This window comes from Takifugu rubripes, chromosome 13, assembly GCF_901000725.2.
Source record: "Takifugu rubripes chromosome 13, fTakRub1.2, whole genome shotgun sequence".
Classification (NCBI taxonomy): domain Eukaryota; kingdom Metazoa; phylum Chordata; class Actinopteri; order Tetraodontiformes; family Tetraodontidae; genus Takifugu; species Takifugu rubripes.
The window spans coordinates 18,859,444-19,101,943 of NC_042297.1; the positions used below are offsets into that span (position 1 = coordinate 18,859,444).

General features: G+C 44.9%; 16 protein-coding genes and 2 non-coding genes across 47 annotated transcripts in view; 10 read left to right on the forward strand and 8 right to left on the reverse strand.

The window, feature by feature from the left end:
• Positions 1-26,610, reverse strand: part of galnt18b (UDP-N-acetyl-alpha-D-galactosamine:polypeptide N-acetylgalactosaminyltransferase 18b) — a 45,212-nt gene extending 18,602 nt beyond the window's left edge. The window contains exons 1-3 of the mRNA XM_003970013.3: positions 25,449-26,610; positions 6,081-6,276; positions 4,272-4,438 (exon numbers count right to left, since the gene is read on the reverse strand). Of these exons, the coding sequence (XP_003970062.1) occupies positions 4,272-4,438; positions 6,081-6,276; positions 25,449-25,686 (601 nt within the window). The 5' untranslated portion in view covers positions 25,687-26,610. The remainder of the gene's footprint in view (positions 1-4,271; positions 4,439-6,080; positions 6,277-25,448) is intronic.
• A 34,699-nt stretch (positions 26,611-61,309) lies between these two features.
• On the forward strand, positions 61,310-65,946 carry btbd10b (BTB (POZ) domain containing 10b). Of its 4 annotated transcripts, none has more exons than XM_011610248.2 (9): positions 61,310-61,466; positions 61,834-61,981; positions 62,796-62,992; positions 63,128-63,443; positions 63,535-63,637; positions 63,792-63,912; positions 64,017-64,214; positions 64,297-64,407; positions 64,955-65,946. In XM_011610248.2, the coding sequence occupies exons 2-9, from the start codon at positions 61,881-61,883 to the stop codon at positions 65,284-65,286; spliced, it is 1,479 nt and encodes a 492-aa protein (XP_011608550.1). In that variant the 5' UTR covers positions 61,310-61,466; positions 61,834-61,880; the 3' UTR covers positions 65,287-65,946. The 4 variants fall into 4 exon arrangements, with proteins under 4 accessions (XP_011608550.1, XP_003970016.1, XP_011608551.1 ...); XM_003969967.3 differs by having other exon boundaries at positions 62,799-62,992; XM_011610249.2 differs by lacking the exon at positions 61,310-61,466 and adding an exon at positions 62,188-62,228 and having other exon boundaries at positions 61,839-61,981.
• A 5,418-nt stretch (positions 65,947-71,364) lies between these two features.
• On the reverse strand, positions 71,365-73,018 carry rassf10b (Ras association domain family member 10b). Its single transcript, XM_003970014.3, has one exon. It carries the CDS (start codon positions 72,834-72,836, stop codon positions 71,481-71,483), a length of 1,356 nt encoding a protein of 451 aa, XP_003970063.3. The 5' UTR covers positions 72,837-73,018; the 3' UTR covers positions 71,365-71,480.
• Positions 73,019-74,784: 1,766 nt separating this feature from the next.
• tead1b (TEA domain family member 1b) lies at positions 74,785-103,824 on the reverse strand. The gene is given in 15 exon segments (XM_029845982.1): positions 74,785-77,634; positions 77,947-78,099; positions 78,189-78,329; positions 79,921-80,094; positions 80,340-80,464; positions 80,864-80,925; positions 81,006-81,052; positions 81,228-81,359; positions 82,051-82,062; positions 83,546-83,608; positions 83,699-83,761; positions 85,144-85,208; positions 94,798-94,897; positions 94,899-95,051; positions 102,942-103,824. Coding segments are annotated over 14 exon segments (1,308 nt in total). The 5' UTR covers positions 94,956-95,051; positions 102,942-103,824; the 3' UTR covers positions 74,785-77,520.
• Positions 103,825-112,281: 8,457 nt separating this feature from the next.
• On the reverse strand, positions 112,282-135,468 carry mical2a (microtubule associated monooxygenase, calponin and LIM domain containing 2a). Of its 8 annotated transcripts, XM_029845698.1 has the most exons (24): positions 135,075-135,467; positions 128,382-128,738; positions 125,710-125,917; positions 125,459-125,575; positions 124,494-124,595; positions 123,673-123,828; positions 123,376-123,476; positions 123,034-123,291; positions 122,614-122,729; positions 122,339-122,465; positions 122,163-122,253; positions 121,288-121,435; positions 120,052-120,251; positions 119,756-119,859; positions 119,607-119,672; positions 119,388-119,513; positions 119,122-119,280; positions 118,245-118,505; positions 117,542-117,649; positions 115,995-116,175; positions 115,843-115,919; positions 115,672-115,768; positions 114,134-114,194; positions 112,282-112,884 (listed from the first exon to the last, which is right to left on the reverse strand). In XM_029845698.1, the coding sequence occupies exons 2-23, from the start codon at positions 128,640-128,642 to the stop codon at positions 114,136-114,138; spliced, it is 3,123 nt and encodes a 1,040-aa protein (XP_029701558.1). In that variant the 5' UTR covers positions 128,643-128,738; positions 135,075-135,467; the 3' UTR covers positions 112,282-112,884; positions 114,134-114,135. The 8 variants fall into 8 exon arrangements, 7 of the variants coding, with proteins under 7 accessions (XP_029701558.1, XP_029701555.1, XP_029701553.1 ...); XM_029845695.1 differs by lacking the exons at positions 112,282-112,884; positions 114,134-114,194 and having other exon boundaries at positions 114,238-115,768; positions 119,756-119,856; XM_029845693.1 differs by lacking the exons at positions 112,282-112,884; positions 114,134-114,194 and having other exon boundaries at positions 114,238-115,768.
• On the forward strand, positions 132,123-138,163 carry dkk3a (dickkopf WNT signaling pathway inhibitor 3a). 3 transcript variants are annotated; one of them, XM_029845700.1, is made up of 9 exons: positions 132,123-132,362; positions 132,445-132,520; positions 136,041-136,366; positions 136,565-136,636; positions 136,760-136,819; positions 136,887-136,979; positions 137,176-137,320; positions 137,405-137,561; positions 137,632-138,163. In XM_029845700.1, the coding sequence occupies exons 1-9, from the start codon at positions 132,144-132,146 to the stop codon at positions 137,717-137,719; spliced, it is 1,236 nt and encodes a 411-aa protein (XP_029701560.1). In that variant the 5' UTR covers positions 132,123-132,143; the 3' UTR covers positions 137,720-138,163. The 3 variants fall into 3 exon arrangements, with proteins under 3 accessions (XP_029701560.1, XP_003970066.3, XP_029701562.1); XM_003970017.3 differs by lacking the exon at positions 132,445-132,520 and having other exon boundaries at positions 132,244-132,362; XM_029845702.1 differs by lacking the exons at positions 132,123-132,362; positions 132,445-132,520 and adding an exon at positions 132,640-132,784.
• A 389-nt stretch (positions 138,164-138,552) lies between these two features.
• Positions 138,553-150,843, reverse strand: usp47 (ubiquitin specific peptidase 47). Of its 7 annotated transcripts, none has more exons than XM_029845691.1 (29): positions 148,425-150,116; positions 147,704-147,898; positions 146,823-146,939; positions 146,595-146,748; positions 146,424-146,520; positions 146,194-146,339; positions 146,032-146,111; positions 145,231-145,380; positions 144,986-145,081; positions 144,731-144,883; positions 144,345-144,503; positions 143,965-144,096; positions 143,772-143,848; positions 143,399-143,454; positions 143,150-143,262; positions 142,960-143,061; positions 142,591-142,798; positions 142,291-142,406; positions 142,084-142,203; positions 141,827-141,985; positions 141,172-141,718; positions 140,877-141,052; positions 140,716-140,796; positions 140,541-140,656; positions 140,327-140,445; positions 139,999-140,129; positions 139,868-139,915; positions 139,660-139,790; positions 138,553-139,538 (listed from the first exon to the last, which is right to left on the reverse strand). In XM_029845691.1, exons 1-29 carry the CDS (start codon positions 148,476-148,478, stop codon positions 139,364-139,366), a joined length of 4,008 nt encoding a protein of 1,335 aa, XP_029701551.1. In that variant the 5' UTR covers positions 148,479-150,116; the 3' UTR covers positions 138,553-139,363. The 7 variants fall into 7 exon arrangements, with proteins under 7 accessions (XP_029701551.1, XP_029701550.1, XP_029701552.1 ...); XM_029845690.1 differs by having other exon boundaries at positions 141,172-141,721; XM_029845692.1 differs by having other exon boundaries at positions 141,172-141,985; positions 148,425-148,481; positions 149,703-149,899.
• A 322-nt stretch (positions 150,844-151,165) lies between these two features.
• On the reverse strand, positions 151,166-152,440 carry clec3a (C-type lectin domain family 3, member A). The gene is made up of 3 exons (XM_003969968.3): positions 152,008-152,440; positions 151,811-151,891; positions 151,166-151,619 (listed from the first exon to the last, which is right to left on the reverse strand). Exons 1-3 carry the CDS (start codon positions 152,219-152,221, stop codon positions 151,222-151,224), a joined length of 693 nt encoding a protein of 230 aa, XP_003970017.2. The 5' UTR covers positions 152,222-152,440; the 3' UTR covers positions 151,166-151,221.
• A 586-nt stretch (positions 152,441-153,026) lies between these two features.
• Positions 153,027-159,380, reverse strand: vat1l (vesicle amine transport 1-like). The gene is made up of 9 exons (XM_003970019.3): positions 158,957-159,380; positions 158,374-158,503; positions 158,080-158,295; positions 157,768-157,910; positions 156,629-156,732; positions 156,231-156,286; positions 155,919-156,113; positions 154,215-154,298; positions 153,027-154,051 (listed from the first exon to the last, which is right to left on the reverse strand). Exons 1-9 carry the CDS (start codon positions 159,169-159,171, stop codon positions 153,953-153,955), a joined length of 1,242 nt encoding a protein of 413 aa, XP_003970068.1. The 5' UTR covers positions 159,172-159,380; the 3' UTR covers positions 153,027-153,952.
• Positions 159,381-159,719: 339 nt separating this feature from the next.
• bola3 (bolA family member 3) lies at positions 159,720-161,101 on the reverse strand. Its single transcript, XM_003969969.3, has 4 exons — positions 160,919-161,101; positions 160,704-160,827; positions 160,399-160,487; positions 159,720-160,236 (listed from the first exon to the last, which is right to left on the reverse strand). The coding sequence occupies exons 1-4, from the start codon at positions 161,024-161,026 to the stop codon at positions 160,171-160,173; spliced, it is 387 nt and encodes a 128-aa protein (XP_003970018.2). The 5' UTR covers positions 161,027-161,101; the 3' UTR covers positions 159,720-160,170.
• A 269-nt stretch (positions 161,102-161,370) lies between these two features.
• On the forward strand, positions 161,371-175,812 carry LOC101068621 (polycystic kidney disease protein 1-like 2). The gene is made up of 41 exons (XM_029846806.1): positions 161,371-162,107; positions 162,519-162,677; positions 162,754-162,942; positions 163,162-163,272; positions 163,462-163,609; positions 163,701-163,930; positions 164,022-164,432; positions 164,876-165,006; positions 165,092-165,230; positions 165,341-165,539; positions 165,610-165,715; positions 165,791-165,932; positions 166,037-166,249; positions 166,553-166,695; positions 166,776-166,949; positions 167,024-167,161; positions 167,574-167,714; positions 167,791-167,915; positions 167,997-168,117; positions 168,284-168,412; positions 168,490-168,715; positions 168,831-169,021; positions 169,107-169,337; positions 169,673-169,774; positions 169,874-170,052; positions 170,127-170,273; positions 170,474-170,673; positions 170,898-171,121; positions 171,198-171,414; positions 171,577-172,043; positions 172,567-172,663; positions 172,738-172,875; positions 172,957-173,142; positions 173,282-173,612; positions 174,007-174,140; positions 174,216-174,343; positions 174,419-174,579; positions 174,834-175,044; positions 175,137-175,238; positions 175,326-175,457; positions 175,542-175,812. Exons 1-41 carry the CDS (start codon positions 161,783-161,785, stop codon positions 175,701-175,703), a joined length of 7,440 nt encoding a protein of 2,479 aa, XP_029702666.1. The 5' UTR covers positions 161,371-161,782; the 3' UTR covers positions 175,704-175,812.
• Positions 175,813-176,039: 227 nt separating this feature from the next.
• On the forward strand, positions 176,040-199,363 carry nfat5b (nuclear factor of activated T cells 5b). Of its 6 annotated transcripts, none has more exons than XM_029846811.1 (13): positions 176,040-176,511; positions 186,551-186,676; positions 188,162-188,762; positions 189,317-189,503; positions 189,637-189,827; positions 189,915-190,087; positions 191,527-191,661; positions 191,739-191,791; positions 192,999-193,131; positions 193,403-193,507; positions 193,657-193,757; positions 194,124-195,979; positions 196,067-196,177. In XM_029846811.1, exons 1-12 carry the CDS (start codon positions 176,439-176,441, stop codon positions 195,975-195,977), a joined length of 3,732 nt encoding a protein of 1,243 aa, XP_029702671.1. In that variant the 5' UTR covers positions 176,040-176,438; the 3' UTR covers positions 195,978-195,979; positions 196,067-196,177. The 6 variants fall into 6 exon arrangements, with proteins under 6 accessions (XP_029702671.1, XP_011608564.2, XP_029702668.1 ...); XM_011610262.2 differs by having other exon boundaries at positions 176,041-176,511; positions 194,124-195,945; positions 196,067-199,363; XM_029846808.1 differs by having other exon boundaries at positions 176,042-176,511; positions 194,127-195,945; positions 196,067-199,363.
• A 160-nt stretch (positions 199,364-199,523) lies between these two features.
• On the forward strand, positions 199,524-205,706 carry kars1 (lysyl-tRNA synthetase 1). Of its 2 annotated transcripts, XM_011610263.2 has the most exons (15): positions 199,542-199,648; positions 200,151-200,308; positions 200,556-200,667; positions 200,895-201,057; positions 201,146-201,239; positions 202,096-202,282; positions 202,635-202,760; positions 202,842-202,961; positions 203,074-203,236; positions 203,437-203,610; positions 203,688-203,773; positions 203,862-203,947; positions 204,021-204,147; positions 204,228-204,371; positions 205,201-205,706. In XM_011610263.2, the coding sequence occupies exons 2-15, from the start codon at positions 200,178-200,180 to the stop codon at positions 205,273-205,275; spliced, it is 1,788 nt and encodes a 595-aa protein (XP_011608565.1). In that variant the 5' UTR covers positions 199,542-199,648; positions 200,151-200,177; the 3' UTR covers positions 205,276-205,706. The 2 variants fall into 2 exon arrangements, with proteins under 2 accessions (XP_003970019.1, XP_011608565.1); XM_003969970.3 differs by lacking the exon at positions 200,151-200,308 and having other exon boundaries at positions 199,524-199,648.
• Positions 205,707-206,620: 914 nt separating this feature from the next.
• Positions 206,621-209,006, forward strand: gcshb (glycine cleavage system protein H (aminomethyl carrier), b). Its single transcript, XM_003969971.3, has 5 exons — positions 206,621-206,813; positions 207,762-207,841; positions 208,245-208,308; positions 208,395-208,526; positions 208,652-209,006. Exons 1-5 carry the CDS (start codon positions 206,630-206,632, stop codon positions 208,747-208,749), a joined length of 558 nt encoding a protein of 185 aa, XP_003970020.3. The 5' UTR covers positions 206,621-206,629; the 3' UTR covers positions 208,750-209,006.
• Positions 209,007-210,472: 1,466 nt separating this feature from the next.
• On the forward strand, positions 210,473-213,821 carry rpl13 (ribosomal protein L13). Of its 3 annotated transcripts, none has more exons than XM_003969972.3 (6): positions 210,473-210,575; positions 211,018-211,135; positions 211,323-211,464; positions 212,810-212,983; positions 213,298-213,354; positions 213,616-213,821. In XM_003969972.3, the coding sequence occupies exons 2-6, from the start codon at positions 211,032-211,034 to the stop codon at positions 213,772-213,774; spliced, it is 636 nt and encodes a 211-aa protein (XP_003970021.2). In that variant the 5' UTR covers positions 210,473-210,575; positions 211,018-211,031; the 3' UTR covers positions 213,775-213,821. The 3 variants fall into 3 exon arrangements, with proteins under 3 accessions (XP_003970021.2, XP_011608568.2, XP_011608569.2); XM_011610266.2 differs by having other exon boundaries at positions 210,502-210,571; XM_011610267.2 differs by lacking the exon at positions 210,473-210,575 and adding an exon at positions 210,591-210,695.
• On the forward strand, positions 212,652-212,737 carry LOC115252265 (small nucleolar RNA MBII-202). The gene has a single exon (XR_003890684.1). It is a non-coding gene; the product is annotated as a small nucleolar RNA MBII-202 (small nucleolar RNA).
• Positions 213,458-213,544, forward strand: LOC115252266 (small nucleolar RNA MBII-202). Its single transcript, XR_003890685.1, has one exon. It is a non-coding gene; the product is annotated as a small nucleolar RNA MBII-202 (small nucleolar RNA).
• Positions 213,822-217,053: 3,232 nt separating the features above from the next.
• On the forward strand, positions 217,054-235,258 carry cpne7 (copine VII). 4 transcript variants are annotated; one of them, XM_029846599.1, is made up of 17 exons: positions 217,054-217,284; positions 218,044-218,120; positions 218,235-218,525; positions 222,371-222,553; positions 222,753-222,827; positions 224,248-224,322; positions 226,157-226,240; positions 226,335-226,424; positions 226,578-226,676; positions 226,774-226,860; positions 227,059-227,118; positions 227,817-227,950; positions 231,321-231,375; positions 231,827-231,878; positions 232,009-232,142; positions 232,267-232,503; positions 234,416-235,258. In XM_029846599.1, the coding sequence occupies exons 3-17, from the start codon at positions 218,352-218,354 to the stop codon at positions 234,566-234,568; spliced, it is 1,692 nt and encodes a 563-aa protein (XP_029702459.1). In that variant the 5' UTR covers positions 217,054-217,284; positions 218,044-218,120; positions 218,235-218,351; the 3' UTR covers positions 234,569-235,258. The 4 variants fall into 4 exon arrangements, with proteins under 4 accessions (XP_029702459.1, XP_029702460.1, XP_003970072.1 ...); XM_029846600.1 differs by having other exon boundaries at positions 218,063-218,120; XM_029846601.1 differs by lacking the exon at positions 217,054-217,284 and adding an exon at positions 217,288-217,347 and having other exon boundaries at positions 218,063-218,120.
• Positions 235,259-242,500: the final 7,242 nt, after the last annotated feature.

The window sequence follows — 242,500 nt, forward strand, 5'->3', positions numbered from 1 at the left end:
TATTAAAACACTGAAACTAAAAAAAAGGCTGTGTTACATAAACCTAAATCTTAAACATAAATCATCATCCTAAACCGTTCTATTAGGACAAAAAAAAAGAACTTCAATTTTATATATTACACCAGGATAAAGTGATTTGAGAGCAGTTAAAAGAGGAATAAAGTTTATGAAGCCGTTAGCTGTTAGGGCTGCAGCGACAGTCTGGGAAACAACCGTCATGTAAGTTTGTTTTTGCTTAAAATGTCTCTGCTTAACAAGACACATCACTAATTAATGCGCTTATCGGGCTGCCAGTGAAATGACGAATGAGCCTGATGTTAGAGGGCTGCTAACTGAAGGTGTCTGCTGAAGTACATAATGGGAAAGTAACACAAGTGACTAATCCTAATTATTACCACACAGTCAATAAAGCTAATAAAAGCACATGCAGCATACAAAGATGCAGAGATAATTAGTGTTATGGATTCACTCTCTGCTGCTGCTGCTGTTTCCCATTAAAGACTCGTTCCATAACCTATAGCAATATCATGTTTAAAGAGTTCACCAGCATCCTTTCTGTCATTTCCAGACGTCTTATGTGTGAATCAGCTCTGGATCGGGAAAACTTCCTCTGCTCATCAGACCTGATCACATGTAGCACTAGTTGGTGTGAGCAGCTGAGACGTCTGTATCTGTAATCATTTCTGATCCAGCTCTGCATCCAGGGGGGAGGCGAGAGGACGGAGGCTGCAGACCAGATTCTGACAGCACCGAGCAGGCAATCAGTAGATCAGTAGACATTCATAATGCAACACATGCAAATGCTGAGCTGAAAATGGAGAATTTGCCATTTAGCTCTCCTCACTCTGTCCTCGGGCCGAGATAACACAAACCCACTGACTGGAAATCCTCAACCCAGAAAAACACCGTAAGTGAGCTCTTCAAAGAAATCAATGCACTTCCCCTCTCAGAAACATCCCTACGTGCCCGAGCAGAGTCGTTGATTCATGGAGGTGAGTGGAGTGAGTGATTCCTGAACTTAACGCCATCTATTACACAGGAATTAAGACTGGCGCAGCAGATGGCTGATCGGCATGGTTACGGGTCTCGCCGTTGCTATGTGGTTCGCGTCACCAGGCTTGGCAATTTTTCTTCGCCGCGCAGTTCTCCAGGTGTCAAAACCCGCTCGGAGTATTCGACAATATTCGTTAGTCTCCGCATTTGCACCAGTCATGTGGCTAAATCCTGGAGCCGAGGTTTGTCTGGGGGACTGGCGTGGCTCAAGTTGCCGCGCTGCTTGTTTTTCTTACAGCTGGCACTTTATCCTGTAAACTCAGCTTTGTTGGTTGATTCTGCTCACCCCAGCTTTTGTGTACCCTCCAGCTTTCATTGGCTGGATCTTCAGCGACTGTTTGCTGGATATCCAAATGGTTTCAGACAGCTGCTGGAACTTGTCTGGACACCTGAGGCATTGACTAAATCCACATTATACCCGGCGCTCGCGGGAATGGGAAGCAGTATAATAAGCCAAGGAGCAGATCTAGAGGTTTTCCGGGGCAAAAGAAAGCACAAGTTAGATGCCCGTCAAAAAATGGAAATAAAAAAGTGAATAAAATGACTAAAAAAAAAATCTTTAAATTAAGGAATCACGATGGCTCCCAGAAAAAGCCTGCTCTTTCTCAGGACACAACTTGGGACACCAACCAATTAAGGAGGAATCACGTAGGTCAATTTGTCCTTCCCTCCCTTGATAGCTACACATCCTCCTGCATGCTAATACGTCCGAGGGGTGAGGAGCACGGCTGACGTGGTCGACGAGCAGGTTAGACACGTGCAACGACCCCGTCCGGCAATCGCGCCAGCGTCACGGGTCAGCGGGCTAATGACATTTAGCACCGCGGAGATTCACAGTCGTGCAGATAATGATAAGACCGGGCCCCAATCAGACACGGTGCAACAGAACGTGCTGTCAAACAAGGAGAAATGCCATCGGGGAAATGTCAGCGCGTGACACCGGAGGTGCCAAACAAGGCTGCTCCCTCATTCTCCATTATGAGATGAAGTGTGTGGGGGGGGAAACACTACGATCTGATGTGATAATCAGGAGAATAAAGGATTTGGGATATTTAGTTCTTTTTTTTTTTACTACTGGAACGTGGTCAGCACTGGCCAGCTGGGAAAATGATCATTCATTACACGTGAATTAGCGCGACACAGTCGACAGCGAGATTCTGTTAGCGCCGGCAACAGATCACATTACCTGTTTTGCATTATTGAATCAGGTAGCCATATTCTTCCCAGCACATTCCCCAGGTTTATTGCCTACAATGGCTGTCCCTGTCCTTGTTATAAACGACGTAACCCATTTAAAGAGGGATCGGCTATAAATGACCTTGGCGTGCTATCGTTACCTTTTTATGGCAGACTTTCTGCCTTTGTAATAGAGTTTAAGTGTTGTGTAAATTATAGATCTGCTTTCATCGGGGACTACAGGCCCGTCTCAACAGTTAGGCAACGTCCAGCGCATACAGATCCAGGAATTAAATGTGCACACGCAAACGAGCTCGCCTCGGGGCACGTTTCCTAGTTTTGCGGCTCATTAGCGTTGATCATCTATCTGTAGGCTGTTAGGGGCCGTCGTAAATATGCCGCTGCACATGAAAAAGGGCAGCTCCGGCTCTTTGATTGGCTGGCAAACTTTTAAGTGCAGCTGATGGATGAGCAGGTGAGCAGGAACTAAGAGCCCGACAGGAAGATAATACATCACAGGGAGGGGATGTGGCTGACCTCCAGAACACGCACGGGTGCCTGGAAACGGCTGGATTAAAGACAAAACGCCGGTGCTAATCGTGGCCGCGCAGCCCGACAGCTGGGCGGTCTGAAGAAGACACCTCTTCGTCACGTGACTGATGCAGCAGAGGAATCGCATCCATTTTGAAGGGATTTTATTGTTTTACGAAAAGAAAAGGATGTGATCGTTAATTGACGACTGGAGCTGAACAATGCCCTTTGGTTTACTGTGAAACAAATGAAGCAGACCTCATTTTCATTATAGGGTGCGTAAACAATCCGAGGAGTTAGCGTTGGTGTTTCTCCTTTAAACATGAATCTCCCGTCAAAGCAGGAGCAGGTTTACTGTTGGATAATAAAAATAAGTCGCTGAGCAGAGTTTATTAGTCTGGAGCTGCGTCTCAGAGATGGAGCTTCAGAGGTTTACGCTTCAGAAGGTCAGTGGTTCAATCCCTGTCTGCAGCTGCCGATCGAAGCGTCCCTCAACTTGGCACCGACACACAAATTAATCCCTGTAGTCACCATGAATTAATGCAAATACCAGCGCATTTTACTCGAACATAATGATGAATTTTTAAAATATAATCTAGAAACAGGAAAGAGTTCACCTCCAACGATTGGAAAGGCATAGAAAATCTTGCTTCGTTGGGCCACACAGTTGTCAGTTTGCCACTGCTGCATCACGTTTGTTGTCTTTTGTCTTTGGGAAATCTAGAAGATTTCCCTTCACCGGATACAGTATATCAGATCTTGCTGTTTAAAGGATCGCCTGAATGTGTGATTTTAACTCCAAAAATCACACAACGGTCACATTTTTAAGATCATGTAAGCAGGCCCAGTGGCCGGTTGGCTGAAATGATGCTAATGCTAGCATACGCTAGCAACCAGGACCGTCTCCTGCATATGGTAAAAAGATCAGATGTCCTAAAACACCAAAACTGAGTGACTGGCCTTCCTAATGGCGGCTGCTAATTCCAGAGAAATTAGCCAATGCATGATAAACGTCATTGTTGCCAGAAAGAGGGATCGACTGGAGGGATGAATATAGCAGGAGATGGCGATACACGGTTTTTATGGTTTGGAAGGAAGTCATCTTTGGAGAAATACAGCAAAATCTGATCAAAGCAGCGTGCCTGCTCGTAGTTCAACATTGCTTTGCACTAACGCTTGGACTGTCAAACGGAGCTCCAGAGAAGCAGTTTGCCTAAGCGGCTGAACCTTCTGCAGGGGCCCTCTCCATTTTGGTGTTTACTTATATGTGTCGCTGTTACAGCCCGAGCGTCTTGCTCGTGCCGCCGGTGTGGATTACACCGAGCTCCGTGATTCCCAACCATGTCAGATGGTTGATAATGGAGCTGGGCCGCCTCCTGCATAAACTCCACGGAGGATTTTTGTACACACGTCCGCGGGAGATCGTGGCCATTTTAATAAATCTGAAGACTGCTGGGGGCTGCCATGGCTGTTTACATTCAGAAAGCCATAATTGAAGGTCTGTTCCTTACTGTTGCTGCTGTTGTCGTCCACCAGGATTATCTCTTTGAGGAGGTGGGACGGCGTCCTGTTGATGGCGGAGCGAATGGACCGCAGGATCACAGACAGGGCTTCATTCACAAAAATGAACACAATGCTCACTTGAGGGAGGTTTAAAGGATAAGTGATGTTTCGGCACCTGCGAGGGAGACAAGAAGTGTTCGCAGGTCAGCGCTTAAATCAATGTTTACTCCTGGATTTATCTGAGGGATTAACAGATACATCAGACATTGATTTCGTGCAAAATGGGGTGTAGAACTCCAGGACTGGAAAAACGCTGTCGCTGCACTGCAGTCATGAAAAGGTTTGCATTCTAAAAGGTCAAGTCGCTCTGCTCTTTAAGTAAATGTTTTGCCACTGCGTGCAGACGCCGTGAAGAAGCCCGAAGAGGAAAGTAGTGCCGGGCATATAAAGCTTCAGCTGCCCTTTTGGGTTCCACTTCCAAACCTGACTACAACATTTAGTTTAATCTGTTAAAAACAGGCATGATGCTCTTCTTCGCACTTACATTAAGCGGTGCAGGTTAAACTGCTGGGAAACTGGTCAGTGTCCTGCTGTTACCATCTCATGCTGTTAATTATAGCTACCCCTCCCCCCCCCCCCCCACCCCCCAAGGATGAACGCACAGACCCAGTTTAGTGAGACTGAGGGATCCAAAGAGACCTTGGCGGCAGATAAGCCGTGAAGAACTGTTCATTTTCACTCCATAGTGGACATTATCACGCCACGTTGTTGTCTTCGGTAACCTTGACAACGAGCAATGCAGCGGCGCCGAGTCAGAGGCAGCAGTTATTACTCGTGCTATTACTCATGTTGGTGCATTTGCACAATTACTCTTCTTAATTTACTACTATTGATAATGTACTGAGGCGAAACTGCATTACATCCAGGTTATATTTATGATCATTATCCATCCGCAAGTAATTTATCTCTATATTTAGGTGAAAATATGCACTGGTTCCCCAAACTATAAAAGATTGTGCCATTAATTGTCTGCTTTACTGTTAGCTGTTAAATGAGCTTTTTCCCTCTCACAAGGTGATGTGATCACCTGGCAGCCGACAATTGTGTTCAGATGAACTCTTCATTGGTTTTCAAGCGGAGACGCTCGAAGGGTGAAAGGAAAGAACGTTTGTGCGGGTGAATTGATTCAATCCTGCTTTTGTTAATTATGGAAAGGCTCTTTACAGCTCAGCAAAATAAGCACTCACAATGCAGAGGAAAAGGCAAGTATTTCAAGGTATATGACGATGGTATAGAGGGATTAGAGATGGCATTATCTTTTGCTTTTGTATGGTTGTTATTATCTATATTAAATCATCGTGCTTGGAGATACGTGTGTGTTTATCAGGCTCCGTCCTTGATAAATCGAGGGAAAAAAGAGCTCGATGGGCACGCAGCATTCCAAATAGGTGCTCTAAACTTGAAAATATTGTAGTGCAGTCGCCAAATTTAGGTCATGGGCTTAGCTTAGCCTTTTGCTTGCTCCAGGAATATTCATTTAAATTTAATAGAGAACATTCAAGTGGAGCATGCTTTCAACATTTCTTTTCAAATCATTGGCTGCTATTAAACTAGTCCAACTCTATTAATTCATCATCTAACAGCAATTTCATACTTTACGCTGAGCTGCATGAACATCTGAGTTGTTGAGTGCCAACAACGTTTGAATACTGGAGAGGAACACTCCACCTGTACTCCATTAAATTGTGACCTGGAAGAAATGAATAAGTCTTGATGAACATGATAATTAGCTTTTGGTGTGACAGGTACAGTCTTACCCATCAGGCCTCAGGTCCGGCATCGGTCTGTCCAGGGGGAGGCGATCACTGAGGTAGCCGTTATATCCGTAGTACTGGAACATCTTCAGCGCAACCCGCCGGTTGTCGGGGCTGAGGTCCTGACCCCAGTGAGCAAACAGCGATGAGTCAGAGAATGAGGTGTCCGCCTGACCTTCGTCTCCCCTCCCTGGAGTCTCTGGCGGGCGCAGGAAGACAAATAGCATGAATATACGTCTCACCGTAGCGGCGAGGGGGCACATCGGGTCACATTCAGGGAACGTTGGAAAACGATGAGCCGGACATGAGGCTGTGATGAATGCCCCTTTCCTTGTGCAGTAATGGACTGAGCTGTATGTCTGCAATGTACATGAACATGAGATTTAATCCCTATCAGAGGGAGGCAGATTAGCTTTGCGCTACATTATTCTTCCAGGTATAAAGGCAGAGGTATCGCTAAAACAATACACAAAGCACAGTATCTACCTCATGTCATGGGGAAATTGTTTATTATAAAATCTTAGAGGGCAGCTCAGGCAGCTGAGGTCTTAATAAGTGCAGTCACAACTAATTTCACACTGTAGCCGCTGAAAACAGAGCTGAACAAACACACACTCAGCACACCAAACACCAACGTATGCAAAGACTCAATCCACGTCAGGGCTCCATAAATCACTAGTTTTGTCTACTGGAAGGATGCTTTAAAAGCACTTCAGAGGCCAACCTAAGTGTGCCTAACATGCCCACACAGAACTGCTGGAGATTCTGAAAATAGTACAAAAGTGAGGTATGAAAAATGCAGCGGTCTCGTAAAAGTTTGCTGTTGTACGATCACAGGTTGCAAAAGCGTCTGTGGCTGGTGTGTTTGGCAGGTTAAATGCATCTAAAAATGAAGAAGGCTGTTTGATAACTTATGGTTCCTTGTTATAAAACATGTCCTACAAAAAAAATCGACCATATAAGCCAAAACGATATTATATGACAATAGCTTTTTGAGGGTTTTTTTTGTCTTCTATGGCCCAGAGGAATAGATCTGATAACATGCATTTAGATGGATTTTGCAGTTTTTGGTGTTAGTGAAGAGTTCTGTTGTAAAATGTGGGATTGGTGCATTGGCTTTTGTCAAAAGACTGAATTGTTAATGAAGGTAAAAGGTTTTGTGTGTGTGTGTGTGTGTGTGTGTGTGTTTTGAAGAGATTGGTAAAGGTTAATATTCATGAGCTGACTATTTCACCAACCCATTGACAGTCAGCTCTGAAGTAAGACAACATGAAGAACAACAAGAATGAATGGGATGTCATGAAGTGAAACAAAAAGACCAGCTTCTGTAAAAGGCTACAATAAGCACTCAGCACTCAGTCTGTGTGTGTGTGTGTGTGTGCGCGCGTGTGTGCGTTGCATAAACCTGCAGAAGAGACCTCTGAAAGGTTTAAACCTGCAGCATCGACTGTTAACTGTGAATGGATGAATTTTTAAAAAAAAACTCACACACAACATTTTTGCACAGATTCCTGCTTTAATTATTTATATGTTCATAAAGCCAGCCGGCATCCAGGTGAGGAGAATGATGCATCATGAATGACACAAGCCTGGGGGAGCCAAACCTCAGCTTCTCCTACTCCACGCGTCACTCTTTTATTTTTACTGGCAGTTTTCTCAGCTGTTGGCTGAAGAGCATGTGGGAAGCATCAACTTCTGCCTCTCAGTGTTACTCATCAGACTATTTTCCAGCTTATTAATTGGCCAAAGGTTCTTCCACTGGCATCCCAATGAAACAGCCATTATGACAGGTTGGGGTTTTGTCACACAGAACCTTTTTCTGCCAAAATGTCCCGTGTTTTTCCTCTCCTCTTCCTGTTTAGTTCCAAAGAATTGCTCTGAATTTTAGTTCAAATCCAGGCTGTGAAGCTGTAGCATGTAGCCTAGCAGCCTCCGCGGACTAGCAGCTGATGTGCTTCCCATGTCCTCGCTGTTTGAGGGCTGGTTTCCGCCCACCTACATAGTCAGTCAGTGAAACTAAAATCCTCAGGCAAAAAGGAGTATGTGCGCGCGTGTGAGTGTGTAGACAGGTGAACAGGAACCCTCACGGCACATTCATCACAGCACACAGTCATTAACGCGGAAAAGAAAATGTAAAACTAGGGAACAAACTGAGCAGGGAAGAACTACCCAGGGTCTCCATGCTTCCTCCACAGAGCGGCAGATGTTAAATTCCTATATTTCTCCTCATCAGAGACGGTTCCCAGCAATGGAACTGTTCTAAGATGGTATCAAATCTTATTTACTCGCCCCGGCGCTGTACGCAGAGAGGAAAACACTTTCCATTTTCAACTCTGAATCGTGGAGATAACGCGCCTCCGCTCACAATGACGGAGATGTAAACTTGCGATAAAAAAAGGCTGTGGGTCAGAATTTTTCTCTCTTTTTCTCTGCGGCACCCCCGGGGTCAGGAGAGGGCAGGAGCCCCCCCATTACCATATTCTAATGAAAATCAATAAAGCAAGCTGTGCACTTTTATGCACTCCAAGCTTTTTTTTTATACTAAATAATTCTAAATATGAAGTACCTTCTTCATCAGTGATGCTCTGAGCACCGGGGTCGAAAGTACATAGAGTAATATCATGATTTAGCACAAATATTTGCAGCGTAAGTATTAAAGGAAATGTTGAATTCTAATATTTGCTACACACACACTGCAGAAAGATCTTTTTATAGTGGGTTTTTTTTTTCCTGGCAAATTAGGCATTTTCATTTTTCTCTATTCAATATTCATCTCACTGCCAAAAAAAGTTACAGTTTCTTTGGCAACAAGTTTCTTTTAAAAGTTAATAAAGTGAAGCGGTTCCATCAGTTGAGACGTTTAAATGAAGACGTAGCTATAGATAGTTGTAATATGACTTTAATGCACCACAGAGAATTACAACAAACGTCCCGATATTGGATTAAAAAAAGGTTTTCAACTGACTATTATAGGTAATTAAAATTTTTATTAAATCTGAGTTCAATCTTGAGCACTCAGAAGTACACGTGCTTGTACATCCTTGTATCTTTGTGAGGACATTCATGACTTATTGCATTACCCAGCCCCTAACCCTAACATCCCACTTAACCCCCAACCCTCACCTGAAGCCGATCATAACCGCAGCCTTAAAACGAGGCGTTAACCCTTAATCAGCCCTTTGATCCTGCGAGGACCAAATAAAATGGTATGTCCCCACTTTGCTAGTAGAACGAGTATTTTAGTACCAATATAAGAACACACAAACATACTTTGAACAACAGTAAACTGCTTAAAAACTCAAAATTAACACATTGGACAAAAGCATGCAGCTATAAATAACTTCAGTCAGATACCAACACTAGATGATGATATAAGCAGTGACCAGTGTTTCCATCATTAAACTGCTGCACTTCTGTGGTTCTGTGGTTTGGTCCTGGCCTCCATTTACAGCCCGGTTCAGATTATTCCTGAGTCACACTGCAAACTAATGAGAGTGGCGCCCAGAGCCAACTTCAAACGCCACGCTGCAGTCAAAATATTCTTTGTGAATTCATTCTCATCGCACCCAAAGGTGAGGAAACAGCTTCACAGCGACTTGTTGTTTTAACTGTCGCCTTCCTTTCTCTATTAATGTCAATGGAAAAAGTGAATTATTTATATCTATGTGCACATCAGTATAGAGTGGAAACTGTAAAAGACGACAAGTTTGGACATTTCTCTGTCCTCGCCATGGCACACGGCTGCCGCTCCTGTTTCTGCCTCCGCTCTGTAAAACAATCAATTATTTAATCGCGCTTTAACTGTGGCTGAACTCTTTGTTGCTGGTGCCGTGTTAAAAACTGCAGCAGAAAGCAACCGACGCCTCTGCTGTTTTATCACCTCTGCACAGGCGCGTCTGAGGTTCAGAGTCAATTTATAGATATAAGTTTACCCCCCCCCCCCTAACAGATCAGGACAGAAAGCTCTGACAACATCAGCTCAACATCTGTACAGCTGATTGGAGCATCTGTTGCTCAGGACAACTGCTGCTGCTGAGAGGACCGTCCTGGATGTGACATAATTCCGTCAGTCTTCATCACAGCAGCTCTGCAAAGATAGACTTTATTAAGATTCATATCTAAATCTGACCAACAAAAGGCTCTCGGATAAAGGCCATGAAGCCGATGCTCACTTTGATCTGAGCAATGTTTGGTCGCCAGGGTAACCAGGGTTCTCTGAAGGCTCTGGTTTCTTATTTGTGATCTCTCCCCTTAAGACCAATCATGGGAGCTCCAGAGACACTGTGAGCTTTATCATCCCTCCAGGATACACCTGAAAGAAAAGATTCACCTCAGATGAAATCTGTATTAAGCCGTTAGCGTGTTTCTTTTGCACTACCCAGAATAACATCCCCTTCATCACCAGGGCCTGGAAATTGTGGGAAAATGTGAAAATGTGTGTTATAGCACCATTATAAAAGCAGTATTGGGCTTTAGTAGTTTCTTGTGTAACACCTTAGCTTCCACACACTGGCTTCTACGGCACAGGTGGATTCTTCTCTCAGCCTAAATGAGCCATTAGAGCCTTACAGAACAAGATAAACATTCATCCATGTCGAGAAGCAGCCCGGACATTAACACTCCTAAAACAGTGTCCAAAAACCCACCAAAGGTCATGGAGGTTGTTACAGCGCCAGTCCTGGTGAACAGGTGCATCACCAGTGGCTGTAGAGTCCCAGGAAAATGAATAAGAACCTCTTTAGCTTTACGCAAGGTCTCAATCACTCCATCTCCCTTCAGGCATAGCGGCCATAGCCGATTAGCAATGGGCTCCAGAGTTAAAAACACAGTGTTGGTACAGACAATCAGACTGAAGGAGATACGAGCTTCCACGTGTGCTCCCATCCAACCTGCGACAGATCAGATCCCATCCAACCGCTGCTCGCTCCACGCAGTGGTGTTAAATGTGTTAGGCAGATGGTAATTGTGTTTCAAAGCGCAGCACCTCTCTGTGATCATCCATGTACACTCAGACAACCCTGTTTTACTGTCACCCTTTGCTGTCGGTACAGCAAATACAGCTAATAACCAGTCAGTTTAGCTCCGTCGAGGAGCCCCAGCAAGTGTCTTTGGAGGAGGGTGGAAATTCTCTCATTAGGAGACATCAGCAGCTGGCACATCACTCTGACATTTCCTTTTGAAAGTTGAGAAGGGTGATCAGCTTTTCACCCCACAACCCAGGGCTATTGTATATAGGCTCAGGATCCAGGAGGAAGGCTGTGTTTACTCACCATCTCTTTTGTTCACTTCCCCTCATTAGAGCGCCCAAGTAACCCGTGACATTGATAGGGAAAAGGACCTTGTAGGAGCCTTTTCATCCTTTTTCAGCAGTTTATGTCTGCCCTTATAAGTTTGCTGTTGTCTGCAATGAACCCTCATGTAGTGCATTGGCTTTTTTTTTGAAGCCTTGAACTTCTTTTCTCACTTCTCTGACCCACCCAGGAGAGGTAATAAAGGTAAAGAGACGTATACAATTGGCAGATACTACCGATGCCATGAATAAATACATTAATTAAAAGGGAACAGATGAATTCACCTTCTTTAATGCAGACATGTAGAATGTTATGTGAATCATGTTCCTGTCAAACAGAAAATGCCTTCCACCCCAAACAATACATGCAATGATGACAATTATCATGTTGAACAATATAAATGAACTGCTAATAGCCTGAGTTCTGAAGGAAAAGTAGTCAAATTATCCTTAGAGGTTATTATAGGGTCCTGAGCGGCGTTCTGAATAAGCAATTATAGCACCTCCAGTAACAAGCTAACAAGCAACACCAACAGCTGCAGAGCTGTGATCCACAGAGGTGGCAGAACACACTTTTCCAGCATCCAAAGCAGATGAATGTACCCATTTATACACACAAATTTCAGTCATATTTGGGTTGTTAAATGCAGCTTTGAGATAAGAAATCAAGACTGAAATCATGGTTGCTCCAATATTAATAATAAAATTAATATTCTGTGAGAGGAAAGTGGGAGACAAATGTCTTGACTGGGTCGTAAATGATGTGCCAACGGACTCGGCACACTCGATCACCCACTCCAGCGATCCTGTTATCTGTCCTGGCAAAGCTCACCTCTTTACAACCAAGGTGCACGTTGTACCTGACAACAACTCGACTGGTAGTTCATTATTTCCCAGACACACTGATGTTAACAAGCTAAACACTTGTGAAAGATGTTCTTTTTCACACCTGCAGACATGTCAAAGTTGCTTTTGTCATATAACCCAGAATCCAGACCACATAGATTATACAATAAATATTATATCACATAAATATCGGGACACAAACACAAAAAAGTAGAAAAATCTGGGAAAATAAGTTGACTTGAACCACCAAATCTTGTGCATTACATCCGTCTCACCGGATCCAATTCAATTAACTGAATATGCAACTGCAAATAATAAGTCATTGCCTGCCAGTGATGTTGTGACATTTCCATATGTTGTTTTAACATCCCGAATGCAGAACGACTACATGCATAAATAAGCGGACCAGTCGAGCTCTTCAGGCATTTCTTTTCTTCAATATTTTATCGGCTGTCTTTCTAGCAACATGAAAACACGAAGACGGTTACCTACCGTGACACCCAGACATGACAAAAAAAGCTTTTTTTAATGAATAGAAAAAGATCTCAGGATGAGTGAAAGCTTCTGACATGCACTCTTTAATATTTCACTGGCAACTAGTAAGAGAACTGAGATTGTCTTGTCTTGCCGCCCTCATGGAGGGAAAGCTCTGTTTCATATTAATGAAGTCTGTGCAGATCTGGAAGGCAGACAGAGATCAAGTATTTTATCTTATTTTATGTTTTGTTTTGATCACGGCCTCTCTGTGGCTGGTACGGGCCACCTATCAAATATTCATGCAGCGAGCGCCTTGATTTGATTTGATTCATGGAGTTAAAGAAGGCACAGGTCACTTATCAGTGTGAGAAGCAATAAAAAAATGACTTTATAATAGAGGATGTGACTTTGACCTGACTGAGGAGCTGTCAGCTTGTACCAAAATGTAGCATACACACTCACAAACCTGTTCTCAATAGCAGCATTTTATCCTCAATCCATCTTTCAGTGTCAGAGGTTAAAAGAAGCAGAGCAAAGGGTGACAGTGGGGCTATTGTGGTTGGAAATGAGTATGGGGGAAAGAATGAGACAAGTGGCAGAGTAGAGAGATGAGCTTTTGTGGTAATGGTCTCAGACAACTAATGACCGAACTCTTTCCTCAACATCTGCAACAGAGTGGAAGGCTCGGAGAGCAGTATCCATCAAGATTCCTCCATTTTTTTCCCCTCTTCTTTGAAGGATGACAAATTACCTGCAGGTCAAACGACAGAAGAAAACCTGCTTCGAATGTGATTAAGTTGCCGCTAATTCAAGAGAGTCTGACGAAATGTAAAGGCAAGCCATTTCCCAGAGGATCACCGTATCCATCCAATTAATTAACTGTTACATTTTGTTAAAATCACCCTAATGCTAATGTAATCTGATGTTTGCTCTAGCCAGACACGCAGAGAGTATTTAGATCCCTCTTGTTTTCCTCTCCCCACCCCTCAGTTTTTTTTCCTCTCAGCGACATCGGCAGCCCTGATTGGTCTCTAAGGTTGGCCAACCAAGAGCTCCCTGGCTGACTTGTCTTCCACCATTTATTCCTCGTCGCCTGCCTGTTTCCGTGTGGTGCAGGACAAAGTTTGATCAATTAAATTATATTAAATTGGATTTTTTTTTTTAACAGGAGTTTGTGCAGTAACATAATACCAGCAGGCGTAAGAGGGTGTAATGTGCCACATCTAAGCCGAGGTGCTTATGAGGTCTCAAGAGATCACCTCCAAGGTGACAGACACCTCCAAATGTGAAAAGCTCCCGAGTCGCCATCACTTTCACAAACGCAAAAAGCCTTTTGAATGAGAGGTTAAAGATCTTGCAAGAGCCTGAAAGTCATCGCGGCTTCGATTTAAGCACTTATAAATATCCAGACCTGATTGACCGAGGACTTACGGACATGCAGAGATCGATGTTTGCAATTACACGGAGATGGAATGTCACCAGAGCTCTGCTACACCGGTGTCGGGTTAATACCGCTGCATACGTTACGTCCACACTTTTACTTTAAAACCTACACAGACCAAACGCCAACATGTCTGCTTGTTTTTTCAGTCCCGTCAGTATCATTATTTGACTTTCCTTTTAATGAGGAGGGTTTTAATGAGCCCTATGAGGTTTGTTTTGGCTCCTCTATTTATACTCCAGGTAGAAGCTCCAGCTACATCTGCTGTACAGAGGAGTACACATCCAGTACACAGCACTGATTCAATGCAGCACTGACAGTGGGGTTGTATTACAAGTGTATATTCAGCCATGGACATAAAATATGTGAACGTGCATACAGGAAGAAAATCAGGGCGTAACTATCCGGCCAAATGAGTCTCAGCACCCCAATAAAAAGTTCCACAGATGTTATTTCTTCCACACATGATTTAACAGGCTTAAAAATTTAAGAATCAAAGTCATTACACAAAAAAAGCAGAAATGTAAGTGCAAATGATTCAATTAATTTGATTCCCAACCCCTCCCTCCCACTAGCGCTCCTGTCACTCATGGGCTAGCGGCAGCAAGCGGCGTGCACATGATAGTGCCTACTCAGCATGCTTGGGTCTGGTACCGCTGGTTGAAAAGCCTCAAAGCCGGACCGTGTAGAGTTGCGCTGAGTAGTGGAAAAGCAGCTCATTTCAGCTGTACTGAATGGAATGGAACAGATTATTGTCTGTTAGCCTATCTTAACTAGTGTGTGTGTGTGTGTGTGTGTGTGTGAGAAAGAGAGAGAGGAACTGTAACTAAATTACTTCATACAGTAGTTTCCTGGAGGAAGTTTAGTTTTCCATGTTTTTTTTGCTTAATTCCAATCCAAACCTATTTTGTTTTATGATCCAGGATTTACAAAGCTTAACGTTCTCAGCTGTGTTGGCCTACTCACGGAGTTTCTGCTCACCCCAAGGTGAAATCACGAATGTGGAAGCGAAAAAAGATACATTTCTTGAATAATCATAAATTGCATTAAGTGGAATGAGGAGAAAATGAGAACTCTTGACCCAGCCAGGGTTCTCAGCATGTTCAAAGCTCTGAAGCTAGAATTGCCCCCGTGTTTATTGCAATAGCATAAACTGACTGAAGTAATCCTATTTGGCCTCAGTGGCCTCGACAATCACCGATGCAAAAATACATATAAAAAGGCAACGCTAAAAGCGAAACATTTAAGTGTGATAAACCTTCCCTACTTCAACCCTAAAGCAGGTTAAACTGGTGAGCTCAGTCGTGAGGAAAGGGAGGAAAAACACAGCCTGTGGCTGTCTGCTTCAGCACGACCAGCCGGCCGAACCTGACAAACCTTCACATCAGCAACACAGGTGAAAGAAGCAAGCTGGAGGTCAGCAGACGCTCCGTCTCACTCACAAATGACGCAAAGTGAGACAAACAAACCAGTGGGTGTTTGTGGGTCTGTTACAAAACAGGTGATCTGATTTGGGTTGGAACGAACTCGCTGTGTTGATGTGAAACAACTTGTGGATATAGAGGCGGCAGCTTCAAAGGACACGTTTCGTAGTTTGGTGCCGACATTTTGGGGGAGAAGTGTTGCTATTTTAAGCATATTGTGGTCAGAAGCAGCCTATTTTTCTATTTCAACAAGCCAAAATAGAAGACAATAATATGCGATGATGGTGGTATCGAATTTGTCCTGGGTCTTATAAAAGTTCTTTAATTAAAAACATTTGCAGCAACACACACACACATGCACACACACACCATTTAGAGTCTTGAGTCAAGTTGATATTTACACTGTGGGAGGAAACTAAAGTAACTAGACCCCCCCCCCCCCCCCCCCCCCCCACGCAGAGGCAGGAAATCAAGCTCGCAACTTTTATGTTAATTACTGCACTACTGTCCCGCCCACCCCCACAATTCCTTCACAATTAACCCCGGCGAGGAGTGGGCGCTCGGATTAAAAGAGGAGCTCTGCGTCCTTTGCAGCTGTGCTCGCTTCCCTTTCTTACCTGATGCCAGCAGATGATAAAATGCACAAAACCTCCTGCTTTAAAGTATTGGCTTTTCCAAAATACAGGTCACTCGGGGATTCATATCAGGATGCAGAGCAGCGTCCTGAATACGGATCAGTCGACTCACAGAGGGGAACGAAACAGCAAACAATGTCACAGCCCAGCTGCTTAATTTACATCCACCTCTACTTTAAGACACCAAAGGGGGAACGACACCTCTGTTGTCTTCACAGCAAAAAAAAATAAAATTGATGTGTCGGCCATGTGCATCTCCAGGCAAGGTACATCTGTTCCATCGTGCCGCCCAAAATAAACACTCTAAACAAAAGTAAATGTTTCAGCCCGAAGAGCCACAAGAGCCTGAGCATATTCAGATTACCACGCTTCAACCTGAGGCTGCTGATTCAGAGGCGCTGAAGTACGGAGGGTCGGTGCTGTAATCAGAGCGTAGCAGGTGCATTCTGTCATTTGGCTCATCGGCTTTTTATTTTTTGATTTTGTTCCCCACTTTACAGGCATATTATGAGACTGAGCAAAGAAAAGAACCGCCTGCGTCAGATTGTCTTGTATTAATTTGTATGAGCACAAAATAGGATATATGCAGGAAGTAAGAACATGGGACTGCTTTGCAAGGGGGAAAAAAGGTGAAGCTGTCGAATCGACGCACAGATGCCCCATAAAAGCACAAGACGGGAGAGTTTTTGCTCCTCGGGCCACGAGAGCTGAGCGGCTGCTGACAGATGCTGTAGCAGACTGACAAAGCGCTGCCTGATGGCTATGTTCTGTCTTTCCCAAATCCAACACCTGCCAAAAACTTTTCAATATTATCTTTTAAAACTGCTTATTAAGTAACTGTGTTAAGATTACAGCAGAAGTTAAAGGGCAACCGAAACTTTCCCTGAGAACTTCATTCTACCTTCCTAGATGGCAAAAGCAACACAGACGCAACACTGAGTTTACACAATGAGACACATCATTAAATTGAGTTTTTGATTTTTAAATGTTTTACAACATCCACGACCATATTTATGTTAGCATGTGTTTGTCCTCAGCAAGAACTCCCCCCCAAAAAAATTGTTGCCAAATTAATGAAGAAATGCAAATTAACCGATGACCTCACACACATTCTCTCATTACTAATGCACATCTTATAAACATCAACAATCACTAATGTATGTTTATGGCCATGTTTTATCTCTCAAACCACCCTTTGAGATGCCCAGACAAAATGTCCTCACTTTGCAGACGTGTCCTCGCCTTGCTAGAGAAGTGTATAATCTGGTCCTCACTGTGTAACAAATATAAGAACATACACACACACACACATGCCTGGCAATATCAACAAAGGCACCACATGGCTTGAAAACCATTTAAATAAACCTGTAAAACAGACCATTCTGGGGCTGTCAGGCACCATTTGTTGTTCTTAACATATAATTCAGTGGAGACATCCACATGCAAATACAAACCAAGCTCCCTAAAATGAACTGGAGCTACTTTTATTTCTAAGCTGTGAGGCATTTGTGAATTTTTAATGGGCCGCATTTTCAGCAGGAAGCAACACAGACAGCACCAAAGAACTTCAGGCATCAGCCGCTCCCAAACAAGACTGCACAGTTTCCTCCACTTTAAAGCAAACGGGCGCTTCAGAAACGATTTCACTTAGAGTACTTCAAATAGCTTGTTTGTAGATTTTGTCTGGTTTGTAGTAAAATTTCAAGTCATCCATTTCATTTTCGCAGCAGTGTGAAATTGATTTGCAGGGGGAGACAGTCTTCGGGGTGCGTTCCCTAATTTGCTGCTTTTGTTAGGCAGATTTAAATTAAATGGCATTTTGACATTTTCCTACACTGAACGAGTCACATTTTCCCTCGGCGGAAAGGTCCGTTCCAGTGAGAAATGCTGCAGCTTGTAAGGCCTTGCTGAAGGCGTGCGGGTCGGATGGCTGCGTCAGGGCGGAGAGATCTGGTGCGAAAGAAGATCCCCAGCACGACGGTGGGTTTTATCCCCACTTGGACGTTTCTGTGAAGAGCTGCAGACAGAACGGTGCTTCACCGGTACCACACTGTCAGGCTGCTTTCCCTGGGTTTGTCAGTGGAAACGCTGAAAAAGAAGAATGCGCTGAATTCTATCCGTGATATTGCAGAATTCAATTTAAGGTTTTTATAGTCAGATTAATTGTCCGACATTGATTGGGTCCTGTCCGTTCTGAATAAAGCACAGACGCTCCACACCATAGCGGTTCTTTCATACGGGCGGATGCGCACGCTTGCCAGAATGTTGAGACATGTGATACTTGCTTGTATCAGCAGCAGATGACAGCTGAACCTGTGAAAAAATCGGCCCTTGCTCTCAGCAGCTTCTGAAAAGCTGCTCGATAGTAAATTTACAGATTCTGAATCAAGTACTGAAAAGCTTTTCGGAGCACAACTCCCATTCTTTTCATTGTGCGCCGCTGAATGTGAATGTATTTCTCAGAGATGTAAAAGCCATTAAAAAAAGTCCCAAGGCTCAGCTCCAGGAGGTAGGTTGGATCTTTTGGGGGAGAAAAAAGTCATTTTCTATACCGCAAAAACTTTTTAGGCCAAAACAACAGATGTCCATTGTTAAATTTACTGTTGGCATCTTGTCTATTAGGATCAAATGAACCTGCTCCTTGCAGAGCACTCATTGGCTAATGCAGTAATCCTTTTAATTAATGGAATCTTGACTGCCTTTGCTGTCTGACAGCGGTTCGATTCTTCTGTCAAATGGCTTTGGAATGTGCATTTTAAAAAAAAACGTTCTACTAATGTGGAGTAACAAGTCGCGCAGCTAATTACTTACTTAAATTAAACAAAGCAATTGCACTCGACAGCGTTTTAAAGGGCTCCTTCCTTAGTTAAGATTTAAATTAAGACCCCGGCACAGTTAGCACAGCTGTCTCTTAGCAGGAAGGTTCTGGGTTCGATGGGTCTAAGTGGAGGTGTGGTGTTTCCAGGGGCCCCCTGGGTCTGTGAAAAGGTGTCAACGTTTAATCTAGAAATACTCAAAACCAACCAACGATGATCCTGGAGCTGCTAATATTAGCTACAACATTAAATCTTACGATAAATAAGACAAATGAAGCATTTTTCCCACGTTCCTTGAGAAATTTTAAGCAGCACTGATGTCGTAATACAATAAAGGTTAACTGCTTTTGTCCACTAACCAAACTTCCCCAGAACTCCCTGCTGTCGCTCACAGCTCGGCAAACATAGAAAACCAAAAGCTTTGAAAATTAGTAGACACCAGCAACAGTCCTGGAACGCTGCAAACTGGTTTGGTCCACCACAAAGACCAGACGGCCCGTCGGTAGGCTGGCGCCAAACTGCCTTTTCATTTAATGCAATTTAATGTTTGTCACTAAAGCTAGAGGCTTCATTTCGTGTTGAGCTTAAATCCTCACAAATTGCGGCACAGATAGAGCTTTTGCATAGCGAAATATTTGATGATCAGAAGAGTTAATGTCGGTTCAAAAGTTTAAAAATGCAAACGGTATTATTTATAGAGCCACAAACCGCTCCATTACTCTGTGAAGGTGTAATGCGACTGACTTCCCTTAAACGACGTTTCCGTACGCCTTTGACAGCTCGTCCGTGCTGCAGTTTTCCTGTGATCTGAAACGCCCCCCCCACCACCCCCCACCCCGCAGCACCTCCAGCTTCATTTCATAATTCATTTTGGAAGCTTGTACAAATAATGGCAGAGGAGATAAGTGTAACTGGATGTCCCGAGTAATCTGCCAGACAAATTTGCACGGAATACATCTCGCGTTAGGAGAGCGAGCTCGCAATGTTCAGGCGTAATAAAGGGACGCCGTAGAGAGAGACTCTCTGTCCCCTCATTTTTTTTTGGCATTTTTTATACACTACAGCAAATGAAATGTCCAAGATGGTGCTGTAATCATCATATCAAGGTTCTGGGTTCGATTCCAGTGAGGTAAATGCTAGTGTGCACAGATGTTGACTAAAAGTCCCCCTCCCCAAATCACGACATCCATAAAAAGAGTCCCGTCATCACTGTGGAGTCATGAGTGAAGGCAGGAAATATATATTCTGTTCCCAAATTGCTGTTAGCTTTGATGAATCTTGTTTTGAAGGCACGGTAATTTTCTTCTGTCTCATCGATTCTGCCCCTGTGATCCATCTCCACCCTCCCCCATCATCATGCGCTCATGGCTGATTCAATAAAGATGAATGGAACGCTGACAGCAGAAGTTTGCCGTCTCCTGGAAGCAAAGATGCGCTTGGAGGAGAATGCGCCTCAAAGTGATGCATGAAAAACGACTTTCTCCTCTGCCAAAGTCCTGCAGTCCAACAGAATTCTCCTTTTACTTGTGAACTCATTGAGGTTTTTTCGGGGTGTGAACAGATTGACATTACATAGAGGCTGCTCAACTTGCATATTACAACTCGTGCATGCAGCACAGCCGTCTGCATTGTTCATGCTGAACGAGCACAACCAGCCAGACATGAAGCGAATTCAGCAGCAGTGGAGGCAGCACTTACCAGGACAGCAAAAAAGCTCATTTTATTGTGTTCCAAAAGATTTAAAACGGCTGTTGTAACATTTTAACTGCAGCAGCATCTACGATTTAATTTTAGTAGCGGTATTTTTGCCTTTACTTAGAAGATCCCTGCTCTCGTTATAAAATAGTTGATATCAGGTCCTTACAACCTTTGCCAAACGAGCTCATAACTCAGATTTGGCTTCAGCTTTTAAATCCTCGTGGGTTCGTTTTTTACATGTTCTGCATCAAAACCAGGAGCCGTCTGAGTGATGGAGCAGGCTGGGTTACATGAAAAAGGCGAGACATAAGTTTTGAACTGCATCTGAGGTGCATTTCCTACAGTTTATGAAGGTCTATATGGCTGAATTTCAGTAACAGAGGTTTTTTCCATGTTTGCTGCTGCCAGAGAGAGAACGTGAACTCATCATTAAAAGTCATCAGAGGACGGCCTTTGAATCAGAACCTCGTGTCTTTCTAATTTATTCTCTTCAGGGGTTTTTTGTCTTCTGGTCTCAGAATAATTAATTGTTTTCATTATGAAATATTCCCCAGCGCAGCAGCGTTCCTGCTATTTTCGAAAAATGCCACTCAAAACCCCAGCAGTTTTTTCAGAGCATCTCCTCTCACGACAGATGAATCTCGTCTCAGCTGTGTTTGGCAACGCTTTACTTTTTATTACACGTATTTATGCATCATGAAGAAAAGTCAATCTTCTTCAGACTGACTTCCTTTCAATGCTGTGAATCCACTGCCATGAATTCAAGTCATCTAAACAGGTCAGTTATTAAAAGTGTGCAGCTTTCTGCCTCTAAACGTGTCCTGTGTCCTGCAGGGAAGCCAACTGAACAATCAACAACCTGCCAAACTAGCAGCACTAAAATATCCTCTCACCAAGTATTATCCAACATTAACAAAACTTCTCACAGACGGAGGATCCATATATAAGTTTGTGGCTACGAAACATCAATATTCTGTCCAGCGATGCTCCGAAGGTACAAATTAAAAACATGGAAGCGTGCCTCTTTTAACAGATGGGAGCATTTAGCCACAAACACAATTAATTATCGGGTGTCAGGAAAGAGTTTGTACATGACACCAAGCATTCAGAGTTAAAAATTTATAATCCATTACCTCAAATTTTTTACCTCACCTCACATCTGCTTATAAGCAAGATGTGGCTAAAGTGACAAGGACCCACAGAGGAGGTAACTGTTGCAGGTTAGAGACCAGCAGCAGGTCCTGACTGTTCTAATGACTGAAGCACTCCGTAATAGATGAAGCAGTAAATACAACGGAGACGGCGACCATGCTCGCCCTCAGGGACAGCATATCTATCCATGTATCGTGTTGTCTGAAAATTAACATCGTATTTCATTTAAAACGAGCTGCTGTAGGTGCATTTGTGTATCTGATAGAGTCGTTTAACAAAGTGGGAACAGGGCTCGGAGGCACAGCATCTCTTTAGCAGGATTTAGAATATCTAACATACACAAACCCTTGTTCCAGAGCATCTTTCCTCCATTTGGATCCCTCCTAAAAAAAACTTTTCTCACAGGTTTATCCGCGTTGTGATCAATCCTCTAATCATCACCTGCTATGTCTCTAAATAAGATGTGTTTCATTAACATAGGAGGTGGGGAAGGTCTAATTTGATCTTTAATGGGTAGATATTGCTTTCCAGCAGCACATTGGAACCCACCTACTTTAAACGTATTCATTTCAAATATAAGCCATAATGCCGCATCTGTCAAACCGTTAAAAAAGAGAGAAAAATGAGGTCTTCAATTTCCAAGAGACAATTTCTTCCAGAGCAAGTGACAGACTTGCATCACACTAAAAGCCAATTCTGTACTTCAATAAAAAAAAAAAGCTTATTATCTCATAAAATACCAGGCTGACATTGCATCTACCAGCCATTCAGAGTCTTTTAACGCCCCTTTTCACTGCATGACTGAGCACCTTAAAGCCACCCGCATTCTCTACAACTTCAAAACTGGTGCGTGCATGCAAATGCGCGTGTAAGCACCTGCAGACATCGGATGCATATTGGCTGAAATATCCTACCCCTGCTCTTGGTGGGCGCTCCAGAAAATCAAATCAGAAAACTGTTCAGACACGACTGTCCTCTGAGCATCGGTGGAAGCTCTGACTTGCAGTCTTGGGCGATTTTTGACGGGCAGATTTACTTGATGCTATCTCGAGAGCCGTCACTGTCATTTGCAGCTAAAGGCTGACAGTGTTGGTGCTGGCTTGCTGCGGCATTGTGGCCACTGAGTCACCAAACGCCCCTGGAAGCAAAGAGAAGTCAAAGGCAGCCGGAAAAACCAGCTCCCATCTCATTAATAATGCACTACTAAAACTAGTCACCCGTAGGAAAACAGTCATGAGTAATCTGTCATTTAATACGTGTTGTTATTTTAAATAATGCATATTTTTGGGGGAGCTCAGTCAGTAGGGGGCTGGGCTGAGAAGCTGTTCTCAGTTCAAGTCACGGTTGCGGAAAAAAGTTGGAAGGTGTGCTGGTAGCAGGGGGAAGGTGCCAGGACACCTTCGGAGCAGTGACAAGGTACCTTTGAGCAAGGTGATAAATGCTCAGATTGGGGCCTGTGAGGAACAGGCTCGCCCAGGGTCGTACCCTGCTCTCACCTGTGGGCAGCTTGGAACGGCTCCAGCACCCTTCCCCTGACCCCGCAAGAGACTTAGGGGGTTTAAAATAAATTCTGTCCATTGTGAGACGTTTCCCAGCCACTGTGTGTGCTAGTGTTGCAGCCTGCAAAATTCCCACATTGGGCGTGTGTGAACGTGTCCAGCTTGACGAGGAGCTCATTGGGTTTTCTGTGTGTTGTGCAACAGATCTTTTATCCTGGTAACGGTCCACTTTACGACATTATAGTGCTGTGGAATATTACCGCCTTCTCCCACGAGTCCGAGCCAGAGACATGTCCTCTGGCGGTCTGCAGACAGCCGGCGTCAGTAAATGTTCCACTCTCACGTGTACTAATGTGTTCCAGTTCATACTGGTCCCACAGTGCTCCAACACTGAGTGCATGAGGCTGGCTGTGGCGTCCGCCAGGACCCTGTGAGTGTGCAGCCGGATTAAAAAATGCAGGAGCCAGTTTCTGCTCTCGTCAACCAGCATGATATCGGACGAAAATGTATTTTTAGAGATGTCAGAAGTGCAGAAATGACTCTCTGGCTTTGCCTGAAGCTCATTGACTCCATGTTGATGCCTTTGGCGACTTACAGGCTCAAGCTGCAGGTCTACGGTCATAGCAGATGCATTTAGAGCAATTATCTGAAAAAGCCAGACAATGTGGCTTGCACTTAAATTGAGAGCTTCGTTTTATTTACAGTTTTTTCCCCCTCTTCCGCTCTTGCTGCAAAATGTATGACAATAACGGCATTAGGAGAACTTGCTGTGGATTATTCTGTGACGTGGGCCTGCAGTTTACATCAGGGGCTCTAAGAATCAGGTCCACAAACTGAAAAGAGGACAAAAAGATAAAGCACCCAATCATAGGGCTCGCTGAGTCATGAGAGAATGGAGTGATTAAAAAAATATGGAAATGTCCTAGTTAAGGAGAGAATATACAAAAGAATTCTTGGCTTGATTGAGAGGATGCGATAGATGTTTTACTGCTTATATCACTGTTGTGGGGGGGAAAAAGATTCGGTTGCAATCGTGTTTATTTAAGTGTGTGTTACAATCCAAAACGGCGCAGATGTGCAAAGCTAAGTTGGAAGGCTTAGTTAAAAAGATTGGAAAACTAATACATTTTCCTGAAAACCACATGCCTCTATCCCTGAAGAGAGATGAACAAATTAAGTCTGCACACATTTACCTCCAAGAAGTGTTAATTAGTGCTTTCACACAAGGTCAGAGTTTCAACAAACCCCCCCTCAAAAAATAATAATTCTGCATGTATGCTAGAAAATTGATTTGCCTGAATCAACAGATATATCTCACTTTCTTGACATGCAGACAATCCTGTATTCTTAACTTTTATGGCCAAATAACTAAGAGCTGTAACATGAGTTACTGAGGTCACCTGAGCAAAAGCCCCGCCCCCTCAGACTCATACAACCGTGCTGAAATGGATACCTGCTGCCAGGTGGAATGTTTACCCGAGCTTGGCAAAAAGCATTTGCAACAGATTTGATCCTCTGTCCTTCTGCAGCTCTAATGCTCGTTCATATCTGCCCAAATGTGTTCTCCCTGCATGTGGTGACAAGAAGTGTCTCTAAAGGCGCTGATTGGAGAAAAATTGAAGAGTGCGTGTTTAAACGTAAAGGCACCGTACGGAAGGAGAGGAGGGGCGACTTGGAGGGATTTGGGAAAACTAGATTCCAGGCATTCCTCGCAGTAAAGGACAAGTTTGAGGTTTATCGTTGGAAAAGCAGAAAGATATATTTTAGGAGATTCATAATTCTGAGGTGCATAAATGGAGGGAAGATGACATGTGAGGTGCTTTACATCCCTGGTAACACACAAGGCTACAACGCAGGAATGATTTTTTAATTGTGGATGTCTGCACTTCCAGCACAAAACGCGCAATTCCACATCTCCAGGGAAGACCCGTCGCTTCCCCTTTCAGCTTTGCATTCATTTCGAGTGAAAGGCGAGATTCCCGTGCTGTATATTTCAAATACTAGTCCAAGTCTTTGTTTCATTTTTATCTTCCGACGGTATGAATGGAGGACGGGTATTAAAAGTTTCGAGGGTCGGTGGAAGGAAGCTTTACCTTGTATGTGCTGGTTGACCACATTCTCCAGCCGATCCAGCCTCTCCATGATCCGGACAGTGTCCCCTCTTTTGTCGCCTTCCAACTTTCTCTCCGCTACGGGCATGGGCACTTTGATGTAGATGTTGGCGATGTAATTAGTGACCCATCCGACATAGAGCAGGCAGACGATGTTGGTCATGCCGCTCAGGATCACGCATGTTGACACCAAAGTTTTGGTTTTCCTGGTGCAAGCCATGCCGACATCCCTCCATGCAGCCCGCACTATCCCGCTGAACCGGAGGACAGAGCGGCAGTCGCCCGCAAAAGCAGCCCGGAGTGTTGAAGTTAAGGACCCCGCTTCGATGCGAGATCCAGAAGCGTAAAAAGCGTCACTTGGAACGTGCCGCGCGTTTGTTTCGTGGTCAGACTGATATAACTACACATGCATGGCTGCTGTCAAATGCCTCCAAGTGAAGGTTCCCTCTCTCCCTCCATGGCAAACCTCCGTCGGCTCCGGTTGCATCTGAGGACTGTGATCAGGAGACGCGCGGAGCATCCTGCTGCAGCCAATGGGAAGGATGGAGAGGACTGACAGGCGTCCTCGCAACGCACTGATTCACCGTGAAAGCGGATCTCCCCCGGACTATATCCGCACACCGGGATCGAGTTTCAGAGTCAGAGCGCACGTTTCCGTCCAAACACCGTCACCTTTGCGCCACGGCGACCCCGCGCTCCGTGCGCGCCTCCTTTACGGAAGCGAGGGTGCGAATCTCCGCTCATTCGCACGCGAGTTGAAACAGTTTTGGAGTTAATGGAGAGAACGGGTCTACGAGCAGAAACAGAGTGTACGGGAGACAATCAAGGTGTGGTGGGGGTCAGGGCACGAGTCTGGCTCCCGTCCAGCTCGGTGTGAGACACAGGCTGCATCATCTGGTGAAGTAGCGGGAATCAGAGCCGTGCAGGACCAAGACAGGAAGTACTCTGCAGGCAGAATGCTGTCTTTTCATTTAAGTGCCCTAACCCCATCTTTAATATTTAATCTCTGTGCCACACGTAGAATGTGCAGTGATTGTTTCAAACTTAACTTTTGGCGCCATCCTGCAGATGTTCTGTCCAACTGTGAAGACTTAAGGGCGTCAGGTCTGTAACCAAAGGTCCTCAGATGGAAAGTCTTCTGTCCTTGCTGTCATTCTTTTCTGTGGAGTGAGTGTATTAAACGTGACAAATGAAAGTATACGTTGGACAAATCGAATGAAGCCTGTTATTGTTGGTTTCCACCATATTTCTCTCAGATAATTACAGCATGTTTGCGAAATAGCTGCGACTCTGACAAACTCCTTTGTTCGCAGTAAACACTCTCAATTCAGAGCAAATATCGACCAAGTTGTCACTTTTCCTCTATTTTTGTGGTGAACTCTTTATCGCAGCGTTTCACCGGAGACAAATAAGCTATGTAAATTGTGTTGACAGCTTTGGAATAGACTTCCATGTGAGAGAAATACCATTTCAGCTCCATTTCAGACTTGACTTCTGGTGCTTCTCATTTTCTTCAATGTAATTTGTCAGTCAGTGTCACAGAGTCCTCTGTCCCACACAAATCCACATCTTTGTCCTGCCTGTGAGATTATCAACACGCCATTCATCGTCTGGAAGACGGTGTTTTGGGTTCCTAAACAGGAGGATTAGGTCATCATGGTCCCATTGAGCTTTATTGTTTAACGAATTAGGAGTGAGAACTGGCTCGTAGGGACATTAAAAGGGAATATTTTACATATTTACTGGGGGAATCTTTTGGGCGGTGGAGACGATGTTGTTTTGTCTACACCCTTCTTATTGTCCACAGTGGAAACAGTAATTGGTTGTGAACTTTTGCCTCGATTATAATCAGGATTAGAGTTTTCATCAGTGTTTTGGGGTATCTTGCTAAAATATTGATAAAAAAAAACTCTTTCCAGTCAAAGTGTCCGCAGTATTACTCGCAAGTGATGAAATCAAATTAGCACGTTTGGACATTATCATGCAATCTGTGGGGTTGCCGTGGTAACGGCAGCAGTGTGCCCAGGTATGTGCTGAAGTAGAGATGGACAAAATAGGTGCATCGTCTCTGTCTCTAAAGGAAAGGAAAGGAAAGGAAAGGAAAGGAAAGGAAAGGAAAGGAAAGGAAAGGAAAGGAAAGGAAAGGAAAGGAAAGGAAAGGAAAGGAAAGGAAAGGAAACACATGCACATGTTCTAGGGCTTCTGGAGTTTCTGCTTCTCAGTAAATCCCAAAACCCTCACATTGTTGACCTTTAAATTCCAAATGTTAGCTCAAGGAGCATTTGCGTGATTTAAAATTTGTAACTTTTTTCTGTTCTAAATGTTTGAAGCGAGTATGCCTCAAACTGAGACATCTGAGAACCTCCACGGACTGAAAGAAAGGAACACAGTTAAAGTGGACTGAAATAATGATGAGACAATGATACGCCGGGTCTCTGCAGGCAGTCACAGTACTGAAGGATGAGCCTGCTCTCTGACTGATGATGATGATGACGAGAGTCACCGGCGGGCCGTTCTCAGCTCCGCCTCGCTCTGGCGGTGGCCCTCCTACGTGTTCCGAGGACGCCCCTGAAGCTCGTCCTTGTCAGAACAATCACCGGACGTCACTGTAAAGAGTCTGGCCGAGGCGACATCCTCAAAGCCGTGTGGGCATTTACTTGACGGGCCGTAAACACCCACGTTAGCTCTTACATCTGTAGTGCTTTAAAACCGGATCCTGAGCCTCGCAGGCACTTTGAGGTTGGTGCGAGGGGTCCCCTCGTCCTCCTGAATGATCCCTGCAGGCGAGCAGCTGTCACATTTCCTCTGAATGAGCTGCCTTCATGTGGGCTGATTAATTAGAGTGCGCGAGGGGTGATTCCATCATCAGTGCGAGGGCGCAGAGACAAAGACACCTCGACTGTAATCTGCTCACACGTGAAGACGGGGGCCGTTAATCAACAACCCACACATGTGATGTGGGAGCGTTGGGCTCTGACAACACAGCAGGTGAGTAAATAACTGTGATAACCTTTATCAAAACCTTTCAATTAGCATTTATAAATCACAGAGAGCATTATTTTACTATAAACCCTCTGTCCTCTATTTTACCCCTCCAACCACCACCACTCCTGTTAAGTAGAAGAAACGGGTGCACTAATCCCTCGGTCATTAGGTGAAGAGGTCTGACCCTTAGTTTGTCCTCTGGCGGTGGAAAAAAATAGTTCCCCCCCAGAAGAAGACGTGCATTCACTTTACAGGAAACAACTCAGAGTTGAGAAAAAATAAGTGCAGGAAGTGCATTCCCAGGAAGTTCCGATATGCCCCTCCCACCAGAGCAACCTCCTGCTATCCTCTGTGCACAACCTTCGACTGCCTGTTTCCATGAATTGTTATCCATTTGCGTGTCCTAGAATTACACAATTTTTTGGAATTCCCTCCCCGCCTCGGCCAGCCGTGCCTCAACACCGTCCATCGCTGTTCACTCTTCGTGCCAGAAATGTTGTCATCCTTACTCGATTCCAAATTTCTGACCAATCAAACACACGTTCTCAGATCCAAAGAGGTTGTAGCCGAATGTTGATGATGACAAGCCCCAAGAACTCCCAAACCTGGGCCGAGGGGAGACAGAAAAAATACCACGTCATGCTTTTCTTATACTATATTTATACTGTGAACAAAGTTGAAACAAAATAATAATCGTAAGAGGCAGGGGTATTTATTTATGGGTGTTCTCCGCAGGGTACCGTGGTATCTAAAATAGAAGAGACTGAATTTGTCCTGCATCCTTGTTGAGTTCCACGTGTGTTAGAGGGCGTATTTAATTGATTGGTTTTAATTTTTGCTCAGGCAGTTCTGAATTAGATTAGAAGAACTCATTAACTATCTGGGGATTTGTAATTACTGTTGTGATTGCACATTCAGTGAGGACCACATTTGTCTGTGGAGAGGCAGAATGGCGTTTTCCCTTCAACTGTTTTCAATCATTTTTCCGTAGACGGCTTTTGTTTGCATCTGTAACAATATCTGCCAATTTTACTTCATAAAATACGTTTCTTTTGTTTTCCCTTCACGCATCAGGTCATCAAAATCCCCAGGGGGGGGGTCTGGTGACAGCAGAATGTCGTCCTCACTCTTGATTTGAGCTGACTTGACTTTTGGTCACATGTTCACTGCAGAAAACGTACAGCGGTACCAAGATGATGAGTTGTGTCCTTTTTATTGTCCTCCACAGCTTCCACTCTTGTCTTTGAGGCCTGCAGCAGACTGCAGGAACGACAGCGAGAAAGGGTCTGCAGCCTTAGGCTGCATGACAGAATACGAGCGCCTGCACCGCCGTGTCTCTTGTATTTTAATTAGACGCACCATCTACAGGTACGCCCAGCCTTGCGCGCTGGGTTTCATTATTTCTGCCGTGCTTCTCTCTCTTATGTGAGTGTGATGGCAGAGATCTGGATGGGCTGATGTTTTCTCTGCGCGAGTGATGTCAAGCCTCTATAAATAAGCTCTCACAGTCTCACATCAGGACGTCGCACTTGACGTGACAGGCGGGTTTTGAAGACAATTGTTGAGAGCATACACAGGAAACAGGCTGCGAGAACTGACGCCTGCGTTCAGAGGTCTCTTCTTAAGAGAGAACCTTCTGCTTCCAGGGACCAACCTGAGTTCATCCAGTGCAGGATTCTTATTCATTAGTTTAAAATGTAGCATTTACATGCTAAAGAACTGAGTTGCAGCTAATACTTCTTGTCCATTCGACACCCTGTTGCCACTTTTTTATGCCACAGCTATTTGAAAGCACTCTGTTAGGTGTTGGCAAGGTTGAACCAAAGAATAGAAATGATAATTATAACGTTCCAACGAGGACCTGTTGAGTTTTGGGTTATTTTGGAATGATTAGAATCATGTTTAGTGCCTCTACACTCGCTCTTCTGTAGAACTTAGTGATGCATCAGCACAAATGCTGGACTCGTCCCAAACTTGGAATCTGCAGACAGGAGCGCGTTCTCAATTAGCACTGCTTCATATTAAAATTAAGGGCTTTCATTCACAATCTGAATGAACAAAAAAAGGGGATGGGGGGGGGGGGGGCATATACCACTCTGCTGAACTGGCAAGAAATTATAGAACAAATGAGTGAAGGGAAGGATTAAATGGAACAAACAGAAGCGGGAGCATTATTAACTGGGTGATCTGAAAGATAGAAGGTACTTGGGTTTATTAATCAGGCGATGGCAAGAGGGCAGAAGAGAAGGAGCCAAGTTTGTCAGAATATTAAAGCAGAAATCCCCTCTAGGAGAATCCACCTGGGCTTCCAGAGGAAATGATGTTTGCACACTCAGGTTGGTGCCATAATAATGGAAGTGAAGGGTGAGAGTGGGGTAAAAGGTGGACTCATCAACACCTGTGCCATATTCCCGAGATATTAGTTAGTCGAGCAACTGATGTCTTTTTTTATTTGCTGGGCTGGAACTGAATGAATGTGAAAATGAAGAACAGCCAATTTTAAAAGTCAGCCTCTGAACAGGCTGCAGATCCAAGTGAAAGCCCCCTAAATATCCTGCAGCCTCGGGAAGACTTAGAAAAGTAAAAAGACTTTAACTCAACAACACTCTTGAGTATTTCTGCATCTGCTTTATCTCATTTATATGAAATCCACATAATATTGCTCCAAGACATTCGTCTTTTAACTTTTGACACACTGACAAGAACGAGAACTGGGCGAGATATGAGAATCCTTTGCATCTAACTCACTCCATAAATTAATTCCCAATGTCTTTTAGTCTAACATAAATGATGATAAGAGGTCAACAAACTTAGGAAAACATTGGAAACCACAAAACTCTTGGTAACATGTGTCACTTCTTTAGTTTCTTTTATCTTGAACACATCAAATATTATATACATTATATACATGATATTGGTATTAATAACCCTGAAGGAATGTTAGCATTATTCCTAGTAAATGGGGTCTCTTGCAAAAAACTAATCTTTTGAAGCCCTTTGTTTCTAAATCCTTTAAGCTACAGTAAAATAGTGTGAAGAAAATCTAATATATGCAGCTTAACAAGCAGAAAATCATCCTGCGAATCCACTTATATTGGAGTGATATCAAGTGTGATGTGCATTTGCTGTGGGTGAGTGACATTGTGTTGAGTTCAACAGTGTCAGGAAAACCATCTGTGTGAGTGTGTGTGTGTGTGTGTGTGTGTGTGTGTGTGTGTGTGTGTGTGTGTGTGGGTGTGTGTGTGTGTGTGGGGAAGGTGACAGAGAGAGATATGCAAAATTAATGAGAAAGACATTTGGTCTAAAATGACTCAATAAAATAGTTTGGAGAAAAACATTTTTTAATTCTCTGAACAAATTACATCATGAATAAGGGTTTCCAACGACAGGCCCAATAACAACGTTTCCTACATTTATACTGCAGGCAAGTTATAAAATACTCAAATCAATGCTAAAAGCAGCCGTGGAAACAGTCACACTGTTGACTGTACGTGTTTCAAAAAGGAGTAAATCAGTGTCGCGATAAAAGATTGGCTCAATAAACTCATATTTAAATGTTGCCGTTGATGCTGCACAGACCAAATACCACGGTAGAAGATAACGGTATAAATGTCAGTGATGAGAAAGCAGCGGGACGCGCTTTCACAATCTGCTGAGCAAATGTCCAGGTTCCGATAAAGCGTCAACATCCGAATGTGTGGTCGCTTTGCAGATGAACCTCTAGGAACAACTTTGTGCTCAACAAGTTGTCACCTGGGCGCAAACGACCTGTAAACCTAGATCCCACATTTGATTCCTGATGTTGGTGTTGTGATAAAAGCATTGTTTTTACACCATAGTCACCCAGACTATAGAACCATGGTAACCACCTTCATGATGACACCGTTAACACTTGCTAAAAACCTGGAGGCTCTGGTGGGAAAGACTGGCTAATTAGCTTTCATGCGCCACATTGCCCTGGGTAAAATTTACATTTTGTGACTTCAAAATAAAACGTATATTTCTATATTTTGAAATATATCATATTTTACCCACACTATTGTCAACCCACAAAGTTTTCTTTTTATTCTGACAGATTATATTAAGTCCAATGTTTAAGAAGTGTGTGTTAAAATAAAGAGCTTTTTAGGGATTAACGGCAGCCTAAACTGCGGGTGACTCTGACTTCAAGTATCTAAGTTAATGGGCTTTAACCCTGTACTGAGACCCACGTATGTCCAAGCTCCGTATGCGTGCACGCGCGCGGCTGCATCGAGACTTATAGATTTGTTGGAAAAGACGCATTTAGATGTGGCTGCACCCTGCATGCCCTGGCGCTGCAAAGTGGTCTCCGATGTACAGTCGGCACTTCACTTTCATACATCACTAGAATCTGATTAACACTTCAAAGGCAAGCAGCAAGGGAGAAGGAGAAGAAAAGATGCTGGGAGAAGGAAGGAAGAAGGAAAGTGAAACAGAACCAGGGGCCCCCTGGCTTAGTTTTGATTTGATTTTCATTACACAAGAGGACATAAAAGTGAAATAAATTATAATGTGAATCTTTGTTCCCTGGGGTCGCAGCAGGTTAGTGTGCCGCCCGTCGCCGGGATGAGCCGGGAGAGAGCTCACCGTGCTCGGCTGGTGAGACTTACAGCTTTGATTAGAGACCAGACCCCCTGCTTCCCATCACACCACTCTCTCTGTCTCCATCCCGCCTGTCCTGCAGGAGGGATGGGGGGGAGCCGCTCACCTTTGCCTCTGCGGGATCTGTAACCTGAGATCTCGCTGGCTCCTGTTATTAGGCTTCACTGTAAAGCGCCACCTTTGTTGATGGAAAACACCCCCCCAGACTGAGCTCAGACATGATGAAGTGCTGCCTGGTAACATTTAAAACAGGGCTGAGTTCACCCTGTGCGCTGAAAATAGCAGGAATAATTTAATTTGAATTAAACTGCATCCGCTCACACGCACTCACTCACCACGCGCCGCCATCTCTGGAGGTACTGATGCTGCGCACTGCGGGGTAATATCAACATGAATAATTTAATTAGGCATTGTTTATTGTGCTTTTTTAACTATTCCCCGATGATCACACTGATGAAAATCATTTCTCATTACAATATAAGGCATCCAGACTGGGTTTCGGTATTTTGTAGGTTGTTGACCTGAACATTTTCTAAACATTGGAGGCTACAGAAAGTGGTGCTACACCATAAATCACAGACCCTTCGAAATTCAGAAAAAAGGAGCGCTGTAGTCAGCCGTTAATTCACAAAGGTGGCCTGTGATGTACGGTCAACCGTTCATCCAGAGAGGAACAATATGGAGCCACCAAGCTGGATGACTGGTTTTCTGTCAGCCAGGCTCAAAAGCTTCTTCTATAGAAACACAATGGATCATAAAAGGTGAGCGTTTATAGAAAAACTTAATTGATTAAAGCTCGGTGGATGACAGGAAACGGGGCAGCAAACCATTTATAGCTGCAGTGTTTATGGGGGAAGAAATGGGTTATCTCCATTCATCACAATTACTGTTCCCTTTTGAATTTATGATTACCAAGGTTGGAACACAAAGTCAACAGCAGCTTTTAATAACAAGCCCTGCTCTTCATTTGTCTCAATTAACAGATTTAATAAGAGAGAGAAAAAAAATCTTAAAGTCTTGCTGTCTGTGCATGCATTAGTTTGATTCATAGGGTTATACTCTCATGTCCTATTTCATATGCACACAAGTTCGCCGTTTTACTGAAAACACTATAATTCAGTCATCTAAATGAGCTGTTAGAGCTTAAATGTAACATTAAAATGTTTGATGGTGCTGTAGCTGAACTGCTGGCTACCCCACTTACCAGCTACTAAAAGCAGCAGCATTTTTTCTTGCTATTAATAATGTCATCTGCGGTGCATAATGGTCTTTTTCTTGCCATCGTTGGGTTAGAGGCAGGAAGTCACACTGGCCAGGACACACACACACACACACACACACCACCACCATAGAATAATGCATTCCCCAGCTCCCCTTAGAATCCCAGCCCTAACCCTAACGCTTACCCAACGTAAACCCAAATCTAAACTCAACCTTAAAACCACACCTTAACCTTCAAACAGTCCTTTGAAGTGGTGGGGACGAGTCACATGGTCCCACTTTATAATTCTGTCCGCATTCTGCTTGTAAAATGAGTATTTTAGTACTCCATAAATACACGAACACACACACACTTAAGTGGAATTTGGAGTCTCCAATTAACCTGCAGTGGGAGGTAGCAGAAGCACATACAAACAGTGAGACGCTACCGCTTTAACCATGAAATCTGTTGTCAGTGAAACCTTTGAAAGGTTCAGAAAGGAGATGCTGCAACTGTGATGAGATGCTCATTAAAATCTCTCCTCAGAATTCTTGAGGTCCATAAATGGAACAGTGTCACTGGAGCTGTTTTAAATAGGCCATCAGATAAAAATGACAGAAAAAGCAGCGTCTCCAAAGCCTCTGTTATGACGTCATGCTCAGCTATTTTCCAAAATTTTGAACTCTTGCAATCCGACGTAAACCTGACTGCTGCCTGAGTGTCTCATTAGTCGTGATGTAAAAGTTTTAAAACACTTAAAACGCCGTAATCACTCCCTCCTGTTTGAACTGCAAGCAACAAAATGACCTTTTACATTATCAGATAGATATCAGCTTCCCTTTTGACAAAATCGCAGAACCTTTGCTTCAAGAACCATCTAGAGATGCTAGTTCCTTGTTAATGGATGGAAAATCAAATCAAGCAAAAGCATTACAGAAACGGCAGTTTAGAGGCACCACATGCAGTTAATGTCTCCCAACAAAGTAATTGGCATTGTCCTTGGGGCGTATGGGCCAATAAAATCAAATTGACTCCCTCAAACAACAACATGGAGTGGAAATGCTTGTTTACAAATGGGATGTAAGGGGGCCTCCTGTTATATGTGCTGAAATAGCTACACGGGTGCTTCCTCTGCGCTCCCCCTTGTGTGAGTATGGGGGTTTTGCACATCTTGAGCACGTTCACTAGCATCATCAGTGAAACACGATACCCAGGGAATTACTCTGTTTACCAGCTTCAACCTTGATAAAAGCCGTCTGCCTTTACTCCCTCCGATCAGTGAGCTAATGGCCCCTGCAGGAAGGAGTCTGGGACACTGTGCTTCGGAGCAAAGTGAAGGTTCTTATTTTCCTGGAGCGAATCAATGAAATCCTTACAGTTCCTGGTGCTGTCTTTCATTGGAGGAAAGTGGTAGAGACTACAGGTGAACATTTCATTTGAGGACTCAATTAAATCTGAGTTCCCTGTGCAGTACCTGCTAATGGGATTTTAAAGATGAAGCTCTGGAACCAAAATGGGCTCTGTAAAGGCACTGTGTGAGGTTAAAGGCTCTGATGTGCAACACAATGCCTCTGAAGATTAAGAACATGCTGCATGCACTGCGAAAATGTCTCTCAACCTGTCCGGTAATTCCCTACTAAAGTTAAAAAAGAGCCAATTCCACCTTTAAATCTTTTTTGCCGCCGACCAGTTCTGATCGGGCTTCCTAACCGTGCTGTGACCTTTTAAACCTTGCACAGAGGGTTTGTGTGGTTGTTCTCGAATCCTTGGCACTGGGATTGGCAGTGAATCCTCAGGGTCCTGCAGGGGCTGTATTCTTTTAATTGTTCCATTGCATTGCGCTCAATTAGATTTGGTATCTAGGGCATTTGGAGACCAGGTAAGAGCCTTGGGCTCTAAGCGAGGTTTCTGAAGAGCTAAATGTTATTTGTGGTTTGCTGGGATGCACAATCTGCTGTAATTAGCAACAACTCAACAGGTTGCGTTATTTTTTACCTGCATGGACAGATTAAAGGACACACTGAAACCTTTAAAAAGCATGAGATGACCAAAAAAATGGAAAATATGGAAGCATTTGCATTGCACGAGACCAAATACGGGCTCAAATGACCAGGTTTGACATCGATACAGAGCTCAGTCACCAAAACAAGCACCACACGAACATTTCTTCATGTCCTTCTGCAGATGGTTGACACTGATGCTGAAAACATTCATCAGATTTATAGTCTCCCAGCACATGTATGGAAATCACTGGAGGATGACCTTCACGTGTGCTCCTTATCAAAACTAATTAATCCACCCCTGCCCATAAATCTGCTCGTCCCTCTCCCGGTGTGGAGACAGATGTGCAGGACAGAGAGCGATCTGTTATGTTCTCGGCCTGATGTTGAGCGGATACAGAATGACTCTCAGCATCAACCTTTAACGTACACTGGGAGGTGATTGCATATTGATTTTCACGGTGGCGTACACTATAAAACAGATGGAGTGATTTTTTAACTAAATATATCAATATGTTTCTGCACAGTTACAGGCAGCAAGGAGCTTCTGCCCGCATGCATCAAAGTGTCCTTGGTTACCATTGTGAGCCCAGATGAAGTGAACAGCATCGATCGCCTCGTTAAAAAAGCAGCGTTACAGGGCCTGACGTCCCGTGACCACAGCAGAAATCAAACGCGTTCAATCCTTCTCGTTCCTCATAACGGAGCAGCGCCCTGTGCTTGACCGGCCGGGGTTCTGCTCTGAAGTGGACCTCTCTCAACTCTGCAGCCCCTCTCACCTGGCTGCCCCTGCCCCCGGTGTCTTTAATCCCCTAAGTGTGGAGCATTAAAGCTCAGCTCCTCAACAAAAGACGTCCTTTCAGCTTTGTGCTGGATGGCGGCGCTCAGGATGGGATTTTCAAAGTGAGAATGTTTTTGACCAAAGTCAAACACTGTTATCACCTCGCACACTACTTAAAAGGACACCTACTGCATGTCTGTCCACTTATTTTTTGGTGGGTGTTGGGGCAGTGACTCTAAGATGGGTTAGGCTTTGAGTTTTTATCACATTTTTTAATATGAGAATCTGATCCTGAGTCCGCCGCCTGTCTATTATCCAACAGTCGGTTTGTGCGTGGATAATCTGTCTTATTATTATCTGCAGTGTTGACTGGCTCTCTAACGATTATGAATATAAAACACAGTTTCCCTGCAAGAGCAGGGGTCTGCTCAAGGTTTACTCCAGTTAAAAGAGATTTTCCCCTCGCCATTATTGATACTTTAGAAATAAAGTTGAATGGCAACTTGAACAGAAAATGTCCAAATTAAAGAAACAACATGTTAAAAGTGCTATCTGCTCGATAAATGGTCGAGATTGCCGCCAAGGGGACCATTTTGGAGAAATAATAACTATAATTTCCACTGTCACCAGTTTATCTCAGGTCCCTATATGAGCATTTTTGAGTTTGGTACCTTGCTCAAGGGTACCTGGGCAATACTCTGAAGGTGTTCTGGCACCTTCCCCTACTACCAGAATGGCTTCCATGATTTGTCTGCCCTGGGGCTCGAACCAAGAACCCTCTGCTTCCCAGCCTGGTCCCCAGCGGAGTTTCAGGGTTGAAATGGTGAAAAGATGGACCAGGAGCAAAGGATGATAAATGAAATGTTTTATGACTCCACTTCTTCTTCCTGCAAGGATGCAAACATACAAGAAGAAGATATAAAATTCTGGAGTTTCTGTGTAATTAAGAAGTTCATTATGTTCATATGTTCATATTCATAAAGTGTTTGGATTGCATGATCTCCTTGGAAAAGGAGTAGCAGCAGTAGTAGTAGCAACAGTAGTAGTAGTAGCAGTAGTAGCAACAGTAGTAGTAGTAGCAGTCGTAGTAGTACTATTAGTATTAACACTAGTAGTAGTAGTTCTTGTGTGGTCTTGTGATCCAGCTCCACAGTGCAGCTCTCCACAAACACATCTGGGGGGTGTGTGGGTTGGGTGGCCCCAGCTCAGAGGCGCTGCACGGTGCAAAGGCTTTCAGTGAGAACAACAGGAAGAGTACTCATTTTTCTTACAGGAGATTCTCTCCAGGCACACACACACACACACACACACACACACACACACACACACACACACACACACACACACACAGTCCTCCGCCTTCACTGAAATTCAATCTTAATCAAAATATTTGCATTTTTATCCATTAGATCCATTAGAAAGAGACACGTGAAAATATTTCTAAAAAGCATTTATTTATTTATTTTAAAGCCGATTGTCTACATCTGGGCATCAACCCAGAACCCTTTGTCCCAAGACTAGATAAAGCGAATGTCGGAGACTGCAGAGTCTGGGCTGCTTATCATTTATTTTGCACTTTGACTCTGGCAAATAAACGGAAAGCAGAAAGTTTTCACGCCTGACTCAAGAACAGCGATGTGGGGTGGTAATTAAAGATAATATGAAACTGATGTTTGGTGATTTTCTCTCTCTTTAGAGCCCAGGTTCATTAAAGGTGATCTGTCTGCAGAATATAAATGACATTTGCAGCTTGGGGGCTAATTAAAAGTGTTGCACTGGCTCATAAAAGCATTTTCTCTGAAACATAAGAGGTTAGCCAGACTGGATTTTGAATTTCCTGACAGCATCTGGTTAACGGTGCAAAGCTATAGTGTGTAAACACTCACGTCTGACACGTTTCTACAAAGCCAATCACCTTAGCCAGCTCGGGCATCTCCTACTCTGCTAAAATGTCTCATTGAGATGAATTCAATCTGAATATTTCTTTTCGACACTTATTTTCCCTGAAACACAATGAGCCAAAGGTCCAAACTTTATAAACCCCACACGTTGCAAAGGTCCTTAACGCAGCCTTTGGATGATTAATATCTTTTTCATCCAATCAGCAGTGTCAGCACGCCCGTTCTGTAGCTTCAGCAGGAGCGTTTGATTGCGCTGTGCTTTCTACATATTTACAATCCCTTTTATTCCCCTGAGGAATGAAGCGTTTGTTTGTTTTTTTCAGCAAAATACTGAATGCAAAAATAATCCCCAGCTGTTTCTTCTCTATTGTATCCTCCAGTGATCCAAAAGAATATAGTCACAGTGTTGTTTACATGTTAGTGTTTACATTAGCTTAATCAGTGATAAATCTCAAGCATGGATGCACATACCCTCTGTGTATTTTCCACAATCACTCTACAATCAGTATACTGCCTATGTGGTAGTATAGGACAATATATTAATGTCTGTTATATTTACTATTAGGTTTACTACATCATACTATACATACAGTATGATATATACTATTGTATTGACCTTGACCATACACCATTAAAAGGTTGTATTCTTATTTAACACCATGTTTATTTCAGCTGGAATTCCTTTCGCAGTTCGTGATCTCGGTGTTTAGCATGCTGCAGGGGGGAATAGCCGTTTAACAGGATAACATGGGATTTAACACCAACTCTTGCTCCTGCTACATTAAGCAAACAAAACAGTATGTAGGTAGAGTTGATCGTGTTGCCAGATTCTTCTGAAAAATATTGCCATAATCCCATTTGGCCTGTCACCACATTGGGTATTTTAGTTTTTGTGATGTAGGAATAAAAATTCAGTTAATCTAACACATACTGTTAGCAAGCTGTTAAAAATGACAGGGTGATATTGAAGAGAACACCTGTACTCTTGCCTCCGTCTGCTTTACCTGTGTACCTTTCTGCAAGTATTACTGGCTGTAGGGGTAGACTTAAATACAGGCAATAGTCTGGGACCCTGAAGTGTCCCTCATAAGACTGATTAATCATTTTTCTTCAATTTAATGCAGTTGGTTTAGTGTTTGATTTGCACGTTTTAAAACACACCAAAATGCTCAGTCATTTCAACTGCCCCTGAGGACGAGGAAAAAACAAATCTTTAGTTGCCGCAATGAGAAGATATCTCACCCACTCTGTCTTACCATCATCTACTGCACACATGCATGGCCCACCACAGGAGAGCCGAGTAAGGAACCACTCATGGGAAGACAGCAATGTTCATGTTTTGGCCAAAGAAGAAAGAAGGTTTGCAAGATGATGTTCATCTAGTGAACCCATCACTGGACAGAGGAGCAGGCTGAAGACACCAGTTAAAGCTGTGCTGGGATCCCTCCCCAGAAGTTTTACGATCCTTCACACCCAGCAGCACAGGATGACCTCCGACAACCTCAAGCTTAACACGTAACAAGCTTATGTGTTGCTTTTCGCAATGAAGCAGCAATGGACCCAAGGGAAAGCCAGGTCAGCTCTGGGGATAAGGTAGAATTGAATTGTGAGACTCCATCATTCACTCAGCACTTTAACAGGCACCTTAATCAGCGTTCCCTGCTTGATCTAAAGGGACAAGAAGAGAAAATGGAGATGGAAAGAAGGCAAAATGTACAATTGATAAAATTTCTCTTAAAATGGCTGTTCTCATTATTTGACTTTTTATCTTTTGATTCTTTTTCTTCTGAAACACAACGATCTCCCTGCTGAACCTGCTCACTGCTGCCCACGTTCTACATCTTGGGGTGAAATTGAGTTTTGTCAGTTCGGTACACAGACGTGATCGGGTTTGCTTTTGGCCACTGTCACACCTCTGCCTAAGGTATGGGTGGCTGACCTTTTGACCCAGGTTGAAATGCAATAGACGGCAAGACATGCTGAAACTGGACACTTTATTCACCCAAGTGATTTAAAATGGACAATGTGGACTTACTAAACGAGCTGTGCTTCTTTGAAGATAGTAGCGTTACTGCACGTCAACGGACAGGCAGCATAGAGAGGCCTCAGCTCACTGCCTTTCATACACCCGCCCTCCCACTAAATGGGCCCATTGAGAGACAATTGCAAGCAATCTGTCTTGATACTCCATCAGGGAAAAAAGCCTCAGGGAACCTGATTGCATAATCAAAGAGAACAGGGATGTATTCATGACCTGCACTGCTCTTTTCAAGTGGCCCGACTTCCTACAACTGGGACATTAATGTCGTGTCGGTGGGGTCTTCAGGCACTGTGGACGGGTTTGAGGCTACTGATGGCATCTTTGACCATTAGCGACCAACATTATGTCTTGCATAAGTTGACCAGCCCACGGGATGGAATGAGCACATTGTAGGACCGAAGACCTCCGACTAGAAAGAACAACCAACCAGTTATTTATGTGGCCTGTCACAAACAAGTCTCCATCTTCAGACACATATTTTCCACCTTGGTCTGGTTGCAGTGTAGCAACTAAATTGAGGTATAGGCCTTGAGAGCTTCCCCAGTAAAAAGGGAACCAGTTGGGAACCAGACGCCATGTGCAAAACACACTCAAAGCGTAGCAGGAAGTTCTCAGTTTCCTCTCCCTGTGGAAAAGAGGGCATCTTTGGGCCTCATTGCAGTTGCATGTCAGTATGTACCACAGCAGGCATGGACTCACTTGACTGGTTAGTAGAACTGGGGTTCAGCAGCTGGGTGGCTGAGGCATAGAGGTGTAAATCCATGGTGGTGCTTGTGTGGGAAGACGGGGCTTTCCCCAGAACAGAGGTTGATGGAAATGTTGGCTGGTTGGGTTTTGAGGGGGGGTTGCATCATCATGTTAATTCTTCGCCCTCTCCCACCACCTCCTCCTGCACATCAACCTGATCCCGTTCAAGGTTTCCACCTGTTAAAAGGAAGATTCCTCTACAATGGAATGGTTCTGTTTAATTTAAAGTTGCTTTTTAAGCTTTACTGACGGTAAAACTGGTTTCATGTATCAGTGCACACTGGCCATAAATGGATTTCTCAGGACGCTCGCAGATTGAGGATGGAAAATAAAGCAAAAAAGCTGTTTCACACATCACAGGGAGCTGGCGGCTTTCAGCATGAAAATGAAGTCTGAAAGTCTCCTCAGTGTTTGGACACCAGGAAGTCCCCACACAGAGGAATGAAAGGATTTACTTTATCAATAAAGATACTCTCCCCTGCATTACCAAGTGGGCCTACTGAGGCAGGACATTACTCCTTCAATGCAGAGACATTTAATTCTTTTGCTTAATTGCATTCACGCATTCTATTGTTCACATCTTAACTGGCAGCTTTCCCTTTCAAAAAGGACAGACATTTTTCTTCACCCTTTGCTCCCGAACAGTCACCACAAAAAGGCTTTTTGTTGTCCTTAATAAAGTTAATTAATTGAAGACACTGGGTGGGAATGGTGTGTACTTGTATTTGTCTGAAGAACTGACTCCTCTGTGAAGGTTTAATGAGGCAGAAACGTACGTTAATGAGGCAGAAACGTACGTTAATGACAATTTTTAACTTTAGGTCTGTATTTTCCTACGATGTTGTTGCAATATTGTTAAAAATTCAAAACCTGCAGCTGAAGATGCTCACAAATGACTACAGAGTCACGTTAAAAAGCTCATCTAAATTCAAGTCCCTGGGTGAAACAGGATATTCGTTAAAGTGTTTCTAAAGGTTTGTTGCAGCTGAAATTATTCCGGGAAGCGGAAAAACCACCAAACTGGCTTCAGTTAACGGTGACTACAGATGTTTCCGGGGCGTTACTCACCAACATGAGAACAATAGTCACCGGTTCCATGTTTGCTCTGTTTTGTACAGGCAAGTTTTGAAAACATACCGGGACAAAATCCTCCTCGCCGCAGTTTTGTTTTTTTGCGTAGTTCTCTCATCACCGTTGCTGGAGAGGAAAGATCTAAAAGTAGGGATTTCTGTACCCTCTTTAGTGCACTCAGGCATCCCATCATGCACTGTGATAAGCGTCTGAAATCACACGCTGGTTCTCTATTGCTCACTCACTATAGAATATTAACTTAATTAATAATTAACATTGCGCTCCCTTGTTGCGCGTGACCACAAAGGATGATGGGATGTATTGTTTGGCGATAAGGAGCATTCGTTATACGGTGCTGTTCACAATGCATTATTTATGGGATGTATTGAGTGCACTAAATAGGTTACAGTGAAAATGGCGTGCATTAACACTATATGGGGCACGAGGTGATTTCAGGAACAGCTTCAGTGACACTCTACAAAACCAAGTCATACATCCCATAATACTGACAGCAATTATTAATTCACTTAATTCTTAGTAACTTTCTGTGGTTTCTTTGTTGTTGACAATCTTCAGAGACATCTCAGGCCAACAAAAAGACTTGGCCAAGCAGCTGTCGAGCTTCTGAGAACGCGCGCGCACGTGCGCAGCACCAGCTCTGATCTGGACGAAACTGTGAAAGAATCATGGATTTTCTCAGGTTTTCACAGTTTGGCTTTTCAAGCCAACAGCACAATCAAAGGAATCTGACCATCTCTAATCTGGCCTGTTGAACATCAAGGCTGAGGCGCTGACGTTTTCGCTTCCAGCAGCTCGTCGCCAGAGGAGATATTCGGATGGATGTTCGATAAAAACTCTTGGACCAGCCTTCGTTGTTTTTACTCAGAAGCTGTAACTGGATCACAGTGAGTCTGAGCTGTGCTGACCAGGACTCCTGAACACCTGATCCGCACCTCTCTCCGCGCTGTGTTAGTGCAGCGCTATCGTCGAGGGTGCAGGTCTGATTCGGAAAATGGTTCGAGCGTGAATTTGAGCAAGTAGGTCAAACTGCAGGCGCACAGCTCCACGGTACACAATACACAGAGGAAAATACCTCTTTTTGAACAAGCACCTGGAGGCTGAGGCAGGAACCCTGAGGTAGAGCAAGGTGAAAGCCTCACTGCAAATATAGCAAATCTAAAATCTAAATTGAAATCGTCCCTCATTTAAACTATCATAAAGCTGAAGATAAAGAGTTTCAAAGTAATTAGATTAGTGAGCGGTGACGGTTGAAAGCACGGCAGCATCCTCTGACAATGAAATCAGATCACATCGAGGGTGAAACCGACTCGGTGGGACATGAGTTAATAATCCAACCTCTGAAATAAGATCCTGAGGAAGCAGCAATCCTGTCTGGTGTGTGTGTGTCTTTGGAAGCGGGAAAAAACCTGTTCACACAGCAAGTGCAACGCAAATATCAGCATAGCTACATAGAACAATGAGCACAATAGCGAATACCCCAGAAAGCTCACGTAGGGCTCTGCAGTGAGCTGGCAACTTACCCAGGGCAGTACGCTGCCTTCACCCATATACAGCTGGGATAGGCTCCAGCCCCCTCGCCATGGGGGAAGGGGGGGGGGGGGGGATTTAGTCGGGTCAGAGTGTTCAGGGATGAAAAGACACATCTCTATTTAGCTTGACACATTTCAATTGGTTGTGTTGTCAAAGAGAATGATAGAGCGTGATTGTGACGTCATATTATAAATAATAGTTGTTTTAAATGAGTAAAATAAAACGTGGAGGACTGAAACATAGGACTTTCCCTAAGAATTGTGTTCTTGTTTGTTTGTTTGCGACTCCTCGGCTTTTATTCGCACTCCGCCTGTTTTCACTCCGCTGGTTAAAGTAAAAGCTCGTTAAACCAAACAGAAGCGACAGAGAATCTCCTCTTTGCAAGTCGTCTCCGTGCCATCGGAATTTTACAACTTGGATCTTTTCTTTCATGTGTTCTACCACTGGAAGATAATACATCAGGCATTCTGTGTGTTTCTCCCAGCGTCCTCTGATATTCCAACGTGATGCGATGTAATCTTCATGCAATCTGGTCGCTGTAACAGAGGACGGATTCTGTCTCCCCTCATTAATTAGTTTACTTTGAGTTCGTAACTCTGGCAGCTCATGAAACGCGGGGTCCGTATTAACATATTTTCACAGTAATTAGAGGCTGCTAAGCAGGGCGAATCGGTTACACAGTATTAACGTAGCCACTCTTGTCCTCAAATAATCTACAGGTCCATCTGCTTCGAAGGTAAATCTATTGATATGAATCTGAGCAGGTTTGGGCTCTGATAGGAGCGTGTTTGTGTCGCAGTGGTTGGAATAGAAATTCCATTTCTGGATGGCAGACGGTGAAGGTGATCTTCGTCCTTCTGCACCCGCAATATGGCTGGACAAGGACCAAGAAAACAAATTCAATTTGGCCTGTACCTGAGGAGCAGGCCTGGAACGCACCGAGCTGTCACGGCCGTCAGAGGCTGTCCGTGGGGCCCCCAGATGCCACCAGCGTGTTATGACAAAGTTAAGCTGTGGAGACACAATGAGAAGAAGGAGATAGCGGCCGAGGGGGGAGGGATAGGGGGGGGGACCAACATCTAAAGACAGGCAGAGCAGCAGGAGGGAGAGCGACACGGCTCCGTCAGGTCTCCCGAAGACTTAATGCGGGCGAGGAGCCAAGCTGCCAAACCAGGCCAGGCTTAACGCGACAGGTCCTGTCCTGGTGATCCTGGGCTCAGGATGGAGCTGGGAGGAGAAGGGTTTACAGCCCAAGCCCTCGAAGTTAAACCACCCGCATAGAAAAATCCACCGCTTGAAGAAAAACAACCCTCACCTGGATTAAACCATCAACATCTGTGTTTTTTCACTCCCTGCACACGTTACTGGAATTCCTCTCTCCACTGTTTATCTTCATGTTCCTGCGGTGGTTTATTTGATTTTATCTTGATTTCAGCTTTTTATCTGTTTCTCTACAACCTGGCATGTTCTGAAAGGAGTTCCTCACATGGCCGGGACTGCCGGAATGTTCGCTGCAGAGCTTCTTCTTCTGCCTGTTGTATGATCACGAGATGATTTTTGCGGTGAATTTAAAGGTTTGGTGAAAAATGTGTGATCAATATTCCAATAAAATGGCACCTTAAGAGATAAGCTGCCATCAATAGAAGACAGAGCGAAGTCAGGTGAAATCAGTGAAGTATTTAGATGGAGAATAGTTGTTATTTAAGAGGTCATTTGCAGTGGGCTGGTGTTCTACATGGCTACATTAAGGCTCTCGTTCCAGTTCCAGCTCTTCCCTTTTTCCTCTGTCTAAGGTTTGCAGGTTCTGCCCCAGGATGTGGGTTTATTCCAGCTTCTCCGGCTCCCTCCCACAGGACAAAATCATCTGAATTCCAACTTTTCTACTTCTTCTGCACACAAGAACGTCATTACGAGCTCCAACTGTTGTTACCTATGCAACCAGCAGACGCTGCTTGGTTTTAAAACAAATGTACAGCGTTCATAAAGCACCCATGAGGCTGCTGCAGGCCTAATTTGATCTAAATGGTGTTACTGCACCAGCCTGAGCGAGAGCTGATAACAGGTGTGCCTGTCACTGGCTTTTTAACATGTTAATGAAGACAGAACATGAGTCTGTGTGAACGGCTGAGGAAACAGACGCAGCTTTGTGTGGAAAACAGGTCAAGGTCATCTGGGAGTTTCCACCTGGAATTCCTCCGACGCCGCACTTTCTCCTCCGCTGCAGGAGCTCCTGATTGAGCCTGACCCAAAAGTATTTGTTTCAGGCCTCTTTGTTCCCTTTGGAGCATCCAGGTGACTAACAGCAGTTACTGTTTATTTCTATTGTTACTGTGCTTAATTTATGCTGTTTATTTCTTTTTTTTTAAATTGTTAAAAACTAAAGGGTTTACTTTAGCAAAGTAGCATCATAGAAACTAGAAAAGAGTTTATTATTCATAGTCCACAGTATTAGAAAAAGAGCATAATTGAAAAGAAGCCTCAGAATGGTGTTTTAAGACTCTTTCCCCTGGGGAAGGATTTTCGCCTGAGCTCGCCCCCCCACTGACAATGACACATGTGACATTAAACTAACCGGCTGAAAATCTTAAGCCTGTACCAGCATGGGCCCTGCAGATAAAGGGAATATGATGGCAAATGTTTGTTGTTTGTTTATTTCCCAGGATGCAGCAGTATTATAGATGAGCACACTTAATAAATGAGGGTTTTACTAAGTGTGATGAAGTTCTTTCATCGCAATCTTGAGAGTCTTGATGTTCCGTGCGGTGCACACACAAGCGCACACTCACGCGCACACTCACACATCAGGCAGAGTCATGAATTTTAAAAAATCACTCCTCAGCCTCAACGTGGAGATGTTCCAGTGTCGAATTAAAAAAAAAATCCTCACAGTCTTTAATGACCTGGCAGTCAAGATTATTTACTTACACGTGCACCCATGCACAGTTTCTGCAGCTTGGCAGCAACCACCACTCCCCTCCTGCTTAAAGTTTACGCATCATCATAACGATGATCGTTATTATTGATGATGATTATTATTACAGTAGATACAGATTGGTGACGTCTGCCCTGCTGTAGTAGCGCCAATGGTGCCACTAGGGGTCACTGTTACTGCTGAGAACGACGCCTCAGAGCTGTAAATTGATTAATTTGTTATGAGTTTAACAGGGACGTTTCCTCTCTGCTGGACCTTGAAAGAACTGCTTTGACCTGGATTAATAAGAACCTTCGTGGACAAATCAATGCACAGTTTTACTGAGATAATAGTGACTTTCCGTTCTGTAAGTGTCAGCACGGTCAACTGCGCTCACATTTCATCTGAATGCTATTTAAATCTCCAGAGTGCTTTAAAGCATCAACTCTCCTGGTTAAGAGCTGACACTGCGGAATGGATTGGTTCGAAACCTTAAGCTGATTAAATCATTTCTCTGTTCATCAGTGGGACAAGAACATCTGCTTAACTGGTCTTTGCTGTCGCAGCACCGCCGCAGAAAATCTTCGGGAGCTGCAGTGTGGTCGTCGTTTTGGGAAATGCTAGCGTGCGCTTTCTGCAGCTGCTACAAAAAGGCATCATGTGAAAGGAAAGATCACAGACATACCAGAACAATGAGGCTGCCAGGCCCAGCATGACCTGTGGCCTAATACAAGGTCTCATCTGTGGCAGAAACAAATGAAAAAGAAGAGCAGTGAATCATGACAGTCCTGCAAGGATCATCTGGGATGGAGAAAGAGGAAGATAAGGAAGGGAGAGGAGAGGAGAGGAGAGGAGAGGAGAGGAGAGGAGAGGAGAGGAGAGGAGAGGAGAGGAGAGGAGAGGAGAGGAGACTTCTTTGGTGTTGCTGTCTGACCTGGTGTCTCAGGTCCTGGTTGAACCAGACGACTACGCTTCGAAATGTAACTGGTTAAAACCCTCAGGACACATTTGTGAACGTGTCAGTCTGTCCATGAATAATGTGGCTTTTCCTTTTGTAGATTGAGTGGAAATAATATAAATCTCCATTTAAGCGCTTGGGTCCAACGAAGGTGTGCAGAACCTGCTGGGCCCTGCCTGCAGAACCTGCTGGGCCCTTCGTGCAGAACCTGCTGGGCCCTTCGTGCAGAACCTGCTGGGCCCTTCATGGACGCCCCAGGACACCGGGACGGAAACTGGAAAGGGCTTCACAGTATTAATGAACTTTTTGACAGACGTTATTTATGGAAGCCAGGTTCCTTCAGCCAGATAAACGACCGTCCCTGATGAGATTTTATGCTGTTAAAGCAAGGTAAGAGAGGATATTCTGGGATGGCACTCCAGGTGAATGATGAGACCGTTTAAACCTGCGTAGGACACTCAAGGGTTGTCTGAAATTATTGGTTTTTGAACCAGTGGCATTTACAGGAGCCTGGGCGTGACTCAGCAGCTCAAGTGCCGGATTCACGTTGTCGTGACCGCGTCTGACGCACTTTGGTGCAAATGCGGAACTATTTGGCATAAAACAAGAGATTTGAACCATTATAGTTGGTGAATTCAGGTTGCCTCCTGTAGTTTGAGCTCAGCACCACACAATTCAACTGGTCATTCATCCCAACTGCCGTCAGATTGTTCAACATGCACAGCACTTAACTGTAGCACCAATAACCCAGGGTTGGCATATTTGCACGAACTAATCATCCTACCTCTGGAATGTCTTATTTGCACCTTCATTTTTCTTCACACTGTCCGACACTCCATCTGTACATAATTTTGAATTCCTGTATATACTGTATAATGTGCATAGCAATGTACATAATATAAGAGTCTTTTTATTAATTTTTTTTTCTTTTATTAATTTTCTGTATTGTACACCACGGGCTACCACTGTAACGTGTAATTTCCCCAATGTGGGATCAATAAAGTTTTTTATCCTTATCCTTACCATTTGTTTTGGTCGATTGAATTAACCGCCCCAGCCCAGTTTTAAGCTACAAAGCGGTTTGTTATTTTCTTTGCCCATTAAAGAGCCGCCACATTTTTCCGATAATATCGCCCTCCCTCCCGATGACCTCTGACTATAATGATGCCCTTGAATAATTATAATTAATGGTAATATTGTCAGTAGGAAGTCTAATTGAATCTCTGCTTTTAATGTGCTGGGTGATGGTTCCCTGGAGTTCTCCTACTGTAAATAAGAGCCCCGACCCCCTCAAATCCCTCTCCCATCGCAGGTCCCCTCCCTCTGCTCTGGTCATACGGCGCCATATTAGTTCTGCCGCCCCCCCACCAGCAGTAAATGACACTGCTCATCCATCTTATTATCTGTTTTCTGTGTTCACCCGTGAGTATCGGGACGATCGCTGCTGCAGCTTCATTGCATTATTCATGCTGAATCACAGTCTCCCACGAGCCCCTCGCCGTTTCCAGGGTTTCATTATTGCTTTAAAGTCATGTCGAGTAAACGTGCTTGAAAAATGATTGCTTAGCCTTGGAGATGAGGAGGGGGTGATCAGGCTAGTTTGGGCATTTAGTGCATCTGCATTTTTAGTTTAGGCCAGTATGTAAAAGGTCTCCCATCAAACTGTTATCAACAAGGTATCCTGACGGCATCAACGTGAATCGTTCGTGTCTAAACTAAATACTTGCTGAATTTTCCCCTAAAGAGCTTTTGGTAAATCAGAACTATTGTAGACTTCACACAAGCTCCAAATGAACAAGCTAAAGCCTGAACATAATTAGCATAACCGCTGTGGCGGAGGCTGCTCTGAAATGCTCTGCAGGTGACAGTCATGTCTGTTCTTTCACTTTTGGGGAGAAAATAGAGCCTTTGCTGGTTCTTTTCTTGGTAATTGCAGCCATCATCATCCATCCCTATAGGCAACTCTAGGCTACTCCTTCCCCACCTCACCATTCATGTCAGCAGTCTCTCCTTCATCCCATTTAACAGCCTACCTGCTGTGAACACGCAGGATCCTGTTCTGTCCTTATAGAACCCGAATGTGCATTTCAGGGATGTGGTTTGTTCACGGAAAGGCTGCAAGCTGCAATTATAAAGATTCCCAGGAAAAGGGAAAATAAAGGAAATTAGCAGGAGCGAACAGGAAAGAGACTCTGGGGCCATATTGGTCGCTTCAGGTAGCTTATACTTTGTTCTTACACTGGCTTTATTATAAAGAGTAATGGAACGGAACAGAGTGGGTTATAAAATCGGAACACCTGTTCTAGTGCATGAGCAGTGAGAAGTGGGATTGAATACCAGTTGGAGATGCTTTATAAACGGACAACCTGCATCTCAGGGCCATTCTGTGTTTCTGTAGACAACGTCTGCATTCTGATCCCTTTGTCTTTTCCCATTCCCTTTCAGGTTTCCTCACATAGGCGTTAAATCTCTCTGCTCCAGGCTGTTGAAGTGTGCTGGAATTGAGAAAGTGCGAGCGGGAGTTGATTACCGCTGGATTATTTTGACGTTGAAAGTGTTCACGTCGATGTTTCCAGAGATGCAGGAACACCAGCGACGCTTTGCCTCCCGATAAGTCATTAAGTTACCCCACACGACGACTTCTGCAGCGGGCCATTAATGATTAATTTTATACCCTAAGGTGGAAATAATGATTTTCCAAAGGTGAGACTGAGCACTGGTGGACGACCTTCTACAATTTTATATACACTGCACACTCCATCATTCGTTTGTTAATTTATCTGTTTTTATTTCCTTCCAGAAACAGCCGAGATTGGTGGGGGAGTGTTATTAAATCCTGCCTTTGCTGCCTTCAGGCCTGGAAGCACGGAAGCATCAGCTTAGGCACCTTGTGGGGAAAAGTTCTTTCCTGATAGTGAAAAAAAAAGAGTCAAGTTTCATGAATTACATTTTTCTCTGCAGCTGTGGGGAGCTTAATCTCAGAAACCAGGATTGCCTCCAAATACTAATTTTAACATTAGAATCGCAAATAAAGACGCAGTTATTTTTGACTCGGTTATGAACCCAATAATCAGCGGTTCATAACCAGCGGCGACTGGTTATAAACCCAATAACCAGCGGTTCATACCCAGCGGCGATTGGTTATTAACCCAATAACCAGCGGTTCATACCCAGCGGTGACTGGTTATGAACCCAATAACCAGCGGTTCATACCCAGCGGCGACTGGTTATAAACCCAATAACCAGCGGTTCATACCCAGCGGCGATTGGTTATTAACCCAATAACCAGCGGTTCATACCCAGCGGTGACTGGTTATTAACCCAATAACCAGCGGTTCATACCCAGCGGCGACTGGTTATAAACCCAATAACCAGCGGCTCATACCCAGCGGCGATTGGTTATGAACCCAATAACCAGCGGTTCATACCCAGCGGCGACTGGTTATAAACCCAATAACCAGCGGCTCATACCCAGCGGCGATTGGTTATGAACCCAATAACCAGCGGCTCATACCCAGCGGCGATTGGTTATAAACCCAATAACCAGCGGTTCATACCCAGCGGCGATTGGTTATAAACCCAATAACCAGCGGTTCATACCCAGCGGTGACTGGTTATGAACCAAATAACCAGCGGTTCATAACCAGCGGCGACTGGTTATAAACCCAATAACCAGCGGTTCACACCCAGCGGCGATTGGTTATGAACCCAATAACCAGCGGCTCATACCCAGCGGCGATTGGTTATGAACCCAATAACCAGCGGTTCATAACCAGCGGCGATTGGTTATGAACCCAATAACCAGCGGTTCATAACCAGCGGCGACTGGTTATGAACCCAATAACCAGCGGCGACTGGTTATGAACCCAATAACCAGCAGTGACTGGTTATGAACATGAACACCAGCCCTGCTGGTGTTACGGATGTGGAAGCCCAGTAGAGTTTTCTGCTAATCGGTAGCTGGAAGCTAACTGATCAAATATGCTGTGGGTTTGCCCCTCAGAACCGGGTCAGTTGTCAGCTCTTCCCTCTGCGAATCCCTTAAAAATAATCCAGGTGCAAGTCAATGTCACCTTTTATGGATTGTTTTCAGTTGGAAGAAAATAATGCGAGGATGCATAAATCTGCTGTTGTAGCCCTTTAAAGAACAAGCTGCTAACTGCAGAACGTGGACTCACAAATGTTTCTTTTCCTTTAGGCTCTCAGACAAAGTGCAGCTGATGCCTTGTCATTTATTAATTCAGATCTCACATAGACCCCCTGGGGACCGGCTGGGAAACTGACCTGCAGAGCGGGAGCCAGTTTCCATCTGCTGCACAAAAACAACTTTTGTTTTCCATCTCACTGTGCAAAATGTCTCCCAAAATCTGCTGATGAACATCAGAATTCACAGCAGCGACAAGACGATTGCGCGTCCGAGGATTCTTGGGCTTCTAAGTGGATTTAATTTGATTTTGAAATGCAGTATTTGTTCCTGGCAAAACTGCATTATTCCATTCCATTTCCGCCACATCTTGATTTTGATCGTTAAAAAAATGAGCAGCTAATTTAAAAATTTTGTCTATTACTGTGCAGCACTGCTGTTCAATTTACTTTTACTTTTTGTCTCAGTTTAAAGATCAGGAGTCATTTGGAGAAGACCTGCAGGGGTTCTCAGTGAGAAATGGAGCTTGGAACCATAATGAGACAATAATTGACTGGCTGCATATATTAGGGGGATTTGTTATTTTTAAAAAGCTTTTTGCATTTGGCCCATTTTTGGTCATTAGCAGAGTTTTTCGCAGCTCTCGTCTTAATCCAAACCAACCCTAACTTTAGTATTTAATTGCTGTATTTTTGCTTTAATTGCATGTTTGTTATTCCATGAAATGCTGCAAATTTTCATGCAATTTGCTAGAAAACAAAAACATTGTGTGCTATTTGATGGACATTCAGATCGCAGCACGTCTGTGAATGGCTGCAAAAAGAAAGAAAGACAGAAAAATGCAACGATACCTGATATATCTGACAGCAGGCAGCACACACAAACCTTCAGAACCAACAAAACGTTAGAAAACCGCCTCATTCTGGGACACGTCCTGAAAAAAACGGGCCGAGAGAGACCGAACGAGTGTGGAGGCACATGAATATGGAATTACTGTCACTGAGCACGGCTGCATGCGTGACGCAACGATTCCCAGGATCCTCACAACACATGAAGCAAACGGGAAAAGATGGAAACACAAATAAACTCACAAACCATAAAAAAAGAGGCCAGTAAGATTTAAAAAACGGGGGAAAAAACAGCCGACGAGCAAATAAGACCATTAAAAGCAATAAAGTCTACGTGTACAGGTGTCAAACACCAAGGAGAAGGGCTTTTAAGACAGGATTCCCAAACAAACGGGTTATTGGGCATTTATTATTATTATTCCATTACTCAGCGGCTGCAGACGAAGAGCACGTTTCCCTCCGAGCGCGAGCTTGGTTTAAGGTGTTGATGAGCTGACCTGAGACAGCGTGTGGGCGTGTAGGGTTACAGCAGCTCAGAGGGGTCGGGCAGGGCGAGGCCCCCAAGGGCCCTCGACGTGAAGGAAGAATGTTACAGTGAGTCTTAAAATGTATATGGGCAGCCTGTGGAGTCGAGCTCAAAGGTGGAAAACTTGTGTCTTCTAGAAGAGCTGGCAAATCGGCAGAACTTTATTTCTTCGATGTGCTTCCTAAGTACGGAATCAAGAGGAAAATATACTGTAAAGAGATGGTAAAGGGGCAGAAACTAGGCCATGTGAGAGAGGACAGGGGCAGGGGCAGTTAAACGGAGATCCAAAACAACGTCACTGGAGATAAAAAATGATTTTAATTTAAGAACAAACATTTTAAAGCAGCTGTTTGTTGTGCTGCTCGAGGTTTTAGGAGATTGTAAAGCAATTTTATTGGGATAATTATTAGGATTTTCATTGTGAAAGAAAAAACTATTTGAGTGTGGAATGTCAAGGATTTTTAAAATAAAATGGGCATTTTATTACAGTAAAAATGATTATTTAAATTTCTATTAGTATCCACATTTGGTAAAGTTCCTTCCAGATCTGTTGCCCATTCATGTTGTTTACCATAATTACACCAACAATAGAAAAAAAGGGGGCAAAGCTGCATTTGTAGGTCTTAAATAAATTAAATATCAGCTAAAATCTGAAATTGTTTTCTTTTCTGCACTTGGCGTGTTGAATATACCTGTCATAATTATTAGGGCCACAAGAGGGCACCGATTAAATAACCATGTATTATGAGAATATGAATCTAATTTATAGGACGTGTTGAAATGATGAAGCTTCTTGAAGCTGTTTGTCTTCTTTCATTTTAGGGACGAGCAGCCAGTTATTTGTTCTTAACATAATAAACAGAATAGGACAAAGAGGGGAAAGGAAAAAATACTTCACGTTTTATTCCAGCTGAACACATCAGTGCTCACAGCTAGTCGATGTTCAGTTGAACTCCCAAACAATCAGCCAGTTGATATTCACTTAAAGTGCCAATGTTCTGTCAGCCTGGTCGCCATAGCGATGACTGCATATTACTGTCAGAATTTCAAAAATTCTCTTTTTTTTAAAAATAAAATAAAAAATCTGAAGCATATGCATAATATATAGGCAGAATAGGACTAGATATGCATGGCAAACCTGAAACTGAATTGATATGACCTTTAAATCTGCATACACCAGAGTGTCTGGAATGATGAGCGACTGTTTCTTGGCTTATTACACCGACACACCTTTGGGCTTTAACTGGTGTGGCTGCACCGGCCCACAATAAACCAGTTTATTTTCCAGGGTGTTTGTTCCCTCCTAAAGACTGCAGCTCAAAGAACAGTCAGTGCCCTCAGAATCAGAAGGAAAATAATTGGTTTCCACACTGATGCTCCCAGAAGGCGTCTGCATGAGTGAGGAAGGCAGCTGAACCTACAGTCAGAACGCCACCTAACTTCACCTTAATGCTGCTCTTTCCTCTGTGATTGATTTATTGTCTTTCCGTTCCAATGATGGCACACTTGCACCACTTCACTGTCTCCTTGTTCCTGGCATGGAAAAGCTGCTGTCGCTCACCTCGACTCACCTCCAGCCTAGAACGGTCCACTTCAATCCCTAATATCTGATTTCAAACCCGTTGCGATGATGTCAGAGCCTTAAAACCAGCATTGAAACATTGAGACTTCAGATCTGATGTGACGTCAAACCTTGTGTGCATGTAGATGAGTCTCTATATCCCAGTTTCTCCTCACCCTTTTCCCCACTTTGTCCTTTTTAGTATTCACCGGCTCATATTCTGCCTTTCACACAAGCAACAGAAGGTTCCCAGAGACGATATTGGTCAAACGTGTCTTTGGCTGTCCTGAAAACTCTTTTACTGAAGCAACCTTCCTCATTCTCCCCTTTAAATATTAATCAGCGAGAAAGCAGAAACCTCTGTTTCTTTTTGAAAACTGTGTCAAGAAGTTGAGGAAGAAGCCCACGGAGATCATCAGCTGTAGGTGCTTCATACGTTTCTAGACGTTCCAAATGATCCTCAGCTGATTTATGAATGGCAAAAATTGCTGCTTCCTGTCCGCGTTGTCAACAGAACACTGTTACACAACTGAATCTGAGTACAAATCTAACATTTTACAGTCTTTGTCAGAACTGGGATGTCTGGTCCTGTGGGTCAGCTTTGTGTTCGCTGCTCATCGATTCAGGTTGTAATGTTGCTGGAAAAACTCCGGGCACGAGAGGCAAGAAAATCAATTGCATTGTTTTCCAGCACTAAAAACCCTGTTTACAGCTAATTATTGTCAAGAAATGTGCTGTTTCTATTTGTGCTCCTATGGATTTTGCTCTGGGCTCTGCTAAATGATAGAAAACGCCAGTGTGAGCTTGTATTTTGGTCAGCATTTTGGAACCAGGCAGTATTATTGTTATCGTGGGGTTACAGCAGGGAGATTCGTCTTAATGGTGGCAGTTTGTTGATCTTGAGGAGGAGCCAAACATCATGTCCGCCGATGTCTGTCTGTTCTGTCTGTGACACTGACCAAACGGTCAACATTCAAGTTCTTTTTTCCACCACCCTTTCCAGGATTTTTATTCCCAGGAATTGAATGAATGAATGAATTGGGACTGATGATGCATAGGGGAAGGGGGGGGTCATGACCCTCTGTGACTGCTGCAGCCCTTCTAATCTTTGTTGAGGCGCTTTCATTTTGCACATATTTGTTTTTGGTTCCACCAGCTTGTCCTTGATCCTCAACACTCGATGGGTGAAGTCCTTCTGAAATCACTGGACCTCCTCATCTGTCTATTTCTTGTACCTCAAAACACAAATAAAGGGAATTCTGGGGATGGACTAAAGGCTGCACCACTCAGTAGTCTCCAGCACACCCCAGGATTTAGAGGAACCTGGAAAGTCATACCACCTGGCTATGTAATTTTGGATTATGGAAAAAGAGGGTAAATGGATTTTTTTTCCCTCCTGTTTGATGTCCTTGGAAGGTTTTCCGGAATCTTCGGTAGCTGATGAGCCGAAACAAAAACAATCATCCGGCCAAACAAGTTGGATGACCAGAAGAGAGCTGTACACAAGTCCCGTGTCCTGGTACATACAAAATACTCTGTTTGACTGTAAGGATCACAAAACTGGGTCAAGATCTAGTGCATTGGACTGTCTACAGTTGCATCATAGCTATGGGATTTAGTGGTGGATCAGATTAATTCCAGGATAATCTGCAGGTTTCTGTTGAGGTGAAATGAAATCAATAAATATCTCATGCCATTATTAAGCATATTTAAATTGCAGGTATGATTGCAAAGGGTTTATTCTGTCATTCTGTGTTATGGCTGAAGAGTCTGTGAGTAATTGTGATTCAACTCAGAGGACGTTTCTCCTGCTGACTTCAGATGTTGGACCACAGTGACCCCGTGTGGAGAACAGCGGAACTTTTTATTTACCTCCCCCCCAAAACTGGTAAAACAAAGAACAAATCGTGCACGACAGGTTTTGATCATCACTTAACATTGATGTTACCTGTCATTGATTAGCACTGGAGGGTTTATGTTGTTTGCGTGTCTGACTTGATCCTGTAAGAAGAAGTAAAGACAAAACAAGTCACTAATGGGCTTCGTAGCGTATGGTTGTGTGACCTGTGATGGACCCGTGACCTGCATTCCTGCCTCTCACCTGGTCACTGTCTGCTGGGATAGACTCCGCCCCCTCCCACTATGATCGTTTAGAAGACTGGGTTGGCACCATTGAAGTCACATGAGACCATTTTAGATTGAAAAGAGAAGAAATCGAGTAGTTCGGAGACAATTATGCTGAGCACGTGACGACGACGATGATGATGATGATGATGATGATGATGATGGTGATGGTGATGAAGATGACATTGAACTCCCTGCTGGCCACCCAGACTCAAAACTCGTGCGTTTGCTTTCTACTAACTTGACACCGCGGCCACCTGTGCTGGGTAGTCAGATGGACATTACAAAAGCATGTGATAGATTGATGTGCGTGCACATAAAACGAGACTGACAGGACTGACATGGGCGTCCACGCACATCTGTTTTTATAGCGGAATTAAAAAACCAACCAATTCGGGCTGGCAGCGAGCAGGCCGAGCAGGTCCAAGAGGACTCAGATGGCCGGAGCACAAACGGGAGAGATTTACTGCCTTGCTCGTAACAACCAAATTGTTATCCCCACGTTATGATTTAGATATGCCTTCTATGTGTTGGTGCAGCTTCACAGGCGAAGGTGGGATGATGTCAAATCTAAGTTTACCCGTTTTGTTACATGAGATCTTGGAGCGAGGTGACATTATTTCACCAGAAAAAGAGGCCCAGTTTTTAGATTTTGAGAACGCGCCGCTGGGTGCCCGTTGGTCCTCCAGATTTATAAACATGTAACAGGGTGAAATGAGTCAGGGTGGATGTAAGAACACGGCACATGAGGCCGAATGAGGTGGCGGATTTAATCCCTTTGAAAAATCAGTGAAAGCTCTTGGAAATCCTCCTTGTGTTTGGAGGCTCCCTATTTACAGCCCGCACACTTATATATAGTTCAAAGAAGTGAGTAATTTTTATGTGCATTACTTTCTTTGTGACGTGAGGGTGACCCCGCTTAATGATTTGTGTGCCGTTCTTCCCATCAATCCATGTCAGGCCCTCCTGCACACTGGCTGCATTCCATGACTGAGATGGTTCACATTGTGACCACATGAGGTAACGGGAGCAACTTCTACACATGCACATAAAATCTAGCCCAGTTGAAGCCAAATGTTTCGCCAAGTGCTGTTTGTGACCATGAAGCAGTGTTGATAAAGACGCTGCTTGTATCAATGGTGCCTTTATGGCCCTATTTAGAGAACCGGTGTATCGGCCTATTTAAACATTAAACCCATATATGGATTCCTGCACTTTAATGCTGCCATCAACATTCAAAACACAAATATTTGTATCATTACATTATTGTTGTGGGAAAATGTCCTGACGGCTGACTGTTGCTGTTGTAGGAGCCACCATGACCAGCGTGTGGGTGTTTTACCATTGTTGAGGGTACATTTAAGCTCAGAAGCAGCGTCTCTTGGGCACATTTGGAAAGGCTAGAAAGTGAATTCAAAGTCTTTGTGCTGTCTTTTGTGCCGGGAAGCATAATGACAGAAAGATGTAGATCATCCTCTAGCGCCTATTCCCTCAGTCATGGCAAGGCCATTCCTTTGCCGCATTTAGAAAATGTCTTTCGTGGTTACCTAATGCACCGTGTGACACTGAGACAAGATGATCGACGACCCGCACATCATAAAACTGCAGCGTTCCGCATAAAAAAAGTTGACTGCATGTTGTAAAAGGCAAATGAAGTTTTTACTAATGGCGCCTACGGGTTTTTGGATGCGTGCAAGTTAGAGTGGACAGAGGCCAATCCGCACGTAGAGAAAACACACACACACACTCCCTAACAAGCCATAAACACCAAAGCTTTTCAAATAGACACACCTTCCATAAATACTTCTCGCACTTAATAAAGACATAAATATCAATATGATTACATTTCCCACCCTCAGATAATCCAGAGGGGGTGTGTGCGGTGCAGTGTGTGCTATTTCCGCCACAGATATCTCCTCTTTTCTCTGTTGGGCCACCCGGTGGGTGCATCTCATTGTGACCTTTAGCTCCTTGCATGAGGTCAACTATAAAAGAAATCACCCTGCCATCAAATTAAGCTTGACAGTCACACTAATTCTAAAGAATTTAAGTTTTCCCTTTTGTTCCGCTACATGACATACACACATTCTGACTGTGCAGTAATTAGCCGTATTAGGCACGAACACAAAAAATGTAAGAGGTTTAAAACCGGTGAGACAGACGGGGCCACTCCGCAGAGGCGTTGAAAGATGAGTTAGTAGCGAGCGCTGGTGTCCGCAGATGCCCATCCCCATCAATGCATTGGAAAAGTGACATCAACATCAACACTGAAGATGGCTCATTGATGAGCGGGGGGGGCAGGGTGGGGTCGGGTGAGGGGGTTAGAGGGGGCTATCCTGTATATAAAGAAGAGGACCTTCCTCACACGAAAGACTGACCAACGACTTTGACTTCTTTGTCGCACCGGCACCTTTTCAACAAAATCCTCGACGGTTTGTTTTAATTTCCCTGCAGATACAGAAGGAAAACAAGGTAAGGACGGGGGAGCAGGCCAGCCTCAGCGTTTCAGCTGGAGACAACGGCATTTTCTAACCAACCTGGTTTCATTTCAGTGAAGATGTTTTCCTTGAGTCACTTTGAGACTTTGACCCTGATACTCTTCCTCAGCAGTTTACACATCGAGGCTAAACCACTGAGGTAAACGCTGCTCTCGAGCGCCGCTGAACTCACTGATGATTGTCTCAGTCCTCCAGTTCACCGTGGTAGTTGTTGTCTCTGCAGGAAAAGAACCATCAGTGAGGTTCAGCTCATGCATAACGTCCGGGAACACAAACAAGTTGGAGAACGACAGGACTGGCTTCAGGAGAAGCTGAAGGACGTTATTGTCGTCAGCGCCAAACCTCAGCACGCGCACACGGGAAATATCAAAAGTCTTTTCTCCAACGATGTCCTGAGGTCAAACATGTGGAAAACCTGAATGCAAGTAAATAATGTTGCCGTGTCAATGGGGAGAAGCCAAAAATCTGTTATCCGATTGTACGTCTGCTGCCTTCTATTTATTAGTTTTAATTTTATTTAATTTATTATCCATATTGATTTTTGTTTACTTATTTCTTTTAAATTATTTAAATATTTTTTTATATTTTTATTGCCACGTGTAACCAAAGAATTATATCTAATAAAAACCACCTTCAACGTATAGAAGACAAATTAGGATATGCACAGACATGCATTTTAAAAGTTTTTTTTTTTTGTTTTTTTTTTACTAAATATACGTGTAGAAACATACACGTATATTGTAAATTTAAAATGAGGACCAACTGAACGGCATAACTTGCATGCATAGGTGCACAGTGGCGTTATTTAAAATGACAGTTATATGAATGTATAGTTTCAGGATAACTTTGCATTTTCTGAGCTAAAGTCACGTTCAAAAACTGCCAATGCAGTCAAAAGTAAAGGGAAAAAAAACACTGTGTAGTTTTTACCAGATTCGCATTCATAAATACAATATATAAAATTAGGGTTTTTTTAATCGTTAGGATGAAAACAACATACATCTTCCCGCTGAACCTGTCTAATAAATGTATGACTGAGTGACTAAAAGTCGATTTTGAGCATAACAGAAATAAAAATTATGGTTTGAAAGAGTTTGTTGTCTTCTACCTTGGATTTGCAAAATCATTCACATAATTGTCACTATAACGTTGAATGTGTATTACGTGTATTTTGCAAGAAATAAAATAGAAAATGTATTTTTAAAGAAATATTTAAAATCACGCTATTCGCGTCTCGTATCGCGAGACTTCACGCGTGGCTAAAGTTTTTCCCATTTTTGGTATGAAATTCTAAAACAAATCTTTCCTTTTTAGGTAGCTTTTCAAAAAAAATCCATTAAGCGCAGAATATTTGAATCCTGAATTTGAGTCGAGTATTTAGAGAAAGAATTTATAACGATCGCTATTTTTTTTTCTTTTGTCTGCGTCAACTCGTCGACGTCTGACGTCAGTGTTTTGAGCGAGACGACATGGTTGGATTGCTGGATAGCGACTGGGATTGCATTACATCGGTTGCCATTGTCAATTAGGTAACTTTTCATACTTTTACTACAATGAGACCGTATATAGGCGAGTTCCGTTACAAACCGTAGCCTGTTTATGTCATTGTCGAAGAGATATCCACGCTGGCTGGCGTTAGCTTCGCCAGGTATGCTAACATAGCAGGCTAGCTAACCTAATCTGAGTCAGTTTAACAGCACTGTCAAACAATTTATTCGGGTGTGTACTCGACTAGCAGTCAGCGAGAAGGAGAGCTATAAATTAGTTCAGCAGACAGCGTTTAGGCGGACAGTTTAGCGTCATGACAAAACAGTTTTTCTTAGCCGACAACTGCAGCTGGCCCCGTGTTTTGGGGGTGCTAGTTGGAAGTGACTTATTGATGTCGTCATTTGGCAGATTATGAACAGTGAAAGATCCAGACCGGACTCCCCTCTGTATGGGTGATGGCTGCACGTCTGCAGGTCTATGACAGCAACTCCAGCGACACCGAAAACTGGGATCAAAAAGCAATCAGCCGACCTCGGAAGTTCTGCAAGCACTCGGGGTGAGCCAGAATCCGCGTCCTCGGTCAGAAACATGTAGTATTTACACATAAACGTGTACCTTGGATCGCGTTTGCAGTATTTACCTCCCTCTTATGATGTCTAGTGATCTAAATTGCCTTTTCTATCAGATTAGCAAAGTAAAACCTGATGTTATAACCCTTGTGTGCATTCTGTGTAGTTTTGTCATACTCTGCTTGTTTGTTAGGTTTCACAATGTGGTAGGACTGGTTGTGTCTCCTCAAGCATGTAAGTTTGGGCTTTGAAGGCGTATTTGTGACTTGACGTGTTTCCAATATAATATAAAGCACTGATGTGATATGAAATACCAAATCATATGAATACCAAATCACAGACTGCAGAAGGAAGCTTTTATGGTCTCCACTTTGACATTTTCAGCTAATAGTAAACAGTAAATGGTGCATTTCTGAAGAAGCTCAGCATTTATTAACTTTAAACCAGATCCACAGGCTTTTTTTTTGGCTTGTCTGGTTGTTTATTATCAAGAGTCCAGACTTGAGGGGGGGCTGGAAATCCCAGCAAATGATCTGCTTTGTTCCTGTAGCATCAGCATTAACACATTGCAATTTCTGGCAGTGGAAATGGAAAAATAACCATCATAATGTTGTAACTATTTGAATGAACTCGATCTATATTGAAAAAAAAATCCCTCAATCCAACAAAAGCAAGAGACTAATGTGCCAACATCTGTAAATTCCCAGCAGAAATGTGTGTGTCTGTGTCAAAGCTGTAAAGTAAACCTGTCCACTGGCCCAGAGGAACAGAGAGGAACGCTCACTCTTCTGTTTTGAAAAGCAGCAGCCAGGCCCGAGCATCTCGAGTGGAGGTCGAACAGAGGAAGATGAGCCTGCATGGTGCCAGCGGAGGCTGTGAGCACTCGCGCGACCGCCGCCGTTCCAGCGATCGTTCCAGAGACTCCTCGCATGAGAGGGAAGGCCAGCTCACCCCCTGTATTCGGAATGTCACCTCGCCCACCCGCCAGCACAACAGCGGTAAGTGTGGGGAGAATATTTGGGGATTATAGGTGTCAGTTTAGCAGGTTTTTGTGTTGCTTCTCCCATATCCAGATGTTTGAGGGCCAGAACAGGTGTAAATCCTGATTATGATGTTTCTCTGCCTGTCTCCAGACCGGGAGAGAGATGGCGGCCCATCGTCCAGGCCCAGCAGCCCCCGGCCACAGAGAGTTTCACCCAGCGGCTCGAGCAGCAGCGGGGTGGTGAGCAGTCGCAACAGCAGCCTGTCCAGCACCGAAGGCACCTTCAAAAGCTTGGAAGTCGGGGAAATGGTCTTTGTCTACGAGAACCCAAAGGAGCCCGGAGCAAGCGCAGCTGTCGGGAACCGAAACCTTCGGACCTCAGAAAGAGTCACCCTGATAGTGGACAACACGCGCTTCGTGGTGGATCCCTCCATCTTCATCGCACAACCCAACACCATGCTGGGCAGGTACGCCACATTCTGTCCTCCCTCATTACGTTTAATATATTAAAAAAAAAAAGGCAAAGGCAGCAAATCCTTCAAAATGTCTCTATTTCAGGATGTTTGGCTCCGGGAGAGAACACAATTTCACCCGTCCCAATGAGAAGGGGGAGTACGAAGTGGCCGAGGGCATCAGCTCCACTGTGTTCCGAGCGATTCTGGTCAGTGTTGGTGGATGCAAAGTGAGATCAGTGATGTGTTCAGACAGTCCTGCTGCAACCTGGACTGTGTGGAAGATCACACACACTGCTGCGCGCACGTCGTGGCGTGTGTGTGAAATGGCAGCCTTCTATATGAATTCTGTCTAATTGACAGGATTACTACAAATCTGGGATTATCCGCTGCCCTGATGGAATCTCCATCCCGGAGTTGCGGGAAGCCTGCGACTATCTATGCATCTCGTTCGACTACAGCACCATCAAATGCAGAGACCTCAGTGAGCGTTTGCTCCTTTCCCCAGAGAACCGCCAGCTCCAAATGTCCTTTAATGTCGCTGTTAACTGTTCCAAACACATGACGTTCGTCTTTCCTTTCCTCCAGGCGCCCTGATGCACGAGCTGTCCAATGACGGCGCTCGGAGACAGTTTGAGTTTTACTTGGAGGAGATGGTCCTGCCTCTGATGGTGGCCAGCGCCCAGAGCGGAGAGCGGGAGTGTCACATAGTCGTGCTCACGGACGATGATGTCGTGGACTGGGATGAAGAGTATCCACCACAGATGGGAGAAGAGTATTCCCAGAGTGCGTCACACACAGGCCAGTGCACGTACACACACACGGACGGACAGTCCAGCTCAAGCTGCTTCCATGTTTCTGTCTGCAGTCATCTACAGCACGAAGCTCTACAGATTTTTCAAGTATATCGAGAACCGAGACGTGGCCAAATCCGTCTTAAAGGAGAGAGGACTGAAGAAAATAAGACTGGGCATTGAAGGTTAGTGGGCTTCACACTTCTGATACCTGCAGCACGGTTTGAGCCGAGGACCCGGAGTCACCGTTTTATCGGGCGACTGCTGAGGGTCCACGACTGCAACCCTCCCTCCGCCAGTGTTGTTAGTTCCAGTTGGTCTCCTTTGTGGCCACGCTACGTGTCAGAAACACAGTTGTCGCTCTATTTCCCATTATTGGAGCACAGCTGTTTTCCCACTGTGTTGCTATAGCAACCGGTCACAATGAATGGGCACTTTCACAATTGAAAAGCGTCCCCAACACCAAAGGCAGATCAGGTCAGCGCCTGACAGCTGACGTGAGGACAGGAAGTGCTCTTGTTTAGCGACAGCGGCGCCCCCCTGGGGGGCGTGCTGCCTGTTTGCTGCCTGTTTGCTGCCTGTTTGCTGCCTGTTTGCTGCCGGCTGACCCGCAACTAACAGGCAGAGCTGAACCCTAAATGGGTGCGAGACCTAGCTGAAGATGTCACCATAGCATTGTTTTTGTGGTTGTGGTGTGTGTGGACACGGTCTGAGCTGAGGGTATGTTGGCAGGTTATCCCACTTATAAAGAAAAGGTCAAAAAACGCCCCGGAGGTCGTCCAGAGGTCATCTACAACTACGTCCAGAGGCCCTTCATCCGCATGTCCTGGGAAAAGGAGGAGGGCAAAAGCCGCCACGTGGACTTCCAGTGCGTCAAGTCCAAGTCCATCACCAACCTGGCGGCAGCGGCGGCCGACATTCCCCAGGACCAGCTGGTGGTGATGCACCCGGGCCCCCAGGTGGACGAACTGGACATCCTGCCCAACCACCCCCCCAGCGGGAATCACTACAGCAACAACTACAGCAACGAGCCCGACCCCGATGCACCTTCGCCTGCTGTGTGAGGACGCAGCGGCCCTCTCTCGATGCCTCCGCCTCTCTCCGACTCCCCCAGTCCTTCTCCCAGCATGCTGCAGCATGGAGCACCAGGGGCACCATTACCATATTGCCTTGACACCTCCTTTGCAGCCTTAGAGCCTCAAGCATCTGGTTGACTGTAGAACATGAGGGACGTGAGACTGGGAAATCTTAAGTGTTCGCTTTTGTTTCATTTTTTTACTCAACCAAAGGAATTTATTTTTCTGTTTTGGGGAAAGGATCTGTAAACGCAGGCGATAATAACTATTGTTTACCGTGTCGTACTTTCATTTGACGGGTTTGGCTGAGCCCTCTCGTGGCGCCACTTGTTTCCTCACCTGTTTTTATTTCACTGATGAGTTTGATTAGTTTGGAATTTTCCCTTTTTGAGGTTGCTTTTTAGTGAGGTGGGGGACGAGCGACTTACTGTGGAGCGTATGGGTCATCGCCGCGTATCGTCATGATCTCCAGTTCGGCTTCTCTCAGATGTCTCTGAATCGTTTAATCGGGCCTGTAGTCGTCAGCTGAACCTGGTGTGTGACGTTGTTAAGCTCCTCCCACAGCCGCAAAGCACAGGGTGGCGTCGTCCGAATCTTTTTGTGCAAAGCTTGAAATTGTTGTTTCAAAATAAATGAGTAAAACATCAATGTGTGCATATATTTAGAGATGTGCTTTATTATTTACTGTCTGGCACCGGTTCTGTCTCGTGCACGATAGACATAGAACATAGGTTAAAAAACTACAAATATTGACTAGAAATGGTCAAAAGTGGCACTAATGGGGCGTGAACCGCTCTGGGTTTAACACGATGAGTTTTCCATACGTGTTGACATGCGTTTAGTCTTCTCGGGCGATATATTCCAGGCCTCTGCGTCAGGGGAGCCATCTTTGCTTTAAACTTGCAGCAGGTGCGTATCGATCTGCTCTCCTCGCTGCAGCACTTAAAGCAGGACGCGCAGGGACAGAGACGGGGACTAATGGAAGGGCTGGCCCCCGAGAAGATCAATTACGCCACCGTTTTCGCCCATTCATCAGCCCTCCTACAGAAATTACATCAAAGCCTGACCGGGCCATACGCACAGTTGCCATAGCAACCTGCGCACTCACTGAACATGAGCTGTCTTGTAACATTGTGATTATCAAATTCTTTCATTTTTTTTTAAGAAAACCAGTACAGTGGGATGTAATTTGTGCTTTAAAATTCTTTACATAGTTTTGCAACATGGGAACCACATGGATCTTATTCTCATGGAGATTGTGCAGACGTGAGGGGAATAAATCTCAGTTCAAAAATAAACCAAGATGACATATTATCAATAATAAAAATTCAGTTGTACATCAACAGAGGTATGAAATTTCCAGGGAAATTGTTAAAACGCCTTTAGTTGGAACTATTTTTTGAGTTTCACGCCTAAGTTTTAAAAGGGGCTTAAATCAACTTTTGCTGTACTACAGATGGCCACGCGGTGGCAGCAGAGAGCTAAACCACGCTAAATTAAGTTAATGTTGCTGGCCAACAATTAAACCTTTTTAATATGGCTGAAAAACATCTAGAATATTAGTGTTGTTGGTTGTTTTTAAAAGTAAATGTTTTAAATGTTATGTTGGAAGGGAAACGTCAGAACTCTGCCAGCTGTCAGGATGGGCTCTGGTGTCCTCTAATTTAATAACGTTCAGGCACCAAAACGTGGCCAGGAAACACGATATGTTTAATCAACTTGGACCCATTTCAGCCATCTGCTCATTTCTGTGTGAAACGGGACGAAACGGCCACACTTTTGCTTCACTTCTCCTATATTTCAGGAATCACTCATAACTTATTAAAGCTCGTGATGAAAACCGTGAGCTTCATGAAGTGAATAACATTCTTGTTTTGTGTGATCTAAAAACGTTGGATTGTTGCCACAGCAACAACCAGTCTGTCAGGACTGACGCGTGAAGGATCCGAGTTGTTTCCATACCTTATTTTATGGTAGAACCAGCCATCAGGCCGCCTTCCTGAGGTCACGCTGGCGAACAGAGTGAATCACAGAGTTTATCTGATCAGAAACCAGCCAAAACACCCTCTTTCCACTGCGTCCTCCACTTTTATACTCACATACGTGTCATTCTTCTCCTCTGTCCTTCATTTCCCAGAAGCTAGAAGCACATTTTTCTTTAACCTGAATCCAAACGTATTGTTGTGACTTTTAAAAGCCTCAATAAAAATTCAGCCCAAAACAGAAAAACACCTTCAATAAAACTCTTAAATGAAGTCACAACTTCAGGTTTAAATAGTTTTGAAGTGTGTTGGTGAGTTTAGAGGCAGCTCTTAGGTGAGCTGAGCTTTCCCAGTAGTTCCAGCTGCTCTTCAGGCACCGTTTCAGGAACCACCAGAACGTTTCTGTGGGAGCTGCTTGAACCTTAAGCCACAATAAATCTCAGTTTTCCACCTTGAAGAAGCATCTGCGCATGGTTTAGGGTTCAGCCTTGAGACAGAAGCTCCTGAGTTCATGGACCTGAACAGCAGATTACGTTACTGCGATATGACAGGTAAACAAGCGGCTCCGACACCTCGTTACACTAGTTCACTGTTAATTCACTGTTTTTCTATTAAAGGTCACATGAAGCTGCAGGAGTGATGCCTGAAGGTCCTTCACGGTTCTCCTCCTCCATGTTTCTCCTCTTTCATGTTTCTCCTCTTTCATGTTTCTCCTCCTTCACATTTCTCCTCCTTCATGTTTCTCCTCCTTCATGTTTTTCCTCCATATTTCTCCTCCTTCATATTTCTCCTCCTTCATATTTCTCCATGTTTCTCCTCTTTCACGTTTCTCCTCCTTCATGTTTCTCCTCCTTCACGTTTCTCCTCCATATTTCTCCTCCTTCATGTTTCTCCTCCATGTTTCTCCTCCTCCATGTTTCTCCTCATGTTTCTCCTCCATGTTCCTCCTCCATGTTTCTCCTCCTCCATGTTTCTCCTCATGTTTCTCCTCCATGTTCCTCCTCCATGTTTCTCCTCCTTCACGTTTCTCCTCCATATTTCTCCTCCATATTTCTCCTCCTTCATGTTTCTCCTCCATGTTTCTCCTCCTCCATGTTTCTCCTCATGTTTCTCCTCCATGTTCCTCCTCCATGTTTCTCCTCCTCCATGTTTCTCCTCATGTTTCTCCTCCATGTTCCTCCTCCATGTTTCTCCTCCTCCATGTTTCTCCTCCTTCACGTCTTGCAGGTGGAGAAACGTGTGACCCACAAAGTCGGTGAAAATGGATCCGCTCCCATTGTAACGGAGACCGACCTCGGCTGTCAGAGGATCAGACGGCTGAGTTATGGAGTTATTGTTGTGGAGAAAAGAAGAATCCTTTCCCTTTTATAAAGAGACGCCAATTTAGGGAATTTCAGGAACGCCCAGACGGTCTTCGTGTTATTTTCTGTAACTGATACGGCAAACACACCCAATATAATCAGTTCCTTATGATGAACAGGACGTGTGTGTGTGTGTGTGTGCGCGCGTTAAAGCTGCGTTATATCAGCTGCTTGTCTTTCCAGTGGTAACTAACAATTTTGTTTGATATTTTAAAGGAAAATCGAATTTATTGCTGTAACATGTATTTTTGAACTGTAACACATGGATAGTGTTTATATTAGTTCAATACTTATATAAAATAATGCCATGGGCCCCCTCCATGGAGGCTAGCTCATTGCTATATTCTCTATGGTAGCCAAGAAGAGAGAAATGGACAAGACCTGTATTTGGAGGATATTTGGGTGAATGAGCTGTCGACTTGTCCTGAGGTCTGGATCAAACGCCTTTACTGTGCTGAGGAGGAGCTAATATCAGGCTAATCATTAGCATGTCGGCGCTGTGATTTCGAATGGGGTTTGTTTTTTTTTGGCTCACAAAGATTCAAAATGGTGACATAATCTTGCATCCAGGTGGTTTGGAAACACAAAGATGACAAAGGCAGCGGCGCGATCACCCAAACCAGAGCAGCGATCGAACCGTTTAGTTCTAAACACACACGAGGCGAGGAGCCTCTCGTCTCAGAGGTGAAGCTGTTCCAGGCAGACTCATTCCGACCATTCCCATCTATATTTCAGTCTCTCGGGTCTCGGTCTGTCGTCGGCGTGGCTGTAACGGCCCTGCAGGGCGGCTTTAGGTTACAGACCAGGTGTCACGTGTCAGACGACACGTCTGACAGTAACTCAGTAACTGGAAGATCGTCTCAGATGAATCTGCTGAAAGGGTCCAGCAAATTTGTTTGTTCTAGCTGGAGAGGAAGGAGAAAAGACGAAGGCAGATATGTACATTCAGCTCAGGACGTCTGACTTAACAACGCTTGTTGTTCGCAGCTTCCTGCTGTGCGTGCAAGTCGCTACATGCTAATTAGCGCCTCACGCTGAGGAGGCCAGCAGGTTCTTCTTGTTTTGTTTGTGTCCCTCGGCTCGGCTGTTGAGCAAGTGTTATCAAAATCAGAAATCCTAGGTATGAAGATGTTTACATTTCTGGCTTTTTACAAGCGTGACAGAACAAGTTAAACAGACGTTTCAGTGAACCCCCCACAGAAACGACCCCGTTAGCGTCAGAGCTGAGATCCTCCTCCATCCTCCCGCAGCGTGCGACGGGCCAGGAGACCTTTAGATAGAGGCTGTCCGGTATCCCGGCGGCCGGGTCGCGGGGGTCAGCGCCCGGCCTCCCAGGATTAACACACCTGCCACCAGCACCACCGGCTCTAATGAGCTCACACCAGCAGTTAGCAGCAGGCCTCTCCAGTCAACGCCTTCATTAACGACTTCACAGCAGATCCAACAATGAACTCGGAGCGACACATTCCAGGGATTAGGCAGGTTGTTCCATTAAAAGAAGTTAATTTATTCTCCTGACATGTGAAGAATTCGCCCGGACAGGCGGAAAACCCCTCGTTTCCAGCGTGGTTAACGAGAGGACGTCCTCCCCGTGTTTGAAGTGCGGACGGACAGAGAGATGGTCAGAAATCATTTTAATTCAGCTCCTTTTCGTTCTCTCAGGGGCTTCGTGCGCATGATATTTATGTGCACGTCGTTCTCGACCTCTGTTTAGGCTGCCTGTGGCAGAGCTGCTCTGCTGACGGTGACCTCGGTGACCTCGGTGACCTGAATCACCCCAAAGAGTAGCAGAGCAGTAAACTGACCCTTGAGAGGCTTCCTCTCCTCAAGGTGACCTTCAGGTTTTCCCGCACTCGACCTCTGGAGAACATCTGTAGGTCTGGATCATCTGCACTGAGTCAGGAGACACACACAAACACACACACACGTCGATTGTTCACTTTCTCGAGACTCAACTTTAACCTCAGATCACCTGCGAGCTCTGATCCCAGAACAAACACTGTCCACCGCTCGAGGGCCTGGAAAGTTTTTGATGACCAAGGATCAATAATCAGACCAAGTGGATCCAAAAACTGTGGATCCCACCAGCATTTCTGAAGCGGTCCATCACTTTTAGTCAGTCCCGCTGGGTGAACCCACCTTCAAGGACACTTCACATTCCTGGATTTCCTCTTAAGTGGCTCCAGAAGTTTGGAGGAACTCCGCTCAATTGAACCTTCCCCTTCAACTATTCAGCGCCGTGGGAAGACCCCCCCCCCCCCCCCCCCCGAAACAAAGAGGAGGAATCTGATCACACGCTCCCCTGAGAAGTTGGGAGATGAAGTGATGAGGAGAATTTGGGCTCTTCTGCGTGACAAAGTGGAGAAATCAGATCCACATGAGAGCGGGAAGGAGAGCGAGGGCTGGAATTCCGTCTCCTCCTGTCTGACACGGATGGCGACCTCAATTCCACAAACAAAACAGAGGTGTGTGTGTGTGTGGGGGGGGGGGGGGAGGCTCTCTGACATATCATCATGTCACTCATCTCAGTATCAGCACTCAGGCTAGTTTCACTCTCCTTTTCATGCGTCTTTATCCATAAATATTCCGCATTTCTCCAAGTGTTCGACAGGTTATGATGGATTCAAAATGGCCAAAACTGTGGAGAAACCTTCCGGAGACGTCAGGAAGACACAGGACAGCCCACAAGTTCAGATTCACACACATAAAGAAGGAACTAAAGCAGACTTTTGAAAAAGGTTTAATGGAAGAAAAAAGAAGAGAGCAGCACAAGAACTCCAGTCTGAGTTAATTACGGATCAGCTTCTAATCCCGGAGATGAGAAGGTTGTTTTTCTGTGTTAAACTGGTGACTCCCACACTGGGAGGCTGTCTGAGTCCTGACTGTGGAGGGAACTTAGGCCAGTGTCTGAGTCGTCGTCGTTAATGGTGTCTGGACCTTTGGCCAGAGCTCCGGCCTCCTCCCACCCCCCTTTCCTCTCCACGGCGCCCCTCAGGTCCTCCCCCTCCAGGCTGCATCCCTCCTCACCGCCGGTCGTTGCGTCCGCCTCCAGAACCTCCACCCTCTCCAGTAAATCCCTCACTTCCTCCTCCATGGCGGCGCAGATCTCCTCAGCCAGCTCCAGGTTGGCCCGGACGGCTTCTAGATCCGAGCAGAGGCGGAGGCCGATGTAGGAGCTGGCGTCCAGCTCCGTCCGGATCCTGTCTGCTTCCAAGAGCAGCTGGTTTCCTCCTGCTGCGTCCCCCACGGTGCTGCTGGGGGCCGACGCGTCCTGGGATTCTCTCCTCCGCCGCATCCAGCTGTGGTCCAGTTCCTCCCGCAGCTGCAGCGAGATGATTTCCACCAGGGCTTCCTTCCCGCTCAGCTCCTCTTGCAGTCGAACCACCTTCTCCATCAGACACGCGTACTCCTCCATCGAGGTCAGGAGGTCGGCGGAGCGCCCGTCGCCCCCCGCTGGGATGGAGGCGGCCTCCACTAAATACGTGTCCTGGACGTAATTGATCCCGTGTCTCTTAATTCTGTCGAGATGCACTCTGGCCTCGCAGCTTTCGATCTCTGTGTCCAGCTCCGCGATCCTCTGGATCTGCTGGCGAACCGTGAGGTCCTGGGAAATGACGAGATGGGCCAAAGTTTCCATCCTCTCCGCGGATGACGCGTCATTCTGCGCCCTCTTCTTCTCCTTCCTGTTGATCTTCTCCAGCTTCCTGAAGGCTTTTCTGACCACCCGTCGCTGTTTCTCGGGGGAGATGCCCCTCGCGGGGGCCTGCGCCGCCCCTCCGCTCACCGACGGGCTCTGTTTGCTGAGGACCACACGCGCCTCGGCGCTCCGGGCTCTGCGGTCGGCCCACGACGCTTCTCCGCGCACCAACATAAACCTCACGTTCCTCTGCTCGTCCCCCCACGCGTCCCAAAGCCGTAATATTTTCGTCCTGTCGGGTAAAACTCTCTGGAATCCTCGCCATTTCTCCACGATGCGGTGAGATTGTGCGCACCCGGAGAGCGCCCCGGTGCCTCGCTGCAAGTTCTGGTCCTCCAGCAGAACTTTGACGACATCGGCGCATGTTGTGCGCTTGGACACGCCGAACACGAGCTTCTCCTCTCGGCAGACGAACACTGAAATCCTTCTTTCCTTTGACTCCATCGTCAGTGTCTGGTAAACTGGGAAGAGGTGGTTTTCACTGCAACATGTTTGCATCAGCACATCACGACAAGTGCAGCCTCCCAGCTGTGCGTGCGCGCCGCGCTCCAAACTTCGAGCAGGTCTGGAAGTCCATGAGTCCCTCTGGGCACTTTTACTGGGAGGGCGAGTCCAGAAAACGCTTGACTGCGCCCCCACGAGGCCGCTATCGGGATTACACCACCACGAGGAATTATCGGAATACAGAAACATAAATAAATAAAATTTATAGCAATAAAATTGATAATAAAATTAACAATAATAATAATACCACCGCCACCACTACGATAACTACTACTATAACTAGATTCAGATTCAGATTCAGATCCTTTATTGTCCCACACGGGGAAATTTACAGTGCAACAACAGCAAGAGCACGCAGAGAAAAATAAGATAAAATCAAATAGAACAGGATTTGGAATATACAAAGAGGATGTATATTTACATATTTACATTACATTTATATATTCACATTATATTTACACAGTACTACTACTATTAATAAAAATAATCACCACCACCACTATTATTATTATTATTATTAGTAGTAGTAGTAGTAGTAGTATTAATAATAATAATACCACCATCACTACGACTACTACTACTACTACTACTATAACTACTACTACTACTGTTTGGTGGAATAGAAATATATGTAATGTTACAAAAAAAAATTAAAAAAACAAACAACTATTCACGGCTCCAAACTCGTTTTAGACTTCATACATTATAGTGACCACTCATGTCTGAATTACGGAATAAGTAATTCTCTCACTCTGTTGGTGAATTTTGTAATGTTCTAACAATCAGGAGCCAACCGACCATACAATTATAAACTTGTTCGTTTAAATTCGTTTTATTGTAGAGTTCATTGCGTTCCTCTCCACCATGAGAGGTCATTGCATTTATAATGTCTCCACCTGGTGGTGGTTTATTGTAACTACATCCGTGTGTTAAAACAGGGCTCGCAGGTTTCTCCTACTGTTGTTCAGAAGTTACTGCACGTAAACGCGTCTAGAGAGGGGCGTATCCGTTCGGGTGGAAGGCCCGCGAAGGGGGCGTGGTGTATAGCTGCGTATTTCACGTTGAACCACGCGAGATGTCAAACGAGACCCGCCAAAAGCAAAAACAAAACAGGAAATAAGCAGGAAATCTCAAAAACCCAAACGATGGTGGATCGGATCCAGAATATAAGTGCCAGCATATTTTATTGCGTCTGCCAAGGTGGTTACGTGACAGCAGGCGTTTGTTTATAAACCGCTTTGATTTAAATTTTCAGAAAATGTTGATAATCCCAAGATCCCGTTACATTTTGATGACGTTCCAGATTCCATAGGAATAGGATTTTCCAAAGATCATAGCTGACGACCGAAGCCAAGGGGCTTTGATTAGAAAGCGACCTACTATGGGATGTAACCTTGTATTACCTCGCAATTTGCGGAGGAACGTCCCGTTTTTCACCAATAAAACAAGTCCTCGGATGTCTCTCCAAGTGATATTTTTATTCAGCAACATAGTCTTTAATCTGTCGCCTCAATCAGCGACCCATTAACTGAGGCTCACCCTTTAATAATGATGAGCGATATGTTAAGGATGGTTTTCCTGTTGAGATGAATAGGTTAACGGACAATAAAGTTTTCCAATTCCGGTTTATGACTTTGCTCTTTTCGTATTCATAACATCCTACTGGGTTTTTTAACCTAATAAAAACAGTAATAAAAATATTTGTATGCCTTTGAATAAATTCATTAAAAGAACGCGTAGAAACATTGACGTTTGTGCAGCTCCCTATTTGTGATCATATCCCTTTAAGAAGAGTGTATAGTGGGTGTAACTTGTAGCAGCAAAGCCCCGCCCCCGCGACAGGTTACCCCCCTCTTGCAGACCAGACGGACACAGTTGGGAGCTCACAAGACACTTAGATGTAAACAACAGAATATCAATACCTTTTTGGACACAGATTTTGATTTCTCAGATTTATTTGAGTTCAATATTGCGTACATACAAAGTATCTAGAAAGCTACAAAATATCTACTATTATCAAGAAGGCATCATAATGTCATGGAGCAAAGACAAACAAGACTATATGCAGAACACAGAAACACCGCAGAGCTGCTTTACTTCTCCTGTGCTCCAACAATTTTTAACCGTCATGAATACGAAAACATATCACACATCTGTACCAAGAAGAGCAAAGATACAGTTTTGTACAAAGCACCTTTTTGTCTTTTTTCCCCCTCTTTCTTTACAAAAACAATTCTAGACATGTAACTCAAATGTGTGTTTGATATTGATGTGTGAACTTGGGGGAGGGGGGGGGGGGGCAGAAATCACTTTAAAGCCACAGAGTGGTGAAAATGGCCAACAAAGAAAAGTCCCAGGACCGACTCCGGAGCGAAACCTCTCACGTTTGTAGCACGATTCCTCTTTTCGCGCGTCTGTTCTGGGTCCAGCGCGTTAAAGACGTCAGTCCTGCAGTTGTAGCGTTGAATCGTGTCACAATGTACCAGCAGCGCAGCAGCAACAGTATTATCATCTTATCAGGCTTGCAATATACAAACAGTGTTGTCACAAAACCAATACAACTGTATACAAGAACAACAGGTAAACAGGAACATCTGGATCAATACATTTGAACAGATATAAAGTTACAAAAAAAGATTAAAGCCCCGCAGCTCCCCGGAACTGTGAGAAAATACTGAATGATTGAATTCATGTGCATTCACCACATATTGTCTGTAGTTAGTTTCATTTTTTATAACCGAGTGTGAAAGTAGCTGCCACCCCAACAGTGAAAACATTAACCACGGCGGCCTCGTCAACGTTCCTATTTTTCAGATTCAATCGCACTTTTGCTGAAGTTTGTACTGTTGAAACTAACGCTTGTTTTTGGTCTCTGTTCAATTGACATCACAGCTCTTTCAAAATCTGTTTTTTTTTTCTTATTTCACAAGATTGAAGACGGGCTAAAAAGAAAAAGAAAGAAAAAAAAAAGAAGTGTTTTCCCCAAACACTTGAACCTGCAAGTGTGCGAGCAGCAGCCGGCTGCATGGTCTCTGTGCGCTGACGCCTGCATGCAGTCAGTGGCTGTAGGTGATCAGCAGGTCTGTCAGGTGCTGATCTGGAACACAGTCAACAGGTTGTCACCTCATACAGGCTTTGAAAGAAAATATAACACATCGCTCGTTCACGCCACCAGATTTTCCCTGCTGTCGATAAAATCCTCTGAAAATAAGAAAAGAAAAAGGCAATGCGGTGATTGGTTTCACTTGCGCTTAATTTTTGGTCTTGTGGGATTAATTTTTAATTTCCGTTTGTTTGCTTTGATGCTGGACACTTTGAAGCAAAGGCACTTCCTCTCTGGCACGCAGGACGATCCAAAGTTCCACTGCGTCTTTGTGTGGGTTTTTTTTTGGTCTTCCTCAACAGCAAAGGCAGTTTTTGTTTGTGTTTTGTTAGAAAGGCTGATTTCAGAACCACCAGAAACAGGCCTCGACCCGCGACCCTTCTGCTAACTCGCCCAGTGTGAACAGCAACGACGCCATCGTTCTGAGAGCGTACCGAAGAAGAGCGGTGAACACGTGCCACATAAACGCCAGTCGTCCATTTCCGCCCGCTCCGTCCACAAACCTCCGATGGAACGCGGCGGCAGGTAACGTCAGAGCGTCTTCTAAGGCACTGGACGCCTACGCTTCGGTAGACTTTGTGAACTTCTTGAATCCATCGTTCCTGGCGGTGGTCACAGTGTGAGTGGCGTCTTTTGGCGCTCACGCCAGCTGTGACATGTTTAAGGCGGGGACTGGTGCAGGCCACAGAAATACACGTGAAGGCAGTTTGGACCCGGACAGCGATGGAATTCTGACTCGGAGGGGCAGAGACCTCCTGGTACTCAACAGTGGGGGGGAGGTTGTATTGTTAGCTTACTGGAAATAAAAGCACTGCAAAGGCAGGTCAGAGAATTTCCTCTCATAGATCAAAGCATTCTATCAACACTGAAAGTCTTCATCCACCAAAATGTGGTTGAGACGTCAACAGTAATGGGGGGGGTCAAGGGGTCTGTTCACAGTGCATCATTCTCTTACTGTTGTAGGACCTGGAGTGCATCAAACAAAATAAAAGACACCATTTAGAGCCAAATTTGTAGTATAATCGTGTCCAAGCATCGTTTTTGTAAAATTGTGTTGTTAGTTCGCATCTTTGGAAAGTCTATTGTCTGTATATTGTCGGCACGTTTGCTCACAAAATAATTACTACAGACGTACAGAACACGCTCAAACATTTTACACAGACCACAGAAGGATATTGATAGCCAAGGTCAGACTCCATTTTTTTTCTTTACAGAACAAAGCAGTATGACACACAGTTCCATTTACCAAATCAAGCTAGTAAATCCTCTAAAAACAGCCACATTTTATACCCAAAGAGACCAACTCAACATACTTTAAACAAGAATTCCCATATTTAAACATAAAACAACTGTACCGCAAATCACAGCTGCAGTTGAATAACAAACACATATCAAAAGTCCTTTATAAGATCTGACTTTACCCGATACCGTGAGCAAAAAGCATCGGTGGGGGGGGACATTCAGCATTCAGGTAGAGGCACTGCCACTTGTGTTGAGGTTGGTAGTTCTATGAAAAGAGGCCGATGGTGGGGGTGGGGGGAGTGTGTGTGTGTGTGTGTGTACGTGGGGAGCCTCTCATTCTTTTACCAGTCTGTAGATGTGATGCTGGGCGCCGTGCTCGCTGTTTGAAACTTCAAAAACACAGGCCATGCACAGCAGCGTCTCCTGGGTGTCTCTGTTCGTCACCACCTGGAAGAGAGCAGCAGTTTTGAGCATCGCTGAGGAGTTCTTTAATTGTAATTACAAAATAATCATCTGCATATTTTCCATCTTCTATCAGCAAATGACCCTTAAAGACCTTTTTCTTCCCCTGCAGATAATGAGGCTCCTCACACCAGGTCTCATCCGCTGTGGAATGAAAGCAATGCAGCACCAGCACGAAGAACCCCCCCCCCCCCACACACACACACACACACATTCAGTTAACTGGAGCCACCCATGCATCCTGACAGCCACAAGTAGAGTAATCCCAGTGAGGGATCCGCTCAGTGATCTGATTACCAATAAGATTGTGAAGTTCTCCAGCACGCTGTTCATCATGTATTTCTCAGGCAGGTGCTTCAGCTTATGGATGAAGTTGATCATGTATTCACACATGGGAGATCGGCTGATCCTGTAGACGAACCGGCCGTTCTCGAACCGAGCGTATTCGGTCTGGGGAAAGGGGGGGGGGGGACAGCGCAGAGTGAGTGAAATGTAACACACAGACAACCTGCTCTGACCGGCGGGACTTGAGCTCGTACCTCCACTTTCTCCACCACCTGCTTGCCGAAGGAGCAGACCTTCGTCGAGCACGTGATGGTCATGTTTTCCGAGCTCTCGTACTGGCTGGTGACCCCATAAAAAGACCCGGTATCGTCCTGGATGTTGCAGTTTAAATCAGCCTGGGAGACAGTTGAGAGGATGTTATTTGCATTCAGGAGGTAAACTCCTACTATGCTGATGACACTTTCCTCCATCTGCCGTTTACAGCCCCCAGTTAAGACGCCAAGTCTGCGTCCAAGATAACATTAAATGGTTACGTACTCCGCTGAGGAGCCCGAGATGAGAGCAGCGGAGCAGAACTGACTGCAGCCCATGACAGTGTGGGATCAGCGCAGTTCCTGCTTACAGCTGCCTGTTTTAAGGTCAGTTCACATAAGCCCAAAAACAGGAGCACGCCTACAGTATGTGATGCTGCCAGGTGCTTGGGATACTGATGGAGCGATTCTTTTTCTAGCTGTGCTCTTCTGACAAATATGAATGCAGCTTTTATTGGCTCTTGACCAGTGATTGATGCTTTCATTTCACTGTACATCACAAATGTGTTTGGAGCTCTGCACCCTCCTCCCCTCCTCTTTACTCCAACGCGTCACATGGATAGAAGCCACTTGACCCGAGCTTATTAGCATCTACTGATGTATGTTTAGAGATTGTTTTATACTTCCACAATCACTGAGCCTTGTTTTAAGCTTTATTTATATGTTAAAGAGCCATTATAGCTGTTCCATAAACCTAATCTGCACACATTAGAGGTCAAATAATACGCAGTGATATGTGAATTAATATGCACAAAAACAAAGTGTTTGACCTTAAAATGAAAGACTTGTAGATTCTATTTTGATAAATAGTAAATATAAACCCTAAAGTACATGGTAAAGATTAGCTTTGTTGACAACATAAATGAAAAGGGCTGTACTGATAATGTGGAACTCTCATCAGATTAACATCTGTGCTTTGATAAAGCTAAAGATAATCCCTAAACTTTATACATCTTCTGTGCCGCTGAGATGAAACATTTGCGGCTGGTATCAAATTAAAAGATCACGGCAGAGCAGATATGCATGTCAATGTGTCCAGACTGGAGACGAAGACTGTAAAGAGGATTAAATGAAGTTACATTAAAAGACTGATTTACAAGGTTGAGCGGGTCCGCTCACGGAGGGCAGCCTTTCTATGCCCTCAACATCCTGTTCATTATGGATACAAAAGAGGAGACATCCTCCTACAACATTCTCCTCCTTCATTAAGCAAAGCAGTTATATGTTCATTATTGTGCAGATTCTGTCTTTCATTTGAAATTTAGATTGGACGGTCACTTCAAAAGGAATTCGAGGGGACTTGGTCCAAGTACATAAGGTCCTACTTTGTTGGCTGCCGCTAGTTAGCATTTTGCATCGGCGAGGAAATACATGCAATGTTTAAACAGCCATTAGGAGTGCAACCAGGTCACTCCATTGTTTGGAGACATTACATTGAATTAGTGAGCGCTTTGATCAAAAGCTCTCCTGCTATGCAAGTCCAAATACAGCCGAGTGCATTCTGCCAACATTAAGAGAGCAATCTTCTCTGGGTAGCCTGATTACACCTAATCACTAAAGATAAACCTGAACCGGCTGTTGGTGCCGAGCGTCCGCCGTGTCTACCGGACCACAGCGATATTGAAGCTGATAAGTTTACGCCGCGCTCGACCGGCAAAAATCTGGCAAAACTCACCCAGAACTTTATGAGGAAGAAAGAATTCTGGGGGCCTTTCCCATACAGCTCCTTTAGCCCTCCTTTCTTCTCTGGGAATTTGTCATAAATCTGACGAATGTCCACCGACTCCAACAGGGCGTCGCTGTAGGAGTGGTTGGTCTGTCCGATGTGCACAAACAGGTGTTTGTTGTACTGTGGAGGAAATGAGACAAACACGGGGTGAGACCACACAAGAAAAAGCACCTTCTGCAGCACCTCTACGGTCATCCACATTCAGCAAAATACAGATTATGATGCATGAAAACGCGTGTCTGAACCCCAGTTTGAAAGCTTTCAGCCTGCAGGGCAAAGACAAAAACTGCAGATGTAAGCTAACAGTAGGATTGATGTCCGGTGTGGTTCTGTGCAGTACCGAAAATAAAAAAAGAAAAACTCACAGAGTCGGGATCTCTCTGTTGTTCTAAGAAGGCAGAGAACTCCACCAGTCTGAGCTTGGAAGTGCCAATGGAGCGGCCCTGCCACGCTGGTGCCGTGGGAGTGGGGGCTGTGGTGGGCTCGTAGCCTGCAGCAACAGCAGAACACACAATCAAAGCCGCGTGTACCGAAGAGATGCATAAACGACCCGATGGATCGTAATTTAATACATAATTGACCCAAGATTTACCATTAACTAGCACTCAAATATCTGGTAAACCTTGTGAAGTTGGTAGTTTTCTTTTTCCTCGTGACATTTTATCAATTGAGCTCATAAGTGTTTGAAAACCTTGCTGAGCTAAACTGAAGCAGGTTCACAGACATTTTCACTTCTCCATCAATCTGCCAATTCCAATATTCCCAGATTTGGAGTAAGATGCATGCAGAGGTGGAGGTTCTGGAGTTCACTTCAGTCCAACGTTAGCAAACCTCAGACTTACATCAAATTTCAGTGAAATGGTTTTAGCTGAAACAGAATGAGCCTCACTTGAGAGAGCTGTTGTAACCGCTGGCTGGATGGGATAGGCTTGCTGGGTGAAAGGCTTGATACTGGGGGGGAGAGAGACTCTGAAGAAGGTTCCACAGCAGTGTTTTCTGAATCCTCAGCGTAGAGAAGGTGTAATACTCACTCTTGTGAGGAGCCAGGCTGACCGGTAGATATCATACCCTGCCATAACTACACACAGACAGAGAGAATAAAGGCCAAAGGTCATCCACGTGAGCAGCTGTTCACACGACAACCAAATCAAATGTTCCACGTTCGGGAGAGCTTTTTTTTTTTTTTATTGAGTGTGCAGTGCAATCTGTCCGGAGTGCTTTTGTGGCTGGCTGCCATGTGTGAGGGGGTTTACCTCTGGTCTGGGGAAGGCCGGGCGCGGGATGCCTGGCAGGCCCAGCTTGTTGTGGATGGCTGTGGCAGAGACGATCTGAGCTGAGGACATGGAGGCCATGCTCTGCAGGGCTTTGTCTTTCACTGCTTGGTCCTTTAACAGCAGTCACAAAAGGCTTAGCACTCACACACAAAGGGGGGGGGGGGTTATGAACACGAGTGGCAACAACCAGACTCACAACAACACAGTGAAAGCACCACTGACAACAACAGACAAGCCAGCAGGTTAAAAGGGGATGAATCTATGCAGCTCTTTAATGTTAACATTTTTAAAGGAATGTATCCATGGATTCCAGTGTACAATAACTGGCCCAGGAATGCCCTTAATGGAAGTCTGTTTGTGGTCGAAAGCTACTGGTGAAGCTGTCGGAAACAAAGCACTTCCATTAAGGCTGATTTTGCCTACATGTCAACAAGCAGCTAAACACTAAAGTATTTCCCAAGTGGACTTGAGACATTGCTGAAAAAGATTTTTATGTGTATGGTTGTACAAGGAAGCACAATGAATTATTGACACAAACAACGGTGACAAAAGCAGGTGGGGAAGCCCTGAATTTCTTAAGATAGATCTCAGCTATCGCTGACATTAACGGCAGTGGAAGGTGTCCGTGCAGTTAAGAGCCACGTGAGGAGTAAAGCCAAGCTTCGGAATGATGGCGGAGAGGGAACAGAGTGGACAGCAGCCATTGATTCACCACAAACAAACAACACAAATGCATTAACTAGTAGCTGAGGAAGGAGGCAGCCACCAGTAGAAGCAGGAATGATGTCTGAAATGTACTTACCATACTGGTGACCTGAATGCAAACAAACAGGAATTCACTTTCAACATCTGCTTCTACTCAACATCAAAGTTTGAAGAAGTTTACTTTCATTTGGACGATCGGCCATCGCCACGTGTGTACTGAACATCGGGGACATGTGGATTACTACCATCCCATCAGATCAAAGCTAGGCAGCAGTAACCAAATGAGTGTTATTCCACCACAATGACAGCAGGTTTTCAATCATGTCCCTCATATGAAGGGCACACTTGTGCTTCTCTTTGCCCCTGAACCATAATTTGCTTTAAAATGAGAAAAGGCAGGGACTCGTACCGACGCTGCTGCTTTTTTTTCTGCCCTTGAAAGGTGCGCCTTTCATGTGGCGAGCTATTTGAGTCTGTTTCCTAACACAGACTCTCGTGTACATTCACACAGGTTAATTAAGGATTATCAATCTGTTTTTCACTTGACATCCCGGAAAACACACATGTGGCTCCCAGAATAGTTTCAAAATTACAGAACAGAATTAGTAACACAGAAAATAATAACTGGTTGTACATGAGGGGGGAAAAAAACACAATTTACACCCAACCGTTAATTAAAATATGGGCAAGTTTTAAAGAACAACAACCCTTCTTTAGTTTTTAATGGATAAAAACACAGAGAAAAAAACTACAAACTGATGACGTCTAAGAGGGAGGAAGGAAAGGGGACGGCAGCCGCGGCATTGTGAGAGGCCTGAGTTAGTGACAGATTTATAAGAGAGCAATGAGTCCTTTAGAAAACAGCCAGCCGCTACTGAACCCATTTCACCGTACTTTCAGCTCTCAGCCGCTCACGAACAGCCAGCGCCAGCATGCCTCTGAACATCCACGTTAGTCTGGAGTTGGCCATTTTATTGGCCAGTTGGACCTCTGGACATGTGGTCTAATGTGACCCTGCAGGTCATCCTTGACTTTACATTCAGGAAAGTTGCCTTCTGTTATTCTCTCCCAATATTTTGCATATAATAACAGTGATTCTAATGGAACCAGTGACCAGTTGGTCAAAGACTTAATGTTTTCCTGTGGCTAAATGTCACTGGATGCACTGGGAATCATCAGCAGTATAGTAGCATAGACACTGGCAATGAAACGTGGATTTAGCAGTAATATTTTGAGCTGTTAGCGTTGGTTTTAGCCATAATCTTATTAAGCTTGCTGATTGGTAAAGAAACTTACTAGGAGAACTTTGTTTCTCATAAAGGAACTTTATTAATTTAATTAATGGATGTATTTGAGTTGTTCTAAAAGCAGGTGACAGAAATCAGAAAGAGACAGCATATGGTTGTAGGTGAGGGAAGGATTAAGGAGGTGGTTTTTGTGTGGGAGAAATATGGAAACACGAACAGACTGTTGTTAGTAGCGGATTTGTGTTGGGGGGGGGTTCAGGGGCACCAGGCATTCACTCTCACCACGGGAAACAGGAAGTTAAGACGCACAGCAACCAACAAGCCCAAAAGCAGAAAAGCGCATACCTTTAGCTTGGAATGAAACTCACGAGATTTCCTTCTGGCAAGAACCTGAATGTGACTAGACACCTGCAGGGTAGGGGAGGGGAGGAAAACAAAGGAAGAGCCTGTAACCATGGCAATGAAAAGCCCCCTGCAACTGGGCAAAGCCAGACGTACCTTAATGGCAGCTTGGATTTCTCGAACTTTCTTTCTTGCTAAGACCTGTATGTGACTAGACACCTCCATTCAAAACAGAGAAAATGAAAATAAACAAGAAAAACCAAAAAGAAGTAAATTTTTGCTTTCAGAAGAATTAAAGGAGGTCATGTGCATAACAGGAGCATCTCCCACCAATAGAGCGTCACGCTGCGTGTCGTCGCCACTTAAGTGAACTGATTAAGGAGGATGCAGGCCTTTAGCGCAAATTAAAAGCACCCAGATGTGTTCTGCTGTGTGCTGAATGAGAATCGGCCATTCTAGTATTATAATGGGAGCCCGGCGGGGCATTTCGTCAGCCAAGCAAGTCTCCGACTTTTACAGAGATCCAGATTAATATTCTCACATGAAACGTTCAGCAGGGCAGCAGTAACTGGTGAGTGTTGTGTTGGTGACGGGCCAGAGACAGACCTGTCATCTCATTTCAACCAAATCTAACCAGAAGCCAGTTTTCCGGGAATAAAACTGCTTCTTGTTCGGTTTCAGCAGCCATACGTTGTTCAACATATTCAACTTTTACACTGTTCAGATAAAGCTTTTGAGTTTAGGTGAAAAGAAGAACATCTCGACATTTAGGCAGACAAATCAAAACAGCTTCATACGTTAAAATTAGGCAACGATGAAATAGTTCCACACCTTTCCAAGAGTTGCCAACAGTAATGTATTAACGTTTTCATCAATTTAAACAGAACCGGCTTGTGCATTTCACAGGAAAAAGACATTCTTTAGACAGTCTTCTACCTTCACTACCAGCAGGCAGTACTAAATTGTAGTTTGTGGCACAATTAAGCTTCTATTGAACTCTGGTGATGCAGAGTTATGGAGGGGCAATTTCTGATAGTGCTCATGGAAAAAGGTACCAACAAATTCAAAGAGAAAAGGTTGCTCTAATAAATGTGGTTATTTGTATATAAGTAACAGACAGGAAACACTTAAAACTCTGTGTGTATGTGTGTGTGTGTGAGAGAGAGAGAGAGACTCCTACTTTCTGTTGTGCGTACATCTACAGGAACAAAGGTCTATAGACCCTGGTTTGTTGGTCACTGATCATACGGAGAATTTCCTGTTACAGGATCACCATCAAAGCTGCTCGTTATCAGGCCACCTGACTACAAGAATCAGCCATTTCATTTATCAGGAATTAGAAGTCCTGATTGCGAGAAGCGGACGGTGTAATTCAGGGGTGTTTGGACTGAGTCAGTGTTTGATGGATGAAGGAAGAGCTCGTCACACACCCTGCGAGGAATAATCTTTCTGATCGTAAACATGTTTACTGGCCATGTTTATTTTTGCTGTGGCAACTGTGGAAATTTAAACGCTACTGTACTTCTGTGAGAGGTTGACACCTGTGGCGCCCCATTCGGCGCCCCACCCCCACCCCTGGCAGCACACCGTTCTGGTCTTACCTGTTTCCGAGTTCTCGTCTTCCCGGTCCGTAGTTTGATGTACCTGGCTATGAGCTCATTCCGACCTGCATTATTAGAAAATGAGGGAGAGAAGAAATTCACTATAGTGACGCCCTTTCAGATGTTTTGGATCACTCACAATATAAATGTCTTGGTTATAAATGACCACCAGACTGGTTGTCCACCCATGAATGGGTTGATTTACATGTTAATCATGTTTTACTATGATGTAAATACAATATATCTGTCTGTATTGTAGCCATGTGTAGGTTTAGACATTCTGGAACTATATGAAATGCCTGTATTTAACTCTTTTAAACCAGTATGTTAAAAAAAATCAATTTATAAATTACTTTTTTGGTGCTGCTCAGCTCCAAAAAGGTGAAATTCAGAAAAAGTTTTACAGTAATTATAAGGTTAAGCACAATAATTACACCTTATGCATATAAAAGGAAACTACCGGCACCTAAAATGTATTATAAATATTCCGAACTGAAAACTTTTAGTTTTAAAAAAAGGGGTTTTAAAAGTCTGTATAATTTTTTTCCCATTCAGTTATAAACTCGATGCATATTTTGACAGCATGCAAATCCGACTTGATGTGCTTCCCATTACCAGAGCAGACAGATCTGGTCTGTGTGGAAAAATACTGCCTGGCATTAGCATAAAGGCAAGCACGGCGTTTCACATGAATCTAATTCCATCTTGATCCGTTCAAAGCGGCACACTCTGAAAGGAAACAGACCTAGTTGCTGCAACTATTACAGAAACTAATGGCAACGGACTATACCGAGCTTAAAACAGCGCGGTTCCAACTAAATTATAATTAATGCACATCTTTGTAGAGGTTTCCAATTAACAACGGCTCCAAACATTCTTGTGCCCTCAGTGCTGCACTAATTGCTGGAGTAATGCACATGACCCCTGCGTAGCCCTTTCATATGGTAATAACAAGCCCCGAACCAAAACTATTACACAAATTATAGGTAAGGAGGCACTCTAATTATGTGTCCAGCTGTAGCCAACCAATGCCACCGTTCTGTACGACTCCTGTACGAAATACATTCTCAAAATGGTGGAAATGTTTCTACATTCACCTTATTATCAATTAAAGGTCTGGCCTTTAATGGGGCATAATGGCGCCGCAATGTAAAGCACGTGCTAATGAGCTGCATCTTAAGGCGTCAGCTGTTGGCGTGAATGACTGAGTGCAAGCAAACCGTCTCAAAGACAGAGAGGAGCGGATGTGCGGTAGAGATCAGAAAACACCGATGGATGTGTTTTTGCCTGCTTGATGCTTTTATGGTGGAAACAACGTAGCGGGTGTGAAGCCTCTCCTCTGATCTGATCTCCGGCTTAAGTGTGCTAAAAGTGGTTTAGTTGTGTTACAGCTGTGCAGCCCTACAGAGAAATATACGAACCAAGCTGCTGAACACGGGATGATTTATGTATTTGTGAGTATTTTGACCATTATTAGAGTAATAGGCCAACCAAGAACTCGTGCAGCTCTTTTCTTGGCATATTTCAGTCCTTTAAGGTAAAAGCTGACTTTCTGCATTTGATTCTTGAGTTTGGCTGGTTGTCGGTGTGCATTCTACTTTAAATGCAAAATATCTCGTGCTTGTTACACTTAGAAAAGAAAAGAAAAGGCCAACAAATTAGAAATATTCATAAACCTCAACATTGCGATTATAGAATTGTCTGAACTGGCCAATTTTGTGTTGCTGACAAACCCAAAAGGGGCAAACTAGTCTGACCAAAATCATGGAGCACTTGCCTGCGCGTCCCCGGGAGGTGGACTTTCAAACCAGGCTGGAACACGTTCGCCCTCCACGCCCCCTCCCCCCTTAGAATGTTTAGGCACAAGCACCCCGATCACGTGACCACGCAGTAAAAAAAACAAAAACATTGGGGGAGTCCAACATCAGCCGGTCCTAACCGAACGTGATGAAGCAGAGGCCGGCGCTATGTTCGATTATCAGCACTCGCGAGGAACAACATGACAATACAGGCATTCATGCAAACCCCTGATTCCCAGATCAAAGCACACAAATGGCCAGCTGACAGCTTGCTTACTGTTGAATAATTCATTCTTTACACCAGGCTGGGAAGAAAAGCTCAATGGGTCCTGGCGACTCGGCATTTCCCCCCCCCTTTGCCAGTGTTGGTGCTGCCAAACAACTGCCGACAAAAATGTGACTTCAGTCAAGTTTCCTCATTTCCTGAGTTTTTTTCCACAAATTGGGTTGCAGTTTTAATTTGGTGGGTTTTTTTTTCCAACATCTGACAGCAAATTTTAAGCTTTTTACAACTGCTGTTTTAACCAATATTTATGGGACATTTAGTAGAGAAGAACTGCCACTTTTATTAGTTTCAACTGTCTATTTTAGACTGGATTGTTACCCTTAAAGATGGAAAACCGGCCAAACCAATGAAGCCCTGATTTAAAGAGTCCCCATTTAACCAGGGCCCGTTTTGGGAGTTTTAGTTGATCATCATCTGATCTCGCAAAAGTCCTTAACTTAAATCTGGAACACTGGCTTTATTAAAACTTCATGATTCAGAGGATAAATACTGATAACCATACAATTAGGGGTTTAACTACAAAAAAAGCTGAATTTACCAAAGCAAAATAGGGTCAATACATCCATAACACCAACAGCTCATCATAAAACAAGCACTTGAGTATCATAATCATGTATTTTTTTTTTTTAATTTTACTTTGGTTGCTTCCTTTGAGCTTAGTTCTTTCCTGCTCTGCTCCAATTTTTCTCCCCCTTTTCCTCTTTTCAAAGCATCCATTTCCTGTAACAGCACTTTTTCTAATGCAGGCACAACCACAGTCACATCTGGTCCAGTGCTCTGCCATGAGACGCTCTGGGCCTGGCCAACAATCAGTCGGCACACTGCCTACATGTGTGTGGCTTCTCCACTGGCTCCATTTCTCTCTCTCTGGGGCCTGAGAGGGTACAACACAAGCTTCCCACATCATGAGGACAGATCCATCATTGATTCATTACTTGTTTTTTTGTTTTTTAAATAAAGCTTTGATGTCGTATGAAACGACCTAATCCCAGAATAAAAATGACCACAAAATGCTGATATACTTTGCTGGTACCTTTTCTTGCACGTGTTCCACATTGCTCCTTGCTTTCCTGTCATCAGTGATAGATGATTCAGGAGTCCCAGGCAAATATTAGCATCACAAAACATGATTCCAATGAAACGATGTATTTCATTCCAGGTCTAGGGGGGTAAAACATTCATTGAGGAAGCTTTTTACATTCATCAAAGGAAACCACTGCTGGTCTGAACTGATCCTGAAAGAAAAGTGTAGCTAAATGGAGCTGTCAGCTGACGCTGCAGACATTAGATTAACATTAAAAGAATTACAGGAATAAGCCACACATGCTTAACAGTGTCGAGAAAATGTAACTTAATATAAACAGTGTTTGTGAACAGAATGTTTACACTGATAAGTCTTTCCACTCTTTATTTTTATAAGCAGACCTGCCAGCACCACCAGAGGATGAATGTCTGCTGGAGTTTAATCCATTATTGCCTCCTAAAATGCCTTTAATTTCCTGTAATTTTTGGGCCGTTTGACTGGAAGTGTGGGTGTATAAGAAAAACGTCTAAATGACAAGGTGCAGTAATCACGCTCTAAAACTAATCCCTCATGCACACTCTTTGCCTGTGGCTCCTAGTTAAAAGGCACTGGGGGAACTTTTCATTGGTTACATCTTCTAATTAGCTTTAATTGTTTTAAATGTAAGATTATTGTGAGTCAGTGAAGGTGCTTATGTTAATCTTTTTTATTACGACACACTGATTTATACACACTCTTGATCTGGCCTAATGTGTACGAGTGTTGCTTTATTAATCACGGGAAAGGTTTGAATCCAGTCTTCATTTAGAGGAACAAAAGCACAAATTCAAAAAACAACAAAGTCTATAAGCTTATTTGTTTGAGTGCTTAAAACTTAATAAACTGGAGGCAAACAACTGAAACTTTATATTGTGTCAGTCACAGAAAGCTGAGGTTACAAATGTCGCCTTTATTTTAGTGAATGTTTCCATGAACATTAAATTCCTGTAAAATTAAAGCCGCGGTGATCTTATGAGCTTATACGGTACATTTCTTTTAATTGCACAACTTGAACATGTGCATAAAAACAGCTGCAAATGACATTTTCTCCACACTGAATGACAGTGTAAGTGTAATTAACAGCTCTTTAAAATCCATTTTTCTCTAGACACCAAAAAGAAATCAATATTTAACTTGGAAAGACCTTATTGAGCTGGATAAAAGGCTTTATTGCAGGGGCTGGGTCAGGAGCAGTTGAGATAATGTGTTAGTTGAACAGTGGGGGATTAAAGGTGAGGTGTTCTCTCAAAATCTTACAAGACATCACAAAGCAGCAGGTCACTAACCTGAGCCTTCCTGGAGACACTGAGAGGATTACAGCAGCCAACCTCTGCTGAACTGTGCCTGAATTCAGAAGGGGGCTGAGGAAGGAAAAACAGCCCCTTTATCACTCAGCAGGCCCAGCCCATTCTATTTCCTCTCTCTGCTACACAGAGAGCTGAAAACCTGCAAGTCCCAACTCCAAGCAATATACTCACAGGGGACCAATTTGCACAGGCAGCTCTTGTCTGAATCACTCTATCAATTAGGAGCCACCGTGTTTATCATCACATGCATTATTGTAGAGGCTGGTCAGACCATTGTGATGAGGTGTGCCTCTCAGGAGGGAGAAGGGATGAAATAAATGCCCCGGGAGTGAAGCCACAGTTGGACAGTCTGCTGGACTAATCTGAAAGGACAGTTGTAATTATGAGTCTCTTGAGGAAGCGCCGGTGTAGCAGGTCCAATGTGCAAACACAAGGCTATCAGTCGGGAACGGTGCACCTCAAAAAAGAAAACCAAAAAAAAATAAAAAATATCACACGCACACACATACACACTCAAAACAAAGTAAGATGCTCGGTCAATATTTTCAATCTGTCAGGATCAATTCAGCATCTGAGGACAAAGGAAGCGATGTTAGCCAAGACCGATCTGGAAAAATGAAAACTGTTGTCACGATGGACCCGACATCATGAGCACAAGCTGGAGGACTAAAAGCTGCAAAAGACGCAAATGATTAATTGAAGCGCTCCTGTGAAGTTCATTATAATTGTGACAATTAAATTAGGATGAGAATAGGTTTCATCATTCAGGATGTCGGTATCAAACCGTAGCAAATCACTGCGTAGGATAATTGTATGTGTGTGTGGTTCTAGTCTTCCTTCCTCCAGTGTCGACCTTTTGCCTGAAACTGTGGCGAGTGAGCGAGACAGAGATCTGCTCTTCAGAATAACACTGGCATTCAAATTCCATTCATATTTTGGATCACACAAAATGATCCGCCATCAGCGTGAGATGAAGCTCATCAGTGTTTCAATCAATGAAATGTGATGTAATCAGCATCAAACAGACAAAAAAAAAACCCAACAACACACACTCGCGCACAGACACACACAAAAAGTGACACTGCTGCTTTAAAAAGCCCAGAGCCTCACTGTGTTTTAGCCCAACAAAAGCAGCCAATTGGGAACATGCACCTGAAACCAGACGTCTGCCTCAAGGGCCTCACACAGACCTCAGAGCAGGGACACACCCCGTGTTCTCCTGATTCAGGCAGGCACAGAGCCGCAGCCTGTTATCCAACCATTCAGCGCAAAACAGCCACACAACAACAGAAAACGACAAACGCGGCACCCTCGTTGTTTTGTCCAGTTGATATCCAGGGCACCTCTGAAATGGGTGTTGTAACCAGGTCTGCCTGGATTATATAACAGATTAATCGCCTGATATATATTCTCAAAGCTTTGAGAATTTTCCCCACAGTCGTGCCACCTCCACCCAGTTGGTCACCCTCGCACTGCGTAACCAGAATCTCCGTGACCTCTGTTCAGAGAACGCACAGCTGAGAGGTGTGAACCCATGACAACCTGAGGCAGGAGAGTAGAACCTCACACACCAGCAACAACAGGTTATGCTTGGTCAACGCAATATGGCCAACAAATTAGATCTGAAATCTAACCACATGGGCAGACTGTAGTGGAATAGCATGAACTAATACTGCTGCACAGCAACAGGGCAGCTCTAATGGTAGGTGCCCTTTGGGGAAGAGTTTCAGGAAGCGTATATTCCCCCGAGATATAAAAAGAAGTGTAAATAAAAGATACAATGTATGTTGGTTCTTGTGTACTCAATTGTCTGTCGTCCTTTATCTCTATAGCATTCTACAGGTTGCTGTAGCTCCTCTGAGGTGTGAATATGATGAAATCCACAGATGCTCCTTTGTACAGAGCATATAAATACAGACGGTGTGTGTGCTATTTTTCAAGAGTGGTTAATTGAAATCCCCGTTATGTCACGGCTGAGTTAATAGGCTGAGCAATAACGTTGTGAGTGATAGATTCCACCTTATTTACACATCTTTAAAAGAAGCAGGTAACGCCACTAGGTGGTTATGAGGTTACTGTCACAACTACGCTGAGCTCTCGTCATGTTGATTTTTTCCATGTCTGATGAATCAATAGTTAAAAATTAGACTCAATTCCTTTTGAGGCTGACTCCAGGAGAGAAGTCCAGAGGCAACTCACCTTAAACCATTAAATTCTTGTTAAATATATTATGTCCAAAGTAGAGCTTTGAGAAATAACCAGTTTCTCTGTATCATAAAAACTCAAATCCCATTTCATGAAACCTGCACAAATACTATGAACACTTTTAACATGTACTATTTTTGAACAAGATAATAATTGGGACTTTTACCTCTAAGGTGTGTGAAAACACAGTAGTCTTGCTCTGACAATGGCTGGGGAACAAATGATGGATTATTCTGAAGGTGTGTGATGTCTCTCCTGCAATGAAGTTCCTCACACTCCATTCTGAGTGAATGTAGGTGAGTCGGGGAGCCTGAGCTGATCCCAAAATTCCTCATTATGCGCACAGTGGGGGGGAGGATCAGGTTCTGTTCGCTCTGTAGCGGAGCACTGTGCGGCCCAACTGAGATGAGCCCCAGAGGAGCACTGTGCTAGGCCATGGGGGCAAGCCAGGCCTGCTCATTATAGCTAACTCATCCTTGGCATCTCTGCAAACCAAGTGCCACTTAGTTCCCACAGGAGGGTCTTGGCTGGATCACTGACGAGATGATGGAGCAAACAATGGAGCATACATGGAAAAGCTTTATATTCAAACCTTAAGTGCCAACAAACACACTGCATCCTGCATCCATATACAAGGGTCATCCGGGCTCCGCAGTTGGATGACATTTGTACTTGTTCAGTTGGTGAATTATTTATGTACTGTAATTAGAAATACAACTTAAACCTGTATCGAGCCTCGCAATTTCCACAAAATGTTTACTGGTTGCACCATTCGAGAAGGCTTGTGGTCGCTTTATGTGTAAGAAACAGAAGGAAAAACACAACACACACACACACACTCTCGGCATATCCTGCAAAAAAGGTACATATTTACATATTCCTGGCAAATAGATGAATAAAAGCAGCTGCAAAAAAGAAAGAAAAAAAAAGAAATCATTAACTTGCAGGGCAAGCGCAAATACAAGCCAATGAATAACAGATGGTGTGGCTGAAAGCGTGTGTTTCATTTATCAACTCTATTTCTCAATAAACGAATGCAGCCTTGCGCACAGGTGATTTATGCAGTACAGAGTCGCTGGCCTTTGGGTGGGGACTTGTGCCGTCTGTTTACTTGTACTTTTTTTTTAACATTCTTCAAGGTAAACTAAAACTGTCGGCAAGTGTTGACTTATACGGTCTATACAATGTGGTGGTTCTGCTGCCTCGGAGGACGGCCGCAGTGTCAGCCGCTGCCGCTCTGTACACATCTGAATCACTTCAGGTAAACACCACAATAAGCCAAGAAGCAGAAATTAGAAATTGTTTGGTACAGCAACACAGTTGCTATAGAGACTGTTGCTAATTAACTGCACTCTACCACCCGGGATAACAAAGGACTTAAGGGCAACTCAGGGCAGCTCCTTCTGTGATGAGCTCTGTGTATGGAACACTATGCCATCCCCAGGGTCTCTCAAGTACAAAATACCTGTCCTCCTTGTAGCCATCTCAGATGCCATAAGAGGTGTTGTGTGGTCTTGGCTGTGACAATTATAAACCCTATAGACCAGATTACGCTCCCAGATCAGCCTCAGCGCGCGCGGTGGAGCTGAACCCTATGCTTGAAAGACTACATCCGCAGAATGTTTCGACAAACTCAGTCCTCAAAGGTTACTCGCGGTTTCTGATGACACTCCAATGTGTTAATAAGAAGCACTGCGAGGGAATTCCAACTACATTCCACCAAGAATAGAGTTGTATTTCAAGTTGAGCGCACTTGTTGCATAGCCAGGTTTGGATTTCATTCATTCTCTTCTCTCTCTCGCGCAGCTCTTTATGGCTACTTTTACACCCCTGACACTTGTCAGACATTTTCCCGCATCGCTCACACATCTTAAGGAAATGAGGGCTGTGAGATTTGTATGGGTTTGTCTCCCCGGATAAAACAAGGCTGTTCTTTTCCATTCAACAGATCGTAGCACCTGTTGCCGTCTGGTACTCTCGGGATCGTGAAAGATTATTGCCTGGAGGGATTGGCACATCCGTAGGGCTGAAAAACATACCCTTTGACCATACTGATAGCCGCCACTGTTATGAGAGGACCTTTAATCATAAAAGATCAAAACGTGCACCGTACGTTCACGTTCTTCTGCCGCTGCAGAAGCAGCAGCTAAGCACAGGCAGCCTCATTTCGCTACATAAAATCATGTTGAATTCATTTAGAGTTGAGACAAATCATCCCCGACTGGGTGAAGCGCCGATGATGAGGCAATGAGAAACCACACGCAGAGCACATCTGGCAGGATGAAACTCAATATGAGAGTTGTCTCTTCAGCAGATTTCAAGGAACATTCATGACCACAAAAACCAAACCTTTGATTCGAGTTTGTTATTGGAATGTCCAATATCCTCGGCGACCGTATTTTCAAAGTCTAGAAAAAACAATCCCTTGAAGTGCTCCTTTATAATTTCTACCAAATATAAATGTAATTTTTTGATATTTTTTCTGGCCAACTCTCGGTATGCAGACAAAGGAACTGGACAAAGACAATTTGATGTTGATGGAGCCCACATCCTCACATGGCCTAAAACTACCGAGAGAAAATATTCCATGACATCACCCAACCAGGAATGGATGGAAATGGAAGAGAAGGAGGGGGGCACAGCTGGTGGCAGCTGCAGTACCATCTGCTACTGATAATAGTTTGCACTGCTTTACTTATAATCTTGCACTTGTGCGAACCAGAGGAGTGTGCGAGGCGTTTAATGTTGCACAGCCTTGAGAGCGCAGCAGTTTGACATTTTGAACATTGATTTTATTGGTGTTTTTCCTCAAATGAGGGTATTTAAAATGTTAAATGCTACCTTTGCTACGGTTTCAACACACAGTGCACAGCGTAGCATTTTAACACAACTGTCGAGTTGAGGACGGACTGTTGCCTTTTTGGCAAACTAAGCTAGGCCCATTTAAACTGTTAGCAGCAGGGCATGAAGTTCCAACTATAACTCTGTACTCACCATACATCTTTCCCTCATCAGACAAGATAATCTTCCGCCTTCCGCACGGAGGATAGATGGCCAGGGCCTCTTGGAAGCTCTGCTCAATCTCAGGGCTCCACAACTCCCTCAGCATCATTGTCTGTAGACTTGTCTGCCGAGTCGCTCATCCTCTCCATGTCCTCGGCAGGGCTTTCGCTGCCGCTCCAGCTGCTGGGATCAATCGTGGCGGTTGGGCCCTCCAAGCTGGAGCCTGGAGCCGACTAGGGAGAAACCTGAATTCCCAAATACACAACACACCAAATTGTTTACTTTCCACAACAGAATTGGGTACAGTTGGTTCCAAAACACACACAATGCACAGTGGTAGCACAGAAGTGGCCAAACAAGCTTGGCCTTTGCCAAGAATATTGTGGATTTAGAAGAGATGGATAGAGTTAAAACACTTGATACTGGACACAACTTCAAACTGTCCAATCAGAGCGGTGCAGTGGAGAGCCTAAGGGAATTATCCAGAGCACAATACTTTTACAGGAACTCATGAAAAAATAAATCATGGTATTGGATGGGGTAGCAAATATGCACGTTATGAAGACTCACATTGAACTCTAATCACCATTTTCATAGGCAGAATGCTATCTGCACACGTGCGCTGGCATCCACGGCCTTCACCCCAGGAATTCAAGGCACTTTAGAATGATATTTGGTTTTTTTGTGTTTAAATGTTGCAGCAAAAAATGCTTCTTTATTATGCAGGCGTGTTACTCTTGATTTTGGCAGAGGTGCGATGCTGTTTAAAAGACAAAAACTGAGCTACTGTTTTCCGTTTTCTACCATTTTATTCAGATCCGATGTGCAAAACTGTTGTTCCAAGCAACATCGGGACATGACTGTTGTGCTTGTTTCAACCGAGGGCTGTGGAAACATTCAGTTCAACCGTTACACACCCATCTGTCAGGTAAACTGACCCAAACAATTCATAGTAAAAAAAAATGATCTTCACAGTTGATTTCATTCACTTAAATTCACTGAGCTTTCCTTAATCACTCCTCTCTGCTCCCCCCCCATGAGCAAGATTCTATTCCAGCAGCACAATCTGTCAGGAAGTAGGAAGAGTAGCATATGTTTCTTCCAGCATGTCAGTTCATGGAGGGGAAAAGGGGGGATGGGAGCAAGCTGTTTAAAAAAAAAGGCTTCCAGAGAGCAGAGCTTTTACTGAATTCCGTTTTGTGTGCCGACTGCTGACACAGCAGAACAAACTCACAAACTGATGAGGGAGGGGGAAAAAAAAACACTTTCAACCACTAAGAGGCAGGGCCTCTCGTAGATGTGGTCTCCTTGTCCCACCGAATGATAAAATGTACTTGCAATCAGTTCTTACATTTCCATTAGGCAGCAGGAAAAGAATGCTATTTATTACAAATACAGCGTGATTTCGGTGATAACACATTGCAATAGACTACAAATAACAGCATCCATTTCGATCCAATAATTGGTGGGCTAACGTGCAAATTAATTATTAAAATGCAAAATCAAATCTCATAACCATCTGTCCATCATTGATAATGATAACAATATAAATGGAAAAAATATACACTGCTCAGGCAACAAAAACACAGCTCACTTAGCCGTCTTGAGCTACTCAGCCGACTTTTTCCCGATACTAGCAAAACAATGCTCTCTCCCATTTCTCTCTGAAATGAGATAAAGGGACATTATCTGAAACAAAACAAAACGCTGCAACCAAAGCAGACAAGCAACACAACAAATCTGTCATCTCAGCCTCAAACCACCTTCCACAGTCAAGATATATTTTTTCTGGGATTTGCGTCACAGAATTTCAGAATACAAAATACCCTCCCGCCTGAGAGCAGCAGTGTTTGAAGTGCTCGTGATTCAGTGTCAGCGCGTGGCAACACAAAATGCTGCTTTTCCCAGCCTGCTTTCATTGATTGTTCCTCTTTAAATTGATCGACTTCATAAACTATTTAAAAATGAAATATCGAAAAATGAAATAGTGGCTGCATATAAGCTACAACGGAGGAAATGAGCCTTTTTCTCTGCCCTCCACCGAAACTAAAAACATATAAATGTGATCCACTTGTTTATTGGTGTTTAATGCATGGGGGATTACTTGATTTGTTCAGTCAACCACAGAAGCAGAAACACGGGATTAAAGACATCCCCATCCTTTGTTTGCATCCGGTGACATCAGCTGGATGCTTGTGCAACCGGCAGCGTGTGAATAACCTGTCGGTGTTGTCACCCAGCGGGTCTCTAGTGCCGCAGTATCTGTGGACTAATTATTTCTGTCAAAGGAAGGCATGAATGTCACCCCTCCCCAGAAATACTTCTGGCTCATGGATACTTGCATTCTTCTGTCTTTATGGGCTGTACACCATAGAAATGGTCTATTTGGGAAATGTATGGTGGAGCCGGCCCACCACGCAATAGCTGAATGCTGTAGCTAAGCAGAGGGGTATCTGTGACATGGCATTATGGGACATTACACTTACTGGGAGATTACATAAACCACTCACAAGCTGGAATTCAGCTCCCTTAAATTAAGAGAACCCATTTCACCCATCAGACAGAGCAAGGTATGAAATAGCAGATGAGAGGTCCTCAAATGTAATTTTCCATGTGGAGTTCTTTTGTGCTGTTATCTCAGAGGGTGCAATAATGATTTTGTGAATGACTTTTGTGCACTCCATAATGGCCCACGGTGGTTAAGGCCACAGTGTGTAAAACTATAATTACTGTGTGATTTCAAAACTCAAAGACATATCCTGGCCTTTGCATAATTATAACAGCAGCGTGAATAGTATTCCATCTTCAGCAGCATGTACGACATTTCAGAGTAAGAAATGAATAAAATTCCATTTGGTTTAAAAACACAAATTAATTAACTTGGTGAAAAGCTTGTTTACAGGAGGAGGCATTTGATAGCAGCTTTTTAGGAACCTTGACAGTCAGGTACCGGGGATGCATCCAACGTGAATATACTTTGAAATCACCTTAGTTAAAGAGTGCAAACGCTCTGCTGAGGTCACGCGTTTGAGGGAAAATTTAAATAAGCAACAACCTTCTACATTTCTTTTTTGAAAAATTCCTATTTTGAAAAATTAATTACACGACAAACAGAACCACGAACCGTCACAAAACCACAGCGGAAAGTCTCATGAATGATTTCAGTATTGAATTTGGGGTTTTAGAAACAAATGGAAAAATGTATGTTTAATAAAAACACGCACACACACACACCCGTGTGTTTACAGATGAAAAGAGATGAGAGACTAAATAAGGTTTTCAGCTGCTCTTTCATAAGGACAGATGGAAAAGCTATTCTACTTACTGCCGACGATATTGTGCCTATTTCATGCCTCTTTGAACCAGGTCCTAGGTGCCATGAATCTGTCTAATATCATCCCAGTCAAATCCGAGGCCTGGATCCCACCACCACCCCGCAACTATCAGGCCACCGCGGGATCAATCTGTGTTTGCCAGAGAACGGGATTGATTTACAGGTTCTGTCAAAGCAGCCCTCACTACCTGCCTCGGACGCAGAAACAGGCAACAATCAAATGATCTGGACAATGTCAGACGCGCTGGCAGCCTGGAAAAAACAGGCAGAGCTCGCCGTTTACCGACTGCTGAGGGGGAAAGAGAAAATCGACAGAATCTTCAGGCACAAATCTCTGAGGATGCCGGTTGGGCTGCCAGTGATGCCGCGTTATAAGAAGCACAATTTCCCATTCGATCCTAATATGTAATGAAAGCCCCGCAGACATTTGCCTATCAAAAATTTGCGGCGCATTCCAGACGGCACACGCCCTCGTCACGGTGGAGTGTGAGCGGAACACATAAAGCTCAGGAAATTAAAGCTGTAAATAAAGGTCCGTCAGATAAAGGATCTCCTGACAGTTATGAGAGCCCGGGAAGCCGAACGCTGGCCGCCGGCTCATTCAGGACGCGTGCGGACGGGCGCGAAAAAAACAAATCACAGTGATGAGCACGAAGGCCGAGGTTTGCATTTGGCCCTGCCAGTCCCCAGCCGTCTTCGTCCATCACTTACGCCTCGTTTTACTGCCTCGCGTGCTTTCCCCTCTTACCTTTTGACAACTGCGGAGAAGCCCGGCTGCCAGAATCTAGGTAGGTTAAGCAGCTTTGCGACATGTAATTGTGTGGCACCGCTTTGCCAGCTGGAATTGGAGTTTTACAGGTATTCAGACTGCGATGACAAAACTACAAGGCTGCTATTTTCTTTGATTTAGCTGTGGCTGTTGTCAGAGGTTTGAACTCTGAAGATGAATAGGCATCCGTTTTCTTGAATATGTGCTTAGCAGCTAAAAGATAAAACGGCTAAAAAAAAAAAAAAAGCCCAGCATTTGATTTAGCATCACTCTGATTTGGATGTTTACGTAAGAGATCAATTAATCCGTGTCCATATTAGATGAAGAATACCCAGATTAACAGTAAAGATGTTATAAATAATAATAAAAAAATATATATTACATGTTGAAACCAGAGCTGAATGGCAAGCCAACAATCAGCTCTCTGTTTATAATATTTTGGGCCTTAACGGCAGAGAAAAGATCCGATTCCAGTAACGGCCTGCATATTAATGTTGGGAGGTTACCCTCCGTGACTCCAGGCCACCTTAAGGGCAGTCAGAGGCTGCCCGATCTGTGCCGACCCTTACGACAATACAGCAATCACCGATGAAAGGTCTTGTGGGAAATTTATTGCGAGCAATGACTGGAGCGTACAGCGCCAGAGTCTGAATAAACCACATTTGAATACAGGCCACAAATTATACACTGTTTCAGTAAATGAAGTGACTGTGACTGTGCCTTTGTTCCACGGCTTTGCTTTCACTAGCGAGGAGCCGAGCGCCACCCTGCCTGAGCACAGAGAAGGGAAGTTGTTGAAGCTGAGATTTCCTGCTTTCATTGTGGTTAAGAACTCAAAGCGTTTATAGTGGTTTCAGAAAACTGACTCATCCAGCGATTACTGGAGTCCATATTGCTTTTCATCTCCGTGTCATCGTGAAGAAGTTTTTTGGGTTGCTTTTTCTTTTCTTTTTTTTTGTCTTTTTCTGCTGGGAGGATCAGGGAGACAAACTGCAGGTTTGTTCCAGGCCCCAAAATAACTTCTGACAAGTCTTACGAGCATTACGCTGTTCTACACGGGCCTTGAGCTGCCACCCATATGGCAGACATTATGGCAGGAATATTACCTTGGACGGCCTAACGGGAAGCTCAATCACTTGAGGCTTTGCGCAATATTGAAAAATAAAAGTGCCTTTTCCTCTTAACAATCTGGGACCACTTCAGGAAAACAGCGGTGGATTTGTCCATAGTTTCACAAGGAGGCAAACAGAAACCGGCGCGCTCGCAAAGGTGGCCGACGGGGGCAAAGTGCATTCGGTAGCTGGCAGTCGTTTACAGTCGCAGTACTCAGAGCAGATTACCAGGTGACGTCAGTCAGCTCCGAGCAGCTTTTCGGCGTTGGTGGCACTTGACACGGCCCTCTGCGTTCGAAACGTTCCTTTCTAGATCGGGGTTTACCCCGGTCCACACGCCGCCTGAAAGCCAGCGAGGCTGTCCTCCTTTCACAGGCGCTTCCAGTGCACAATACACAGGCGGCGCATTCGACCAAAGACCCGAATTTCCATCGCCAAACGCGTAATATCATTTGGATTCGAACTATATAACTGTCAGACATTTATTTTTGTCCAAAATAAAGGGTCAGTGAAGCCCAATCAAAGAAGCATCGCATGTATCGACAGCTACCACTGGAGTTTAGAGCGCGCCCCTCGTCGCCTCAAGATCTCCTCCTCGGGAAAAACAAAACCTTTCCTCCTCCAAAACACCTGTTGCATTGAAATTACAGGTGCCCGCTTCCTAACAACAGCCTTCACTTCTGCACACACTCAAACACTCGAGACAAATCGCGCCGTCTAGAACGCTTGAAAGTTAAAAAATGTCAAATTCTGATTAAGCCACATTCAAACACTGAAAATCTGAATAAACCTGTATGTGTGTGTGTGTGTGTGTGTGTGTGTGTGTATCAGCACATCCTTGTTGTCTGCAGCTCTTTATGGAATTTATAAATATCATGCTAATTTGAAACAGGCTAACTGACGTTTGTCATCATTACAATAACAGCATGGAGAGAATAATCTCAAACCGTAACAGGAAATGTGGGAAAGGCACTTTTGTGGGTTCCGAACAGGATCTTTCTCTGTGTGACAGCATTGCGACGGAGCCGGAACAAAAGCCCCAGCATGAGATTTTCAACCAGCCGGTAATTAACGAGTAAAACAGGCACGCTGAGGATCACGACGACGTCAGTTTAACGTCGGCGCTTCGTAGATGTTGGATTAGCTTGGAAGAAGAAACCGCTCAGCACGTATGGTCTTCCCGAGTTTGTTTTTAGGTTTTCCAGGTTGCTGTCACAGACCTGCTCATTATTCCTTTGCAGCTCACCGTTAATTATAAGTAATAAAGCTGATTGAACCATTTTTAGCCTTCCCAGTAGGTTTCCATTAGCACCATTTAACGTGCATTAAAAGAAAGATATGTTAAGAGACGCACACGGTTCTGTTTAGTTTTGGGTTGTTTTTATTAATGCTGGAGGAATGTGGAAAAGTTGGCGAGTTGGAATTTGAATTGTGAACGGAAGATGACATCTAGAAATCAGGACTCACGCGTGTGTGTGTGTGTGTGTGGTGTGTGTGCGTGTGTGTGTGTTGTGCTGGTAAAATCCCAGGGATGTTGCACAGATCCAATCTTCCCGTGACAGCGGGGGACCAACTTTTACTACATTTTAATCAAATTTGCTGAACATTTAGTGGGCAACAAGCCTCAAGAGGTGGAGCAAATATGCCTCCGGCCATCCACAGGTCCTGCCTGTTGCACAGGCTGAAACGAGCCTCCGTCTTCACCACGACCTTCTTACACATAAGGAAATGTTTACAAATCTGCCCTTTCTGGAAGTGCGCTCCACCTTTTCCACAAAATCCTCCCTTACTTGAACCTCTATCACCAGAGACATGGATTCTAGTTACCTGTACCTGAGTTTTATTGCTGATCATATTTGGGGGGGGGAAAGGATGAATTTTGCTTGTTGCGTGTCTAAATCATCGTTCTTCCATACAAAGTCTGCAGAAATCTAAATCATCTTGAGGCTTAAGAGGTGTGACTGAAATAGACCAGCAGCCAGGAGAATGGATCAGAAAGAGTCTTCGGTAACTCTGGTGTGTGTGTGTGTGTGTGTGTGTGTGTGTGTGTGTGTGTGTGTGTGTGTGTTTCTGCTCCTAGATTGAATATCTGAGCTGTGTAAACTGTGGGCCGATGACTGGACAGGGCTGTTTGTTCAAACTGAACCAAAACCAACAATTTAAGGCAGCAGACGTTCACTAAAGTGACCCAGAGACTAAGCAAAGTGTCGCCCAGACCTGCAGCAACACCGAACCGGTACCAGAGAGGGCTCCGTCTCTCTACGTTTCACCCCCAGGTTTACACAACAGCCCCTGTGTTATGAGGGTGAAATTACTTAGTGCCACAGCTGGGACACAGCTGGAACACAGTTGAGAGGAGAATTTAGCTGAGGAGGCAATTCCCAAAGTCTGGGGGGGGGGGGGGGGGGGGGGGGGGGGGGGGGGGGGTGGGGGGGGGGGGGGGGGGGGGGGGGGGGGGGGGGGGGGGGGGGGGGGGGGGGGGGGGGGGGGGGGGGGGGGGGGGGGGGGGGGGGGGGGGGGGGGGGGGGGGGGGGGGGGGGGGGGGGGGGGGGGGGGGGGGGGGGGGGGGGGGGGGGGGGGGGGGGGGGGGGGGGGGGGGGGGGGGTGGGGGGCAAAACAGTGAGGAGCCCCAGTCAGAAGCACGTCCATGCTAACTTTCCTCTCGCTACTTTCAGCCGATGTAAAAGCTTAAAGTGTTACTAAAGGCAGACTAGAACATTCTGGGTCTGATCGGTAGTTTGCAGACGCGGTCCATGTTTTAGGAAGGGGCAGAAAACGGGGGTTTAACCCGCCTAGCAACCTGAAATAACTGCCCCCCCCCCCTTGTTTTTGGCTAACATGTCCCCCGAGCGCACCACATGGAGAGCAGCAACACATCGGAGGGAGTACCGACAAACATGCACACAAAGCGTTTACTTACACAAAGCTTTGCCGGCGATTAAAGGAGGGGGGGGATTGGGGAACCGTCAAGCGTGTTGAAGCAACAAGTCTCCCGAGAGTGGGCTTTTTTTTCTTCGAGGTGGTCCGAAAAGGCTCCGTCGAGACCTCCGGCAACTCACAGCGGTGCCAACTACGGAGAAGAAAACAGCAACGTTTTCAGTCGTCATGTTGTCCAAAAAAAAATAAAATTAAATGTAAATCTTCCAGCGTGCGTAAAAGGTTGATTTCGTCTATCCCCCCGATCCCGCTGGGAGTTTCCGACCAGCTAACACGGGAGGAACCGGCACCCGATGCGCTCGCAGGGGCGTAGGATCGGGCTTCTTTGCGGGGGGGAAAAATGTGAAAAATGTCAAGAGATTCTCGCTGCCATGTCAAAGCTACAAGCTACAACAGAGAGTGCTCGAAGTGGAGCACCCTGTTGCAGCGGCGACCAGGATCGACCATCTATCACAGCGATGGAAACACACGATCTAACGCCACTTCCCGCCGTGGGATAACTAGTTAACACCCAAAATAAGCCGGTAGTATTCCATCATTGATCACTAGGTTCGAATACGTCAGCCCCGCACGAAGAGAAGTCTACGAGCAGTGTTGGATACCTGTAACTCCCCATTGAAAACTTACCTCGTATTTGATAACCTCATATAAAAAAATGCCCCTTTCTTTAGATAATGGGGGTGTCAGGTATTTTTAACACTATGTCAAGTTATTCTGCTGTTTCTGGGCCAGCCAGGAAGGTGTAGGTGAATCGCTTCGCGCACTGACAGAGATTCGAAGAATGCTCGGAATGAGACCAGGAATGAAATGAACGCGAAGAGCGAGTTTGCGTTCGGGGCGGAGCGAGAGGTGGCGTCATCCCGGAGCCCGGCAGTCAGCCTGGGCAGCAGGCGGGCGGCAGCAGGCGCGGGGAGAGCCACGAAACATCCCGGGGAATGACGCCTTCAGGGACACCGCGAAACTCTGATTTTACAGCTCCGCCGCCCCAGAAGTGCCCCCCCCCGCCGCTTCCCCCTGCCTCCCGAATGACCTCAAGCGGAGTTCAGTATTTCATAGTTCCATAAGTATTTCTTTAATATTCTGCAAGCGCAGCTAACAGTGTTTAGAGTTTCTTTTTGGATATAAATCGTTGTGTTGTCCTATTGCAAATTGGCCGAGCTAAATGAAGGTAGCATCAGGTTACCAATTCACTCAGGTACCAAATGAAATGCTTAGCCTTTAAAAATATTCTGAATTGCTTTTGGATTTGACGATGGTGTGAAAAAGCCATAAAATCACCCCGTGCCTCCTGCAGAAACCAACTGTTGCGTAACATGCACCCCCCAGACATAGTGTATGGCTACAGCCATCTGAGGTCAGACCCTGTTTGTTACCCATAAATTTGCTATCTTTTCATTTCAGACATGACTGTAAACAACATGGACCAATTTGCCAACTAACATCAGCCAAGTTCCATTTTTTTTCCTTCCTCAATTCATTTACAAACCTGGGGGCCCCCACTGTTTGTTCAAATGCATTTTGCACAATGAAGAGTGAACAGGCCTATGTTATGTTCAGAAGCTCGGCTTCAGGCTTCAGCGTAGAGTTTACGTGCTCCCATAAATTTATCTACACATAGAGCCTATGTACATCCATAAATTCCCCCATAAATGCTGGTATTTCATCAGTGTCTACTTGTTCAAACTGTTCTGTTATATGTTTCATCACCAGTGGTTGGACAAAGGGCTATAATGAATATCTTATCTGGAGCAGATAAGATATTCATTTTATTATGAATGTGGAGCCCAAATTTGTTGCCTTTCATATTTACCGCTGCTTACTTTCATCCAGTATTTGTTCAGTATTTTTTACCCAATATGATTAGGGTTGCATCAATGTTAATGAGTAATTGCTGCTTATGAAACAAATAAAATCTAACTGATAGATTGACTGATAGACTGAAAGTGCTATATTCTTTACCCAAAAGCTGGTAAATGTAGTAATCCCCACAGCTGCCATTTAAACAAAAGAAAAAGAAAAACCCCAAATGACTACTGTCACAATACAGATGTGTTTTTCACAATCCATCGGTTCAGAAGAAACGCAGCCATTTCTCTCATCTCTATCATGCTTTCTGGTTCGATTTGCGTTAAGGCCGACTTTGTGCAAGCTCCCAGCATCATAAAGACAAAGTCGCGTCAAAGACGCGGCCGCAGTCCTGCCTGAACGAGTCATCCATTAGAAGCCTGTGTTTTGACACCGATCCTTCATAACAGAGGCATCTATAAAGATGAACGACTGCTCCTCAAAAGACATCCATCAGCTCCTTTTTAAACCTGTCTGTGCACGCTTGGCCAGGAGTATAACAGAGGGAGGTGTACCCTTTATATTCTTCATAGAAGGTTGCCATTCCAGACATTTTTATTGCCTTTATGTTTATTAAACTTCCCCACAGAAGCAACCACTCAATACTCATCTGTGAGGTTTTGCTTTTGATAACAAATTGTCAGCCATGCAAGGCACCTGAAACCCTCCTCTGCTCCTGTCTTTCTGTCTTTCTGTCTTCTAAAGATAATTGCAGAAATATCTAAGTGCCTGGAGCTTTACAGCAATAATTCATCTGCTGAAATGTTGAAGACGCTCTGCAACAGCCACGCGGCTTCGCTGGTGTGCGGCAGAGTCAAACAAAGCCTCCTGCGACGGCGCCTCGGTGCACTCAGCGGAGAGCCGCGTTTTGTAAGTTACTGAGCCAAATGATTAGACTTTCGGAGATATTTGAATTCCTTGTTTTCATTTCTCTGCTCACCAAGAAGTTATTTATTTATTTATTTTGATTTTGGGGGGGTGTGGAGGGTGGTGGGTGGGTTGTTTTTGTTACACTGACATGAACTCCGTGCAGGAAAACACCAAACCAGACATGTTGGAACATCTCACCCTCCCTGCAGCGCAACCACCACTGCTGATGAGGACACTCAACAGACGGAAGGACGGACGGAGGTCTCAGCAGGTCAAAGTCAACACAACCAAGCACTTAATTGTATTTATGTGGGGTTTTTTTTTATTGTGCTCCTCTGCTTTGCTGCAGCCTTTAAGAGCTGAACTTTGAGAAAATGAATGAACTGGATTATACTTTGTTTTCTCTACTAATGTATGGTATGTTGACTTCATATTTCCATGCCCCATGCTGTGCTCTACTATACAATGCAACGGAAAATGAATGGTATTCTCCACTATACAGTATTTCACACAGCAATATACTGTTTTACACCATTTTGTACTTTGTTGTGCCGTATTGTACTGCATCATATGAATTTATGCTAATGCCCATAGCTAAAACTTGTCCCTCATCACAATGTACTGCTAGTTACATTATTTCAGTATACACACTATAAATACTTCACTATACTACTCTGTGCTATGCTGTATGATCTGCTCCCCTGCGTTATAGTACACAAGATGATGATATCGCATAAATATTTCATACTATAACCCAACTTACTGTGCATTGTACCTCATTGTGCTGCACTGCATCGTAGTGCACTGTACCACACTGTACTGTATTGTACTGTGCTAGTCTGTTTATTACACTACTGTATTATATTGTAATGTCTTATACTGTACTGTATCATACTGTACTGCATTGTTTTGTTTTATGCTGTACGGTATGTATTATACTCTACTGTACTATACTGTATAATTCTGTACTGGTCTGTATTCTACTGTTTTATACTGTATGTATAATAATGAACTGCATCACACTATACTGTATTGCATTCATCCATTCAGAGTTGCACCACCAGCATTACTGAAGGAAAAGTAGCTCCATCATGATGGGATCAGCTCTGCTGCTCTGACCTGCCCTCACCCTGACAGCTACACTCCTGTATTTACACACTTTTTGCTAACCCCCCCCCCCCCCCCCCCCCATTGAACAACACGTGACTAATGGAACCAATCCAGAAAGAAGGAGGACTGGAATAAGGAACAACACCATTCTAATGTCCACTGACAGCTGTCTTCAGGTCTAGACGTCATTATTATCATCATCTGTAAGTTGCTATAAGTGATAAGACTAAGTCTGCCACAATTTTAATCTTTGTTTGCTTATAATTCCCATTCAAACTGCTGCGGGAAAGAACATTTCTGCATTCTCTTCACTGATTAAACGTGTATTTTAGAGAACACCAGCCCGCCCTCCTGAATGAGTGAGCTGAAGTCCTCAGAGCTCTTCTTTCCTGACCTCACGGTCGACCGCGACATGCTTTGATTTGAACTCCCTCCTTCAGGCTGAGAGAGGGAGGCCCAATAGAATTAACCTGGCCGAGTCCATTTAGCTCCAGAGCTGCTCTGCCGCTGCCGCTGCCGCTGCTCGGCCTGGTCTGGCTCAGCCTGCTCTGCGTCCTCCTGTAATCAGATAGCCGTGGAAGGCCAGGTGGTTGTCTGGCTCTCTGCTTTGACTGCTCAGACAGCATCTCTGATTCACTTTGTTGGGAGATTAGAGGAGAACCAGTTACCGGTTAAATGAAATGGGAGGGCACAAAGGTAGAATTTCTGATTATGTCACTTGTTTGATTTGCTTTTAAGTGTGACGCTTTGCTGCTTTCCTCCATTCACAGCCACTGTGGCCCAGTTTGATGAACTAATTTCATGTACTGAATCAACAGATTGATGGAACATTGTAAAAAAAAATAATATACATTTTTAAAAAAAGACTGTTTAATCTGGTTTCCAAAGATACAAATCCAGCAGGAAGTGAGTGATTTGGCTTCCTAGGCTGTCCGAGGGTGATGCCCCCATGCAGCAGCATATAGTAACATTCTATAGGGTTTTATTTCCTAAGTGCAGTGGCTGCAACATATTTGATAAGACATGTAAATTAAATGCAGAAATGACCTCTTTAGCCTCAAATTGAACAATTGCCCTTTGAAGATTTGCTATTTTACAATATTGTATCATTTTTTGTGGCGACATTCAGTCATATCTGTCAGGGACGGTTCTGAGATATCATCACAACCCAACTCCTTCACATTGTTCTCTTTTAAAGAGATTCACTTTTTGACACTATCGCAGAGGTCCTTCAGACCAGTGAGGCCTGGGCTGTGTCACAATCTGGTCCAACTCTGCCTTTGACAGCCGCGGTCGACCTCAGATGTTACACTGGTGTACCGCAGGGATGTGTATTCTCTCCACTACTTCAGTCATTCAGACAAATGAATGCATGTATCAGTCAGTAGATTTAGAAAACACAGAAATCCGATTCCATCTCTGTCTAGCAACAACTCAAGCAATGTTGTTTAACAAAAAGCAGAACTGTGGAATGCAACTTTCTTTGTGACAACAACTCTATTTTATAGGATTCCATCTCTGTAAAAGTGAAGAGACTTTGGAGAGATTATTTAGAGGATGTGGTCGCCCTTGAAGTGCAGGAAAAAACATCAGAGCAAGAAATCTCAACAAACCCCATCAAGCAGAAGCTTCTATCTCCTGCTGATTATAAAACAATTTGCACCAGTCTGACAACATACACGTCCTCATCATTTAGCTCAGGAAATGACCATTATTCTGCAAGTCAAATATGAATAAAATGAATGTAGTGGGGCAGGGACCAGGAGTTTACAGTTAGAAATTACTGTGTGCAGCTATTAGCCGGAGCACCACTTTTCTGCCTGTCACAGGGTGTTTTATGAGACAAATCTGTGCAGCCAAATCCACGCTCCGCTCCTTAATAGAAGCTCCATTAGAGAGCAGGGATGGTGTGGCCGCTCATTGGTTGTCCTAATGACTGTGAAATTGTAAAGAAATGTACATCAGCAAACGGGTCATTGTTGTCTATCACAACCAGTATTTATTTGTTGGGTTCACTTTGGTACAAAGTCGTACCTTAACTTGAGGGGGGTCCTTTGCTCAAGGGCACCTCTCCTGCCAGCCGCCGCCTGTTCACATGGTCTACAACGGGGACTTGAACCAGAAACCCTCTGAATCCCAGCCCAGACTGAGCTGCTGCCGTCCTGTTTTAGCATTAAAAGATTTCATTCTTTTCACACCCAGAACAAAAATAATGCCACTGCACCCTGATGAAGTTAGGTTCTAAGGACGGAACTCAACGCAAATGCAAATGATCTGAGGCCTCAAATGCTCCCAAATGTTGTATTAGATGCTTGCGTGCGCTGCGGCGGCGGTTTGCTGGTGTTTATTGTGGCTTTAAACAGTCGACATACCTGCTACTCCGCCACAAATCTCTTTATCTCCCCTGCAGCTCACTTGTCTGTTGGTGGGTGTCTCTGCCAGCAGGACACAGACGTTAAAGACAGATTATTGCGTAAGCGATGTTTAAAATGTGATTATAACCAGATGTGCATGCAGATTATAACCGAGGCCGCGGATTTTGCGATATCGCACAGATGCATGCTTTCAGAAACGCTCTTTACGTGCAGCTGTCAGGAAACAATAATAAGCCATATTTTTTATTTTTTCTTCTGCCAGTTGGCCAAATAAAACCTTCCGCGGCGTGATGAAAAGTGTTAGATGGAATGATTGCTGCAGAAAGAGAAGCATAAAAATATATGGCCTTCATGGCTGTACAGTAAAATCCTTTTTTCAGAACCAAGTCTCAGGAAAGAAATTTAAAAAAAAAAAAAAAAGCTTGAGAAAAAAAAGGAGAAGAAAATTGTGCGGCTGGTATAAAAAGAAGTGGAGAGCATACATTTGACAGAATCTGAAGCATGAGCACAATTCAACAGCCATCACAAATGAGTTCCTGGACCACTAATAGCCATAAACGGCTCACCTCCAGCATCCTCCACCTTCTCACAGGTGTTTTTGTTAAACGCCGCTGTCCTATATAAAAGACAGATGAGGGAATGGTCTTAGCATGTGCAGAGAGGCTTGTTTGATATTAATAGTGGTATATAAAGGCAGAAACAGGCCTGTAATTACCCTTAATGGCTGGAAATGCTCCTGTTTAAGACATCTTGGTGTGTGATGTCTGATTATGGGTGATCATTTTCTGCTTTTTGGTTGAAAAAGCACAGCTTAGAGGTCCGGGGCTTTGCCGATGATAGCGGCTCAGACAATGGGCTATTGAAATGCATTCTCACTGTCCCATCTTAAATGTCAGCGGACTCGGCCGACAAGAAATCCAGGGGCCTCATTTCTTAGTCAGCCCGCATCCTTGGCCAAGACTAAGCACAGCTGGAATTACGCTGCGACCTGAAATGGCCACTCAGCAGCTTTTTGCCTGGAACTGGATTACATATGTGATAATAAAATATCATGGATATGCAGAGAGTGTGTGAAGACCTTTTCTTCAACATAACCAGGTGATCCATTTTCATTTTCACACAGAGCTTTCTCACATTTTAGCACAAGAGCCCAACGAATACGATATGTATTTTTTTTTAAAAGATATATATTTGCTCTGTGTGTACTGTACAGAGTTTAACTATTACATCACCAGTTCTAAACTCAACCAAGAACCTTCTGTGTTTGTGGGGGGGGGCAATAGTGTCGAGGCACTAGTGGCGGCACTTGTTAGACTGCAGTCGAAAGGAGCCACACCATCGGCCCCCATTAGCTCCAGAAAGACAACGTCGGCACCTTTCCAATGCTGTTGCCTCTCTCTCCGTGCTGAAATGCACCAGTGCTGCTGCTGAGGTCCGTCTCCCTGTTATTGAATGTCGAGAGTGAAAGTTTAGCAGGCAATTAACCAAACTGCACTCCTGCTATTATCAGCACTTTGGGAGGGTGAAAAAATAGCCGGCCGTATAAGATGTGGCTAACTAATGGATAGCAATCTTCTCAGAGATATAGATTATTACATGTCAAGGCAGAAAAGAGAAACTTATAGCACGAGTCGTCCCACAGTCCCAGCTTCCACAAATATGACAGTTTTCAGGGTTTCTGCGTCACTGAGGTGTCCTTAAAGGCGTCCTCATTTCAGATGGTGATGACTCTGGTGAGTTTTATTCAGAGCCTAAAAGATTAAAACGATCTGATCTTGGTGCTGACTCGAAAGAACATTGTGTTTCTTCGTGTGCCGTGGATTTGGACGACCTAAAATGGACGGAGAAACTTCTGGGGAGAGGCTTGTAGGTCCAACAAGGTTCACAACAAATGTCATGCATTGATGGAGAGGTGGGGAAGGCTTCTGAGGGGCCGCTAGTGGACTGCTGGATTTATGTCCCTTCCTCAGCCTGAGCCCAAAGGCCCGGAGAGCAGGGGCTGACCAGACCGATTCCTGCACCAATTCTGTTCAACTGTCTCCAACTGTTTTCCCAGAACCTCAAATCCAGCTTGTTTCTGATGAGAAATCAGGAAATAGGACAGCAAATATACACACCGCCAGTTTATCTGGACAAAAAAAGAGGAAAGTCTCTCATTTAAAGATTCAACTGTGCCTCTGAATGATAAATTAAACCTGAATTGAAGAAAGTATGAAAGAAAAAGTCAATGTTGATGTTCCTGAAATGAATTCTGAGGCATAAAAGCAAACGTCACTTCATGCGTGTTGGGGTGGAGGGTGAATCAGCCACGCTGCTCAAGGACCTGTGACATTCTTCCAGTTTATAAGATGTAATTGGCAAAATTACTAATAAATACATTTTGCATAACCAAGAATTTGAAATATGGAAGTGACAAAAGTCTGGAAAATATTAACAGTTAATAAAACCAAAAGATGTTCCTGGAAGCTCTGCAGTTATTAAAAAGAGAAGGTTACCAGGAACACGTAAAGGTTTTTAATTTAAACTCCGAGCGACTATTAAAAAACAAGAATATTTGATGATGTGTTCAAATAAACTGGTGTTTTTATGCTGTAATGGTGTTTTTTTCTTCATCCTAACTGTGGAGTCAGATTACAGCCACCAGAAACATTTGTTTCTCTTCCATCTTCACTCTCCAACAGCCTCCTGAGCGACTGCTGCTTGTTTTCCCTTCTGTTGCAAAGAGGATAATTTTCTCCTCAGAGGTTACGTAAGAAAAGTAAGGTTTAAATTAACAGCCCCCCCTCCGACTTTAAGAAATTTTGCATTTAAGAGGGTGATTTGCGCCAAAGTGCTGAAATAATGACATTATGTTTATCGTCTCTTCTCGGCGCTTTCCTGTATTTTTCATCAACATGCACAGCAACTGTCATTTCATTTCAATTTTAGGCTCTGATTGCTTCTTTTTTTTGCCTGAATACTCACCTCTTCCCCCGTCTTTTCTGTTCTCCTTCGCTTCCTGGAAAGATAATTTCAGCATAAATAAATAGGGGGAAAATGGGGGACAGATTACAAAAGTAAAAATAATGGTGGATGAAAAAGGGGCAGGAAAAGGTAAAAGAAAAGTGGTACGAAACACACCAATTCTTGCAGAATGGTTTGATTTATTGTAGACAAATACAAACATATCAGAACAATTAAAATTGCTACCATTCATTATAAAGTCATCAAGTATTAGATAAAAGGGTTCATTCTAGGTGGGTGAGCTCTGTACTACTGAAAAAAATAGATTCACTTTCAGTTTGATGCAGTTTTATGATCCCTTATGGTGTCAGATAGAGAAGAGAGAACAGCCTTTTGTTAATTTAAGGTCATTTTATACTCACATTTTAAAAGGATTTTTCTTTTACTGCTATTGGCCAAACTTCTGCAATTGGAACACTTACTAATGTCAGCTAAAATGCAACTATATTTCCATATTTTTCCTAAACAATCCTATCAAAAACCTTGTCTACTTAGGTTATCTGTAATCTGCAACTTTAGGCCATGTCAATATTAACATTTAAACATTCATGTCAGTGGCCAAAAGCCTCCCATCTTAAGCACAACAGATAAAACATAAAGATGTACGTCACATTTTATTAAAATCAGCAACAATTATAAAACGAGCGCACACGGTGACGTGAAGTGTCGGTCACGACTATGGACAAAGCGGTGAAACAGCGCCCCCGTGTGGCCGCATCCTGACTGGGGAAAACAAGAACAAACATGACGTCACAAGACTCGTCATTTGTTGACAAGGTTTTGAAATTACAGAATAAACTGTGCACTAAAGATTTGAAACTTTTTATTCCTTTCTGTCTTACAAGCACACTCAGCAGCTAAAGTCCAACTAGTTAATGTTGATATAGATTTAACGTTTAGGCTGAATTTATTGAAAGTGATACCAAACACCCAGTTATGCGAATGGACCCTCGTCTGAGTGGCTCTGGTGCAGTCTCTGCAGGTAATGTTGGTGAAACACCGACCAGACCCTGTAACCACCAGCCTGCAACATCAGATCTTTCCACTTGCCCTCATTATCTGTATTTATTTATTCTGTTTCTATACTTTGTATAGGTTGCTACTACAATTCAATTTCCCCACGGGGATGAATAAAGTACATCTTAATCTTAATCTTAATTTCCTGCTTCTACCACATCCACCCGCTGTATCCCAGGGGCCACGCCGACGACAGCACCAGTGTGTTACCCTTCACCTGTCTGCGCTCATGCTGCTGTGCCTGGTCAGTACAGGTGTTGTATATAAATGCTTTCTGAGCTCTGAGAGCGTTCCTGAGCAGTTTGTAAGGCAGCAGCAACGTTCTTGGTTATCTTAATTCCTCAGCGAGGAGGGACGGGGATGCCGGTAATGTGTCAGACTGTATTAGCAGGTGTGAGTGTTGTGCAGCTTCAGACGCCAGAGGGTCAATACAGAAACGCATGTTTAAAAGCAGGTCGGGCTGTTTTTACAGTGCACGAGGTCGCCATTCACACGAAGCAAGACGACTGTTTTGAATCTGAGAAAATCACCTTCCTGGTGCACTGATCCCAGGACAAATGATCTTTGTTTGATGTCGTTAACGCTGTCATATTTTATTGAATTATTCATCGTGCTTCAGTTTGGAGCTTATGCTCATCACTCAAACCCCCCCAAACACTTTACTAAACTCTAGATTTTAATTACATTTTCAACGACTGGCTTTTTCTTTTGGGTTTCTTCTGCTCTTTAGGTCGACAAACTCATTTTATTCGGCCTTGTACTTGTTAGAAACCAGGCGACGCCAGGAGAAATCCACACTTTAGTTAGTTAATTTCCAAACTGAGCTTAAAGTTGGACGACGGCACCGAGGCCGACCGTTAGTTACAAGTCTTGTCATTTCGATTAGTCCAGCTGGGTGAAAATGCCGTTAGAAATTCACTCAGACACATGATGCTGTGACCATGCAAGTCGTCACCTTCAAAATGTCATTTCTCCTAAAGAACCAGCTGGATGTGACTCTTCATAAAAGTCGTCGTCTGAATGCAAAGAAAAGAAAGGAAAAAAAAGCCACAAAGAATAATCAGCTGAACAGTAGAAAAGGTTTATGGAAAATACTGACATTCATAAGTTACCAACTGTATGATTCTTGTTATACAGATGTGAAACAAAAACAAGGGTCAGTGTATCTAGAAACCAGTTTTCACCTTTTCTCTGCACAATATAAAGAATTTGTTATATATTCCATTAAATAAGAAAACACCGCCTTTAGCATCTTATAATGAGGAAAAACAAAATGCTCTGACAGTCCACAGTGCTTCTACAGCAACATTAGACGCCGTCTTAGAATAAAAAGCCACAGTGCGGCTTCCCGTCGATGAGGTTTTCAGAAGCTCTTCAAAACTTAAAATCAAAATCGCAGCGAGAGCGGCAAAATTTGCAACGTGATCAGCGGCTCCTACTGTCTGTTAACGTTGCACTGAATCTAAAAAAAAAATGCTCAGGTTTAATATAAAGTGTTTTAAGTTACAGAGAGGTGTAAAAAAAGTGATTCAGGGATTTTAATCTGCCCTTTTGTAGTTCTCTCGGTCCAACAGCAGGTGGCAGCAAAGTAGAGCGAGACCACAGCGTCCTTTGGTTTTATCAAATATGGGGAAAAAAGCAAAAAACCTGAATGTTTGGAGTAAATAAAGCTTCCAAACCAAATCCTCGACATGTTTAAAGCATGTAAACATGTCTGGTTAAAACATACAGTCAAAAAAAACCCAAAAACAAAAACAAACCCCAATCATCAGCATTAACATGAGGACGGGTTTTCGTCCAACACCACGTCCACAGGGTGGATCTCACACTTAAAGTGCATCAAGTCAGTCAGTCTCATTCTATTAAAGCTCTTACAAATCAAACCCTTCCAACTTTTTTTGGTACAGCATTAGTGATGAGGCACCTTAGCAGTCTTCAATAAGGCCTGATGGACTCCAAACTTTACAGTTTATAGATTAAAGGCAAAAAAAAGAGTGATATACTTTAATTATGATGCATTTCCCAGATTCTCTGGTAATGACTTTTCCTTTTAAAACTGTCTCTGGCCGATGCTAACGTGCGTCACAGACGTAAACAAGCCCACAGCATCGCCACAAACGGCAGGTAAACAAAAAAGGTGCTTGTGCGCAGCTACAAGTAAGAAGAGGTGCGTGGCGGCTGAGCCGAGAGGCTAAACGAGGCCGACGTTCTCCTGCAGCCACAGCAGCAGAGGCTGCAGAGAGGCGGCTCCTTCCTGCCGAGGCTCCGCGTGCATCTGCAGCAGCACCTCCTGCAGGACCAGCAGCAGCGGCAAACCCATGCTCAGCAGCTCAAACACGGATGCGTAGTCCTGGCCGTTGTTCCTCAGGTGGTCGGCGAGAGTCTGCGCTGCGCCGCGCATGCCGCGGCACAGACGCCGGGGGGCGCCACACACGGCGCCAATCACATTCAGGGGCCAGCTCAGGCGGGTCTTTATGAACCTGCTGAAGGTACCTGCTGAGGACTGGCTCTGCCGCTCATCCGAGCTGCTGCCCGCTGAACTCTGACCCTCGCCGGCTATCGGCTCCTGGGTTGCGGGTCCGCGGCGACTCTGAGGAGAACGGAGCATTCAGCAACAAGAAGAGCTGCTTCACTGAAGTGGGTGTGTTTGAAAGGAGGACTCACAGAACGAAGGGAAAGGTTCCTGTGCAGGTTTGGGCCGTTCCTCAGCCGGTCAAAGTGAAGTTGACAGTACAATTGACCTGTGAGGTTAAAGCAGAGTTAATGTTGGACGCCAGTCACACATGGATCCAGCGCTAAGGTCTCACAGCACCGACCGTGCTCGGAGTCGAAGGCGTGAGCTCCCTGCCGCAGGGTGCAGCCGCAGGTGGAACACCGGAAACACTCCCTGTGGAAGTAGAGCCCCTCTGCACGAAGCCTTTCCACCATGTAAACTCGCCTGCCGCACGAGTGACACTTGTCGCCCGACGGGGGGAACGCCCTTCGAACGGAGTCGCCCTGAAACGGCACGGCCGAGGTGGCGGGTGTTGAGACAGTTAATATTCAGTTAACCCCAGAACATCTCTGACACAGCCAAGAACACACAAACACACTTCAAACTGTGAGGAAACCACAACGCGGAGGCCACGAGACTGTTAAAATAAGACAGCAATGTCTTTATATTTCTGTAAGGACTTTGTAAGCCTAACTTTTATCATAACCTAAAACAGATTCTAACCTTAAACCAGGTTTAATCCCTCATACAGCCCTTCGAAAATGTCCTCCGTTAGAAGGAAACGTCCAGCTCGTCATTAAAATGTGGACTGTTTATGTGGCTTAATGAAGACAACGAGCAATGCTCAACACTCACACTATACTATGACTTCATCACAGGCCGACAGAATGGAACACACACACACACACACACACACACACACTGGTTCTTTCACTGAAATCAAAGCCTTGCTGTCACTTCCTGACACTCTTATTGTGTAATTTTAATTTTGGCGTGCGATTAAAGGACCAGAGAGATATAACTACAGGCTTGGGTTAAAAATGTTTAGCAGTTTAAATGCTGTCATAAAAACAGCCATAAAGTTGTCCTGACAGTTCTCCGTGCAGCTTCAGCAGCTGACTGGAGCTGTGGACGCGTTTGGGGTGGGTGGAGCAGGAAACGCCGCCAAGTACCACCACAGACATAATGTTTTCTTCTCTGAGTGTTGCTGGTAATTAAAAGCACCAGGGGCAGAAAGGGCTTTTAAAAAGCTCTTGAAGCAGCAGTCGGTCTCCTGATGTAAAAGACATTAAAATGAACACTATGTTCTGTCATTCAAGGGCATTAATGTCCATATTTGCACATAAAGTTTTTATTTGTGCTCCGTTTCAAAAGCCATGAAGAGTGAGGAGCTGGACGTCCTCATCAACACATCATTAAAATGCCAGTGAGTAAGATTATATAAAAATATAGTGTGAGAATGACACAAGTGGTAAAAATGGCCTGAAACGTGCGAAAGCGTCAGCAGAGCTCAGGAGCCGGAAATAAATGGGGGATGCTAGTTATTAACACCGGCTCATTTGGTCATTCAGAAAGCCTTTTGTGACGGCGTGTCAAAAAGCAAACGTTGGTTAGCTTGTGGGCCGATCCAAGGAATGTTGGCTGTGCTACACACCCATCAACCGCTGCCACCCGCGGCGAGCTCAGCGTGTGTAAAGGTGATGGTGGAAAAAAGGAAAAGCTGTAGGTGGGACGGCAGGAAACACTGAACACGAAAGAAAGGCGAGCTGCGTGCAACATGACGCCTTTCAACATGCAGATGAGCTGGGGAGAGGAGGCAGGTGGCGCCGAGGCCGGGATGGGGGGGGGGGGGGTCAGACATCCAGTCACCTTGGGTTGAGCAGAGCCGCCTCCTGTGAATAACCCGCTAAGGTGAACGGCTTTTTCTTTGATACTCTTTTTGTGAAACTCTCTGGCCTGCTGAGCCTGCGCTTTTTTCTGCAGGACAGGACAGGACAGGACAGGACAGAGGACAAAGGCAAAAGACAAGACAAGTCAGTCCCGTCTGGTCGCGGCGAGGCACGCCCTCAGTAACACACACAAGCCCTTACATCACACTTATTTGCGTCCTCAGACGTCCCACGCTGACACCTCTGCTCCTGTTATCTAACACAGGCGCAGCCCCTCACCTCAGAAAAGCTGGGTGTCTTTTACAAACGTGGCTGAATTATCACCTAGCTTCCGTGCTACCTACTGACCCGCGTCCGTGTTTAGCCCCACGCTCCAGATAAATAGAAAAACAAGGATGTTTTCTTGGATTTCTGTCACAGTTGAGCAAGAACCAAATCAGGATGTTACAGTGAATGCAGCCATTTTTAAGGATTCATCACTAAAGTCTCTTTCCTTTGACTTTCCCAGTTAAAGGCAGGTTCTGGCGGCTAAATGGGACCGTCTTCCTACATATTAGAGTGGTGGCGAATGATCAGCCTTCATATATAATCAGCGTTTGCTCTGGAGCTTGTTTTGGGATCAGAACATGCAGCAGAGAGCAGAAACACAGAGAGGAGAAGAAGAAGCAGGAGAAGGTGATCACCTCAGAGACGTGTTCGTCCACCTCCCTGAGGCGCTGCAGAACTCTTGACATGAACTCAACAGCTGAGCGGCGGGACGGAGCAGCAGCCGAGGCCCCATCGCTCTCAGGTGGAGGGTCGGGAGCCGCCTGGCGGCGCGCTCCCTCAACGTGTCTCAGCCTCACTACGGGAAACTGGGGCTGAGGCTGGCTTTTGGGTTTGCGCAGACATTGTGGAGGCAGGTGGACTAAGTTTCCTGCTGCTTCGCTGAGGCTCATTTTAAACTGGAGGCAATAAGATAGAGCGACGCTTTTATTTGATTAGCGCTCGCTCAAAGCCACAGGTGATAACACGGCCTGCTCCTAACAAGCAGCAGATGCCATTCACATGATGTCGTCTGTCTGTTCATCACTTTAAATGAACTTACAAATTGTAGCTAAAACCAGGAATGTGAAACAAATGCCAGATGTCTTTCCGACAGCTTTTCTCCTTTCGCTTTCCATCTGAATCTAAACGCCATCTAGGCAAATCCTAAATCTTCGTATCGGTGGGATTTGTGGGACAGCATCGGTTGAATGGTTTCCATGACTAAATCCACATGTAACCAAGTGTCCCTATTTAAGCCTCAGCTGCGAACAGGATGTACGTTTAATTATAACACATGCAATTATGGTATTGGGTGCCTGGATCATATTTAGGTTTGTGATGTGAAATTAAGTCAGCAGCACCAAAATGGGTGTAAAAAGATAATAAGAACTTTTCTTACAGCTGCTCTGGTCTATCGCATGTGCGTGAAATGTCTGTGTGCACGTGAAAGGACCCTAACCCTAATTTAACATTTCCTGCTATTTTAGAGGAGGTATTAGAGACAAGCTCATTACTTGGACTGTTGTGGACTACCTGTATCTCAGGAGGAGGTTTAGGTTGGACCGGAGGCCTGACTTTAGCGTGCACGTTCTCAGTCGCGTCTAGAGTTGGTGAGGAGGACCTCTTAGCAGAAAGTTTAGGAAGACGGTTAATAAGAAAGGAAGGAGACAGAAAAGGCTGAAAAACCAAATGCTGGAAATAACAGACAAGAGGAGACTTGCGGCGTTAGCACAGAAGAAGGACAACCAGATAAACAACAGCCACCGTACAAAGTTTGAAATTTGAGGTTTATTATTTACCTGTGAATTCCGGACCGTGTACCTGGGCGTGCTTTCAAACTTGGCCAGCAGCTGAGTGGCCATCGAACGCACTTTGTTCTCTCTGGGTTCTCGGGTCAATGAGCCGTTACTGGACAGGTTGGTGGCCTGATGAGAGACAAAAAACATACACAATAACGCTTTATAACATTAGTTTAGAGTTATTTAAAGGCATTATTCTAATATAATATCAGGACAAACCTCCTCCAGGTAAAATTTCCGCTTTCTCTTATAAAGAGGGTCCAGGCCTTCGGATTTCTTTTCATCCTGTTAGTGTAAGCACAGTGATTTCAACGTCTCTATGGTAACCACGTAAGACCTGTGGTGACCATAAATCCTGCAGGTGTCACCTTTGGTACCCTTTTCCTCGTCGAAGCCAGATTGAGGAAATTATTACTTCTGACTTGTTTTGAGGGATAATCTTCGTTGTTCTCATCTGCTCCTCTGGATCCTGCTGAACAGACAAACACATGCACGTTTTCATCCTCGCCAAATAAAAACCAACCCCTTTGTAACATCGAGGGTTTAAAATAGACAAACGCGTCGAAAGCTGAATAACTTGGATCCGTGAGGTGCCTTTCTTTTGATTCCTTTATTGAGTTATTGGAAATGAGGATTCTCAGCTGAAAGGGGGACAGTGAACTACCTGAGGCGGGTAGAGGCGTCCCCCGGAACAGCTCATAGAACTTGGACAGGTAGGTGATCATCTTGGTCTTGTCCAGCTCCTGGCCGCAGTGCAGCTCCTCCACCGAGGTGAACGGGCGGAACCCGAACTCACGCTCGCTAACGTCAAAAGCCAGCTGCAAGTTTGCGGCGTGGTCTTCTCCATGTAGGGAGTCGAAATCTCTGAAGGAAAAAAAAAAAGTTACACCGTCAGATCACAGACTTGCTAGATTCTTCCCGATCACCCTGCTCAGAGCATTTATCTTCCTGTCTTATTGTTCCTTAAGTGCAGGTTTTGGACCTCCTGAACACTGAGACAGGAATGTTAACAGTAAGCTTTGCTACACAGATTCCTTAAAGGATTATTTCTTGACAGTCTTTCATGCCTACATGTACGTATCAGGTGACTGACAGGGAGCAGAGAGTAAAATAACGTCGGCTCCAATGCCGGGACAGTGAGCGTGTAGCGGAATGTTACACAGAAACCCAGTTATCGGTGCAGGACCTTCATTCTCAAACTGCGGGAGAAGAAATAAGAGAATAGCCCCGACGTCTCGGCCGGCGCTGACGATGTGCAGACGCCATCAGAAATAATTTCAAGAAGACAGCGGTAACCTAGCAGCAGCACACACAAACGTTGGTGTTGTTCTGTAAGTACAGAGGCCCGCTCTCTCCTCACTTGTCTTTTCTTTGCTAGACCTGCTCCGCTCTGCACAGTCGGTTTGGAGGCTGCTGTGCACGTGGGGGGGGGGGGGGGGGGGGGGGGGGGGGTACTTGTGAGACCACATGAAATGATAGTGGCATGTGGCGGGGAATGACTGCAGCTATTACCCACGCGAGGGGATGTAATTAGGTGCTGCTGTAGTCCTTCGCTGTGGAAGAAAGTCAAACCAGAAAAGATGCAGATTTTTACAAAAGCTCAGTTCAGGAAGACGACCTGCAAAATGAGGCGGAATTTCAGACGCTGGTTATATAGCGTTCTGCAGCCGAGTCCGAAATACGTTCATAGCTAGCAGCATTCCTCGAGGAGGAAGTGTTTCACAGGTTGTGAGGAGGAGGAGGCAAAAATGCAAAGGCTGCCATTCCAGGAATATTTAACACACCCACCAGACAGGTTTCTCTACAACTAGTCATTGCAGATAAGGTGCAGTCCTTGGGAGAACAAAATACTTTGTGAATACGGAGATAAGAAGCAGCTCCGCAGCTTGATGTTACGTACATCAGCTGTGGCTTGAATCTGTGGATGAGGGCGCAGAGGGCCAGGCCACTTATCCAGGAGGACGTCAGGTCCGTGATCGACACGTTCCTGTAGCCCTCCGTCTGTTTCTGGCACCAGGTGAGAAGCCTGGAAGGTCTGACATCTGACTCTGGAAGAAAAAAGCAACACGAGGCGCCTCGTTACCGCCCTGTTCTTGTGTTTTATTAGGATCATCACCCGTCAGAAGATTAGCGGCCCTTTAGGGCCTCGCCTCCTCATCTACAGAGATAAATCTGCTCACACAAACAAGACGTCAGTTCCAGACGCCGAGTTAAAACACAGAATTGAAGACACGAATTTTGAAGTTTAAGAGACAATTTCAAAGATTCTGACCAAGATTCACCGCTTTGAATCCACCAATGTTTTCAAATCAATAAAGCGGTTCTTCAGAGCTCCTTGGACTTTTCTATTGTTGTGTTTGCGAATATGAGCGTAACAGATGTACAAAAGGGTCCCTGACCTAGAAAAGGGAGCAGCTGTGATGAGACAGGAGCCTCCAGCAGTTACAGTAGGAGTTGTGACAGTTGTCACAGATCACAGCTGTGGGAAGTGTTGGAACTCTGAACTCCATTATTATTATTATTATTATTATTATTACTACACAGAAGAATGTTTGAATTTTGTGTTCTATATTTGGTCAGCAAAAACTCGGTTTGACTTGGTTTTTTAGAGGGAGAAACTGAAAACAAAGGAGGGCAGAGGGCAAAGAAACTACCAGACAGGAAACTCTTATCAGTCACATAAGTGGCATAAATAAACTAAGGCTCCTCTGCAATACTTTCAAGTCTTCATTCATAAACACGAGAAAACAGCCAATAACGGTCCGCTCAACTGACCTCGTCGGCTCAGATTGACCGGCCGGCGAATGGTAGCAGCACGCTCCAGAGAGCAGGCGCTCAGCTCTCCTCTGATGTACAAGTGACGCACCTGGGACAGTGAATGAAGGGGGAAAAGATTAACTATCAGCTTCAAATAGAATGGAGTAAAACTGGCCCAGCGCCCTCCCTCTCACCTGGTGTGGCCGAACGTTGCAGCAGTTGAGGTTGGGGTATCGAGTCCCGGGGTCGATGGTGTACTGTTCAAAGTTTTTGGCAATATTTTCGGCTGTTGTCTGCGGAAGCAGCCTGTAAATACTCTCCCTGTAAGAACCCCAGGCAGTGTCAAACGCTATATCATGTTACACTGCTTGTGTTCCACACTGGCAGAATACTGAAAGTTGGCTGTACAAATTGCAATAAAAACTGTAGCTTAAAAAGTACGTAAACACACAATTCTCCATTGTAGTACCTTTCTGCCAGCACATCCAGAACCGTATGACCCTGAGCCCAGCTGTTTACCATCCATGCTGTGTCAAAGGCAGCCAAAAAACCACGGGCACAGCCTGTTCCCATAGGCCAGAAAGGCTGCGGGAGGGGTGGGGGGGACAATGTCAATAATACAGGATGAATTAAACATACAGCAAATATTAAAGCTGGAGCACAAAAGCTCACAACACTGTGAGACCAAAAGGAGATGATAGAAACGCAGCATTGCTAAGCACTCTGGTTGTCAGGGTGTATCCAGGTCAGCGTGAGCAGGTCACTCACACCTACAGGGCGATTTTCAGTCTCAAGCATCAATTTGTGTGGGAGGGAAGAGGGAAAGCTAGAGAAAACCAACACTGGCACATGGAGAACATGCAAAGAGCACGCTGTGCACTTTCCTTACCTCTAATAAACTGTCACCAACCAGCGCTACCAGCAGCTGGTGTCCGAATCTCTCCCTGACCAGTGCGGCGTTCTCTGAGGCGTGCATGCTCGTGAAGTCGAACATGGCTACATCCGGCTGCCCGCAGTGGTTCATGGCATAATCCAGCGTGGGGAGCTGGTAGTTGGTGCCAAAGTCGGCAGCCTCACGGGCGTAGCACTGGAGAGCCTCCTGGTCCACGTTTTCATTGCTCAGCAGCATTTGGGTTTCTGTGTAATCCTGTAGAACACAAACACGACATTTTTAAACATACGACGGCCATTTTATGTTAACGTAAGTGAAACTAAAATCTCTCCTGCTTACATTAATGATGACGCCTTTATCCAGCAGGCTCTGTTTCTTGGCAGTCATGACAAAGTAATGAGTGTTGTCCCTGTAGTACACAATGTTCTCCAGATCAATACCTGCGCAGAGCGTGCAAGAAACGCGGTAAAATACATCTGCAGCGGCTGCGTCCAGACATCAGCGATGAATTTAATGTTAAATTGCCATTATTATTAAAATCTGTTCATCGGTGGTACATGATTGCAAACACAGCGAGGAAAATGGAAACCATTCCTGCTGGGAAGCTCCAGCGTTCGTGCGGTGCTGCTCTCCCACCTGTTTCCTCTTTAAGATCCAGGAAGAATTTCTGGTTGAAGATGAACGCCACGCCGCTGATCTCCTCCACTTTGGCTTCCGCTGTGGTGTTCCTGTTGATGAAGTTGGCTGTGATGGCGATCGCCAGCTTCCCCCTGAACTCCTTCCTTTTGAAACCTGGGTGAGGAAAAAAAAAAAAAAGCATTAATGTAAGGAAGGAAACAGTGAATCAGTGGGAATTCAGACTCAACATCGAGGGTGGGATGATGTTAAGGTGAGAACAGAATTTTGTGAGGAGATAACAAAAGGAAAGTTGGATTTTAATGTTTGTTTTCGTGTGCTAGTATGAAACAGCATGTAGGTAGAAAAGAATTGTGTCACCACATCAGCTCTGACTGTATTTGACTCGCTGTTACCATAGATAGCTCTGAAATGTAGTTCTAAAACGGGCTGAGCATGTAGGAAAATTGTTTCCCCAGCATCATCACTGAGGAATGAGCTAAACATGTTCTTTTCTGCCCACTGGGGCCTAATTTAGGAATAAAACTCTTGAGTATTTGTATATCATAGTTGATGGGATTTCCTAAATAAGAGACTGAAACAATGACCTGGTTTAGACAGAGGACGTTAAGCAGAAACGCATCTGCTCTCTTCACGTTGCCTGTTTAAGTATTTGATACTAATAACTGCCCCGGGGGAGAGATCAGTTTTACAAAAACACTCTCTGGTCCCAATGATGCAGAATCATGAAAAAAATGCTGCTCCGTGACAAAACTCCACACTGTTGCCACACTAAGCCTTGAGGCTTCTAAATACTCCCCTAAACTTTCCAGCTTTCTCACCTTCCAGAGTGTTCCTGCGCCCGTCGGCCCCCACCACCACGTCAAACTCAAAGTTGGCCACGGGGTGATCTGCAGGCTGGACTGCAGCCCTCCACCCAATCCCTGAAAAGTCAAGAAACAACGAACAAAATCGCAGGAATGAGTTGTTTTGAGAGTATTTGGAATATGAGGTCTTTTGTGCAAGGATCCCATTCGATGTTCCGGGGTTATTTTTAGCCCTCAGAGGAAGAGTGTGGTGGGATCGTGGGCCTATCGCTGGGACGGTTTGTTTTGTAACAACGCCATGTGAAAAATGCATTCCGTGATGTCAAGGGCACAGCTGAGTCCATCGTGGCAGAGCAGGACGTGCCTAAATTTAGGAGCGGTTATCACTGTATAGATATTAGAGCTGAAGAGATAACGCCTGACAGCAGAGAAGTCGTTTTCCTCCTTTAACACTTGGGGGTCAGATGCTGGTTATTCAGCAGCAGCCAGGCCAAGATTCAAATGTTATACAATATATGTATATGTTTTATATGTTGTAATATATGTTTTACACTGCTGTATCTACAAAAATATTAAATAGTAAAGCAGGCAGTTTAATGATACACTCGTGCATAGCTGTCACCAGTAAGAGGGAGTCAGGTAGCATCATGAATACCCTCAACCCTCTTGAGCTCAGCTCATTATATTGAAGGCTCCAGTTTATGTGTGAGGAAACTGAATCTTGTTGGATGGGAAGCGACTTTCTTTCTTGAAGAAGAGCACCAAACTGCACAGTGACAGGCTAAATACAGACTGTGGATGCAGCTACACGCTATCCATCTTACAAACTGGCAGCTAGAGGTCTGACGTCACCCTATTAATCTTCTCAGCCTCGTCCTACTTCTAGGCCCAGATGCGCTCCTGCGGACCGACCGCCTTCCCAAAACCTTGCTGGGGTCATCTGCAGGTTAATTGGACTGGGACGTGAGGGGGGACGATACCTTCGTTGTCCTGATCTTCGGGAGGTTCCAGCAGCTTGACGAATTCAACACTGATGTGAAACTCCACGGCAACGATCAAGGCGACCTTCAGCAGGATCAGCTGCAGCTGCTGAATACCTGTGAAACAACGGAGCTCTCGTGGTAGATTCTGCAGAGCACTGCGAACACGCTCACAACATTTTGAGACTTCGCTTTTCCCTGTTATGTCAGGGAGAGACGTCATTGGTGATCGTCAGAAGTCAGGGGCTTACTGATGTGGTCGATAGCACCGGCGCAGAATTTGCCATAAAACTTCTTGGCTCCGAGTCCCCGTAGGTCGTGAATAGTGAAGGGCCAAAGGTGCAGGACGTTATTCCTGGAGAAGGAGTCTCTCTTCTCAATAACCACCACTTTGGCTCCCATGAGAGCCATCTCGATGGCTGTCCGCAGGCCGCAGGGGCCTCCCCCGATGATCAGGCACTAAATCAGAGAAGGACAGATGAGACCTGCATTCTTTGGTATGAGGATATAATCAGCGTGTGCACGCACCTACACATAACGCGAGTGAACCAACCGAACCATTATTACAACCTACATACTTGTGTGTGCATCAACCATACCCAAAAATGCATGAAGTCAGTTAAACTGTCTTACAGTCCGTCTGAGAATGTGCGGTTTAAACATGACATCATCTTCAATGATGAAAAGAACTTGCGAGCGTGTGCCGTTTCCTTCATTCCTGGTTAACTCCGAGTGTTAACGTTGACCCCGGGACCAAACCACTCCTGACGGCCATCCCTGCTGTGCTCAACAAAGTGGACGGACTCCTGTCTCGATAGTTTCACCAAATTAGAGCTGAAAACATCCTTCGCTTCAACCGTCTCACACAGAACGCGAGGGAACGTCGGGAATTTGAACAGGAAGACTTGAACAGGGTCAAACACATAGGAACTAATTTAATACTGTTAGAAGAGTCACAGACAGACAGGCAGAAATCCTGCTGATAAAGTGTAAAGGGGGGGTTACGGGGGGGGTGTCGTCATTGTGTGCTGCCTGGACAAGGCTGCCTACAGTGTGTATGTTTATTGGCTTCAGATAACAAGTTTCTATCTAATCTCGTGGAACCGCATCCCTCAGCCATTATAGTTCCAGTCCTGTTCCATTCGCTGATATATTATTCCAAATAGGAGCCATTTCCCGACAGCTTGTTCCACATCTGTCGAATCAGGACGCACACGTTTCCTTTCTGCCTCCCACCTGCGACCTCGCTGCCTCAGCCGTATTTCTGGTGATGTTTGTCTGGTCCATTATGGAAGGAACTACTTTTAAATGGAAAAACCCACTCCAACAGATGGGTCCTGAACTCACCGCGGAGGATTTCACCTTTCGCCACGTGCACTTCTGCGTCCTCTTAAGGCGAAGTCGTTGCTGAGTCACTGCACGGTTTAAGATTACAGAATTGACAAATCAAAGCATTTTTTCCACGTGCAGTAAAACTTTACGGGGCACGTCGCGCTGCGGTTAAGCGTCATGGCAGACACATGTGTCGGACCGTAAAACAGGGATGATGTCACGCCCTGTAGCGATCGCTCCCACAGTGGGAATAGGAATACGAGGTGCTGAGTGATTTCACATGTGTCAGGTTCAAGGGGCTGATTTAACCATGATGTTCTCCCCAGAGAGAGAAAATAACCAAAATCTGATCGGTCTCCACGACTACCGAAGCAACGCGGCGAATAACGTCTCGAAATCTCAAACGCTGAAGCCCAATCATTTGGCTCTGAACTTAAACCCGTGAAACCGATTCCAGCCACATCTTAATAAGCAGCTCAGCCCCGACCTTTCAGGAAGAGCCTACGAGAAGCCGAGCAGACCCCTCGGCGGCCGCGCCGTATATTCCTGGCTGGTGAGTGATGCTGTCTGTTTCTCTCCACAATAAAAACGCTCCTTCAAGCTGGTGACAGCTGATTCCTGAAAGGTCACCACTCGGGGTTTCTCCACTTTCCCCTCATCCCTTTAAGAGGAAAACGCACATTTCTTTGTTCCACCGCAACCATCTTTTTATATTGTAATTCCAGAACGGCTTCCGACCGCCGTCACTGATTCTGATTGATTCTTTGTGCTGCAGAATCAGATAAAGCAGCCTTCTGACTGACTTTTCTTTATTAAACATGATTTTTCACGTGCTCGTGCCCTCGCCAGCACTCTCGTGTGACTTGAGCTGCCGGATTTACTAATATTTTCACTGTTTCTATGGCTAAATACACTAACAGTCAGCAGAGTGATCATTCAGCCGCACATTTGCCCGTTGATTTAATGTTGTTATTATATCTCAGGCATAAGTGCAAAGCAACGCACGTCCCTTCGCTTTCCCGTCAACGTGTGTTAAGCTGCCGGAGTGACAAACTATGTGTTTATGGGGTATACGCGTTCTGACTTGGATGGATGTCGTAGTGAGAACCGGGACGTACGGCTGAGCTGCGGTTCTTATTGTGTTCATTTACAGACCTGAAGACAAAGTTCAGATGGTTAAAAGAAAAAAGGAAACAATGGGCTAACGGAATATCTGAGAGGTGAAATCATGAGACGTCATCTGTGATTATGTATGAACAACATCCCCCCCATGGCCATAACGTCTAAATGTGATCCTCAAAGACTCTCACAAGTTCTGCTCAGCAGTAACAAGAGTTATATGGTATTTTCTGAGGTGCGTGGTTGTTTTTCTTTTACAGTTCGGCCTACACTTTACAGGTCAACGCAAACAGATGTTTTGCCAGCTGGCGGCAGTTGTAGTCGGTGCTGGGATCAAAGAGTGTTTCTGGCTATAAAACAAAGGGAATTTTAAGACTCTGCACAAAAGAACCAATAAAGCCAATAGGTAACTGTGAAAAGATGACCTCAGAAATCGCTCTGGTCTCCACACTCGGCTTTTATATCCAGTTACCTTGGTGCCCACACAGGCCTGGCCTTTCTTGTACTCTTTATGGGACATCCTCTTATCCAGCTTGCTCCACAGCGCTTTGGCTTTCCAGGTGGTGACTTTGGCCTTCAGACTGCTGTAGAAGGTGCTGCTGTCGGCAGGGTCCAGGTCCAGCTGCCCGCAGAGGAGGCTGAAGGCCTGGAGGGTGCCCTTACATGTGGAGGCCTGGAAGAAGTTCTCGAACAGCTTCCCCACGTTGTCCCTCTCCTCCTCCATCTCGCCCATCTTCTCCTGGGGCAGCAGATGCTCTGGGTCCGCCGAGGCTCACTGTCTGCCAGATGTGGCTAAACCCTCAGCTTGGCCTGCGCAGTCATGCCCGACCTGAGGAGGACACGCACAGAATTCTGACGTCGTCTCCAGGTTTACATCATTGCCTGTCTCACAGTACAGGTGCAATTACTCTAAATCACATCGTTCCCAGACAACCCAACCTGCTATCTTTAGTACCCAAGTGTTCATTACTGACTCACCCAAAGATATCAATACTGGTCTGAAATATATGAAGTCATTTCACAGGCAAGACTGAGATAAGGTCTTTATATTATCCTGGAGGATTAGAAGATAAAACAGCTACAACACATATTAACTGACAGCAGTTTATAGGCAGTGCACTTTTTTCTTGTATGAACTCCTGCATTTATGTTATTGAAGCATATAATTAGAACAAAAAAAAAAAACACAAGTATAAAGACACAAAGCACTAAACAAATGTAAAGTTCTCGCCGTGGTGTGGCAAAATTTGGTTTGGGGCTTCCATTCCTAGAGAAATAAAATCATTGTTTGGCTTGTTTGGAGTTAAGCGCCTCCATTCACTCCTGTAGAGCGGCTCTGGCTGCGAGCGAGTAGACTGGAAAGGCATTTGTCTAAAAAAAGCAATGTTTTCAGGCTTTTCAGACCAACCGTAATCCAAACCAACAATTACACAGGTTGATTAACTTGGACTGGGCATACTTAAGAGTCCTCCCTCCACACAAGTATGTGCATGCAGCATGTGCGCGTGCGCGTGCGTGTCAAGGACATTTTTACTGCAACACACACTAAACCAGCGGCAGTGCAGTTCTCCTCTCTTCTGCTGCCATCTAACCCCGACCGCCAGGCATTCTGAAAAGTCCTGCCACACAGCCTGTGTCCGAAGTCAGCATCAAAGCAAAAATGTGGAAGTTTTTTTCTCTCCTCCCTGACACGGAGCATGTGTGTGTGCTCATTTGGGTGGGGAGCGTAGCTTCGTGGAGCGCTGGGAGACGGCAGCCATTGATGTTTTAATGTTCCATGAAGGAGGACGGTCAGGAGTGTGAGGCTAGGATTGCTCCAACAGACCCCAATAGGAATCTGCTCCCTGTCATTTTACTTAACTGACATTCTCAAAGATCAGATATTATATTAGCTTTCGTCTGAAATGTAGACTAAACCAGTTTTAATGTTAGACCTATTAATAGCTGGGATTCCATTTAATCTTAGCAACTGTGTCCCGGAGAGACATGGCTGAACTGATGCTATCGTTTGGGAGTTACAATGAAATTGCTCCCCGCCCTGGAAGAGCGATCCAGATAGGGGCTGGTATCAAGCTGCAGTGCCTGGACACTTATAAAGATATTTGCTCTACACACTGGCGACTGAGATTTCACTGTGGTGACAATTTGAATCTCATTTCCAAAGCGGCGCCATTTCTCCCTGTGCTAAAATCAGCATAATAATTTGCAGAAGTTCCTGTTCAGCTGCGAGGTTGCTTCCTGTTTTGCTGCCGCTGCCGTTTCATTTACAGAAAAGGTTTAAACTGATAGAAGAATCCAGGCTTAGCTGAAACTGCAGCACATTCATCCTCTTTCATGCACCTTTGTGGCTTCAAACGGCTCAGTCCCTGGATCCCAGAGGCCTTTCACAGCAAACAGCCTGCTGCCGCCTCAGAGAGCCGACATTCCTTTGCAACGTAGCCAGAAATGCTTAATCAGCACGAGCCCGAGACCCAGCTAGCCCTGTAACTGGCCCCGCAGTACCAGGACCAGGACCAGCTTAATTCTGGGGACCCGTTAAAACCAGCCTAGTGATGAGTGACCCAAGCCTGATATGAAGGTGATTTAATCTTTCATGCGTGGGGCAGGAATAAGCTGTGGAGCCCGTGTGTAGCCTTCTGCACCGAGCATCACTGAGGGAGGATCCATTGGATTGTTTCCCCTGACAGCTAAAAAATCAGGTCCAAAAATGATGCAGCAACTTGGGGAAAGTTTAAATAGGAGCACAATTACTGTATTTTAGCTTTGATTCCTCAGTCCATGTAAAGCTGATGCGCACACACACACACACACACACACAGTACACACACAGTTATTGGAACCATCTGTTGTACAAGTCTGTGAGCATTAAAGAAAATGCACAGCAACTATATCTTCAGTTAAAAGCAATTCCAGAACACTCAAACGACAGTCGCATGACTTCACCATCGCAGGCTGACAGAATGGAAAGTCACTTGTGGGCAGACAGAACAAACCCGCAGGATGGCTATAAAAATACAAGTAATGACAGACGAAGCAGAAGGAATACACACACACACACACACGCAAACACACACAGTCTGCATCTGCATTAGCCTCAAGCTCCACATTACCTAAGAAGATCAGAGGTGAAGATCTTCACTCTTCTGTCTATGAAAACTGAACGCAGCTAAAATAGAGGGCGGCTATTTATTTGTGCAGTGAAGAATTTCAACTGCATGATCTGTGGTTTTGGGTTTCTTCTTCAGGCACTTCGGTCTTATGATGCTTCAACTCGACCGTTCGTTCGTGCCGTTGTTGCAGAGCGATGTGGGAAAAGCGCGCATCAGGGACGGAGCGAGCCTCGGACTCCAATAAGATAGAGAGGGAATGTCAGGAATGTGGAAAACACACCTGTCAGATAGAGAGATTCAACAGCACACTTCTGAATACACACACACTCCTGCACTGTACTGGTTTACAGTACGGACTGGACTGGAACCTGAACAATGGAAGTTCTGGATTTGGGTGGAGTCACCAATGTTGTTCCATCAATGTTGTGACCCACCCGTCAGGCCGATAGACTGATTGGTTTTAGATCTATTTCTTTTTAAAAGAACACCTTAATGCCACCGAGCACCACTGATGTGAGCAAAGCATATCTTTAAAAGGTCCATTATTTTCATAGCAAGTTAAATATTTGGGTTTGGTGAAGTTCATACCGTGCAGAGAATCACTCCGACCACAACATAACAAAGTGTAACTCTGACTAAAGCCAAATCCCGATGAGGCAGATCCCAGGTCAGAACACTGTCTGAGCTCATTAATCTCATCAGTCTGTTTGTTGATTCACACTTGTTTAAATAGAGCGCTTGACTTTTCTGCTGAACTTTTTCTTCTCCCCTTTGCAACATCAACATGTGCGAGCTCCTCGTATCTCTCAGCCCCTTTTGAAACACACAGGACAGCGAAATCCGTGACGTGTCTCCGTGTCTCGCTGCTGAGAACGAGGACTGCGGGCCGTCTAGGAACAATGGAAAAGTGACGACACCGGAAATGTGCGTGCCGCGGTGCCGTGAGCCAGCACCAGTAATTACAGGCCGCTCTGAAGAAAACCAGGAAGGAACCCTCTGTGGGTTTGATAAGCAGGCGCGGGGCCTCAGCAAACATGGCAGTGGTGGACTTCGGCCCCGCTGGCTCTGCCCTCCGACAGGCCCCAGAGCCGCCCCGTATTATCTCAGCTCTGACATCTGACTACATGTCCGGGCAGCTTTGCCAAAACAAAAGAAGAGCTGGCGGGAATGTGGCGGGGATACTGACAGATTGCCGTAAACGTCAGCCGCCTCTGGGGGAGAAACCTGCAACTTTCCACAAACAGGTGCCGACTTGTGGACCTCCGGGAGCAGGTTGCTCTGCAGCGAGGAGCCTCCGGAGAGGGATCTATCCAGGCGGCGTGCCTGGAGCGCTCTCTGGCCAGGTGAAGATGATTTACTCAACCAATCATTCTGACTTAAACCGCACATCAGCGTTATTTATTCAGTGCTTTGTGCTTCCTGCAGACGCGTTCGTCTCCTTCCGAGAGCAGAGATAACCTCGTCCACGCCGATAAGGTCCTTCAGGACAGAACGTTAATCAGTAAACTGGGAATAACGCTCAAGCTATCTAATCTATTTCATTTCCTAATCAGTCCCTCAGATTAGGAGACGCTCAACACAGGTTATCCACTGAGAAAAGTTCTACCTCTCACGTCCCAATAAGGGACGAACGGAATGTTTGAGGACGTGCAGCGGGACCATTCGCTCTCTTATCTGCCTGTTGTTGTAGGCCGAAAGTCACCGCAGTACCGTTACCACAGCAACGGATGTAGACAGATGAACAATGTCTTGGATTGGCCCCCAGGTCTGAGCAGAATCCAAACTGATAATAATGTGGGACGTCAATGTGAAACATGTGATTCTTTTTTAAAAAAAAACAAAAAGAAAAACAGACAGAAGTGAAAAATAATGTCAGCGGGCTCGTTTTGTTCCGCCAACGCGCAGGGGAGCCCAAAAGTGTAGCTTTAGATTACTGCCTGGCAGGGATAATAAATTCAGCAGTACAGCCAAGCTCAGAATAGACAAGGGTCACGTTACCGAGGAAAGAAATCCAGAAGTTGAAAACACACAGAGAGAGCAGGAACCTGTAAACAAAACCGTCTCCGACGGGCGCGACACCAGACAAAGGTCACCTCGACGACCCACGCAGGTTCTGGTTCAGGCGGCGCGCAGCCTGAGCGGACGCGCCGGGATTTTCTCCCGTATATTCGGAACCACCCAAAATCCCCGCAGACCCTTCAGACCCTTTCTGTCCGATCTGCCCCTGCAGAGCGTCTGGTTTCCTGTTCTGCTGTAAACTGTGACAGTAAAACACGGATCCGTTTAAAGCCCTTTTCCCAACGCGCTCCTGCTGCCAACTGGGTCCCTCCGCAGGGAATTCTCATCCGACAGGCAAACATGAGATATGTTACCAGTGCAGCTGATACTGGTATTTTCTGGATTGTGGACAGGACAGTAAATGTTACTGGGTACAGAGCCGCAGGCCACAGGGAACAACTGAGCTGGCCCCACCCATCTCTCAAAGTTCCCTTCTTTTGTGCAGCTCATGCCTGGTTACACGTGTTCATTCCTACGCTGTGGAACTCGGAAGGAAGCGTATTGCAGCGAGGAAGGAGGGCGTTTAGAAAACACCTCTGTCTCCACTCAGGGAGATGATGGAGCAGTGAAAGGAATCAGCGGGAATCGGAGTTATTCATCCACCGGGGAATTCACCTTCTTATCGTTTCAGTAGATTCGGCCATAAAAAAGCAACATCCACTCATTAGCTCCTCGCCAGTGTGATGAAGGAGAGGTCGTTTTTGAGTCCAGGGGTAAACCGGGGTGAAGTAAAGGATAACCGATGCTCTTAAATGGGCTCCCTAAACGCTGCACTGTCACGCTGTCATTTACGTTTCTGCTTTTCAACATCCTGATTTGCCAGACAGCGACAGAAAAACATCACGCTTCTTCACAGCAAACCAAAGTACGCTTTATATTTATCAAAGCTCACCCAAAAAGTGGTGATTAGGTAAATCACAGTACATTTTTATTTTGAGGGGAACTTCTATTTAATACCTACTCTTTGGCCATATCAAAGTCTAATAATGCCACAGTAGTTTAAAGTTGGACCTCAGTGAACCCTGGTAACCACATCAGCAGGTTATAGCATCACTACCTATGTATTCAAGACATTATAAGGGCCCACTGCTTTTGTTTTTTAGGAATTTAATGTAAGAATTGCTCTCACAGCCCTGACCAGCTCCTGCGATGCCGACATGCTGTGAGGAAGCGCAGAAGTTTACTTTGCTTTTCACATATATTACAGCAATGCCGATGACAGATAAAAATAAATACGTCTAAAATAACTACTGAGAGGGACGAGCTATCAGCAGCTGTCAGTATCCACAAACATAAATCACAGAAAACCCCTCAACATCTGGGCAGAGGAGCAAACGGCGTGGACGAACTCAGTACAGACGTTAGATCTTTTGCTGGGGGAAATCCAGGTTTGGATTTTACAATTTAAACAGGAAATGATTGCTCATACGACAGGAAGAAGACATGCCGATGTGTGTTTGACTGCATAATCGCCTCAGAATGTTGCACAAGTGATGCTTCATCCCTCAAGACGGATGAGTCAACCCTGACAAAGTCCACCAGACATGTTGGAAGAACCTTAAAAAGTCTCTGAAAAGGATCCAAGTCTTATGTTTTCTTATCTGTAAACATGTGGTCACATTCCATATGTTGAACGCAGAGGCTACAGCCTGTGAAAATAACCTTGGGAATGTTTTCCAGGGTGAAAAATGGGGGACTTTATTCATTTTTTTATTGGTAATGTGACTATCAAAAGGTGGTTCACGGTGAAAACAGCATCACAACAAACAAGCCGCTCCAAAATTAAAGATTTATGTCATGAGAGGAAAAACTGACACTGCAAAGTTCAATCAGCCACATAACAAGATGCCCTTTTAGCCCCGGGCTCATCACACCTTGGTTACGCGCTACCGTGGTTAAAAACAGTCGCGGCGGGTCTTAATTGGCTGATTTGTTGTGTTTCGGAAATCGCGGCTGCCGACAGGTGTGAAACTCTTTAAACAAGGTGTGAGACTCACCTCATGTCTCGGGCAGAACGGTTCTTCCTCTCCGGGGGTGAAATGGTGTGTCGGACCGTGAGCTGGTCTGCAGTCAGTGTGACAGGCTGCACTTTCAGCGCGCAGCTGGGTCCAGCGTTCGGAGGGCGGTGCTCCGACACATCAGCCGGCTCGGCTGCTACCGTGGCCGCTGCTCAGACCAGAAACGGGCCAAATGCACACACCACCACCCTAACTGGCTGCTGTCCGCCCTCTGCTGACCTGCGAGGCTTGCCCCGCCACAATTTCCGGACTTCGGTTTCCAAAGTATTCTGAAAGTCAACAATAGAGAGGCTCCTCAGGTGCATTTATTTCCTCCATTTTTCAGGCCGCGAGCCTCACTTGGTCAACGCAGTGTACGTTTCGGGTGTATTCTGACTAGACTGGACAAAGGAATTGAAAGGAATTGAGGAAATTGTGACTAGACTCACAAAGGAATAATTGCTCGCCGCTGGAGCGTCTGTGGGAAAAAACAAAGCTTTTCCGATAGGGCGAATGTCGCCACCTTGTGGCGAGACTGTGGAACTGCCAGAGAAAGTCCGCTCCTTTGGTTAAAAACCCTGAAGAAAGCAAAGTTACAAGCAGCTTCTCCGTTATTGCACCAATGTTCGGAACACCATACTTTGATATTTGATCAATTTTGGGGCGGTGGTGTCATTTCTTTTTCGACAATAGGTTCTATAACTAGCTACTATAGAATTTGATTTATTTGAAACTAGATTAATTAATTGCCCCTTCTTTCTAAATTGTGAGAAACCCCAAAAGTGCCATTAATTACTACAGATAGCTCAATTAGCACGAAACTAATAAAATTTCCATTAGCGCAGTCATTTTGAATGGTGATTATACTTGACCGGAACTATGTTTGAGGTGGACTCATCACACCTCTGGTCATTACCAAGCACTAGTTTACATAGTTTCGGATAAAAGACATTATTTCTTGTTAAGGCCGCAGAAGTTGTGGGGTGACCTTGATGGGACGACACCTCCCCTCCGCGGCAGAGGCTGCTCCGGAGTTCTGCGTCACACCCGCTCCGCTGGGTGTGTGCAGCCGCAGGACCAACAGCTGCGGCATCATGCGGGTCGCTCTGCTCGTTCTGGCTCTGACGGCTGTCTGCAATGGCATCCTACCCGAGATAGTGCACCCTGGCGTCACTCACATCCTGGGGGATTATTACGGTCAGACGGGACAACCCGAGCTTGATGACGAGTCTGTAGAAGTGGAGCAGCGGTCAGAGGATCTGCAGCCAGCGCCCGAGGATGCGGTTCGCCCCGTAGGCATCTTGCGTTCTGTACTAAGTTATTTAACAACTGAACACTGTATTTAGCTACAGCACAGGCTATCGGTTTGTATTATGATAACCTCTTAAGTGTTGGATCCATAGATCATCGCAGTCAGAGGCAGAAAGAGCTAGAATGCATGAGCGCGGTGTTTGACTAAAATCTGTCCTCAATCATTTCCCCAAACGTAGAACAACAACCTGGGTCCTCCACCCTCAGGTCTTCAAAATGAAACCGACCAAGAACCCGTTTCAGTAGAACAGGTGTGTGTCTGTGTCTGTGTCTGTGTGTGTGTGTGTGTGTGTGTGTGTGTGTAGCCACAGAAATCAGTGGTATTTTCTGACTGATTGTGTCCAAAACCTGACCGATGTCCCACCTTTGCACAGGAGAAAGGCAGCATTAGCACAGACGACCCGTCCAGCGACCTGGAGAACAGTATTGAACAAGTAGGTTCGTGTTGTTGTTGGTCATTAAGGAAGTGACACCCTTAACCCACCTGTCCTGTGCTTTTAGGGATGTGTGAGTGCGGAGGACTGTGGACGGGGAAAGTACTGCCTTCAGAACACGCAGCGCTCCAGGTGCCGGCCCTGCAAACCCGTAGATGTGGTAAGTGAAGCCTCTTGATCCGATCCTCCGTGAGGGTGCGTCCCTCATCTCCAGCATCACTTCCGGGCAGCAGCTCCGCTCTGACTGCATTGCAGTGCGTCTACAAGAGTGTGTTGTTTATGGACGAGGTTCACCTAAGTCACCCGACAGCTGACTCTTTAGAAAATCCCCTAAACTATTGTCTTTCCTCCCGCAGCCTTGTACGCTGGATGAGGAGTGCTGCGACGGACAGCTGTGTGTGTGGGGTCAGTGCAGTCACAATGCAACCAGAGGAGAGGCCGGGAGCACCTGCCGGCGCCAGAGCGACTGCGGCCCCGACCTCTGTTGTGCCGTCCACGCAGGTACGGCCCGGCGCGCGGCGCCGCCATCTCCGTTCAGCCGGATCGATGCGTTCCTCTGGATGACGGTCCCGTGTTTGTTTTCAGTCCTGCTCTTCCCGGTCTGCTCGGCCAAGCCTATCGAGCGGGAGCGCTGCTTCGGGGCCCCCAACCACGTGATGGAGCTTCTGTCCTGGGACGCCGGAGACGAGGGACCCAGGAAACACTGTCCGTGTGTGGGGGATCTGCAGTGCCAGCACCTGGGGTGAGTCTTCATCAGAAGTCCGTTGGATAAATCTGGTGACGGTGTCTGAAATACACCTTTCTCCTGACAGGCGGGGGTCCATGTGCCTTAAAGAAGAGGATTCCAGTGAAGAAGATCTGGCGGACTCCCTATACTCAGAGATAGACTATATCATCTAGAAACTGGATAGATTTGACTTTGCAGGACCAGGATCCTGGTCATAGACGATTACCGTTACTGATTCACTTCACATGCGATGCCCCTTTTGCACCATTTTTCATGCTGGGTTAAAGAAAAACCCTGAAGTTAAAGTTAAAGTCAATGTGTCCACAGCAAACTCTTACACCGTAACAGAATCTAAAAGTAATATCTGACTTCTATCTGCACATTAGGTGGTGTTGACCTGACCTTGGCTCCATCTTGTGGTGTTTAAGTTCTGTAGGAGAGTCAAATGACTGTCTGTACATTGGCAAAATGGATTCCTGCACATCTTTGCTTCAGAAATCACTGTCAAAACGCTGTTTGTTTTTTTTTTTTTAACTGATATCAGTTAACACACGATGATCGGATGATGCAGTATCGTGGCTGCTGTGGAAAATGTCTATTAAAAAGGTGCACGCGTGGCTTTATTATTCCTTCCTAGTGTCTGACTCTAAAAATCTCACATTTGGCCCCTGAATATAACCAGCATGGTGATTCAAGTCCAATCAAACCGTTCTGTGCTGACTTCCTAACACTTAATAGAGCCGCTCAAAAACCATGAAGAGTTCAATTAAAGCAGCAAATCTTTGATTTGAACAACCAACTTTGATAAACAACCATAAAAACTAGCGTTTGAGGGGGGACTGAACCGTCTGCCAGGCTTTTATACTCTGGCATCAGGCAGAAGCTCCCAGACGAACCTGTCACACAACCATACACACACACACACACACACACACTGGAGATGTGCACCAGTTAATATGGTGGGGAGGTGGAATAACACACTGTCAAATGAAGGATCATCGTCACATCTGGTGGCTCACAAGACCTAATTTATTAAGTCTGGAGCAAAATAATTTACAATAAACAAAGATTCATGACGTATTCTACTTTTTGTCTCATTGTAGGTTGTACAAAGTCTCAGTCTATGTAGGGCTACTGGAAGTGTCTCAGCAGAGGTAAAAGCTCCTATAAAGCTTAAGGAGCAGCAGTACAGGTAACCTATAACAAACCACTGTTACAGGAGCGCTCCACCAGCAGAATGATTCACAAATTCTCCGATTGTACGTGTTGATGAAAGATTTGTGGACATCGGGGTGAGGTGTGGCTCCCTTTGAGAGGACCGTCTGAGTAAGTCACTGCTGTGCTGTGGAAGGAGAGTGGCGTCAAATACATGGAGCTCGCCATGTGAGCGCCTCAACTAGCAAGATGGTCACAGCCGACTCGTAAATCAATACTATTGCTGAAAGAAGAGAAACAGTGAGAGGCTGAATAGACAAAGACAGAATAGACAAAGTGGATGACCTCCTGCGGGAATTCTTTCCCAACACTCCTTTATCGTCCGCGGAGCTTTCACACTCGATCCATTTGTCATAAAGTGATGATTCTGTTATCTGCATTGAAAAGCTTTCACACTTCCCTTTAAACTTTACAGTACAATACACTATAGTGCACAACAGAGTTTCTGAGCTGGTCCTGGGGCTCAGACTGGAGAGTGAGAGCGCACCAGCCTCACAGCGCTGCTTGGTATTCAAGTAACCGCCAGGCCTGACAGGCAGAGTTACCGCCGCTCTTCTGCAACAGCGACATGACAGAATAAACCACAGGTGCTACTCTCTGCCTCAGTCCTGTCCCGGGTCCTTGGCCGGGCCTCCGTCCAGGTAGATCTTGAGGGCCTTCTCTTTGCGCGGTGAATAACTGACACGGTGGCCAGTCTTCAGTAGCCGGCTGCTCTCCCTCTTCATTAGCTCGCTGCGCTCATCCTCCGACAGCTCCATGGGCTCCTCTGTGCTGTTCCTACGTGCACAAAAGAACCAAATTACACAATCGCTTTATCACTTCAGGGATGAGGGGAATAAGCCTGAAAATCAGCCAACAGAGAAACAGCTTGTGCATCATCCAGAGGTTTGATTCTAACCTGTAGAAGACCACAGCGCCGTCATCACAGATGTACAGAGGCCACACGTTCAGAGTTGAGACCTTTGGGTTCCAGTCCAAATCCTGCTGGATCTCCAGCACAGAGATGTCACAAGGAAAAGTTCCTCTGCCCTGCAAAGAGAAGACAGAGCTTTGAGGCATAGAAATGAAGACAATGACCAAGTAAAGCAGCCGTGCGTCTCACAAACCTTTGCAAAGTCCAGGTTTTCAAGAGTGATGTCACTCATTTCACTGAGCTAAAAACAGAAAGGAAGATCTTTTACATCTATCAAAGGATTTTTAACCAGCGTGTAATTAATAAATCCACCCCAACACGGACCTTTTCCTTCAGTTCGTCTACGCTGCTGTTCTCCAATATAACCTCCTGAAAAGGCCCCAGCTTCATCGTAGAAGGGCTCCATCTCCGGGTCAGAACAGCGAGTTGTGACATAGACTTCATCTTCTCTGATTCTAAAGAATCAGAGGACAAAAAGCATCATTTTGGAGCCCGATGTGATGTGTCCATGCCATGTTTTCTTGCTACAAGTCCATAAATACGGAATAAATGATGCAATGATGCTATTCACATTAATATTTTGGGTTGAACTGATTTCATCAATAAAATCACATTAAACTGGGAGATCTAAATGTACGTTATAACTAATTACCATTGAGAACTTCCAAGAAAACCTCCCAGTTGGAGGAGATGCTGATGTCTTCTTCATAAACGTGATAGTCCAGAAACACCGTGCCTGGGTTTTTCCACGTCTTCTTTCTGAGACGGACCCTAAAACAAAGAAAGCTTGTAATTATCTAATAACACCGACTCTACATCGTAACCATCACACATGATCCTTAACATGTGGGAACGCCTCCACCTGCCTGTCAATGTTGAGGTCCAGTTTGCACTGTTCTTTCAGCAGCGGGAGCAGCTCCTCCTTGGACTGCCTGACAGTCATGCCTTTGGCAAACACCGTATCCACGAGGAACTTGCAGGGCTGCAGAACACGCGTGTTAAAATCATCGCCAGTATTAAATGACAACGTTAAGCCGTTACCTCTGCTTCGTTCACGAGTAGCTGGTACACCTTCACTCTGTATTCACCCTTTTTCAGAGCTCTTCCGAGGCGGATCGTTATCTACGGAAAATGGTGACAAGCCCACGTCATGGTCACCTTTGAAACTGCCGTCACAAAGAAAAGCGAGCGCGGAGGCAGACCTTGTTATCGTCAGAGAACGATGAGAGTGTTTCATTGAGTCGGATGCTCTCGAACTCCTGGTTGTTGGCGTAAACCCGAAACACTTTGAACTGAGCGGAGGGGACCCCCACGTAAGGCTCCAGGTTCTGTTTAAATGCTGCTAATGTGATCCTTTTGTCCACATAAACCACTAAACCTGGAGAAGATCAAAAGAAACAGAAATTTAACATTCATGTACTCTGATCCAAACCTAAGTGAGGAATATTAAGTACACAATGGCATCAATGTCACAGAAAGGTCACATAAGTTTCATACATTTTTGTGCGTCGCACGTGGAGTCACTCTGTGAACAAGGCTCAGTTCTAAAATACAGGTACTGAGCCTCTCCTTTGCTCTTCCCATTGTCATCGTATTCACTGTCTGTCCCAGAGTCCTCTTCAGCAGTGTCCCATGTCTCCTTTTTGCCCTCGTGGGCTTTGGAGCGACGGCTACTTGTGATGCTGTGCGAGTCCAGGCCATTGGCCAATGCCAAGGGCCCGCTGTCGGCGTTACACAGTGTGTCGCTGCTGTGACTGGAGCTCAAGATGTCGCTGTCCACCGAGCTCGTGCTGCGGTCGTTGTTGACCTCAGAGTCCGACCGCTCTTCACAGGCAAAGTGGTTCTCAGGGTCGGAGGAGGCGCCGCTGCTGCCGGCCATCCTGATCCGATTCTCCAGCTCTCTGTTGTCTGCAGCCTCGCCGAGTAAAGAGTTGGAATCTGCGTCTTGGGTGGGAGATTCAATGTGTTCAAAGTCACTGGCATCTGAACTTTTCTGGCTGTCGCTGGTGCTGGAGCCCTGCTGCTGCTGCTGCTGCTGCTGCTGCTGGAGAGACAGGTTCTTCAGTTTTTCTGTACTCTCTTCCAGGATAGCCTCTACTGATTTCCTGTTTCCCTTTGACCCGTCCAAGGATGGATCAGAATCAACACCTACTTTTTGGCAAACAGTTCTGTTGGTCGATGTGCCTGGAGACTGTTCAGGCAGCAAGACCAAAAGCCGGATTGTATTTCCATGACGATCCAACAGCTTCCACAATAAAGAGTCAGAGAAAGTGACCTGATGATCCGATGAGATTGAGCTCTCTACAAAAACCTGAGAGATTAGAGAAAAAAAACAAGACAGGAAATGAAAATTTTGATTCTAAATAAACAACTCATTCAGCTTTGTGTATAGGAAGAAAATAAAGGGACCTTGTTGCTTCTGAAGAAGCCCTCAGCTTTCAGAGTCTTATTTGGAACATACAAAAGGCGAAGGTCATTATAACAGCGCTCCAGGACCACACGCATGGTTTCTGCAGATAAACCTGTAGCCTGTGGAGAAACACACGCAGGAGACGTGTCATCGCTGCCGTTACGAACCGTTCAAGACAAGAAAAGGACTCCAGAAGAGCAGCAAACCTGTGCAATAAGCTGCTTGAATTCTGTGACGGTCTGGTTCAGATAAGCTCTGACGCTGACTGAAGCGGCGATGGTCTCGCTCTCCAAGTCCACAACGTGAACCTTCACCATCACTTCTGAGGAGAACCAGAAACACATTAAATATCTATGAATCTGCTCTGAAGATGGACCCCACGAAGAAGTGTGTTCATCAGTATTCTAGTTTTCATCAGTCGTAAGCGCAAATAATTCCTTGTGTTGGAGAAACGAGCAATTACTTTGTCTCAGTTTGTGCCTCAACAGCAGCAGCGGGCTACTAACCTCCAGGTTTGTAAGGTTGAAACACCTGGTCAGCCCTGCGGGTCTCAAGAAGCAAATCGAACATGTATGAAGACTTGACTCCTCCCAGGAGAAGACCCATTGGTGTGTCCTCCTCGCCTTCATATGAGCGCTCCAGATACTCGTGGAACTCATCATACTTCACCAAACGACAACAGTCCAGCGTGACCAACCCCTCTAGTTCCATCAGCTGTAGCAGGAAACACAAAAAGGTAAATAAAACCCCTCATTGCAACATCCCTCAAGTTTAATGGACGAAGTTTTCCAGTGATTTCAAGCCTGTCTGGTGCATTCAAAGATAGTCAATGATTGAAGAGTGAAGAATGCAGCAGCTGGATCTTAAACACACACCTTGTAGGCCATCTCTGTTGCTTCTCTGAGGGTTTTGTCCTTATGCACTTCCAGCTTACTCTCCATCATCATCTTTACAGGGTGCATGCAGAACAGCTTTATCTGAAAGTGGACAAAGACAGAAGACCTGAAGCTGGTTTAAGGATCAGAAGGGCAGTAGAAATAGACCTAAGCCAGAACGACTGTGTACTTTGCAAGTGTTTCTTTCGATCTCTCTCTGTCGCTTCTCCTGCTCCTCCGACTCCTTCTCCTTTTGAACCAAACTCTTTATGTGCTCTGGGAAGTCTTCCACAGATAAATACTCTGGAGAAGGACACATACACATTCACAATCAAAGCACACACACCTACTCCACGACAAGAATACAACAAAGAATCTAGTTGCAATAAAAAATAGTGATTGTTTTACATTTGATTCAAATTTTCCATGATTGTCTTACTTGCGTTCCTTGAGGGGTCTTTCAATCTATAAATCAGCATATATGCATTTGTAGAGCTGCATGGAAGGAAGATAATGACCCGTTAGCAGGTGTACTGCAAAATTCAAGAGATGGAGAAGGAGAATTTGTCTACCGGCAACAAAAATATATGTATAAACACATCAACTTTTTTACTTGTTTATTTGCTGCATGTGGTCTCGCATCAATGTGTCCAGAGAATAAAGAAAATCTGGAGACTTTCCCAAAATAGGCCAACGAGACAGCACAAAGGCTTCACCCATATTTATAAAAGGTGGAGAGGCAAAAAAAGGACCAAAAAGAGAAAACCATTGTTCTTATAGATCATAAGCCAAATCTATCAGCCAGAACCAACCTTGCAAAGGCACTAGAGTAATAACCTCTGCTCCCTGAGGACCCCCCATATGTCTTCCTGATATCGTCTTGAGTGATCTGTTCAATACAAAATGCACAAAACAGGTTTAAAACAAACCAAAAAAGATCGAGGTTTTGAGTAATCAAGTGCAACGTAATTAAGGTACTCGGGCTGCGCAGGGCTAAAGGCTGACCTTGCTAACGTGTTGATCGTTGAAACTGTACCACTGGCCATCACTGAAGGATTTGATGTGGGCATAGTAATGTCCACCAGCAGCGCTCCCAGAATGGACCATAACAGAGAACAGCTCAAATGTCGGCAAACTCTGCGGATTCAGAAAGGCAGAAGGTAAAAAGTGGCTAATGACTGGAATAATAATAAAGAGTTGAGTTTCTTAGAAGATGCTGAATGATGATCATATGGTGAATCCCCACAAATATACGATAGTTTGTAACCTGGACGTTCAGCGTTTGTTCTTCTGACACTTTAGTGAAAATAGAGGAAATTCCATCCAAAGAAGGGGGAATAATCAATTTGGGGATAATTGGAATAGTGGGCAGGCAAAAAATGTACCTTTGGCTTCAGCATTCTGTCTGCATTGTTGGTGCTGTCCAAACAGATGCCTTCATCCACACAATCATCCGTAGAAAAATCGTTGCTCATCTGGTCACTGTGGCAACTGCCTTCGTTCTCGGCCCCACTATCAGTGCAGCTCTCCGTCTGAGGCGACTTCTAAATCATAGAGAAGTCAATAAATAGCAAAAACAGCTCTACATCCTAAAAACATGCCCATAATCATGAGCAATCAATAATAATTATGGCTTATGATGAGATGGTGGTGGCTTAAAGACACAACCCAAAATATTCAACTAGGTTATGACTAGTAGCACAACAAGTCCATACGAGCAACGAGATGATTGCTGTATGAAGTCAACAGACGCCATCGCGGCTTCCGTTACCTCATCTTCCACGTCGATGAAGGGGCTCATGTCGAGCTCCTCGGGGAAGGTCATGCGGTCGTTGAGCTTGATGCGATGCATAGTGTTGTAGTCGAAATCAAAGCGCTTCAGCTGGAGCGTCAGCAGGTAGGGAAAGTGCAGGAATCTCAGCCCCTGTGTGGAGACGCAGGTACCCAACAGTCAGACAGGAAAGGCAGGCAGGTGGCAGCGTCTCCAGGTGTCACCACCCCCACGGAACATTTGAGATCCGCTTACTTTTCGAGCATCGCATTTCTTTTGGCAACGCTCGCAGAAGTACTGGTTGGGTCCATCCAGAGTTTCTGGTTGGATAAATGCCTGCAAAGCCTCTTCCTGTGACGGGAAAAAAAGAGTTTCAGGCCCAACTGTGTTTACATTAAACATAAATGCTCATAGCTGAGAGAAAAAAACAGAGTACAACAATTTAAAGGACAACAGCTGGTGAAAAAACATGGCAGCACAACATGTGAAGAGACACACACCACACTGCCGTAAGCCTGGCTGGCTCCGAAGGGTCTGATAACCAGAGGGATGTCCAGGTAAGTATCGATCCTCCAGCTCTCGTAGCCACATTCCAGACAGCGCACGTAATCTTTTAACTTCCCCTGGTACAGCTGGTTGATCAGGTCAGCCTGAGGACGCCAAAGCACCACAGTCAAGCTTGTAGAGTTGTGAAGCATCACCGGACATCAATACTGCAGTCATTCCCTTTATAAGCAATTATACTGTGCATGAAACAAGAATGGTTGCATCACAAGCACTCAAAATGTCCGCTCCTGTGCCACGGTTACATGTCTGAGAGCTCTGTGCTTTTCCTGCAGTCACACCGAATCAAGTGTGCAAAGTTGGGATGTGATTTTAGTCATGTAAGAAGCTTTGTTGAATTAATCCAAGAGATTCATGAATGGTGACATGTTTTCACTCCTTTAAGGAAGATTTAAGCTTCTACTTCTAAACTGCAGGAGTAAAAAATAGCAGTAATTAGTGTGTGAGTATGGAGAAGGCAGAGGCAGAACTCCTGAGGATGCTGCAGATAGCACTGTTAGCATCGTACATGGTGCTTGGAGCCATCAGAGAGGCATGTTGGATCAGCTAACTTCACAGAGTTGCTACCGAAGAAGAACCCTTGGAGAAAACAGTCCAAATATTAAGTGTTTGCATTTTAAAGCCCTCGCCTTAACGGACCCATGACCCGGGGTTCCTGATCCATTTCACTTTTCCTGCACTAGATCTCTTGTACGTATGTAGCATTGCAGAGCAGCCTGACTACTGCACTCCCTTACCTGCACTGTCTGCTTCCACTTTTGCTCCAGGGCATCAAACATGACCCTACACAGCTCCTGGACATCGTGCTGCTGCCAAGCTAAAGCAGACAAACCCACATAAAGCCCGTCATTAAATGTGCAGACGCAAAGGCATAGTCAGAGAGGTGTGTCAGCCCTCACCCTCACTGCTGTCCCAACCAAAGCTCCGCGTTACGTCGGTGGTCTCGATTGCCCGTTTCTTACTGGTCTGCAGGAGAACAAACAACCTTTGCAGCTGGTAAGGGATGCTGGTGACTGGATCCTCCTCAGACTCTTCAAACTCCCAACTGAAATGTGCCCAAAAGATTAAAATAAACACGTCATTTCTGGGGGTCACCGCGCATGATTTAACCACAACCCCACATTCTTACTTGTAGAGTGCGTTTCTGAATTCTGGAGTCATGAACAGAGTCTGCAGAAGGCTGTTGAGATAACAGGTCATAGCCTGGTTGACCAGACCGACGTAACCTGGAGAGGAGCAAAAGAGAGGAAGTGGATGCAAGTGCAGGAAAAAGGCAACGTTCAGGCCTGTTCAGGCTCACCTGTATCAGATTTGGTGAGAATAGACGAGTAAGAGTAGGATGGACTGCTGTAATCACCACTGCAGCCTACGGAGCCTTCTCGGGGGAGGGGCCCGATGAAGCGCTCCTGGGAGCTGTCATCCAGCCCGCTGCTATCAGCAGCTCCCGATTCATCCTAAAGGCAGAAACGGGATTAATGGGAACTTTCTGTTGTCTGGGAAACCAAAGTGGGGCCCTCGCAAAACTCACAGATGCAAGCTGGGGCTGTTCTCCATCTTTGTCAGTAATGTGGAGAAAGTTTCTTTTGCCACCGGGCTCGAACCCAGAATCGGAGAGGGACATCTCACTCCGGTGGTCCAGCGGCGCCTGGAGGGAGACGCGTTGCAAAAAAAAAAGAGCAAACGTTTTGAGCAACGGCTGCTGGAAAGGACAAAGAAACCACAGTCACGTTCTCCCGACGGCACGCCGGACTCGCAGGAATAAAATTCCCGCTGGACCCGAGTGGAAGCGAGCAAAGTCTCGCTGCCTGTCCGCACAGCGAGCTGAGGCCGAGCGCTGCGCTGGAAACACACAGCGGCTTAATCCACTGACCTACTCAGCGAGATAACAACAGAGACAGCACCTGGGCTTTGGCCCGGGTCGCAGCAGGATTAGGCCGTGCGCATTTAAGAAAAGGGAGCATTACGTGCACGTCCAAGTGCACGCTGAATCAACCCTGACACACTGCAAAGATGCAGACTCAAACTAAAAGGAACGATCTCTCTGACCTGCCCCCCCCGCCCCCGACATTCCTTCTCCTCTATAGCTGAGAACAACGCTGATAAAATGATTTGTTCAAACTCCGATAACAAATAAAAGAGCCACCACGTGGGCGCCAGATGTTCGGGCTTATCTCAGCTCCGGTGGCTTTCTCCCGGGTCACCAACAGGTGACCGCCTCCTTTCCCTGCTCAACTACTGCCGAACATTCAGCGCTCAAACTCTGAGCGTTCAGCCGCGCTCGCCTCTGCCAGCGTTGGCTGGTGCCACCCCAAACGGGGCGGGAGGCGACGCTGAACCAGAGCGGCGAGTTCGGTCGGACTCTGAGAGCTGGTTGACAAAGAGAAAGAGAAGCGGCTTCAATCTCCCCACCGTGTTAGGTGCGTTTCCCCAGGTCAGCTCAAAGGTGCCCGTGACGTATCCGGCTTTGTGGGCCACATCTTCGTGGAGCTTGGACAGGGGGGTGGAGGCGGGCAGGTTCAGGGTGAGCCGCTCGGTGACCGTCCTCGCGTTGGTGGTGTCCTGAATTATGCACAGCGCACGAGGCTCCTCGGCAGCGTTGTGGATCTGGACGATCATTGAAAAAAAATAAATGACAGCGTGCTTTTTAACGCCACATCAACACGACCGAGGGTCACGAGCCGCCGCGTTGCACGAAATCTGCTGCTAGACGAAGAGGAAAAATACCGATTTAACAATTCCGAATCATTTCCTGGACATAAGACTTAAACAAAAGTGCGGATGTGATTTAAAACGCACACAGAATATTGCATTCAGTTATGTTAGGCAATGCATCCGACACAACCGACTGGAAATAAACGCAACACGCGTGAACCCGAACGCCGCGCTTTAGCTCCAACTGGAACACAAACAGTAATTTTCCCTGAGTCATCGGGTCTGTGGGCTCAAGGCCGGGCTGAACATTAACAGGTCAGACATGCAAGCTGCTCCCTAAATGACAGCACATCCCGGTTGCACACGAACGCTGACATTATTCCGCTGCGCCTCTCCCGGCTGCTGAAGAACACTCACAATGCTGTTTCATGCATTCAGGCCCATGCTTTAGCACGCTCCCCAAACAAGAGGCAGCTACCTGAGATCTCCTCTTCATCTCATCAAAAACACTCTTCCTGCAACTCCAAAACATCGCCTGATATCGTGCGGACAGAACAAAAACAAGAATGTGTCAACACGTTTCGATCTGGGGGGGTTCTGCAGTCATAAATATTTCTATTTAGCCACATTTCAACTATTTCCTGCCGCCATTTGCCTGGTAAATTAGCGCCTTTGCTGGGAAATAATGAAAGGGTAATTACAGGGATACGCTGTATTTCTGCCGTTCCCGTGTCGCAGCCTCGCTGGGAGGTCTGTGATCGCAACAAAATGTGACTGGGGCACAAAAAAGAAGCTGCCACTAAAAACACACAAGTGTATTAAGAGATTAAAGGTTATTTTTACTGTGCATATAATTACAAGGTGGTGACACACAATGACGGGTGCGGTGGGGCACTTTACAGCTGTAACTCATCATAAATGCCACACAAACATGGACTGGCTGTGATGCTGTGCAATATTCACCGAAATCTGGCCATTTAAAGGGGGTCTGTCTCCAGTTGGTGGGGAATTCATTTGGGGGCCACTATTAATGGTCCCAGTAAGGGTTTTTTTTTGTGGGTGTCAGCGAGTTCATAAAACGAGGGACATAATTTGTGGAGGAGCTTAATGCATAACATATCAACCCAATTTAGGCAGTTTAAATGATCATTTTGCTACCTGGAGTTTCCACGGCTAAATTCATGGAACAAACAACCAAAGCAAAGTGAAAGTGAAAGTGCTTTCGGTGTGTCTGGACTCAAACTGAACTGGACCATTTACACATTGGCCACAGCGAAGACATCGTCCCCGTCTGGTGACCAAGTCCAGCAGACGTGAAAACAAGGACAAACTGTACGACAACAAGCCCGAATAGATGTTTTAAATCCCGATTTCAGCACCAAACCCAGAGATTCTACCTTCTGGTCCTTTACTTCCTAAATATATCTTGTAATTAATATTAATGCTTCATTAAAGGGGACTAATTAGCTCTGGGAATAACTTTGAAGATGTAAATAACCGTATTTACACATTCATAAATCGTCAAAAGATGTTTAATCTCGCCTAATTTCCCCCTCGGGCCTGAGGTGTGTTGATGACGTCCTCCGCCGGGTGAAATAGTCCCGCTGACGTAAATCCGGCCGGGGCAGCTTGTAGTAACCTTCCAGAAATACTCGCGTAAAATATTTAATAAGAAATCCAATGCCGTGCCAATAATAGTCACGGTGACGTCAAATGTTTTAAGAAATGTTCTCCTCATCCCCTCAAAAATGCTAACCTTCCAGGGTGCAGAGGAGAGCAGGTTTAAGGTCAGAAAACCACCCGAACGTCTGCCGTGTTCTATCCAACACAGCTGAGAACCACCAGGAATAAACGCTGGAGGAATCCTCGACGTGAATCCGTCGATCCCATTTGAAGAAAGGGCGATCGCTTTCGCTTTAATCGCAGAGTTAAACCTGCTAGCATTAGCCTTGGACCATGTTTACGCCGAAGCTACAAGTCCGATTCAAAACATGGTGCGATCGGGTCGAAAGAATCGAAGTAACCGTAAACGAAAACAACATTTAGAAGTAGGATCAACTTCTACTCAACGTCGCCGTTAACCCCGCCGCTTACATGGAGCTGCGGGGTTCGGCTTGACTAAATAGTGTAAATATTTCTAGAAATGTCAATAGTTGTCACTGACAAGACTTAAAAGTGCTAACGCCACAGCTAGCTAAATTCTACGAGCTACTATTACTTGCAAATTAGCACCGGGGGAAACTAATGTTGACAAGCAACGTTTTCGTTTGGAAAAAAAAAAAACCCCGGAAACAATTCGGGTTGAAAAGTTTAGATAACTCAATGATTTGCGTGGTGAAGGTTGAGTTGGCACCGTCTCCATAAACTCACTTCAGAAAAGACGGAGCGAAACTAGCCGATACAAGTCGTGTAGCCGCAGCTAGGCTAGGCCGTCCAAGTAACTGTTAGCGTTACGGAGTTAGCCTGGAAATAACAAGTCCAGACCACAAAGCCCTTAAGCTGCCCGTAGAAGTGTTGGGGACATTAACGAGCACGGTGCGCGAAGGTGACAACTCGACAAAGCAGCAAAAGGGTGGAATTTATGTCCCCCCCTCCCGACTTACGAAAGCGACAACCTCACCTCTTTAGGTACGAACTGGGTCTCCTCGCTAGGCACCATCTCCATTTGCGCGACAGTACGAGCATCTATCCGAACGCGGATGTCAGCGGCAAAACTGTGCGGCCACCGACACGAACATCGTTTGCGCGTCGTTTGTCTTCGACTGGGAACCTCCGGGCGGCCGCATTCAACTTGGCCCAAACTTGCGGGGCTTATCGGGGGGGATCGAGCGCGCTGCGTCCTGCTCCGAACCGAGAAAGATGGCCGATGTTCCGCTGCGCGAGACTTCGCATCACATTCCAGGCCGACGAGCGTGCGTGACGTGTGTGCGGGGCTCGCCGTGACGTCGGCCGCCGCCTCCCTGCGTGGCTTTAAAAGGCCAGCGGTGACAGGAAGGCAGCGAAACACACAGGTTCGTTTCAGTTGCGCGTTGAAGCCGATTTTTGAATGAATTATACCCGGATTATCTTGTTTTACGTCCCATTTATTTTGCTTAAACGCTGAATGTAGAGCTCCTGTTTGCTAAGGCAGGCCATCAGCATCAATAATATGATTAGATTAGAAATAATAATAACAGCTGGCCACATCAGCCAGTCGTCCACGGTGAAATAAGACACAGGTTGACTTTTCTTTCATTTTAATGGCGGGTTCGCGGAGGTGGGCCTGCCGGGCCTCCTCAGGGGATGATGTACTCGCAGATGTACGTTTTGAGATGGCGGCACACCTCGTCGTGCCACTTCCCCTGCGCCGCCACCGACAGAGCCACGCAGCTCTCCCTCTTGGTGCCCGTGGGCTGCTTCTTGGAGCGGTCCCAGTTGAAGAAGGTCACCGGCAGGCTGTTGACGTCCACGTACTGGCCCTCCTTCACGATGTCCGCCACCCCGATCCAAAAGTCCCTGGATCCCGGAGCGCTCCTCTTTGCGTAGTCCCTCAGTTCATTGTTTTCCAGCAGGTCCCGTGGCGTGGCCAGGGTCCCCCCCTGTGCTATGCAGTCCTCGTTCGCCTCGTGGTAGTGTTTGGCCTCCTCGCTGGTCAGGTAACATTTTCTGTTCGCTTTGATGCCCCGAAGACAGACTGAAACCAAAGAAATCGTCAATATTGACCCACCATGGAGGTTTGGGGGCACTGAAATGTGGGGAACGGCACAAGAAAGAGTCCACTAATTGAAGATAGGTGGCGGGGGGGGGGGGGGTCTGAAAGTCTGAAAGTTCCTTTAATCCCTTATTTTATTTGAATTAATTCCATCTAGATGTTATAAAATATACCTGTCTGCAGCGCCTGCATCTCCTTCAGGGAGTTGACCTCCTGCCACAGCCTCTCGATCTGGGACCTGACGTCGTCTCCCTCTGCAGCCCCACAGAGAAGCATACACACACACACACACACACACACGTCTGGTGACCTGAGGGGCAACGACAGGTTGGCAGGACCTACATTTGTGGCTCTCGCCGGGGTTACTGACGCGGTGAAAGTGCCTTCCTGGTGCGGGGCGGACGCCCGGAGCCGAGGCGAAGCAAAGAGAAGCAGAGGAGGAGGAAGACGGGGAGGCCCAGGCGCGCCATGGCTGCGGATCCTCCAGGACGGGACTCAGGGGTGCTGCTGTGGAAGGAACCAAGCACGCATGAGGCGGGTGAATATATAGTGGTCCCCTGTGTGCCTGTCTGGTTACCCAGCATGCACTGGGTTAGGGAGAGCTGTTATTGCCCGAACGTCAGGGAGAGGTGAGAGGGGTGAAAGGGCGGAGCGGTCAATAATGAACCCCCTGTGTCCGGCTTTTGAAAAATATTTACTCGGAACAAGTCGCGCTGAGAAGCGTTCCCATTTAATTCCACAAACTGGAAAACCATTGAATGTTTTTCTCTCTCGGGGCTTTTACAGCAAACAGCTGGAAGCCCGCCGCGGCTGTTTCTGCGCTTATCTCTCCGGGTTGTGTAACATTTAAAAAGCTCGTGACGGGCCTGATGGAGCGCCGCTCCGCTTATTTTTAGCCTCCCTGGTTGTGTAAAGATGAGACTGGAAAGTTTGGGAAAGGGCAACACACCCCAGTAAATGTATGTTTTCCTATTTCAGAAGCTTCAATATTTACATACCTTAAAATTGTGCTTTCATATCCGTGCTAAAACTGGTGTTTTTGATATAACAGGAAGTGAAAATCAACATTTAAGGAAATTTAAACCTGGTTGAGGTTAAATAGATGAGAGGTTGAATTTTGGTGGGATCAGTTCAGACTAATTTAGATCATCTTGTATTTTGCTGCTTTGTGCTAATAATTCTGCGTCGTAATGGAAACTCTTGACTTGTGAGTTTGGAGATTTGAATTCTGCTTGTTTGTTGCCATCTGGTGACAAAGTGAGCAAAAGCAAGTTCAGAGGAATTAAATGTAAAAGCGATACACAAGTTCTTCGGCGGCCAGATTAAAGGCACGGTTGAATTGGAAAAAGTGAAATTGGGCGGAAAACAAAACGACTGAAGACTTTGCGGATACATTTATTTGAGTAAATAGATGAAAGAAAGTGACAAAAATATATAATTACATGTAAACCACCAAATATGTGCAAACACTACAACACTAAAGCCTCTGCTAAACACTTTTATTTTAATTAACTGACCTCTCTCGCTCTCTTCCAAACACACACACACACACACACACACACTGCTAACAAAAAAGGCCTCAGTGAGTTCTTAAAAAAATCTACACGTCTTTTTGTCAATTTTAATCTAAGGAAACTCGTTTTGTCCCCCAACAGTTTATATTCCAGGTCCGAGCAACTGTTGCTCAGGTGACACGTTTAGTTTCACCTGTATGATGCCGATTTTAAAAACAACCCCCCCAAAAACACCCGATCTGGATTACTTCTGTAAACAAAAACCTCCTACTTCAGAACTGGTAAATAATGAATAATGCTTCATTTAGCAAAATCCACGTTTTTTACTTTTATGGAGTCTATTTAATCCTATTAAATGCGAACATTTAAAGCCACCTGTGCGCTAATACATGGTTGCTAACAGGCTCAGGTGATCCATTAATGTTACAACTGACAACAACAACAAAGGTTGGGGGGGGGGGGGGCAACTGAGGAAGTGATTCATTCCCTTCACGGGCGAGTTTCTCAAACATAATTATCAGCTTCTGTTTCAGGTCTGAGGATCATACAGGTCTTGCATCATACAGTGAAGCAATAATACCGTTCCAGTGTGACCGAGGGCCCTCGCACTCGTCGTCTAGGCAACAAACGCCGTTCGTCTTCATCAATGCCGACTGTTGCTAATCAATAGGTGACATCTGCACCAGACAGGAGGCACAGTCATGCATACACGCATACGGCACATGCATATTCACACACACACACACGCACACACACACACACACACACACATCATGCACAACACCGCATGCTCCCCGGCGTTTAGTGGATGAAGGGGATTCGCTCCTTGCTTTCGTTGTCTCCCTCGGGCTCCTCCTCTTCCTCCCCTGCCTCGCTGGTCTCGGTGCTGTCGCTGGCCATCTACGGATCAATGTGTGATGCAGATATTATTATTATCATTACTGCTCCTCCACAGGAGGGGAAGCGGAAACACCAGCAGCGACGAGGCGAAACACATGCTTTATTTTAAATGTATTCATTTTAAACCTGTGGAAGGTGGTTTAAGCAGTCTGGAACCATTTACCAGAGGGGTGGGGGCCTTCTCAACGTCCAGAATCAGCTTTCCTATGTTGCCCCTGTCGTGAATTCTCTGCATGGCCTCTTTCACCTGAGAACAAAACGCAGAAATTAACTTAATGCTGCCCAATTAAACAGTCTGTTTAATTGGGCAGCATTCTCCAATTAAAAGTGCTCTTCTTTGATCTCTGGAAAACGGTTTGATGCATTTTAAAACGGTTTCGGTGCTCATTTAGGCCACAGCCGTAGCGATATCAATATCTGGAGGACCTAACGCAACAGATTTAATCACAATTGAACAGATTACTGCACGATTCGTCCCCGGAAAACAAGATACAACTGAATGCGCCGCTTTGTCTGGACGCCATTGTGTCACAAGAAGCCCTTTGTTAAAAGTACAGGAAATTCAGCCAAGACCAAAAATAGGTCAGAACCCTTTCCAACGGGGTAACAACAGGGGCAATAACCTGCATCTGATGACGGTTTTACCTCTGAAACTATTCAGCTTTGCTACAAACCCAAACTGCAAGCTGTCAGAGATAAGAGCACATCCATTCTGGCCTTAATCGCTGCTCACACTCTCAGTCCTTCTGGGAATCCTAAGAGATGAGGCAGGCTGTGTAGCGCTGACGCTACGGCCTACACCATCCTCCCCTCTCATTAGATTCCTCATGGGAAACAGTTACACTGAATGAATGGACAGTCTGCCAGGAAACTGGGAGGTCTTCATGAGAAACTGAACTCCAAAGATATATTGTACACTTCCTCTAATCTCTGGTTCCTTCTGACTTGTTGGGAGTTTAAATGTGGGACCATTTTGACTAATTTTACGATGACAAAGACAGAATATGCATCTGTATAGGTGATGGGGGTATTTACATCGAAACACTTTATTGTATAGGCTGATACTTCCCACACGTTCCCAAAAGTCAAACGTTTGCCCATGCTTCCTCTCCAGGAAGCTTCCACGAGCCGGAACATCTTCTCTCTGTGTCTGATCTCCCTGCCTCCGTGCAGGAGCATGGCAGTAAAATCATGGCAACCACAAAACATCTGCATTCTGTTTGATTAACTGTCCATTTAGATGCTGAAGTAGACGCATGCCAACATGGTTTACGGCTATTCTTACCCATAAGATGCAAATTTAAACTGAAACTACTAATGAGTGATTGTCTGTGTGGGTCCATTTACATAACTCAGCAGACCAGAGCACATTCACTCTGGACACCATGAGAGGGATCACAGACGGGCGCTGATCTAGTTTTCTTACTTCCATCAAAGCCTGTCAGGAAGACCGTCGTCATTTCTATTTATTATTCGTATCGTGAAGTGTAACTTATAATTTTAATAAAATCTTTTTGTCAATTATTGGTCTTTTTCTTATAATTATTAATTAATAGAGGCTATGTCTCTGTGTGGGGTTTAAAAAAACTACTGTACCAGTCAGTATACTGCTAACAATGTTGATGAAATCGTCCATTTTTGCACAGAAGATGGAATAAAACTGTTTTCTGGGAGCTGAAGAATGATGCGACTGACGTGGTTTTGATGTAGGTGTTATTATAAGTGCTCTGACAATGATGTACCTACCCACCATCTGTAGAAGACTGTCCAAAAAGATGCTACACTTTAAAAAACAAAAAACCTTCTTCTCTTTGCAAATCACATTGCAGATAATTGGTTCTCTCTGTCCAGCTCAGTGGGCTCTTACCTCCTCCAGGGCCCAGAGGGAGTCCACCACTGGCCTGATTTTCTTTTGTCCATAGAGACACAAGAGTTTGTCCATCACAGATCTCACCAGGCTACATTTCCTGTGCCTGAAAAGGAGGTTGAGGAGCGAGAACCCTGCTATGACTTTGTTCTCTTCATAGAGTTTAATGGGGTTCACCTTCTCCACCTGCCACCACTAGAGAGGAGGGGGGGGAAGAAACATCATCCAAAGTTACAAACACGGGCACCTTTCATTTGCAACGAAATGTTCATATTTGTCACATGTTCACAACAGACTGCATCTCTGACTCACAGATTTTGCAAAGCTGAAGAAACTCTTTGTTTCCCCAGTGACCATGTTTGACGCGCCTGAAAAAACAGAAATAAAGGGATGGTTGGGCGCTGTGGGTTGAGAGGAAGGCGTGATTGGACAGTAATAAGCAGCCACGAAGTGCGAAAGCTGGGGAGAAACTCTCTAAACCTGATTAAGACTGGGCAGGAAATAACCCCATTAACAACGGAGATGAAATCTTTAAGCCAACATTTCTCTTCCAATTCTGACGTCACACCAGCGTTTGTTACAGCCAACTAAGAATCAAACGAATAATAGAGCTGTGAGATAAGTCCAGATTTGTGAGTTTTGACTGCAAATTTACTCATTTAAATCACAATAATAATAATAATAATAATAATACAAAAAGCGGTTGCTACCATAGAGGATGTAAGTTCCTAAAGGTTTGAGCAGGTTCAGGCCCTTCCCTGTGTTTTCTCCACACAGACAGTCCAACACTACGTCCACCCCCTCCGGAGAGATCCTAACACATCGAGAGCAAAGTAAAAGTCAAATCTAGAGAAAGGAATCATAGACACAATCAGGAGAATGACATAAAGAGCTACATGATTAACAAGTACTAATCACAGCTTAGCACCGTGGAGCAAACCAGAGGTTAGTATTGTTCTGAGGATGAATTCCTAACAAAGCAGGTCTGAATATCTGTTGTTGGCCACTGTAGAAACAGAGATGGCACCAAAATAACTTCCTAATCAGTAAATAATTAAACAACGGTAAGTCAAGTGTTTGATCCTGGCTTAGGTTACACTCGTTTCTTTATTGGCAGCATGTTGACTGTTCTAACCAAGAGAATTGGACAAAAACAGAGCCGGGAGAGGCACCGATGAGAAAGAAAGAGAGGCATGTTATCCCTGATTCATGACTTTCTGCCTGCTGGCCACGGACACCTGCTTGGCTAAACTGCTTGGTGGTCTTGTGATTCCCATGGCTTTTTTTTGTGCCTTTTGTAACGAGACTAATTTAGTTGCACTTTGCTCTTTATCCTAGGAAGAATGTGTGAGCCCAGGAGATGAAAGGCAACGGCTGCTGATACGCAGGCAAAAAGCCTGAAACATTCGGTCGTCCCGAGGAATTATTCCGGCCCTTCGGAACGATAGAGAGCAGAACACGCAGACGCGGAGCATGTTCCAGATATGACTCAACAATATACTGCTTGTATATCACAGGACAAACAGTGATGGGCAAATGTGTCAGGGCCCGTTGGTGGGTCTGCCGCGACATCTGAGTAACAGCACGCTGCGCCTGAATGGAATGTACATGCTTATAATGCTCTGTCCTAATTGGTTCAGTTGTTCCACGCAGCCAGAGCCGACTACCACCCCACAATATGCTGCTGCTCTCCGAGACGAGCCGTGTGTTGCCATGGGGACCGTGAACACGCAAGGACCAAATAAGGCAACAGGTAACATCTGCATCCGTGCGCAGTCGGTGTTATCAAACATATAATTCAAAGGCACCGGCCGGACTGCAAAAAGATCCCCAGAGAATCCGCTCGTACTTTTTGACTTCTTGCATGTAATCAACATTTCTGTCGAAGAGATGAGTCACAGAGCCCCTGATGGCGGTGTGTTTGAAACACGAGGCGATCCCAAACACTGCGACGTTAGGCACCGTGGAGCATAGCTGAGCCACCGCCTGACCCTGAAACAGCCAACAGAGTGCAACAATTTGCCAATGAATGAGAACACAATCATGGAAACAGGGCGACGATAGAATCTCTAGAGGCAGCACTTTCCTTCCAGTCAATATCCTTAAACGGCTTTATTTTGCTAAATCTATGGATTAACTACGCGGACAGAGATGTACTCACAACACCACCTCCGGCCGAGTGCACCAACACTGACATCCCCTCTCTCAGGTTGGCTACCTCAAAGAGCATCATATAGGCAGCCACAAAGTTCATGCTGAACGCGGCGGCCTCGGCAAACGTCATTTCATCCGGCATTTTGTAGACAAACTCCGCCGGTGTGCACACAACTTCTGCCCAGGCGTTGCAGTTCACAAAGGCCATGACTCTGTCCCCTATCTGGGAAAAGAAGGTCGGGATGACCCAATGTTATGACAAGGATCATGGTGGATTACTCGTATGTCTGATGCCATCTACCTCAAATCCTTCAGCGTTTTCACCCACTGCCTCCACGATTCCCGAGCATTCAAAGCCAGGAACCACCGGGGGCTTTGGGGGATTATCAATAGTCCCCTGACGCACCATCAGATCCAGGAAATTCAGCCCACTGCAAAGAAGCAATTTAATGGAGAATAAAATGTTGATTGCACGTTTGAAACGAGATCAACAATAATATAGCCCATAATATATCGTTTCAGATGCTAACAGAATTCGAGGGATTACCCTGTGCTATTTATACATCACATACATCACCGGTGAGTCACGGGGCCAGTTTCCACAGGTTTGTCTTCTTATATGTAAGTTTGCAACACAAGTTTGTACTATTCTTATACAAATATTGGTCTTAAATAAAGATATTGCGATTGAACTGGATTAGAAATGCATGTTCCAAACAAGCTTCATCCAACCACCTGCGTAAAAAGGGGAAACCTGTGGCTTCATGACTACGCAATTTTCTGTGAAGGATGTTGTTGGTCCATTGTTGTTGTTTTTTGTTTTTGTTTTCTTTACATTTATCGCTCAACATTGGGTAAACAAGCGGTGGCAGATGCATATTTACCATGCTTTGACGCGAATCTTCACTTCTCCATCCTGGAGCTCGGGCATGGCTTTCCTGGTCATCCTGAGTTTGTTCAGCCCCCCGAAAGCCGTCAGCAGCACCGCTCGCATTTCTTTGGCATCCCGGGGCGAATCCAGGTTTTCGGCTTCTTTTCCAGCGTTTCTGTCGATCATGTACTCGGTTTCCTCCGTCATATCTGCTCCTTCTTTAGCCATGTCAGAGACCTGCTGCTTCGCCTCTCCTCCTCCTCCTCTTCCTCGGGGTTCTGACTGATGTGCAGCCTGCGCACCGACGGCCGGTCTGCGGGAGCTCCACGACGCACCTCCGGCGCCTGCACTTTTATTCAGTTTTGCTGCCGAGACGATCCAAATCAGGAGTCTTTTCTCATTTAACTCAAGGAGACGTGGGTCAGTTTAAGTGGTGTTTTTCCACAGCAGGAGTGACTTTAACGCAACCTGGAGCTGCTGTCTTGAGCATGACGAGCACCATCTTCCGGTGTAGAGTGCACATTTCAACTCCCCAGCAGCGAGATCATTTGAATTTCTAACGCAAGTTTATTCAGCTCATCACCAAAAGTCAAAAGTACTATCAGAAGTATTCATGCTATTTAAATCTGGACATTTTTGCAAAGAGGAAAAAGCTCAGATCTGCCTCAAAGTGCACTGACTGGTCTAACAGTGTAGTAGAAATGTTCCTGGCACTTTGGCTCCCTTCAGTATCATTTAAACGTGGCCAATCTGAGACTTGTTGCTTCCTATCCGTATTTAGTGTATCTATCTGCTTACTGCTACTCCCTAGAGATTATTGAAAAAGACACAATCTGACGAAGAAATGTGTTTATAAGGAATGCATTATTTTGCGTTAGTGCATGGACCATCCATGTCTAATTTCAATGCTTTAATAGAACAGCGAAATGACATGGACATCGGAAAACAGTTCTCTAAAAACCAATACAGTCCTGTCTGAACGCTCCCCTACTCAGATAAGCTGTATCCAACACATCTTTATTATCTACCTTTAGATGAACCAAACAATGAGACAGAAACCACGACGTGATATTTAAATAGCATTTTCATCAAGTCATTTTTGTGCGTATTCCAGCCTTCCATATTTCACCAGCATATTTACAACTTTGGAGCACATTTTTCACACTGCAATTATAGTAGATGCCAACAATGGAAAAATGATGAAGGTCAACTTCGGAAGAGCTTCCACTATTTTTCTGGAATGTTTGTGAATATTCGCAGTCCATGCATCCCTTGAATCTCTTCTTTAAGTGCCTGTAAAGGACAAAACACAATAATCTATTGATTGGGGGGAAAATTGCACTTTTATATAGTTGACAGATAACATTAACAAAAAAGAAACAACGTTTCAGCACAACAGAGGTACAATATAACAGGAAGATATTGTTCTCGTTTATAGTTTATGCAGTAATTTACCTGATTGACTAACTGGTGTTGCTGAATAGTCCGTTTCCCCTTGAACTCCATGGACTCTATGTGGACCTCATACATGGCTCCACAACCACCTGAACAACAGCCTCACATAAATACTACTGTAACTTCCACATTTTATGATTTAATGTCCGCCTTTTACGACAGTTGTTTATGCTAATTACTGTATGTTTTTATATATTGCGACCATTCTTGGACAGTTACACATACATTCATCAGTAGTCGTTTGTCGATCCCAAATATCGCGATAATCTCCGTTACTTAACATATTCTGAAGTAGACATTTTTACCTGATATATCTACAACTTTAAGGGACGCGGCTAATGGAAACTTCTCTTTCAGTATCTTTGTGATACGGACTTCTCCGTCCGTCTGTGTGGACATACATTTTTGCGTGTGGGCAGAAACAGTAACCTGGGGAGGCAGAGATTAGCAACACGTTTAGCAAACAGGTTTTAGCATCTCAAGCTGACCCTTCGAACCGCAACTTAGAAGGTGTATTTACTTGATTACTGCGAAGGGCCCGCAGAGCAGTGACGGCAGTGCTGGTTGCACACCTCCTAAAAGCAAACATTGTGCGAATATGGCGACTGTTTATTGTCAGAATCCGCATTAAATGCGCGTCTGTTCTGGAAAAGTCATGTCCTCCGATTGTTGCGTCTCATAGTTATGACGTCAAATCCGGCCTTTTTAGGGGGGCTTATAATCAGGCTGTTTTTTGCTTTGTCATGATTGCGATTACACAATAACAATGTAGCCAAAACTAAACTACAACTAAAATATTACCTTACATTTAATTCAATTTAAAGGTTAATCAAGCCAAGAATTGTGCAAAATAATCCATAATAATACTAATTTTAGAAAACACGATGATTGAGTATTTCCGTAGGCATCTTTTCCTATATGGTGACACTAATTCTAACGATACAAAAAGTGAAATTCATTCTGCTTTTTGTTGTAGGATTCATTCTCACATATTTAAATACTTATTTAGGTAGCTTCTGCAAATGGAAAAAAGGTTCACATTTTAAATTAATATTATAATTAATAAGCCTGAAAACAACGGGTCCATGACCAATAAAAGCTTCAGGCTCCAGTTTGACATGGTATAGTAGATATATGAGAAGCTTATCTCTCTCTGCAGCTTGCAGACCCCAACATTATTGGAAACAATACATCAATTAGCCATTGTTGACAGTAAGCCCTCCTGCCTTTTTACTACAGGTGGAGCTTTGTGTCTGCAAAGAATTATGGCTGTCCTCATAGTGGAAGCAATCTTAAAGAGAAGACCAGTGTCAGGGCTACTGACGTCAAGGCCCTTTAAAGACACCAAGCTCCCAGCAAGGCTGACCAGTCTAGAGGAGCAGAGATGGAAAGCTTTACTCTCTCCATACTGACATGTTTGATGATTTGCTTCCTCACTGGCGCCTGTCATGCTGACGATGATGCACATGCCTTCTCGTGTCCAGAGCACCAGGAGGGTTTTGATGCTTCTTGCTATGAGTTTGTGTCCAAACAGCAATCCTTCCTCAATGCCCAGGGATGGTGCGAGCGAGGAGGAGGACACCTTGCTTTCATTCTCAACGATGAAATACAACAATTCCTTCTAAAACACCTGGAGCCGGGTCTGGACTGGTGGCTCGGACTGGCACCGGCAGCTCCAAACCTCACGCTTGACACCACTGCCACTGACGGTAAGATTAATCTTAAATTAATTAGAAATAAGGACGATCTTCTCAAATGCTATCTCAGACAACGTGCATGCCCACTGTGTACAACTGCCATGTGTTTGTTTACTGAGCAGCACCTTTACTCTAGATAAGTCCCCCAAACAACGGGTGTCAGGAAAGCCATTTCTCAGTCCTTTCAGAGACCTTTTTCATGGGTTTGTCGTCAAGTCATCAGATTTACAAGCGTCTTTCTTTCCCTTTCACAAAGAATGGGGATTTGTCAATCACCATGCTCTCAGTTTGTTGTTGTATTAAATCTGAATGACATCTTAACCCTCATTGAAGATGAGCATATGCCTGTATTATCATCGATGATATTGTCACAACAGTCCTCTTTCAAATGAAGATCCCATTTATTTTTTGTTTTCCCCGCAGGTTCCCTTGCTTGGCTGGATGGCTCAGATATCAGTTACAGCAACTGGGTGAACCCTCCAGACACAGAAGCAGCCTGTGGACATATATTAAAACATTCAGGTTTTCAGTGGGAAGCCACAGCGAACTGCAGCCAGGAACTCAACTTCATCTGCCAGTTTGGTATAAATGTCTCAATTATATTGTTAAACATATAATATGTTGCTTCCTGTAAGTGATTGTGGATTTTTCCACTTAGAATCGGAGCGATCCTTGGCGTGTAACGACCACAACGCAACACTGCAGTGTGGTTCTGGCCAAGTCATCGAGATAGATGACAGCTTCTATGGTCGAAAGACAATTCACTACTGTCGCTCTGAACTCACAACCTCACCTGCATCCTCCCAGGAGGAGTGCAGCTGGATAGATGTGACGGAGTCCATTACGGGTAACATTAGTCATTTTTGGTTTGTTTTTAATTACTGTTGGACTTATAAACCGTCTAAAGTAACAAAGAATAATCACACTAATGCAAGGTTTGGATCAGCTGTACATTACTACAGGAAAATTAAAAAGAAGAAATCCTCTTTAATGGTTTACATGTAAGGAAAATAATGAAATCTAATATGAGGAAAACTGAACAGTTTGAATCATTTTATAATTCCAGCCCGTTGCCATGGACAACAGTCTTGCCAGGCTTCAGTCAACTTGAGCTCTCTTGGTCAGCCCTGTCCTATGTTGGGAAGCTATCTGTCAATAGAATACCACTGCAAAAATGGTCAGTTTCTGAAAAATTACTTTTCATTTGGTATTTTATGCATTAAATTACATTAAATAAAAACATATATACAGTATATATATATAATCTGACATAATATTACTGTATATATGGATGATGTGAATACATGTTTGTGTGTTTGATTGATTGATTCAACTGTCTGTCAATAAGGTGTTTTTTTTTAATCAGGCCTCCAACTTTTATTGACAAAGTTGGCAGCCGTCTTTGACAATGTCACCATCACGGTCAGGTGGCTTCTTCAGCCTTTTGAGGGAAACCTTACGTGCACACTGAATGCTGGGGACGGCCATACCATCGATCCATACAGTCCAGTAAAGTGAGGAGGACTCAGTCTCCAACGAGAACATTCGCACTGATGCATGGGTTCACGCTCACTGACTGCATATATTGATGCATTCTGTCCGTAGGATGGAGAGCACTATGATGCACAAATTCAGTCATCCCGGTGTTTTTACAGTCAGTGTGGAGTGCACCACAAGTGACTGGCGTGTAACAGCAGAGAAAACTATAACCGTCCAGGAACCTGTCAGACAGTTCGGTGTCATTAGGTGCTATAGCAGAAACATGTCAACAGATGGCAATAAATGCAACGTGTTCCATGACGGACCTGTGCACGTCCAGGTTCAGGTTGAACAAGGTGAGTCTGTCAAATATCGGGGATAAACCTTCCAGCAAAAGCGACTGAAAAACTGCTTAATGATGTCATTCTTCCCCTCCTAATCAAACAGGAACAAATATTTCTTATGGAATTCTCCTTGATGACCAGTTGCTTGCAAACTCATCTGTGGACAGAGGGACCACACCCTACAACATCACGCTGAGCGTAAATGTGATGGAGAAGCTTGGACTCGGCTGCCACAATCTAACCTTAACTGCCTCTAATAGGATCACAGGTCACTCGGTGTCCTCAGGTCTGGAGCTGTGTGTGCAGGAGCCGGTCAAGGGCCTGCAAGCCTCCATCGTAACAGATGGAGATGATTGTCCGGATTCGACGGATCTCGTTATTAGCGTTTCACTGGAGAAAGGAGCCCCCGTGGAGCTGCTGTTCAGTTTGACAGGAGCCACGGACGCTTTGTCTGAACCCAGGGACATGTTTAACAGCAGCTCAAAAATATATACATTCTCCAGTCCGCTTGAAGGTAAGCCAGTCACTAAAGGTCTAGGGTGGAAGATGTGGCAGCTTCTATAGGTGACATATTAGACTGACGTAGTAAATGCCTGTTCTACAACCTCTCACTTGTCAAAACAACCAGATACTCCACATTTGCTGCCAGGGAATAAGATGGGTTTTTCCATGGGGTCACCACACACCAGGTTTTTAAAGTACTACATCTATCAGCAAATTAGTACTGGCAATGAAAATTTTGTTTGACACTGTAAAAAGTGACAGATCGCAAGTTTGTCATTCAAGTCATAGCGGAACAATCATGGAGGGGGGCCCTGTTAGTGTTTACTTTATATGAATATTTAGAACTAGCTTCCATATGCATTATAATGTTTTCAAAACATTGATTATAAAAGGTGACAGTCATTAATAGGACTGATTACTTGTGCTTAAATTCAAATCTATTTTTTGATAAAGGGTTGTCGAAGGTGAATGTACGAGCCATGAATGCCTTGTCTGCCTTTGACGTGGACGTGGACTTGAGCAAGATACTGCACGCTTGCCAGAATTATTCAGACCATTCACTTGATGAATCTGGAAACAGTACAGTATGCAAAAGTAGAAGTATTTCACCCAATTAGGAACAGGTACCGGTGTTTGAGTGTTGTAGCATGGTTTTCTGTAAATGTACAGATCGGAAATATGAGCATCAACAACGTGAAAATCATCGCTGCTCCAGATACTTTGATGGACAACAGTCAAAGTGTGAGTCTAAATGTAACTGGACCTGACTTATCACCTGAAAACGGACTCACTTTTGAGTGGAAATGTCGTAAGTACAGCAATTCAAATTTCAAATATGACTATTAACAGCAACTAAAACTGGTGTTTTTAAGCAACCACTGTAAACGGTGTATTAAAATCTGAGTTCTTTATGGACAGGAGGAAACTGCAAATGCGGACACAAAACGAAGGGTGACACTCACACTATTGAGAAAGACTGTCTCCCAGATCCCTTTGATATGATCAAGTACGTTGTGGCTGTTAGGAGAGCAACCTGGTTTAGAAAGCCGCTTAAACTTGGCTCGTCTTCAAAGTGCATCAGTGTGGTTCCAAAAAGATTTACAGACGTCACCATCAGGTATGAAGCAGGCTTTTCTGAAATAACTGTCCTCTGCTGGCGCTGACAGATTTATTCTTTTGCCATGCAGTTGTGAGGACTGTGCTTCGATCAGCGTGAACGACCATGTGAAGCTAAGGCTGAACTGTGTTTCAACGTGTCCAGATGTAGTTTGGTCTATTGAAGATCTCAAACTGGTAATTATGCATTTAAAAGAACTGGGGGTTGTTGCGCAACACCCCAAAGGACTGATAAAAATCATCTGCCCCTAGGATGGATTACAAAAATGCTACTTAAAAGCAGGAAGAAAGCCACTTGTTGACAAGCAGGAAGGCAACACTGAATATGTCGTCCGCAGTCAACAGCTGAAACTTTCAAAAGAGACGTTCCGCAACATCTCTGTGGTTGTTTATGGTCTGTTTTCAATTCACAATCAATGTTATAAATTGTCTTTTTCTTTTAAAGCTGATCAAAACAGTATTTCATGAACGTTTCTGTATGTTTTTCACTTTCAACAGGAAAAACAGAGCCAGGTTTTGCCAGCTACACTTTACCGATACCTGATGCCGAGCCAACAAAACCATCGGCAACCGGCGCGCCAGCAGATCCCAGCCCGCCGTCATGTAGCATCTCTCCGTCCTCAGGAACAGTCCTCGACGCGTTTGACATCACCTGCAGCGCGAGCGCTTTCTGCTCCACTGGCTGCTCGTACTGTTTCAAAACAGACACAGGTGAGAACTCTTTTTTTTATTATCACTGAAAAATAGAGAGGATTTAAAAAAGAAGTCACAGTTATTTAAGGAGATGCCAGTCAGAGAGATTGATATTGCTTTTTTTTAAAAAAGGAAACATAGATGTTGGAGATTTTATACAGTCACTATTATCAATGATGTGAGACAGTAGTATTGAAGCTCCTGGTCCCGGGTGAGGAGTTCACTGACGTTAATGTGTGTATGTGTAAGTGCTCGGTGTACGGTCAGCATTACGGAAGAATTCAACATAAATTCCATTTCATATCTGTTTTCTTCTTTAAGGTAATCATCTGCGCTGCAGTAGTGCAGCTGAGGTGAGATCTGTGTACCTGCCTCTCGGAGATATGAACAACAACTACAGCCTGACTGTCGTGGTGACTGTGAAAAATGAACGCGGGACAACCACCTCAACTGTCCCCACTCAGGTCCGTCATCTCCTTTATCCCACCTGAACTAACAAATATGAAACCTACATGAACGGTTGTATCTGTTGGTGCTGATGAAGGTGTGGAAAAGCAGCAGCTCCGTGGAGGCTCTCCAGACTACACTGGAAGACACAGTGAGTCAGTTAGAGCAGCAGGGTCTGCTCACCGGTGAGGCTCTCGGACAGATCTTCACCTCGGTTTCTGATATGCTAAACACTGAGGCGAACCAGGATCAGCTGGACGCAAGGATGGAGGTAACGCAGTGATGTTTGTGAGACCTCCTCGTGGCTCAGGTGCCTTGAAATGACGACGGCCCCTTACCTTTCAGCTCAGAGAACAAATGCTGACCAAAATTAGCACAGTTCTGCTGGACTCACCCAGCAACACAACCAACCAAGTGGAAGTAACAGCCAGAGCTGTTGCAGGACTCACTCAGCGCCCGGATGAGCTCAGTCTAGCTGCACAGGTACTGCAGAAAGAGAACGTTCCTGTGACAGGAGCCACGGTCATTCTGTCTGAACCCAGGAGACATTTTTATCAGTAGTAGCTCAAAAATGTATATATTCTCCAGTCCGCTTGTAGGTATGAGCCAGTGTGTGTGTAAGATTTGGCAGCTTCTACAAGTGAGATAAAAGACTGATGCAAAAAATACCTGTTCTACAACCTCTCCTGCAGCTGTTGCCTGGGAATAAAGTGGGATTTTCCCATCATGGCTTACTCCCACGCTAATTTTTTTTTAACATAATAGGTCAATCAGTAATTGAGCAGTGAAATGGAAAATTTGTTTTCAACAAATTACAGATGGTAGTTGATGAGAATTACACATTACTTTCTGTGAGGACTGTAACAGCAGCTTCGACCTGTGGGTTTACTTACAGGAGGAAGCTGGTTCCCTGTTGGTAGACCTCAGCTCTGCTCTCAACACTCTCACCATTAATCAGGATGATGGTGGAGAAGTTGTCCATGCAGCTACACCGATAGTTGAGGCAGCCAGTAATATTTTGAATGTCTCCTCAAGCGTAAGTTCCAGTGGTAAATCCCGTCGATGCAATATCCTCCCTCAAGTGTGTAACAATATCTAATGCTTCTTATCAGAAAAAAGTCTCTGATTTTCTCCTCACCGGGATAGACAATGTCCAAAGTGCCCTGTTGATTAATAAGGAACTGAACGGAGAACCGGCCATCATTGATTCTGGTCAGATCAGTGTTTACGTAAACAGGTGTGTATCGCTGACGCTGAAGCAACCGCTTCACTCGGCGTGCTGAACCTGATAAAATATGATTGATCGTTCCTCTTTCAGGCTATCACCTGAAAACATGCAGATGCAGACTATAAATGTCCAGAAAAACACCTCCTCAAAGTTCTCTTTCCCTCCACTGCCGACTCATATTGTCTCTCCAGAAGAGCCAGTGGATGTCAGAGTAAGTGTGTGTGTGTCCGAACAATACAGTCGGTTCCACAATTTAGTTGTGGTTTTAATTAAAGTTTGTTTTATTGAGTTATTCAGCTGAATTAATTATTTTGCATTTGAAATGATCACATATACTGTGTGCAACAGAATATTAACTTTGTTGCTCTTCCTTTGAGATGATGAGTTTTGAGACAAATCCTTATTCTTGGAAAGAGGGAAACATCACAGGGACTGTCGGATCCGTCTCTCTCACCCGAATGAATGGCACAACCATCCCAGTCCGCAACTTACCCGAGGAGATTGAGGTCGGATTTACTTTTAGAGAGGTTCAAGACTACATTTGGCACTCGCATACCAAACCATGTGATTACTCATGTGTTAGATTCTGCTGCCAAGGCTCGATATTGGGAGGGAGAACAATACTGTCCTGGACCTTGCCAATTTCAGCACAGTAATAATTGAGGTTCCCTCACCGGATGTAACACTGGTGCTGAAATTGGAGCCATCTGATGAAATTTCCTTTATGCTGTTCCTGGGATATAAAGATTATCCATCTGATGAGAATTATGTGGCAAAGACCCGTATTCCTCTCAAGAATTCCACTGCAGGTAAGAGTGAATCTATAAACCGGAGTGTCATTGTAGCCAACATGTGTCATAAATCTACTGTGTAATTACTGAGCACTACAAATGGAACTCTATAACCTCTTCCTCTTTAACAAAGAGGAAAAATACACTTGGGTCCTGAGTCCCAATGACAGAACAGAGGATGTCGGACTGCACTACCTTGTTGTGAAGCCCATTGTGGAGCCAGGCACCAAATCCGTCAATGCCACCGTCACCGTCATTTCTATCGCGGCGCAGTGTAAATACTGGAACGAAACCCAGTCTTCGTGGAGTGAAGATGGCTGCAGGGTGGGTTGCAAAATCCAAACTCCTTAGTGGAGTCCATGCAAATTAGATGTGAAATTTCAATGAATGCGTGTATTTTTTTTAACAGGTTGGACCTCTTACCACACCTTTAGTCACCCAGTGCCTCTGTAACCACCTAACTGTCTTTGGCAGCTCTTTCTTTGTCATGCCTAACTTAGTAGATGTTTCACGCACAGCAGAACTTTTTGCCACGTTCACCAACAATCCAGTTGTGGTGTGTTTTGTGGGGGCCATCTTTGCCATTTACCTCCTCGTGGTTGTGTGGGCACGAAGGAAAGACATCCAGGATTCAGCTAAGGTAAATGACACTGAAGACTTTAGTGAAGCCAGTACAGGTTACAAACTCTTTAAACGGGAAATGTAAACAGTGACGTATGCATTTTATTCTTCAAACTAGTCGGAGCTATTAAATACGATCAGCAAATGGTATGTTTTAATCACAAAATAGTCCCCTGATGCAACTCGATGAAATATAAAAAACAGTAGATACCAGTAGCATACCAGATTTTCAAGTAATTACCCTCTTCTTTGACTGATGTCCTGCCTGGTTTTCACATTTATCTCAATTATTATTAATTATGTTTTTGTATTTATGGATCAGAAAGTGATTAATTAAATGACATGCACCTCTAGGTGAAGATAACACTTCTGGAGGATAACGACCCTTTGGCTGAGTATCGTTATTTGCTGGTTTTTAACACAGGCCATCGACGTGGTGCAGCCACTTCCTCTCAGGTCACTAACACCCTTTAAACCTTATATTGTCTTGGCATTGTGCACTGATTCATGCTATTTATATTTGTGTTTGTCTGGACATATACATAATTGCACTAGGTCACAATAACTCTTCTGGGCTCAGAAGGAGAAAGTGAGCCGCACCACCTCACAGACCCTGAAAAGCCAGTGTTTGAGAGAGGTGGGGTGGACATGTTTGTGTTGACCACACACTTTTCCCTCGGAGAGCTGCAGAGCATCAGGCTATGGCATGACAACTCCGGAGAACACCCTGCATGGTAGCAGGAGCACGATTTACTGACTTGTGTCACATGCTGTGAGCAGAGTATTAACATAATAATGCTAAACGCAGGTATGTCAACAAAGTAATAGTGCAGGATCTGGAAAGTGATCGGAAATGGCACTTCCTCTGCAACTCCTGGCTGGCTGTAGATGTTGGAGAGTGCAGTATTGACAAAGTCTTCCCTGTTGCCACAGAGACAGATTTGAAAAGGTTCAGGTAATACAAACACTCAAAGCAAACCACCTCAGGGAGGGGGGCACTTTCCCCTCTTCTTTTAACTGCTTGAAATGTTTTCTCATGTTATTTTGCTTGTTTCATCTCTGTCGAGCTTTTGCTGCTTGTTGTATGAAAAGCGCTATGCAAGAAAATGTTGATGGATCGATTGGTTGATATTTAATATATTGAATATCTTTTAGTAACTTATTCTTCATGAAGACAGCCAAGGATTTCCAAGATGGCCACATATGGTTTTCAGTCATCAACCGCCCTCCTTGCAGCACCTTTACTCGGGTGCAGCGCGTGTCTTGCTGTTTTTCCCTGCTGCTCTGCACCATGTTGACCAGCATCATGTTCTGGGGCATCCCCACTGACCCCTCTGAGCAAACCATGGACCTTGGTAGGAAACCAAAGCGGGAAAATGAATGGAGAAAACAGTCTAGCAGAAACTACTGTAGCACTTTGTGTATTCAATCAGTACCGGTACTTGCCTTTTGAAAGAGGTCAAAAAGACCGAGGCATTGTCCGTCTCTTGTAAAGCCCAACCACTGTACCATTGATTCAGTTGGTGTTTGAAGGACGCACACTTTCCTGAATTCTGCCAACCCTCAATTCTCCTTGCAGGTCATATTGAGTTCACCTGGCAGCAGGTCATGATCGGAGTTCAAAGCTCCATCATCATGTTCCCCATCAATCTGCTCATTGTGAGTATCTTCAGAAACACTCGTCCCCGGGAAAAGGCTACCAAAGCAGACGCATCCAATCAGGGAAAGAAAGGTCGAGTTTCCCCGTCAAAGCCCTCCCCAAAGAAAGAGTCAAAAGACATCACACCGGACACCGTGATGAAAGTTAGTGTTTAAAATCAGTGATTTAGAGGTTATCATTCACTCATTTTCTTTAGTGAGTGTGGTGTTTCTTTACCAGGACATTAAGAGAATTGCACAGTCACTGTTAAAGGCAATGAAGAGCCCAGTGCCTGACATGGAGCTCCGACCTGGTCAGCAGGTGGACATCAACACTCTGCTGTCTCTGCTGGAGGACATTATCAGACTGCAAAAGTGGGCAGCTGGAGATTTCTACACAGATGAGATCAAGAAGGATCACTCCAAGACCCTCAGTTTGCACTCAGTCAATCTACAAGGTAGTCAGGATGAAGTTTTAGATATTTGATTGTCTGGTTTCTTACAAGCTCCACAGCAGTTTGACTGACCGGATCATCTCATTGTATTAACTGCTTTTGATAAATTAGGCGTTATTAATAGCCTGATGTTGATTTAACTATTCCTGCATTTCCTTTGGCCAGATAATAGCCTCTATGGTAGTCCCGAGAAGACCTCGGAAGAAAATCCAAAGAGGAGCGGCAACAGTCGATACCTTTACAGGCAGCTACATCGTGTCGAGAAGGAACTGGGTTTGCTGGGGCCTTCTGGTTTTCCATACCCGGACAGGTACAACAGAGCCGTGCAGCAAGTCCAGGGAATTAAAGGTCTGTTGGAATATGATCTGGCATCATCCAGCCTGGAAACAGCAAAGCTCAACAGCAGTGTCAGTCTAGAAGAGAGCGGAGACTCATCCAAGAAATGCTGTCAAAGAGGGCTGCCCTGGTGGTTTGTGTTTGTTGGCTGGACATTGGTCATCGCCACCAGCGGCGTGTCCGGGTATTTCACCATGATGTACGGACTGACCTACGGAAAAGACCGTTCTATCAGCTGGCTCATCTCCATGCTGGTTTCCTTCTTTGAGAGTCTGTTTATAACTCAACCTCTGAAGGTGAATCTTACAGTTCACGGTTACCACAGAAATAGACTTATTTAGTCCTAATTAAACTGTACATGTATGCAGAGAGGAAAGATTCAGACAAAAATCTAGACTTTTTTATACATATATTTCAAGAGCTTTTATCACAATCTTAATTGTATCTGTTTGCTATTACATGACTTTTATGCCTTTACTTCAAAATAACAGGATGCACCATGACAATTCAAAAATTCACGACAAAATTTGTTTTAAAACTATGCGATTATAGCTTTACAATATTTTTAAAGGATATACAGTATCTTTAAAATTGTAAACATGATATAAAGAAAATTAATCAGATGATTTATCTATTCCATACAAAGAATTGAATACAATTCTGGTTGAATTGGAATCTTTATTCCAAAAATAGATGGAAGTCTACTATTCAATATCGAAGCCTCACTGAGCAGAACAAATTTGTGTTGAGACAACGAAGCAAACAGGTGTATATCATCAAAACTGTTACTCTCCAGTAACCAGAACTATTATTCCTCAGGTTCTTGGTTTTGCTGCATTCTTTGCACTCGTTCTGAAGAAAGTTGACCAGGAGGAATTTGGAGAACCACAGATAAATGAGAGCCTGCGATACGCAGGTACGTTAATATCAAGATTTCTTTTCTGCTCAATAAACAGAAACCAACAAAAACGATCTAATTTTCTCTCTCAGATCCTGACATGATGTGCGCAGTGAGAAGAGACAGCACGTGCAGCTTTTATCAGCCGCCGCCCCCCACTGACATCGAGAGGATGAGAAACAACATGATTAAAGAGCAGAAAGTGTTCGCTCTCATACGGGAAATCCTCGGTAAGGAAACCACTTTGCTATTTCACAACAAAGTATACAGCACTCATGGCGTGTGCCTCTAATAATCTGCCTGTGGTTCAGCATACGCAGGCTTTATGTGGATGTTGCTTCTGGTGGCATATGGTCAGAGGGACCCCAACGCTTTCTTTTTGACCCAGCACATTCGACAGAGCTTCAGCAAAGACATCTCGGACAGCATGAGCATTCAGGATGTGTTCAACTGGGCCAACGCAACCCTGCTGAGCAACCTGTTTGGGGAATACCCAGGTCAGATTGTTGCAAAGTTCCAAAAAACATCCCCTCAAAAATCATACAGTTCACTTTGGCTTTAGAAAACTGATGAGATATTTCAAAACCCATTCTGTTGATAGTTGCCTATGAAATATGCTTTAAAACTGCATTTCAGGATTCATCACGGATGGAAATTCAAAGTTGGTGGGTAACGCGCGCCTTCGACAGGTGAGGGTGAACAAAGACTCCTGTCACACGGCTTCTTCAATGCAGCAGCCTGGGAGGGACTGTCATGCTCAGTACTCCTGGGATCTGGAGAACATGGGCTCTTACAGCCCGGGCTGGAGCTCAGTTGTGGTTGACAACACCTCTCAGAACCTTGACAGCCCATGGGTGTACCAGTCTCAGGGTAGACTGAGGGCCTACCCAATCTGGGGCAACATGATGCTCTACAGAGGAGGGGGGTTTGTGGTGGATCTGGGGCCAGATTCACAAAACTCCAGCAGGTAGGTGTTCTAATACATCAACATAAAAGTAAGGGCGTGATGTAGGAAAGATAATGACTACAATGATTTGATTAATTAGATCAGTTATCCCCCCCAGTAGCCCACTATGTAGTTTTAAGCTTTTACTTTAATCAGGATATGAAGATCAGGCATCAGAAGAGTATATTTCTGCTCATCTCCCCATTAGGAGACCACTAGATACTCTACCATGTCATTTCCAAATGAGTGGGTTGATCATATTCTATGGCCACGACCTGAATGATCTGCAGTGATGCAGGATCATGCACCCCCCCAAAAAAAAATCACTCATGAAATATGTGACTACAAAGCACTTTCTAAATACAGACAGGGATATTTACAATTTTCCCACGCCGCTAACGATATTCCTCGGCAGAGTTCTTCAGTACCTCTATGACAACACGTGGATTGATGTGTACACCCAAGCCGTCTTTGTGGAATTCACTGTGTACAATGCCAACGTCAACCTTTTCTGCATTGTGACACTCATGTTTGAGACCACAGCCACCGGTACGTAGCCCTTGTTCAACTGCTAAGAAGAAGCTTTCACATTGTTAAAACTCCCATTGTGACTCTGACCACCAGGAGCTTTCCAGTTCCGCACTGAGCTGCAGAATGTGCGTCTGTACCAGTCGACCGGTGGCCTTCACATCTTTGTCATGGCCTCTGAAGCCATCTACTTCCTCTTCATCTTCTATTACATGGTGGTCCAGGTATAAAGTTAGAAGATCCTAGTTAAGTCATAATAATCACAGGTAAAAATGAATGACACTGGCCACTCCTGCCAGGGGAAGCTGATGAGGCAGCAAAGATGGGCTTATTTCAGAAGTAAGTGGAACCTGCTAGAGCTGGCCATCATCATTCTCAGCTGGAGTGCACTTTCTGTCTTCATCAAGAGAACTTTACTGGGAAAGCGGGACATTGAATACTACCAGAGCAACAAAGATCAGTAAGGGAAACACTAAATTTGTTTTTTTTTCTTTGTTTTTTATTCATATACTAATATGAGTAGCATTCAGAATTAGCATACTGATAAGAAAAGTGCAGTGATGACACTTGTGGGTAGCATGGATATTGTATTATAATAGCAAAACCTTTATATGCAATGTTTGTTTGTTTTTTAAAAAAACAACAAAAAAAAACTACTGCACTGCCCAGTTTCCAGTATTAAAACAAGTCAGTGTTCTCTCATGCAATCTTTAGATATGCCAGTTTCCATGAGACAGCCAAGGCAGATGCAGTGCTGGGGTATCTGATAGCCTTCCTGGTGTTGTTGGCTACAATCAAGTTTTGGCACCTGCTGAGACTGAATCCAAAGCTGCACATGATCACAGCCACACTGCAGCGAGCCTGGGCTGACATTTCAGGCTTCCTAGTGGTCATGGCCATCATGTTTCTGGCCTACTCCATAGCTGTGAGCAGTTTCCCACAACTAACACCCACAGGTTGCAGTATATGTCCTTCTGGGGTGCCTGCTAACAAAGAGATCATCTGTATGCTTTTCAGTCTAATCTGATGTATGGCTGGAAGCTGTACTCCTATCGGACTCTGTTGGACGCCGCACAGACCATGATCAGCCTGCAGCTTGGCATTTTCAACTACGAAGAGGTCAGTTTTCAGATTATTATGATTGTACCAGAAACAAGAATAACAGTTGTTGCCTGTTTTCCCCATTTTTTCTTTGTTATCTGTCAGGTTCTTGACTACAATCCGGTACTTGGTGCATTCCTCATTGGCTCCTGCATCGTGTTTATGACCTTTGTGGTGCTCAACCTCTTCATCTCTGTTGTGCTAGTGGCATTCAGTCAAGAGCAAATATATCACAAGGTAACTCACCCATGGTGACACTTTATATATAAAAACATACTCTTGAGTCTTTGTCCTCTTTCTAATTCTCCTTTTTCTGTACAGCCGTCAGAGGATGAGGAAATTGTGGACCTGATGCTGATGAAACTTGGCAGTCTGTTTGGTCTCAAATGTAAGAAACAAGGTGGAGAAGACCAAACAAGGAATGCCACCTCTTCTAATAATGAGCCTTCAACTCTTTCTCCTGGAAACAGTTTTTCTCCCTGAATACTTTGATGCAGTTAGTTTGCTGTTAGTCAGTGATGTTAACCAACCTGAAGCTTTGTGACTAAATACTGAATCATCAGAGTTTTTCTTCTACATTTTTACTGAATAGAAAATAAGATCTTAAAACTGTCTTTAGCTTTAAAACACACATATTTATTCACTTATGGTCTCTTTTGCTAAGGTTAAATCCGAGCGTGTGTTGCTGTTGTACTTAGTAATATATTGTTCGCAACATTTTCTTCCATGTATGTATAATACACTGTGGCAAAGTTAGTCATAAAGGCATCTTGGCTACTTTCTAACTTAACTCGTCTAGATGTTTAAAGGTTTCTGTGACCATCTATTTCACTCCCCCTAACGCTCTACACCTCAACGGCGAATTTTCGCACACAAGAATGTGCCCTACGGATGGACTACATTCGGTTTTAAAGATAAAAACGCTAAAAACGAAAGCAGAATTTAAAGCGCAACCGAGACGCGAGCAGTCGTGTTGCGTCATCGGCGTGGGCGTGGCCGCTCCGCGGCTCGAGCCGTCTGCCGACAACAAACGCGCGCCGTGGGCGGGTAGAGGGGGGAGTAGCAGCCAGCCGAGGGAGCGTGGACACGGTGACCCAGCGGGAGAAGCAGGCTCGCCACTCCAACTGCTGCTCTTCTACCAGAAAGAACGCAACAACTTCCAAAAAGTCACGTTGAGCGTGAAAGAAGGCGTCCGGTTTCTCAGATAGAGGGACTGCGATGCCCTCTGACTTTATATCCTTTCCCGGCGTGGACCACGACCTGAATTTCCCCACATCTCTGTACTCCGAAGGTGAGCTTTCTACTGTCTCTCGTTCGTGTTTGCGTTGCTGTTGCGGCGAGTGCGTCCACTTTGCGGGGCTCTTCCCTGTCACTTCTCCAGCTCAGCCCCTGTCACGTGTCTGAGCCGAAGAGGCGTTCATGACCGACGAGGCTGCTCCAAACGTCACCACTTTGTTTCCCGGATCAGCTCCAACCTGGTTAAACATTTTTTGGGGCTTTTAAAGCCGTAAAGCTGAACCCAGCAGCAGCTGCACTCGCACCGGTCAGACCAGTTCCTTTCTCTCGGGTTGGGAGGCAGTGTGGTCCGTTGCATGCGGGTTTATTTATATATACACCCCCTCATAAAGAAGCCATCGTATATACACCACTGACCCTGAGAGGGGATCCTGAATACAGAATGTGTCCTTTTTAGAGAGAGAAGTACACATACATGTATAATCAAGGGCCTTTGCCCCTCTAAGGTATTCCCAAAAGTAGTAAAAGGCCTATTAAAATGCATTTTTTTGGTAGATAGAGGGATGGTCACACATGGAGAACCTTTTACTCCCATTAAACTGCAGTCCTGAAAGGCCAACTACCCTAAATGTCTCCTGGATAACTGCTGTCTCAAGGTTGACCCCCCCCCTGCATGAGGCATCAGTTTTCATCAGAAGCGTGTCAGCTGTCAGAGAAATCGTGATCCTTTGACAATGTTTTGTTTTGTCTGGAATCTTGTGGCTGCACCATGACAGTGAAATAGCAATGTTAGCTTTGACGGCAGCGTCAGCTGTCCTGCAGCTAAGGTGTCCTAGGAAAACTAGCGGTTGTTAAGCGTGGACAGAGATTACTGGTAAGTTAGGGTTTAGACTTTGGTGGATCAATCTGGAGGCCTGCTCTCTTTGCAATTTGTAGAGCTGTAAAGCACAAAGGTGTGACAGAAAAAGGAGCAATACAAAGTGAGATGTACTGATTTCATTTTTAAACAAGCTTTGTCTGCTTATGTTCAATACTTGGTTAAATACTTACCTTCAATACGACCAAGTTGGTGCTAGTTAACTAGACGGTTTCTCTTTTATGCACTAGGGAAACGGTGATCTTTGTATTGGTCAAATAGTCATTTTAATGTAAATGGATTACTGCTAAACTACTTTTTGGCATATATGCACAGTAATTTGGCCCAGCTTATTTCGCATTTAAATAATTGTGCTTTACAGAAATTATGTTGGCAATTAAATTTTGTGCTGACATGGCTTCTTCACTTTAACATGTTTACGTTGTAGATGTAAAAAAATATTTGTACCATCATTCTTATTTGCTTTCTGGAAGCTGGCATTAAAGGTGAGTGGAACAGCAATGGAGAGATCTTTTGTAAAGCATCTCAATAATTTGCTGGTGCGTCTTTATGAGAAAAACCAAGAGCAGCCGCTTCAAAAGGTTTAACAGAAGTTTGAGCCCTGATTGGAAGAACCGGTGGAGTATCAGATCATCACACCTACACGTGCCAAAGCGCCTGTGGTCACTCCAAACTATGCTAAAATCAAGAGAAAAATATAATTTTATTCCCTGAGATTTTATATGTGTGTGTGTGTATATATCTTGGTTGTTTTTTTTTAAACTAAAGTACAATGTGAAATACATATTTTTAGCATGTGGACGGCCCGGGAAATACGGAGGAAATGTAGGGCATGGTAACAATAGCTCTCGGGACAGGAATGCATGTCAATGACTGAGTTAACGGACATCATAAAACTCATTTCCCATCAAAGGTAAGAATGTTCCCATAAGTTCTGTCAGACCAGGTTGACAATTGCTAGACCACAAATCTTAACATAGGTCTGTTTTTTTGTATTGACACCACCAAAGCTGGGACAATCATTAACTCCCTGGTTGCTTGGTGTGTAAACCCGGGCTTAAATAGCACTCTATTAATATTGACTCTGCTGTGTTAAGCAAACTTAGCGGCATGCGCTTAAAATACTTGATTGCCTTGAAAGCTTGTTGATATCTGACGATGAAAGGAAAAAATAGTGGCAAAATACCCGAGGGAGGTGAAATGTATTTAAAGTTCATAAATTCTGCCACCAGGATTAGAGCCTTTTATTTAAATTCGAGGCAGAAAATTGAACTTTGGCGTTATCGTCCGATGACCCAGCTGCCTTGTGACGTTGAGATCATTTTAATTGTTTAATGTTTTATAGGCAAGAACATTTTATGTGCTCATCCAGTGTTTTGCAGCTGTCAAATAAGTCACAAGTGTGTAGTAAATACCTGCGGAGGTGATATCTTGACCTTGGCCCAATTAGTCTTTCTTACTGAGGTTTGAGGATTGTTAATGTTTAATGGGAGAGATTCAAAGGAAGATAAAGAGGTGCGAGTAATTTGTGACATTGCATTTGTTTTGGTCACAACAGTGTGACGTTGCCGGTTAAGAGATTCCTTTTTGTTCTTTTTTAGCTTTTAGTAAAAGTTATTTTGAGGATCCATTATCATATATTGTTATGGGCAGCTAACATACGAGCCACAACTTAAGTTATAGACATAGGCATTATACACAGGTGTTGAGACTGATTTACCTGGTTGTGTAACATTATTTTCCAGAAGTAACATGACTGGAAAATGGTCATTTCCTGTGTGGTGGTTTTGTTTGTACTATTGTACAATTTAATAGATATTTATGATGTACTTAGAAGTTATCAGCAAAACCATAAAACCTCTATAACTATGGTGCCGCATTTGCTTTGATTTTTTATTTTTATTTTTTTAAATCATTAAGACATGTTTATGACAAGCATTTCTTTCCCTTCCTTAGTATTATGGGCTTCCTTGAAAGCTGCACAGCTGTCTGTTGTTGGTGCCGTCGCTATAATAGTTGATTGTACTCACCTTTTCCACTTGATCACTAAATGACGTGTGTCTGCCCCGAAAATATGAAGTTTCAGATTTAGAGACTTTATTGTGGACACAGACGGGCTTCTCCAGCCCACGGCTGCTAATATGCCTTCGCTTCTAATCATCTTGTAGAAGAATTTTCGCACTCTTCCACGAAAAACTCCCAGCACCTGTGAGATCTAACAGCCACTTCTTGTTTTTGGGCTCAGACAGAGCGAGATGATTCTGACGTAAGACATTAAATATTGAGTGTGTTACGTCTTGGCTGGCGGGAGTCTTTCCACTGGCAGGAGCCAAACAGCAGTTGACTGGAGGCCATTTGCTCTATTATAGATATAGATGGCGCTGCAATTAAACCTGTTTAAAAATGTTCAATGTTCCTGTAAAACTGAAAATTGAAAATGAATTGATAAAAGGTCTGTGAAGGGCAAAAAAACCCTGAATCACATACACCTGCTCATGGTAACACATCACAAATACCATTCAGGAATGGACAGAGCAACATGACAAAATGCCCAAGGCAACTTCCCAAATCCCATTCCAACCGGGCATTCATGGTATGCAACGCTACCATGGCCCGAGCGGAGCCGCCCCTCCCAAACCCCACAAGACCAGAATGATCCACTGCCAAGGTCCCAGTGCCAGATATCACGGGACCACTTCAGAGGTGCCCTTCTCGTGGCCTGCTTCATCAAAGCTGAATGCATGAGAGAGACCAAAGTAGGTGGTTTTGATGTTGTGTACATTCTGTTCCAGCATTTGGCCCATTACATTAGTCACTTGTCTCCATAGGATGTCTGGAATACTTGACATCCGAACTTGTGCCACAATGAAAACTGCATTGAAAGGAGAGAATCCCCCCACCGTGGCTTTATGGACCGGTGCAGCTTTACCAGGGAAGGACCCTGCACTGCTCGTTCACTCGGCAACTTGTTATTAAATAAAAAGACAGCCCATAGTAACAGTCGCCAAGGCCGCTACCTTCACAAAATCCAATACACCAGTCTTGCATCACAGCCATTCATGGGCCATCTTATTATTTGCAATTTTATTTGGAAATTTACCAGAATGCTGTTGATTTAACATTCCAGCTTGATTAAATGTTGGAATTTTTATATCCTAAACTTTACAGTAAAATTGAAAAGGATTGAAATGTATACTTTAATTCTTCTAACCCACATTGCTTCACTCAGTTGCAGGGATTTTGTGTCTCTTGCTCATCTTATGCTTCAAATAGGTCATTACTGGGTGTTTACAACCTTGCTTTTCATTTGGTGCCCCCCCCACCATTTCCCCCTCAGTTTTCCTTTGAAATGACTGTTTTTGTAATTACATTGACGCACTGGATGAAAGTTAACGGTTGCTCTTCCTGTCATTTTTGTTTGCGTGACCACAGCCATTCCCTAACCTAAACCACATGTTTATTATTGTAACCGTGGCAACAGCGCTGCCCCACGTTGTGTAATGTCTGACTTCAGACACCATTTCACCTGGATTCTACCTTGGATTTGAGGACTTTGTCATTCTGCTATTAAGGCAAACTGCCGTGTCGTCTGTTGAATATGTGGAGTCAAGACAGACAGTCCCACCAATGAGGCATCTCAATATCCGGTGTTTTGATTTCTTTTTTCTGAGTCATATGCAGCTTCCTTTCAGGCTGACAGGGTTTGAGGGAACAGGAGCGCTGGACAGCAGTCCTCCCTGTGCATCCTGCAATTGTTGGATATCTTTATCACTGTTTTTATTGAAGTGGCATTGAACAGTTGAAAAAAAGAAAAACGAGCCATTAGGGATAAATTGTGCTATTCTACTTGAGGACAAACATTCGAATGGTCCTCTATTCTTCAACGATCTCATCTACGATCTGGTGTTTGATGTCCCTGACCTTCCAGACCTGTCCCCACATTTACATCCTGGCTAAAAGAACATTATATTTGTAAGACGGTCATCATACACACCTATCAAGAAACTTGATCTACACCTATGGGACCTATGGATCACACGGGACATTTTTAATCAAGAGCTAGAGCTGGATATAGTTTATGTTGTTCAGAGGCTTATGCAGGTCATGTTCTTTTGGAAAACTTTACACAATTAGTTTCTGGCACTGTTCTTAATTCCTGAATACTTTATTGTGCTTTTCACGTTGTGTAAAGTTGCCCTTTCCAACTTACCAACAAAGGTTGTGTTCACTCTTTGTCCACACACACAGCGTAGTCTCCTACCTCAAGACAAGTCCAGACAAGTGGAGATGAAGTACTAAAGTCCGTCATTTAATAGTGGTATATATAAAAGATTGTTGATTCTTCGTGCCTTTTTTCTTTCCTGCTGTGTTGTTGCAAACGTGAAAGTTAGAAGTTTTAAGCCGGTTCTCTGTGTGATCAATGGCAACAGCTTTAATGTGGGTGCTGTTCTGCTTTCTAGTCGCCACACCTTTATGTACTGTTGGGCAAGACAGAAGGTTTTAAAGGGGATGCCATCAGCAGAATTTATAATGTATGTACTACAATGTCTCAGCAAGTCTGACGCTGCCCCGGCAGATGTTGACGTGGCCTCTTCATGCGTCAGACATACACGCTTGGCGCCGGCATCCAGGAGTGATCGTTTCGTAGGGTTTGTTGCCGCCACTGAGGAGTCTGTGCCTGTGAACAAAATAATTCAAAAAGTTATGAATGGGTTTTAATGAAATTTTCAGGGAATGTTGATGATGGGATAGGTAACAAATGAGTCAATTTTGGTGATGTTACAGGTTCTGGAGGGACTTTAAACTTTGTTCGTCAAAAGATCAAAGACAAGGGGTTCTACTATGTTATGTAACCTGTTATATAACCTCGTATTACTGCTGCCTCTATAAGCTTTTGCTTTACTATATGATATTAGAATATGCTATGCTAGACTACAGGTGTAAGTCGCTACTTGTTTGCAAAGGGCATTATGAGGTATACTGTACATTACTGCACCACATTTGCATTTTTTGATTAGACTATTTTCTTAAGCACCGACCAAAGGGTTTAAAAACCTTTAGCAACATTCCCTGTATTACTGTGAGTCATATTGTCATTGCAGTGCTTAACACTGTTATCATTTTTGCGTGTTTAACTGATATCATGAAGAGCTTAATCAGATAGCGCTGTGCTACTTGTTTAGCAGGCAAAACCAAAGTGTGGATCATAAAAGCACAAGGTTTGAGGTAATAATACATGCATTGAACTTGCAGTGTGGTGATGTCACAGTGTTTACTATGCGCAAATGCTTTTACTGTGCGCGGTTCCATCTACGGGCCTGTGTAAACTGTGCATGTGTAGGGTCCTAACAAGGACGTCTCTTTCACAGCCGCGCAGTCGTAATTTTGGATCCCACAACTTAATCATTCAAATTTATGGCTTAGACATCAACGTGAGAGTATGGTATGATTTAAGGTCATTTCTAATGTTGGGAAGTTAGGAATCTGGGATTACTACCTAGTACTGCCTGGTCTTTTGGTGTAGTTTAGAACCTAAGTATTAAGTTAAGCATATGTTTGAAGAGTTTAGTCCATCTTTGGTATATAAGTGCGTGTGCGTGTGCGTGTGTGTGTGTGTGTGTGTGTGTGTGTGTGTGTGTGTGTGTGTGTGTGTGTGTGTGTGTGTGCGCTTGCATGCACGTGTGTTGTCTCTCTGTAAATAGTTTGAATTCCACTGCTTTCTGAAGTTGAGCTTTCCTGTCGGCGTCAGTATCCATCTCATCGGTCTGATTCCGGTAAACAACGCAGCATCGCTGGACAAAGGGTGTTTATTTTATTTTTTTTACCAGTCTGTCTGTTTTTCTCACAGAAACACTGTCTCCATTGCACTGCTGCGACTCTAAACTATGTGGTTTGGCCTTACGGGAGCCTCGTTGGGCTGTTTTGTAAAGTCAGGATGGTGGCGGTGGTTTGTTGAAGTTACATAAACTGTTGCCTGGAGGTCTTTGCTGAACACCTCAGGATTAGCTGGACTAACAGAGCTACATAGCACAAACTCCCCCAGTAACTAGGACGTGAACCAAGAGACTCAGCCCAGTCTGCATTCTGGTTGACCTTCACACCTGGGCATCAACAGTGGGGCTTTGGACGCCTTTAATCTCTAACTATGTTTTAGAAGGTCACAGCAGAAAGCCTGGGTCAGATACCTGAAAGTTAATGGCTCTTCCTTAATGGAATTCTATAACTAATGTTCAAACACATATTCCACATACAGTATTGTATACGTTTTTTAATCTATCTTTTCCTTTAGATTAGAAATCAACATCATGAGAAAAGCTAGTCTGCTCGTCTGAAGTTTTCAGTTACTGAGGAAATGACTTAAAAAGGTCAGTATGAGAGTAAAGTGTTGTTTCATGTGTCACTCAGAGACTAAAAATCCCTTTGTCCCTCCATCCTGTTTCATGGGAGCTCAAAGAAAATGCACATGGAGTCACTTGTTGTATTCCTGGATGCAGCAACATAGCAAATACGTTAGTAATCCCACTCCAGCAACAATTGTGCAATCGTCTGCAGAGTGATTACTGAAAGACTATTCTTTCAACATATTTGAGTCATCGGGTGTGTGGTAACATTGGGCCGACCCCTCCGGCCAACGAAAGTTGTCTGGCAATTATTCAGCTAGTTGAAGCTTTTGTTTTGTAGAAATGTAGGTCAAATTTATAGGTTACCTTGAAAGGTAGTAAGCATTCCACATATATACTAAATAAAGACTGCCTTTTGATGTGAGCCTTCTTTATCTATATGCTAAAGTACTTAACTCAAAGCAATTGAACTTTGGGCCTGACTAATATCCAGGAATTATTATAATATTGTCAGTTTTGCTCATATTTTGACTTTGGAGCAGCTGAACTTGGATTTTTGCAACGGATTTAACAGGGGAAAATATCAGCTTTGCATTAAGTAATCATGGTTTATGAACTATTCGTCTTATCATTTTGTAGAAGCCGCAATGTGGCGATGACCCTCACAAAATAATATCCTGCGCTGTGGTGGGGGTTTGTTTCTCCTGTATCATTTTGCCATCTCATAAGAGATGCAAAAGCTCCAAAGGCTTTTTCTGCCCCGATCTGCGTTACTATGGAGTTTCTGGCAGCCTTCATGTAGGCTTGGCTGTAAACATTTCAGGGTTGTTGTACATGGTTTGCTGCAGGTGCCGCCCACTTCGGTGTTTTGCTTTCCTCCATCATGACTTGAACTAATGTCCAAATGTTCTGTCAAGGTGAGTTAAGCCCACATTTAATTACTTCTGTCAGTCAGGGCTGTGGAGCCTGGGGGGGGGGGGGGGGGGGGGAATTGAACATTAGCAGGTTGCTGTTGCTTCAGTTCTGCTGAACAGGATTCCATATGACAACACTACTAACCTGTTGAGCAAGTAAAATGTCGGAAGCCTTCTGCGAATGCGGTAAACACGGCTGAGAGTGAGAAATTTGGAGGACCTCCCCCCGAAAAGCCACACCCCAGGTGCCTGGACTGGTGAGGGCGAGCAGCAGAAATGTAACAGAAATGAATGAAAGTGTAAGTCCTTCCATTCACATGGTGAGTATTTACTTTTTTCACTTTTAGGCTGGACTTTCACTTGAGTGCAGCATATGGTGAGAATACGAAAATCAAAAAAAACAACTTCACTTCGCACATTTCCAAAAGCAGCTCAGGCCTTCGGTTCGCTCGTGACAAGAATCTAAATTGGTGGATGAGTTAATGAAGCGAGCCACACATTCAGCTGCCATTTACACAACTGTAAGGACAGTATCAACTAATGTGACCTGTTTTAGATGCGTTCATACTGACAAACTCGTACAGAGAATGAAAGGTTTTCCCCAGTGTTGTGCATGAAATGAATCCAAACATGCTGTGCAAGTTGGGTTATTCCCCTACAAAGAAGGCAGCACCTTTTTTGGCTTTTTAGAAAAAAAGAACCTTGTGAAAGGGGGACAGTGTTTTGTCACACGGTAAATAAAAAACCCATCTGTCTGCTCAAAAATATATGGCAAAATAAGAACTTTTGTTCACTAAAACCCTGAGTGTGTGGAAAACCCTTTCAAACAGGCTAGCCAGTGATTCAAAGCTGCTGCTCTGAGAGAAGAGTACATATTTTCTGTCTGTGTGGTTGGCAATCTGTTTACTGGAAGGGTTGCTCAGTCGGAGCACATGTTGCTGCATGTGCATTCAGGAAGCAAGTCCCAAGAAGACCTAGTCTAAGAGAGGAGAAAGTGTTTTTGTGGAGGCGGAGGGGAGGTATTTGTGTGCATGTGCATGCATGTGTGTCTCTGATTTTTCTGGAGGACTTAGCAAATATCCAGCAAAACCACACTAGAGCCCTGTGTGTATGTGTGGCCAGTGGGACCTGCGTATGCCTGTAGTGCATCCAGGTTTAAGCTCCCTTTCTGGGAACCGGCATTCCCAGCTCTTCTAAAGCGAGGGGTAAGGGACTGGAGGGCTTTTGGAAATGAAGAGGCATGGGCTGGTTTCGGTATGTCAAAGGTTTGTCTATTGTGCGCTGTGAGTGGTAACAATGGGAGGGTTAAGTATCTGATATACACCCTGAACCCCGGGACTCAGCTGCAAGTAATTAAAGCTGGCAGTTGGCAGAGAAGGGAGTGAAACAACTGTAAAGGCTGCTATAAGTTCAAACCATAATATTTTGATGATGAATCGGGCTGCAAGTAAAAGTGTTGTCGTGCTGTTGACCCAGGGCTTTCTCTCCTCCCCACGGCCCCAAGGGAGGCACCGGTACCTGTTAGTAAAGAGATCTGCCATGTTTGTTATGTATGAATCTGTTTCACATCATTTAAAGATGCAAGCGCGCACGCACGCACGCACGCACGCACGCACGCACGCACGCACACACACATACACAGAGCAGAAACAGTTTTATCTGTGACAGGATGGATGCAAACTTTGTTTTTCTCATCCTCATTTTCTCCTGTTTTCATGCCCTGCCTCAAGTATGTGGTACAGTTGCCAAAGAGGTGTGATGTAACATTGCTGTAAAAACCACGTGTGATTAGAACACATCGTAAACAATTGCAGAAATGCCATTTCCACCAACATACAATAACAAGCATTTGTGCTGTGGAGCATCTGTTGGCTTCCATTTTCTTTGTACTGTTCTAACAACGGCCGACGACCTAATCGAACCCCTCACCACACTCATTGTCTCTCCTGCATCCCTCAACAGAATCGGCGTATGATCTTCTTCCTCCCGAGCTACAGTTACCTTTCTCCGTTCAGCAGGACCTGAAAATCATGAGTCAAAAAAGCGGCGGAGAGGCGGGACCTCCCCCATCAGCTGTGCTGGCACCAGGTGCGATGTTGCTCCTCTAATGTTAATTTCTTCACAGGGTGCCTGTGACATACGCTGTGTTCCTCTCAGCACAAAACACCCAAGATTAATATCCTGAACCCTTTGGACAGCAGCAAAAGGAGGAAAATCATGAAGTCTGTCCTCCTTTTTGCAGCTATATGCAATCGTGTCTTGCAGCGGCGTACCGGGAAATTAGATACGGGATATTTACTTTTCATAAAATAGGCTATTAAATGGAATAAATGTATGATCCATACGAAAGGCAATATTGATTAAAGACTCAGATACAATAAGATTCAGGAGGGATAAAAGTGATTTTTCACAAGCTTTTAAGGTGGGTGCATTCACAGGAGAACCAAGCATCATGAATCGAGACACTCTTTGATACCATTTAAGGCTTTTCTCTCCTTATTTAAAAAAATGATGCTTTTGAGGACAATTTTTTTGGGATTGAATTCTCAACTTCCTGATTGTTTCATTTCAGTAGAGCCAAAACAGGGTCAGAGTTTTAATAAAACATGCAGTTGGCTTGTCTAGTTTTCTGTTGCTTCCAAAGATGGTGTGTAGGATGTAACGTAACACTTGTCAACTTGTGTTAATGTTTGTATTTGAGCTGTGATCACATATGCCTGCAAGTTTTGATACGTCTTCAAGCTGATATCGTCTCACTTTCCCCACCCCAACGGCTTTTTCCCCCTGTCTGTGTTGCAAACTGATTCGCCAAACAATTCAGAATGACGACGACGGCAGTCTAATTCTTTTTTCTCCAATCTGCAACTTCAGGTTTCCCTTCTCTTCACCGAGACCATTTTAAAGATTTGATTGCGTTTTTAAATGCAGTGAGTCGGCATGCTGGAGCAGCAACCTCCAAACAAAACAGCCTGTATTATTATTTAAGAATCTGAATTCAGTTTTACTGTTCAGCTCTTATTGCTCACCCGCTGTCTCATTCTTATATTCCAGGAAGTTCCCTCTGAATCAGGGAGTGTCTACATATAAAATGGTCTGCAGTTCTCTGCTTCATAGGTCAGAAGCTTGTTTATTTTGTTTCTGTGGCTAAGTATAGTCCTGACAAAATGAACGTTTTCACGAAAGCAAAACCAAAAAAACAACAACCCAAAAGCTAATAATTGGCATGCATCAAACTTTAAGCCTACCCCCTTTCGAGGACCCTCCTCCACGGTAGCTTGTAGCAACATAAACACCGTCTTGAAATAATGGTAAACCTATTCAAGTGTTCAAGTCACATTTTTAATGTTACACATATTACGCATATTCATACTTTGTAGAAGTACTGCTAGAATATCAGTAATGCAGACACACAGGCAAATCATATCCAATGAAAGGATGGACATTTCAGTGGGCAGATGGAGATGACTGAAAAAAAACAAAAACATATTGAACAAATTTTGCTGCTTAATTGGGACTGCTAGCCGATATTTGGTTGGGTTCTTTCCATTTACCGTGTAATTATTTGCACTGTAGATGCCATGACCATGGAAGGCTCCCGCAATGCTTTTTCCACCTCCTCCAGCTCCGTCGCTCATTCCAGTGACCAAGTTCAAGGCAGCAATGTTGAGCCCGAGGAGGGCAGGGGCAGCAGAGCTGTACCAGAGGTCGTCCCGGCAGAAGGTGGAAACGGTAATGGTGGCGGTGGCGCCAACTGCAGGTCCGGCGGCGAACTGATAGCAGGAAGGGGCGCCGTGTCCCAAGAGACACAGCCGCATCACCAGATGACCCCGTCGAAGCGCCGCACCGTGTTGAACATCTCTCCGCCGCCGCTGGACCTGCTTGATGACAGCAGGATGTCCTGCCAGGATGAAACGTCCCTGGATTCAGAGCAGAGTAACAGCATATGGATGGAGGACTCTCGCTCCAACTTCAGCATCATGAGCACCAGTTCGTACAACGACAACACAGAAGTGCCACGGAAGTCTCGCAAACGAACCCCTCGGCAGAGGCCCGGTCCAAAGTCTGTGCCTGCAGGAGAGGCCAGCATGGATGTGTTTGATGCCGACAGCGCCAAAGGTCCCCACTTTGTTCTGTCCCAGCTGGGACCAGATAGCAAGACTGGACCGAAAGGAAGGTTTGTAGAACATTTTAAAGCAAACTCTGAGTAAAATAGCATATAGCAAATAGCATTTTATTGCCATTATACAGCGTGTTTCTGAGCCTTTCCCACATCAGTAATCATGATGTAAAGGACCTGCTGGATAATCTCATACAGCACTCGTCCTGACTGTCAGAATAGGTAAGATTAGGAAAGGACACATCACACAACAGATGGAAATCATCAACAAGCTCCCTCTGTTCCAAATTTCCCACCGCGCTTTGACTGAAGAACAGCGGTCAGTTCACAGGGAGGGAGGGGCAGGATACTGAAATACAAACAGTGGTCAGCCACAGTGAATCACAGAGCCTCTCTCAAAGACCTAGTATAAGCAGTGCTGATTAAATAAACAGATAACTCTGGACGTTTTAAGAGCTGGAGATCTAATATGCTTGGTTGGTTGAGTTCTAGTTGGTTAACTCGTTAACTGCGCTGCTCAGACCGTTGCAAATGAAAGTTTTCTGTTAAAGCAACTTTAACATCAGTGAATTATGGCTGCGTCCATCCAACATTAGTGATCTTTGTTTCAGCTCGGATGACCCTCAGAGAAACAAGCAGAAAGGAGGGACTCTTATGATGCAGTTCCCACAGAAGAGTGAGGGGAAGGAGCTAAAGATCCTTGTCCAGCCTGAGACTCAGCACCGAGCTCGCTATCTTACCGAAGGCAGCAGAGGGTCAGTGAAAGACTGTACTCAGCAGAGCTTCCCTACTGTAAAGGTGACTGCAAACCTCTGACACAGCCGTTTAAGTCTGTCGAAGCAAGAATCCAAGTCAGATTGTGGTATTGATTTACAAGTTCCTTGTCAACTTTCTCATGTGGGCTTAAACATATGTTTTCAACCTTACACAGCTGGAGGGGCTGAATGAGCCGGTGGTCCTGCAGGTGTTTGTTGCCAATGATGCAGGGCGCGTGAAGCCTCATGGGTTTTACCAAGCTTGCAGGGTGACCGGCCGCAACACTACGGCCTGCAAAGAGGTGGACATTGATGGCACAACCGTCATCGAGGTGTCCCTGGAGCCCAGCACTAACATGACACTGGCGTATGTTCATTTTCTGGCATTAGATTTAGGTCATTTTGGTCCTAAAGTGTGGTGTTGAAAATGTGTTCCGTCACTGTGTGTCTGCAGGGTGGATTGTGTTGGCATCTTAAAGCTCCGTAATGCTGATGTCGAGGCCCGCATAGGTGTTGCTGGGTCAAAGAAGAAGAGCACGCGCGCTCGCCTGGTGTTCCGGGTCAACATTCCCCGTTCAGATGGCTCTTTTCTGACGCTACAGACTCCCTCATCTCCAATCCTGTGCAGTAAGTGTTTGCATAGGTTGTGGCATTTTTGACTGATTTGAGGTTTAAATTCAAATACTCCCAATATTAACACCCCATCTGTTATTGTAGTTGAAGTCAACCCACTGGCATCGTTTGAGTTCCACAATCAAACACTAAAGATCCCTTCGGGATCAGAAGTTTAAATATGGGGTGGGTTTGGTTTTATGAAAGCCTTAAAATTATTGGAAAGTTTCAACATGAGGCTGCAGTGAGAGAACGACAACAAAACCATTTCTGGGTCCTGTTATTTAAGCAGAGCCAGCAAACAATCCAGGGAAATAACTTTCCACAAAAACGTAATCCCCTTTGGCATTTGTGTGCATGTGTACTGGAAAGGTATTGTGAACCATCTTAGAGGACAAGAAGAATAATGTGCTATGCTGAGTGTTTGTTTGACAACCAGAGACACGGGCAAGTAGATTCCATCTATCTATCATGAGATTCCATCTATCTATCATGAGATTCCATCTATCTATCATGGGATTCCATCTATCTATCATGAGATTCCATCTATCTATCATGAGATTCCATCTATCTATCATAAGATTCCTCATTGATTATTTAACAGTGACAGTCTCGGCGAACCTCTACGCCGCTTTTACCTCCACTTTCTCTTGTTTATGTCAGGACCTAAAGTGATTTCTGTTGTCATTGGTGCTCGAGCATTTGTACATGTCATCCTTCCTGCTGCAGATTACCTGGTGCTGGTGTCAGTCCGTGTCAACATATGGAAGGCCAGGGGACGCGTGCTTTACTGATGCAGCCCTAATGGCTTTGATATACAGCTCATCAACCTACAGTGAAGCATCACAGATGTGTTACAAGAAATTTGGGGCATGAAGAAGTAGTCATGGGTTTTAAACAGTACCAGAATGATTAGGAAGGAGACTCAATGCTTTCCAAGCGTATTATGTATGACTGATCTTGTAACAACTAAAAGAATGACGCAAACAAGTCATGTACAAAAATATTTTGCAATACGGTGAATGGGGAAATAACGAGCACCAAGAGAAGCATCTGTAGTTTAAAATGAGATGACAATGATGAAGCAGTGACACAGGTTGTAGTCAACGTCAGTTTTGATTAAAAAAAAATTTTTTTTTAAATGGGTTGGGTAATTCACCCGTTTATTTCGTAAGATTTCCAATCGCAGAACATTTTTCAAGAGACCACATTTTGTCCTTAAAAAATCAAATTATTTGTTCCTTTATGATTAAGCTAAAAAAAAAAAGCTTTGTGTAACAACCAAGAATTATTTTCACCAAATGTTTGAACATCATTTTATTTTGAACTAATCCTTGTTTATTTGTATGATGAATATAAAATGACATTTAAATGGGTCAACTTTATAGGTACTATTAACAAGATATTCTTAAAAAAGATCCCTCCTTACATTTCGACATCTTGTCTCTTGACAGCTCAGCCTGCTGGCATCCCTGAAATTCTGAAGAAGTCATTACACAGTTGTTCCGTTAGAGGAGGAGAGGAAGTTTTCATTATCGGCAAAAACTTTCTGAAGGACACCAAAGTCATATTCCAAGAGAATGTTGCAGGTGAGACTCATTTCTGTCACTTGGGATGATTTTTTATATATTTTTTTGCAGTAATCATCCTACTTATGTTGTTCCAGATGAGAAATCATGGAAAGCAGAAGCTGAAATTGACATGGAGCTGTTTCACCAGGTAGATCGTTGAGTTGTTTACCCCCATAACACAGTTCCTCAGTATATAGAAGCAGGTAATTTAGATTTGTGTGGGGCTTTAGATGTAATCACCTAAGACGGTTGTTTGTTCGAAGGTCTGAGTAGACTCATTGTGTTCTGACCTAAATACAATTGCTCTCAAATGCCAATGCGTGTGTGTCTCAACAGTCCAGGTTAAACATTTGTGAACAAAATGCTCAGAAGTAGATTGGATTGATAAACCTCTATCCAATAGAAATGGGCCATATGTCCTTGTTTTATTACTTCTTAAATCAAGATTTGCAAGCAAACTCACTTGGATGTTGGCAAGCTGATCTCCGTAATTGAATTGCTAATAATTGGCATTCAATCTGTTCCCCATCTGGTTTTAACTAAGCAGACCAATGTCTTCCATCAGATAATGACCACAGATTAATGTCGCTGTTGGCAAGAACTTGTCCAACCCTGACTGATGCAGTAGCTGTTTTTTATTCTCAAACAGCCACGTTGGAAGATGGATGCTGCGGTAATGGGAAAGAGGTTTTCAAAAGGTCAAATTATTGGCAAGAGGTAGTTAAACCACTCTGGAGATTGATGAAGACACTAACGTTTGGGTTAAGAGTAATCAAGGAATGATGGCGATAAACCATTATTGCAGACGAAGACACGTGATGCAGCTATGTTTCATTGAAAGGCTAACGAGAGAAAAAAAACAGTATATTTTCACTCTGCTGGAAATGAAAGGGTTCATGTGATCTGATGAGACCAGATTTGACCTCTTCTTGAATGGAGGTAAGGAGCGAGGGTAAAGAGTTATAACCCGCGCCCTCTGCTCTGACACTCAAAGTGACCCGATTTTTCCATCAATAGAGCATATTTTTCTCTTCACAGTGCCAGAAATCAGCTCGTTGGCATGCGAAAGTGACAAGAGAAATTATTTTCACTCTGGCCATGAGTTCATTTCAGTTCAGACTCTAACCTGAATTACACCAAACTCTAAATCTTCTGTCATGAGTCTAAGATCTTGGAGAGAAACTCATTACTATACAGAGCTGTTATAAGAGTCCAGTATATGGCCACAGTGTGCGTGGTGCATTTAAAGCTCCACTGAGTCCAGACCTTACTGATTGATTAATTAAAATTTTATTTTATTGTCATTGTGGTATTTACTATATTTCCTTTCTTTTTTTAAAAAAAAACGAAACAAGAATCACTTGATAGTGAAGGTTCCTCCGTACCACAACCAGGCCACCACCTCCTCAGTGTGTGTGGGCATTTATGTGGTCACAAATGCTGGAAGATCCCATGAGATTCAGCCTTTCACGTACACTCCAGAATCAGGTTTGTTATTGCATTTGTTATATGCCCGTGTTTTTCAACCAATACAATGTAACTTGTCAGTGATTTAAGATGGAAATTAGAGATGCATTACATTGTTTTACAGATACAGTTCAGTATGATCACTGCATGTTTCCTTCAAAAACACAAAAAATGCTGCTTACAAGGTTCATAGCATCAAATTAAAATAAAAAACCTTGACTATTTTTTACTATCCGCAGCAGCCTGCAGCCTTGTTATTCATTCAATACACTTCTTTTGTTGTCTCGTCTAGGCAAAAACCTGTTGCCGATTGCTTTTGCAGCCAAAAACGATGTTCCTGTGAAGAAGGAGATGCTCTCCCCAGTGAAGACTTGTTCATTTGATGAACAGATTAAAGGTTAATTTCCCCCTTATTTCACCATTATTAAAAAGTGTGTTGACTCACACAGAAAATTCTGTTTGTTACAGTCAGTTGAGCACAGAGCAGCACTGTTATTAATCAGTAAATTTAACATTGGACACATTTGTTGCCTTTCCTTTCTCTAGTTCTTGATGATGCATTGATGCCTCCAGTGTTGCCTTTGGTGAAGAGAGAAGACATCACTCCAATGGAGGTCACCAGCAACCTCCAATCGAGTATATTTAAGGTGATATTTTGATTTTAAACCTCCAGTAAAATGCTTAATAGTAACAATCTTTAGGTGTAGAAGAAGTCATCTGATATCACAACTGAGTAGGTGTTTAATAGGGTTTATTTTGGTTCAGTCTTACATTTAAAAATGAATACATGCCTCAAAATGTGTGAAAGCCATATTTTCTGAAAAAAGCACCCTTGTGACCTGGCATCCTGTCGCAGAGGATTAACCACCTTGCTTTGCAGCATGCTGAGCTACTTTAAAACTAAAGTCGAACAAAGGCAAATTGCCAAGGGGAATGAGTAAAGACTGACTAGATCCCCACCTGGTAGATAAGGTGAAGGTAGAGAATTGCTGAATCCTCTTTTTTGCGTCCAGCAGACAGGTGATCTGTGTCCAGACCAGCAGAAGACAGACTTGACTGCAGCTCATCTAAATAATAATAGATCCTTCCCCAGCAACCTGACTCAGGCTGCAGGAGATGCTGACAAGAACCAAGCTTCTGTTTTTACCCACACTGAGCCCTTAAGCACTGTGCAGAAGCAGGACATTTCAGCCACCACCTCCTTCTCTGTAGCTGCTGATCCTCTGCTCCAGCAAGGCTCACAGCAGTTCCTCCTGGAGCCCAGAGAGGGCCTTGGGCAGGACAGAACCAGCGGTAGTTCTGGAGTTGTGGGGAGGCTTTGTGGTGAACCTGCGTCACAGCAGCAGCAAATCCCACTGTTCCCCTCTGATGAGGTTGCCCAGCTTGAAGAGGCAGTGCGGCATCTTAAGGCCAAAGGTTTCTGCAACTTGGCACTTCAGTCTGACGACTCAATGGCAAAACACCAGCAACAGATACAAAAGCAACAAATTCAGCAGCAGCAGCTTCATCAGCAGCAGCAGCAGCAGCAGCAGCAGCAGGTTTTGGAGAATCTACAGTTGTTCCAGTCACAGATTCAGATGCAGTGTGGCATGTTTCAGGATGCCTCCCAGAGCAAGACCCCAGAACAGCAAGGCTCAACGCAAGGAGTGGTGCCAAACCAGGGCAGTCTGTTCCAACAGGCTCAGCAGCAGCAGCAACAGCAGCAGCAGCAGCAGCAGCAACAACAACAGCAGCAGCGAGCAGCTCTTTTCCAACAAGCAACCGACATCCTTTCTATTCAGACCAACTACCTTCAGCAGACAGCCTCACACCCTTCGCCACCTATGTTCCACAATCCCAGTCCTTTACCTGAGTCCCAGGATCCCCAAGGTTTGTTCCAGAAAGCTTCCCAGGAGCAGGTCCAGGCTGCTCTCTTTCAAAACACCATGACTGTCCTACAGTCACCAGACCAGCAGCCATCACCCCCTGGAATTTTCCTCCCTCAGACATCCCTGCCTTCACAGCTCACATCCAGTACTGCTCAACAACAACAACAACAGCAGCAGCAGCAACAACAGCAGCAGCAACAACAGCAGCAGCAGCAGCAGCAGCTGGCTTTTCTGGGTGCTCTGCAAACATCTGCCCCTGAACCACAGTCAGTATTTTCAACCCAATCCCAACTCCCCATCCAACAGAGAAGTCCCATGGACCAACAGCAGCCCTCTCAGCCCCAACTCCACTCTCAGTCACCCCAGCAAACATCTCTGTTCCCAAGCATCTCCCCGCATCCTTCAGCAAACACGCTTTTGCCGAGCCAGCAGCAGCCACAACAGGCCGGCCTGCTGTTCTGCAACAGTCCCCTTCCTCCCCCAGACCAGACCTCCAACCTGCTGTTCAGCAGTCCGGTCCAGATGCCTCCGTTGACGAGCAGCAATCGTATAGCCCAGGATACCCCAGACCCCTCTCTGCTCTTTTCCCAAGCCAGTATGGTACCAGTAACCCGGCAAGATCGCTCCGAGCCTATGGCCATAGGTAACCCCTCTGCTCCGCAGCAGCAAGTGATGTTTCAGGAACAACAGCCGATGCAGCTGGGCGGTGGCTCCAACGGCCAACAGGACCAGCCAGTGGGGCTCTTCATGCCGCAGTCCAACATGGCTTCACTGCCGGGCGGGCTGACTCAGGAGCTCACCCAGTCGCACTTGTTCGCATCTCAGAACGGTGTGACGAACCTCCAGACCACCACCTCCTCTCCTGTCCAGCAGCCAGGGCCGCTGTTTCAGACCGCCGTCAGTGGGAGCATCAGTCAGCCGAGCCAGTCTCAGCCATCTGGCCTGTTCCTCTTTGGAATTCAGGATGGTGAGGACAGAAACTGCAAGATAAAACATTAAAAGTCAGCCGCACACTAATGACATCTGCATAACTTATTTAATCTGCTTCTACTGCTTGTAACTTTGTGACCTCTCCTCCATCTTTGCAGAATGCAGCCAAATGATGAGCTCTGCTGGAAACACGCTCTCGGATCAGATTATAGCCATCAGCCAGTCTGGACAGAACCAAAGGGAAAGCGAGGCGCACATTCAGTCTTTGCTCAGCCAGTCGCTGTCTCAGTCCGGGTCTTTGCAGAACAACATGGGTGCCTGTCAGAACATGGGGAAGACTGATGATCTGCTGGTGGGCCTGCAAGGGACTGGAAGCAGTGTAACACGTTCATACTAGTTTTCAACACAAGTTACTTTAGTTTTCTCTTTATTTGCAGATGCTCTTTAATGTAACTCTAAAATAGGGAGACACTTTGGAATACTTTCAAAATACTTTGTGAATAAGACAGTGAAATAGCCTTAGATCGTGAATTTAAGTCCAACTCTTTATTACCTACTGATCTATGATTACGTTGACAATTTGGAACTATTTTGTTTTCCTGTTCGTTCTCCAGAATCACATTAGAAGTATATACATAATTGTGAGGGTGAAGTGGACCAATAACATCCATGCATCCATCTTGAAAGTTAGTAGCTAATGTGTACTATGTGTTGGCCAGTTTGGAGGGATGTAGTGATTCGTTTCCCATATCATCTATGGTTTTGTGGAGGTTTTGTCAGACTGGTATTTATGAACGTGGACGTGGAAGATAGATTTAAAAATGTAGGGAGAATGTTTAAGATGAAAGTTGGCAAAGTAGAATAAACACAGAGACTAATAGTAATGTTGATAAAATGCTGCCTATTTTAACAAACTTTGATTTAGAAGTAAGCTTGCACCCATTAATATACATAAATGAACTTTTGGAAGCATCATACAGAATATGTTTGAGGAAGCTATTTGAAATAGTCCTGACTTGACTACAACTGTAGTTCAGGGAACAGCCGTGCGCTAAAGAATTTCATTTTAATGTTGCCATCTCTAAAACAGTGTACGTTTGCATGTTCATTTAGCAAAATTTAGTCATTTAGAAAAGCTCCAATTTGCTACTTGTTTTTTGCCGCCGCCTCCTCGTTTACCCTTGAAAATATCGAATGACCAACTTATCTTGTTTATTCCACGTTTGCATGCTAGCATCTGAGAAGACATCATCCATAGTTTTCTAGTGCAGTTAGTTACTGATAAAAAAAAAAAAGCATTTTATAGATTAATGGACTAGATGTGGGGATCCAGCTCTGAATGTCCGTGTGCCCCCCGTTTTATTCTTAAAAATCAGCAACAGACCTGGACAAACAAGGAAAATCTGCATTTCATCAGTTTTGTAATTCACTTTATACAGTTTCATTAGACATCTAGTTTTAAATATACAGTACATGTATTTACAGTAGCAAGATTAGATTGCAATTTATAGTTTATTATTCTTTTGTCTTTTACGTTGGATCCTTGTTTTAATGTCCCTTTGGTGCGTCGGGCACGCACAACCTGGAATAGTGTTCCAGAGACCCTTTTACCCGTTCTTTGTGTGTCCGTTGAAGAGAAACAGCGTTTTGGCAACTACAACTGGTCCATTTGGATTCTCTCCTGGTGATTGTATTTACACACCCAGTCGCGTCTGTTGGGGGTGTCCTGACCAAAGTTTGATTAGGATCTTGAATCGTGGCATTGTTTCGGGTGAAGATCGTCTCCTGGTCCGGCGGTTGGTGCGCAGGTTGTCCTGTCGCCAAAGTTCTTCTGTTGTATTGTTGTCAGTGTCAAGGGGCTGGTCTCTCTGAAGATGATGGAATGTACTCAGTTTTGTGCTGTGATTGTTGTCGTATTTCTTGTTATTTACAGGTTCTTGGAATCACGCAGACGGTTACATTTTATAGACCTCCGAACAGAAACCAGCTCTTGTTTTACAGTGGAGATTAAATGAATATTGTGATCTTTGGAGCCAATCATGAAGGAAAGCAAGGAATGATCTGTGATTGGCTTTCTTAAACTTGTGAAATAGGAAAATAGGACAGTATTTATGACTTTAATTGTTTGTTTAACAAACTTTTTGGAAACATTTTCTTTTTACCAGTGTAGTACCTGCACCTTTTTCCGAGAGCTCTATCTACCGGTAATTTATTTTTATGTTGGTTCTCAATCAAAATTGCTTCCCGTTAATCAAAGTGGTTATGAGATATTTTAGGTGTGCAGGCAGCAGCCTCACCAGGGCCTCCTACGTCTGCTGTCCACAGCTTGTTTTTATTTATTTTATTTTATTTTATTTTTTTTAAATTCCTGCGCACAGTTACTGTTTTGTGATTCCAATTTAAACCTTAATTCTTGTACTTGGAATGTCCAGAGCTGGTCAAAATGGCACCAAACTGTTTGAGGACCAACACCTTTCAGTATTTTTCTGGCAAAGCCCCGAATGCAGAATGTCCTTTTATACACACACTGGCGAGGTAATTGCTTTTACTGAAATTCCAGGCTCCTCATTTTTGTATTTAAATGCAGAGATCGGTAATATATGTGTGACTGTTGAACAGGAGGATTGTTAATAAAAATCTCTCATTTTCTTTTAAACACTACAGGCTCTTGACTGTTTTGAATTCATTGAATGCAACAGTTACTTTGACACCAAGAAGGTGACAGGAATAGTTTCCTCAGATATTGCTTCACTCACTACTACAAGTGCCTTGATATTGTAGCAGCAAACATGCAGAAGATGTTTTATCATGGCTGCTTCTTTAACGCTGCGCTGGTCCAGTGACGAGTAGTTCTCAAGTTTAAGTAGGTGTACTTTAAATACTCAGTTTGTCTGTTGTTTGAGTCCTATCATGCATGTTACTTTGTATTTTTTTGTACTGGAGTACCTTTGCATTTACCCAACATTGATGCAGGCAACCTCTCTGTGAAACTACTATGCAGCAAATATACTGTAAGTGGAGATCTGCAAGTTTTTTTATTTGATATTTTAAAAAGAAACAAAAAAACTTTCCCAATTAGAAAATGTAGTTGCAGTTTAATATGCAAATAGCCGCCACTGCTTTGCTTTATCCAGTCTTGCAATTCATCAGACATTGATTCCAAATCCAGCGTATTGTTATTCTACAGTAATGTGTGTGTTGTTTTTTTTACGCAGACCAGTACATAACAAAATATATACAGTGTATATAAAAAAAATGTTCCAACCTTTATACACAATGTGTAAGTCTTGAAAAATCTACTTTAAACTTTTTTTTCCCACCTGAACACACATGACCCGCGTGATTATTTTTTTTCTTACCATGTGAACAACTGGCTTTTGTTGGAATGGTTTTATTAACTGTCTGCTGAGTTTTATGTAAATGTGCTGTAAGTGTAATAAACATGTAAACAGTCATGGTAAAGTCTCTGTGGGTTTTATTTTTCTCTTTTTAAATGAAACCATTCATTTTTAGCTCCTGACGTAATAACCATGTCCGGTTTAAATGGATTTCACTACACACCCCGGACCAGAGGGGGCAGTGTTGCGCCTCCAAGAGGATTCCAAGTATTTATTCAGCAACGAGCTCGGCAGCCAATAGGAGGCTACTAAGCTGTGCGCATGCGCCGCCGTCGGTCCTCTCAAGCACACCTCCAACATGGCTGATGTAACAGCGGCGGGCGAGGAAAAACTCAGTAAAAAGTAGGTTTCTTCTTTTATTCTGTCGTATTTTAACCAACTCTGTCTATGACTCAAAGATACCCCGCTCAATCTGTCTGTCGTTTGAGGGTTTTAGCTTCGGAAATCATGCGTACGACGCTGTCACCTGCCAAGGAGCCCTGTTACTTATCAACGTGCTACGCTCCTTGGGTTTGCTTTCAGTTCTGTTTATGGAACAGTTTTTGTTTTAGTTCCCATTGGGTATCAAAGCAGTCCGGATAGAGTATGAAAAATATGTTCAATACACTAATTAAGGTTTGCCTGCTATGCATTTCCCTGTTCCAGGTGTTTTATTGTTTGATTTTTTGCTGTCATTGTCGTTTTCGCTGCATCTTTGCAACCTAGTTTGTAGTGGACACCAAAAAAACACTGCTTAACTTCAGTCTGCATAATATAGAAATGTTTTCCCTGTTTGGCCAAAGACGGTCTTTGCTGTATATACTGTGCCGTCCTCACATTACGCATATGTCTATTATTTCCTCAGGTGAGTTGGGGGCTTTGTTATCTCACCATGCTGAGTCTGGTCAGGGCCGCCAGCCAGCAGCTTGGCCGAGCCTTTGGTGTGAGGGCACAGTGGTTAAAACCACTTCCCTGCACAGGCGCTGTGCACACTTGTGGGAATCATTGGAGAGGTGACAAAAGGTTGGTGGCTTTTTCATTCCACTGAGAAAGACAACCAACCTTTTGTCATCAAAGTGGATATAGTTTCCCCTTCCACCTGTGGCATGATCGGTGTTTTGAAGAACCTTGTTGGTCCACTTCATATACAACCGAACCGCATGCACTTGTGGCCATTGCATCTTGTGTTCAGTCCAGCAGTTCTTCATTTTCCCATCAAAATTAGACATTGATCTTCTTCATCGTCTTCAATATTTTGTGTGTTTATCAGTGAGCTGAAGAGAAGACTCAAAGCTGAGAAGAAGGCTGCAGAAAAAGAAGCCAAAACCAAAGAGCAGCCTGAACAGGAGGCCTGCAAGGATGAAGAGACACTTGACCCGAACGTGAGATTAATTTTTTACTGTCTGATACCTTGTCGACTCAGTTGATCTTTAAATATTACCTTGCTAGGTTTGTCTTCCTTACTCACAGAAAATGCATTCAGTAAAAATAAATCTTAAAGGCACGTTTTCCAGGCTAAAATAGCAGTGGTGCGTTTTTGAAGACGACACCTTTGCTCTCATCAAATACTGCATTGATTTTTTTTTTTTGGATGTTTTTTTTTTAACAGCAATACTTCAAGATTCGCTCTCAGGCCATCGAAGAGCTGAAGGGTGCAGGGGAGGACCCGTATCCGCACAAGTTTCATGTCGATGTATCTCTCACAGAGTTCATTGAGAAATACAAAAACCTACAACCAGGGGACCAGCTGACTGATGCTGTCAAAGTAGCAGGTACGAGAATAATGTAGCGTCTTAAAAGTCTTTCATGGTTTTTCTGTAATCTGGCCGATTCATCATTTGTCTAAACGTGTAATTCCAGGTCGAGTTCACGCCAAGAGGGTTTCTGGGGCCAAGCTGCTTTTCTATGACCTCCGGGGTGAAGGAGTCAAGCTACAAGTTATGGCAAACTCAAAGTACAGAACCACCACTGCCTAAAATTCCTCTGTCATTATGCGATGTGGTTTACTGGATCTGAAATCTTAAAAACTTTTCTTGTCGCTGTGCATATTGGACATTGAAACGTTGTTGAGGTGCATGAAAATAGGACAATTCTTAAATTATTTCAGCTCTTGTTTAGCTTTTTGCCATCTGTTTGTGAAGGATCACATTTCTGTGCACAATCACTTTGTAGGAAGGTTTTATTGAACCTTGAGACTTGAAACATTAATGTAGCAATAACATCAGGCCACCAGTGGGTGGCAGTATACACAATGCTCTGCTGCCCATAAGTCATGTGTGAGCTGCACCTTCATTGCAATTAATGATTTATTTATTGTTTGGTTTGGTTTTTATTGACAAAAAGCCAACGGTGGCACGGGAACATATTTTGCTTTTAATTAAGTTTGACCTTATTGTCCTTTTAGAGTTGTTGCTTTCACAGTTGCAAATAATTCTAAATAATAATTTACTTATTGTCCCTGTGGTGTGTTCTGAGACTCATAACGTGACTCAACAATGTTGCTGATTAGCTCAAAGCCTGAAGACCAGAAATGGAAAGCGGATTAGTTACAGTGCAACTTTTTGGGCTTTTGAGAAATACGGTAGTACGAGCTAGTTGGCTGCAAGCTTCAGTGCTTCAGTGTTGTCTGACAGGGCGGGCATAATGGGAGTTTGCGTTATTTGCCTTTGTGTTGTGTGTATAATACTTTGCATGTGTTTGACAGCATATGATAAAGAAAACTGACCCTTTTCTCTGTTATATAGCTGGTTTTTGAGTTCTCATGTTGATTACACATCAATAATCTGGAGGTATTCCTTTGTGTCTGTCAGGAACTACACGTCAGAAGAGGAGTTTGTGGCCATCAACAACAAGTTGCGTCGTGGTGACATCATCGGTGTCTGCGGGAATCCTGGGAAAACCAAGAAAGGGGAACTGAGTATCATCCCCAAAGAAATGATTCTACTGTCACCATGTTTGCACATGTTGCCCCACCTCCACTTTGGCCTCAAAGACAAGGTTCCAGTTTTCCTTCCCTTCCGTCTCAATTAAGAACATGTGAAGCTTCAGTGTCTGAAACAGAGCAACGTATCTTCTCATTTCTGATTAATTTCTGTTAACCACTGCAAATGGGGCTCGACCAAATATGCACGTGCTTGTGTTCAGCTAGAAGGAATTTAATCTAGAACCCCCCCACCCCAGAAAAAGGCCGCACTAGTGCTCCACTGTTTCTTACTGCGGCGAGCAGCGATTGCCATGACGACCAGAGCTTTGTGTCCATCACCAAACTGATGCAGCGCCACAAACATGAAAACCTGGGAGTTTTTCTCTTTATTATTGCGAACTAACCTTAGTTTGTGTCATCTTACAGGAAACCCGATACCGCCAACGTTACTTAGACCTGATCCTCAACGACAGCGTGAGACAGAAATTTATAACTCGTTCTAAAATCATCACATACTTACGCAGCTTCTTAGACCAGATGGGATTTCTTGAGGTAATGTGGTGCAATTGAATCCTGCAGGTTTGCTGCCATTGTAATAGAAACTGAGTTTACGCTGCTTAATTGTTGCTTCAGATTGAGACTCCAATGATGAACATTGTTCCTGGAGGAGCTGTGGCCCGTCCATTTGTGACTTATCACAATGATCTGGATATGAACCTGTACATGAGGATAGCGCCTGAGCTCTACCACAAGGTATTCACACGTCGGTTTGATGCTGCACAGGAAGAGGAAATATGTGGTGTTGGTTTGTCACTGTGTGTCCTGTTTGGATAGAAAAACTCTGAATTGAATCCATTAATTGCAGATGCTTGTGGTGGGTGGAATCGACAGAGTGTATGAAATCGGTCGCCAGTTCAGGAACGAGGGCATCGACATGACTCATAACCCCGAGTTCACAACTTGTGAATTTTACATGGCATATGCAGATTACCACGATTTGATGGAGATCACAGAGAAGCTGCTCTCAGGTAAGATGGCAGCGTTCCTTAAATGAATTATCAAACGCATGACAAAACTAGAAAACCAGTTGGTCTCTCAGTAATGTTTTCAGCCCAGAGGAAAGAACCCATGATTGAAATGGTGGAGCTGGTTTCTGTTTGGTCACTTTACTGGATGAATATACCAGAGAAGCCTCCAAATCTCGGACTCTTTTTGTGTTTTGCTGCAGGGATGGTGAAGCACATCACTGGAGGATACAAGATCACTTATCACCCTGATGGTCCAGAGGGACAAGCCTGGGAAGTTGACTTCACGCCCCCTTTCAGAAGATTGAGCATGACTCATGACCTTGAGAAGATAATGGGAGTCAAATTCCCCCCGACTGACAGTTACAACAGCGCTGGTAAGAATGAGTTAAAGGCTAGATGTTTCTCTCCTGTGCTATGCTTTCACAGTTTTGTGCTCATTGCATTTTTCCAGAGACACGCAAGTTCTTTGACAACCTGTGTGCTGAGAAAGGAGTCGAATGTCCCCCACCCAGAACCACCGCTCGCCTCTTGGACAAGGTGCATGAATGTCACCATCGCGTGTGCGATATTGAACCTTTTTCTATGTAAATTATGTATTACTTCATGGCCTAATGTTACCCCACAGCTGGTTGGAGAGTTCATGGAGGAAACTTGTATCAGCCCCACATTCATATGCGACCACCCTCAAATTATGAGTCCTCTGGCCAAATGGTGAGAGCTGGCTCACGTCAAGGCTTCCACTCAGCGACGGTTGACCTCATACGAGCTCTTTTTTTAATTCCAGGCACAGATCAGAGAAAGGCCTGACTGAGCGCTTCGAGCTCTTTGTCATGAAGAAGGAAATCTGCAATTCTTACACCGAGTTGAACGATTCAGTTAGACAGAGAGAGCTTTTCGAGCAGCAAGCTAAGGTGCGAATAAAACAAATATTTCTTTTTGATTGCCTTAAAGCTTCACAGTGTGTCAATGACTTGTGTTGAACCCTCTTCAGGCCAAAGCTGAGGGTGACGACGAAGCCATGTTCATCGATGAGACGTTCTGCACAGCGCTGGAGTACGGACTGCCTCCGACAGCAGGCTGGGGCATGGGCATCGACCGCCTGTGCATGTTCCTCACCGACTCCAACAACATCAAGGTAAAAGTCCCAAGTGACACGGGGCCGTATTCTGACAGGCATCAGTCGGTTGAAAACCATAAAGTAATTAAAGGCTGGTTAATAACATCCAAAATCATCTCTTTTACTGTCTCGTTTCTACCAAATGTTGATCAAAGCCATAAAGGACTCCCACCACCCTGTTTACCTGGGATTTCCTTCCAAGGAAAGACAGCAGAGCTCCCTGTGCACGGGCTGACATCTTTAATGAGTAGATGTTTAGTAACAGTAAAGCAGAGGTGACGTTCAGAGGCACATTAAGAGCACAGTAAACTGGCACCACCACCACATTCCTCCCACAAACCGCAACAAAAGCTTTCCAACCAATCAGAGGGCAGGAGACGGGCATTCTGCGCCAGTTACGTGCTCGTGCACGGCAGTCGTTAAACTAGCTCCGCAGGCTAAGGCGTGGCAGACGCCCGACCTCAAAGGAGACGCTCCGGCGGGTCCATGTGGAGGAAGGGGGAGCACGGTCACAGCTGGACCAGCTGAGGGCTGTTTGCTCAGATGTTCTGTTCTGTTGTGAGAACGTTTCAGCCGTCGATGGTGACGTCACTTCGCCGACACGGCCTTGAAAGCACAAAGCAGTTGGTTTGTTTGACTTGCAGGAAGTGTGAGAAGCTGCTTGTTAGTGTGGACGTTTAGACCTTACGCTGGCATACCACACTAACGGGATTATAGAGGCGCTACATCAAGAGACGGCGCTCTTGAGCGAAGCCGTTCCCTCCCCTGTTCATGTAGATCTCCTTTGATTTGCCTGGCTTCTGCAGGGGGAATAAACCTTCTCTCCTTTGTAAATGTTCTTTCCCAGGAGGTGCTGCTGTTCCCGGCGATGAAGCCTGATGACAACAAGGCGTCGGCGCCCCCAGAGGGCACCTCCGTCTGAAGCCGCCTTCTCATCAGACCTGTGCAGGAGTCAAGTCTCTTCTGGTCAGCGGGGAAGGCCACCGGCCTTTGTGTTTTCCCAGTCCATATCTTCCCATCAATGCTTTTTGTGTTGCGCCCTCCATCTCAGACACACAAATCTTTGTAATCGTTTTCACCCAGATTAATCGAGCGTTCGGCTGATGTAAACCTGCATATGCTGTAAAGTACTTCAAACGGTGCTTGATCCTGCTACTTGACACCAAAAGAACGCAGTACGTAAGGTTATTGTTCAAGCATTTTTAACGTTTTAAGGGTTTTCAGTATATAAATGTATTTTTGCCAACCTGGCTGTTGTGTTGTCTGATCTGTTTTTAATATGCTCTCATCATATTCTACACTCACCATGTAAAAGAAATAGATATGACTGAATAAAATCACAGGAATTGACATTGTGCCGTTGTCTGTTTGCTTCACTAGTTTTATGCTAAAGTTAAAGAACCTCATCTCAGCATTTGGAGTTGTATAATCAGACCTTCAAGGCGTGCAGTCAATCGTCCAGCACGTGCCCGAAAAAATGCAAGTGAGTGGCCACTTATTTTAAAATTAGAATAGAAGTTGTCCCTTAACAATTAGTGAAATTGAGGGCAATAGACTAGTCCCATGATTCTGGACTCGTGCTGCTCTTTATCATGGCAGGAGGTGAACTGGTGTCACGGATTAAAGTGCCTTGACCAGCTTGATCTCACAAGCGTTACTGACTGCAAGGCTTAGCGAGAACACCAAAACACCTCTGACTTGAGCTTCAGGTGGGTCCAACAAGGCGGAAATGCCAAACAAAGTGCTTCAGAATCTTCTGTGACCTGTTTTTGTCTGAGAGATTAGATGTCGACCTTGGTGGCGCTTCTCTGGAACACCAACACCATCTCCTCTCCTCATACAGCACGTTTGATACAACAATGTGTCCACCTGTTTTTTGTCGTCTGGCTGAGCAACCTCCAGTTTGAGGCTGGATTGAGCTCACCGATGGATGATGGTGGCTGAAGATCACCCATCACAGCAATCGTCACACTTTGATTTGTCTGCTTAACTGTCCAGAAACGGTGCTTTTGGGATGACTGTTCCTGTAATCTGCTGTCAGAACGGAAGTGTTCGCCACATGTAAGATTCCTAAAAGAAAAATTCTTGCGGTTGCATAAAAATACAAAATAATGTGACATTCTTTGGTTTTTAAACATTAACCTTTGGACGCTGCGTGTATAATAAGACGCGTTATGCGTTTAAATTCCAGAGTGGCTCATTAATGTAAAAAAAAACAAGAGCCAATGCACCTTGACATTCTTCAACCCCCCCCCTTACGCGCACACGCCGGGGCGATGCGCGCTCCCGCGGCCAGACGCGGAATGAAGATGGCGATGAGAGCGGCGCTGCGGTGCCTCTCTGCAAACTTTTCCCCAGGGCTGCTTCACTCCTCCGCGGCCACGACGCTCGCAGCGAGCCGCCCACTGTGGAGAGCGGGCTCCGTGCAGACAGTGCGCGCCTCCTCCGCCTTGTCCTCCGGTAAGAGCCGCTAATATCGATAATGGGGACGGAGATGCACTACATCTGCCACATGCGCCGCTGTGCGCAATGGGCGAAAAACTCGCAGTTCTGTTGGGATTGCAGCTTTAAGCTCGGTCGCAACTTTGGAAAGATGCTAAACTTTAGCATCACCTCAAAAAAATAGGCTAAAATTGAGGCACTTCTCCTAAAAGTGGTGATTGTGAGAGCTGCCCCTCGAACTCGCAGGATTATTAGTCATTACTGACAGGTTGAGCGTGTTTACGCACTTGTCTTTTCATGTTTTAAGATCTGCCACCATGGACTCGTCCTCGCTGGCGTCAGTTTAATGGCCACTCAGTCTTTATCCTGAGTAAAACCTGAGCTTAAACTTGTCCCCTCAATGTTTTTAGATTGTTGAAGTATTGCATGATGGCAAGGCCTATCTGGGGTGTAAATGTGATTACAAAAGTCCACGGATAATCCCATTTACACCACCTATTTCACAAAAGATTAGGACGACTGGGAGTTTCCAGGTGTTTTGATGGTCAAATATAAGAAGCTCATCTTCAGAGTCTGTTTGCCGGGAGAGGTTAAGAACACCCGGGCTTTCACCCACCTATAAACCTTAAGCAGTTTATAGATTTGGGCCTATATTCTGCATTAACTGCTGCAAACACTGGGTAATGAAGAGCCCTGCTGCTGCTTCACTGTCCGCATTTTTTTATGTGACATCCAAATTTGATGATCCTGGTCTGGAGACAGTCTGATCTTTGCCACCCTTTGACCCTGCACATTTGATCCAGCTTTTATTTCAAAGTACCAACTGCTGCGTCAGAAATAAACCGCCGTTAATAAAATGTGAATATGCCTGTTGATTATAGGGGTGGGGCTTTACTTTCCAAACAGGACTTATTGTGTCATCAACGCTCTGCTTTGTAACAGCATGTTTCATTATTATCGCTGCAGCCCTGAAGTTCACAGATAAGCATGAGTGGGTGCGAGTGGAAGGTGGAATTGGCACAGTGGGGATCAGCAATTACGCTCAGGTAGGTTCTTGTATTTATGACCCACCTGGTTCAGGGATTAACAAAAGGCAATTGAACTACAGTGATATCTTGCTGCGCTGCCCTTTGTCCTCACCGCTTTCCGATTAATGCAGGAAGCAATTGATTATCGGAAAAGTGCAGGGCTGTGCGGAAAAAAAGAAGACGAGCGTTATCATCGCAAGGATGGGGCGACTCTATGGATTCAAACTGTCCTGTGATGGTGGCCAAGTTTTCAACAGTCACGAGGCAAATCCAGTTTTAGGTTCCAGGCATCGAATTTTCATTATGGCGACTGAAATGTGACCAACTCTGGGGCAGCCTTGTAAAATAGTATAGAAGCTTTTTAAAATTTTGTACATTTTAACAGCAGAAATTAACAATGAATATTCTCCTCCCCTTTCAGGAAGCCTTAGGTGATGTGGTTTACTGTGGACTCCCTGAAGTTGGCCAAAGACTTGAACAAATGGGTACATTCGACAGTCGCACAAACAAATTAATTGATCAATTAATCGAGTGGACAAGGATCTATCTTTCGTGTGCATTTGTGTTCTAGAGGATTTTGGTGCCTTGGAAAGTGTAAAAGCTGCCAGTGAGTTATACTCGCCCCTCACTGGGGAGGTGACAGAGATCAACTCCGAGCTGGCGGCCAATCCCGGGCTTGTGAACAAAGCCTGCTACGCGGAGGGTAAATGTCATTGGCCGTGGTCATTTTTTAGGGAATTCCACGGATGCATTTTGCTGCAAATGAGGATGTTACGTTGCCGGATGAGGAGTGTGTTGTTGAAAGGGGCTTTTCCTTTTTCTTCCCAGGTTGGTTGCTCAAGATGACGATTGAAAAGCCTGAAGAACTGGAGAGCCTCATGGATGAACCTGCGTATGAGAAGTTCGTCAAGTCACTTGAAGAATAAAATGGTTTATACAGTAATTCCAATCAAAGACAGACAGACAGACAGATTCACTAACACCCTGTGTAAGACCTCTCTTTGTATTTATGATGGTGCTGAAATATTGTTAAATTTAAATCCTCGGTAACTAATTCCGCTCGACCCCGTAAGGACTTTTGATCTCTCTCGCTCGCTTCACCTTTATCTGATACTTTTCTTCAGTTTTTAAAAACGTATTTTGCTCTGACAGAATTTCAATAAAAGCAAACGGCGTGATGAAATGTGTGTGTCAGTGTCAACACATCGAAAAGCTTGCGCGGCGTGATGGGCCGAGCACATGTTCATGGTCTTCTGCTGGGTCATGTTGCCTGAATGTACACCTTCACCTTTGCCCTCAGGTGAAGATAATAGAGATTGCAGAACCTAGTTGATCAATGATTAATGAAACTGGTTTCAGACACACTGATGTGAAAAGCTCTGCTAGTCAATGAATTCCAAATAATCCCTGTGATAGAGAGGTAGAGAGCATGAAACAATAACTTATTTGGTGTAGTAATAATCTGCTGAGACTGAGGGGGATATGTAATCAAAAGAACTATCGGGCAAGACGTGTCAACAGTGATTATTAAAAACGTGGCTCATATTTCATGTCATCCCGAAAGCTAAAATGTCACTGTTTATTTCCAAATGGTCCTTTATAAGTAGAAAATCTAAAAATAAATCCTTCCTCATGATAGTGCACTGTATGTTCAAGAAATGGGAACAAGTTTACAACAATCTCTTATATGGTATTACACATTTGCTAAGTAAATATTTTTCTTTTTTTATTTGATCTAAAATACATTTCTGCATGAAAGTCCTAATTGTTTTCTGCCAAGAAATCACAATAAATCTTGATTTGTCTTACAAGGATGAGCACATTGCTGTTAACCAATAGGATTTATTGTTTTGTTATTTTAAAGTGGATAGTTTATCGTTTTTACATAATTGAATTATACACGTACATAGATAGGTCTATAAATTTAGGCAATACAGTGAAGTGATAAAAATACACCAAAGCCCTACTTTTACTATTACTACTAACAATAATATAGTGATTCAATCTTTATTTATATGGCAATTTTCATACGCTGGGTAGCACAAAGTGCCTCACAAAGGATGAAAACAACAAGAGAAACAGGAAACACACACACACATGCATACACACACTCAAACACACGCACACACACATACAAACAAGCTGAGACATGGCCGGGCACCGAGACCTGAGGCGAGGGACCAGGCCGGGCGAGGCCACAAAACTAAAAAACTGAGGGAGTAAAACAGTAAAAATATCATGTAAAATAAGGATAGGACCTAAAGAAGCATAAGAGCTTAAAAGAAATCAAAAAAATCAATTAAAGTAAAGTAGTAACAAATCTGGGCTAGGTAGACATCTAGTGGTCATTCTATGCATTATTTAAACTTTAAAACGCGTCAAATGTAGTTGTGCAGCAACAATATGTATAGAATTTATACATTTTTACTCAATTAAAAAAAAAAAGATTTTTAAGTAAGAAAATATTTGCACTTCCGGTTCTCTTTACAGCCGAACCTGTGATGCACGTATATCTATGGCTTGCATTTGCTAATACTAAATACCGCAGGTAAATTTTTAAATATATATTTCATCTTATTCGTGTAGTGATACATTAATGAGAATTTATTTTAGTTTTTAAAATGTACCTGTTATTTTTAATGGGATAGTTGCCGTTCAAAAAGTCTCTTCGGTGATTGGCTCGTTCACACATATCCCACAATCCACTGCGCTCAACTTCCTTTTTCCTTTCGGCCATTTTCCTCCCTCGTAGGTATCAGAATATTCTCTCTACATATTTGCGTTGTATCTACAGTAATCCTATCTATTTTACTCATATTTGTGTGTTTCACACAAAAACACAGACACTGTGACTTGTCACCTTTGTAATAAGGTGAATATTGTTGTAGACATGCATCCGCTTTGTTATTAAATATCATCTGAAGCTAGTGATACACGGCTGTTTCTGTTAGCATTGCAGTAACAGGCCGACTTGTGCACCTTATTTTACTGTCAAACCCCCCCAAAATAAAATTCAAATATGTTGACCCGAAGTCGCTAAGAGTATTACGCCAGGAATGTGACTTTTGGTGGATTTCCAAAGAGTAGTTGTCTGGTTTACCCATAGTTAAGCATGTTAGGCGGATCTCCGAATGACATGATGGTGTGCCGGCGAAAGAGCGTGATTGGACCCATGTGGCTTTGCTGTTTTGCAGGGAAGTAAGCAACCATGGCCCCTAGCCGGAATGGAATGATTCTGAACCCACACTTTCACAAAGACTGGCAGAAAAGAGTGCGCACCTGGTTCAACCAGCCAGCTAGGAAGATCCGCAGGTGAGAACGACATGCTAACACAGGGGAGAAGAGTGCACTTCTTTATACTTCAATGTTGTCAACCTGCTACGCTGCCGTTGGACTGTTGTTCCATGTTAACATATTTTTTATATACATTTGAGTATGATCAATGTAGTCAGATCTCTTTGACTGAAATGCATATTTAGTAAGGCATCTCTTCACGCAGGCGAAAGGCTCGTCTGGTCAAAGCCCGCCTTGTTGCTCCTCGTCCAGTTGCTGGACCCTTGAGGCCACAGGTCAGGTGTCCCACCGTCAGGTACCACACGAAGGTCCGTGCCGGACGTGGCTTCACATTGGAAGAACTGAAGGTAATGCTTTGTCATTCAGCACATTTACACTTTAAAAAACCAAAACTGAATTGTTTCCTTAATGTGATCTATAAAAACCATAATTGGAATAAGCTAGTCCGATTATTATCAGAGTCCTTGTCCAACTGAAGGCCTTCTTATGCTTGTGTTTAGCCTGTAATGAACCTGTTCTTACATAGGTTGGATTTGTCATGTAGGCTTCTGCGGACTGTCGCCTGGTTTGCTGTGCAACTTTAAACTTGAACAGTAGATGGCGCTGCCTTTTTTTGCTGCCGTCTGCTTCTTTGTTTAGACCCCAACAAGCGAAGAGGGGCAACATTCATTAGTTTACAGCCGATTGCGTTCCGTTTAATCATAAAGTGTTTGGTTAGCTAAAAGTGCCCAAACTGCTCGTAGAAAACAGAAAAAAACAAAAGCAGTGAGCAAAAAAAGGTTCTATATAAAGCTATATAAACCAGCATCTTTGCTTAGTTTAAAGTGATATCGTATAAGATCACCCTGGCCAAAACACAAGTTGAGACACAATACGGAGTAAAGTTGGAATCACAACTAGCAGAATTTGTCGTTTGGCGACCCAATCACAGCTCCCCTGGTCTTCATATGTCTGTGATCCACATGTCGGCTACACAGAAGTGTCACGAGGCCTTAAGATGGAACAAAAACATCTAAAAATGTACAGGAGGCAGCAATATTGGAAGTGTCTCTTCTGCAAAAAAAAAAAAAAAAACGACGACCAACGCTGTCTCATCCCTCTTCCTGTTTGAAATGCCGATCTCCCGTCTGACTCCAGCTGTTTGTTGCATGATGTAACAGACTGAAAGGGGGATGTCGGAGCCTGATGAAGACGCGTATCATCACAGAATGTTCCGGAGGACATCACCTCGACAGTTATTCCAGTTTCTCCATTGGGTGTAAAATAGGACAAGTACTGAACGTTTAAGAGACGCACAAGTAAACGTGCTGATTATTGACGCCAACTTTTTTGGACTATTTTTGACAACCAACCTAGAGAACGGGCCAAAATCAAGCTGCCAAGGAAGCAGAATAACAAAAGCATCACCTTGGTGTGGGGTGAAAGCTAATTTAACGTCTCGCATCATCGAATGTGCAGCCCCTCAGAATAGAGGGTTGATGGAGGTAGTCGTCAATATAGGGAACAAAACAAGGGTTTTAATGCAGCAGTCAAGTGATGACAAATCTCCGGAATCCCTGTATTTACTTGATGAATACTTGAACCCATTAATCTGATACTGACTGCATATTTCCTGTCATCCATCCTGGTGTTCAGCAGACTCACACGACGCCCTAATGTTTAACTCTTTGTCCTCTCTTCTCGACTGTGCAGGCAGCAGGCATCCACAAGAAGACAGCCCGCACTATTGGCATCGCCGTCGACGCTCGACGCCGTAACAGGTCCACAGAATCCCTGCAGGCCAACGTGCAGCGCCTGAAGGAGTACCGCTCTAAACTGATCCTGTTCCCCAGGAAGGCCTCAGCTCCCAAGAAGGGAGACAGCACTGTAAGCTTTGGTCCTTTCCAGATTCTGTTTCTTGGTCATGATAGAAATGTTTGCAAATGTTGCCGATGCACAACGTAACATTGGAAAAAATCAGAACCAGTAGAATCCAGTATTTATCATTGAATGAGATCATATAGGCCCATTTTGAGTGTTAGTCTCAGTTATTCTGTTTGCACGTGTAATTATTGAGCTGCTCTGTGTGGAATCTTCTTGCTAGTGTTTTTTTTTTTTGTCAACTCTGAATCATGATCAGTATTCCTGAATATTTGAGTTAAATGTTTACACACTATTGATGCCGCCGTGTCTGTTTCCAGGAGGAGGAACTCAAGATGGCCACTCAGCTCACTGGTCCAGTCATGCCCATCAAAACTGTAAGGTTTCATCTCAAGCTTCAACTGCTACCTTCCTTATTTGTGTATTTGTCACATTTGATCCATATGTGTAGATCCACTGAACCAAATCGCAGCAGTCAGATGATGACAAATCTCCGGAATCTCTGTATTTTCTTTTGATGAAACTGTTGAACCCTTTTTGCTGATGACTGCTTTTATGGGGTTTAGTCAGGATTAAACAGGCTGCTGTTTGTGATACTGTTTGTGATGAGCACCCTTTTGGTTTTGTTTTACCCACAGGTGCATAAGAGGGAGAAGGCCCGGGTCATCTCTGAGGATGAGAAGAACTTCAAGGCCTTCGCCAGCCTGCGCATGGCCCGCGCCAACGCTCGTCTCTTCGGCATTCGTGCCAAGAGAGCCAAGGAAGCTGCCGAGCAAGACGTTGAGAAGAAGAAGTGAGAACGGTCACTATGGAACTTTACATAATAAAGTGTTTAAAAAGAGAACTGTGAATGTCATCAATCTGGTCCCGTTTAGATGTTTTGGTCTTTCAACGATGCACCTCTACAGGTATCACCGTAAGTTAACACAGCCAAAGAGGCTTTAGATGCTCTGAGCTGTTAGCTTAATGTCCCAGCTGTTAGATCTGAACCAGAAAACACAGAGGAGGATTTTAAATAAACCCCCACGTCGGAGGCTGAACCATCGTAGGTGAGCCTCTGGCTGTGATGCAGCAATAGGAGCTGGTAAATACAGAATATTCTGGGGCAACAATTGGCTCATCAGCGTCACATCGTCACATCAGCGTTAACATCCTGGTCAACATCTGGATCTTGATGCTTCATCTGTGCCAGGAAGCAGTTTGCTGCTCACTAATTCATTTAATCACTGAGGAATTCGTACTAGTCCTCTGAAACTCTCAACTCCCTTATCGCTGCCTCATCCACAGTTGTTCTTGTGGTTTGGTTTGGACCGGACCGTATGTGTTGACCCGCAGGAGTGCTGCTGTGGATCTTTGGATTAGAACGACACCAGTGATGTGTCGGACCCCGGTCTGTTAAGTCGCTGGCTCTCTCGTGTAATACCTCGTCCCAACACCAGGTGGCGCCACTAACCATGCATATGAGTCGGGAGTTGCAGACTGACGTTATGTTGGTTGATGAGCAATTAACCAAGCACCAGTCGATCAAACACGCAGGAAGTCTATTGTTGATGACGATCAGAAGCCTGAGAGATGAGTGTGCGTCAGGGTTTCGTCTCGGTTTCATCACAAATCTATTCCCTCGCAGCCCGATTGCAGGTGAAAGACGTGAACTCTGCCGCATGTTAATGCTCAGGTTAGAGGAGGCGCTCTGCCATTATGCAGGAGTAAAAGGAGGGTCAGGAGAGGCGGACAGGGAGCAAAAGACCTTCAGTGGGACATGTAATTTTCATCCAGAGTGCTTTGCACTGGCAGGCTTCAGCTGAAATGCGCTGTTAAATGTGAAACATCACTATGACAACAGAGACTCGGAGCAACTTTAAAGTCTGTGCTGAATTTCAATCAAGAGGCCAGAAACAAGCATATCAAGATAAACGGAGTAAACGTCCTTGGCTGTCCTTTAGCGTCCTCTGGTCCAACTCTGCCTTATGCAGATAAATAATTCAGGTAATGGGAGGGGGGCTGCCAGTCAGACTGATTGATAAGGTTGAAATGGGAACTCAGAGGGACAGTTTAGAACACGTTCCTGCAAATCAATTTACTCCAGTGTAACAGGGGACCGAGTATCTTCATCTTCATCTTTTTCGAAGGGAAAAAAACCTAATGAAAGCAGCAACCAAATGAGGATTTTATGGCAGTTTTGCTTCCACGTTTTGTTGCCGTGGAGTGTTGGTGCATCTGTGATCAGCACAATAGCAATCAGTTCACCAATCAATAGCACAGATGTGATCAGCAGAAATTAGGAGGGTGGGGGGGGGCATGGGGGCTGGTCCGTAACTGAGGGGATTATCGTCCATTAGTCCAGCAACCGATGGGCCTTAAAGTCGATTTTAGAGCAAATACAAACAGGCTATTTTACTGTTCATGCACGAAGATTATGGTATCACCATCATCATCATCATTGGTGTGTGAAGAGTCTGGGTCCATTTGCTTGCTCGGGGGCCTTTTTTGGTGTGCGGTTCCTCCCACAGCCCAAACACACACTGGGCCCAGTGAAACGCTCCAGCCCACTGCACATGGTTCATGGAGTCCGGTCGCGGTGTTAGATGTGTTTTATCTCCTGGCGATTTAGGCTCCAGCACCAAGAGCACCCACTCCCACCCACAGGGAGAGAGGGGGGGGGGGGGGGGAGAGAGAGTTTCTCAGTCAAATATATGTGTTTTAATTCATATTCCCGTGTCCTCCTCGGCGTGCTCAGTGTGAAGCGATGCTGAACTACTGCTCACCTTTGTTCACGCACAAACCCCAACATGCGCCTCTGGCATTCTGATTAGCCGCGGTCCACACGTGCACGCCGCCATCGTGCGATGTCTCAGATTTACTCTGACCTTTGGGCACCAGCACCAGTGGAGATAACGTTTCTCTCTGCTGATTCGAAGCCTCCCCGTTGAAACAGAAGCCCGCCGATTGATAAACCACTATCGCGGATCACAGTACCAGTAAGAAAGACGGGATCGATGGCGCGTTTGTCAATTACTTCTGGTGGAATCTGGTTTACCACCTATTTTGGGTCACATGTGCGCGGCCCCCGAGGTCAGTGCTGCCAAGGTGAGTGCGACTGGGGAGACGCAACCCTGAAGAGATGTTCCCCGTGAGGTGCCGTCCTGTGAGGTACCGACCCGGAACAGCGGCAGCGGCAGATGGCAGCGGCGAGGGGCGCAGGTGTGCGCCTCAGAGCGGACTCTGAATAACCACGGAGGAACAGGACGGGGGGTTGAACGCCGGAAGTCAGAGCTGACTCGAGGTCGCGGCCTTGTCTGAAGGCAACGTGTTTCTGCGTCAGACGCGTGCGCACAACGAGCAAGGAGGCCTAAATGTTTGAGAACTCTGAGTTTCTCCTGGAAAATCAATAAACTCGTAACGCCGCCAGGCTCTCAGCCAAATATCCTCCCCGCACGACGGACGCCTCAGCACTCCGCAGGTTTCTGAAGCCTCCCGCAGAATTAATTGTCGCAACAAGTGCAGCCCACACGCTAACATTATCATAAAGTGCGCAGACACATGCTTATTTTTTCCGGGTCTTTCGCCTTTGTTTTTGCCAAAAACTTTCTGTCTCTCTCTGTGACTCCCCCCCCAAAAAATCTATGAACGTTATGCAATGTCTGGAAATACATTCATGAAAATAATACATCTGTGGGCGGACTGGAAAAGGTTGAAGCCAAAACATAGAAACCATATGTTATGTAAGACGCGCTGCTGTCAGCGATTTAGAAAATTATTTAGTTTTTCAAATAAACACGCGCGCGCATAAAAAAAAAGAGATAGATTGCGGCAGAAAATGGAGAAATTAAGCTTCTGATTTCGCACAACTGAGCAGCTCATCAGAAATTGCTGTTCCATTAAATTGGAAGTTGGTAATATGAGCAGAGATTAGTTAGTGGAGCATTTAAACCGTATCCGCAACATGCAACGACAGAGTGATTACAGCAGATTTATCCTGGGGAAAATATGATTGAAAAGGCTACATTAATACAGTGAAGTGAAGTTTGCAGGTGTATAATGGATTGTCCTGGGATTCGCTCGCCATCTCATACGCGGATGTCAACAAGAACGCACGCACCCCAGCAGCCTGCGCGGATTCTGATGTGAAATGAAACTGGCGTCCCCGCATCGGCAGCTGGACTCCTGTCCACTCCCCGTCTCCACATGACGAGCCCACTCCCTCCTCTGAAGCTCTAACCAATGAGTTTGTGCGGAGGAAACAAATCCGCCAGCGCGTTATGGAAGACGCCTGAACAAGTGTGTTTAAGAGTGAGCAGCAACGACAGGTAGGAGCGCAGTCCTTCATTTGGTGGCCACCGTAGTTAATTGTTGCGGGAATTGTTTTGTTGGTGCGTTTTTTCCCCCCTTTCTCTGCGTGCGCGCGTTTGCGGAGCCGCTGATTGTCTCGTTGGACGTGCGTAAAAGGCGTAGAAAAAGCGGCCAGTGACGGGCGATGTTCTCAAATGTTCTTTTCGCTGATTCGGACGCGTTACTTGATGCGAGTAGGAGCTCTAACTGGACCCACCGCAACTGGTGTCCGGGTTTCAGCTGACAGATTTGGGGATTTAAGCTGGTGAATTGCTCTAAAGTGTTCCCGAGTGTTTCCCGAAATGGCTTTGATTAAGTTGTCGGATTGGCACGGCCATCCCCACTTCTGTCCACGCACCCCTCCGTCAGAACCTTGGATTTGGGGAGCAGCTCACACCTTACAGATACGTCGATACTCTGGGGTTTGGGCGCGTTTTCAGAGCCACAGATGGCTGCTGATCCACGGGCGCTGTCCTCGCTGAAGCGGGCGCCGCTGCTCGACAACATTCACTTCCTTTCCCATTTGTGTGCTCAAGGACACTTTGGCACAGATGTCATAGGTTAAACCTCAAATTCACGGCAGTTTTGCGCGACCTCCTAGTTCCACTTTCATCAATCATTAAAACGGCATAAATGTTTCCTCCTAAGCTGAATGGAATCTCCTGTTCTATTCGTGGATATCACAATATGCATAATATGCAGAGGCTGATATCAAGTGTGTTTCCATGTTGTAACAGACTGCATGTCATTAATCAGCCTCTTCAGGGACCTGATCCAGCTCCACCCTCATGCCCTGTTTGTCTTTATTAACGAGGTGAGATGATGTTCCTCACAATTGGGAGTAATGCTTAACCAGCTGTAATGACACCTCTGCTCTCGTTGGGGACTCAACGGGCACCTCTCTCCTCTCTCTGACATCTGTTCCAAGCCAAGTCCTGTGAGCGCGCCGCGTCCTCGCTGAGATCCTTCCACCCAGGAGTCGCCAGTCGCCTCGCGCCCCTCTCAGTTTTCCCCCGATCGGACGCTCCCCTCAGCTCGAGCCAGGATGAACGAGATCCAGGAGGCCACCTCGCCTGCGACCAGCCTCAGCGGTCCGGCAGCCTGCGTCTCCAAAGTGGAGCTGCGCGTGTCATGCAAGGCTCTGCTGGACCGAGACACGCTGAATAAGTCCGACCCCTGTGTCATACTCATGGTCCAGACCAACGGACAGTGGACAGAGGTGAGCCCCTCCCTCCAAACCCGTTTCCTTTTTCTATTTGTATCAGTTCTCTCTGGGAGAAAAATGTAAATCTGGTATTTCCACAGTCATTTCATTCATTTCTTTGGCTTCCGCTTGCACGGGTTCAGATCATCCGAACCACTTCACCTGAAACCAGACATCTCCGCCCTACAGAACCACCGGTCTGGCTCCACCCTGGTGATAAATCTCTCACGGTTTGGTGGATTTGCAGCTGTTTTTTTTTTCCTTTTTTTCCCAGGAAATGATCACAGCTCACACAACAGCTGTCTGACTCAGAGCAGAAAATGTCAGATGCGGAATACATTTGCAGAGGAGAACGCGAGCGTTCCTCTCAACTACTCATTAACTCACGCCAGATTGTGAAGCCTGCTGTGTAGGATTCGGCGGGTGCGGCGCCGCGTGCACGAGCGTGTCCCACCGGCGGACGCACGTGGACAAACAGTGGGCTGCAAATGTGACGTGCGGCGAGTTGGCCCTCAGTGGGAAATGGAGGATTTCTTCCCTTGGTCTCGGGCTGACGTGGTGCGTGGGCACAAGGTCTCTCATTTTCCCGTTGATGAATTGATTGAGTTCCTGAGGGGGAGTCGAAATGCGGGCCTTCATTTGTTTGTTAACACAACACGGAATAACGGATTCTGCAGATAAATTTCGCCTGCGAATCCTTCATCCATCAAACGCCGATGTAATATTAAGAACAGTCCATGTCGGGCGCGGTTATAGCTTTTCCTCCCAATCTACGGAGGATGCCTCATGAGATGGCTGACCTGGGTACAGTGCAGCATATGTGAAAGGCTATTTTTGAAATGGATGTGCACACTCACACACACGTACCTGAGGTTACCGCAATACCTGGTATCTTTTCCACTAATCATCACTCCATCCATGTAACATTGGCCTTGTCACATTCATTCATTCATTCATTCATTCATTCATTCATTCATTCATTCATTCATTCATTCATTCATTCATTCATCCATTGATGCAGAAACACTCATTCTTGATAAACTGCCTTTAAACAGCAGCCTTGGGTCAAATGTTGTGTGGTAGCTTCCTAGAAGCTTCTGGCACTGAGCTCCTGGAGCTCTGGTCAATCTGAGGTCTCACACACACTTTTCCTTCATTTCTGCCTCCATATTAGGTTAGCTATAATATCGGGGCGAGATCTTTACGACAGCCACTCCAATTTTTCATCCCAAAATTGTCCTCCGTGACTGGCGAAAATCCTTTTTTTTTTCCTTTCCCACCAGCGTTACTTCTGGTCTTGAGATGTTGTTTCACTATTGAATAATTTCCATCCCGGTGCCATCTGTGTTGGGAATTGGAGCACTTCCAGGTACAGCAGAGCGTCCTGGAGACATGATGCAGCCGTGCTGCTGGACTCGGGTCCCCTTCACTGTCCAGATACCGTCCACAGCTCACGCCTGACTGTGCCGGGCCAGTGGCTCGCCCCCGAGGCTGAGCAGCGGCTCTCTTCATGGTGCCTTTGGACCCATTTTAGCGCGACTGTTGGTACTTTTGCACCTGTTTCCTCACAAGGTCCTTTGCTATTGTTGTGCAGTTCATTTGCACCTTCCCCACCAAAACACTTTCATCTGTGGGAGACAGAATTCATCTCTTTCCTTTGTAGTAGCTCAGTGATGATCAGACGATGGTGGAGACTCACCTGCCTTTGGCTTACTGAGCTATCTATCTATCTATCTATCTATCTATCTATCTATCTATCTATCTATCTATCTATCTATCTATCTATCTATCTATCTATCTATCTATCTATCTATCTATCTATCTATCTATCTATCTATCTATCTATCTATCTATCTATCTATCTATCTATCTATCTATCTATCCATCCATCCATCCATCCATCCATCCATCCATCCATCCATCCATCCATCCATCTATCCATGTTATCCAAATCCTCTGCCAACCTGCTCGGCCTCCATTTGTTACTTACGTGCTCGTTTGAACAGCGGCTCGGCCCACTCACCACGCCGAGGCCCTCTGTCTCTTCCTGGCCCCGCTGACCCGTAACTGCTTTTGAGCCGAGCCTCACGTCGTAATTGTCTCGCGTGAGAACCCAATTTGTGCAGGTAAAAAAAAAACGCAGGGAAGAGAAAAGGGTGGATCACACGGCTTTTTGGGCAAAGTGGATCAGCATGCTGCCACCATAACAAGCCGGTCTGTCCCCGGCGGGGGCTTGTTAAGGTGGAACTGCATAGATAATTTTCTACCTGTTGGACAGAAATTCTAGAAATCATAAATTATTCCTGTCAAGTCGCTCTGGCTCGACACAAGCAACCTAACAGAAGGCGCAACCTACCCTCACTACAGCTCTGGTGAGCTTTTATCCACAAACAGACCCATAAGACTCACTGCAAATCTGTCGATCCAGATGGTGCAAAGAGGAAGGAGGAAGGAGGCAGGAAATGACAAGACAGAGAAGTGGGCATGAATGAGGCTCAGGGAGTCAAACCAGAAAGTTTCTCTTTCCCAAACTCTGCGATGATCGTGTTATTGCTTTTTCTGCTTGGATCTTTGTGAGAGAAACGAGTCAGAGACGAAGAAAAACCCCCGAGTGACACACGTGAATGGAAAAGAGAGGGATGTCAGACGTGGCAGGTGAATCGCTATAGCAACCCAGTAAGGGTTGAACCCAAGTCATCCCCTCGCTCCTCTGATAAAACATTAATATTGTGACATGAACGGCGCCCTCAGGCTGGTCAAAGAAGACGGGGATCAGCCAACACAACTCACTCGTAGCCGCCACAGGCACCATTACAACAGCAGATGAGATCATAACGTCGGGGGGATGGCAGCTCGTTGCGTCACTGCGGGTCAGAAACACAGAATTCATGCTAACGCGTGAGGCCGTTCCTCTGTTCTGGCAAAGAGAGCCGGCGTTCTTCCCTTCTTATGAAGAATTACAGTGCTGTGAGAGGTGGGACGAACAGTCTGTCTTTGTGGAGGCGCTAATCCCCAGACCTGTTCCCTCAGCTAAAATGCTGGTTTTGTTATATGCATCGGATTTTACCGCCAGGAAAAAGACGTTCCGTGAGAGCTTAATTTCTCAACCTCTGAACAGCTGGACTATTAGGCTTTCAAGGGTGTCTAAATGTCACATTATAATTCAATAATGACACCCCAATGTGAAATAAATGAGGTTAAAAGTGTTGGTTTGCTGAACAATAGTGGCCCCTTTAATAAGAACCTGGATGCTGTGTGGTCGTTTTCTCGCGTAGGCAAGTTTATAGGGCTTGTTGTTCTTAAGATATCAGTCGTTTCCGATCTGGTTTTTGTCTCACCAATAAACTGAGAGGCAGGCTTTATGTGGTCATTGTGATTCCCAGTCTGGAGCGGCTCTGCTGGGAATGAACAAATGACATCGGACATCATGCCAGACCCAAAACAGCCCTGTTCATGATGCGCCCGGTCTGTCATCCACACACATTTAACACGAACACGGCATCACGACGCTTTTAGCTGTGAAAGAAAGACGAGTTTAGATTCCGATGCTGTTTCAAGACTCATTTGATTTGCTCTCGTGAGAAGATGGGCAGCGTGTGGATGTTCACCAGGCTAAATCCAACATCATGAGCCGTTGGAAGAGCTCAGCTTTTCTTGTCAGGCTATTAAATAGAGGAGCGCGTGCTTTTCTGTAGGCTGAGATTAAATGTCTGAGTCCACAGAAATTCTCACAAATCACCCCACAATGCAACATTTGCTCTGGTATTTAGATGGACGGCTGCTCCTCTGAAAGCAGCCCGATGTTCCATGGCCGTCGTGTTTAGGTGCGCAAAAGTCTTCTTCTGTGTTTCCTCCCACAGTTGGACAGGACAGAAGTCATAAAGAGCAACTTGCACCCGGTGTTTGCCAAGGTTTTTTCCCTGGACTACTACTTCGAGGAGGTGCAGAAGCTCAGATTCGAAGTCTACGACATCCACGGCACTCACAGCATCGGAACCCGCGACGACGACTTCCTGGGTGGGGTGGAGTGCACCCTCGGACAGGTAGACAGATCTCTGCCCGCCAGTTCAGTAACCACGGTCGGTCACAGAGCTGAAGCCGGCGGCAGCATCCCTCTCTGCCTGCGCCTCGGACTGTTTCCCTCCGTCGGTGATAAATGCGTGTCGCCGCCCTTAATGACTCCCTGCACGCTGCTCTTCCCAGCGAGGAGCTGAAGGCTGACGTTTAACTTGATGTATGCAGATCGTCGCCCAGAAGAAGATGGTGAAGCCCTTGTTGCTGAAGTACGGGAAATATGCCGGCAAGTCCACCATCACGGTAGGCACGGGGTTTTTGTAGCGATGCTCGTTAGCGGTTTATTCCTCCTCTCAGCTACAGTATATTTATATATGCGCCCATTCGAGGCTCCTCAGGGACGTCTTCCACACACAGAATTGAGTGAAGCCATAAGAAAAGGCGGTCTGTGCGTGTGGGGTCCTGCATCCGATGTGAAATAGAAGATCTCAGTGCCCTTCGCTGGGTTTAGCTCTGGGCCATCTGGGGTCTGGACCCCGGACCCCCGATAACACGGGCGGACAAACTCATCCAATTTTAAATCTTATTCTTTTTATCTTTTGCCAGATTTGCGCTGAATCTCAATCAGAGCCAGCAGCAATGATCTTTTGAATGTCATTGGGATAACTGAAATCCCACTGGGGAGTTCCATCCAGGCAAATACACAGCTCACTGCACTCCAATAATGTCCCAGCCTTTCCAGAGCCCATTTCTTTCTTATTTATTGTATTTGCAATATTGGTGTCATTTCCTTCTGGTGTGCTCCCGGTGCCCTCAGGAATGTGATGTATATGTTCATATGTATGGGGAAAGAGAACCGGGAACTTATGGTTTTGGCTGCAGAAATACCGAACGATCTTACCCAGAACACTTTGCCCACATGAATTTTTATTCATGTTCAACCTTCACAGATGATTCGAGCACAAGAGATGTGAAATGTTGCACAAAAGCAAATAAAAACATACATAAATTACAAAACGCCCACTTTCATTCAGCCCAGTTCACATTTTAACAAGTTAGCTGGGAGCAGTCGACCTATTACATATTTACGTAATACCTGAATGGCAGCAGTTGCTTAGTTCATTCCCTGGCAACCACCCAGAAGATGGGTACAAGGTGTGGATTTTCTTATTGCAATCCCTGCACTCACCACTAGATGCCAACAAATCTAACATACTGCGCCTTAACTGAATGAGGAATTTACTTTCAAACGGGTGACGTCACTGCCCAGCTTGAATGACAAAGAGTCCAAAGGTCCAGAGGTCCAAAGGTGGCAGCCTTTCTCCCTCAAGGATTTCCCTCCAGATGTAGCACAGTTTGACGGTTTTAGAGCCAGGCTACACGTCGACTCGGGGTCAGAACATGGCGGCTTCCAAACCTCAGATGGACAGAAAGAGCGACGCAGTGTAAACCAATCAGAGGAGAACCTGTCAGGAGGGGCTGCCTGATGAAGCCCGGGCCTCCTAATTTGCCCATCATATCTGTCAGGTCTTGTCAAACCCTCCACGCTGCGTAGCTGCAGTGAAGACCTGTCAGCTCCACACAGAGCTGCTCAGACGGGTCGGCCAGACGCAGAAGCTGGCGTTCACTTCTTAAAAACACCCAGAACATATTCGGGTGTTAAACGTCCTTTTACTGGAATAATGTGGCGGATCCTGCTGAATAATCATGTTTCTCTTTTCAGGTGCATGCCGAGGAGATATCTGGCAACAACGGCTATGTGGAGCTCTCCTTCTGCGCCAAGAAGCTGGATGATAAGGTGAGAGAAAGAGGCTGGGTTCACATTTCATTAGCGATGGTTCAGCAGCGTTAGCGAGGTGATGATGATGATGATGATGATGATGATGATGCTGGTGACGACGGTGATGGTGATACTGCAGCCTCAGCAGGAGCCGCGCCGATGTTCATTTTCATACATAACTAGATATCTTTATAATGACACGCAGCTCTATTATGGCGGGAAGATAAAATCACTTTAAGGCTTTATTACACAGCCCCCCCACACTCCCCCCCCCCCCCCACTCACATCTCACACTTGCAATCTGAAGAAGGAGCTTTTCAATCAAAAAGGCAGCAGGGGCTCACATTCACTCACAGCTCAACTCGTCTGAACTCGCAGGAGAAAGATGCAGATTCTGGGTTTTTTTTGTAACAGTTGCCGTTTCTGAAGGCGCCTTTTAGCTAAACATGAACGTCGCATTTAATGCCAGGACTTGAGCCTCGGAAGGTTGAAATTCCCTTACCAGTTTGGAGCTGTTACTCATTGGCCGGTGCGTCCCGGCTGTGTGCTGGAGGTGTTAGGAAGTATTTTACTCACGCTGAATATGAAGATCCTCCAGGATCTGCGTGAAAGTCAAGAAGCATCCCATGTGTGAGGCGCTCAACAGGAAGGAAGCGCCTCGGTTTCCTCCTCTACCCTCATTGGCCCGTGAGGAGAAATCCGTCCAGTTGAGGGTGAATGTTTGGCTGCGTTTGTTTGAATTCTTGTGGAGAATCCGTTGATTTTTTTTTGATTTGATGCTGCAAATCAGTGGTGACGGATCACGCGAGACAGGCGGTGGCTCCTAAATGGACGCCTGATGAAGAGTGATGAAACAATCATTTTCTAATCAGTTGCATGTCATCTGGATCTCTTAATTTGGCTGCCGGTGGCGACCCGGCGCCGCATCGATCCCGGAGAATCGGCCATTAACGCGAACACGTCACGGCGCGCCGTCGTTGCTCGGCATTAATATCGCTGCGATTGCTGCCCGTGATTGAATTTCAACATTTGCGTGTGGCCGGTCCACACTGCTAGTGGTTGCCATGACAACAAAGCAAGGACAGCACGGCTTGGTTTCGCTCTTGTGTCCCCACGATGGACACCCACCACCCCCCACCCCTCAAGATGTATCTAATGTGGCGAGAATATGACAGTCGTTTGTCTCATTCTGTGCGTAGCCTCTGACCTACCCCCCACCACACACACACACACACACACACACACACACACACACACACAGAGTTGTCCGTTTCCTTTTTTTGATGAGTCTATCGACCTAAATCATCCCCACTCTGCTCTCAGAGGCAGGTAGTCGAGGCTCAGGGGAGGATTTAAGGTTGTTAAAAAAACCACCATGTAAACCTTTCAGAATCTTCGTTCTATCTGTTGATGTAAAACTCATGGAATAAAACAAGGATTTGGTGCAGGAGATTAAACGCATTTCCCGCAATCTCAGCTCACCCCCGCCACGCTGTGCTGTGCATTCTGTACCTGCTCCTCCCTGACCTTTATTCACAGAGACAATTGCCCTTTTTGCAATATGAGTCAACAAAACACCCCAGCAGCCAGTCGAGACGCATTACATATAGAATATAGAATATTTTGTTTTTTTCCCCTGTAATCGTACCTACAGAAAGGGCACAACAGGGTAACTATAACAGAAATATTTACTTCAGCCTTCAGTCAAATTTTCCTCCGGTTTAAGTTGTTCTTATTTGTTAATAAGGTTTGGTAATAGAACATTTCCGCTGTTGTCTCAGACCAGAGGAGCCTCATTAGTCTGCCTGTCTAACTGCTCCTGGACCATCCAATCACGCTGTTCTCTCCGCAGGACCTCTTCAGCAAGTCAGATCCTTTTTTAGAGATTTACCGCATCAACGACGACGACACCGAACAGCTTGTGCACAGAACCGAGGTGCGTTCGGAGCCCGTCCTCACGTACGACGACAGATGCTTGTGTCGGCCCGCCTCCTAACGTGTGTGTGTGTGTGTGTACTCCACTCCAACAGGTGATTAAAAACAACCTGAATCCTGTGTGGGAGCCGTTCAAAGTCTCCCTCATATCCTTGTGCAGCTGCGACGACGAGCGCAAGCTCAAGGTAACGGAACCCTAGCGACTGTGAGCGGGGATGCATCCCAGATGCAGAACTTTTGAAAAAAGGGGCGCGATATTTGCACGCCCACTCAAAAATAGCGCATGAATTTTGTGACCCCGGAGAACGACGGTGACGAGCTGTGTCTGTGCGTCGCAGTGCCTCGTGTGGGACTACGACTCCAGGGGGAAGCACGACTTCATCGGCGAGTTCTACACAACGTTCAGGGAATTGCAGAAAATCTCCAGTGGGAATAAGGTCAGTGGACGAAGAGGCGGCGCGCCGATCCCGCCGCCGACCTGGTGGCGCGCCGATAACGTCCTGTGGCTCAAGTCGCCGTGCTTCTTTGTTCAAGGTGACGTGGGACTGCGTGAACCCCAAGTACAAACAGAAGAAGAGAAACTATAAGAATTCTGGAGTTGTCATCCTCAGTGAACTCAAGGTGGGAACCCGGAGGCAGAAACGCTGCATGTCTGTCGGAGTCGTCTGTGGATATTTGTTATTTTTAGCTGCCGTGCCAGAATATTTAACCTCTGCTGTCAGCAGATTTGTTGAGTAGATCCTATTTTAATTGCCAACGCCTCTGAGCACTTAAGGGTTTGCTTTTGACAAATCTTCTCATTCCCTCTGTCCCCTGCAGCTCCACAGAGTGTACTCCTTCTTAGATTACATCATGGGAGGATGCCAGATTCACTTTACGGTAATTTGAGCGGCCTGTGTTTAGCCACGCTTCAGTGCAATTAAGTTTTTTAGCTGCAACGAGTGGCCCTGATTTCTGTGAATGAAGCCGCTGCCAAGTCCCCTGCCCGTTAGCGCTACGCGCGGCAAGCGGCTGAAATACGAACAGGCTTCCAGATAAACAGATGTTGGCGCGGCTTCTCTGAAGTAAAGCGTGAAGCCTCTGTGCCTTCCGTGTTTCTCCACTCGAGCCCTCATCACCTGGTCTGGCGGCTGGAAGACGGAAGCAGTAAATCGGAGTAACGAGGACCCCTCCAGTAGCTTAGATTAGATTAGATTAGATTCAACTTTATTGTCATTACACATGTCACAAGTACAAGGCAACGAAATGCAGTTAGCATCTAACCAGAAGTGCTTAAGTAGCGAATAAAACTGTGATGGGTATATACAATATATACACACAATGATATATATTTATGATATCAATCTATATGTTTGTATTTACAGAGTTCAGATATGTAAAGGGTATATAAAAGTCTTTGCAACCAAGATAAATATATATATATATATATAGCTGCTGCTCTTCCTTCCTAAAGTAGCTTGTGTTATAGCGTACGAGAGCCATGTGGGTGTCAAATCACCGATTCCCACCTTAGATCAGGTACGAGCAGCAGACACGGCACTTCCAGATTGTTTATCTTGCACCTGTAATACTCTCAGGTCGCCATCGACTTCACGGCGTCCAATGGCGACCCGAGGAACAGCTGTTCTCTGCACTACATCAACCCCTATCAGCCCAATGAGTACCTGAAGGCCTTGATAGCCGTGGGGGAGATCTGCCAAGACTACGACAGGTTTGGAGGTTCTTTTTCTTTGTTTGTTTGTTTGTAGGTCAAGTGTGTTTCGTGGGTACAAAACTCATCTCTCCCAGGGAAAAATGACGCCACAAGGGGCTTCTTACTGCCAAAATGTGCCGCTCCGCCCGGACCACAGCAAAAGGATTGTAATGGAAATTCTGGAGCACTGCAGGTTATTTCGCTTCTGCAGCAGCTGGAGTTGCTATGGAAATCGGCTGTGTGTGGAGTTTCCCCAGTAGTCACGCTATGTTTTCAAACTTGGTGTGACACCAGCTCACATCATGTTCGTCTTCGTGGGCCAGTTTTAATCAGCGCTGAACTCGTGGTTAAGCAGAAGCCGCCACGCTCAGTAAAATTAGAGCAGACGAAATTGGCTGCCGCTATCAAATATGCATGAGGATAATCTAGAGCTAGATGTCAGTCAAGGACGCTGACCCGAAACTGACTCCTGGTCCAAGCATTTCTGGATGTCCAGGATCCCGCAGCCACTCAGAAAAAAGACATTTCTGTCATCAATCAACAGTTTGGTCCCGTCATCGCTTTGGATGCTGAAACCAAGCAAATGAATCACCAGTTTCTTCTCTTCAAACACAACTGAGTGATGACCTTCCGACACTGACAGCGGCATGAATGAGTGAGTGGCCTCGTGCGCGGGGTTTTCGCAATAAATCCGAGACCGCCAAGCGTTTCTATAAATTGACCACAGGCCTTTAAGATGCAGCCGGGAGGACTCAGAGGCCTTCCCTCCACATTAATATTTTACAGTTAACAAAAGCGTTGTTGTTTACCAATGTTTGCTTTCATTCTCACCCTAAATTCTTAACAAACTCGAGAAATATTTCCTGCCTGGTAGGATGTAAATTCCGGCTTGAATTCAACCCTTGAGGACTGGATTTGACCTCCTCTGATGGACTTGCCCGTCCTTAATCCAAACTATTAATCCAAACTATTACACACACACACATTCTTGGACTTCTATCTTTATAAAGACCAAGACCAGGCATGAGGCATTATCCAGCTCCTTACCTCTACTGTAACCGTCCCAGCTAACCCTCGAACCCTGTTCCTAATCTAAACCCAACTCTGACCTCGACCTCAGAGCCTCGTCTTTACCCTCAAACGGTCCTTTGAGGTTGCCAGGCCCAGCCAAAATGTCCTAGCTTCCAAAATGTGTCCTCACTTTGCAAGTCGAATGTAGATTTGGGTACTCAGTATGTACAAGACACACACACACACACACACACACACAAACCCCTCGCTGTGCATGTGACTGTGTTGCGAATAAAGGCCTCCACTGTTTGGTCTTCTTCATGGCCTCAGAGGAGGCTGCATATGTTTTTTTAATGTGGATAACTCAATGACACTTTCTTCTGCATATCTGCTGCAGCCACTGGTCCTCCTGGGGTTCTCCCATATGGCCGGAGGGATAACAGCATGGTGTAGAATCTCATATAGAACCAGAGGACGTGCAAGATGGATCCTATTTAAGATGTCATTAAAAAGAGCAGTTGTATATTTTATACAGAAGGTGAAGGTGGTGGTTTGAGCTGAACATTTCACTCTTTAACACTGATAATCTCAACCACATCAACTCAACCTGCGGCCGCGGGGAGCATTGTAGCTTTGCAGGTAGCGTCTGATTAATGGGAAAATATTCCAAGTATATGTTTGAGAGGGGGAAAAAAATACTCACATATGTCGAAAGTAAGCCAGAGGAGGATTAACACTCTGACTCCTGATTTATGCAGATCCTCCTATTGAATATCAGGGGAGCACTATCAGGCTAATTATAGCCTCCAAGCGATAGTATTGAAGACACTGAAATCCTGCCGCATTAAAAGCAGGGACCGTGGCGCGTTGTCGTTGCGCGCGTTAGCATGTGCAACGTACCTGGGAATGTGCTTCTGGTCATGCAGCTACAGAGCGTGTAGGCAGGCCCTGCCTCTCAAGTCAGAGTTGTTATTGAGGTGTAAAATGTGGGCACGCAACCCTTTTAGCCTTTAGTGAATATTGGTGATGTGGGATTTTAGAGTCCTTGCAGAGGAGTGCATTATGGAGCTGGAGTGATTAGCTTCAGTCTGTGTGGGCAGAGGCTCGTTTATCTCGCTGAGAGGACGGTCAAGCTGGGTTCTCTTTCTTTACAGACAAAAAGTAAAGGAACCAGGATCAGTGTGTAGCCCACAGGAGAGCTGTGGTCTTTTAGGGAGCAGCAGTATGGGGCAATCATGCAGATGTGCTGGATGTGAACAGATAAAAATCTCATCACTGCATCAGAAATGATTCTTTAGCACTAAAATCCTTTTTTTTCTGAGGTGCTAATCGATGGAGGAGAGGTCAGGAACGTCAGGTTCATCTCTGACAGATACACCTCCATTACTTCTGCTCCAGTTTACACGTGTTCGTGTTTCCCGCTGTGCTGCAGGGGCTGCTGTTTCTCTGTGTGCATCATTGATTTTCCGGCTGAAACCCGTGCAGATGCGCGGTAAACGAATTAGGATTTCACGGTAAAAGAACGGCGTCACGAGAATTCTGCGAAGAGCGTTTTACACTTTGTTTTACATTAAAAAAAAAAAGAAAGTTCCTTCTTGTTTTACACCCACCACAGGTAATTACTCACCTCCTCGGAGCCAGTGGACAAAGAACCCTGCAGCCCCCGTGAGAACGTGGCCGCCGCTAAAATCAGCATCAAAAGAAATGAATGTGTTTTAAATGTTCCCCCGAATCTGTTGCGCTGCAGGTGCTTTTTCAGATTACTGAGCTGGAGAATCTGAGGTTTGCCGGTCATGAAGGGAAGCAGACTAAATGTTCAGATAAAGGGGGAGGGGCATCTGCTTCAGCTCTGCAGCTTCTACTAATTAGCGTCTTATCTGTTGTCCTGATGTGGGATATGCAAAACGAGGAAAACCTGATGCTCTCAAAAGATGAGGATTGTCTGGCATGAAGAACCAGCCAGAAAATGTTTTGGTCCACATCTGGAGAGGAGCTGACAAATCGGGTCTCGTCCTGTCATTCTCGTCATGCTGCCACGACGTTTTATCTTTCTGCCCCCCCCCCCCCCCCCCCCCGGGAACTTAAAAAAAAAAAGTAATGTCTGTTTATTTGCCAGCGAGATCAAATGTGCAGCCCGTCAGGACTGGCAGCACCTCTTTCAGCAGGTGTGCAAACGCTGGCAGTGGGATTGATTTTAAATTGTAATTTGAGCTTTTAACATTTATGATATGCAGGGGAGGGGGAGGGGGGGTGGTGCCCTTGGAAATGTGAACAGATGGATAAACCAGCGAGGCATTCTCTTTACCTCGCTCTCAAAAAGGACTATTAATAAGCAGCAAACACAAATGTGACTAATTGATTTGTTTGTTTGTTTCAGCGACAAAAGATTTTCAGCTTTGGGGTTTGGAGCCAGAATTCCTCCAAATTATGAGGTAAGGATCTGCGACTCACTCCACAAACAATCTCAGCCCCGTCGTCCACGGCTGCGCCTTCTCGGAGATTTACGCTGCACGAGCCCGTGTTGTCTGGAGGCTCAATTTATTTCCCATCTCTGACTCATTACTGAGTCTGTTCACAAGTTCCTGGTCTTAAAACATCGAAATGACTGTGGTCCAAAAACGTGACGCAGAGTCGTGTCACTGCTGCGTTCATGCACTAATTCACGGCTACATCCATCAAGCCCTCAGGAGGGGGTATGCAAGTACTCATGCATACAGCGCACACACACACACACACACACACGACACATCTGATCAGGCTATATACATGATATCTGTCATATGGGTAGCTGCTATCATACATATCAAGATCGGGTTCATGTGTTCATCCATGTTGGGCTGCTGGAGGTCCTAACCACTTCATCTCCCCCTCCCCCGCCTGCAGGTTTCTCATGACTTTGCCATAAATTTCAATCCAGAGGACGATGAATGTGAAGGTGAGGAGCAGCCTGTGGATTTCAATGGGTGTGTGTGCGTGCGGGTGTGTGTGTTTGACCAATGTTGTCAGGCGGTTGACGGACAGCTGTTTCCCTGCCGTTGTTCTCTTGCTCCCCCTCTTCTGATCAGAGATCCAAGGAGTGGTGGAGGCCTACCAGAACTGCCTTCCTAAGATCCAGCTGTACGGCCCGACCAACGTCTCTCCCATCATTACCAGGATAGCTAAACTGGCAGCAGGTGATGGCAACATCAAGGATGCCTCCGTGAGTGTCCCTTTAGATCTGAGGCGTACGCATCTACCCGGTTTATTTGCTGTCTGTACTTCCTGGTTCTGGTTGACGGGTGAGCCGCAGTAAATCAACGCTGACGCCTCCTCTCCTGCTCCAGCGGTACCACATCCTGCTCATCCTCACCGACGGCGTGGTGACGGACATGGCGGACACGCGCGAGGCCATCGTCCGAGCCTCCTACCAGCCCCTCTCCATCATCATCGTGGGAGTGGGCAACGCCGACTTCACAGACATGCAGATTCTGGACGGGGACGACGGAGTCCTGCGCTCGCCAAAGGGCGAACCGGTCCTCCGGGACATCGTGCAGTTCGTGCCATTCAGAGACTTCAAAACGGTCAGTTTCTTTCGCCGTCGCCCTTCACGCCGTCACCTTCGGCTATCTCCTCGGACACGTTTGCTACGGGCACGCGCGTTCGTTTAAAAAGAGCAAACAGGACGTTCGCTGGCTTTACCAGGGCTGCAGATGGGCACCGTGATCTGGAGGAGGACCAGATCATCAGCGACAGTTCGGCCTGTCTGCTGCGCGTTCCAAGGAAGAAACGTGTTCTAGCATTCAGTCACTGCTTGTTCGTCTCCAACAAACACGACGGGACGTTCGTCCCCACGTGATTTAATCACCATTAATTGCATTTAATGGGAGACAGAGTGATACATTTGTGGAAGTGCGGGAAGCTAATTTCCCTTACTGATCCAAGTGCACGGTTTACTGGGAAAAATCAAACTTGTTTAAGAATCTCTGACCGCGAAGTAATGACACAGAGTTCCGGGGCAATTTGGCTCCAGCCTTAAACTGTTTTCAATTGCGCATTTCGACACTGGTGGAGTTTTTACTGGTAAATTGTGTTTCTTTTTTCCCTCCCGTGCGTACTGAAGAGCAGAACGCTGCATTTAAACACTGACTCAGTTCCAGGCCGCTCGTGGACCCGAAGAAGATGAGTCACGAGCTCTATCTTTACTGGAGCATGATCTCAAACAGAGATGGATCCTCCGACACTGGGCCAGATTCACCAATATGTTCTTAAGAATCTTCTTAGATATAAGTTGTTATTAAGAAGTTTTTTAAGAAAACCCTACGTCGGATTCATCAACGCGTTCGTAAACCCCAGAATTGTTCGCAGCTGTGTTCTTAGATTGATGAATGCCATCTGTTCGTAAGTTGAAAGCGTGTGCCAGGTGAGTCTAATTAACATACGATTAGCATAAGTCACCGCCCACTAATGCCCATAAAAGGAACTGCAGCAGGACCCTGTAGACAGAGCAAAAAGCAGCCAAATGCCCAAAGCGAAATGCCCAAAGCTTGCCTCTCCACGCCTGATTTCTGACGCCGTGTTGAACAATCAAGAAAGGATGGCTAACACGCTTGATAAAATTGCCTCAACCCTGATGACTATAGCCAACACGCTTAAAGAAATCAACGAGAATGTAAAAAAAAGAAGAATGTAAAAAAAATAAACGTGTAAAAGCTGTGCTCGGATTGTGACAATAATGCATTTTATTCACAAACGGGCAATTAATCGCGCTCGAACGTGAACCGCGTGCCTGCAGTCTGGCCCCATCATTGCGTCAGGACGCACATCCTCACGGGGTTGTGGCTCTGTGTCCAAACACATCCAGCGCCCCTTTAACATGCCGATGGTGCGTTCAATGGTGGAGCGACTGCGCGCATGCATCTGATTGAATAAAACTCCTGTGGAGTCTGAGGGTTTGTCAGTGGTGTCAACAACCAGGGAGCCAGGGCATATCCTCGATCCCCTAATAAAATAAATCAAGATAAAATCAAATAAAAAGACAGTTTTGGCATGGTTTCCAATTTGGTTGATTAATGTTAAGTCATTGGCACATTTACGTAATTTTAAAATTCTCCGTAAATCACCAAAAATAGGAAATAAACAAATAAATAAATAAATATGACAGAATCATCATTGTAATATTGAATTTTATTGAACTGCACAAGAGAAGAAAACACAACCATGCCAACATGTCGGCACTGAAATGTGCGCAAGAGTACTCCTGAGTGTTCGTAGGATTTGTTCTTACCTACGAATAAATCCAGGATAAGAAGAAATTGGTGAATGCCACAATCTTCGTAAACTGTTCGTAAGTGGGACTTAAGAACAAATTTGTTCGTAAGAACGCTTCGTGAATCTGGCCCACTGTTTGCAGCATCTCACAGTTGAATATTTAAATGCAATTTCTTGAGCTTTTGCCTTTTAAAAAAGACACAAACGTCCTTTTTTTACTTGCAGGCTTCACCTGCAGCCCTGGCCAAATGTGTTCTGGCGGAGGTGCCTAAGCAAGTGGTAGAGTACTACAGCCATAAGGCCATCGCCCCCATGTGTCCGCTGAGGGACTTAAGGACCCCCATCCTCAGCCCCGTTGCCACCACCCCGACAGAATAACCGCCGGCGCTGTTTGTGGGACCAGCCCTTCGACCAGTAAAGCGGACTGGAGGACGGGAAAGGACGCATGCTTTGGGACGATTGAGAAGGACAAAAGAGTAAATCTTTCTAAATGTGTTGTTAATCAGTTATTTCACTCCACACCGCTATCAAATGTTTACAAAGGGACAGTGGCTGTATTTTTGTTGATTTATTTGTTCCTCTGCTAATCCGGCATCTCTCCCTGGCTGTGCAAATTGACAGCTCTCTCAGCACCAGGAGTCTTAGAGGACTGTTTGTCTCCCCTGATTTTTATGCATGCAGGCCAGTTCTTCGTTTTTTTCCATCGATTGGATGCTCGCTTATTTTTCCCTCCGTGGCTATGAAATCCAGCGCCTTTTATGTCGCCGTTCTGTCATACATTCAGGCAATTTTGAAGATGTGCTGTAGAATATGCTGTATATGTTGCAATTATAGCAGAGAGATGGCGGGAAGCAGGGATGCGGCACTCCGATCTGTTATTACCATCACTCACTGGAGTGTGCGGAGCTGTCGGATCGGCCAATCGCGACCCCGATTAGGAAGAAATGGAGGTTAAGAGAAGACGATAGAACGATGGGAATAATTCGAGTTAACTGGCATTATGATGATCTACCAGTGAAATGTAAATTCTTCTCCTGAGATGTTGATAAAAATAAACAGCATAAACAGTGATCACTGTCGGCCTTGTCTAACACACACAGCATCGTAGCCTACGATGCTAACACCTTTAGCCGTTTACTAGCTTAGCATATGCAGGAATGTGGTTTCTCTAACCATCAAAGTGGCTGTATTTCATTTCCAGTATCAAAGAAGTAGCAATTTTTCCATTTCCATAATGTGTAAGACGTGATGTATGAACATACATGATGAAAGGGAGCAGAAGGTCGAAGCAGAAGCTTGATAAAGTGGCAGATTCAACATTTATTCATATTCAACACTTATTAAAATAAAATAAGTAAAATTCCTCAGTGGCATTCATCAGAAAAACAAGTGCTGCAGCAGCAGAGTAAATGGTCATTTTTCTATAAAAGCCTCAGCCTTCACCCTCGCCGCCTCTGATGGCGCCGTCATGGCGAAAAGACTCTCCACCTGCAGCCTTATGGCAAACGCGGATGAAACACGCCTGAGACGTGGTGGTCACCATCACGTGCGCTGGCAACAATGAGCAGAATGTTTTTCTTTACTACTAACAGCCTCTTTCTTTTGAAACTAAATGAAGCGCATGCAAACACTAAAATTAGCATCCGTGTGCTCGCTCTTAATGAAGCACAAAATAGAGCCCCCGCCCCCACGCAACACAAACAAACAAACAAACAAACAAAGGCGATATTCGCTTGATTTGCGTTCATACGCAGGGATAACGTAGAGACGCTGTGAGTGTGTGTTTGCAGCCTAACATTTGCTCTGTCTTTGGTAGTAACGGGGTATTTGTCCTCCGCGTCACCATAAACACAGATTCACAGAAAACAAGTGTTGTATATCAAGTGATTATATCAAGTCTTGGCTGTTCCAGCAGAAACACACACACACACACACACACACACACACACACACACACACTCACACACACACACCCAGGCTAGAAATATTAATCTGACTTTGGTTTGTCCTCCAGTGCTTCACCAGCCTTCAAACACAGACTATTGACTTCCCATGAAAGCACCTAAACATGGTTGCTGCCCTCCGACCACTCCAGAAGACCAGAGCTGCCGTGAGGTTCTTCAGTCACGACGCATCACAGGATGAGGGCCCATCGATCGAGCTCTGGAGCCACGCGCAGCTTCTTGAATGAAAATGCTGTTGGGAGGTCCTGGGCTACAGTTTCCAAACAGGAATTGAATAACTGTACAAAGACACATGCAGGGATCAGAATTCCTCAAGAACATGGCGGTTGGGTCCCGTGTCACCTGTTTAACTGCTCAAACTGCTTCCGGTGCGATTTAATTGGCAAAGGTTTGACCCCTGCCACCCACCAAAGCAAAATCTGGATATCTGGAGCCCAGTGCTGCAGCGGTGATTTAATCCCTTTATTGTGATCCATTTCTCTGAGAACGAGACAAATAAACGAGCAGAAATTCATGTCCAAATGGAACGCCGCGTTATGTATTTCTGCCGCGATAGCAGCGAGTGGAAACTCCCGAGACAATGAGCCCAAGGTTCACAGGGCCAACTGGGGATTGAAAGAGGAGCCAGGAAAGAATTTGCTGAGCTCGTTTCGTCTTATCTCAGCTTGTCTATTGTGACACTAAATTACCAAGTTGCGGGTTTAACACGGGTGTAATTTCCTGCATATGATCACACCCAGAGAGGGCTTCACGTCCTGCAACAGCCTGGTGGCTGGAAGGCGACTCCGTGCACCAGTGATAAATATTCCATCTCTTACATTAGGGATGTGTTTCTTGCACGTGGGTTAAGCTCCACTCTCGATGCTAATACGCAACCCAGCCTTCACGCTAACCGCTCTGCTCCCCTGTTTTGCATCCAGGTAAATCAATCCCATCATTTCCCTTAAACTGCCTCCACTATTTGTCGCCGTGTTTAATAAATCTTGGGGGGGGGGTTTATCAGCAGTGACATATTGCATCAGCCTGTGGTTGTTCTCCATTATCCACTAATCTGACTCACAAAACACTTTCTCGCCACTGCTGCGGAGGGGGTGAATAGGACGGTCTTGATGCGCCTGATGAAATGTAAGCGGCGCCGCGGCGCCCGCGTTCGCCCTCCGCGGCCGGGCTGCTGATACTGCCAGCACATATTGCAGGGGAAGAGGAGCGGGGCCTGCTCTTTAATTCCATCAGACAGCTCCTTTTATTTAACAACCATTGTCGAGAGCGCTGAAAAACGGTTGTTTCCATGGCGACACCTACTTGTGGGGAGACACAGACCTTCGTTTTGTCAGATCCAGGGACAAAGATGCAGGATGCTTTGCGAGGCAGCGGGAGGAGGCCGCCCTCACATTATTATGGGGAGGGGGGAAAAAAAGAGAAAGCTTTGATGATGTTTTTTTTGTTCCTTTCCTCAAGGCTACAGCAGAGACGTGTGTCTCAGGTGAGCTGCAGACGCTTCTTCATTTGCTCCCTCCCTTCTTTATAACCCTCTTTCTGTGGCCGGCTCTGATTTATGGCCACAATTAAAGAACATTCACCACCACTTAACATTCAGCGGTAATAAAACCGGCGGTGGGCTTGCAACCTTGAACCAGGGTGGTGTTGTTTAGTGGAATCAGCTCATTGCCTTCGTGTTATCAAATTACACCTTTAATGTTAGCTCAGCCGGGCTTCCCTAACTGCTCCGGCTCCGAGGTCTGTACTGTAGCCGCCGGCAACCGAGAAGGCAGGAAGGGGTTTATTCTCCAAGGCTGGCGATGGCTGCCCGTAATGAGGAAATGACTAATAAGAGATGGAGGATGGGAACTTGCAGTCACAATTAGCCGTCTCCTCCTTCCCCCAGGGGAACAGAACACACCTTTGAAATGCTTTAATCTGGCTCATCTGATGTGGTTTCTAACATGCTTTACACCCTGCCTGGCCGTGCACACGCTGAATGGCACATATAGACAATTAATCACGCGCTCTCTCACACACACACACACACACACACACACGCTCATCAAAGAGAGGGGGCTGAAGATGAATAATGATATTTCACAAGCTAGCAGAAACGTCCTGTGCTCTCCCAGTTCTCCCAGTCTCCAGCTGTTTTCCCAGCATCCCTCGGTGGAGCAGGTCTCCCAACACATGTCGATAAATGAGTCGTCCTCGTTCACACATGCTGCTCAGGAACACAGTTGCAATTCTGTCTTTTCTCTATTGACTGTCAGAATAATGTGGTGCCGTGTCATAGCAGAATTTTATTCTGACCGTCATTTTTGACTCCATTCACATTTGAGCTCTCATTTCTCACACACACACATTTTAATTCTGGGCTTCGGTTTAGCCATTGTTGGCGCTTATGAGCAAAACAAACAACGCTTGACTATGAGCAGTCAATGTGTGTTTAGTCAAAACATGAATATTTAAGTACAATTCTGTCATATTGTCCAAGTACAATGTGTGGCAGATTAAAAAACAAAGAGAGAACCAGACAAAGCAGTGAAATTCTAATAGCTTCAGAATGATTGGGGACACGTTAGCATACTAGCGTAATAGAGTTGGTGGAAATCATCACAATTTAATGAGCGCACGTGCTTTTGGCTCGATGTTGCCATTTTTCAGCAACTCAAACTCAGAGGGAAAACCATCAGTTTCCACTAAAACTGGACCCAATTTCACTGCCATCCATGAGCAAGTTGTTCAGCCAGTTCTGCAGAATGACGCCTCGCTGATGACGCATGAGGATGAATCATTACCGTTTCCTCATGACTCCAAGAGAAGACTCAAACCCAAATTGACCTCCAACTGGCCAACTCACTCGCAGCAGTAATGGCACCTCTGAAATACAGCAAAGTGTCCAGAACTAATTACATTGTGTTTCCTCGGGTCTGTAAAGTGAATTGCTGATTAACTGACCACAGTAACCATTAAACAGTATCTCTCCCAAGTGTTCTCTCTGGGAAGGGTCTTTTTCACATGTGGCTGCTCCTCTGTCTGCACTGATATGCTAACTGAATTAGCCTCCTGAGTAGCTCGTTGTCCCAGTTGGAGACAGCAGTGCTCAATCATAGAACTTGCTCCTCTAATTGTGTTTCTTTAATTGATAAAACTTCCACCCGTTTGTACCGGTGGTCCATTGGTTTTATTCCGGGTTCATTTGATTTTCTCTCATCCTAATGGCAGCAGCTGGACAACCCTCATAACTACGAGACGTGTTTAACGATCAACATCAAAATGACACTGGATGCATTTGAAGGGTAATTGAAGGGAAATATGGCAAAGAGGACCTTTTTTTTAATAGATATAAAGATAACAACACGATATGTGTGTGTGTGTGTGTGTGTGTGTGTCCTGTACGCGACAAAATAGTTGTTTCTTCGTTACTACAACCGTAGCAACAACACTGGAATGATGAGTCACGAAGAGTCGTGGCGACACCGCTGATGTCTGGTCCAATTATTACATGTTAATGGGCTAAACTGGATGAACTGGCACCTGCTAATGAGTGTGAGCACATCAAGTTAGCAGAGCACCTTTGAGTTTCACGATGATCACTTGTGCCGTCCAAATCTTCCACCAATACGAACGGACTGAAGCCGCTGGGGGGACAAACGATGTCAAACTGTCTCTAAACAGGTCAAACCCACGGACCTACGTGTTATTTGACACGCTGGTGATGTCTTCTGTTGCTGAGGCTACACGACATCCACTCTGACAAAATAATGTGGGATTTTACTAAGAGGGAAGAAGAATAATGCCCCCCCCCCCCCCCCCCATGTCTCCTAAGCCTGGTTATTAATATGTCTCATTTCCCGATCTGTGGCAACCGACGTGACCTCCTGAGCAGATATTTCCTCCTACACCAGAGATTAGTACGTCATCCAGACACAAAATGCACCAGGCTAAGCTGTTAAAGGAAGGCAGACGTGTCTTTATTTCCTCTCCATTTGTCATGGAAGAAATGGCCCGATTTTATTCAAAGCGCTCTCCTGCTGGATGAGTGTGCGGAACACTGAAAGTATCTGACACTTTCAATTTCTCCGTCCCCTGTGTGGTCCATCCAATACAGGTCACCCTTATCAAAAAATGACATCCATTATGGACAAACCGCTGTCATGGTGGTCAGTGTGGGGACGTGATGACCGGCCCACGGGATTATCTGAATGGTTTTCTAAAAGGGCAACACAATGAATCACTAGATTTAAGAATATAAGCTGATGTTTTGCAGCTGCCTTGAAACATGGGGGTTCTGGTTTGATTGCCTTAGGAGTTTGCGCATTCTCCCTGTGGGTTTTATATTTTCCTGCCACAGCCTGAAACACAAACGTCAATTATAGGTGTAAGTGAGTGATGCGTGTCCATTGATGGCCTGACGAGCTGTCCAGGGTGGATTCCTGCTACTCACCCGCTGACTGCTGGGTGGACGCCAGCATCCCCCCGCGACCCTGATGGGGAACAATCAGCTGTTAGCAGAGCATGGGCGGCAGGTGGACGGGGGAGGAGCAGTGTGCTGGTTAGAGGAGGTGTGATGTCACCACAAATTACATTCATAAAGGTCCTTCTCTGGGTTGCAGAACTGACTCCATGCTTGTTCACGCCCAGCTAGATACGTGCATCGTGCCAACCATCGTTTCAGCATCAAGGACGTTGAATGAGGAAGGTGTCGTTTGTAGGCCGTTGTCCTGAGGACGATAACTGTCATTGCATTTAATCAATCATGGAGCCGCACATGCATTTGCATGATTTATCCATTTAATATAGCTCCTGTGTGCACAGCCAGTTCCAGTGGTTCTTCTCCAGGTGGAGAGAGGAGAGGAGCAAAAGGTCCTGGATGAGTTGGGGATGTGTTTACCTGTTGATGGTGCATGGTGGACCTGTTAGATTTGATCTCCTTCATCTCAGTTTGTTTGCATGAAAAGAAGCGGGGCCTTGTGTGAACAAACACCATATTTATTGGTTCTGCGGTGACATTGAAAGCAGAGACGCCGAGCGCCCCACACACACACACACACACACACACACACACACACACACACCACCACCACTCATACTGTTGCTCGATTTACCCTGCGAGAGAAATTACCAGATAGAAAATGCCCTAATGTGCTGCAACCCAGTCTCGCTGGTTTTGAATAAACTGACAAAGAGAAGCACCAATTTACAGCCTCCCGTGGCTCGCTGTCTTTGTAAGAGATAAATAGACTTAATTTTGTTTCGCGCCTGCGTGGCTCCAAACCAATAAAAGCAAGGCTTAAACCACAATGTAACAGATACTAATATCGTTGTTTCTATTCACCTCTATGAAATTAAAGCCCGGGATGCACGAGGCCCTATTAACATTCAGGATTCCTCCGTTGGATTACTCCATCATTAATTCGATTAGCAGCTCAAATTCAACATTATGTACAATTCCCCAGACAATGCAAATACAACATATAACATCAGCCAATTGGTATATTTGTAATTACACTGTCGCCAGACATAAATCAAACTGCAGGTTTAAAAGGGGCCTGTTAAGATCAGTCAGAGAGGAGCATTAATGATAGAAAGAATACAGCAAAACCACAAATATTCTCAGTTCAAGAGAATTCTGCTTCAGGTTTGTGCTTCACCTCTTATCCAACAGGGTTTTAGATCAACAGGGATGCTGTGTTTAAAAAACCCCTCTGAGTTTTCCTGACGTACCTGCTGTGTAAGGTGTGACAGTGCTGTTGCGTTGCTTCCCTGAGACCTCCCTCTGGACTGTTCTTGTTCTTCTTTGATGACTGACAACGTTCATTGAAATCCACAAATAGTTAAAAAGCTCTTTTTAATAACTAGGAGGAAATCAGTGGGCTTCCTGTCTTAATGTGTTTAAAGCCCGCTGAGTCATGTATCGTTTGTCACATCAAAAGGCTAAAATTAAAGCATTGCCATTCTGGAGGTTGGAAGTCTGACAGATGAAGGCGAGATTTAAACAAAAAGAGACCCGTCTCTTTGCTTCGGTGAACCATTCAGTTATTATGTGACTATTGATCAGCCGATCAAAACAGTGTTGAACCGAACTGAGCTGAGCCCAAGGGGCCGGGCCATCACGCTGAACGGTAGTAAAAAGAGACTGAAGTTATGGCTCGATGTTAATAAAATAAAATAAAAAATTGACCTCTGATCTCCATCCCAGCACACAAGGGGGGGGGATCCCAATGAAGATGAGCAAAAAGCAATTAATTGTCCGTTATTATGGGCACAGGCAAAGGTTCTTCACCCTTCTGCTGACCTTTATTATTATTACACTGGAGAAAGCAATTCTCTTTTAGGCACATAGCTGTTATTAACCGTT

Excerpts from the sequence above, each read along its gene's own strand:
- btbd10b (XM_011610248.2), top strand. The coding sequence starts at position 61,881 with ATGGCTGCACGTCTGCAGGTCTATGACAGCAACTCCAGCGACACCGAA. Across the intron at positions 61,982-62,795 it reads AAGTTCTGCAAGCACTCGGG|CAGCAGCCAGGCCCGAGCAT; the intron begins GTGAGCCAGAAT and ends TGTTTTGAAAAG. Across the intron at positions 63,638-63,791 it reads CTGTGTTCCGAGCGATTCTG|GATTACTACAAATCTGGGAT; the intron begins GTCAGTGTTGGT and ends TCTAATTGACAG.
- rassf10b (XM_003970014.3), bottom strand. The coding sequence starts at position 72,836 with ATGCAAACATGTTGCAGTGAAAACCACCTCTTCCCAGTTTACCAGACA.
- mical2a (XM_029845693.1), bottom strand. The coding sequence starts at position 128,642 with ATGGGCGAGATGGAGGAGGAGAGGGACAACGTGGGGAAGCTGTTCGAG. Across the intron at positions 119,673-119,755 it reads CGAGGAAAAGGGTACCAAAG|GATGAAAAGAAATCCGAAGG; the intron begins GTGACACCTGCA and ends TTACACTAACAG. Across the intron at positions 119,514-119,606 it reads GGAAATTTTACCTGGAGGAG|GCCACCAACCTGTCCAGTAA; the intron begins GTTTGTCCTGAT and ends GTCTCTCATCAG.
- dkk3a (XM_029845700.1), top strand. The coding sequence starts at position 132,144 with ATGTCCGGGCAGCTTTGCCAAAACAAAAGAAGAGCTGGCGGGAATGTG. Across the intron at positions 132,521-136,040 it reads TCAGGACAGAACGTTAATCA|GCCGCAGAAGTTGTGGGGTG; the intron begins GTAAACTGGGAA and ends TTTCTTGTTAAG. Across the intron at positions 137,562-137,631 it reads CTGCAGTGCCAGCACCTGGG|GCGGGGGTCCATGTGCCTTA; the intron begins GTGAGTCTTCAT and ends TTCTCCTGACAG.
- usp47 (XM_029845692.1), bottom strand. The coding sequence starts at position 148,478 with ATGTTTTGGAGTTGCAGGAAGAGTGTTTTTGATGAGATGAAGAGGAGA. Across the intron at positions 144,097-144,344 it reads ACAGAATGCTGAAGCCAAAG|AGTTTGCCGACATTTGAGCT; the intron begins GTACATTTTTTG and ends CTGAATCCGCAG. Across the intron at positions 139,539-139,659 it reads GGCGCTGTGGTCTTCTACAG|GAACAGCACAGAGGAGCCCA; the intron begins GTTAGAATCAAA and ends TTGTGCACGTAG.
- clec3a (XM_003969968.3), bottom strand. The coding sequence starts at position 152,221 with ATGCTGGGTAACCAGACAGGCACACAGGGGACCACTATATATTCACCC. Across the intron at positions 151,892-152,007 it reads CAGGAAGGCACTTTCACCGC|AGGGAGACGACGTCAGGTCC; the intron begins GTCAGTAACCCC and ends GTGGGGCTGCAG. Across the intron at positions 151,620-151,810 it reads GATGCAGGCGCTGCAGACAG|TCTGTCTTCGGGGCATCAAA; the intron begins GTATATTTTATA and ends CTTTGGTTTCAG.
- vat1l (XM_003970019.3), bottom strand. The coding sequence starts at position 159,171 with ATGGCTAAAGAAGGAGCAGATATGACGGAGGAAACCGAGTACATGATC. Across the intron at positions 157,911-158,079 it reads ACTCGGCCGGAGGTGGTGTT|GGTCAGGCGGTGGCTCAGCT; the intron begins GTGAGTACATCT and ends TGGCTGTTTCAG. Across the intron at positions 156,287-156,628 it reads AGGAACTTACATCCTCTATG|GCGCGTCAAACATGGTCACT; the intron begins GTAGCAACCGCT and ends CTGTTTTTTCAG.
- bola3 (XM_003969969.3), bottom strand. The coding sequence starts at position 161,026 with ATGCGGATTCTGACAATAAACAGTCGCCATATTCGCACAATGTTTGCT. Across the intron at positions 160,828-160,918 it reads GGGCCCTTCGCAGTAATCAA|GTTACTGTTTCTGCCCACAC; the intron begins GTAAATACACCT and ends CTGCCTCCCCAG. Across the intron at positions 160,488-160,703 it reads TAAAGTTGTAGATATATCAG|GTGGTTGTGGAGCCATGTAT; the intron begins GTAAAAATGTCT and ends GCTGTTGTTCAG.
- LOC101068621 (XM_029846806.1), top strand. The coding sequence starts at position 161,783 with ATGGAAAGCTTTACTCTCTCCATACTGACATGTTTGATGATTTGCTTC. Across the intron at positions 162,108-162,518 it reads TGACACCACTGCCACTGACG|GTTCCCTTGCTTGGCTGGAT; the intron begins GTAAGATTAATC and ends TTTTCCCCGCAG. Across the intron at positions 163,931-164,021 it reads CCAGGTTCAGGTTGAACAAG|GAACAAATATTTCTTATGGA; the intron begins GTGAGTCTGTCA and ends CTAATCAAACAG.
- nfat5b (XM_011610262.2), top strand. The coding sequence starts at position 176,439 with ATGCCCTCTGACTTTATATCCTTTCCCGGCGTGGACCACGACCTGAAT. Across the intron at positions 176,512-186,550 it reads CACATCTCTGTACTCCGAAG|AATCGGCGTATGATCTTCTT; the intron begins GTGAGCTTTCTA and ends ATCCCTCAACAG. Across the intron at positions 193,758-194,123 it reads TCCAATCGAGTATATTTAAG|CAGACAGGTGATCTGTGTCC; the intron begins GTGATATTTTGA and ends TTTTGCGTCCAG.
- kars1 (XM_011610263.2), top strand. The coding sequence starts at position 200,178 with ATGCTGAGTCTGGTCAGGGCCGCCAGCCAGCAGCTTGGCCGAGCCTTT. Across the intron at positions 202,962-203,073 it reads CGCCTGAGCTCTACCACAAG|ATGCTTGTGGTGGGTGGAAT; the intron begins GTATTCACACGT and ends CATTAATTGCAG. Across the intron at positions 203,948-204,020 it reads ATGAGTCCTCTGGCCAAATG|GCACAGATCAGAGAAAGGCC; the intron begins GTGAGAGCTGGC and ends TTTTAATTCCAG.
- gcshb (XM_003969971.3), top strand. The coding sequence starts at position 206,630 with ATGCGCGCTCCCGCGGCCAGACGCGGAATGAAGATGGCGATGAGAGCG. Across the intron at positions 206,814-207,761 it reads CTCCTCCGCCTTGTCCTCCG|CCCTGAAGTTCACAGATAAG; the intron begins GTAAGAGCCGCT and ends TTATCGCTGCAG. Across the intron at positions 207,842-208,244 it reads GGATCAGCAATTACGCTCAG|GAAGCCTTAGGTGATGTGGT; the intron begins GTAGGTTCTTGT and ends CTCCCCTTTCAG.
- rpl13 (XM_003969972.3), top strand. The coding sequence starts at position 211,032 with ATGGCCCCTAGCCGGAATGGAATGATTCTGAACCCACACTTTCACAAA. Across the intron at positions 211,136-211,322 it reads CCAGCTAGGAAGATCCGCAG|GCGAAAGGCTCGTCTGGTCA; the intron begins GTGAGAACGACA and ends CTCTTCACGCAG. Across the intron at positions 211,465-212,809 it reads TCACATTGGAAGAACTGAAG|GCAGCAGGCATCCACAAGAA; the intron begins GTAATGCTTTGT and ends TCGACTGTGCAG.
- cpne7 (XM_029846599.1), top strand. The coding sequence starts at position 218,352 with ATGAACGAGATCCAGGAGGCCACCTCGCCTGCGACCAGCCTCAGCGGT. Across the intron at positions 227,951-231,320 it reads ATCTGCCAAGACTACGACAG|CGACAAAAGATTTTCAGCTT; the intron begins GTTTGGAGGTTC and ends TGTTTGTTTCAG. Across the intron at positions 231,376-231,826 it reads GAATTCCTCCAAATTATGAG|GTTTCTCATGACTTTGCCAT; the intron begins GTAAGGATCTGC and ends CCCCGCCTGCAG.